General features: G+C 44.8%; 4 protein-coding genes across 17 annotated transcripts; 1 reads left to right on the top strand and 3 right to left on the bottom strand.

Moving 5' to 3' along the window:
* Positions 1-55,484: 55,484 nt before the first annotated feature.
* On the bottom strand, positions 55,485-58,211 carry FOXD2 (forkhead box D2). Its single transcript, XM_054496689.2, has one exon. It carries the CDS (start codon positions 58,029-58,031, stop codon positions 56,550-56,552), a length of 1,482 nt encoding a protein of 493 aa, XP_054352664.1. The 5' UTR covers positions 58,032-58,211; the 3' UTR covers positions 55,485-56,549.
* Positions 58,212-78,900: 20,689 nt separating this feature from the next.
* Positions 78,901-79,874, bottom strand: FOXE3 (forkhead box E3). The gene has a single exon (XM_054496677.2). It carries the CDS (start codon positions 79,872-79,874, stop codon positions 78,918-78,920), a length of 957 nt encoding a protein of 318 aa, XP_054352652.1. The 3' UTR covers positions 78,901-78,917.
* Positions 79,875-112,849: 32,975 nt separating this feature from the next.
* Positions 112,850-158,872, bottom strand: CMPK1 (cytidine/uridine monophosphate kinase 1). The gene is made up of 6 exons (XM_054488852.2): positions 158,537-158,872; positions 124,477-124,623; positions 118,857-119,009; positions 116,690-116,766; positions 116,382-116,478; positions 112,850-114,993 (listed from the first exon to the last, which is right to left on the bottom strand). Exons 1-6 carry the CDS (start codon positions 158,705-158,707, stop codon positions 114,952-114,954), a joined length of 687 nt encoding a protein of 228 aa, XP_054344827.1. The 5' UTR covers positions 158,708-158,872; the 3' UTR covers positions 112,850-114,951.
* On the top strand, positions 158,815-240,277 carry STIL (STIL centriolar assembly protein). 14 transcript variants are annotated; one of them, XM_054488884.2, is made up of 19 exons: positions 158,866-159,058; positions 178,074-178,601; positions 182,240-182,326; positions 187,663-187,770; positions 190,318-190,430; positions 190,896-191,083; positions 192,500-192,542; positions 192,684-192,747; positions 196,826-196,909; positions 199,108-199,194; positions 203,048-203,198; positions 204,979-205,088; positions 209,323-209,437; positions 210,518-211,486; positions 218,244-218,409; positions 220,565-220,796; positions 227,315-227,528; positions 229,852-230,102; positions 238,478-240,277. In XM_054488884.2, exons 3-19 carry the CDS (start codon positions 182,283-182,285, stop codon positions 239,262-239,264), a joined length of 3,726 nt encoding a protein of 1,241 aa, XP_054344859.1. In that variant the 5' UTR covers positions 158,866-159,058; positions 178,074-178,601; positions 182,240-182,282; the 3' UTR covers positions 239,265-240,277. The 14 variants fall into 14 exon arrangements, with proteins under 14 accessions (XP_063512603.1, XP_063512613.1, XP_054344859.1 ...); XM_054488893.2 differs by having other exon boundaries at positions 227,318-227,528; XM_063656578.1 differs by having other exon boundaries at positions 158,871-159,083; positions 227,318-227,528.
* Positions 240,278-248,318: the final 8,041 nt, after the last annotated feature.

The following is a 248,318-nucleotide window of genomic DNA, read 5'->3' on the forward strand; positions in this document are numbered from 1 at the left end:
GTAGACTACCGTCTTTACTTGCTGCTTCTTGCACCCAAGCTCAGAGCTCACCCCTTTTGGGGAGGGCACTGAAAAGAAGGCTTGGTCCCTGCCTGCATGGAGCTTAGGTCAAGGATTCTTGCAGGGGCCATGTTGGAGGAGAAATAGCACAGGACAGCAAGAAGAACGAGAGACACTTAACCTGTTAGTGTGCAGAGGGAAGGCCTCCTGGAGGAGTAGAGGCCATAGAGTCGCCTTGAAGGACTGGTAGGTTGTGGGTGAGTGGAGAGAGGTGGCAGGACATCAGGCAGTAGGAACAGCACAAGCAAAGGCAAGGAGGCTGGAATGAGCACAGCTGTGTCAAGGGAAATAAGGAAAGCAGTTTAGGAGAACAATAGGGACCAGATGAAAAGAAAGGCTGAGAAGGTGATTTGCTCATTCACCAGCCCTTACGGGGCGGCACCCACTACGTGTCAGATGCTGTGCTAGGGATACAGCTCTGGGCCACACAGACTTAGTCTCTGCCCTCATGGGCCTTATGACCCAGCAGGGAAGCCATGGGTCTAACAAGTAAGGGGCAAAGAACTCATTAATTGCAGTTTGGCTATTTTTTGTCAACATTAAGTTCAGGAGCAATAGGAGAGCCACGAGAGAGGGTGACACCCGAAAAGAAGTCAAAGAAGGCTCCCCTGAGGAAGTGGCATTTAAATTGAAACCTGAAGAATGATGATAAACTGGGCAATGGAGGAGTATCCCAAGCAGAAGACGCAGCACATAACAGGGCCCTGAGGTTGGGAAGAGCTTATCACAGTCGAGGAACCGAAAGAAAGACAGTGAGGTTGGTGTGTGCTGAGTGACACAGGACCAGGGACACAGAGGACACAGAAGACAAGCCAGGAAGGCAGACCCAGGAGCTATGCTGCACAGGGACTGGCAGGGCATGTTGAGGAGTTTGGGTTTTAGCCTAAGAACCAAGAGAAGTGACAAAATCAGCTCTGTACTTTTTTTTAACAATCACTTGATTTGCTCTGGGAGAGAATGGGCTAGAGGGAACAAAAGTGGAGAACTACTAGGCAACTGTCAGAGTCATTTGAAGGAACAGTGACAGCAGCTGGGATGGAGTCATGGCAGGGAGGAAGGATGGAGGTGCAGTTGTTTCAGGCGGATTCCAAGTTTACTGACTCAGTGAGCCAGGACAGTGCAAGTGTCATGTGATGTAATTTCCCCTTCCTCAGTTTCCCCATCTGTAAATGGGCGGAGCAGGTCCTTACCCACAAGGCCATTGAAAGTACTGAAATCAGTTGACCCACGAGGAAGAGTGAAATGGTGAAAGTTAGCTGTGTTTGGCTGACTCAGGTGGCTTTGTGGAGAGGATGGGAGTCCCATTTTGGATGCATTCAGTTGGAGAGGATTATGGGTCATCCCGGTGGAGACATCAGGTAAACTGTCAGGTGGACTCAGGAGGGCAGTCTGGAGGAAGTTTGGGGACTGCTGGTGTACAGATGGTATCCAACACCACAGGAAGAGAGGAAATGTCCCAGAGAGAGCATGCAGGGTGAGCTGTGCTGCCACCCAGATGAGCCATGGGGCTTTGCCTACTAGGCATGCCTACTTTGCATGCCAGGCTAGGGCACTGGAGCTTGCTCCTAGACCCCAGGAAAAATATTGGGAACGACAGTGGCTTTGGCAGTGCCCCTGGGGACATCGAGCAATTCATCCTGACTCTGACCCCCGGCGGTCTCAGCTGGTGGCCTTTCCCTGATTCCCGGGGGAGTCAGGCCTGAGTCAGCTCCTCTGGGCCCTGAACCTGTCTGAGCCTTCAGACCCATGGCTTAGGCTGCTAAGCCCCAGCTCGTGCTGACAAATCCCTTCTAATGGGGAGATCAACCTTTCAATACTATGCGGCTCGAGAGACATGTCCCAGGGCTGCAGACAGCAGGCTGGGCACTGGCCCAGAGAGGCCATGGGAGGGTGGGCATCCCAGCACTGTGGGCTCTCACAGACCTCTCTGGCTGTCACCACCCACTCCAGCAGCTGCAGGGACTCCCAGTGCCCTGGCTTAGCAAAGCCACACGCTGGGTGTTCTGTGGGAGATTCAGAGAACAGATGAGAAAAGAATATTTTCCCTGTGTGGCTTTGATGACCAAAATCGCATTAAAAGCAGTGCTGTAGTCCTTGGGAAATGTGGTGGCTTCTGTATTTCCCACCTTAGGTATTTGAACTTGCTCTTTTTTTCTGCCCGGAACATTCTTCCTCCAGATATCTGTAAAGCTTACTCCATCATCTGCTTCAAGTCTTTATCCAAAAGTCATCTTCCCAAGGAGGCAGTCCCTAAAATTACAAGCACAACCCCTCAGTGCTTCCTACCCTCTTCCCAGCTTTATTTTCCTCCATAATGTGTTCATAGTCTGCCATCCTATATTTTACTTTTTATTTTTAGTTGTTCATCTCCCCCAACCCCCAACCCCCAACTAAAGAGAAAGCGCTGCAAGGACAGAGATTCTGGCTCTGTTGCTCACTGCTGGATCCCCAAAGTCTAGAATAGATCCTGGCACACAGTAGACAGTCAATAAATGTTTGTTTATCAATTGATTGAGTGAAAGTATGCCTGGTGTCTCAGGTCGCTGGACCCAGAATCAGAGTCCAGGGTTTGAGTTCTAGTTCTCTCCATGTCCTTTGTCAAAACGTTGCCTCTCTCAAAGCCTATGTCTCCACATCCGTAAGATGGGAATTCAAAAACCATAGCAAACTACTGAAGTAGGAACCGAGAGAAAGAGAAGGCAGTAGTAGCTGGGGGCAGAGATTGTGCGGTCAGAGTGTGGGGATGGGGATGGGGGAGTCAGGTGGCTGGCATTGTCAGCCAGGAGAGTCAATTGGCCCGTGAGGCTAAATCTGGGAGGGCTTGACAAGGAGTTCCTGGAGGTTCTGTCTGATTCATTTCTGAGGCCCTCACATTCAACACTGGAGAGGTCCCTTCCTGGGCCTGAGCCCACTCTGAACATAGTGTGCGCAAGCAGGCCTGGGTCTTCCTCTGGAGAGGCCCCTTCTTTCCCTGAAGGGAAGACTTCTTAGGGAGCTGGAAGAACCCAGATGCCACATCCAAATGGCCCCAAGCACCTTAGAGAAGAGCAGAGCATGAGAGGAGTGGCCCAGCATTCTAAATACATGAGAGAATTGCCAGCTCCCTGTACTAAGGCAGCTGTGGGATAAAGCAGGACCCCTGCTTCAGACCTGCCCACTCCCCCGGTCATCTGCCTGGCAAACACCCACTGATCTTTAAGACTCGCCTCCAGCATCATCTCCCTGGGAAGCCTTCCTTGACAGCTCCTCCCCCACCCCCACCTCACTGCACCCCAGACAGAACTGACCTGCCAATGACTCCCTTTTTTGGGCCCCTTGTGCCCTGTTCAGTCATTCATTCCTTGAAAAAAAAAAATGTGTAGAGCGTCCACCATGCACCAGGCACTGCCCAAGCACTGGAGATACAGCAGCAAAGGAGACAGATGAATGCAATTGCTGGCTTTTATGGAGCTGACAAACACCACCAGAATGCTCCGCCAGCCTCTTCAGTCCACGTCTGTTTCTCCCACTGCACTGTGAACTTGTCAAGGCCAGGAGCTCTGCTCAATCCTTCTCCACACCCCATGTGCCCATGGATATTACATAAATGGTACAGAATATTGAGAGGCTTTGCTACTGAGACCCCACTGGATATCTCCCAACTGCCTGGCCACCTACCCTCTCCCTGAGACCTCTAGACCATCCCCCATCCATCTCTAAACTGTTAATGCCCCAGTTAATGCCATAGCTAGCACTTGTACCAAACCCTGTTGTTAATTATTTTTAATATCATTCATTCCTTTACCTAGAACCACATCTAGCATATAGTAAGCACTTTGTTGGTATTTGTCAAAGGAAAAAAGATAAGAGAGAAAAAAAAGAGAAAGAAAGAAAGGGAAGAAATTCCGGCACCAACACCATTTTTCTATGAATACTTAGATGTCACTTAACCTTTCTGAGCTTGAGTATTCTGAGCTACCCATTCTTGTTAAGTGTCATCCATGGATCTACAACATCAGCTTCGTCTGGGATCTCCTTAGAAATGCAGAATTTCAGGTCAACCCCAGACCCACTGAATCAGGATCTGCAGCCTAACGAGATCCCCAGGTGATTGATACGCCCATGAACACTTGAGAAACACAGTTCTAAACAATGAAGATAGTAACGCCAGCCCTCTCGACCTCCCAGGAGTGTTATGAGTGTCAAATGAGATGACCAATGTGAAAATATTTTAAATACTGGAGCATGCTGGGCAGATGAGACAGATTGCTATGATTATTCTTATGATTAATAATAGTCCTTGCAGAAAAACCACTTTATAGTTCTGTTTTAAAACCTCATTAGATTCTGTTCAAATGTGCTATTAAAAGTTATGTTCTAGTCCACTTAGCTTTGTAAACCCCAAGCGTTTTAAACAGAATGGCGTCTGGGCTTGAGGACAGAAACACAAGCCCTGCTTAGGATGGTTGCCGTGGGCATGATTGAATGCAAATTTCTTTCCCACAACACCCTGCCAACTGATTGATCCTGGGGAAGAAGGAGATGTTGGGAACCCAGTTCCTCAGAGAAAGGAAAAACTAAGTAGAGGCAGAGGGTGGAAAAAGACAACCCTGGGGTTTCACGCTGGCTTGTGGGGTTGTACTGCATGCCTATAATCTTCTGCCTTTCAGCCTCTGCCAAACCACGTAGAAGGAAAAGAAGGGAGCTGAAGAGAAAGGAGGCGACTCTGGCGGAGAATGACCTCAGCCACAGGCTGGGGTAGTGGGCTGCCGTGGAGAGAATCCTCCAGCTGAGGCAACCGCAGATGCAGCTGCTAGTGACTGCAAGGGCTTTTGATGCTAGACTGGTCTGAAGCTCAAGGCCATGCCAGCAGCCCCATCAGCTTTTGGCTCCAAAATAAAGGCTACGAGTGAGTTAGGGAGATGTATCTTGGACTCAGGTTTAAGGCACGGGGCAAGAGGAAGTGAGAACCATGATTAAATGAAGTAGTAGAGATTGGCAACTGCTCAGGACTGGTGATCAAAACACTAACACAGAGTGTCAGAGGCAGCCACACTTCTCTCCACTCTGAGTTACATCTACACACCCAGCCGAGGCTGGGCACCTCACGGTTGGCTCCTCCAACGAGAGATAGCAGACGAAAGCCCCAACGTTGCGGGGAATCTCTCTCTGTAGGTCTCGGTCAAGCCTGTGGCTCAGCCATAGACTCTGAATCTAGCTTTCCTGTCTCATGCTCTGCTTTCTCCCTTACTCTCTCCAGTCATAAATCTCCCAGCCCTCTGCCCGGCTCACCCTGCCCCATGCCAGCATGACCCCTCAGCCCTTCAAAATCACAACATTCATTCTGAGTCATCATCTATCCTCATTTATTTCACCTCATGTTCATTCTCAGTCAGTCACTCTTCAGACATTCCCTGGCCACTTTCATTGGGCCAGGCCCTGTCCCGTACTCCAGAGACATGGAGGAGAATTACATCTGGCAGTGACCTCCCCTCGCAGAACCTCATAGTCTAGAGGGGAAGACAGACAATTTTTATAACATGATAGGATGTGTTCTGTCACAATGGGGAGTGCAGGGGACCAGCAGAACAAAGAGGAAGCAGGACACACAGTCAAGAAAGGGCATTCAAGGAAGGCTTCCCAGGGGAGGTGCACCTGTGCTAAGACCTGTAGGACCAGCAGGCCTGAACTCACATAAAAAGGGACAGAGGAAGCCAAAAGGGCAAACAAGCATATAAGTGACACTCAACCTCCCTGGCAATCAGATATGCAAATTAAAACCATGAGATACCATTTTACACCCATCAGACTATAAACGTAAGAGTTGAATAATACCAAATGCTGGCAAAGACTTAGGGAAACCTGAACCCTTGTGCACTGCTGGGGTAGAGTCAGGCAGGACTAAGGGAAATTAAATCCAGGTATGTCTATGAACATAGACATATGTGAGTGTGTGGGCACTCACAACAAAGACACTCATGCCCTGATCCCTGAGGGGAAAGATACAAGAGTGTTCATTCGGATACCGTTTGTGATGTGGAGTTGGGCGGCACCAGGGAGTGGGTGAGGAAAATGCAGTGGATGCCCACAGCACACATGCAGTTAGAGGTGATGAACCAGACTCCAGAGGGACATATGATGATATGGACTGATCTTAAAAACATGTGTAAAGTGGAAAAAAATAAGAAACAGAAGGTGCTCTACAAACACATTCAAAAGCTAGCAGAAGGCAAGAAATAGCTAAAATCAGAGCAGAACTGAAGGAAATAGAGACACAAAAAACCCTTCAAAAAATTAATGAATCCAGGAGCTGGTTTTTTGAAAGGATCAACAAAATTGATAGACTGCTAGCAAGATTAATAAAGAAAAAAAGAGAGGAGAATCAAATAGATGCAATAAAAAATGATAAAAGGGATATCACCACCGATCCCACAGAAATACAAACCACCATCAGAGAATACTACAAACACCTCTACGCAAATAAACTGGAAAATCTAGAAGAAATGGATAAATTCCTTGACACATACACCCTCCCAAGACTAAACCAGGAAGAAGTTGAATCTCTGAACAGACCAATAACAGGAGCTGAAATTGTGGCAATAATCAATAGCTTACCAACCAAAAAAAGTTCAGGACCAGATGGATTCACAGCCGAATTCTACCAGAGGTACAAGGAGGAACTGGTACCATTCCTTCTGAAACTATTCCAATCAATAGAAAAAGAGGGAATCCTCCCTAACTCATTTTATGAGGCCAGCATCATCCTAATACCAAAGCCTGGCAGAGACACAACCAAAAAAGAGAATTTTAGACCAATATCCTTGATGAACATTGATGCAAAAATCCTCAATAAAATACTGGCAAACGGAATCCAGCAGCACATCAAAAAGCTTATCCACCATGATCAAGTGGGCTTCATCCCTGGGATGCAAGGCTGGTTCAATATACGCAAATCAATAAATGTAATCCACCATATAAACAGAACCAAAGACAAAAACCACATGATTATCTCAATAGATGCAGAAAAGGCCTTTGACAAAATTCAACAACCCTTCATGCTAAAAACTCTCAATAAATTAGGTATTGATGGGACGTATCTCAAAATAATAAGAGCCATCTATGACAAACCCACAGCCAATATCATACTGAATGGGCAAAAACTGGAAGCATTCCCTTTGAAAACTGGCACAAGACAGGGATGCCCTCTCTCACCACTTCTATTCAACATAGTGTTGGAAGTTCTGGCCAGAGCAATAAGGCAGGAGAAGGAAATCAAGGGTATGCAATTAGGAAAAAAGGAAGTCAAATTGTCCCTGTTTGCAGATGACATGATTGTATATCTAGAAAACCCCATTGTCTCAGCCCAAAATCTCCTTAAGCTGATAAGCAACTTCAGCAAAGTCTCAGGATACAAAATCAATGTACAAAAATCACAAGCATTCTTATACACCAGTAACAGACAAACAGAGAGCCAAATCTTGAGTGAACTCCCATTCACAATTACTTCAAAGAGAATGAAACACCTAGGAATCCAACTTATAAGGGATGTGAAGGACCTCTTCAAGGAGAAATACAAACCACTGCCCAAGAAAATAAAACAGGATACAAACAAATGGAAGAACATTCCATGCTCATGGGTAGGAAGAATCAATATCGTGAAAATGGCCATCCTTCCCAAGGTAATTTACAGATTCAATGCCATCCCCATCAAGCTACCAATGACTTTCTTCACAGAATTGGAAAAATCTACTTTAAAGTTCATATGGAACCAAAAAAGAGCCCGCATTGCCAAGTCAATCCTAAGCCAAAAGAACAAAGCTGGAGGCATCACGCTACCTGACTTCAAACTATACTACAAGGCTACAGTAACCAAAACAGCATGGTACTGGTACCAAAACAGAGATATAGATCAACGGAACAGAACAGAGCCCTCAGAAATAACGCCACATATCTACAACTATCTGATCTTTGACAAACCTGAGAAAAACAAGCAATGGGGAAAGGATTCCCTATTTAATAAATGGTGCTGGGAAAACTGGCTAGCCATATGTAGAAAGCTGAAACTGGATCCCTTCCTTACACCTTATACAAAAATCAATTCAAGATGGATTAAAGACTTAAACATTAGACCTAAAACCATAAAAACCCTAGAAGAAAACATAGGCATTACCATTCAGGACATAGGCATGGGCAAGGACTTCATGTCTAAAACACCAAAAGCAATGACAACAAAAGCCAAAATTGACAAATGGGATCTAATTAAACTAAAGAGCTTCTGCACAGCAAAAGAAACTACCATCAGAGTGAACAGGCAACCTACAAAATGGGAGAAAATTTTCACAACCTACTCATCTGACAAAGGGCTAATATCCAGAATCTACAATGAACTCAAACACATTTACAAGAAAAAAACAAACAACCCCATCAGAAAGTGGGCAAAGGACATGAACAGACACTTCTCAAAAGAAGACATTTATGCAGCCAAAAAATACATGAAAAAATGCTCACCGTCACTGGCCATTGGAGAAATGCAAATCAAAACCACAATGAGATACCATCTCACACCAGTTAGAATGGCAATCATTAAAAAGTCAGGAAACAACAGATGCTGGAGAGGATGTGGAGAAATAGGAACACTTTTACACTGTTGGTGGGACTGTAAACTAGTTCAACCCTTGTGGAAGTCAGTGTGGCGATTCCTCAGGGATCTAGAAGGAGAAATTCCATTCGACCCAGCCATCCCATTACTGGGTATATACCCAAAGGACTATAAATCATGCTGCTGTAAAGACACATGCACACGTATGTTTATTGCGGCATTATTCACAATAGCAAAGACTTGGAACCAACCCAAATGTCCAACAATGATAGACTGGATTAAGAAAATGTGGCACATATACACCATGGAATACTATGCAGCCATAAAAAATGATGAGTTCATGTCCTTTGTAGGGACATGGATGAAATTGGAAATCATCATTCTCAGTAAACTATCGCAAGAACAAAAAACCAAACACCGCATATTCTCACTCATAGGTGGGAATTGAACAATGAGAACACATGGACACATGAAGGGGAACATCACACTTCGGGGACTGTTGTGGGGTGGGGGGAGGGGGGAGGGATAGCATTGGGAGATATACCTAATGCTAGATGATGAGTTAGTGGGTGCAGCACACCAGCATGGCACATGTATACATATGTAACTAACCTGCACATTGCACACATGTACCATAAAACCTAAAGTATAATAATAATAAAAAATAAAAATAAAATTAAAAAAAGAAGGTGCTCTAAAGCAAAATACCATTTATGTAAATGAAAAACATACATAAAGGAAAGAACACCATATATTTTTCAAAGAAACGTGCATTTCCAAGGTCACACACCAAATATCTTAGAGTGGGGGCCTATAAGGAAGAGGGAAAGAGAAGGGGGGATGGGAAATGAAGGGACAGGAAAATCATAGAATACAACAAAGCAAGACTGGGCCTTGCAGAAAAGATGAGGATAATAATGGCTTGTCATAAGAAGGCGGGCAATTAAGTAAACTTGTGGCACCTACTTGAGATTTTAAAAAGGAAGAGAAAAAGCAGGAAGGAATTGGAGTCTAGACAGAGAAAACCAAAGGTGCAGAGACCCAGAGGCAACAGAGAAGGGAATAAGGTAGTAGGTAGGAGGGAACACAGGACTACAGGTGGTCCAGCCAGAGCTGGGCACAGAGATCCAGGGAGCAAGTGGGGAGAGAGGAGGTTGCAGTGGATGGGGAGGCTAGACCCATAAGGACCTTGTGTGCCATGGTAAGGGCTTTAGACTTTGTCTTAGATCCACTGAACATCCCTGGAAAGGTTTAAGAGCATTCTCAGGCCCGGGTCTTAGATATTCTCATAGAATCACAGATTTTGGGGATGTCATAAACAGAAGTGACCATGGCAGTCACACAGTCTGCCCTCCCTCCTCCTCACTCACACAGCACCAAGGACAAGAAGGTCGCCCCAGAACTTGATTGTATACACAGCGCTTTCACACTCACAGTCTAACTCAATCCCCACAACACCCACAAAAGAGGCAAAGCAGGTGTTACTATTCCCATTTTATAGACAAGCTCACTGAGGCTAAGGAAAGTAAAGAAAACCTTGTAGTCTTCAGAGTGTAGGATTGCAGCCTTTTTTTTCCAGAGGCTGCAAGATCCAAAGAAGTCTTGTCAGAGTTGAGTTGAATTCAAATGTGTTGAGTTTAATTAACCTAATTAGGTTTAATTAGTTTGCATGATGCTGAGCTGAATCCACCCCTTCATTCAAAAAACAGTTTTTAAGTGCCTACTGTATGTCAGCATGTGCTAGATGCAAGGAATACAGCTGTGTACTAGTCAGTCCTGACCCTCTCAAAGCTAACACAGCAGTAGGAGAGACCACCTTTAAATAAGTCTTTTGGTTCTCACACTGTTCTTGCCACACTGGCCTTGAACATATCTGTGTCATGCCTCAGGGCCTTTGCACTTGCTGCATCCTGTTCCTGGAAAGCACTTGCTCCTGATAACCGAGGGCTGGCTCCTCCAGTTTGTTCAGGTCTCTGCTGAAACATCGTCTCCTCAGGGAGACTTGTTTTTTTGTTTTGTTTTGTTTATTTTGGGGGATAAGATGGGTCTTGCTCTGTTGCCCAGATTGGAGTGCAGTGGTACAAGCATAGTTCACTGCAACCTCGAACTCCCGGGCCCAAGCAATTCTCCCACCTCAGCCTCCTGAATAGGTAGGACTACAGCCACACGCCACAATGCCTGGCTAATTTTTGCATATTTTGTAGAGATGAGGTCTTGCTATGTTGCCCAGGCTGGCCTCAATTGATCCTTCTGCCTCAGCCTCCCAAAGTACTGAGATTACAGGCATAAGCCACCATGCATGGCCTACTCAGAGAGATTTTCTATTACCAGAGTACAATGGCACAATCTCACCTCACTGCAACCTCTACCTCGGGGGCTCAAGCAATCCTCCCACTTCAGCCTCCCAAGTAGCTCGGACTACAGGCACTTGCCACCACACCCAGCTAATTTTCTTTGTTTTTTGTAGAGATGGGGTCTCACTGTGTTGCCCAGGCTGGTCTCAAACTCCTGGGGTCAAATGATCCTTCCATCTCGGCCTCCCAAAATGTTGGGATTACAGGCAGGCACCACCACACCAGGCCACCACCATATTTCTTAATAGCCACCAGCACCACTACTTCACCCCCCTCATTGTTCTCTTCCCCTTTATCCTGCTGGATTTGTCTTCACTGCAGTTATCACCATCTAACATTATAGCACACGCACACACACACATGCACACATGTATATTGGTTTATTTTTATTATTTTATTTCTGTCTCTCCCTCTTATGTAAGCTCAAGGACAGTAGAGATTTTGTCAACTTTTTACTGAAATACCCCAGCCCCAGAATTCCTGGCACAGAGTTGAATAAATACATGACATTTTTACAAGTTGGATGGTTGCTATAAGAAACTGTAGAATTCAATCAAATTAAGATCTATAAGTTGAGTTAAGTAGAGTTGGGTTATGTTGGGTCAGCAAGGGTTCATTCAACAATTCCATTAAGAAACATTTATTGAGTTTCTACTATGCATCAGGCCCTGTTTGGTACATTTGGGGTACACAAGTGACTAAAACAAAACTCTTGGCCCTCATAGATTTCATATTCTAAGGAGAGTTACTGAAGGGTTAAGCTAAATTAAATCAAGTCCAGAAAATTTTACTTGAGCTGAATTGAGTCAAACTGCGCTGATTCGAGTTGGACTGAGTTGTTTTGAACTGGGCTGGAATAAACAGGGCAGTACAGGACTAGTCACAGATGACTTGGACCAGGCTAGATAAAACTGGGATAAACTGAGCTAAGGTAGTTGAGTTCTGTTGGGCTGAAATTGGTTCGGTTTTATTGATTTAATTCAGGGTGAGTTGAGTTGAAAATGTCCTGTGTGCTGTAAAAAGTGTTTTCTTCTGAATGAGTTGAACAGATGTGGGGGAGATTGAGTCAATTGGATTGAGTTTGGTGGGTTGGGATGGATTGTCCAGAGTAAGGTTGAGTTAAACAGGGCTTCATGGAATTGGGTTGAAGGGAGAGAGTTTGTGCAGAGTTTCTGATTTGTGTCGAGTTGGTTCATATTGAGTCAAGTTTCCTTGAGTAGAGCTGGGTAGAGGTCAGATGCGAGAAGGTGTGTGTAGCCAGGCTGAGTGGAGCTGATCTATTGAGTTGAACGAATCTGTGCTGAGCTAGGCTGCCTGAACTATAAGGACCTGAAATAATGCAGCCACCCATATGGCACAGACTCAAGCAGCTTGGAGGAAGAGTCGCCGTTCTTTCCACACGGTGTGCTCTGGAACTGGCCACAGCCTTTGGAGAACCATCTGCCTTCCCGACCAGGCTGGTGGAGCCTAAGTCTTCCTGCTCCTTAGCCTCAGATCAGTCTGACAATTTTTTCATACATCCATTTCAGACAAGTCCCCTGGAGGTCCTCAAACCCAGATTCATGGACTACCTCCTCCCGGGATCCTCCCTCTTCCTGGACTTAGACACCCCACAGCTTCCTCTCTCCCCTTCAGCCTCCTGGATGAGATCCATCCCTGGTAGTTGTCTGCTTCCAACCTGGCACTGTAGGGCCACTCAACTGCATGGGCCATCCTCAGCCTGCTTGGTCATGTGGAACAGCATAGTGAGGCTTCGGTCAACAGCCCCCAGTCCCTCGGGTGCCATTAGGGGCCTACTAGAGTAGTTTGCTCTCAGCGTCCAACTCCAGGGTACAAGCAGTGCCTTGTAACTAGCCAGCTTAAGACAATTCCCTACTCCCCTTCCAGATGAGCCCTGAGGGAAATCATAGCCAGGACTGGCCAAGGAGGACTTAAGGTCAGGAGGGCCTCTCCAAAGCCTTTTCTCCTGCCATCTACATGCTACCTGCAAAGCCAGAGCAGGGCTGAGGGCTAGGTTCTCCAACCTGCAGCCTTCTGATTGTAACCGCCACCACCCCTTCTTGTCACTGCCTTCACCCACCCCAGCGTTTGCCATGTCTCCCTATCAACTCTCAGAACTAAGTAGGATTTCCTTGGGGCCTTATGAAGGCCGTGACTTCATGGAAGACAGCCTCCATATACACACACACACGTCCTTTTTGCTTTCCAAGGGGTTGGGTGGGAGGTCACCTACACTGAAATAAGGTAGTTCGACACAGATTACACACAAAAAAAGTCTTTTTGAACAATTTTTTAAACTAAATTTTTCCCAACATTGCTAAGAAGAAGGGAGCAAGAGCCAGCAGCAGAGGAGAATAAATAAGAAAACCCCAACTATGGCAATACATGTGCCATTACGAGAGTAGGGGAATGGGAGAGAGGACCCAAAATACAAGGAATATACTGATGGGGCTTTAGAAGGGAATAGAACTTCCCTCTGCAGCTTCCTCTCTGTTCCTCTCACTCTCTGGGGCCACAGAGAACAGAGGAAATGAAGGCTGAGTCTGAGCTTCCCATCTGCTGTGAGAGGCACTCACCGTGAGTCAAATGAGACGGGGAGGGTATGTCAAGGACCCTCACATGGCAGAGCCTTGTAAATCATTTGGACTCTCTCTGCCCCAGGACTTTTATACATACATTTCCTCTGCCTAGAGCTCTCTCCTGCCTTTCCATATACATCCCTTCTTTCCCTTGGCATAACCAACTCCCACATGCCCTTCAGGCCTCACTCAGGTGTCACATTCTCAAGAATGCCTTCCCTGACAGCCCCCTACCATCACCAGTCAATCTCAGGGCATTCTGCACCTCTCCTTTGCAGCATTCATCACAGGTCTGATTACTAATTGTGTAAATCTCCCATTGGAATGTAAGTTCTACAAGGGTTGGGACCTTGTCTCCATAGTTCATCACTATATCCCAGAATCTAGTACATAGTAGGTGCTCAACTAATATTGATAAATGAATAAATGAATCCAAACACAATCACACATACAATTTACAGATGAGAAAGTAGGCTGGGAAGCAGGGAGTGGCACTGTGGTTCTCACACACACAGTTACTGGTTGAGCCAAGACTAGAACTCAAACCCCACAGCGACCGAGTTATGGGACCACTTCGTCTCCCACATCTGGACAAGTTCCTGTGGCCTCCAAGCACAGAGTGAGGTAAGCACCAAGGCAGAGGCTGGTGGGAATTAGGGCTCCTTGCCTTCCTGCTCCCCCACTGGGCTCTGAAAATCTCTCCTCCCCCAAGTCACTGCCAAGGGCTGGGCCTGGAAACTCCTCCCAGCCCTAATCCACTACATCCGCCATCAAAGCCCCACTTGATTACCTACCGCAGAATGACAGGCTTGGATAGAAACTAACAAGCCTCTGTGTGTCAGAAACAACTGTTCTGACAATTTGCTCCTGAGCCTCCACCTGCCGGCTGGGGCAGTCCAGCATCCCATCCTTTGGAAGCCCCTCCTGCCTCTCCTCACTCCACATGGAGGCATCTGTCTATTATGTGCCAGGCCTTCGAGCGCATTATTACATTTCATCTTCACATTTCTACTTCAAAAGAAGTAGATACTATTATTATCCCTATTTTACAGATTACCAAACTGAGGCTTAGAGAGGTGAAGTACTTACCCAGAACTATACAGCAGAAATAAACAGGGTAAGATCTATCTGACTACAAAACCAGTGTGCTTTGCCACTGCACTACCCACCCTCAATCCCTTCCCAGGCCTAGCACCAGGCCAGCATGCAGTAAGTCCCGTGGATGTTGGTAGGGTTCAGCTTCTTTGAATCATGGGGCCCTAAGAGTTCTTTTTTTTCTTCTTGCTCTGTCGCCCAGGCTGGAGTGCAGTGGCTTGATCTCGGCTCACTGCAACCTCCACCTCCCGGGTTCAAGCAATTCTCCTGCCTCAGGCTTCTGAGTAGCTGGGATTACAGGCATGCATCACCACACCCGGCTAATTTTTATATTTTTAGTAGAGACAGGGTTTCACCATGTTAGTCAGGCTGATCTTGAACTCCTGACCTCATGATCCACCTGCCTCAGCCTCCCAAAGTGCTGGGATTACAGGCGTGAGCCACCGCGCCCCGCCCAAGAGTTCTATGAAAATACCCAAAGGATGTGATGGAACAGAGAGGGAACCTGAGAACCCAGAGTTACAGAACTCAAGCTCAAGAACAAACTTGCAGGTGAACACAAACATGAACACACATATGCATCCACACATACATACATCCTTCAATAAGAGAAGGGCCAGTCTTCATTGCTTTTCCATGTAAGATATGTCTGAACAGACGTTTCTGCTGCCAAAAACCATCTGAAGAGCAAACCATTGCCTCCAGAGTCTCTCCAGATGAAGGACCCCCTCTTGTCTTCCCAATGAGCAGGACAGGGCAGCCTCCCCATCTCCTCCCATTCCAGTCCCTGGGCACCAGAGCAGGACTTCTCGCCGACCCAGCAGGTGGGGCTGGGCCTCGGTGGAGAAGCCCCGGCAGGATTTGGTGAGATCCACGGGCAGGCGAAGCATGGGGCAGCCTGTGGGTGGGATCATCCCAGGGAGAGAGAGGCTGGAGACAGGGAGGAGAGTATTTCTGCCAAAAATGCTTAACCTGAAACTAGTCATGAAGAAACACTCAAAAAGTCTAAATCAAGCGACATTTTGCTAAATAACCAATCTAGACTCTTCAAAGATGTCCATATCATGAAAGATGACCCCAAAAAGAGGCTGGGAAATTGTTCGAGATTAATGGCAGCTAAAGAGACATGACAACTAAAACAAAATGTTCTAGAGGACATTATTTACAAAACTCGGAAAACTTGGAAAGAGGCCATGTATTATATAATAGTATATAGCATCAAAGTTAAAATTTTAGGGCAACAATTATATTGTGGTTATAGAGGAGAATGTCCTTTTTTAAAGAGATGCATGCTGAAATTTGAGAGGTGAGGTCTGTTACTCACAAATGAAGAGAGAGAGGTGAGGTGGAAGGAGGGATGCAGGGAAGGAAAAAAGAGAGAGAGTAAATATGTTAATGATTGGTGGATCTAGATAAAGTGCATAGGAGTATTTGTTGTATGATTCTTATTGTTCTACTCTTCTAATTTCTTCAACATGAAAGGTAGGGGAGGGTTATTTAGCTAGATTGAGAAAATAGGAGATGGCATCCCAAAGGCAGAGGTAGGAATGACTGTAGGGTGGATGGGGGAAACAGTGGAGCCAGCCTGCATTGAGAGAGAAGGATGGGGATGGGGAGTCTCCTGAAGCCAGATCACACAGCACTTTCAAATCCAGGAGGAAGATGAGCTCTGGTCCCACGGAGCAAAGGGCAAAAGAGGGTGGAGAGGAGGTCTTAGGGCAATGCATGGGGCAGCAGTGTGGGTGGGATGATCCCGAGACAGAGAGAGAAAGAGACAGAGCGAGACAGAGAGACAGAAGCAGACAGAGAGCAATGAAATAGAGATGGAGGCAAAGAGAGAGAGACTTGAAGCAAGGAGAAGCTGCAAGAGAAGAGGCCCGGCCAAATACTCTGGGACGAGATCGGCCAGGATGAGTCTGAGCTCATGCATCAGCAAGTCCTGGCAACAGGTGAAGAGGCCAAGAGGTGAGGGCCGGTGAAGGTTCGCAGGCTTAGACACCAGCTCACCCCTATCCTGGCATTTTTGCGGCACACGCGCACCCAGTTTTGGTGCAGCTGGCGAGGCAGGAAGAGGGACTTTGGGTGGCAGTCCAGCCAGGACCAGTCCCTACACCATCAACACTGCCTTGGTTTTCTTTGCCCATGTAAGGGTGACCATAGCCAGGCCCACCTTATGGATTGGTTGTTGTGAGCACTGGCAAGCTGGAGTCTGTGAAGTGAGTGATTAATAGAAGAAACGCAAAAAGTGAGTAATAAATACAAGCTGTTTCACCATAACCCCTACTAACTCTCACCCACGAAATGGGGATTCACACATCTGCTGCTCTAGGTGTGGACGCAGCCATGAATGAAGCAGACAAAAAGCCCTGCCCTCCGGAGAAACAGACAGTGAACAAAACACACAATTAAAAGATACAGTGTGAGATGGCAGGAAGTGCTGAGGAGAAGGACAAGGCAGGAGGGGAGAAGGGGTACCCAGATGATGGGGCCAGGCAAGGCGGGTTCCATGCAAAAACTACTGTCCAGGAAAGGTTCACTGAAAAGGTGACATTTTGGCAGAAACGTTTTTTTTTTTTTTTTTTTTTGAGACAGAGTCTTGCTCAGTCGCCCAGGCTGGAGTGCAGTGGTGTGATCTCGGCTCACTGCAAGCTCCACCTCCCAGGTGCACACCATTCTCCTGGCTCAGCCTCCCGAGTAGCTGGGACTACAAGTGCCCGCCAACACGTCCGGCTAATTTTTTTTGTATTTTTTTTAGTAGAGACGGGTTTTCACCGTGTTAGCCAGGATGGTCTCGATCTCCTGACCTCGTGATCCACCCGCCTCGGCCTCCCAAAGTGCTGGGATTACAGGCATGAGCCACCACACCTGGCCAGAGAAACATTTTACTAAGAGGTAAGGGAGGGAATCTACCAGATCCTGGGAAGACTGTTCCAGGCAGAGAGAACAGTTTCGTGCGAAGGTTTTCAGGTGGGAGGAAAAACCCTGAGGCCCAAAGGGAGAGAGGAGGAGGAAGAGGAGGGGAGGGGAGCAGGAGGGTCTAGGCCAGGCTAACCAACATGTTCACCCATCCCTCTGGCTCCAAAATTGACAACAGACTGAAGGGAAGTGGGGCAGAATTTAGGAAGTTAACTTAATAATCCAGGAGTGAGATCCAGGAGATGATGGTGTCTGGGACCTGGAGGGTAGCGGTGGAGGCTGAGAAGTGGTTGGATGATGAATAATTGTTTGAGGGTAGAATCAGCAGAGTTTCCTGCCTGGTTATTGAGGAGTCTAGAGAAATGCGTATGAAGGTCTCAGTGCACATGCCACGGGCATAGACCTGACCCTCAAGTAGAGGCTCCATAAGTGGGCTGTTAGGCCCCACTCAGGACTGCGTGGAAAGCAGCTGACAAGGAACAGCATTGCACCAAAAGCCTCTATAGTGCAGCCAAGCAAGAAAGTGGTATCCCCAGAGCCTGTGAGCCCCTCCCCACCACTCCCTGCCCGAATAGGACCGCAGAGGCCACAGGTTACGGAGAGGGAGCTCACACCCCGGCAAAGATTGATGCCTTTTAAACAGACCCAGAGTGAGAAGGACAGAGAAAGTCAATATTTGTCCGAGCAAGCCAAACAGGCCGGCTCGCCCAGGAATGTGAGGGAGGGAGGGAGGCCCAGTGCCCAGAGAACATTATTTCAACAGACAGATATTTGGAAACCGTCACTGTCCTGGGGATGGGGGAAGGGGGCAGTTCACCCAGCCCTCATTCCTGCCCAGGGATGGATGGGACCAGGCCTGGCAGCAAGGTGGTGAGAAGGGAGGGGACAAAGGGACAGTGGGGAGGGAAAAAGCAGATCAGGGCAGAGGAGCTGGAAACTGAGGGTCAGAAAGGGGAAGGGATTACCCAGGACGTACAGGTGAAATCCTCCAATGGTTTTTCACATCTTTCAATTCAACTGCAAACATTGTAGCCTGCTCGAGGCGGCTTTCCACCATCCGGACCCTGCCTACCTGTCTTGTCTCACCTCCCTGCACCCCCAGCGAGTCTGAGCATTTTATGGTACCAAAGCATACCCAGTGCTGAGCTTGCTTTTGCATACACCATTCCTCCACTGGACACACCTTTTTTTTAACTCAGATTCATTCTTCAAAACCTAGTTCAAGGTTCACCTGCACCAGCAGTCTTCTTGTTTGAGGTTAAGAGCTGGAGGCTCAAATCCAAAGAGGGCGGGATTTGCCAGTTACTGGCTGTAGAACTTTAGGCAAGTTCCTTGACCTTTGTAAGTCTTAGTTTTCTCATCTGCAAGACGGTGTGGGAGGCTGAATAATGCTCCCCACCCTCAAGATGTCCACATCCTCATCCTCAGAGTCTGTGAGTATGTTACCTTACACGGTGAAAGGGACTTTGCAGATGTGATTAAATGAAGGATCTCAGATGGAGAGATTACCATGGATTATCAGGGTGGGCCCAGTGTAATCACAAGGGTCCCTATAAGAGGGAGGCAGGAAGGTGGCAGTGAGACCAGATGTGATGATAGAAGCAGAGATTAGAGAGATGCAGGGGCCACAAGCCAAGGAATGCAGGTGGCCCCTAGAAGTTAAACAAGGTAAGAAAATAGATTATTCCTCAGAGCCTCTAGAAGCAACAGCCCAGGTAACACCTTGACCTTAGTCCAGTGAAACTTGTTTTGGACTTCTGAACTTCAAACTGTAAGATGATAAATTTAGGTTGTTTAAAGGCGCTAAGTTTACAGTAATTTGTTACAGCTATAGGAAACTAACTCAGCTAAGTACCACATTCATACCTACCTCCAGGGTTCTTGTAAGTAAGAACTAAATAACTTTATATATAAAGTTATAGTACATATATATTATATCTATATAGTTTATATATATATAAAAAAGTGACTGTATATAATATATATATATACACACAAAAACCCTGGAGGTAGGTATGAAGACCCCTTAGCATTATACCTGATACAGAGAAAGGGCTCAGGGGCTGTTGAGTATCCCTGTTGGTGCTACCACATTCACATCCCCGGCCTCTTCACAATCCCTTCCAACTTGGTCTTTAATTGTCTGTCTGCATCTCTGCCTGCTTCTCCAGATAGTGAGCAATTTGAGGGCAGGCACACAGTGTTATATTAGTCTTGGTATCGTCAATACCAGCCACTTAACAAATGCTCAAAAAATGTTGAATGAATAAGTGAATGAATGAATGCTGGCATTTGTCCATACACAGTGTGGCTTTAATCATACAAATTCGACAACCATGGGACCAAGCTTTAGAATCCAAACCCCAGAAGCGATCTCTGGAAATAGTTGGGTCCTGCAGGGCGGACAGGTGGATGGAGGATACCAATCACCCACCTAGGCTTGTCTCGGAATTTCCAAGTGGCTTCTCCTTGCTGACACTGCAAGAAGCTGAGGTTTCTCTTTTTCGAGACAGGATCTGGCTCTGTCACACTAGCTGGAGTGCAGTAGCGCAATCTTGGCTCACTACAACCTCTGCCTCCCAGGCTCAAGCCATCTTCTCACCCCAGCCTCCTGAGTAGCTGGGACCACAGGCGCACAACACCACACCTGGCTAATTTTTGTATTTTTTGTAGAGACAGGGTTTCACCATGTTGCCCAGGCTAATCTCAAATTCCTGAGCTCAAGCAATCCACCCGCCTTGGCCTCTCAAATTTTTGAGATTACGGGCGTGAGCCACGGTGCCTGACTCGAGAAGCTGAGGGTCGTACCCAGAGAGATGGTTGCCAACCTCTGGACCCAGGTTCCCACACGTGGCTGCTGCCTCCAGGTCAGAGGTAGTGCCTGGGAAGTCAGCACATGTGGTCAGCAGATTTGGGCATGCATCACAGTGGTGAGGAAGTAGATGATCGGCATCCAGTGGCCTTTACTATGTGCCAGATATGTGCCTTGTGTAGTGTAAAGTGCTTTACATCATTTTTTCATTTCATGCTCAAGTGTCTGTTATTCTTCCCATTTACCAGGGAAGAAACTGAAGCTTAGATAGGTTATGCAATTTGTCCAAAGTCATACAGCTTGCAAATCCCCATGCTGCTTGCCTCAAGAGCCTGTTCTTATCACCACCACCCTCCAACTGCCTATCAAGCTGTCATGTCCTCAGATTTGTATTGTCTCTTCTATAGAAGCTGGATGGGACCTCAGGACAGACAGCTTGGTATATTTATTTTTGCCCCCTCTAAAGTCATTCAGCAAACATTTATCAAGCCTCGTCTGGGTCAGGATCTGCTCTGGGCATTGGATTCGGAGAGGTGACCCAAGCAGAGGGACAGGCCCTGAACAATTGCAGCACAGTGCTACATCCTGAAATAGTGGGACATATGAGGCCATGGAAGACCAGATGAAGGCATCGATATCTGATGGGCTTCAGAAATAAAGCTCCCTCAGGAATAGCCAAACACATGGCAAGGGGTACCCTTTGAAAGAAGGAATTCCAAGCCAAGGGAACATCATAAGCAAAGGCCCAGAGGAAAGAAAGTGGGACACTCAGGAAAGCACAGATCACTGGGGGTGGCTGAAAGGTAGTGGTGACAGAGGAATGAAGCTGGAGCATAAGCACGGCCATATGTAGACCACAGTACTGAGGATGCATTTGAGCCTGAGGGCAACAGGATGCTACAGAAAGGATTTAAGCAAGAGAAGGGTTTGGTTGAATTGTACAATCTTCTTAAAATAATAACACCAATATCTATCATGTATCCAGTTCTTGTTATGTCTCAGCTACTCTTCTAAGCAACCTACATGGATTAATTAACTTAATCATCACTACAGCACCATTGCTGTCATATAACATCTCCAGTTTACAAACGAGAAAACTCCAGCACAGAGAGGTTGAGTAACTTGCCCAACATCACACAGCTAGTAAGTGACAGAAATGAGATTTTGAACCCAGATCATCCGGCTCTAGATCTGAGGTACTCACTCTGGCTGAACTGCTCTCCTGGGACACAAGGTTTAGATGTGGCTGTGTGATACCGGAACCCAGCATAGGGCAAAGCGAAGAGGAATTGTCCAGGAATTCTGGGCGAGGCTGCCCAGCAAGTGGGCCTGGCTCAAGGAGATAGAATCTGCTCTTCAGGCTGCTGTGGGCCCAAGGCAGCTGGATGACTACTCACAGCCCTGCCTCCCTTGGACTTGGGCCTCCAGGACTGGCTGATGCTTCAGGAGCTCCCCTCTGCCCCATAGCCCACCCTCCCACAGTGCTGCTGTGAGTTCTTGGGCATTGCCTTATCATCTTCCCAGATTTCTTTGGGGTTTTTCCCAGCTCTAATTTTCTGAAAGGTCTTCCGCTTTGCTGCAGATCCTATCTCCCTGTGTGTTTCCCATTAGCAAAGCGATTAGCACTCATCCATTTACATAAGCACAGAGGCCCCCCAGACCCAAGCGAGCCACGGCCTCTCCTTGGCTGGAAAGGAGTTCCCCTGGCAAAACCTGTCCAAATACCTTCTCAGCAGCCACTTTTCTTCTCTAGGTGCCTCAGTTTCTTTATCGTAAAGTGAGGATGATGATATCACATATTTACAGGCTGTTGCGATGAATACCTGTATAAGCATAAGCAATGTGTATTCAATGTAGTACTATACATACGGGGGCTATAACTATTATTGAAGTTATTACTGCCATCCAATCATCATAGTTAAAGAAAGACAGGTAAACTGAACATCCAATTCTGTCATAAATATTCTCTTTTTTAAAGAAATTAATAATGCTTTTTTGACAAATAGAAGTACATATATTTAGGGTTTATGACGTGGTGTTTTGATGTACATTGTACACTGTAAAATGATTATCACAATCAAGCTAACTAACATATCTATCCCTCACATAGTTACCATGTTTTTGTTGTGTGTGCTGAGCACTTTAAGATCTACTCCTTAGCAAACTTCAAGTAGAAGTATTATTAACTATAGTTATCATGTTGTACAATAAATCTCTTGAACTTATTCTTCCTATCAAACTGAAATGTTGTGCCCTTTGATCAAAGTCTCCACAACATCCCCTCCCGCCCACCCGAGGCGCTGGTAACCACCATTCTACTCTCTGCTTCTATGAGTTCAACTTTTTTAGATTCTATGCATGAGTGACATCATACAGTGTCTGCCTTTCTGTGCCTGGTTTATTTCATTTAGCACAATGTCCTCCAGGTTCATCCTCATTGTCACAACGGCAAGATTTCCTTCTTTTTAAAGGCTGAATAGTATTTTGTTGTATGTGCACATGTTTGTGTGTACGCGTGTGTGTATACACATCTTCTTGATCCATTAATCTGTTCACAGACACTTGGATTATTTCCACATCTTGGCTATTGTGAATAATGCTGCCGTGAACATGGACGTGCAAAGGTCTCTTCAACCTTAGACCCAAAAGTTAGATTGCTGGGTCTGTCACAGACATTCTGAACAGCAAAAAGGAACAAACCCACATCAAGAATCACTAACTCCTGGCAGGCAGTGAGGGAGGAGCTTTCATGACATTTCATGATGCTCTCTCATCTAATTCTCTCAAATTCTCTATGAGGTAAGAATTGTCCCCATTTTACAGATGAGAAAACTGAAGTGTGGTGATGTGAGGTCAGCTGACCAAGGTCATCTACCTTGTAAGTGGCTTTGAACCCAGGTCTACTTGGCTGCACAAGCCTGGGCTCACTCTGCTGGACCATGCTCCCCCTACCCACCAGGCCACCTCTGAAATGAGGCAAAACCCATGCGCCCTTGTGGAGCTGCCACTGACCCCAGTCATAAGACTCATAAGACAGACTGGCAGGAAGTATTCTTGTGCAAAATAACACAAATAAGAGCCAGCATTTGTTCGACTATTACTAGATGTCAGCATTCTCATGAATTTAATCCTCACAACAACCCTATAAAGTAGGTTATCCCCATTTTATGGATGAGGAAACGGAGGCACAGAGAAGTAGAGTGACTTGCTTAAGGTCCTACAACTAATAAATGGCAGAGGCAGGATTTGAACCTGAGTAGTCTGGCTCTAGACCTTATGCCCTTAACCTTAACATCTACACACAATACTGGAGATGCTGAGGGGCGAGACATGCCCCTAACATACTCACACACACACACACATACTACAACCTCAGTGTCCCCACTGTACCTGTTCTGGCCCAGCCCCACCTTCTACTATAGTGTATCCATGATGTCCCTGGATAGAATACCTGGGGGAAAGGTACATGCCCTACATGCCCAGGTTCCCATGCACCAGGTTCCAAGGCACCCACTTTGGAGTGAGCCACCCCGTGATGCATAGGAGGTCAGCAGCCTCAGGCCCACTTCCCTACCAGACCTTGCTGTCATTTTAATGTCACAGGCCTCTGATTGTGCTCACAATATGAGGACTTGCGACTGTTTCCCTGGGCCCTCGCCATGGTCCACAGGTTACCTTTAGCAGGGGCTCAGTGGTCCTGGCTGAGGGGCTGGGGAAGTGGCTCTGTGTATATGAGCATAACCCTCTCTGCCACCCAGCAAGCTTGCACCCCCAGCTTCTCAGTGGGCTTTGAGGAGAGAAAAGCACTCCAGCCCTCTCCACATCCTCGTTTCCCCCATGGTTCCTGGGTGTCTAGGCCCTGCTTCTCTTCTAGAGATAAACTGGGGGAGATTCTGCCAACCCTTCTGGTGACCCAGCAGGCCCAGGAAATGCCCAGCACTTTAACCATCAAGTGTCCAAACCTCAGAGCCATTCACTCCCATCCTCAGCATCCCAGGATCCAACTCGTCCCCAACTCTGGGGATCACCTGGGAACACCAACAACAGAGGCCTTTGCAGATAACAAAGCCTTTCAAAGATTCTACTTCCAGTGGCTTGACTGACAGAAACAAACAACCGACTGGCCTATAGACAAAGGCTGCATCTATACAAGCAGCTCAATTTTGGAAGAAAGGGAATGAGTCTGCTGGTGTGAACACACCGCCTGCCAGGAAAAGAAGCTACTGAGTGCCGAGCACATTGGACCAGGCCTCCATCATCTAATTTGTTCCCTGGGTCAATGCCTACTGGACAAAGAAGCCAATGAACTAAACTCAACACGAGACCAGAATCTTGGTGTATGCATTCTGTCACTGGCTTTCTACAGGACCTTAAGAGAAGACTTCTTCCCTGAGCCCCTATAAAATGAGGCTTTGGCCTCTGCACCCTCCTACAACTGAATGATGTTGATTTCAAGGGCTCTGGTCCAGCACGATTCTGCTCTTATCAACTCCAGATTATTGGTAAAACACTCACTAATGACCAGATATGATCACAGAAGGTGTTTCCACTCACCCCCCTTGCCTTATTCCAGTTTGCCCACACCTCGTCCCTTTTGGTAAGAGAAAACAAAGAGGCCAGACGCTGGGATAGGCTTAGAGAAGATTCTCAGGACATCTTGGATCTGCCAGAGGGCAGACCTCTTGGCTGGAAGCCCCAGCCCTTGAGCCAAGCAATTGTCCCCTTAATTAAAGACATACCCCGGACTATGGAGAGAGCCAGTGGGGACTGACTCATTTACACTTGGACCATGAGCCAGGCTGTGCTAAGGGGTCTGCTCTCTGGCTCAGAGGAGGAGGTGGACCTTTTTATGGAAATGACTTGAGATTTTCCTCTTTCAGGAAAAACAATCTTTTTTTTTCTTGGAGTAAATAAAATATCTCAGCCAAGATAGAGGTTCTGCCATAAACTCCAAACCAAGAAGTCCAAGTCTCATTGCAGGAACCTTCCCTGGGGGTTTCCCTCCTCGGTGGGGTTATTGGCTATGGGACAATGGGACATAAAGGGACAGAATTGCTCAGGTAAGGCTGTAGCTCCCATAACCTAAAGTCCATGAGATGCTCCGGAAAATGGTGGGTCCAGATGGATAGGGACCACCCCTTCTTGTTTTTTTGTTTGTTTGTTTGTTTTTGTTTTTGTTTTTGTTTTTTTTTGAGACCGAGTCTCACACTGTCACCCGGGCTGGAGTGTGATGGCGCAATCTCAGCTCACTGCAACCTCTGCCTCCAAGGTTCAAGCAGCTCTCTTGCCTCAGCCTCCCGAGTAGCTGGGATTACAGTTGCCCGCCAACACGCCTGGCTAATTTTTTTGTATTTTTAGTAGAGACGGGGTTTCAGTATGTTGGCCAGGCTGGTCTCAAACTCCTGACCTCGTGATCTGCCTGCCTCAGCCTCCCAAAGTGCTGGGATTACAGGCACGAGCCACCATGCCAGGCCCAGAGCCACCCCCTCTTAAGGTCCACCTGACTCAGACACCCCCCACTGCTTCAGCTACATGGTGTCCTGCTCCCTGCCAAATCTCCATCTCTAGTCTAGAGAGGCTCAGAGACAGCTTCAAACTCCAGCCTCCCAGGATGCACCCCTGTCCCCACCTCCCCTGCCACCTATTGTTCCACAATCATGGACCTCTTCAGGCTTCTTTACTGCCCTGTCAATCACCCCAGCCAGAAACCCAACTCCTTCCTCTCTCTTACACCCCGCACCAATTGGTCCACCAATCCTGTCAATGCAAATTCCAATGAGCTGCCAAGTCCATCCATGCCATCACCTCTGTAGCACTGCCTTGCCTGGTCACTACAATCCGCCCTTCACAGGGCAGCCAGGATCTAAGCCCAAGTCTGACCATCTCTCCCTTCTTTAGTCACCCGTGCCTCCTCCCCACAGCCCACAGAAAGGAGAGGAAGTTGGCTCCGTGGCTGGACCAGCCACTGGGGGCAGTCCACATCTCCGACACACACCATGTGTCCCCTGATAACGCCTTCTGCTCTGTGTCTACCCCATTCTCTGCCAATCCCCGGCTTTGTGCCTCTCCATATGCTGTTCCCTCAGCCAGGAATGCCTTGCCCCCACCTGCCTTTCAAGATTCAACTCGGGGCATTGCCTCCTTCAGGAGAGCATCCTGATGCCCAGGTTGGGGCAGACCTTCCCCAGCGTGTTCCAGCGCAGCCCAGGGTGACTCTGTTGGGGCCCTCATCTTGCCCTCATCTCACTATGTATTTTGCCGTGTGTCTGATCCCTCAGGGTCTCCCCAGAGCTTAGTAAGAGCCTGGCACATAGTGGGTACTCAGAAAAGGTGGGTTTAACTAAGCTGAACATTTTCAGGGAAAAATAAGGAAAAGCCGAAGGAGTTGGTAGGTTTATATGTTGAGTCAAGAAATGCCCAGTGAGCTCTGTGTGCCAGGCTCTGCACCATGAATATAGAAATCAGTCACTTCTATAGAATTATGGAGTAGAAGCAAGAGTGATGAAATGACCCAGTACCTGGCAAAGTGCCAGAAACAGACTAAGTATTCAAAAACAACATGAATGAATTAATAAGTGGAGTACTAGAGGTAAACTCCAGTTGCCTTTACCCTGATGAACCACTAACCATCTAAGAGTGGCCAATTTTTAATTTCTTTATTAAAAAGTCATGATTGGAAACTCCGCCACCCGCCATTCTTCTTGACTATAATTTATTCTCTTGACATGAAAGATAGCCTTTCTGTGTAACCAGAATCCCTCCTGCCCTCTTGGATGCTCAATTCATCTTGTTCTTTCTGGGCACGGGACATTCCTCCCTGTCCAGCTGCCTGCTCCCTCACCTCCTTGCTCCACACAGCTGGATTCCTGTACTTGCTAGGAGGGCCATGAAGAAGGCTTGGCTGCCGTCTCTTCCTGTAGGTATCCTCATGGGACTCAGTTAGGGTAGCAATGAGCCTACCTCAGCTTTCCTGGCCCCACTTTCCCACAGGGAGCCCCCATTCTGACAGGAGAGACACAAGCCAGCCCCACCCCTAAGAAGGGGGGGGTGGTAGGAAACCCCAGTCCCTCCCACTCACTGCAGAAGCAAGGGCTGTAGCTGTAGTCACAAATAGAGATGATGGGCCTTGCAGGAGGAGGGAGGGTGAGATGGGTGGGGGAGGGCCCCTGCTTATTGTGTTCCAAATGACCCAGACAAGAGGCTTGCCAAGGGCTCCTTCCCACTGAAAGAAGCAATCAGGAGAACCACATGCATATTTGCATAACATTTGCATTCAATTTGCTTCTGATTTACATATGTCCCTAGCCAAGGCCCATCTTCTTGGGCAGTTCTCTAGGTAAACATGTACCTCCTGTCCCAGAAAGCACCAGCCTTGTCTCAGCACTTCTCAAGGCTCCTCTCTTAGCCTGCCTAGGTCATCGAGGGCATGGGGTGCGGGCTGGATTCCCAAAGAGCAAGCATGCCAGGCTGGCCAGGTCCTGCAGGACACACAGCTATGGAGACAGCCCAGGAAGAGATGGAAGCAGAAGAGAGATACCTGTCAGTCTCTACATGCTACCTGTTCCCACTCTCCTTTACCATCTGCCCTTCAATAAAGCACAGGAACAATTAGAACAGGAAGCGGGAAACTGACTGAGGTGGAGAAAGCAAGGAAGACTTTATGAAGCAAGTGCTTGAGCAAAGTTTTCAAGAAGGAATGGGATGTGAATAGGTAAATGGGGACCACAGTGTTGAGAAAGAGGTCATTCATCCACAGCATGATTTAACTATTCATTCAATAAATTAGATAAGTAGGTAGATAGATGATTGATAGATAGATAGATAGATAGATAGATAGATAGATAGATGCCAGGTGTCTTGGCTCACACCTGTAATCCCAACACTTTGGGAGCCTTAGGTGGGAGGATCAATTCAGGTCAGGAGTTCAAGACCAACCTAGGCAACACAGCGAGACCCCATTTATACAAAAAATAAAATAAAATAAATAAAAAACGTAAAAGATAGATAATAAGTGATTGATAGATAATAGACACATAGGTTACACTGACAGATGATAAATGATTGATAGATAATGGTTACATAGATTACATAGATAGATAGATGACAGATGATAAATAATTGAGAGAGAGAGAGAGAGATGGATAGACGCTACTGCTAGCCCAGCTCTGTGCTGGGTGCCAGAGATGCAGTGATGGGTTAAGTGTGCTCCCTTCAGCCAATAAGATGGATGAGCAGCAATTAATTAAAATTCAGCGTGGCGAGTGCTATGCAAGAGAGAGGTACATATTGTTGTGGGAGCCCAGAGGAGGGAACTATTAATTCAGCTGGGAAAGGGGACACAGAAAGATGTGAAAGAGACAGTGTCACAAGAGTGGCATGTGAACTGAATGTCCTGAAGAATAAAAAGAAGGTTGGTGAACAGGAGAAGGTACAAGGAAGAGCGCTCCAGGTAGAGGAAATGGTCTGAGACGAGGCATAGAGGTATGGGTGAAATACAAAAGGGCCAGGCAGAAAGGGAGAACTCAAGTCCGAGACAATAAGACTAAAGAAAACCAAGCCAAGGGAGACCCTAGTAGAAGGACAACTGCAGAGTCTGGAAAACCCTCTGAGCTTTAAAAAAAAAAAAAAAAAAAAAAAAAAAAAAAATTTAAGTGGTTATAGATGCTTTGTAGAAGGTACCTACAGTGTCAAATGGATGGTTATAAATTGGAAGGTAAGGAGATTGGGAAGGCCACTCAGAGAAATTGGGTAGCTGAGATAAAGAAATGCCATGAATGATTCCTTGTCTGATATTGGGGAAAAAGAAAAAAAAAAGAAATGCCATGAAAAGGAAATCATGAAGGATGGATGGATGGATGGATGGATGAAAAATTAGGTTCATTATCTGGTTTATCATTGTTATAAATATTGGGTGAATTGAATCAGTGAGTGGGTGATTGCTGGTGGGTGGATTAGCATATGCAATGGAAGAAAGGAAGAAAGGGAGGGAGGAAAGGAGGGAAGCAGGCAGGAAGGCAGGTAGGCTGACTGAGAAGCTGAATGTACATGAATGATGACCTTGGTGTGGGAGAGGAACCTGCTCATCTATAAGGAGATCCAGGAAAAGACCTCCAGATTGATAAAGAAGACAATTTCTCACCTTGAGGGAGATACGGAGATGCTATTAATAATAGTAATAGTAATGATGAACATATACTTTTGAAGATAACTCTTAAAATGTACAAAAAAAATGACTACATACTTGTTTTATTCCAGTGAAAATTGTTATTGTTATTGTTTTGGGTTTTTTTGAGATGAAGTTTCACTCCTGTTGCCCAGGCTGGAGTGTAATGGCACTGTCTCAGCTCACTGCAACCTCCACCTCCCGGGTTGAAGCAATTCTCCTGACTCAGCCTTCCAAGTAGCTAGGATTACAGGCGCCCACCACCACACCTGGCTAATTTTTGTATTTTTAGTAGAGATCGGGTTTCACCATGTTGGCCAGGCTGGTCTCTAACTCCTGACCTCAGGTGATCCACCCGCCTCGGCCTCCCAAAGTGCTGGCATTACAGGCATGAGCCACTGCATCCAGCCATTTCAGTGAAAATTAAAAAGATGTGAAATTCAGGTTTGACACCCCGTACCCACCTGAGTTGGAAATCGTACATATGTAGTGACAAGATTTTCCTACCTGACATTCAGCACACCTGCTAACTCCCGCTCTGGGGAATAGAGTGACAACAGAGTGGAGCATATGACAGAGGTATTGTCCTGAAGAACCTGGGAGCTGTGGTGGCTGTCAGCATGACTCCAGTCACCACCAACAATGATGGCAGAGGTCTAACCCACAGGCACCCACTGGGTCAGGAGGTAGGCAGGGAGAGGAAGGAGTGTGGTGAGTGGGAAGGGTATATGAAAGGAAAAGTGTGGGCACACATGCACCCTACACAAAGGCCACACAAAGGTGCCAATCCAGGAAAGCTTGACATGACCAGAGCTTGGCAGAGGAAATCAGGGAAGCTTCCTGGAGGAGGTGAGAACTAGGCTTAGGTGAAGGATAGTGTCTTTGCTAAGACAGGGATACCAGAGGAGGAGCAGTTTGGTGGATGGGAGAAGTAGAAGAGGCCAAAGGGACACAGAGTTGGGAAATTGTGGATTCAGTTAGCCCCCTTCTTTCCATCTATTACTCCGTCTAAAAACCTCCCCATCCTTGGAGTTTTAAGGGACAACTCTGGAAAAACAAGCCCACAGCTCCACCCACATGTCTCCTGCTAGCGCTCAAATATCTTTCTGCCTGTCCTGGGCCAGCTCAGCCACCTTCCCCCTCCCCTGTTCCCGCGTTCCCCAGCTGTCATAACTGGAAAAGATTTCTGCCTCCTCTATCCAGAAGAAACAAGGTTAGCTGTGTGACCTTAGTCAAGTCAGAAACTTATCCGGTATTCAATTCCTTTGCCTCTAAAACAAATTTAATAATCCCAGAGGTTTTAATGAGAAGGAAATAAAATGCAAACTGTCACCTGTTGTACATTCATTAAAGGTAAACCAACACGATGACATTAAGCTGATTTTTTATGTCCTTCTTTTTGCTCATAGTCACTTTTAACATTTTTACAATGAATAAGAATTACTTATTTAATAAGGTGGGAAAGCAAAAATTTGAAAATATAAATTATACTTAGGGATTGAGAAAAGTTAGCATTTTAAAATTATAAGGGACATTTCCTGTATAGTTATTTCTTGTGAGGATTCTTAACTATAGGTATTGTTATCATCACTAACTATGGATTATTATTCTCATCTTACAGATGAGGAAATTGAGGCTCAGGAATACTAAGTAACTTGCCCAAACACGTGTAGCCAGTAACTGATGCTGTCAGCACTTAAATCTTTTGTCTCCAACTCTAGTGGCCTTTACATTATAGGACAAACATGCTTTTGTGTGAAATCTTCCCAATGTTGACTGTGCTTCCATCTAATTTTTTAATTATCATATGTGTCCAATTGTCACAGATCTAAATATATATACAGTAAAACTTCAGCTATCTAGAAAGTTTGATTAATGTATTATTCCAAATACCTAAGCTTTTGGATGACTACAGACTTAAGTATCAATTTTAATCATTCTTGGCCAGGCACAGTGGCTCACGCCTGTAATCCCAGCACTTTGGGAGGCCGAGGCAGGCGGATCACGAGGTCAGGAGATCGAGACCATCCTGGCTAACACAGTGAAACCCCGTCTCTACTAAAAAATACAAAAAATTAGCCGGGCATGGTGGTGGTCGCCTGTAGTCCCAGCTACTCAGGAGGCTGAGGCAGGAGAATGGCGTGAACCCGGGAGGTGGAGCTTGCAGTGAGCCGAGATTGAGCCACTGCACTCCAGCCTGGGCGACAGAGCGAGACTCTGTCAAAAAAAAAAAAAAAAAAAAAAATTAATCATTCTTAGAAATTGTTCTTTAAAAATATGATGCTCTTTCTCTAACTTTTTAATCAGGATATACAGAAAGCAGTTTATCCATTTCTTAATGCCTAGGGGCATCCATTCTAGTCCCAGCTCAGCCTGAGTGCATGCAGCCTCATCATATCCCTTCTTTCTCAAACTTCCATTTTCTCAATAATAATAATTAATAATAATACCTTTTATTGTGCAGTCACCACATGCATTGTTCTAAGCAAGTATTACTTCCATTTTCTCAATAATAATAATTAATAATAATAATACCTTTTATTACACAGTTACCACGTGCATTGTTCCAAGCAAGCATTAGCTCATGTAACTGTCCTAACCCCTGGCAGGTAGATGTTGTTACTCTGGCTTTGTAGACAAAGCAAGGGAGGCACTGAGAGGTTAAATGGCTTGCTCAAGATCACAGAGCTGGCAGGCTGTGGAGCCAGGACTTGAACCCAGGCTGTGCAGCTCTGGCAGTGGGACCAGGTGCTTCTAGCTCTGGCATCCAGGGCCTCGTCTTCCAACCCTGAAGAGGAGTCTAGTGGGCACAGATCCCTACCCCCAGAGTAGCCAAGGCTCTGCAGAAAGAAAGCACACACCCTCCTCCAGAAACTCCATAGAGCCTTCCACAGGCCATAGCAGATGCTTCGTGGAAATTCTTCTTTCTTTTTTTCCCCAGCTCCTAATGGTTGCCGCAGCTTAGAAAACTCAAAGATCCTCAGCCCTTCCCTGTCTGCCCTCCAGCCCTGCCAGTTCTGAACTTTATACCTTCAGCTTTTTTCTGGCTCTTGACAAGTGGAAAAAAAATCATTCTTAGGATTGGTGTGCATGTGTGTGTGTGTGTGTCCTTATTCATAGAAAAAAAAAGATATTTGAGGCCCCTCCCCCAACTCCCAGTTTCATAACACCGGAAGAGACAAGGAGCTGGACAGAAACTCCAGGAGGTGGCCACAGACTCCTGCCCACCCACCCCCATCCAACCATGGGCCACACAGCAAATCCTCTGTGGCCCAATCCTTTCCCTTTCCTTTCTGCAGGGAATTACTGTTGTGGCCTCAACTCCAACCTGGAGAATGTTGCATTCCTGCCCGCCTTCCAGCCTCATCGCCCACAACTCCCTGGCACAAACCCTTTTTTCCAGACAAACCAGGCTCCTCATTGATCTCAACACATGTTTCATGCTTTCCTACCTCTGTGCTTTTGCCCACATGACTTCTTCTCCAGGAATGCCCTCCCTTCTCCTCTTCCTTTCTCCAAATCCTACCATCCTTCAAGGCTCTGCTGGAGACAAACACCTGACTGAGAACTTACTATGTGGTTGTAGATTCTGGAGATACAGGGGTGAGTGGATAGGGTCCCTGCTCTCAAAATAGTAATTAAAAAGCAATTACCCAATTGCAAGGAGTCCAAAGCCTTCCCTGTTACCCCTTTGCTCACTTTCCCTCTGCCTGAGTGCCTGCTCCATCACTTCCTACAGTGCCTGCACAGAGCGGCGCTCAGTAACCATCCATCTCTCCCTTCCACTACCATCTCCACTTGGGAAATTCTCTTAAATCTTTACATCCTTCAACCAATGCCCATCTCCTTCAGAGAACCTTCCATAATCCCCTTGTCCTCTAAACTACCCCTCATTGGGCTAGGTGGGCTTCTCTGTGGGCAGCCCTGTGCTGAATCTCATTATTTCACTTTCCACAGTGGGTGTCATCACCAACCCCACAGCCTCAGGGCCTCTGACCTGCAACTTTCCTTCCACTTGTCCCAGTGTGCCATACAAGGACCATCATGTCTGATGTGTGCCATGCCACAGCAAATCTGGGGGCACTTCAGTGGACCGCCATGATGTGTACAGGGTACTTCTGATGTAAAAGCCTGCTGGTCTGGAAAGTCTCAGTGTTAACTGCACAGATGTAGATGTTTGTGTTGAGCAGTGTCATTCTTATGGTTAAAGCCAGATCATTTTTAACTTTATTTTGCTCAAAATTACTATATCGGATCGTCCTTTGATATTGTTTTAGTAGTTGTTGAATGGGTTGCTTGACAGACAAAACATGGCATGGCAAACAGGTACAGCTTCAACCAACAAAATTCATCTCTCCATCTACTGCCCCAAAAATTGTTCAGGAATTGGAACAATGAAAAGTCTTCATTAATGACTATTGGTCAAAAATAATCTGGTAAGATACAGAAACTCAGCGTGGAAAGGGGCTAAATCAGTGTAAGGTGGTGTTCTTTGTAGAGTACATTTAAAAGGAAGTGAGAGCTAAATCAAACTCTGTAATTTCAAGAAGCACATTATCACAAAGATAATGAGAAGCCAGTCAAAGATGCAATCGTGTCTCAAAACTCTTGGACAAACGATTGGAATTTCCTGAGGTGTTAGCTCCTTCGGTGAGGTTACTGCTTGCCCTAATAGGATGAGCATGTTTCAGTGCTGATGGGGAGTAGGAAAGGCTTTGCTATTGAGCAGAGTAGAGGTATAGTTTAGAAGATGTAATGTGATCTTGCTCCAGCTCACCACACTCTCATATGATGATCCCATGACAGGCAGCTCCAGGGGCAGCCATCTGCCATGCTGAGGATGATCTCCACTCAGCCAATTGCTTTAGAAGCCACTGTCCCAGGTGGCCCAGCACTTGGTCCCACATCAGAAAGACAGGCATCACGGTGTGAGGACTTACCTGTCTGTAGAGGGTCCTCACACCTCCCTGGGGTGTGCTTGGAGCTACATGCAGAATGTTCAAGGCTTATCCAACAGACCTGAAACCATTGTCTCAGATGTCATGAAGGAGCAGAAAGTACCTGAAAGCCATAGCTTACTCTAAGATGGAAGAACTCCCTCCTGCTGCTTCCAGGCACATACCTGTCCAAGGAACCATCACTACAGGCAGGACTTTACATGAGTGAATTCAACGTCCAAAAACTAATCATTGGAATAGAAGCAGGACCACTCACTAGTGCATTAAGAAAGAGATCCTTGTGGAGAATGGAAAGCTGCAGAGGATCACAATTATTAGTAGTAACTACTATCAATATTATTAACTTGAGGAGGAGCGGAAAGATTCACTGCATCTTTACAAAAGAAAGTAACTACCCTAGTGACAATTAAATGACTCAAACCATAGGGATTGGGGCCACTGGAGAACTTGGTCCCCTCCGCTTGATAGGAAACTCCTTCCTCAGGTGGGTCTGATTAGGAACACTGAATGTGGTGCATGAGGGAGTTAGCATAACCTAGCCAGACCTAGAAGGGTCTTGCAATAACTTACCGGAGAAAGGTAGAAAAAGAAAAGACATCCGCTTACAATATGTAATAATATATCAAGTTCTTCTGCAGAAAAACAAACACCTCCATAGATATACTTCACTGGATGATCAGAATACCAGTGCAAATGATGCATCTATCCCTATCTTATGAAATTAAAATGGGATCTCTAAAAAGGTAGAAGATAGATGAAGGAAAATCTTGATAATTGTTGCATCTAAGTGGTGGGTATACACAGGGCTCATTGTACTGCTCTTTCTACTTCTATATAGGTTTGAAAATGTTCATAGGAAAGAAACGTTCATTCTGTCGCCCAGGCTGGACTGCATAGTATGATCACAGCTCACTCCATCTTTCAACTCCTGAGCTCAAGCAATCCTCCCACTTCAGCCTTCCAAGTAGCTGAGACTATAGGTGTGCACCACCATGCCCAGATAACTTATTTTATTTTTGTAGAGAGGAGGTCTCACTATGTTGCCCAGGCTGGTCTCCCACTCCTGGGCTCAAATGATCCTCCCGTCTCAGCCTCCCAAAGTTCTAGGAGTACAGGCTTGAGCCAGGGCACCTGGCCAAGAAATAAATTTCTAAAAAGTGGCCTCAAAAATTCAGAGATACGGCTCCTACTTTTTAAAAACTGTTGAAGCTTTTGTTTGTGATTTAGGTGACTCTTGATTATACCAGACTTGAAACTACCCTCTTTGTGGTATATGCAAAATAAAGATTCTTGTGTGATTGCAGAAAAGAGAAGGTGGGGGTGAGGTGGGAGGGGAAGAGGGCATGACAAAGGGAGGGGGGCACAGCAGAAAGAGATGAGCTTTCATATGAGCTGGACAGGTTCCCATCCCAGCTCCATCACACTCTAGCTGTGTGATGCTGCGGAGGTGTGTGCTACTCTCTGTGCATCTATTTCTTCTGGAAAATTAAAATACTGCCCCCCATAGGCTTGTTATGAGGCTACAATTAAGTAATAGATGTTGAATATTCAGCACACATTAAGCACTCAAGAAATCCTGACTATTACTACTTTATAAATATCAGTACTTTAAAAAATAGGTACATTCGGGAGATTGTTTGCTTTACAAAAGAATTCACCACAGGGTGCCTTTAAGCCCTCAGCCCTGCCAGTGCATTTTAAATGGGATTGAGTTTGCAAACATCCATTTTCTCATGACTTTTTCAGAACGCAGCCAAGGTACTAATGAAGGCAGGCGGATCTACAGCAAGAGCTCCCTGGGCACACTCTCTCAGTCTCAGATCCTGTCCAGCAGGATTCTCTGAAAGATTGGAGACTAAAAACGTTTTCTTTGAAAATCCACAAAAACCCACTGGCTGCCCTCTGGGAAGCCTTTTTTCCATGCATATTTGGAAGGGCTGTGGTACCTCCAGCTACGGGTCCAGGCTTATGAGGACAATAGCAATAGCAATAGGCTAACAACATTACCTAACATTTATTGAGGGCTTCCTATGTGAGAGGTGCTGTGTTAATTCCCATGCATTATCCTGCACAAGGCAATAAAAGCTAATGTCTGCATAACCACAACAAGTGCTTTCAGATGAAAGAAGTTCTGGTTATTCCTCACAAAAGTCTCGCAGGGTATTATGATTAATGTTGTTGTTGTTTCACGTCGAGAAACTGAGGCACAGAGTAGAAAAGTCATTTGCCGAAGGTTACCCACGGTAAATGATGGGTTATTTAGAACCCGTCTGGCTCTGAAGCCCACCCTATTACAGACTCGCTGCTCCCCATCCCATACCCACCCCCCCCAGCAGCACTAGATCCAGCAGAGACAGGACTATAGGGCAGAGGGTCCCTGCGGACAGGCGCTGCCCCTCCCTCTACACCCTCCCCATCACACTTAGCCCTCCACAAGCTGTTGTCAATTGCACTGAAGTATTTACAGCAACCAGCAACTGCTGACACCTCTGCCCACGTGGGCTATAATTTGATGCTCAAGTTGTTAAACAGCCGCTTTCGAGCGCTGAGCTCTTCATACATGAGTGTCTCTCCCAAGAGCCAGGCTAGCTGCCTCTCTACTGCTCCTGAAGGCTTGCACACTTCTCCTGCTGGCCCCAGGCATGCACACATGTGCACACATGCCAAATACACCATCACACACAGACATCTTCACACACACCATCACCATCACACAACAATCCCAATTTGCTATTGAGGACACAGCCACCAACACACATGATATGTATCACAGACTCCCAGACTCACCTAGTTCACAATCCTCTTGTCATCAGCACGTGAGACACTACAGAGATAATGGCCGTAGATACTCTGTGTAGAGCAGTATTCACAAGTGAGTGATTGCTAGTAATGCCCATCCCAAACAGAGTCCCAGGAAGTATACTCTTCCCGAATAATTATCTATCAGAAAATTACCCACACGCTCAACTCTGCATTAGGGTAACCAGATAAACACTACATATATTTTTTCATTTCCTTGTGCTAAATGTAGCTTTCACTTGGATGCATTGCATTTGTATGTGGCTTCCATCCTGGTATACCTACCTAAACCCCTGACTCCATATCTATTTGCCAGGGCCTGTATGTGTTGTGGGATGGGGGCCGGGGATTGTGGTGTACATGTGCTCACACACCAATACATGCCTCTGTGTGTCTGTTCCCACAGAGCAGATCCAGCAATTTGTTGACGGTCCTCTCCCCAGGGAGTCTCTGCAAAGTAAAACTGCCCTCTGCATAACTATCCAAGAGCAAACACATCCCTAAACCATATTCCAGCCACACACCCCCCCAACCCCATATATAGCAATGGGGGGTCAGAAAGAAGAGAGAAACCAGAGAATAAGGAAGGAGATGAGAGGGGGTAAGGGCCATGTGGGCAGAGGAAGAAACTGGGGTCCATCCACCCAGGAGAGAACAGGTTCAGGAACATGTGCAGTCACTGTGAAGATGGCCCAGAGGCTGGGCGCAGCAACTCACGCCTGTAATTTCCAGCACTTTGGGAGACCGAGGTGGGCGGATCACCTGAGATTAGGAGTTCAAGTCAGGCCTGGCCAACATGGTGAAACCCCATCTCTACTGAAAATACAAATATTAGCTGGGCATGGTGGCGGATGCCTGTAATCCCAGCTACTCAGGAGGCTGAGGCAGGAGAATCGCTTGAAACCAGGAGGCGGAGGTTGCAGTGAGCTGAGATCGCACCACTGCACTCCAGCCCAGGCAACAGAGCGAGACTCCATGTCAGCCTTAAAAAAAAAAAAAAATGGCCCAGAGTTGACCAGCTGAGGGTCTGAGGAGGATGCAGGTTTCCAGCCCCTCTGGGACCCTCCTGGATCCCTTGCTCTGTGAGGTGCTTTGGAAAGGGTGCCTAGGAGGCTCCACGGGGTGCAGGCAACAGAGTGAGCCCCAGCTGAAGAAGCCCTGCACATCCGCTTTCCTATGGAGGTTTGGGCCTGTGCAAGACAAGGAGATTCAGACTAGGCACAGAGATAGGCTAGAAAGATAAATGGGGAAAGAAAGAGCGGGAATAGCAAAGGAGAGGAAAAGAATGTCTGAATAGGATGGATGGGAAGACTCAAGCCCAAGGCAGATTCAGAGCTACGCTCAGAGATAAACGACAGTAACTGTTTCTCACTGCAAGAGCCATCGATGAAAGGACTCAGGGCAGAGGGATCTCTGCTGCAGCTTTAGCAGGCCACTGATAAAAGGCAGGTCCTACCCTGTGACCCTCTCAGCAGTTCGGGACAGGAACCATCCCAGGGGCCTACAGCAGCAGAGCAGGAGAGGAGTGAGCATACCTCCCAGAAAACCTGCAAAAGGATCTCACTGGGGTCCCCAGGACAAGCAGGAAGCCAAGGGGAGAGAATAAAAAGCAAACCTCCGAGTGGGGATTGGGGAGCACCTGGACCCATGGATTCAGAAGTTCAAGTTCTGATGCTATTTATGGTGCAAACCCACAGCAGCCACAGAACTTCACCAAGTCTCATCTGGAAAATAGTGGCTACAAGTGCCCATCTCAAGGCACCGTGAGGACTCAATAAGGCAATAAGGGTAGAAATGCTTTCTAGCAATTTCTGTGAATCTCCTTGTTAATCAAGATTGCCAGGAGGGGCCATGTGCAGTGGCTCATGCCTGTAATCCCAGCCCTTTGGGAGGTCAACATGGGTCAATTGCATGAGCCCAGGAGTTCAAGACCAGCCTGGGCAACATGGTGAATCCCCATGTCTACAAAAAAAATACAACAATTAGCTGGGTGTGGTGGTAAACACCTGTGATCTCAGCTACCTGGGAGGCTGAGGTGGGAGGATCACCTGAACCTGGGGAGGTTGAGGCTGCAGTGAGCTATGAATACACCACTGCACTCTAGCCTGGGTGACAGAGTAAGACAGACCCTGTCTCAAGAAAAAAAAGATTGCCACCCAGGAGGGGAGAAGTCACAAGTCACAGGGTGGAAGTGACAGTGAGTAGCTCTCCATCAACATGGAGATTCTATTATTATTAATAACTTATGTATGCTTATGTGTCCTGCCTAATTCCACAAAGAAGTTCATTCCAGATGTAAATGTGATCAGGCAGTATTTGAGTATTTGCCTTTCTGTGTCTGGCTTTTTTCCCTTAACATATTATTCTCCAGATTCATCCATGTTGTCACAAATGACAGGATTTCATTCTTTTTCATGACTGAATAGTATTCCATTCTGTATTTATACCATATTTTCATGTGTGCGTGTGTGTGTGTGTGTGTGTGTGTGTGTGTGTGTGTGTTGAGACGGTCTTACTCTGTTGCCCAGGCTGCAGTGCAGTGGTGCGATCTTGGCTCACTGCAACCTCTACCTCCCAGGTTCAAATGATTCTCATGCCTCAGTCTCCCAAGTAGTTTGGACTACAGGTGCATGCCACCATGCCTGGCTACTTTTGTATTTTTAGTAGAGAAGGGATTCACCATGTTGGCCAGGCTGATCTCGAATCCCTGACCTCAGGTGATCCGCCTGCCTCGGCCTCCCAAAGTGCTGGGATTGCAGGTGTGAGCCACCGTGCCCAGCCAATACCATATTTTCTTTATCCATTCATTCGTTGTTGGACACTTAGATTGATTCCATATCTTGACTATTGTGAATAATGCTGCAATAAACATGGGGATGCAGATATCTCTTCAGCATGTTGATTTCATTTCCTTTGGATATATACCCAGTAGTAGGATTGCTGTATCATATGATAGCTGGATTTTTAATTTTTTGAGGAACCTCCATACTGTTTTCCATAATGTTGTACTCCACAAAGCATTTGAGTTGGCTGAAAGGGAAAGATTATTGACAGACTGGCCAGGCGCGATGGATCACACCTGTAATCCCAGCACTTTGGGAGGCCAAGGCAGGTGGATGATGAGGTCAGGAGATCGAGACCATCCTGGCTAACATGGTGAAACCCAGTCTCTACTTAAAAAAATACAAAAAATTAGCTAGGCCTGGTGGTGGGCGCCTGTAGTCCCAGCTACTTGGGAGCCTGAGGCAGGAGAATGGCATGAACCCAGGAGGTGGAGCTTGCAGTGAGCCGAGATTGTGCCACTGCACTCCAGCCTGGGGGACAGAGCCAGACTCCGTCTCAAAAAAAAAAAGATTACTGACAGACTGTCTGAAGGACAGTTGGATAGACAGAGGAACGAGGACAGAGGCAACAAGAGGGAAAGAGATATCCAGGGAAAGATCATCATTCATTCAGATGTTCAATGCAACATTTATTTAATGAGCACCTATTATGTGTCAGGTACTGTTTAAGTCCTGGTTATGATCAGGGAATTCAGGCGACTTTACCCAGATTAAAGCTATGGCAAATGTGACTTGATTCCTCTTCCTTCCACACACACTTATGTGAGCCTCTTTCGTGCACCCATGTGCTACCATTCTCAAAGAGGATCATTTCCAATGGAATCTGGTGATGAGAATGAGGTGGAGATGGAAAAGTGTTGTCTATGGAGCAGGTCTCCATCTGGGGATCCCACAGCCTGCTGGGAAGGCTTTTCTGGGTAACCTCTCTGCATAGGGTAGTACATGGGGTGTGTAGGAGCCAGGGAGAGGAGAGCTGTACTTGGCTCTTGGCTCTAGGAGCCACTCAGCACAAATCAGAGCCCAGACATCTGTGTGCCACTTGAACTGGACTTACTAGACTTGAAATATCTCTGTCTTCCTCTCTCCTTTTCAAGACATCATGATGTCCTCTGTGTTTGTCAACAAAGCTAGTCAGTCTCTCACCTGGATCTTTTTTTTTTTTTTTTTCTTGAGATGGAGTCTCACTCTGTCACCCAGGCTGGAGTGCAGTGGCGTGGTCTTGGCTCACTGCAACCTCTACCTCCCTGGTTCAAGCGATTCTCCGGCCTCAGCCTCCTAAGTAGCTGGGACTACAGGAGTGTGCCACCACACCCGGCTAATTTTTGTATTTTTAGTAGAGACGGGGTTTCATTATATTGGCCAGGCTGGCCTCAAACTCCTGACATTGTGATCCACCCACCTCGGCCTCCCAAAGTGCTGGGATTACAGGCGTAAGCCACCATGCCCAGCCCATCTGGATCTTTAAAACACTGAATGGGGCCGGGCGCAGTGGCTCACACCGGTAATCTCAGCACTTTGGGAGGCCAAGGCAGGTGGATTACCTGAGGTCAGGAGTTCAAGACCAGCCTGGCCAACATGGCAAAAACCCCATCTCTACTAAAAATACAAAAATTAGCCAGGTGTGGTGACACGCACCTGTGACCTCAGCTACTCAGGAGGCTGAGGCATGAGGATTGCTTGAACACGGAAGATGAAGGTTGCAGTGAGCTGAGATCGAGTCACTGCACTCCCACTTGGGCGACAGAGCAAGACTCCATCTCAGAAAAAAAAAAACAAAAACAACAACAACAACAACAAAAAGAAATACTGAATGGAACAGAAGACTCAAGGAGACTCTACATGGCAGCCAATGTTGCGCAGTCATCAAACCCCATTTCCCTTTCCTCTTGCACATACAGCAAGACTTCATTTCCCACTCTCCCTTACAGTTAGGTGGAGCCAAACGACTGGGTTCTGGCCAAGGAATGTGGTTAGAAGTGACTCTTGCCACCTGCACAAATTTTTTTTTTGAGACAGAGTTTCACTCTTGTTGTCCAGGCTGGAGTGCAATGGTGCAATCTCAGCTCACTAAAACCTCCACCTCCCAGGTTCAAGCAATTCTCCTGTCTCAGCCTCCCGAATAGCTGGAATTACAGGTGCATGCCACCATACGTGGCTAATTTTTGTATTTTTAGTAGGGACGGGGTTTCATTATTTGGTCAGGCTGGCCTCAAACTCCTGACCTTGGGTGATCTGCCCGCCTCGGCCTCCCAAAGTACTCGAATTACAGGCATGAGCCACCATGCCTGGCCGTCACAAAATTTTTAAATGATTTTGATAATTTAATCTCAATATAATCGGCTTATTTCATAGTCCTGTAAATTTGATTTCATGAGTTAAAAAATGTTTATTTTTAGGTATCCATAAGCTGATCATTAATCTACCTAAGGGTGTCCATGGTACAAATAATAATAATAAGAGCCCTTCCCCTAGAGAATGATGGAACCCCTAGATGGAAGGCCACTTGGTCTCTGAATGACTATGTAGAACAAAGCTTCCCCCCATCTCACTACCACCACCAGTGATCCAATATTTGGACTACGAGATGAGTGAAAAATAACCTTTATTTGTTCAACAACTGAGACCTTGAGGACCATTTATAATGTAGAGGGATTCTATTACGTGACTACGGGAAGAGTACAGGGAAGACCTCTCAGCTTAAATTAACTTTGAACTCACTCAGCTCTCCCAAATGCCCTCGCTCATAAAGGATGAAATGCCCTAGATGTCTTCCCCTCACACCCAACCTTCTACGGTCCAAATTCTCCCCAACTTTCAAGGCCCAATTCAAATGCCACTTCCTCCAGGAAGTCTCCTGTGCCTGCTCTCCACTCACAAAATGTATCGCCCCTGAATTGAAGCACCAAGAGCTATTAACTTCAGACTATGAGCTTTCCCAGAGAAGAAAGTTGCATAAATTCCCTTCCTGTCCCCAAACCTACACCCCACACCCACAGTGGGCCTCTTCCAGGGATACCCAGACATAGTAGGATCAGTAAATGTTGCATGGGAGGCAAGACGGTAGTCAGAAAATGGTTTGATTCAGCTCTATCCCCCAACAGCCTGGCCCAGGTCCCCACAGATTATGTGTGTTTAAGGAGAATGTATGATACAAGCGGGGCTGGGGAAGTACTAGTGTTTTCCCATATTAGGGCCTCAATCTCCCTTCTCTAAAACTACCTTCACCCAGGCTGGATTTTCAACCAATGTATATCATCCTCCAAGTCTTTGTAGTTTTGGTAGCCAGACAAGGCTAGAAGTCACGAAGGGGTTAAAAGAAAGATGGTTCCTCTCCAACCCTGGAGAATGATACCTCCTCAGGGGTCCCAGGAGAATCAGCCTCTTTGTCCTACACCCTTGAAAGCCACTCCCTCTGCTCAACCCCTCCCTTCTTCTCCTGCCTCCGCCCTATCCCCAACAAGCACTTGGAGCCTCTGTCCTTGGGCTGGGAGCACTCATCTTCTCTGTGCAGCTCTAGAGAGCTGGGGCCTGCTCCCTGGACAGCTGCTGCACCATGGGAGTGTAGGGATGGTGGGGAAACAGCTCTCTAGCCCCCTCCCTCAAGGTAGAACTCCTCCAGTCCAAGCTCCTTTTGTCTTGAGAACGGAGGTGCTCTGAGCTTGAGTACAGGCTGCCTCTCTCCCTTTGGGTTATCTTGCGACACTGGGGCTCAGGGGCCCCCAGCCACTGCTGTTCTGGACACTCTTCCCCCACTCCCCCTTCCCCACCATGCCAGGCACCAGAGATCATTATTGCTCTATGAAGGGACATATTTCTGAATCATATTAACTCCACTTGTGTTTGGGCAATGCAACACATTTCTGGGGCCCTTCTACACATGCAGTTGATTCATTCTTTCATGTTCCAGGCCTCGTGCTGTGTACTGGAAAAAATGAGGGAGGGGGAACAGCAAGCAGAAAATAATACATCACAGTAAGTTCTTTAAAAGTATGAAGAGTCTTAGGATTGGGAGGCTGATGTGTGAGGATTGCTTGAGCCCAGGTGTTTGAAACCAGCTTGGGCAACATAAGGAGACCCCATTTCTACAAATAAATAATTAGCCATGCATGGTGGCTAGCTTGTAGTCCTGGCTACTCAGGAGGCTGAGATGGGAGGATCGCTTGAGCCCGAGAAATCAAGGCCGTAGTGAGCCATAATCATGCCACTGCACTCTAGCCTGGGTAACACAGCGAGACCCGGTCTCCAAAAAAAGAAAAAAAAAAAAGTCTGTGGGAGTGGGGAGATGCTAGTGAAGGCTTGGTGGGGGAGGTGACCCTGAGTAGGGAGTGAACCAGGTAGAAAGTGGAAGAAGGAACAATCAGATAATCAGACCCATGAACCACAGAATCACTCTGGCTATTGGGCTCATTAAAGAGTAGGCTCCTAGAATTATCCTTTTAATCAACAACTATTTATCGTGCCAGACAGCATGCTGAATAGAGACCTCAGTGTGACTGTGGCCTTCAGTGAAAAAGAAAGAGAGGGAGAGAGAGACAGAGATCTCAGAACTGAAGCGATTTCATATCCCAAAGCCAGCCTGGCTTCCACACCCTGGTCTTGAGGGGCAGACTGCCTCTTTCAAATCCAAGACCTGGGGAGAGGAAGCTGCTCTGGGTGCTGGAATGAAGGGTGAATCCCTCCTGGTGATATTGGAGGAGGGCTGCTCAAATAGGAATCTGGGATGGATGATGACACACTGGGAGGGGCTCCTGGCTCCCTATAGTTGCCATGACCAGCAAGCCCAGTGGTTAGAGGTCTGTTGACTGAAATAGGAGTCAAACAGGATCAAGTACGGGGTGACGAGTTCTCCCCACAGCAGGCTCCAGAGCTGGGGAGGAATTCCCACCCCATGACATCCTTCAGCTATTCTCTCTCAAGGCAGTTGGCATTCTTCCCTCTGCGCCCATATTACAGCTTTAATTCCACATGCATTTGTGTTTCTTTCTCTCCTCCACTAGATTGTCACCATCCTGAGGACAGGAACCACATCGATTTTGTTCACCACTGTATCCCCAGTGTAGACGAGAGGACCAGGCACAAAGTGAGTAATAAAAGAATGGTGAAATGAATTGAGACTGACAAGGACATTCCAGCAGATGAGGGCAGAGTCTGGTGATAAGCTCATTTCATTTTACAGAGAGGGAGAGTATGCCCAGGAAGATGGAGTGGTGCAAAAATAAAGCCGCTTACCTATGTGGAGAGGGTGTGGGTGTGGCAAGGCGGGGCTCTGGGGTCAGGAGCACAGACAACAGAAAAGCACTCACAGTCCTGGCCCCCAAGATGCCCCAGCCTCCATAAAATCAGTTCCCTCCCCACAACTCAGCCACCTCCTCCTTGAGGTTGTGAACTCCTCCTCCCAGAGGTGCAGGATGTGCCCAGCCATGGCAGCCTGCTCTCCAACCAGGTGTCCCACAACTGCCCCCAAAGGGCTGGGGGGAGGAATAAAGCAGCTACCAGTTTGGGGGTGGAACAGGGCATCCCTGCTGCGGCGCAAGAGCTACAGGGACCATAACAAGGACTGCAAGCCTTAGCACCTAATCGGTGCAGGGTAAGCCTTAAGAGGGAGCTCACAAAGCCAATCTTGGTAGCGCAAGCACATCCGGTTAGCACAGGATCTGCCTCAGTCAGTTTAAGGTCATCTCTGTTAGCACAGGGTCAGACCGACTACAAGCAGAGTCACCCCCGGTGGTATAGGGTCATCCCTTTTTAGCGCTGGGTCGTCCCGCATAGGAGCAAGATCGTCCTAGTTTGCAGAGTCAGCCTCTAAAGGAGGGTCAGCGCGGAGCGGGGCGGGGTGGCCCGGTGAGCGGAGCGTAGGGTAGTCTCTGCCAGCCAGGGTGAATCCTGGTCAGCGGAGGGTAAAGCTCCCGGTACTTTGGGGCCAGCGGCGCCCCCAAGTGGCTGGGCCCGGCCTGCGCTCAGGATCCGGTGTCAGGGAGGCTTTCAGGAATCTCGGTCCGGAGCCCTCCACCCTGGCTTCGCTCACTCGAACTGGGAGCCTCGCCGACTCAGTCCCGGGCCTCGCTCTTCAGAAATTGCTTCTGCTTCTGAATATTCTTTGTACGCGTGTTTGAGACTTTTTCTGTTCACAGGATGCAATCTGGGGGCGCGATTGCATCTGAGACCCAGAATCCGAAATGTAGGCAGAGAGGAGAACTTCGACTGGAAAATTGGAGCCCCAGCTCCAGGGTAAGCGGCAACAGAGCCCGCCCCACCCCATTCCCTTCGCGTCTCCATCCTCAGACACTCACTCGGCGGACTTGTCTCTGAGAGCTCCGGTCCCGGCCCCCAGGCTTCGAGTACTTCCAGCTACAACCCCACAAAAGCAAGTTCTTTAGTTTGGCCTGGGCGGGGACTTTTAGGGAGGCAGCCAAGCCACAGCCCCCTCCCCACTCAGGCTTTGGGAACGTTCTGACCCCCTCCCCCACATTGACAGGTTACAGCCCTCCAGCTCCTGTGGGGTGCCCCGCCTCTCCCCACTACCCAGCACTCATCCGGGCAAGGCTTCCCGGAAAGAAGCTGGGTGGCTCAGGGTGAACAGAGAGGAGTAAAAGGGAGCTGGGTTAGAGGCTCCCTTTTCCATTTTGTGCCACCCTATCTCAGTGCCACGGGAGACACAATGGGATGGGCTGAGCTCTGCCAGCTTCAGGCAGCGACTCGCCTTCAATCTCATCCACATTTCTCCTTCTCCTCAAAGGAGGTACATTTATGCAAAACCGGCAACCAAAACATACACACAGATTTGGCCACCCCTCCATGGCCCTGCCAGGGAAGGAAAAAGCTCTGGGTCCCACGTGGAAGCCTCTTAGATCCAGAAAGGAAGTGAGCCAAGCTCCCAGTAAGTAGGCAGCTATGGTAGAAGTCCTGAGGCAGCTCCTGAGATGTCTCCAAAGTCCAGCACTGTCCCATCCAGCACCCTTGCTGCAGAGGGACAGCTGAGGGAGGGGCATGAGCTGTTCAGTAGACTAGAGGGAGGAGCTGGGAAGCAGCCACTGACCACAGACCCAGGAGGTGAGTCCAGGCTAACTTTCCCCAGCTCCATTTCTGAGACAGAGAAATGGAAGCCCAGTGGGGATAGGGGGAGTACTTGCCCAAGGACACAGAGAGTCAGCACCCCGGCAAGAATCAGGAATCTTCTCACCTCCTCCCCTTGTCTACTCCCAATATTAAATAAGTATCTTCAGGGTAGGTGCTAAGATAGAGATCCAGGAGGAGTGGAAAGAGGCACCAAAAAGCCCTGGTAGCTTCCAGAGGTAAGTGTAATTCAGAATTCCTAATGCTACACTTGAGCCTACACACACACACACACACACACACACACACACACACACACACACCAAAGCCCTGAAGCTTGGTCAGCATATCTGACCCAGGAAGGAATGGCTCCAGCCAAAGCTGCCTGGGACCTGAGTGGCCCAGATTTTCTTTGTTTATTCTTCACTTTATAAAAGGCCTAGAGTCAGGTGGGGTGAGGGAAGCAAGGCTTGGAGCACTACAGTGGGCCAACTGACAGACAGATTCTCCAACAGACTCATGGAAGCAAAAGAAGCAGGGAAGCCACCACACTGGAAGATCTGAAAAATAGAGACATTCACTGGCAAACTCTGACCATTCCCCCACCCCTGCCTCTCCTCCAAGGGGGTCACTGGCGCTGGACCTTCTGCTCTGCCTAGGGCTAGGAGGAGAACTGGACCACCTCTCCCAGCCCAGGAACCCTGGGGAAAGTGGAGTGCCAGACGCTCTTGCTAGCCTACACTTCTCCCTAAAGCCACGAGCACCTCTCTCACCTAAAGGTGATCTATTCCATGCCTGATTTATCTGGATAATTGTCTGCTATCCTTCACCTTGATCTTGACCTTACTCCCATCCTGCCTTTAGGAAGGAAGGGGCATTCAGAAGCATTGACAGCCCAGGTGACATTTGAGATTTCTCTAGAGACAAGAGGAGATGCTAGGTTTTTAGTTTCCTCAAAATAGCTATACCTTAATTAAAACAAAATTGCAGCAAGATAGGAGAAACAAGTTCTAGTGTTCCATAGCACTGTAGGGTAGATATAGTTAACAATAATTTATTATATATCTTCAAAAACCTAGAAGAGGATTTCTAATGTTCACATCAAAAAGAAATGATAAATGTTTGAGGTGAGAGTTATGCTAATTACCCTTATTTGATTGTTACATATTGTATGCATGTATCAAATATCATTCTGCATCCCACAAATATGGGATTTACATACAATTAAATCCCATATTTGTGTGGTTGTAATAATTGTAGTAAATTATTTACTACAATTATTATGCATCAACTAAAAATAAAAGGAAAAGATCTGGACCAGTGTCTATTGTCTATGTTATTTGTCTATGTTAATTGTCTATGTTAATTTTCTATGTTAGTGCATAGATGCTGCAGGGTCCAACTTTATATCTAGGATCCTGCTGAGCAACTCTGGGCAAATGCCACCCCCACCTCCTCTAGACCAGTTTCCCATATAATGTTAGCCTTGGAGACCCTGCAAGCTCTGGCATTTCAGGCTCTACAGCCTGCACCTGCCTCCTTGATGTAGGTCAGTTTTCTGGCAATGGAAGGGAAGACTCCACAGTCACCTAGGACCAGTAGCCAAGACCCTCTGTGTGGTCTAGAGGGGAGGAGACTAGCAGCACCAGGCCAGAGAACAGGTCCAAGGCCACACAATGGAGCCTCTCAGCTGCTCTGGAACAACCTGGATCCTGATCCCCAGGCAGGCTGCAGGGGCTGGACATAGCAGGAAAGGTAAGAGGTAAGAATCTTGGGAGGAGGGCTGACTGCTCCACCACTGCCCTCACTGCACTCCATTAGCACCTTCACTTTGTGCTCCATGTTCCCATCCTTGTCTGCAGTAGGGAAGGAAGCTGGAAGAAGGATACGTCCTAATTTTTGTTAAGGAACAGAGGAATAGGCTGGGAACTCAGGCAGGGACTCATTCCTAACCCTTCCACTCCAATCCTCTTCACTCACATTTCTCCAGCCTCTGCCCAAGACAGTCAGGGAGACTTACCGTACTCACAGACTCACAAGATACATCACAAGTATACCTTAGCACACACATAGTCATTCATCAATATTCACCCCTAAGCACATTCTCCTGCACACACTGATGCATATCCATACCCTCTCACACACAAGCATAAACACAGTCACAGACCCCAAACACCCAGAAGGCACACATCTATGGGCTGTAATACCTGCAGCCGTCATGACAAAGTGAAAAGCTACAAACTTAACCCTTAAAACACCAAAGTTCTTTTTTCTTTTTTTTTTCTTTTTTTTTTTTTTACTTCAAATATGGTGATAGTCAATCGTTATATCTTTCTTTGGTTTCTCAACTACCAAGTTAGATTGCTTGTAATGATGCCAGGCAGAAGTTCACTGCTTGTACCTCCAGGACAACGCCCAGCACACAGTAGGTGCTCACTAAATATTTAAGGAAGGAAAGAAGGAGCCAGACAGGAAAAAGATCTCCAGAGTTGGGGGCAAATGAACTCGCCTGTGTTTGAGCATTATCAGGTAACTCCTCAAACAGGAAAACTGTTCTTGGTCACACACTGAGCCCTGACGCTGGCCTTACACATTTTAGATGGTCAGCAGATGGACCAAGGTGAGGGGTGCTCAGATCAGGGGCCGGAGAGGTCGCGTGGCTCATCGGAATCCGGAACTCGCTTCGTAGTTTGTCTGCCCTCGCATTGCAAGACCCATGGGCTTCCAAACAGACACTAGGAACGATCCTCAGTCCTTGCAGATCTTCGATCTGCGATCCTCCTGCCTGCCTTCGGGCTCTGCAAACCATAGCTGACTGGGGCAGCCGGCACCCAGTGAACTGGGGCCAAACTGGCCTTAGGATACATATCCTCATACCGTTCGGGTCCAGGGCTCATCTTCCCAGCTGCACAAACTATCTGCTGTGTGACCCCCGCCAGGTAGGTTCCACTCCAAAGCGGAAAGTAGAGCCGTGCTGTCCTCAGAACCCCCAAGCTCCTGCAGTCTGGGTCAAAGGCTAATTCACGCAATAGCCTCACTTAGTTGCCCTCTTTGACTATGATGACTGTTGAGGAGGCGAGACCTATCTCAAAAAGATGTACAGGCAACTCAAAGTTGAGACAGGAACCCAAAAGGCCCAGAAGGGGCGTCGGGGAAGGAAGGTTTGGGCCGGGGTGGGGGTGGGGAGGTGGACTCCTCACACTCAACCCGAACCCAGCACATTTGCATCTGAACGGGATGGGGCATCTAAGCCCAGGAGTCCGAACTCCACAGACACCTGCTGGGGGAGGGGGCGCGAATCGAGGGTCCTCTGTAAGCACCGGTGAGTTAATGTGAACAATAAAGTCCACTCCTGTACCCTCAGCGCTTACCCCACCCTCCGCCACCACACACACACCGGCAGTGTCTACACAGATAACTCGAAATGCACTTTTCAGGTCTGCAGTGATTTTTAGGAATCGAAAGGACAGATTTGAATTTTTTGTTCCCCCAATGATTCGCCCTTTCCAGAACTAAGATCCATGCAACTGCAATTCCAAAGATCCTTCTGCCTGCGTAGACAGAAATGCCCCAGAGATGAAAGCAGCCTGAGGCAACTTTCCAACACCTGGAGAAGTGAGCACAGATCTCCAATGCCCGGGCTTCCCGTGGTGAAACGCGCGGAATCCCTGTAGCGGCATCGGAGCGCATCCTTCCCAGCCGAGCGCACTTGCGGGGTCTGATGAAAACCCCTCGGAAGCCGCGTATCTCTTAAATAACCGAGCAGGCAGTGGAGTGGCAGTAAAGCCTGGGACTCGGTTACCCACTCCGAGACGACGAAATTTCGGCGAGGAGGCTGGCGTGCCGGGAGGAAGGCACCGGGCAGAGACCCCTGCTGCGGGAGAAATGCAAAGTCGCGGACAGCGAGCGACTTCCGCTCAGAGTCCGCGTGGAGCGAAAAGACAGCGCTCCGCAGGGACCCAGGACTCGAGGCTGAGAGCAGAGGGAGGGCCAGAAACAACCCAGAAGGTGACGGGTGCGGAGTGCAGTACCCGGGAGCTGCGGAGGAAACCGCCTTCCTTCCCCACCAGTCCAGCAGTCCGAAGCCTCCAGGCCTCCGGAGCGGCCGCAGCCTCGAGCGGCAGCTCTAGCTCCGCTACGGAAGGAGGCGGTGCCCGCTCCGCCCAGCGCCGCGCCGCGCCCACTAGCCCGCGGAAAAATCCGTTCCCGAAACTAGAGCTGGAAACCTCAGTCCTGTCTACAGGTTCTCTGCTGGTACGTGTCTGCGCCGACCTTAAAGAACAGAGTAATTCCGCTCCAAAAAACCCAATCAACATTTGTTTTGCTCACAAATGCTTTAGGAGGATGAGTTATCCTGCCCGACCGCTGCCCATCTTTAGTTTTCTTTCAACGTTTCTCCAGAGCGCCAAACCTCAGAGCGTCAGCCCCAGAGACAAATGTGGGCTGGATGTCATCGTCCTGGTTGGCCCTCCTGAACGCCTCCCCAGGCCCCAGCCTAGACAACCTTTTGAAGCACGTATCAGAATTAAGTTAGGCGCAAACCCAAACTCGCCCCGCTTTTCTTTGGCTTGATGCATAGGGTTCGAAATAAACTCCGAATTCGGTCCGTAAAGACTCTAGGCGAGCTGCCTCCTCCCAACTTCTCCTAAGCACGAAACCTTACGAGGCACGCTCCACACACAAAATCTTTTCTCCCTTTCTCTTACAGGGTCCTTCGTTTAAACAGCGTCGGCGCCTTTATTCGCCTGACCCTGTGCGCAGGAAAACCCGCCTGGTCGGTCATTGTCTGGTCCGCGACTGCCCCCGCCCCCGCCCCAATCAGTGTCACAAAACGCCCCTTTCAACAGATTCCAAACCCTCTTCACCCGGGCTCACCGAGCCTTCAACTTCATTAAGTGCGCGCTGCGGCGGCGCTGGAGGAGGCGAAGTTTAAATAAACCGGAGCGGAGAGGGAGGAGGGGTGGGCCTGGGGAGGGTTGCTAGTTGAAGGTGGGAGAAAGAAGTGTTTTTGAAAAGGGGAAAAAAGTCATCAGGGAAAAAGCGCTTTGTAACCACGAAGACGCGCCCGCTGTGGCGAGAACAAATTGGATATGGAGGGGAAGTGTCCGCCCCCACCTCAACTCCGGCTCCTGGGTGGTCCGAGGAGCCCCAGGAGAAAGAAAGAAAGATGGGGAGGAATAAGCGGTGAAAAGAATTAACCGCTTTAATTGGGCTGCAAGAGAGAAGTGCGGAGAGCCTCACCGATGTGCTTCGATCACCCAAACCAAATACCTTTCAATAAAATAAAATGTCTGCTCTTAGCGGCGGCTGAAAAACGTACGTCAAAGTTTCAGAATCAAGGCTGTTTTTCACAGCCCTAGAAAGTAAATCTACAAGATGAGGGAAATTCGCCCGGAAAGACCCCCTCCCCTTCCTTGTGGCCTCGGGCCTCCCGGCGCTGGATGAAAAGGAATGAAATTGAACGAAATTGAACGAAATGAAGTGAAATTGACCAGTGAAATTCGCCAATTTTCTTTCCCTTTAAACTGCCCGCTCTCAGCAGCACTCTCTGAACCCCAGGCCGATTTCCTACCTTCTTTTTTTTCTCACCTTAGAGAGATGAAGGTATGCCCTGAATATTTTCTTATTATTGTCACTGATTGTTGGGGCCTGCAGGGCAGCAGAACCTCAGTTGCCTCCACCCAAGCACAGACGGAACCTACAGGAGCCCCTCCAGATGGGATAGCCTGTTTCTCCTCTCAGGATGCCTAGTGAATCTCCTTAAACTGAACACCCACCCTATGCACCCATAGTTTGGGAGGAGTCACCCATTAGACCCTTCCAGTCAGGAGGAATTAAAAAACATCCAGGAGGATTCTACCATACAAATCCTAAAACTCTCTCATCCTTTGCCTTGAAGTCCAGATCCCAAATGGGCCCTTCCCAGCTCCTAACAGGTTCCCCACAAAGACAACCTAAAGGAGCCCCAAACTCTAAATACCCTCCCTTCTTCTCTGCCTTCAGCATCTGGAGCCTTGGGAGCTCCCGCAGCAATTCCCTTTCTGAGGCCAGTTAGGCATCAGTGGCTTCTCTCTGACTCCTGATCCTCAGACCACAATCTTCTCTGGCTCAGGTCTACCCTTCTTGGCCCACTGAGAAACTGGGGTCTGAGTCATGGGTCTGGGGCTCCAAGATCCCTAGAAGCCCCTATAAGGGTACATCTTGCTCTTGTTCCCCAGTCCTCTTTTTTCTACCTTTTCCTGATATGGATTCTCCAACACACATTGACACCAAGCAATATGCTCAGATAAATTCACACACACACAAACATACACACACACACACATACACACACACACACACACACACACACAGAGAAGGGTCTGCTGCTTCTCCTATAAATAGCAGTTGTGGAAGTATCTCATCCAACTATCCACCATCAGACATAATTCTGGCTGACTTAATTTTCTCCTCTAAAGAGGAAAAACCAATTAATAAATCTTTTACGTAAACCTCCAATCTAATATCTGGGAGTGACATATTCATGGTAAATGAGATCACATAGCTACAAAGTGCTTTACTGGCAGCACATACACACACACACACACGCTCACTTGTGTGGGTGCATGTTCCTTCAGTCATAGTCACCCTTCCTCAAGTGAAAAGAAACAAAATTAAACTCAGAGAAATTTAAGTAGACGAAGCAACCAGCCAGAGACCTTCATCCCAGTATCAGCAGATGTTTCTCCCTTTATACCATCCAACCTAACCTTACTTTGCCTGGGCCATTTGATAAAATGGTGGGAAGGTGGCCCACTCCGTTTGACCTCCCTCCACTTCTACAGTCTCTCAACAAGGAGAGGGTTGCCTTGCCTCTGGCAGAGGGACTGCGTGTACTCTTTGCACCTTGAGCCTCATCTCTTCTCCACTGGTGAAGGCGATGAGAGACTTGGGAACCCCAAACAACCCTTCCCCAGCTCTGGTGTGTTCTTCCCACCCTAATCCTGACTTTGACACCCTTTCTACAGTAGTCTCAGTTCTCCACCTCCTCCTTCTTTTCTACTATTGCCAGCTGCAGGGATCCTAGCTGAAGAGGCCTGTGTGGCTCATCTCTCTCAAGTTCCCTGCATCTGGGTCTCTGACCCTGTCTTCTTCCTTCTCTGTCTGTCACTTCATCTCCCAACCCTTGCCCTCAACATGTGTCTGTTTTCTGTGAAGGCTACACTGCCTCTTCTTGCACCTCTGTTTCTCCTCTCCTATAATCTCACTGGAATAGACAGAGAAAAGAGCTAAGCAATCATCTCTGCTTCACCCAAAGATCACCTCTCACTCAACACACTGGCAAGTCTGGCCACTGGGAGTCCTGGGCATAAGCAGAGAGCTGGGAGACTCAATGGGTTTATGGAAGACTCCAACCAGACCAATGGATTTGCTCTCAGGCAGTAGCTTCCAGCTATGAGTCTGGCTCAAGGGATGGAAGTTTTACCTTGAGTGTTACCCCACTGACTCTTTCATTCAGCTCATAGTGCCCCTCTAACCCTCTTGGGCTGGAGGAAAGAAAGGTTTCACAGTCCCCAGTCCAAGCCTTTTACTCTGTTACATGTGTTGGGGGGTGGCGGGGGGAGAGGGGATTCCAGACAAGGCCCTAAAGCGGCCAGGGAGAAACCTCTCTCCTCTCAGAGACAAAAAGACAGCGACTGAGAATCACAAACACACACAAAGACATGTTCACCAACATACATAGAAATAAAAATGCAGATATTCTGAAATACAATTCACACACACACACAAAGGCAAAAAGCAAGGAGCTGTGCTGACCCAAACACAAAAACGAATCATAAGTTCCATAAAAGCCCTTCACTCAGAAACAGAGGCATACAGAGTACACATCACCAGATATATTCACCTTAAATTGTACTTAGTGGGTAGAGTGTTCATGAACCCTTAGCACCCAGATCTACCCAGGCCGTGCCAACATCCAAACTAGAAGGACATGAGAATGCTCAGGTGCATTGGAAACACCCCAGGCAAAACTCCAGGCAAAAACCTTCTTAGGACTAGAACGAAAATGAAAGTGCTGGAGAGGCCACAGGCTTCCCAGAGATTCGGCCTTATTAACAGCTGAAGGCCAAGACCAAAGTGCCCCTTGCATCCTCTAAGCTCAAACCCCTCTCTGCCTGCTTGGGCTGCCCAGGGGCCTTTCCTCACTCCCCCTCTGCTGGGGAGCTAAGCTTTTCTGGGAGAGCCCCATCAGGGGCAAGGGAGTGCAGGCAAGCAGACAGAGCTGGTGACTGCTGAAGTTCACATACATTTATTCAATTGACACCAATGGGGAATAGGGGGTAGACAGATTTTTCTTTTCTTCCACACAGACCATCAGACGATTTCACAGAGTTTCCCCACAGTGGAGAAGTTTAAATCAATGCACACCCAGTGGACAGAGAACGCCGACAGCAGCCCGCTGTACAGATATTTACACAAAATTATAGGACCCCCTGCCACAGGGTGTGCCCTTGCCCACTCCACCCCCACCTCTCCAGTCCCTGGCCCAGACCCTTCTCTTCCACCCAATCTCATTGCCTTTAGCCACAATAAATATTACAAGGTCTGGGACAGGGTGGAACACTGACAGGGTTGCTGGCCGGAGATGGCTGGACCCAGCCAGCCAAGAGAAAGGAAATAAATTCCTTTAAAAGCACCCAAACACAAAAGAGAAAGGATTTTCCTCAGTGGAGTGGGATCCAGGGTTTCTGCAGGGAATATAAACACCCCCTGCTTCACCTCTCCGTTCAGCTCCGCCTGCGTAGACACTGGTTTAGGCTTCAAAGGAAACGAACTTCCTTGGAGAACAGCAAAAAAAAAAAAAAAAAAAAAGGTTGAATTTTTCTTTTAAGCACAAAGCAGATAATAGATGTCTTTAAATTATAATATTGGACAAGCAGGGTCTCAACGTTGGGGAAGAAGTGAGAGGGGAAAGGCAGAAAGGGAGACCCTCTGTTGGTGTTTCTGGCGGGATCCGTGGAGCCTGGCCGGGCATCTCTCCCGGAATGTGTTCGCCGACAGGCGCAGAGGCAGGGAAAAAACGAAGCCCCCACCCCCCTGCTTTTATTTCTCAAATTGTAAAGGATCTTGGCCTGCGACTTCTTCGCGTAGCCCCGGGCCTGTCGCCCTGAGCGATAGAGCCCGCTTAGTCCCAACTATCTGCGAGATTCTGTGCGTGGAGCCTGAAGTGCCGTGTCACGCGTGCCGGCCCAAGGTCTGGAGACTTCATAAATAGACTCCCTGAGTTCCTCTGGGACCGCAAGAGCTCCCGGGAGAGGCTGAGGAGTGCGGACCTAACCGGCCCTGGGCCTGCTGCGGTCAGAAGTGGCAGCCACTAAGGCCGGCGACTTTGCTGGCAAACGGGGACCCTGAGGACAGCAGCGCGTCCCCGGGATGCGAGAGACGAATGTGGCCAGCAACGGGAGCCAGGGCCGGAGCAGTCAGCATGGCCAAGACCTGGGCTTGGCCCCCAGGACCCGCGGCTGCAGCGAATGGCGGTCCTGGAGAGCCCTCGCTGGCGCCCGGGGGTGCTGCCCCGCCGCCACCGTGGCCCATGATGTGGTCTATAGAGAAGGAAGGCCTCTGCCCTGCCCCGGCGCCCCCGCCGCCTGCACCACCGCCCGCGTCCGTCTTGAGGCCCTGGCGCAGAAGTGCGGTGGGCAGACCCGCCGCGGTGCCGGCTGCGGGAGGGCTCAGGGACGCCGGGTAGAAGGCTTTGGCGCAGCCCAGCTCCGCGCCCAGGAAGGCGGGCAGGCCTGCGGGGCCCGGGCCCGAGCCTGAGGCAGGCGCAGGAGCTGGGGCCGATCCCGCGCCTGCGAACACCGAGGCCGTCGGAGGTCCGGGTGGAGGCGCGGCGGCGCGGCCTGGGGGTACCGACAGCTGGCAAGGAGCGGCGGCGGCTGCCGCGGCGAAAGCGAAGGCGTGCGGGTGCGGGTGCGGGTGCGGGGCCGGCCCCGGCGGGGGTGCGCCGTAGGCCGGGAGAGCCAGCCCGTAGCCGTAGCCGTAGGCGCCGTAGGCAGCGAAGCCGGGCAGGAAAGCGCCGGGGTCCCCGGCCGCCGCGGCCCCGCCACGCAGCAGCAGCTCCGGGTGAGGGTGCGGGTGTGGGTGCGGCGGCGGCAGGGGCTGCCGCTTGAAGCGCTTACGGCGCCGCAGGAAGCTGCCGTTGTCGAACATGTCGGCCGACTCCGGGTCCAGCGTCCAGTAGTTGCCCTTGCCCGGGTTGCCCGGCTCGCGGGGGATCTTGACGAAGCAGTCGTTGAGAGAGAGGTTGTGGCGGATGCTGTTCTGCCAGGCGGGGAACTTCTCCCGGTAGTAGGGGAAGCGGCCGCTGATGAACTCGCAGATCTCGCTCAACGTCAGCCGCTTCTTGGGGCTCTGCAGGATGGCCATGGTGATGAGCGCTATGTACGAGTAGGGCGGCTTCACCAGCGGGCTCCGCGTCGCCGCGCCCCCCGACGGCGGTCCCGGCCCGGGCCCCGCTGCGCCGCGGGCCGCCGCCGCGCCTGGCCCCGGGCTCCCCGCTGCGGCCGCCGCCCCCCGGGGCGCCAGAGCGCGGGGCTCGCCGTCCGAGCAGCCACCCGACTCCTCCTCGTCCTCGGCTACGTCTGCCTCGGCTTCCTCCGGGGGAGGCTCGTGGCCGTGGGGGAGCACGTCCCGGGGGGCGCGGGGCCCGGAGCGAGCTGGGAGCTCCCCCCCGCCGCTGCCGCCGCCCACCACGTCTATGTCTGCGTCGGCCTCGGACAGCGCGGCCGGGGAGCTCTCGGAGGACATGATCTCGCAGCAGCAGCTGCCCAGGGTCATGGTGCCGCTGCCGCCGCCGCCGCCACCACTCTCCGGCTCCGCTCCGGCAGCGGCTGGGGCTCGGCCGCGCTGCCTCTGGGGCGAGTGCGTTTTGCGCGCGGGCGGGGAGGGGGCGGGGGACTGAGGCAGGCAGGGAGGGGTGTCCCCCGGCTCCGCAGCGCCTCCTGGCGGCCAAGCTCAGCCGCGCTCACCTTCCAGGGCGCGCCCCGCCGGCGGCCCCCGCCACTACCCTGGGAATCCAAGCTGGGACCCGCCGCTATGGCGCTGCGGAAGGAGCTGAGGCTTTCCCTTACCTGGGCGGGCCTCAGCCCCTAGTCCCCTCGGGGCGGCAGTGGTTGGTGGTGGGGGATTGTCCCTCCCGCCTAGCGGCTGCCTAAGGCGGAAGAGCCGCGGGCTAGGGCGGAGCTCCCTGGGCGGGGTGGGGCGAGGAGGCAGGGGCGGGCGTAGCGCCTCCGCTGAGGGACCCGGCGGGAACAAACCGCCGCCGCGGCGGGAGCTGGGCTCGAGTGGCCGGAGGCGGGCCCTTGTCTTCGCCGCCGCTCCTGCACCGTGTGCTCCCTGAAGCCGCCGCCTTCAGAACGCTCAGCCCCTGGATGTTAAGGCTCACTCGGGCGCCAGCCGCAGCCAGGGAAGTAGCGGCGGTCCCCACCCGTCCTCTCCCCAAGGCGGCGCCCGGGCCACCGGGGCCGAAGCGCAGTGGGAGCGCGAGCCTGAGACGCCGGGACCCACGCCGCCCCGCCGGGACCCACGCCGCCCCAGCGCGGCCCGCCGGCGCCCACCCGAGCCCGCACGGCTTCCAGCCCGAGGGGAGACGCATTCGAGTGATCACCAGGAGCGAACTTGGCGCCCGCAGCCTTGGGCCTGGGAGAGGTGAGATTGCGGCGGCGCCCTCTCCTCCCTCCGCGGTCGGGCCCGCCACCCCTCTCCGCGCGGGGAGGCCAGGCAGAGCGCCGGCCGCTGTGGCCGCGTTCCCGGGGCGCGGGCCGGTCTACTGCTCCGAGTTGGCCTGTTCTCCGACCCTCTCGGTCTCGGCATCCGTTTGTCTCAGTCTCTGTGACTATCTCACTCTCCGTGAGTCTCTGTGGAAACGGCATTTGTCTGGGTGTCTGTTCATGGATCTGGGAATCCGCTTAATTTCTCCCTCCCCTCTCCCTGGCCCCAGTTGCCCTGAGGACTGGACATCCCCCACCTTCCTGGCTCCCAGGGTTCTGGGCCCCACCGACAGGCGGCAGGACCTCCTCCGCCCCCTGCCCGACACCCTCTCAGTGAACCCTGACCTCGACCAAGTGTTGCCTTCATCTCTCAAAAGTCTTGTGCAGCTAAGGTTGGCCCTGTGCCTTGTTTCTCGCTAGCCGGGTTCTTGTCCATCCTATTAGACCCCTTTCTCCCCCGGCCTCCCTCCAGGACCCAGAAACAAGAAGCTTCAACACAGAGTGGGCCCATTTCAGCCTCTGGGGCACGGAAGGGGAGATGGGCGCTGGACGTGAGCAAGAACTGAGCGGATGCCTGGGCTGCTGCCCCGACAGCGCCGCACAGTGGCCAAAGCTTGGGCGTGAGAGGCCGGAATCCCAGCTGCCTCCGCTGTCGCAAGGCTGTGTGACCCTAATTAGGTGACTTCCCCGCTTCGGAGCCTCAGTTTCCTGTCTGCATAGTAGTTAAGAGCAGCGACCTTAAGTCAGGCTCCTGAGGTTCCAATCCTGCCTTCACTACTTACCCTGTCTGTCACCTTGGGCAAGGTTCTTTGCGCTTTGTTTCTGCCTTTGTAAAAATGAGGCTAGTAACACCTACCTCAGAACTGATGTATAAGTGTAGCCATATTCTAGGCCATTTAGGAAAGGGTGCTGAGAACACTTTGCAGTTTCATCTAACAGCAGCCTCCAATCTACGGGATAGCCTGGTGTTAATCCAACTCTCCCATTCCACAGATGGAGCTACAGAGGCCCAGGATAGGGAGAAAGAACTCACCCAGGCTCCTGCAAAGAGATAGAACAGAGTCAGGTTGCAACCCTTTTCACAGAATCCTCAAAATAGAGTTCTTCATCCCCCCAAGGTAAGGGCAGAAAAAAATGGAAGGCAGGTCTGACTACTCATGTCCTTTGAGAGGAAGTCACCTGGGCCCTCTCTGGGACCTCTGACCAAGGGGATCCATTTAATGTGCTGTTCCAGCATAAACTGTCATTGGAAGAAAGAGAAATCTCGTCCTCAAACCATGGACAGCAAATTGGACAGGGACTAGTAGCCCTGGAATTGGAATTTCCTGGGTGACAGACTGTCCGGGGAAAAAGGTCTTGGAGAGAAGCTTCTTGCGTGAGTCTAAGTAAACTCACATACCTAGGGTTGCTAGATTTAGCAGATTTATTTTATCTGGCAACCCTACACATACCTCAAGCTTGCTCTTGACTACATGGATATCTCTCACACTCCCAGAACCCCACTCACAGATACCCCACACCATGGACCACACACCAACTCCAACCCAGCTTAGCTCTGCTAGTATCTAAATAAGTGGAGAGAAAAAGTGTTGGCGTCATCCTACTCCATTTCACCTTCTGAATGTCCTGAATGTCCTCATTTCTTTTTTTTCCTTTTTCTTTTTCTGTCTTTTTTTTTTTTTTTTTTTTTTTTTTTTTACAGTTTCGCTCTTGTTGCCCCTGCTGGAGTAAAATGGCGTGATCTCAGCAGCTCACCACAACCTCAGCCTCCCAGGTTCAAATGATTCTCCTGCCTCAGCCTCCCAAATAGCTGGGATTATAGGCATGCACCACCATGCCCGGCTAATTTTGTGTTTTTAGTAGAGAGGAGGTTTCTCCATGTTGATCAGGCTGGTTTCAAACTTCCTACCTCAGGTGATCCACCCGCCTCGGCCTCCCAAAGTGCTGGGACTACAGGCATGAGCCACCCTGCCCGGCCTGAATGTCCTCGTCTCTAAAACAGCAAATGGGAACCAGTAGCTTCCTTCCTTGCCAGCACTCCCCTGGCTCCCCAGGCTCCGATCAGGGTAAGACTAGCCAGGGTATTTGCTGCCCAAATTTCCTACTTCAGACAAGAAGTTCTACCAAGCAGCTACAGCAGCCAGCCCTTGCCTCTGCCTGGCCTTGCTGCACATTCACTGCTACTGGAGACCTACACTGGGGAAGGGGAGTACAGAATCCCCAGCTTCTTCTCTGCAGGGTTGGGGAGGGAGAATCCAGACCCTTCACATACATACTTTTTACAGGAGCGGAAACTGAGGTCCAGGAGATCATGTTACTTGTCAGGCTTTTGAGGGGCGCTAAGCTGGGGTGGACCTACGTGTCCGGGTTCCCAGCCCAGAACCCCTCTGTTTATCCAAATAGCTGTTTCTCTAACCGAGCTCCGCTCTGTATAAAGGGATTTCTAGTAGCCTCTCGTCCCTTCCAAGGTTCTGGGCCAGTCTGTTTTCAACAGTGTCAGGAGTAAGCGCACTGGGGGCTGGGAGAAGGGCAACCGCGGGATTCGGAATTTATTTCGTTTTCTTTGCTTCTCCCGTGACCCTTGCTTCTTTCGCCTGCCGGCTCAGCCTGTTTGGCGTCCTGCAGCAGTGCCTGCGATCCCGCGTGAGTTCGTCGCTCCCTCCGCGAAAACCTGGACCCTTTCCCGGAAGCCTTGGGCTCCAGCACCATGCCTGCTGCAGCCGCCAAAGAGCGGGAAGCCACAGGCTCTGCGGGTCTTGGTTACAGCGTCTCTGGTCGTGCTGGGCCTCCTTCAGCATCTGTTCCACCGCCCGGCCATCTCCCTCGTGCAGCCCAGAACAATTGGGAGGAAGCGTTGGCTGGCGGAGGGGGATGCCTGTTGGGCTTTTCCACTAGTTATTGTTTTTTGCGAAGAGTACGTTGCTATCAGTGGCGTCCGGGTCGTCTCTCCCTCTCTTCCTTTTGGTCCCCATAAATGAGCTGTTCTCGGCTCTGGGAATGAAAAGCCCTCCAGCGATTATGCGGATCTAATTAAGTCAATCAGGAAACTGCCGGAGAGCGGCACTGGCTTGAAGCGGAGTTTGTCCTGAGGCACAGCGGAACGAGTGCACGCGGCCCTTTTCAGCGGTTCGAGCTTGGCCAGCGCCGGGCTGCAAACGGAAGCCTGAGCTGGGCTTGGGGAACTACGCCCGCAGACTTCTCTAATTTTATTCACAAAACTGGACACCCTCAGGGAAAGCGGCAAAGCCGGCGCGAGCCTCCTTCCCACTCTGGACCTAGCTGCAGCTCCAAAGCGAGACAGCTGTCTAGCCTCAGCCGGTACATCTCCCGGCCCCTTTCTCCACCCGGATCTTCGGCTGCTCAGAAGCGATCAGCTCCCTTAGCCCAGGGGGAGGCGGGAGACTCCGGATCCTGTGACCCGCGGAGGCAGACCTCAGACATGTTCCCCATGCACAGAAATGACTGGGGCTCCAGTATGTGCACCTTCAACTCTGAAGCCCACCTGCCCACTTCAGGCGCTGGCGCGGAGATAACCACCACGCGTCTGCCGGGCAAAGTTCGAGAGTATGAATTTACATCTTCTCTTTCCACTACTCCTGGCCACCGTCCCCTCCCAGCCCCATCTGCCCCGCCCCCAACCCTGGACTATGTGGTAGGGGACTCGCTTAAGCACCCAAGTACTGCGCGGTTGTTGAGACCAAGGCGAGCTGCGGAGCCTGTGGGCCGTTGTTCGTGGGAAGAGGGTTGCGACCTCAGGAGAGACCGAAAACAGCGCCACTTGAAACCCGCTGGTCCTGAAGATCACAGAGTTCACGGAGTGATAGGGAAGGCTCCACGCTCTTGAGAGAAGAGGCGGCCAGGGGCAGTGGGGGACGCTTCCAGGTATGTGGGAAAGAGAACTTCATGTCTAAGTGCGCTCTTGTGGGTCTCTCGGCCCCCTGGGCCGAGCCTCTCTTTCTCTGTCCTCATGTGTCTGTCCTCTGGACAACAGTGGCTCTGTATGGCGGATTGCGACCCTGAGTGACGGGCGCCTGTCTTGCGTCCTGTGTCCTGTGTCCTCCCCTCCAGACCTCACGCTTGGTGTCCACAGAGTGGACCCAGGACTGCCTGGAAGGCTTATCATCCAGGCCCACGACTTCCCCCCAGAGTCTGAAGCCTTGCGACCTGGTCGGGGAGGACAAACCTGCTCGGGATCAGCAGCGAGACCCTAGTGGGGAATGAGGATGGGCGAGGGTGCGCCTGGGTTGAGGGTCTGTGACTGTAGCATGGAAAAGGAGAAGTTCATGCAGGGATCGCACTGAGGGACAGCCAAGAATACTCCAGCGGCAGCCTCCCTCCTACCAATTACACGCCGCCTGCTGGCACAGGGGCACCTCGGGAACCGGACGCCCTTCCCAGGCCCTGAATTGGGGCAGCGCAGGAGGGAGGGTGCAGAGCCATAGCGACCTATGTGTACCATAGACATGCACATGCGCTCGCCTTCACGTGTAACCCTTCTGAGTCCCAGACAGGGTAACTGGCGAGGCCGTAAGTACCCTCATGGGGGCGGAAATATTGCCGGGTCCCTGAGTCCTCTGGGCAGATACAGAGCCGCGTAAGCCTCATGGAAACAGCCAGGGAACAGTGGGAGCTCTGGCCTCGCGGTGCGGACGGTAGTGATGGATTCCTGGGGAACAGCGACCTCTGGAGGAGCCTCTCATCCACACAGAGTCAGGAACTGGAGGACTAGTTCTGAGACAAAGCACCCTTTCCTCACCCTACTCCCATTCCACCCGCTTGGAAAAGTTATCCAGAGACTTATAACCTCCGGACTCCACTCTTCGCTTATGTTTACTTTTTTTTTCCAACCTGTACCCACGCTTCAAAATCCCTGCTCCAGTCCTGCCTCTTCCAGAAAGAAGCCTTCTGGCCAGCCCAGTTCCTCTTCCCCTCTTCCTGTTCTGAGCTCATTCTCAGGCCACACTGCACAGCCAACCTGCTTCCTGCCTGCTCTTCTCCAAAAAGACTGTGAATCCACTCCACCCACGCCTTGTGTTGCATGCTGGGCATGCCGTTACCTGCCCCACCCCACCCCACCCCGCAGTGAATAAAGACTGAAGTTATTCATTCCAAAACTGGACTGTAGATTTTTCAAAGTTAATTTCACCAATGGGGAAATTGAGACCCAGAGAGAGGGATGACTTGTCCAAAATCACACAGCAAACTGGTAGCAGAGGTGGAACTAGAACCCTACACCATTTCCCAGGCCAGGGTGCTCTTCATCTCACCTGGATGGGGAGCAGGTAATTTGGGGGAGAACTCACTTTGATGGGTGAGACCTGAATTGAGGTTTCACATTGGAGCGGGGAATGCGGGAGGAAACTGAGAGAATGGTCATTGCTCCAGGATGAGGCAGGGAGGGCAATGCTGTGCTGGGAGGCCAGACCCTTCTTTCTCCCATCCTCAGCCCAGATCAAGCTACTTGGAAGGACTTCACATTTCAGGGGTTGGCTGCATTTCTTACATCAGCAAGTGGGCAGGGCTAAGGTCTGGGAACAGACTCAACTCTGGAAAATACCACCCTCCCCCATCCACCACCACCACCCAAGGGAAGGAGGAGCTGAGAAACCTCTCCTGCTCATACACTCAGAGGGCACTGCTGAAACCCCAGATCAACAGGAGGCCTTCTGGTGTTTGCAATTCAATTAGTGGAAAAGGTGGAAGTGTGATTTGCATGAGGCTCCAGTGATACCTGCTCAGTAGCCTGAGGCCTTCTCAGAGCTGCATCACTTTCTGTGTATAAGGTCCTTGTCTGGCAGCCTGGCCCCTACCTGGTTGTCCAGCCCCTACCTCCAACTACTGTTCTCTACTCACACCTGATTTCCTCTTTCTTCCCTCTTCACCTTTGCAGGTGGCTCACTTTTGCCTGGCTCACTTCTAATCCTTCCTAGTTAATTTCACACATCAAGTTTGTGAGATGCTTTCCCTGACAACACTCCTGCACTCACCTGACCGCCACCTCTGTGTTCTTGAAGCTCTTAGCTCCATCTGTTTTTGTTACTTGTTTTTCAGTTTGTAGATTTTATTACAGACCAGGAGTCTTCAACCTTTTTGGCACCAGGGACTGGTTTCATGGAAGACAGTTTTTTCCACGGACCAAGGTGGTGGTGGGCAAATTGTTTTGGGATGAAACTGTTCCACCTCATATCATCAGGCATTAATTAGATTATCATAAGGACCATGCAACAGGCAGGGCACGGTGGCTCACACCTTGTAATCCCAGCACTCTGGGAGGCTGAGGTGGGTGGATCATTTGAGGTCAGGAGTTTGAGACCAACCTGACCAACATGGTGAAATCCCGCCTCTAGTAAAAATACAAAAATTAGCCGGGCGTAGTAGCGGGTGCCTTTAGTCCCAGCTACCTGGGAGGCTGAGGCAGGAGAATTCCTTGAACCCAGGAGGCAGAGGTTGCAGTGAGCCGAGATTGTACCACTGCACTCCAGCCTGGGCAACAGAGTGAGACTCCAATCTCAAAAAAAAAATAAATAAATAAAAAATAAGGAGCACGCAACCTAGATCCCTCACATGCACAGTTCACAATAGGGTTTGTACTCCTATGAGAATCTAATGTCGCCACTGATCTGACAGGAGGCGGAGCTCAGGTGGTAATACTTGCTCACCCGCAGCTGACCTCCTGCTGTGTGGCCAGGTTCTTAACAGTTAGGTATCAGTTAGTGGCCCGGGGGTTGGGGATCCCTGCATTAGACTGTGAGCTCCTTGAGAACACGGCTCATTTTGTGTTCATCTTTATCTTTCCTCGTCTGCAAAATGGGGATAATAATTGTACCTACCTCATTGGATTGCTGTAAGGATTAAAAGAGATGATGCACATGTAAAGCACTTAGCCTACTGCCTGAAACTTTGAAAGAGCTCAATAAAGGCCGGGCGTGGTGACTCACGCCTGTAATCCCAGCACTTTGGGAAGCTGAGGCAGGCAGATCACGTGAGGTCAGGAGTTGGAAACCAGCCTGGCTAACATGATGAAACCCCATCTCTATTAAAAATACTAAAATTAGGCCGGGCGTGGTGACTCACGCCTGTAACCCCAGCCCTTTGGGAGGCCGAGGCGGGCGGATCACGAGTTCAGGAGATCAAGACTATTCCTGGCCAGCATGGTGAAACCCAGCCTCTACTAAAAATACAAAAATTAGCTGGGCGTGGTGGTGCATGCCTGTAATCCCAGATACTCGGGAGGCTGAGGCAGGAGAATAGCTTGAACCAGGGAGTCGGAGGTTGCAGTGATCCAAGATCGTGCCACCGCACTCCAGCCTGGCGACAGAGTGAGACTCCGTCTCAAAAACAAAACAAAAGACAAAAATTAGCCAGGTGCAGTGGTGGGCACCTGTAATCCCAGCTACTTGGGAGGCTGAAGCAGGAGAATTGCTTGAACCCGGGAGTGGAGGTTGCAGTGAGCCGAGATCATGCCACTGCACTCCAGCCTGGGCAACAGAGTGAGACTCTGTCTCAAAAAAAACAAAAACAAAAAAAAAGCCTCAATAAATGTTTTGCATCATCATTATTAATCACTCTACCTCCTGCCAGGCACAAAGCCTGACACACAGTAGGTGCTCAATTAATGTTGGATATGTGGATATATTAATGAAAGAAAAGAGGAAGGAAGAAAGGAACGTATGGCCTATCTCTCTGGGACTCCCTATAGAACTCTAGGGAGTTCATCAGTAAATCATCAATGGAATTCTGTATTCACTGAGAACAGAGGTTGTAGCTCAGATCATCAATAGAACTATGTGTTTGCTAAGAACAGAGGGTTGCTTCTCTCCCATCAGTCCCCATCTTTGAGGGGAGGAGAACATGTCTCCCTCTCAGACAGAGTTTATCCATGGTTTCTGGCTGTAGCAGTCATTGGATTTGTCTGTTGTTCTCTCTGCCTCAGTTTCCTCCTTTTAAAATGGTTGTGACAAATCAAACCAGCTTCCAGACTGAGCCCTGCCAAAGTCTTCCAGGGGCTCCACATTGCTTGTAAGACAAAACGCAGTCTCCCTGGCATGATGAGCTGAACATGCTTACGGTTTTTGCATGTCTCGGTCCTCTGTTGAAGGAAACCTTCCCTCCTGTGTTCCATGTGGTCCTGATGGGGCTGTCCAATTTGTCCCCCTCACAATTACTCTCCAGGAGCAGACAGGCAACCAGCTGGGTCATACATACCATTGCAAGTTCAAGGCCCAGTGATTGGTCCAGGCAGTGGTAAGTGACCTAAGTAGCCAGTCACCCCTTCTACATGATTTGACATATGGACTCTGAGATTTGGGACTATGTAGACCATGGGACTGGCACTCTGGGACTCTGGGAGGAGCGCCTCTCCTTTTGGATCAGAAGACAAGCACACAGGCTTAGCTGTCAGAAGCCATCTCCCTGCCACATGGAGAGTGTTGTTTGACACCAAAGCCCACACACAGAGGAAAACAGCCTAAAGAGAGAGAGAGACTTAAAAATAGTGTTTGAGTCCCTGGATCCAGCTCTGCCTGAAACTAGAACCCCTAGACTTTCCAGACATTGAAAAAGAAAGAAATCTCCCCTTTTGCTGAGCTAGTTTGAGGTGGATTTCTGCTAGTTGAGTTGAATTTCACAAATAGCAGAGCCACAAAAGAGAAGAATCCTGGGTCTCCGAGACCACTGAACTGCCATACCACCCTGAACTGCCTGCACTGACTTATGTAAAAGAGAAATAAACTTTGGTCTTGTTTAGACCACCGATGTGAGATTGGGGGGGCCAGTCTGCCATTCACAACTGAAACTAACCCTGCTTAACGCACGAAGGTTTGAGAAAATGTCCTATAAACACGAAAGAAAGGTCTGAGGTAATTAGCCTGGAGAATAAAGGCTTAACACAGCCAGCATCTCCCAGTCTCCACAGGGCTGATCTGGGGCAGAGAGACCAAGGCAAAAGAGAGCCAGAAAGGGGTAAAAAGCCTCGCTTTCTGTGTCTCCATGCAAGGAGAACATTCTAACAGGGCTGTCTCTGAGATGTAGTAGATTACCTCGGTGGCTCTGAGCTCCTTGTCACTGAAAGTGCTAGAGTGGAGGCTGGGTAATCACTGAGTATGAATCATAGAGGCACCCAGGTGTAGCAAGAAGAGTTCATGTCTTAGAGCTGGGTTCAAATTATGCTCTTGTCACTTATTAGTCTCAGACAAATAATCTCTGTAAGCCTGCATTTCCTCATTTGTAAAGTATCCAGATAGCTGGGTTGAAAACGGACTAGGGAAATTTCTTATCCTGCCACCTCATGGGGACTCCTGAGACCTAGTGCTCTAGCTGGAGCCCGTCATGGATCAGGATGTCTCAGTGAGGTTCCTTGCCCTCCTCTCCAACCTTGACATGTTCAGGGACACCTCCATCCTGCCATGAAAATGCATTACCCACTGGTTTGTTCCTGCAACTGCAGAGGAACAGTGGGGCCTGAGCCAAGAGGCCTGGGCCCTACTGTCTGTCTTCTCCCTGACTTCCTATGTGACCTCAGGCATGCCCCTGCCTCTTCCAAGGCCTCAGTTTCCTCATCCTACATATGAGAAGTATATCTTCATCACAGACAATCTGGGTCTAGAACCAGGGCTCTTAACTACTGTGCCATACCTATCACAACAATCATAATCATGTTACTGCCTGGCCTTGCCCTGCCCAGCCCCCTCAAGGTCTGCTAGAACAGGCTACTCCTCATCCTCCGCCTAGGTCAGCCCAAAATGGTGACAACTGCTACATGAGCTGACATCACAGGCCTGGGCAACCCAGAGGTTCCCAGTCTGCTAAGGGCCTCATTTCCAGCCTTGAAGTTTGACTCCCCATTAGTTACATGAACACCTCTCACAGGGGCTCTGTGTGATCTTCCCTCATCCACGCCTTCCTTCAAAGTTGGGGCCACTCATATCTGGGGGACTAGAGGCAATGAAATGGGAAATCTGAAACAGTAGAGGAGCAGATCTTACAGCATTATCCTATGGTCAGAAGAAAGGAGTCACAACTGGGGACCCAGATGGGGAGACAGCACCATTTGGCAGGAAGCCTGGAGGCCTGAATGGTGGAGGTCCAAAAAGCTGGTTCCCTACACCTGCCATGGATGCCCAGGATTTGGGGGCTAAAAAGGAAAAAGAGCCACCACCTTGAATGGATTGACAGCCAGGGCACAGCACACCCCAGGGTGGGCATGGCAAGTACCCGCACTGCCCAAATCGAGAGGCCAGGATACCTTGTGAAGGGACTGGTGGCAGACTGATGGAAAGGCCCTGGAGAAGAAGGCAGTCGGGTTTGAGAAGGTGAAAATCTGACTGTGGTCACCAAGGGCCCCTTTGAGAAATAAAAGGGGACTGCTGTTAAAAGGAGCCAGTGTGACCACACAGGGGATGTAGTGTCTTGACAAAGGCTGCATGGAAATCCACTTCCAGGGATTTCTCCTGCTGGTGTATCTGCACACATATGGTATGACATATGTACAAAGTCACATTGCAGTGCTGTTTGGAATGTCAAAAGGTTGGAAACAACATAAATGTCTATCAAGGACAGGTTAAGCAAATAATGAAACATCTGAAAAAGGGACTAGTATACTATAAAAGTAGAATATAGAAGTTCTTTATGTACTCATCTGGAGAAAGCTCCAAGATACGTTGTTTGTTTGTTTGTTTGTTTTTGTTTTGTTTTTGTTTTTGAGACGGAGTCTCGCTCTTTCTCCCAGGATGGAGTGCAGTGATGTGATCTTGGCTCACTACAACCTCCACCTCCCGGGTTCAAGCGATTCTTCTGCCTCAGCCTCCTGAGTAACTGGGATTACAGGCAAGTGCCACCACACCTGGCTAATTTTGTATTTTTTGCAGAGACAGGGTTTAACCATGTTGGCCAGTCTGGTTTCGAACTCCTGACCTCAAGTGATCCACCCACCTTGGCCTCCCAAAATGCTGGGATTACATGCATGAGCCACTGCACCCAGCCAAGATACATTGTTGAGTGAAAAAAAAATTTCAAAATGTATAGAACAGTGTAAACATGCATCCAATTGTGTTTTTCAAGGAGAAAATAATGTATACTTGTATTGGTTTATGTATGCAACAAAAATATCTAGAATGATGCATAAAAATCTAGTAACTGATTATCCACTAGAGCAAACTGGAAACAAATGGGAGACTTCATGGATGACTTTTTTATATTTGTAAAGTGAAGTGAATGTATTACTTATTCAACAATTAAATAAAAACTTTAAAAGAAACAGTTGGATTATTTCAATAAATAAGACTGAGTGTGCACAGCATAAGAATAAAAACCGTTACTATGGGCTGAACACTTTTTATGGGCTCCAACTTGAAAATATGGTTGGTGGCTATGAAAGTTGAAGCAAGGGATGTGAAGCCAGACATGTGATGTGCCTGTGAGTATCACCTGCCTGCCCATCAGACAGGGAAGCAGTTGAGTCTGCTAGCTAGGACCCCGGATTTTCTGCCTTTCCTCCTTCCTGTTCTGTTCCCATCCCTCCGTCTTTGGCTCCCTCCCTCTGTTTGTCCCATCTAAATTACTTTGAAAGTAGTCCGTTTTTTTCAGTCTGCCAGCTGGACAGGGGTTAGGATGGATAGAGGAAGAAGAGATTTCATAGGAACAAGAGCAGCAGGCCCTCCCCTCCCTCCTTTCAGAACTCCAACCCACCACCTTCAGGAAGCCTTCCTTTGTGAAGCCCACAAAACCCCAGCCCCTTCATAACTCAAGGGAGACAGACTGATGCCCAGGGTGGGTCCTGTGTCTCCCTCAATCAGGGTCCAGGCCTCTTGTCTCTAAGTCTCATCAACTCCCTAAACCCCAAGTCCAGCCTCCAGATAAGGGCAGTTCAAACCAAAGCTGCAGTATGCCCAGCTCTATCCAGGCTTTCCAGTGAGGGACATAGTGGAACAGAGAAGACACAGGCCCTGTCTGGGAAGCCCCCAGTCAGGCAGGGTAGAAAATCCTCACCCATCATCACAATGCTTTAGCAGTCACAAAGGCCATCCCTACCCAGGCAGAGAGGATAGGGCACATTCTCTATTTCCAGAGGTAGACTGAGGCTGAGTCAGGATAGAGGCTGGAATTGGTGAGTGACCAAGGAGACCTAGCAACCCCTCATCTCATAAAGCATTCTACATACTATATTGTCATCTGCCAATATTTGAGCTCTCTGAGCGGGGACAGTGTCTGATCCATCTCTGAGTCCTCAGCTGGGAAAGAGCACAGGGCCTGGCACAATCAAGGGACTTGGGGAGAGGCAGTAATTGCAATGAAGTGCAGAGAAAGGAAAGGACTTGCCTAAGTGTTTGACCTGAGACTAGACTCCAGGTTTTCTGCCTCCAGCCCAGCCCCCTTTCCTCTATCTCCCTCTTACAGAGTAGATAAATTGTCTGCACCTAGGGCCACCAACCTCACACCCATTCCAATTCCATTTGCAGTGGAGCAACTACCAAAGCCTGTCAAGAGGAAGCGGGGAGGGTGAAAGATCTGGGAGGGTTTTCTAGAGGAGGTGGGAACTGCAGCTAGTTTTCCTCTTCTGCACCAAACAATTGGTTTCCCTGCTGGAGCAAGTGCCTTTCAGCCACCAGGGGCTCCTGCCAGCCCAAAATAGCATCCAAATGGATCCTGACTTCATTCCAATGATTTCCTTGCTCAAATCAGGTGCACACGAGGTGGCCAATAGGTGGCGCTTTTATCTCCAAAAATTGATGGGAGAAAGGAGATTAGAAAGAGGGAAAGGGGAGAGAGGGGAGTATTCGGGTTTGGAAAAGGTGTGGGGAGTGGAAGACAGACAAAAAAAGAGGAAACCAAAGACCTGTCATCACGGCTGGAAAGGCTCTTTTCAAGATCGGGACAGTGAGTGCGGGTGTAGGGGAGGAGGATATTAGGGTGAACTGAAGAATTTTATTGGTGCCTGGGGCTTTTGATCCAAGTTTCCACCTCCATTTGTTTCTTCCTGAGAGAAAGGAGAATGACTTTGAAGTCAGGCAGACCTGGAAGCAAGTCCTGGATCAGTCACTTTGCAGCTTGACCTGGGCAAGTCACTTAACCTTTATGAGCCCAATTTTCATCATCTATAAAGGTGATGATGCACAGTTCCTACAATGGGGAGCAAATAATTCTAAGAATGCCATCTTTGCATTCCAGGAATAAACTGCACGATTGCATACTTTTTTTGTAATACGTTACTAAGTTTAATTTGCTGATATATTGCTGACAAGTTTTGCATCATCTTTCATAGGTGAGATTAGGCTATATTTTGTGTATTCCTTTATCAGGTTTTGATAACATAATTAGATAACATAGTCCGTAGAATTGGGATGACTTCCATTTTTTTCTGTGTTCTGGAGCAATTTATGTAACCAGAGAAACAGGTTCCTCAATGGTTTGACAGAATTCACAGGAAAAAAACAGCTAACCTAGGTGCCCTCTGGTGGGAGCAGTGGAGGAACCATCTCTGACAATGTTGTCTGTTCCTTCTGAGCTAATAGGTCTACTGAAATTAGTTACTCTTTAAATTAGGCAAGCCAGACCAGTGGTGACTACCAGCAAAATGACCACTCCAAGCTTTCAGGGTTGGCCTGAGGCTATGATTAAATGGGAAAGCGTTTGGCCTTGGTAGATTAGGATGTTAGCCAATGGCTGATTCTTTCTATAGCTTTGCATATCTACTTTTTTCCACTTGCACCTCCACCTCTACCAAACCACCACCCTTTCCTGCCTGGATGCTGCAGTAGCCTTGTAACTGGTCTCCCTACCCCACCCCAGGGCCCCTCTAACTCTGTCTCCATGACATATTTGGGGCTATGAAATTTCCTCTGAGCACAAGTTTGACTACATCCTTTAGATTTTAATATGTACTGTTCTTACCTTTATTAATTTATAAATAGTCTATAATGGCAACTTTCTTCTAACCAAAGATTTATTTAGATAAATGTTTTAAAATGTTTAATTGCTTAGTTTGAAGTATGGTCCAAGAATATATACTTTTTTTTTTATTTTTGAGACAGAATTTTACTCTTGCTGCCCAGACTGGAGTGCAATGGCACGATCTCGGCCCACCACAACCTCTGCCTCCTGGGTTCAAGCGATTCTCCTGCCTCGGGCTCCCGAGTAGCTGGAATTACAGGCATGCACCACTACACTTGGCTAATTTGTATTTTTAGTAGAGACGGGGTTTCTCTATGTTGGTTAGGCTGGTCTCAAACTCCCGACCTCCGGTGATCCACCTGCCTCGGCCAAAGTGCTGGGATTACAGGTGTGAGCCACCGCGCCTGGCCCAAGAATATATTCTTATTCATGTGGGAATTTATAAAACTTTTTGAATGTTGTTTTTTTCCACCATAGTAAGCACATTCATATAAGCATATTCTGGATCACATAGATGACTTCCTTGTAAGAGATACCTAATACTTGAAGCCTTTATTTGCATTTATTATCAAGTAGTGCTACTTTAATCTTGAGATTTATAAAATGCAGATTTTATAAATATATGCTGTATTTGGGCCCGTTGGTATCATGGCCTGCTACATGAAGGAATGCCTGCAGTTCATTCAAAAGAAAAAAATGGTGTTAGCCAGGCATGGTGGTGCAAGCCTGTAGTCTCAGCTACTCGAGAGGCTGAGGCAGGAGGATCGATTCAACCCAGGAGGTCAAGGCTGCAGTGTGGTATGACTGCACCACTGCACTCCACCCTGGGTGACAGAGTGAGACCCTGTCTTAATCAATCAATCAATAAAATTAAAAATGGTGACTTTAGTCATCACATGGCCCAAGGAATGACAAACCCAGAAAACCTGCTATGGAGAAGTCAGAGCCACATTCACGGAGCAACTGATGTAGTCTCAGCAAAACCATATATATAGTTTTTGTTTTGTTTTGTAGATGGAGTCTCACTCTGTCACCCAGGCTGGAGAGCAGTGGCATGATCTAGGCTCACTGCAACCTTTGCCTCCTGGGTTCAAGCAATTCCCCCGCTTCAGCCTCCTGAGTAGCTAGGACTACAGGCGTGTGCCACCAGGCCCGGCTAATTTTTTGTATTTTTAGTAGAGATGGGGTTTCACCATGTTAGCCAGGATGGTCTCGATCTCCTGACCTCATGATCCGCCCACCTCAGCCTCCCAAAGTGCTGGGGATTACAGGCGTCAGCTACCACGCCCAGCCAAAATATATTCTTTTACATTTGACTAATGTTATGAACTTGAATTTTTATTTCATTGTTTGAATTTAATTTATAAACAGTTTTAACAAACACATAAGAAATACAAGTCTAGGGAATTTATACCTGCAAATACTGACATTATAATAAAAAAATTAAAGTCAGTACTGGAAGTCCACAGAATTCTTTCCCTTTAAAAGTAAACCACAATAACCAGTATCGTGCAAAATCCCCTCACCCCCATACTTCTAGGATCTCCCAGAGAGGTAATACACTTGGGCTCAAAACCAATCCAGTCACTACAGTGGAGGACTCTCTTGAAGGAGCCTCTCTGTTACCATGTTTGCCAGTGTCCCTGCCAAGGGTGTCACTTTCCTATGTACTCAATTTTCCATGTGCAAGGGTAATGTTGGCTTCCTTCTTAAATGGATCCAGGAGACCCTGAAACCAGCTCAGCACTATCCTGGGCCCAAAGCTACCCTCCCTGTGTTCCAATTCCCCCTAAGTCAGGAAGTCACCCCTCTCAGGGCTTCTCCTCTCAGGTTTCCTTCTCCTATAAGGGAATCTCCTGAGTTCTCCCTCCCTGTCCTCCTGCCAAAACTCTAACCCCTCATTTCCGTAATACTCCACCACCTTCCCTGCTTCCCTACAGGTAAAGCATACTAAGCTGAGAAAATATCTCCCATTCTCTGATTCCCTCCAAAAACAAGGTCTACAGAGAAGCACAGCATTGACGCAAATATTTCATTGTCAAATGCCTGCTTAGCTTCTCATGCTAAAACAATTTCAGATGTGCAAAGTTTCCAAAACATTTTACCTCGACTGAAACAAGGGAATAAACTAAGAAAAAAGGGAAAATAGTGACATCAGGAAGTAGAAGATCCAAAACAGGACACAGAATTCCCAAGGTAATGGTGAAGGGAATTTCCAGATCCAGCTCTGTTCAGCCAACCTGGAGCACCATCAGTCCAGATGAGCCGAAGGTTGGAAGGTTCTGGGAGAGATGCTGCAGGAAGGGAAAAGCACAACCACCAAAAGCAATTATAGGTTTCCTGGTAAGTTTGACCTCACCTCATGAAAAGCTGTACCACAGTGTTACTGGAAGATATGGGAAGATTTAGCTTCCCATAGATTTAGCTTTGTACCTTTGTAGATGCAAAGGAAGTTGAACAAATGAAAAAATAAGGCATTATTAAGTCCAGGTAAAATAAAAGGTTGCACACACACACAAAAGGAATTATAATTGTAGTACACTAGTAGCTTATCACAGAACAATATTTACATAGTAACAATGTAAATGCTAAAACTTTATTTAACTGAAAGCTGGTAATTTGAGGGGGAATGGAAGGAGATAAGAGATTTTAGAGGTAAATGTTCATCTATCATAATAGGAAGTTAATCGTTACTGTTTCAAGAGAAATGAGTATAAGCATGGAAATATGGAAGTATATTTCAAGAGAAAGAAATATGAATCGAAAGCAGATTTTTGTATGGAACAAAGCAGAGATCCTGAGAGTGGTGCAAGATACCACTATAAGCCTATGATTGCTACTTGACTTGTCAAATTATGTACTTCTTTCAATTTTTTTTTTTTTTTTTGAGACAGGTCTCGTGTCGCCCAGGCTGGAGTGCAGTGGCATGATCTTGGCTCACTGCAACCTCCGCCTCCTGGGTTCAAGCGATTCTCCTGCCTCAGCCTCCCGAGTAGCTGGGATTACAGGCATGCACCACCACACCCGGCTACTTTTTGTATTTTTAGTAGAGATGGGGTTTTACCATGTTGACCAGGCCGGTCTCAAACTCCTGACTTCAGGTGATCCACCCGCCTCGGCCTACCGAAGTGCTGGGATCACAGGCATGAGCCACCATGCCCGGCCTGAATAAAGGAAAATTAAGGAAGCATTTAAAAAATAAAAATCTGATTTTCCAGTTCAAGGGTGACCCTCCTAGTATTTCCCTACAGATGTTTTCCACCTGTCCTCGAAGTGTTCCAAGATCCTGGGACACAGACCTGCCGGGTAGTAGAAAGAATTGAATTCATAGCTCAGGAAGCAGTTCCTGGCTTCAGGAGAGCGAGAAGAGTCCTTTCCTTCCCTGGGATTTCTTAGACTAGGAAGGAATTTAGCAACAGATGCTCTGAGGCAGGAGGAGGGGCTATAATACCGTTTGGAGCAAAAGCAAGTTTGCATTTTGATCTTTACGGAGCTCTACTTCCTAGAGAATCAAGGGCCGGATCTTTCGCTACCTGCTGGGCCTAGGGAGGGGCAGTTTACTAAACTTAGAAGTTGGGAAATAGCCTCCACCTTCACCTCTTTCACCCTTTCTATAGGTCACTATGAGGATTGCCAGTGGATAAGAAGGTGCCAAAGTACTGTCCACTCAGTCATTATTCTGTAAGTCAGGCACAGTATCAGACAGCAGGGATTCATGCCCTTGAGCAGTCAAAATATGTTAAGTGAAGGACTGCTGTGCATCAGACAAATCAGATCTGACCCTTGCTCAAAGGGGCTAATAGCTGGTGGAAGGAGTCTATCCAGGTCACTTCCTACCATACTGTGTAAACCTACTGCCCTACCCTCAAAGAGGGCCTTCCTGGTCTTCTCAGATTTTCATACTTTCTCCTCTATGGGCGGCCCATTGTCCACCCTCATCTTCCATCACCACCCCAGAGCTTCAAACTCTGGTATCCAAGAGAGGCACATCCTGCACGTCCTGCATGCAAATCACACTCATCCTGGGTTCAAGACACACTGACTCCCTCCCCCATCTTCTCCTACCCCTAATTCAGGCTCAACTAGACTGGGAGCCCTGGAGTAGGGGAGCTTGAAAAAGCCTGATGCTTAGCATTTGGGTCAGCACCAGACAGCAGGACAGGGTCAAAGGCTAACTCCCTCCCTCACACCTCAGAGTCTCTGCTCAGTGCTACCCTGTCCTTGGTGCTGGGGACAGTCAGGAATCAGCTCAGGTCCCTTCTGCCCTATCTTACAATTCAGCAGGGGAGGTAAGACAGGGGGCATAGCCAATGGTGCAGTGCCTGGAAGTTCAGAGTGGGTGGGGTGTGGTTCTGTGGCCTGGCCTCACTCTTTATAGTAGAGAGCTGTAATCCTTTAGGCTGAGCCCCTTGACTGAGGCCAGCGCCTTTCCTCCAGAATACTATGCATACTAGTCACTTGGGAATTTTGCTAAAATGCAGAATCTGATGATTCAGTGAGTCTGAGTGGGGCCAAGATCCTGCATTTCTATTTACTTATTTATTTAAATGAGGTCTCACTACGTTAGGCCATGCTGATCCCAAACTCCTGGCCTAAACCGATCCTCCTGCCTTGGCCTCCCAAAATGCTGGGACTACAGGCATGAGCCAGCACATCCTGCCAGATTCGGCATTTCTAACAAGCTCCCAGGTGATGTTGTAGGTCTGTGGACCACACTTTGAGTCCAAGGCTGTAGAGCACTTATCTTGTTTCTCTAAGCGTTGATGGTTGGATTAATGACTATTCCCACTGGCCCACAACCTCCACGAGGCAGGGATTTTGCCCATTCATTCAGTAATATTTCCCCAGTGCCTAGCACAGGCTCGGCACATTAACTAACTGGAGGAGTGAATCAACGGCCAGTGCTCCTTTATCCATGGGAGCTGGGAATAATCCCAGAGAGCAGACAACCTGCTGCTCAGATACATTCACGCAAGTGTGTACACACACATGCCCAGCCCATCTCGTCTCTACCGGGCTGAGATGCAGGAGATGGCATTTGACTAGGCCTACTATGTGCACAGCTATGGCTGAATCACTTCCTTTTTAAAACAAAATTGTGTTAGCCACTAACCCTGCTGGAGAATCACTTCCTAATCCCATTTCATGAACTTCTGATTGATGTCTCACAAGGAGGTTCACCCCATGTGGCAACCCAAGATCTAGAATAAAGCTCACCCGTCTCCCCAGACCACTCCCCCCAAGTCACCAGCCAGCACACCAAGCCCAGAAAAAAGTTTCTTTCTTTTTAATTAAACCAGCTTTAATTAAAAATACTAATAACCCAGTAAGTCCTAAGTTTTCCAGGGGGTGGGGCAGACCTAAAGGCCCACCAACTCCCCTTTCAGTCAGGAGCCCTGGTGCTGCCTGTCTCTAAAATCTCCAAGAAGTGTCCTCAGGGCGTGAAGAAGGCAGCCAGGTGTGTCTACGTGAAAGGGGGGCTCTCTCCCAGGAAGAAGCTGAGGGCAGACAGGTAAGTGGAGGTGGGGGGCAAACTTGTGGGGAAATGAAGGGACGCTAGCAAGTAAGTCATGAACCCAGGAGTCTGACCTCTATAAAGTGTCGGAAAAACATGAGAAGGCTGATGAAGTACAGTCGGCGGAGGAGGCGGCTTGGGATCACAGATCTGGCTTCCAAAGGCTTGGAACTCACCAGGAAACCTGGGGTATGGACTCACTGGAGGCGAGTCAGCTCCGGGGCAAGGGACCCACAGACAGCGCTGGGGTGGGGGACGCCGCAAAGCTGGGGGCGCTCACAAGCGGAGGGAGAAGAAATGAGAGGCTGGCAGATCAAAGGGGATGCTTCTGTCCGGTGGCGAGATGGTGGGAGCCTCCCCAGGGATCGGGGTCGGAGAAGGATGTAGCAGGAGTCTGAGTCCAGGAGGCCACGACGAGGGGCGCAGGGTGTGCTCCAAGCCACGGTGGGGGGCAGAGGTGGGGCGCTCGAGGGCGGCGCCCCTCGAGCACCGGGGCACAGGTCGGTGCCCGGGGGCACAGGTCGCACAGGTGACTGCCCGCGCGGTGCAGGCTCACAGGTAGCGCTCCAGTCCCGACGCGAAGCCCGGCTGCCTCAGGTAGGCCTCCCCCGGGCTGAGCGGGCCGAGAGCGGCTGCCGGCCCGGCCAAGGCCAGGAGGGGCTCAGCGGGCAGCGGGCTGGGGCCGGGGCGCGTTGCGGGCAGTACCAGGCGGTCGGGGACCTGCGAGTAGAGTGGCGGGGAGGCGGCGGCAGCGCAGGGCGGGAAGGCGGCGGCTGCGTCGGGCGCGGCGCAGCAGGGCGGCTCGGGGGCGCCCAGCCCCGCCAGCTCCGGCTGCAGGCTCACCAAGCTGTCGACGCTGAACAGGCGCGCGGGCGGCGCGGGGCCCGGGCCGGCATGGGGCTGCGGCGCCAGCAGCGCGGGGCCGGGCGCGGGCGCGTAGGGCGCGTAGGGGAAGGGGAGCGGCGGCCCAGGCGCGGCGGCCGCGTGCGCGGGCAGCTCGGCGCGCTTGAAGCGCTTGCGGCGCCGCAGGAAGCTGCCGTTGTCGAACATGTCGGCGGCCGCGGGATCCAGCGTCCAGTAGTTGCCCTTGCCCGGGTTGCCCGGCTCGCGGGGCACCTTGACGAAGCAGTCGTTGAGCGTGAGGTTGTGGCGGATGCTGTTCTGCCACTTGCGCGGGCTGTCGCGGTAGAAGGCAAAGCGCTCGGTGATGAAGCGGTAGATGGCGGCCAGCGTGAGGCGGCGGCCGGGGGCGTGCGCCAGAGCCATGGCGATGAGCGCGATGTACGAGTAGGGCGGCTTCCCGCGCTGCAGGGGCCGCCGCCGCCGCCGCCCCGGGCCGGGCGCGGGCGTGGGGGCCGCCTCCCCGCGGCCAGCCGCCGCCTCTTCTGGCTCCCGCCCTGGCTCGGCTCCTGCGAGCGGCGACGGCGGCGGCCCCGACGGCGCGACCGCTGGCAGGGCAGGGAAGCCAGAGAACGCGGCAGGCGGATCCATGTCGCTGCGCCCCGCCATCGGCTGCGCACCTCTGCCCGCGCGGCTCCGGGACCGCAGGGGCCGCCGACCCGCTTTTTATGGACACGGCCCCCCCCAACCACCGCCGGGAGAGAGGGCTCAGGCCTTCCCTGCTGGCCAGCGCCTCCCCTCTAATTTCCTCTCCCAGCCCCCTTACTCTGTTCACGGTACCCTCCTCCATTTCGCCCCTCCCTTTCTGCCTTTGGATCAGTTTTTCCCAGACCCAGACTCACCCCTTCCCCATCTCGGTTAGATCAACCCCTGGCCCCATCCCACTGTATTTGGTCAGTCCCCTTCCCTTTCCACCCCTCCTTCTATCCCCTCTCCTTTGGATCATTCCCAATCACAAATCCACCCATTCACTCTCCCAGCCCCCTCCCCATTTTGCTCCTCCCAGTAGTCGGTCCCCCCATCCTTCTCCTGGCCTTCCATCCCCAGCTGGGACAGAGATGAAGGCCGCCTTGCCAGCCTTCAGTATCCTGATGGGGAGGCGTCAGGCCAACTCACAGACATTAGGGAACCTGGGCCAAGGTAATGAAGCAGCGGGGCAGGGCAGAGCCAGGCCGGTTTTGTCTCTGGGAGGATGTTTGACTGCTCCAGATCAGGGTCACCGTCTGGCCTCTCTGCCACCCCCCTCCCCCATACCCCTGTCCTGCCCTCCCCCCAGGCCTTGAGAGCATTCTCTGAAAAAACAGAATCGTGGAAAGTGGTGCGGCCGCTTTAAATGAAGAGCCCCCAGGAAATCCACAACTTGGAGCTGCCTTTCTGGCTGCCTCCTCTCCACACCCCCCTGTTAAAGAAAACAGCTTTTCTTCACATACACACACACACACACACACACACACACTACAAAATGTAGGCTTCCACAGACTGGGGGTCTGAAAGAGCCGCCTTCTGACCCAGAAACACCACACTCACATCTCACTGGGGATGGGGGGTCTTTGGCAGTGTTTGTTAAAAACTCAGTCTGAGAAGTTCCACCCACAACTGGCATCCAGGGGGATGCAGCACCCAGCCTATTTTGGGAAACTTCTTCTCCAAAGAGACAGGAGAGACCCATCCCCAGCTCCAAGGGGACCACAGGGTGAAGGAGCCTTGTCTTAAAGTGGGTTGTCTTGGGGACAGGCAGATCAAGGGACTTGGACATGGAACAGGGCTGGAAGGACAGTGAGCCCACTGAGGTGCCTGAGGTGCTGTTTAAGGAGAGCTCAGTCTCAGGGCCTTACAAGTGCAGTCAGCACTTGAGAGCCAGGGCCTCCTTACGTTTGGGGCATCTCACTTGCCCCATCCTAGTCCCCCAGCCATGCTATAGAGTGTCCCTAGGTATAGGTGATCAAAGCTAGTTACAGCAGGCCTGTAAACTCTAAACTCAAAATCCAGTTCAAAATCCAAACTCAAAGCATGGAGCTCAAGGGCCCCTCTCTCAGCTCCAGTCTCAGCTGATGACATCACAGCCACCATTACTGAGCATTTTGTATTTGGTAAACACTTTATGTACATTATTGCACTTAAGTTTGGGCACCCCGTGAAGTGAGTACTGTTATTATTCCTGTTTTGCAAATGAGGAAACTAAGGTTCTGAGAGGTTAAGTGGTTTCCCTGACTTCACACAGCTAGTACTAAGTGGTAGAGCTGGAATTAAATGTGAAGTTCAAAGCTCTAGCACCCCACTCTTCTAAGAATGCCATCCTTTAAGGCTGAGCTGAGACATTAGAAATAATTAGAGTATTTCCAGCTCCCACAACTTCAGCTGCCAAAGTAGATTCTTAGCTTCTCTCCTCACTTCCTGGTCAGCATATCTAGGTGCCCACTGGGCATAACCACATGGATATTTCAAGGTATCTCAAACCCAAATGTCCTAAATGAAATGCATCTCTTCCTCTACCCAGTACATCCTCCAGCCCTGGCTGGCTCTCCTTCCAGCATTCCATATCTCAGCAAATGGACCTCTCCCCTTTCCTTCCCACCACCACCAACAGATGAAAGTGTGGTTATCGTCATCTTGGGCTCCTTCCTCCCCACTCACTCTCCACATTCAGGCAAGCGCCAAGTCCCGTCAATTCCACATGGATCCCAGATCCATCCCTCCTTCAGTTCTCCTGGCCTCAGTTCAGCCTTCATTGCTCACCAAGTACTTCTGGACCAGTCCCTTAGCAAGTGCTCCGGGCAAGACAGAGATGAAGACTCGAAATCTGGTGGAGAGACAGACAACTGCCAGTTATGATAGAGGTGGCCAGAGGGGCTACAGAAGCAGAGAGGAAGGAGATGACACTTGGAGATCTAGAGACAATCCCTAACCCACAACAATGAAGACTCAGCTCAGTTTATATTCTAGCAGGTCCTGCCTCAGAACCCTCTTCAACCTCACCACCCTGCATTCTTTTTTTTTTTTTTTTGAGACATAGTCTTGCTGTGTCACCCAGGCTGGAGTGCAGTGGGGCTATCTTGGCTCACTGCAGCCTCCAACTCCCAGGTTCAAGCGATTCTCCTGCCTCAGCCTCCAAGTAGCTAGGACTACAGGTGCCGGCCACCATGCCCGGCTAATTTTTGTATTTTTAGTAGAGACGGAGTTGCATCATCTTGGCCAGGCTGCTCTTGAACTCGTGACCTCAGGTGATCCACCTGTCTCGGCCTCCCAAAGTGCTGGGATTACAGGCATGAGCCACCGCACCCGGCCCCACCCTGCATTCTACTGCCTGAAGGTAGGCCATATGGAACACAAGACGGTGCAGTCACAATGCCCAGCTCACCAAAGAAGAAGGCAGGACAAGCCACTGCAGCATCGGGAAATCTAGCTTCAAGAGCAGAGTGACCTGGGGCCAGTTCTCATTTGAGCCTCAGTGAGCCTCGGTTTCCTCAAACGGAATAATGGAAGCCCCCTCTCAGCATTTTGAGAGCCAAATGAGATCAGGTATGAAAGTGCCTGGCCCACAATGGCACTTAGCAAGAGGTGCTTTCTTTTCCTACTACACAATGGCATAATCAGTATTAAACCAGGGGAAGGAGAGAGGCAGGACCAGAGAAGTTATTTCAGCACCTGCATATTTTCAAGCAGGTGCAACATAATCCTGCAGCTAGACTCAAGTGCAGACCAGAGCTGACAAGGTCTCATCCACTGCCTTTCCCACCTTCCCTTAGTGATAGAGCCCCTCCAAAGCACCCACCACAGCCTCCATCTCACACCTCCAGGCAGTGTGGGGGTTGAGGGAAAAGTGGCTTTTATTACCACCCGTGGCTACGTGCAGTTTCCTTGTACTTTCAGTTTTCTGGTCAATGTGTACAGCCTAGGACATAGTACATGTTCAATAAATGAAACTGAATGTGTGGTTGGCTATGCTAATCCTGGGAAGGGTGGGGGTGGGGAACTAGGCCAAAGGGGTGAGAACCCAGACTTTTCCAGTTCTTTATGCCTGTCTGGCCCCCTCCATTGGGCCTGCTTCCCGGAGCTGGAGCCGAGCAGGCCAGTGTCAGGGGGCGGCCCAAGGGCTAATCCGTGTTTTCAGCGTGGCTGGGCCCTCTTTTCACAGGCCCTGGGCCGGACGTGATGCGGCTGAGCATCCGGGCATAAGATGGCCAGTGAAGGCGGCCCCTTTCTCATGGGCCTGGATTCCAGGCGGCCCAGCGTCTGAGTGGAGCCCCTGGGGCGGGAGGAACACAGTGGCTGGGCTGGGCAGTCCTTTGTCTGACCACACTGGGTGGATATTCGGGCTGGCAGGAGGGATTAATGGCCAGGGATTGGCCCTGGGGCCGGCCTTCCCACTGCCCTTTGGAGGCCAAAGGCCCAGGTCAGGGCACACAGCGTCGATGACTCTCTAGATAGGAGTGGAAATTCCCACCCTTGTCCAAAGCTGTTAGCACTAGCCCCCAAGACTCCCTGCCCCCAGCCCCAGCTCTGCAAAGGCACCACTAGCCAAGACAGACCTTGAGGCAAGGAACATGGGGTAAGGGCCAGGGCTTCCCAACTACTCTGCCTAGGAGAGAGGGCTGAAGCAGAAAGCCCTTTCAGTTCCTTGGCCCAAGATACCCATCCTCATGATTGCCCTTCAGAGCTCTGGGAAGAAAGAGCCATGTTAACTCAGTGAGTGCCCAAGGGACCAGCCTGAGGCTCCTGAAGGCTTCCTGGAATGTTCCTCAAACACCTCTAGTTTGAGGCCATCCCAGAGTCATTTGTATCTAAAGCCCTGCATCACAGCTTCCACCAATCTCAGAGCCCAGAGGCTGCAGAAGGGGCTCTGGAGCCAAGGAAATCTCAGATTCCCCAACACCATCTCTTGCCACTCAGAGGTCCTGAAGGCTGCTGCAGGGCTTCCTCCCTCTTACGCCCAAAACTAGAGCTGCCCAGAATACTGCTTGTTCCTCAGAAGCCCAAGGCAGGCAGTTTCCCACTGGCTGGGGGGTATCCTGGGACCCTCCTCTGGCAAGGCCTTTTCTGACCAGGCTGCTCCTGAACTAGGGATGACAGCCACAGCCACGTCCTTACCAGCAGGGTCTGACTCCAGAGGGCCTGAGCCAGGCTCAGGAAAGGTAGCAAGTTCAGGCCTGACTCTGGAGACAGCATCAGGGAATAACCCAGGAGGAGGATGCCCCCTTTGTGATTCTTTATTCCTCATGCTCTTTCATTCAGCAAATTCCAGTCATCTGTGTCCAGGCTGCCCTGGGTGCTGGATCCTATGGTGAGTCAGACTGTTCTCTGCCTTCACTGTGCTCAGGAGGAAGCAGTCCCTGAACTTCCCCCATAAAAGGTTGTTGGTGTATGGTGTGGGTAGAGTAGGGACTGCAGGAAGAAGAGACCTCACCCTGTCTGGCAAAGTGGGGAATGCATCCCAGAAAGGGTAAAGCTCTAGACGGCAAAGTGGGGAATGCATCCCAGAAAGGGTAAAGCTCCAGACGGCCAAGTGAGGAAGGCCCCAAACTGGATTAGGGGCTCAATCTCTGTGGCTCCATAACATCTCCATCACTGCGCTTACCTTATCATGTTATAATTGTTCCTTCATGTGTCTGTCTGCCCCATTCGACTTTGTATGCATTGAGGGCACATACCATGTCTCACTCAACTTTGGATCCCTAGTACTTAGTATAGTGACTGGGAGAAGTTAATGAGTAATAAATATGTATCAGATGGGTGGAAGGTTGATGGCCGAATACCAGGTGGAGACAACCTTGGGTGCAAGATCTGAAGGCAAGTGTGTATTGTCCATTCTGGGATGTGCAAGACTTTTTAGGAAGTGTTTTTCTTAGAGTTACGCAAGTTATATGTGAAGTTCTTAGAACACTGCCTGGTACATTTCAGTGCTGTGTAACTGTTAGCTGTTGTTGTTGCTACTATTATTCACTGTGGCTGGTGTAGACTGCCAAGGGACTGAGACAGGAATGTAAATGGGCTTAGATTGGAGATGACTTTGTGTGCTGGACCAAGTAGGACCTTTCTAGAGACAGGGAGTCTGAAATTTTTCTACCCGGGGAGTGACATGATCAGATGTCTCATTTAGGTCGCTCAGTCTATCAGGGGATGGGCTAAAGAGGGAAGAGGCTAGAGGCTAAGAGACCAGATAGAAGGCTGACCATGTGATGAGATGTGAACTAAGGCTATGGCTCTGAGCCACATCAGACACTTCGCTCCCCTTCACTCAAGACGGGGATGGAGAGAGAACCTTCAGCCATCCATCTCAGATGGTGGCTTAAACATCGACCTGTCACACAGTCCAGAAACTGGCCATCATCCTTTCCTTTCTCTCCCTCTCCAACCACCTCCAGTCACCAAGACCTGTTGGTTCTCAGAAAGTTCTGTTGAATCCATTCTCTTCACTGAAGACTGCAGCAGCCTCCTGGCTGGTCTCCCTGCCTCCTCCTCGGATTCCTTCACTCAGCAGCTAGAGCAACGCTTCATCTGTGGCCCCTGCTTAAACACCTCCAGTGGCTCCCTGTCACTCTCAGGGCTCAGGACCCATCATCAGCATAGCTGGCAGGCACCACACGACTGGCCAGTGAACCCCTCCTTCCTCATTTCTCACTGCCCTCCCTGTTCCCTGATTCCCTGCAACACACACATTCTATACTGAGCCAAGTAAGTGCCAAGTCTCCTCCCACTCTGTGTTTTTGCTAATCAAAATTACAACAACCCGACTGGCCAGCGTTAGATACAAATACTGTCTTGTGTATTTGTCTAACTAGCCCTTCCATCTCCAAGACCTTTATAGCAATAAGTCTCATCTTTCCCTCTGAAAAACTCCATTTCCACGTTGTCAAACAAAAAAGCAAATGAAAACCCGGAGAGTTTTCCCATCCAAAGGTAGAGAGGGAACTAATTACTTCTCCCACTGGCCCCTCTGCCAGCAGGGCCCTTTCTTCCCTGACCTGCCTGGTGTACTCCTGCTTGTCCCTTGAGAACCACTCACAGAAGATAACCATTTCATCTGCTAGAAAACATTTCCCAATTTCTTGCTCCTTCTCCAGGCACCTCTGGCCTGACTGTACCCAGAGAAACTGGATCACATGCTCCATGCCTGCCTCCCCAGCGGAATGGGAGCAATTCCTCCTTGGAACCTATGATAGGCTGCAGAGGGACACGGCTCAGTGAGCATTTGTTGAGTGCCTGACTGACTATCTTGCTGAATGAATAAGTGAATGAATGAATGACCACACCTGTCTGGAAAGGTAAAAGGTCTGTGTGCTGGCTTCCAGCTAGGAATCTGCCTCATGCCCTCACTGCCACTGCTCAGCTCTGTGGCCCTGGGCCAAGACCCCCCATGTGGGCCTTGCTTCAGCAGGGTCCAGGCTCAGCTCTGGCTCCAACAATGCTGGCTCAGCCCTGAGGGTGTAATTCCAGCCGCTCCTAAACCACACACAAGGCATCTGAAGTATGTTCCGTGTCATTTCAAGCTGTCAGCGTTCTGACATCCACCTCGCCCCCGCACCCTAGGCAATCTCAGTGCTCTCAGGCCTTCCTGCTTCTCATTTCCAGGGAAGCCGAAGGGGAGTGGTGCTGTCAGCAGGCTGCCAGAGCCAAGGGAACCCAAGCTGGAGAAGAATGAGTTTGAATCCACCATTCATGTGCTGTGTGACCCAATGCAAGTTACACATTTCCTGTGGCCCATGTTAGGGACATAAGCCCCTCATACTTGAAGGACTCTGAGATGATCTGGGCCGCTTAGCTAAAGGCATCTGGAAACCATGTGGCACCCAGTGCTGTCTGTAAACTACATGCACAGTGCGTCTCTCACATACAGTCTGAATGTTTTTCAAATGGATGTAGATGCTGCTGTGATTGATAAATACAACCACATTTAAAAGTGTGGCAGTTGTTTTTATTTTTGTTGTGATTTTTGGTCCATCAATGGATACTAAAAGCACAACTACTATCACATGAGGTAACTGGGAGGTGTTTTCTTAATCCCCATTCTTAAACTATTGCTAGAATCCAATATGTCTTCTTTACAGTTTTGGACATGGAGGTCCAGAAAGGGAAGGGGCTTGTCTAAAGTCCTGAAGCAAGTCAGTGCAAAGCCTAGGACTGTAACCACACTGCACTCAACCCTTCCTCCAGCCACCACCCAGCTCTTTCTTCTCTGCATTTATTCAACAGTATTTATTCAGCACCTGACTTGTGGCAGACTATGCTAGGCACCAGGGAGCCAAAAATGAAGACCAAGGATTCTTACTCTCAGGAGATGACATTTGGGGGAGGATGGTGGTTATGCAGGGAGGGACACATTAAACAGATTTGTCCTAAGTGTTAAGAGAAGCCATTGAAGAACCTCAGTGAGAAAGTGGTATAAAGCTCCTGTTGATTGAAGAACTTGAGTGAGAAAGTGGTAATAACTCGGCAAGCTGCTCATATGTGTCTGGCCTCTCCACTTGCTCTTAGCTCCTGAGGGCAAAGCCTGGGCCTCATCCTCTTGTGGATCCAGGAGAGCAGTCGCTGAAGAGAAAGAGGAAGAAAAGGAGTGGCTAGGAAAGAAAGTTTATTTCCACTGCAGGAAGCACTGCCTCCCATCTGAGAAATGTCCCAAGCAGGAATCAGGTAATAAGACTCTTTGAAAAATCATCTGGCTGGGTGATCTGGGGCAATCATCTTGACCATCATGAGCATCAGTTTCTCCTTTAGAGAACTGGGAGAGGATGTTTTTGTTCTTTAGCAACATTCACCTCCCACAAAATGTCAAGTCTCTATCACCTCAGAAAAGCCCCAGCCTGGGGGCTAAATGGGGAGGGGTTAAGAAGAGAGAGGGAGGAAAGGGAGATATGGGTAGCTAGAAAGACAAGGACTGGTGATCTGGAGCCAGTTCCAACTGGCTTGTGAGACTATGCATCTCATCCCAACACTGCTTTTGGTGACATCATGGTCGTAGTTTGAAATTGGCCACAGTGGGAGTGTTTACACCACAGAAATTGACAAATGCTACCAATCAGAGTGCCCCCCACCAGCCAGAAATCTAGCTGTTAAACATTCACCAGCCCGCCACTTGGCAAGACTGCAATGATTAAAATAATAAAGATCAGACAAGGCTGAGACTCCCATCTGGTTCAGTCAGCAAGCTCCAGGAAGGGAAGGTCTAGCAGGTGGGGCCACCAGGCGAAGGGGCATACACATTTACTTCTCCTCTCCCTGGGACCCCTTAGGCTCACACTCACGGAACTCAGTGTCTGTGCCAAGCACTAGGCCAGAGTCTTACATAATTTATGTAATCCTTTAAGCAGCTCTGTGAATCAGGCCTGACTCTCCCTATTATATCCTGACTTCTAAAGGAGACATATGATTTGATTCAGTAATTCCCCTTCTAGGAATTCATCCTGAGGGGATGTGCTGAGTGATGTACGTTCAAAGATGCTCATCACTGTGTTATTTATCATAGAGGAGAAATTGGACCTAATATCCCTGGGTAAGTTTGGATCTATTCCTTGGAACATTAGGAGAACATTAAAAGAGCTATTTTTGAGGAATTTTTAATGAAGCGAGAAAATGTTCATGATACAATATTAACTATAAAAAGGGTATAAGTTATACAGCATGATTCCAATGTTCATATACATATATATTCACACATATACACACATATGTACATCGAAAAAGAAAATACACTAAAATATCAACAGTTTTATCTCTGGGTGATGGATTTGGGGTGATGTTTATTGTTTCTTTATCTTCTTAGGAATTTAAACTATGAACATTATTCACCATGTTGTGCTCTTGTGACACATGCACTTTGCTATATATATGTTAATACTTCAACAGATTTTTAAAATATATCCATAGTTAATATACAAAAAGCCAATAACAATGCTTGCTTCAGGCCGGGCACAGTGGCTCATGCCTGTAATCTCAGCACTTTGGGAGGCCGAGGCGGATGGATCACAAGGTCAGGAGTTCAAGACCAGCCTGGCCAACACAGTGAAACCTCGTCTCTACTAAAAATATAAAAATTAGCTGGGCATGGTGGCGCACACCTGCAGTCCCAGCTACTCGGGAGGCTGAGGCAGGAGAATCACTTGAACCCGGGAGGCACAGGTTGCAGTGAGCCGAGATCGCACCACTGCACTCTAGCTTGGGCGACAGAGCAAGACTTTGTCCCCAAAAAAACAAAAAACAAAAGCAGTGGTTGCTTCATGAGGAGAGAACTGTGTGGCTATGAAACAGGAAGGAGAGGGAGACTTTAACTCTTTACTATTTGCATCTTTTGAATTTGGAATCATGTGAATTACATAACCTACTCAAAAATTATTTAATTACATTTTCAAAAAAAAAACTACAAGAATGCATACATCCTTTAACTAGGAAAAAATGTTAATTTCAAAAACCATCCCCAGTTTACAGATGAGAGAACAGAAGGTCACAGCTGTGGAAGGAGCCCAGAGTTACCCAGCTAGAAGATGGCTCCAATGCCAGTACATATCCAGAGATAGCAATTCCTGAGTGTGTTTGAAGAATTAAGTTTGCAAATTACTGCCTCCCTACAGACTCATTACCATTTCATAGATGCAAAAACTGAAAACACCCAAATTTAGAACCCACCTCCCTCACCACTTTCCCCACTTCCAGCCTAGCACCTCTTCTCTCACCACCCCACCAGGCCTACAGGCATAGTCTCTGCAACAGTCTGTTAAGGCAAGGATCACCTAGACTGTCCCTGTGAGGCCCAGGGAGGACAGTCACTCACCCCAAGCCCCTCAGCGGGGCATATATCTCTCAAAAGACTATAACTCAAGAAAGAGTCCAGAACCTCGGGCGGGAGGAAGGAAGGGCCCTCCCAGAGGCAGGGAGCAACATCTGGAACAGTTTGTGCCTTTGGAGCAGGCGTGCAGTCATTAGTAGGGCTTTGGCATGTTGGGGCAATAACTGCATATTTTCTCTAGGGTGCATTGTGAGCCCCCTTTGCTCAAAATGTAATGAGTATGTCTCCTATCGGGGGAGGAGGGATGTTTACACTCCTCCCTGGCCTGCCTGGGCTGCTCTTCTGCCTTCTGGTTGGCCTTAGACTCACCCGCCTTCCTATTTTTAGAAGCGTCAGACAGCCCTAGACCAGCCGCTAGATGTCACAGCCAGTTTGGCTTCCCTGATAGGACCTGGGACCAGTGGGGCACCCTGATGGAGAAAGAATCATTTGCTCCAGTGCTCCTCTGTGGTCAAGAGCCACTTCTTTTCATCTATCTGCACTCAAAGACTCCACCCAGGGGATTTTCCAAGCTTAAAAAATGGAGAGGTATTTTGTCGTTGTTGTTCCCTGGAAGTTTCATGGGGGAAAAATACAAATAAGTTCAAGAAGAGTAGAGATGAACCTGCAGCCTCCTCTCTTGTGTCCCTTCCCCTCCCACCCAGGCTGTTGCTTTCTGTCATTCTCCTTTGGGCCCTTACAAAGGTAGGTTCTTCCGCTTGTAATACCTTTCCTTTTCTCTCTGCGCTCACCCCTGTCTGAAAAACTCAGCCATCTTCTCCAGGAAGCCTTCCAAGCAGGGATAAGTCCTCTGATTTCCCCACAGTGCCTGTGCTTCTCTCTGTCACAGCCATCATCACCCACGGTACTGAATCCTTTCTTACCTTTCTCCCCAACCTAACTATATGAGTCTTGAGAACTGGAGAAGTGATTGTTTCTCTAGTAAGATTGCCAGTGTCCAGCATAGGGCCAGGGACAGAATAACATGCACAGTAAATGCCAAGTAACTGATTGACTAATTGACTGAATGAATAAATAAACAAATACAGTAATAAAGTGTCAGAGATGAAAGAGGACAGGATGGGACCCCATCATCTTACAACTAAGGAAACTGAGGCTTAGAGAAAGGGAGATGGTATCATCAGGAAGGAAGTGACAGAATACCAACTCAAACTAACTTAAGAAAAATGTTGGCCGGGCACAGTGGCTCACACCTGTAATCCCAGCACTTTGGGAGGCCAAAGTGGGCGGGTCACCTGAGGTTGGGAGTTCAAGACTAGCCTGACCAACATGGAGAAACCCCGTCTCTACTAAAAATACAAAATTAGCCGAGCGTGGCGGCATGCACCTTTAATCCCAGCTACTCAGGAGGCTGAGGCAGGAGAATCGCTTGAACCCGGGAGGCGGAGGTTGCGGTGAGCCAAGATCGTGCCATTGCACTCCAGCCTGGGTGACAGAGCAAAACTCCGTCTCAAAAAAAAGTAAAAAAGAAAAGAAAAAGAAAGAAAGGAAAAATGTAGTGAGGAAATGTGTTGGCTCATAAATGAGGGCAAGGATGAGACTGGACTTCAAAATGTGTGAAACCCAGTGTTTGAAAGTCCTCTTCATGTCACCTTCACTCTCAGAGGCCACTTTCTTTACAAGATTGGGGTCTGGCTGTTGGCAGTAACAAGCCCCTCTCCTTAGAGTTCTGCAAATGAAGATACAAGAGCTGCAGTTGAAACAAGGCCCCAGAGAAGGATTCTGAGTGGCCCAGTGTGGACCCATGCTCACCCCTTGACAAATCACTGTGGAGTATGGCAGCTCCCAACTAGAGGAGGAGCAATTCTCCCAAACACGTGGGGAATCATAGCTATGACCCTTGGGGAAACCACTGTGAGTGGGACAGCCACCCAATTTAAATCTACTAGGGTCACCAGCATTTCTCGAATAACTCTGTACTCAACCCATGTTAGATATTTTCATACCTATTGTCTTACAATAACTCTGTGAGGTAGATATCATTACTCCCATTTTACAGACGAGAAAACTGAAGTTCAGAGGGAGTAAGTAATTGGGCCAAAGTCCTGGAGAGTTATGGAACCCAACAGGACGCTTAGTCCCATCCTCCTCTGTGTACAGATGAAGAAACTGCAGCCCCAAGATGGTAGAGACTTGCCTGAAGTTGCAGAGTAGGTCAGTAGGATAGTCTAGGAATTAGAAGTCATATGAGCATTTTGTCACACTATATTATACATGTGTAATGGGCATCTTTGGGATATCTGCTCTGCTCCTATTTCCCTTCTTTCAGAACAGCCCACTCACCAATCCACATGACTATAAGAAATGACCCCCAGAGGTGTAGCCTAGCAGCCATGTTTGTTTTATATGACCCCATGCCACTACCCAAAGCTGATTGGGCCAGGGTTGGACATGTGGTTCTGTTACACCAGTCGCCTCCTCTCTTGGGAATTTGGAGATTGTTTTTACATGGCTGGACCTGTCAGGTGCTGTCAGCAGTCATGTTTTCCTCCATGTGATCTGATTGGTGGAGAAGGTCAGTCCGGGAAGAGAAAAGAGCACAGAGGCAGGGAGAAACTCCCATCTCCTGGGCTCTCCAGAGTGCTTTCACAAGTCTGGGCCAAGTCCTTTTATGCGTTTGGTTCTTTTAGACTTCCAGTTCCCTTGTAGTCACTTCCCCTTTCTTTGTCTGAACTGACTGTAGTGGATTTCTTATGAAAATAGCATCCTAAGATAGCATGTAGCAAAGTACCTTTACTAGAAAGGGTGCTGTTGTGTGAAATCATATCGGTACTTCAGCCATTTGAGATGATCAGATGAGGAGGCCAGTGTGGGCCAGAGTGGTTGGGAAGGCTTTTCTGTAGCAAGCAGGACCACTGTGTCCTTGAGGTGATGCAAGGGAGGCTGACTTGAAGGAGCTGAATGTGCGGCCAGGCAGGGAGGTGAAGCAGTAAACAAGAAAGAGTTCTTCTGGTCAAAGCCATCCAAGGTGTCAAGTGGGTATAGGGAGGGACTGGGAGGCATTAACTCGTGGAGGGGTGTCCCAGGGGTGGTTACAAACCAAATCATTACAGTGAAAGCAGTTATGTCCCCACCATATGCTCTAGCCTGACCCTGACATCAGAGGCTTTGCCATTTCCTGAACTTGTACCACACTATCCCACCTTTGTGCCTTTCCTCATGCAGTTCTATCTCCCTAGGAGCCCTTCCATCCTACCTCAGCCCAGCTCAAAGGCTGCGTAATCCCTAAAGCGTTGCCCTAGCCCAAAGAGAAAATAAGCTCTCTTCTTGCAGGTTCCCACTATCGTGTAGTTTATATTATAATTACCTGTGCAAGTACCTGTTTCCCCCAGTAGAATGTGAACCCTGAGGCCAGAACTCTGATCTGATTCATCAGCTTCTCTATTGCCTAATGCTAGGGCTGGCCCGTGCATAGGTGAAAATTTGCTCAATGCCTGAGTATGTCCACTGTCCATGCTAACCATGGGAAAAAGTAATATACTTGCTGCCTCCTTATCAACCTCCTACCCCACCTACCAATAAGTAAAGAGAGAAAGATTTGAGGAGCCGGAAGTCCATCCTCCCATGGTGGGGGGTGGAGTTGGGAGCTGTGTGTGGCTCTGCATGTGTGTTACATGTGTGTATGTGTATGTATGGGTATGTGCAGGAGCTTTCTCTGGGTTGCAGTCAAGGAGGGCTTCCCCCAAAGGGAGGCCATGGGCAGTACCGCAGGGCCTAGCTGTGTCTGCCACCCGCTGCTCCAACTCTTCATTCTAGTGGCATGGTCTTATAGGCCAACAGGCATCAGGCCTGGAGGCTGATGGGAGATTTAGTTAATTGCAACAAAGCCAAGCATCCTGGGGCACAGTAGAGATCAGTCTAATCTGTCAAATTATGCCCCTTAAAGATCCTGTTAACCTTTGTTAACCTGCAGTTGTACATTTAGGATGATTGGATGCTTCCCTTTCTCATACAGCTCTTCATGCTTACACAGGGCCAGGAGAGAGAACAGAGTGGCCAGGTAAAAGGTCTGGATGTTAAAAGACTTGACAAAGAAGAAGGGAGCAGAAAATGAGCTAGCACTTATTGAATATCTGCAGGTTCCAGCTCTGACAAACATTTCACTTGTACCTCCCAACCAGCCTAGGAGCTAGTTATCGCTTCTTTATCTTAGAGATAAGGAAGCAAGTACTCCAGCACCAAGGTGGCTTGCTCCAGAGCACATGTCTTGGACGTGGCACAGTGGGCACTTGACCCCGTTTGCAGATGGTTGCCCTCTGCCTGGAGTCCCATCACCTTTAAAGGGCCTAGAAGTCACAATCTGAGCTTCTCCAGCATCTTTTCCTCCCAGAGCTTTGTGGCTCCAAACCCTCATCACCCTAAACTCCAATCCTCTCACAAACAGCTCTTCAGAGTAACTCACAACAGTGTTCCTGGCTACAGTCAGACCACTGTCATTACACCTGCTACTTCCCTACCTAGCATTTATCAACATGCATCATTCAGTTGCTCAGTCCTGTGGGTGACTGTCTGATGTCTGCTTCTACTGTCAGACCATAAGTTCCTTGAGGGCGTGGGCTTTATATATTTCATTGCTCTATCCCCATTAGTTCATTCACTGAACAAACATTTATTGCCCACTATGTGACAGACACTGTGCTAGGTGTTTGGGATACAACAGAGAGAGAGAGAGAAGACAGAAAATCCCTGCCCTCTGGAGTTTGACCCCTAGAAGAGAGAAATAGACATTAAGCAAGATAAATAAGCAAATTTTGCAGTGTATTGTTTTGGATGGTCATAAGCAATATGGACAGAAATAAAGCAGGAGAGTATACTAGAGAAGGAGGGGGTCCAATTTTATGTAGGAAAGTCAGGAAGGGCTTTGGAAGAGGTTAGAGAGGGAGCCATGTAGATACACACAAAAAGCATTCCAGGCAGTGGGAATACAGTGGGCTAGTACTAAGGTTTGGAGGTGGGAGAGGATCTGGTGTTTTCCAGGAACAGCAAGGAGACCCGTGTGGCTTGAGCAGAGTGAGCAAAGGGCAGGACATGAAAGTCCTGTGGGGCACTGTAAGGGTTATGCCTTTACTCTGATTTGGGAAGGCACTGGAGAGTGACAGAGGAGTAACATGATCTGGTTTAGGTTTTCAAAGGATCATTCTGCCTACTGTGTTAAGAATTGATAGTCAAGCTGGGTACAGTGGCTCACGCCTGTAATCCCAGCACTTTGGGAGGCTGACACTGGAGGAGTGCTTGAGCTTAGGAACAGCCTGGGCAACATAGTGAAACCCCATCTCTACAAAGAATTTAAAAATTAGCGGGGCATGAGAGACTGAGGCAGGAGGATCGCTTGAGCCTAGGGGTTCAAGGCTGCAGTGAACTATGATCATGCCACCGCACTCAGCCTGGGTGACAGAATGAGACCCCATCTCTTTTAAAAAATGGAAAAAAATATAATTGATAGTCTCTGATGCACATTAGGTATTTAATAGTTTTGAATAAATGAATGAATTGCACATAGGAGAGTGAGAGGAAAGAAAGAAAGAAATTGCTATGGAGGGAAGATAAACCCAGAGGACACTTACAACCTTGATGCCCAGTGATCTGAGTCTAGTTATAAGGAGCTGAAAGAGGACAGATTTCTGCTGAGCAGAGTGTGAATCTTCTAGCTGTCCGTGTATCTCAGTAAATGTCCCAGGAGATCTAAACTCCTCATCATGGAAGATATACAAGTCAGGACTGGATGGCCTCAGGAAAACCTATGAGCTATGGCTTTCCACAGCTAGGAATAGCCTGTGTCCCCCAACCTCCCCTCCAGTCTTTTAGTTCAGATTTTGTAAGTGATAGAACTCAGAGATGTTCCTGTCTCCTGCTAAAGGACCTCCACCTGACCTTCAGAGTTGTGAGTCTTCTTGGTACATAATGACAGAGGAGACCCAGGAAGCAGGCCTGCAAGGACACCTTGGCTGTGGAGCATTAGAAACAATATTTGGCTGGGACCAGGAGGCTATCCAGGGTAGCGGGCACTCTGTGGCCAGAGTTCTGGATTCCAGGGAACCAAGGCCAAGGCAGGCCAGAAATTCCTTGCCTTGATTTTTGCCTCTAATTCCTCCCAGAAATGAGGCGTGTCCGTCTTCAAACTCTTGGGTTTTTATGAGGCGATTATGGTGATTACTATAAATCTCCTGTGTGTTGTTTTCAAAGGGGTAATTAAGTGGAGGAATCAGCCACCATTTTCATTTCTCATTAAGTGATTAGGGTTTGTTTGGCAAATCCTAGCATCTGTGGCTAGAGGCAGGCTCTGCTGAGCTTGACTTGGACCATTCACTGCCTGCACACAAGCTAAGCATCCAGCACCTCCCTTCTGCCCTGGCCTCTCCTAACCTGAAGGAATTAGAAGGAATCCGTTCATTGTGCAGATGAGGAAACTGAGGCACAGAATGGGAAACTGACTCAGCAATATTATACCACACTAGAGCCAGGTTCTGCCTCCCAGAGCAGAACTCTAGTCAGCACACCATGCTGTCTATCTAAAGAAGGAGCTTTCAATAGGCTTGTTGCCACTGAGGCAGCTTTGCTTCTGGAAGTAGGGAAGCCTCCTTCTTTAGCCTTGGATCATTTTCCCACCTAACTCTTTTTTCTCCTAGAGTCACCACACCAACAAGTATGGCAGACACCGTTGGTTGTCCACCCAACAATCATTTCCCTCTTCCTTTTCCTTTGCCCATTTCTCTCTTGGTTAGGAGAGGGTACAGCCCAATTCTGGCCAATGAGATATGCAGAGATAATACTGGGGGACTTCTGGGTTAAGATTTTCCTCCCTCTTAAAGTCACTCAAGGAGAAAGCCTTTGCTCTGTACTCACTTCTGCTTTTAGATATGGTTGTTTGAAGTGATGCTTGGAGGCCAGGTGCAGTGGCTTATGCTTGTAATCCCAGCACTTTGGGAGGCCGAGACAGGTGGATCACCTGAGGTCAGGCATTCAAGACCAGCCTGATCAACACGGTGAAACCCCATCTCTACTAAAAATACAAAATTAGCCGAGTGTGGTGGCAGGTGCCTGTAGTCCCAGCTACTTGGGAAGCTGAGATAGGAGAATCACTTGAACCTGGGAGGCGGAGGTTGCAGTGAGCAGAGATTGTGCCACTGCACTCCAGCCTGGGCAACAGAGTGAGACTCTGTCTCAAAAAAGAAAGAAAAAAAAGAAATGATGCTTGGAGCTGAAGCAGCCATCTTGTAACTTGAGGCAACAGGCTAGAAGAAGAAAGCCAATTGTTTTAATTATCTATTACTGCTTTACAAATCACCCCCAAATTTAAGGTACCAAATCTGGTACCTTAAAACGATTTATTATTATCTTTCACTGTTCTGTGGGTTGACTGGGCTCAACTGGACGGGTCCTACATGAGGGCTGTCATGTTCTTGCAGCCTGACCAAGACTCATTTAAAGACTCTACTGGGCTGGATGTGCAAGATGGCTCACCCACATTGCTGGCAGTTGATGCTGGATATCCCCTAGGAATTCATCCAGAGCTCTTGACCAGGGCACCGCCTTATGGCTCAGGTGTCTCACAGCATGGCAGCTGGTTTTCAAAGGCAAGTGTTTTAAGACTGAGACTTTTAAGAAGCCCAGACAGATGCTGCAAGACTTATGACCTAACGTTGAAAGTTCAAAATGTCATTTCCTCCACCTTCTATTGGTTAAGCTAGTCACTAAGGCTAGCCCAGATTCAAAGGAAAGAGAATTAGACTGTACCTGTTGATGAGGGAATGACAAGGTCACACTGTGGAAGAACAAGTGGCGTGGGAGATATTGTTGTGTCCAAGTATTATATTGGGTAAGTACAATCTGCCATGCCTATATCCTTGGGATAATGATATAGTAAGATGGAAAGAGTTGTGGTCCCTGTTATCTCTAAGTTACTGCACCATCCCTAGAAGGACTTCTTGTTAAGTAAACAAATAATATCCTAAAGGTTTAAGCCAGCCGGGGGTGGTGGCTCATGCCTGGAATCCCAGCACTTTGGGAGGCCGAGGCAAGCGGATCACGAGATCAGGAGATCAAGACGATCCTGGCTAACATGATGGAACCCCATCTCTACTAAAAATACAAAAAATTAGCCAGGCGTGGTGGCGGGCGCCTGTAGTCCCAGCTACTGGGGAGGCTGAGGCAGGAGAATGGCGAGAACCTAGGAGGCGGAGCTTGCAGTGAGCCAAGATTGCGCCCCTGCACTCCAGCCTGGGAGACAGCGAGACTCCGTCTCAAAAAAAAAAAAAAAAGAAAGAGAAAGAGAAAGAAAGAAAGAAGAGAAAGAGAAAGAAGCTATGTATATATGTATAGAATATGCTTATTTTATGCATTGTGTACCTAGGGGAAAAATATACAGGAAACTTGGCATTGCTTTTTTGAGGGGGGCTTGTGGACAAAGAGAATGGGGGTTGAATGAAGACATCATTTTCACTCTTTGAAATCTTTACCATTTATTCTGCCTACATTAAGAAAAAAAGGCAAGAGAAGCATAATACATATATAGGGGCAAGTCTTAGAAGAAATGGCTGAGTCTGAAGTCTTTTACGTCATAGAAGGTGTCAGGCAGATGGAGCCTGTTGCTTTTTAACAATGATATGCATTACTTTGATGAGACTATTTTAAAAATTGTTTTTATTGTGGTAAAATAAACGTAACACAAAATTCACCATTTAACTTTTTTTTTTTGAGATGAAGTCTTGCTCTGTTGCCCAGGCTGGAGTGCAATGGCACCATTTCAGCTCCCTACAACCTCCCCCTCCCAGGTTCAAGTGATCCTCCTGCCTCACGCTCCCAAGTAGCTGGGATTACAAGCATGCGCCACCACACCTGGATAATTTTTGTATTTTTAGTAGAGATGGGGTTTCACCATGTTGACCAGGTTGGTCTTGAACTCCTGACACCAAGTGATCCACCCGCCTTGGCCTCCCAAAGTGTTGGGATTACAGGCGTGAGCCACCACACTCAGCCCATTTAACCATTTTTAATTGTACAATTCAATGGCATTAAGTACATTCATGTTGTTATGCAAGCATTACCACCATTCATCTCCAGAACCTTTTTCATCTTCCCAAACTGAAACTCCAGACCCATTAAACAATACTCCCATTCCCCAGTCCTCCCAGCCCCTGGCAACCACCATTCTGCTTTCCGTCTCTATGAATCTGATTACTCATATATTTGGAATCATACAGTATTTGTATTTTTGTGACTGGCTTAGCTTATTTTATGTAGCATAATGTCTTCAAGGTTCATCTGTGTTGTAGCATGTGTCAGAATCAGCCTTTTTGTGGATGAGTAATATTCAGATAAAACTATTGTTTAAATAGAGGAATAGGAGGAGGAGGAAAAAAGGAAGATGTAGGTAGATAATAAGAGATGGCCTAGGTCAGGCAAATGATGTGCGGTTTGCCCAGCATAATAGTTTTCTATTGCTGCATAACAAATTACCACAAAGAGCAGCTTAAAGCAATCCCGTTTATTACCTCACAGTCCTCTAGTTCATATATCTGGGCGGTGCAACTGACTGGGCTCTCTGCTCACAGTATTACAACGTCTGAATCAAGATGTCAGTGGGGGCTGGGCGCAGTGGCTCACATCTGTAAACCCAGGACTTTGGGAGGCCGAGGCTGGCGGATCACTTGAGGTCAGGAGTTCAAGACCAGCCTGGCCAACATGGTGAAACCCTGTCTCTACTAAAAGTACAAAAATGAGCCAAGCATGGTGGCGTGCACCTGTAATCCCAGCTACTTGGGAGGCTGAGGCAGGAGAATCGCCTGAACCCGGGAGGGGGAGGTTACAGTGAGCCGAGATTGTGCCAGTGCACTCCAACCTGGGTGACAGAGCAAGACTCCGTCTAAAAAAAAAAAAAAAAAAAAAGATATCAGCAGGGCTGGGCTGTCATCTAGAAGCTCTTTCAGCCTCATTCACACTGTTGGCAGAATGTTCCTTCCAGCTGTGGAACTGAGGTCCTCATTTCCTTGCTGTCGGCCGGGGGTGAGGGGAGCTCCTAGAAGCCATTCTCCCTTCCTTGCACGTGCCCCCGCTACCTTCAAAGCAAGTAATGGCGGGTCAAGTACTTCTCATGCCTTGATTCTCACTTCCTTTTCTCTTACCAGCCAGAGAAAACTCACTTTTAATGAACCCATGGGATTTGATTGGGCCCACCCAGTTAATCTATCTTTTGCCACATAGCATAACATAACCTTACAGGTTCAACACACACTCAAAGGGGAGGGCACTGTACAAGGGTGAGGATCACTAGGGACATCATAGAACTCTGCCTGCCCCAATGACCTTCACCCTTGGATAATTAGCTCTTCTGTGGAATATGTTACATTACATGGCAAGAATTTTGTAGATGCAACTGAGGTTACTAACCAGTTGACTTAAGATAGGGAGATTAACCAGGTGGGCCTAAGATAATCATGTGAGCCCTTTAAAAGCAGAGTTTTGTCCAGCTGGTGACAGAAAAGAAGTCAGAAGTTCAAAGCATGAGGAGGACTCTATCTTGAAAGTGGAGAGTGCACGTGGAAGGGACCCTAGAGCAGCCTCTAGTACCAAGGCCACCCCATGGCCAGCAGTGACCAAGGTAATGGGGACTTGCTGGGAAATGGATTCTGCCAACAATGTGAATGAGCTTGGAAGTGATTCTTTCCCAGGGCCTCTGAATGAGAGCCAGGCCCAGCTGAAGCTTTGATTTCAGACTTGTGATACTGTGGGCAGAAAACCCAGTCAAGCCTGCACAGACTTCTGACCTACAGAACTGTGAGGTAATAAAATGGATGGTGGTTTTTCTTTTTTTTTTTTGAGACAGTCTTGCTCTGTCGCCCAGGCTGGAGTGCAGTGCCACGATCTCGGCTCACTGCAACCTCTGCCTCCTGGGTTCAAGCCATTCTCCTCCCTCAGCCTCCCAAGTAGCTGGGACTACAGGGACGTGCCACCATGCCCAGCTATTTTTTTTGTATTTTTAGCAGAGACAGGGTTTCATCACATTAGCCAGGATGGTCTCGATCTCCTGACCTTGTGATTCACCTGCCTCAGCCTCCCAGTGTGCTGGGATAACAGGCGTGAGCCACCGCACCCGGCAATGGATGTTGTTTTAAGTCACTAAGTTAACGGTGATTTATTATGTAGCAAAAGAAAATTAATACACTTGGCTGTCCCCCTACCCGTCTGCTCCCAAAACTCTTACTCTGTTTATGTTCCAAGAGGTGTTTTAGACTAGACTGCAGACAGGCAGACCTGGATGAGAACTTTCCCTCTGTAAGGATTTGCAGTCATGAGCACAGACAGGCAGACCTGGATGAGAGCTTTCCCTCTGTAAGGATTTGCAGTCATGAGCACAGACAGGCAGACCTGGATGAGAACTTTCCCTCTGTAAGGATTTGCAGTCATGAGCACAGACAGGCAGACCTGGATGAGAGCTTTCCCTCTGTAAGGATTTGCAGTCATGAGCACAGACAGGCAGACCTGGATGAGAGCTTTCCCTCTGTAAGGATTTGCAGTCATGAGCACAGACAGGCAGACCTGGATGAGAGCTTTCCCTCTGTAAGGATTTGCAGTCATGAGCACAGACAGGCAGACCTGGATGAGAGCTTTCCCTCTGTAAGGATTTGCAGTCATGAGCACAGACAGGCAGACCTGGATGAGAGCTTTCCCTCTGTAAGGATTTGCAGTCATGAGCACAGACAGGCAGACCTGGATGAGAGCTTTCCCTCTGTAAGGATTTGCAGTCATGAGCACAGACAGGCAGACCTGGATGAGAGCTTTCCCTCTGTAAGGATTTGCAGTCATGAGCACAGACAGGCAGACCTGGATGAGAGCTTTCCCTCTGTAAGGATTTGCAGTCATGAGCACAGACAGGCAGACCTGGATGAGAGCTTTCCCTCTGTAAGGATTTGCAGTCATGAGCACAGGAAACATTCACTAAACAGCGGCTGTAATGATCGTTTTCATACTCGCACTCCCTCTGTAATTGATCCCAATTCCCTGCCCCACTTCTCTGGAAAGTTTGCACGCCCTCCCCTGCACTTTGCACTTATTCTCCTACTGCATTATCAGACGTTGCCTCAGCCCCTGTCATGATGAAAGAGCTCTGAGAATGTGGAAGAACACAGCGGAACTTTCTGACAGTCTGAGCTATGCAGTGAAGAGGGCTGCTCAGGGAGGGGTGAGTTATCTGTTGCTAGGGTAGCTACCTGTCAGGGATGCTGGAAGGGGTTGACTTCATGACATCTTGAGTCTGCCTCTAGCTTGTGTTTTCAAGCTGGTATTGGGGGGGGGCGGGGGGCGCCGTGGGGGGGATTTTTTTTTTTTTTTTTAAGATAGTCTCTCTCTGTTGCCCAGGCTGGAGTGCAGTGGCACGATCTCAGCTCGCTGCAACCTCCACCTCCCAGGTTCAAGAGATTCTCCTTCCTCAGCCTCCCAAGTAACTGGGATTACAGGCGTGAGCCACTGCACCCAGCCTGGCATTTGTTTTACTGAAATACACACACACACACACACACACACACACACACACACAAGCCAGGAGGCAGGTGCTAGAAGGTGAGAGACCTCTCCAGCTGGGGTTAATGGGGAAGCCAGAGTCAGGTATTAGAGTGGGGCATTAATTCATTCACTGAATTACTTGAACATGTATTCTTGACTCTGGCAGTCTTGCACTGGGAGATTCTGACATAGACTGAAAAATAGGTGAGATTTTGACAGCTGCTCCTGTGGAAAAAGTTCCAGGTAGAAGTCACATCATGATCAAGACCTGACAGATCCATTTCTCCATGGAGCAGCCACAGGACAAGCAGGGAGTTCTGAAGCATGGGTTCTGCTAGGAGGGAGGAGGGATGGGACTTGTGGTTGTTTTGGTAGTGTGCGACAGGGAAAGGATGAGAATGAGCACAGTGGATCCTGGAAGGTTGGGGCTGGGATCAAGGAGTCTCCTAGTTCTGTGCAGGGATCCAGAACAGGGAGATGCAGGCTTGTGGGTACAGAAACAATTGACCAGCTGGCAGAAGCCATGAAAGGTGGATGCAGGATGGATCCTGGGCGCCTCTTGGTGGCCATACTGATAACTACACCTGGTAACACCCGGACAGCCAGTGCCCAGCTGATGGACTGCTTCACTTAACTCTGCACTGGGAGGACACACATACCTACCCCGGACTGTCTCTCATTGCAGTAAGAATGATTTGTGTAAAGGCATCTGTGCCTGAGGCTGTGTGTCTTGTTGCCCAAATGCGTTGGTGTATACTTGTGTATGAGTATATGCATGTTCATTTGTGTGTCTGAGAATGTGTGTATTGGTGCTGGTGACTGTGCACATGTGCAAGTTGTGCATGCATGTATGTACTAGGTGCTAGCATGTAAGTATGCATTTAAATGCACTAATGCCAAAACATGCATCTGTATGTGTGTGTTTGTGCAGATGCGATCTCTCGTGTGCTTGTGTCTGAGTGCATGTGTGCTAATTTAAGTGTATGGGGCTTGGCTTTCTGTTACACATTGAAATAGTTAAGCTCCATAATCTTATTGTTTGTTTAAAGTTTGCTCTTGGATGCAGGCCTGTTCCAGAATAACTAGCAGATGCGAAAAGCATCCATTATGTATTTTTGCAATTAGCCGAAAACCCAGAAACTTTTCTTAAATAACAGACACAATTCTGTGGGTTGCTTATTGCTGGGAGCCACCTCCTCTCCCAGCTCGTCTAGTGCCCAGCCCCAACCCTGGCCAAGCCAGAGAGGGTTTGCAAACTGTCCCTAGTGAGATGGAAAAACCATTAAGGGTTTCAGAATACAGCTCAAGGGACAGCTTACAGTGAAGAGGAGGAAGAGGAAAACAGAGCAGCCTCCTAAATCTAAAAAGCCCTTGTCAAACTGACTCATCCAGCCCAGCTTTCTAGTCTGGACTCAGCTAAACAGACACTGGATAAAATTCACCTTCCTTTACCTGTTATGAAAGGTTTATCGCTTTATCTTTACATACTCCTATCTCCCATTATTTGGTGCAGGGGCCCTCACCCCCTCCAGCTAAGTGGGTCTCTCCTGTCCCTCACTGCTTTTTGCTACTGCTGTTTCTCTTTTCCAATGCAAACTGGGCACCTCCTGCCTACCAACAGCATTAATGCCAGTAAACTTGGTTAAGCACTTATCCCAGGCACTGGGGAGAACACCCACGGAGGGGGTGGGAGGCGGAAACAGAGGCTTAGGGAAACTTCTCAGCATTTGGGTTCTTATGGTAAGGCACAGATCCTCATGATGCCCCTTACCCTTTCCTCCCCACTTGTATATACAGGGAACTCTTATGTGTCAGAGAGTATGCCTGGAATTCCGGGTGGACTTCAGACTTAGATACCTACTTGAAGAAGATGATCCCCAAACCACAGAATCTCCAGAGTGAGACTAAAGCATCCTGCCAAATAAGCATCCAGGGCCTGCGTGCACACTTCCAGGGATGGTGATCACATCCTCAGGCGCTCCAATTCAGTGTTGGGTGGCTCTGACCTTAGACGGTCTTCCTTATGTTGTTTCCACTGCCCTAGCTCTGCCCTCAAGCCCACGTTGAATACATCTACTCCATCTCCCTTCAGAGGATTGTAGACAGTGGTGGTAGTCCCCTGGCCTCTCCTCACCATTTTGTTTTTGTTTTTGATATGGAGTCTCACTCTGTCACCAGGCTGGAGTACAGTGGTGTAATCTTGGCTCACTGCAGCTTCCACCTCCCGGGTTCAAGCAATTCTCCTGCCTCAGCCTCCTAAGTAGCTGGGACTACAGGAACGAGTCACCATGCCTAGTTAATGTTTTGTATTTTTAGGAGAGACGGGGTTTCACCATGTTGGCCAGGTTGGTCTCAAACTCCTGACCTCAAGTGATCCACCCGCCTCGGCCTCTCAAAGTGCTGGGATTACAGACATGAGCCACCGTGCCTGGCCTCTCCTCACCTTTTAAAACAGTGGCAGCTGCTAAGTAAGATTATAGAAAGCCCACTATGCCAAAGTGCCATCCATGTGACAGCTCCCTTAGTGGGAGAGCATTTGTGATACTGTTGCAGTACTTCCCTCTCACTCTGTGAGCTCAGGAATGGCAGCAGACTAAGCAGCTGTTTAATTTGTGAGCTTTCACTATGGTTTGTCACCAACTGTCAATTCATCAACACTAAGTACCTACTCTGTGCTAGACACTGTGGATAAAAAGACCAAGACTTTTTTTTTTTCCAACTTTTATTTTAGATTCAGGGAATACATGTGCAGGTCTGTTAATGGTTATATTGCATGATGCTGAGGTTTGGGGTACAATTGATCCTGTCACCCAGGTAGTGAGCATCATTCCCAATAGGTAGTTTTTCCTTGCCTCTCACTCTTTTGCAGCCCCCAGTGTCTATTGTTCCCATCTTTGTGTCCATGTGTAGCCAATGCTTAGCTCCCACTTTTAAGTGAGAACATGTATTTACTTTTCTGTTCCTGTATTAATTCGCTTAAGATAATGGCATCCAGCTGTATCCATGTTGCTGCAAAGGGCATACTTTTGGGTTTTCTTTATGGCTGCATAGTATTCCAGGGTGTATATGTACCACATTTTCTTTATCCAGTCCACTGCTGAAGGGCACCTGACTTGATTCCATGTCTTGCTATTGTGAATAGTGCTGCGATGAACTTATGAGCGAATGCGTCAAAAAGACCAAGTTGAACTTATGAGCGAATGCATCAAAAAGACCAAGACTTGATCCCTTGCCCACAAAGATACAAGGCCATGAGTTTTCATTATCTGCTCTGATCACTTTGTTTACTATGGTGGTTCTCAAAGTATCAATATCGGTATCACTTTACACATAAAAGAAGTGCAGGCCGGGAGCGTGGCTCACGCCTATAATCCCAGCACTTTGGGAGGCGGATCATGAGGTCAAGAGATTGAGACCATCCTGGCCAACATGGTGAAGCCCGTCTCTACTAAAAATACAAAAATTAGCTGGGCGTGGGGCCACACGCCTATAGTCGCAGCTACTCGGGAGGCTGAGGCAGGAGAATCGCTTGAACCCAGGAGGCAGAGGTTGCAGTGAGCCAAGATCGCGCCACTACACTCCAGCCTGGCAACAGAGCGAGACTCTGGCTCTAAATAAATAAATAAATAGAAGGCCAGGTGTGGTGGTTCATGCCTCCAATCCCAGCACTTTGGGAGGCAAAGGCGGGGGGATCACTTGAAGTCAGGAGTTTGAGACCAGCCTGGCCAACATGGTGAAACCCCACCTCTACTAAAAATACAAAAATTATCTGGGTGTGGTGGCACGTGCCTATAGTCCCAGCTACTTGGGAGGCTGAGGCAGAATCACTTGAACCTGAGAGGCAGAGGTTGCAGTGAACCAAGACTGCACCACTGTACTCCAGCCTGAATGACAGAGTGAGACTCTGTCTCAAAAATAAAATAAAATAAAAGTAATTAAATTAGAATTTCTGGGGGCAGGGCCTGAGGCATTGGTTCTTGTTTTAAATATGGTTTAAACGACATTCAACAAATGCTCAGCATACTGAATGAAATCCTGTTACATGGTAACATAGTGGTTCTGGAGTATCACAGGATACTACTTTGCTTTTCCAAGTGTTTGTTAGGAATGACTGAGGTAAAAGCATGTTAGTGGCTGGACACAGTGGCTCTCTGGCTCACACCTGTAATCCCAACATTTTGGGAGGCCAAGGCAGGCAGATCACTTGAGTTCAGGAGTTCGAGACCAGCCTGGGCAACATGTCTCTATAAAAATTTTTTTTAAATTAGCTGGGCGTGGGGGTGCATGCATGTAGTCCCAGCTACTCGGAAAGCTGAGGTGGGAGGGTTGCTTGAGCCTGATCAAGGGCAGAGGTTGCAGTCGGGCAACAGAGCCAGATCCTGTCGTTTTTTTTTTTAAAAAAAAAAAAGCAAAAAAAAACAAAAGCATGTTGGTGTTGAGGAGTAAGAGCTGGGAGAAAGGAGAACTGGGTTCTACGCCTAGTTCTGCTCCTAACTGTCTCAAGGGCTTTGAAGAGGACACTTTCCTTCTTTCAATATACAAACATTTATTTATCTACTCTGTGTCAGGTTATTAAGACAATAGAGAAATCCAACTAAGACCTCTGAAATCTCTTTCCCATTCAAAGACTCCATTGATTAAGAACCACAACACACAGCTACAGAGGAGAAGGCAGGCTAAAAGCATCTAACTTCATTCTTTTCGAATTTAATAAATAGGTGTTAAAGTGCTTAGGATGTACTATAATCTTATAAGGCTTCAAGTAGAAATTTATATTAAGTCATTTCAAATCTGTGGCGTGAACAAAAACTGTCAAAAGCCTTCAGAAAGCAGAGATTTCCCATGTCTTAACATATTAATAGTGAAACAGAGGTACAATAGGTAAAAAAATCTATCAACATAGATTGAACTATGGATGGGTGGGTGAGATTTTTCGCCCAAACATTGTTTTCTTATCCCTTTCTTTTTTTTCTCCAAGATAGTCACATTGTAAGTCTTTTCATGAGTTGTGTACTGAAAACAGAGGGAAGCTGATGGGGTCCCAGTACTTTACGATTATCAGCTCCCAATCTTCAGGGGGAACGAAAATAGAATCCTAAGGAGGTCACACGCAGACTCTACTGGGATCCAAAATTCAGTGATATAACTTGTAGCTACAGCTACTGCCAAAAATATCTTTCCTTTTCAGTTTATTTTTTCAACAAATATTGAGTGCCTACTATGTGCAGGCACTGGTCTAGGTATTGGAAAACAGAAATAAACAAGGTAAGTGCTCTTCTGGCACTTAAAATCTAGAGGGGAAATCAACAGTAAGTAAAAGTAACTTCACATGGTGATATATGCACTGAGAAAATAAACAAGAGTAATAGACTAGTGATGGGAAGCACGGGGGGTATTAGAGGTCACGCTGCCTTATTACAGATAGGCAGCAGGGGCTACTAGACAGGAGGCAGATCTTTTTTTTTGAGACAGAGTCTCGCTCTCAGGTAGGAGTGCAGTGGCGCAATCTTGGCTCACTGCAACCTCCACCTCCCAGGTTCAACCAATTCTCCTGCCTCAGCCTCCCAAGTAGCTGAGATTACAGGTGCACACCACCATGCCCAGCTAATTTTTCTATTTTTAGTAGAGATGGGGTTTCACCATGTTGGCCAGGCTGGTCTCAAACTCCTGACCTCAGGTGATCTGCTCTCTTCAGCCTCCCAAAGTGCTGGGATTACAGGCATGAGACACCGCGCCCGGCCTGGGAGGCAGATCTTTAAGGCCCAGAGGTCTGGGTTCTAGTTCCAAACCCACCACTCTCTAGCATAAAGATTGTGGCAATTGACTTGAACTCTCTGGGCCTCAGTTTAATCATCCTTGAAACAGGAAAATCACCATTCCAACCTGCCTCAGAATTGCTGGGAAAAGAAAACAAAATCATAGAGGTAAAAAAGTTTGCCAGCATTAAAAGCACTATACACAAACACAATCAGCTAAGAAACCACTGGATTTGAGCTTATCTAGTAAGCCTGTTGAGGGTAGTGGTTGCATATTAACTGACTGTTGTATCCCCAATGTCTCCAAACGTATTTTGAATGAATGGCCAGCCAAATTTTGTAATGTGATTATTTTGGTGCTATTGTCATCCCTTGGTCCAGTGACAGTCGCATGGCCTAAGGAAGATGTGGACTACCTGCAACAAATCTGATTCCAGTCACAGGGGTCAGCGTCTCTGAAAATTGGCTTGCTGGTGACCAGTTAGCTAAATTAAAATGACAGACCCTTGCATGAATGTGATTACAGACTGTGGTAATACCTTCTATGTGTACCTAGCTATTATTTCACCAACTAGCCATATTCTGTGTCATATAAAACAATGATTTAGCTGCTGACTATAAACAGCTACTTTCTTAAGTCAAATACATAAACAAAACTCAGAAATAGCCACAAAATTACTGAAACCACAAGTTAAAGATAAATGAAGATAGATGGTGTTAAGGAAATCACATTCCTTAATCCCATTTTCATCAACAAAATACTCGTGGAGAGAAGTGCGAGTGTGGTCTGTGAACCTGAAGACTTTTGAACAGATTAAGACACAGTGTTTTGTGGGAGTGATTATTCACAGAATAAAAAGGTTCCAGCAAGAACCATCATGTCCCCTGTGGCTGGTGGCTGAGCTGTGTGTCTCCTCCTCCACGGCTACCATTAAAAAAAAAAAAAAAAAAGGAAAAGAAAAAAGAAAAGAACAATAAAAAAGAAGCATCATGTATAAAGTAGAACTAGATGGAACAAAATCCTGCTTCTCTATACAAATGGTTTTACTCTCATCCCATCACATCCCCTGCATTTCAGAATTTCCATTTGCAAACAGTAGCAGCAGCTGCAAGTCCAGGAATTACCTTCTTTCCCCAGACAGCACTTATCCAGACCTAAGTAAAGGCCTTAAACTGAGAAAGGAAGGAAGGAATATAGATACAGTCTCTGCTCAATCATCTTTGATACTGAATATAACATAGACATTCTGACAGTTATTTTGGAACCAGGGGGATTTTGATGTAGCTGTTTCAACTTGTTCAGTTTAATGTTTAAAGACTAATCAAAAATTAGTCTTTATTTATTTATTTATTATGCGACTTGGAACACTGGCCTGATCTGGATTGCAGTGGCATGATCTCAGCTCACTGCAACCTCCACCTCCCAGGCTCAAGTGATTCTCCTGCCTCAGCCTCCTGAGTAGCTGGGACTACAGGTGCACGCCACCATGCCCGGCTAATTTTATGTATTTTTAGTAGAGACGGGGTTTCACCATGTTGGCCAGGCTGGTCTCAAACTCCTGACCTCAAGTGATCTGCGGGCCTCGGCCTTCCAAAGTGCTGGGATTACAGGCGTGAGCCACCACACCCAGCCCCTAAAAAATGAGTCTTTAAACTTCAGCATTTTTCCCCTCCAAATCATGTAAATAATGTATCACTTGACTATTATCCCAGTTGAGGATAGAACAATGGTAGTGCTTATTGTGCACCTGGTTAATTAAAAAGAAAACAATGTGACATTTTGTCAAGGACATTTTGATGCAGTCTCTTCACAATCATACCTACTAGACTGGCCAAGTGTTGGCAGCTGTTTTGGAGCCATTTGTGAAAATCCTTCTTGATAAAACTAATAAACAACTTAGGGTGAGCCACGCACACAGCTTTGTCCTTTTAAGTACCAACTAATGAACCTATTCATTGTCTTTCCCTTCTGGAAGTTCTTGGAGCCAAGCAGCTATAAGAAGACCAGTTCAACCCACAGTCCTCAAAGGGCTGCAAAGTCTTAGACATTAGCAAGGAAACTTAAGTCAGTTCAGGGTTTTTCTTGGAAGCTCATCTTGAGAACACATATCATTTTTTTTTCTAATGTCATAGAAATAGCTACTGAGAGTACATATCTTCCAGAAAGCCTTCAAAATAGTAGTGTAAGAACATACCCAAAGCTCACATTCATGGCTTTTTTAAGATTTTACTTTCTCTTTTAATATGTGGTTCTTCAATTAAATGAGGATGCATATGTGGTATGCTGCTTAACTGCTTGATTTCATTGTGTGGAAGGCAATTCTTAGAGTGTATCTGTGCTTATCTAACATTAGGGCTGGCATGTGGGAAAGTATCTGGTAACCTGTCTCTGTAGATGCTTTTCCTTTGGATGGTGTCAAAGGCCAGTGTTCACAAGTCGCATACAGTTACTTCGAAATGTATCATAAATAAAAAATTATATTCTGTAGCTGAAAGAACCTCACCTAGAGAAATGTTCTGATATATTACCCTTGTCTCCCTAAATAAAACAAAATAATTAAAACCTCTTCTCTTACCCTCTTTATTTCAGGAGTACAAAGTCGTGAAGGAAAAGCCTCATTGAAGAAGAGTAACCTAAGAGAAGCAGGTTCTGCTCTGATGAACTCCCATAAAGGCGTTCCCATAAAGGTGTGAGCCTGAGTGATAATCTAGATATGGTACGGTTGACATCAGGTATATGGCGGCAGCCAGAAATTCAACTTTGTCCATCAGCCTCTGCACAACAGGAAAGATGGTGACCTTCCAGGCTTATCTGAGGTCCAAGAGTAACATCACAAACACAGTAACTACACCCAGCCAAAGAAAAGCATACCTGAATCCAAGAGAGTATTAGCACTGGCCTCAGGGATGAGGAAATAAAGGAGTAAGTGATTAGGACCATTGTTTTCCTTTCTCTTTGGTACAAAATAAATGAGCTTCCTTTCTTTCATTAAAAATAAATGTTTACAATTAACGAATACTTAATTTAGCTGAAGCATACAGGTGGGCTAGGGAGAACTGAAATAGAATATATAAGAATGATTAAAGTTAACCAACAGAAGACATTAGAAGGTCTATCTATACCAAAATGTTTTAGAAAAACAAAAAACAAAAACAAAACCTCCTGGAAGGCAGAAAATATATTTTTTTGTTTTGTTTTTTTTGTTTGTTTGAGACGGAGTCTCGCTCTGTCCCCCAGGCTGGCGTGCAGTGGCGCAATCTCAGCTCACTGCAAGCTCCACTCACGGGTTCACGCCATTCTCCTGCCTCAGCCTCCCGAGTAGCTGGGACTACAGGCACCCACCACCATGCCCAGCTACTTTTTTGTATTTTTAGTAGAGACAGGGTTTCACCATATTGGTCAGGCTGGTCTCAAACTCCTGACCTCGTGATCCACCCGCCTCGGCCTCCCAAAGTACTGGGATTACAGGCATGAGCCACCGCGCCCGGCCAGAAAGTGTTTGTAGCACTATTTGCTTGTGCAATTAGTATGTGTTTGAAGATGACAACCAAACCTCCAGGGAGAAGATGCTGACCAGTACTTGCAGCCACTATTATCTCCAGGGACCACTGGAATGTTTGTGAACCACTTAAATTACAAGAGTAAAGCCAAAAGTCCACAAAAAGCCCACATCCTGATATACATTGCTTACTGTCATCTTCCCCCAAAAGAGATAAGTGATTGATGCTGCTAGTAGGTAATGAAATAGACTACTTGTCTCAGTGGAGATTACTTCTTGAAGGAATGGGATAAAATCATGCTTTCTGCTTAAGCCAAAACACAAAAACAGGATGAAAAATTTTCCTGGATCCTGTAAAGCAAAAATAAATTTCTAAGTGCCTCCACAACCATCTGAATGGACCCTTCCTCTAGGCCCAGGGCATTCCAGAGTTCATCTGAAAAACTAGTTTCAGGCCATGATGGGGAGAGCCAGACATGCCTCATTATACCTCTCCTCCCTTTTGAAATTACTGATAGAACACACTCTTAATAAAATAAGCATTTACAGTCTATTTTCTCTGAAGCCTGCTACCTGAAGGCTTCATCTGCATGATAAAACCTTGGTCTCCAACAAACCTTGTATCAACCTAGACATTCCTTTCTATTTATAGTAACTCTTTCAACCAATTGCCAATCAGAAAATCTTTAAATCTGCCTAAGGCTTGGAAGCTTTCCCTACACCTGCTTCCATTTGTCCCACCTTTCTGGACTGAACCATGTATACATCTTACATGTACTGTCTGATGTCTCATGTCTCCCTAAAATGTATAAAACCAAGCTGCACACCGACCACTGTATGCACATGTTCTCAGGATCTCCTAATAAGGGCTGTGTCACAAGCCACTCATCACTCATATTTGGCTTAGAATAAATCTCTTCAAATATTTTACAGAGTTTGACTCTTTGCATCGACAGTCCTGAACCCTGCCTTTGTAGTGTGAGGACCCACATGTTAAATAGGATACTTCTTGATCTTCAATATGCTTAGAGAACAGAAATCTGAACCAACAAATAGCAAAGGCCACAGCACAAAATTTATTGAGATTTACTAAATAATTCATATACATCCAACATCACTGAATGGAAATAACTTAGTTTTTAAAAATAAGCAAGGCTTAAATTGGGGTCTTTCAAAAAACTCAAAAAATTCTTGGTGACTGTATCTTTAACAAATGGAATGACAAAACTAGTTAAGTCAGATTATCTCAATCAACCCCAAAACTCAATGTTGCCAACATGTTTTTCTACTTAAAAGCAAACAAAAAGCAAAGCCTCATAATTTAGTAATTACCATGTTTCTTGGTTTCTGTTCTCAAATGCCACAGAAAGATATCTGATGAACGGAAGCAAAGCACCTAGTCTCATCAGTCTTCTTCAAAACTTTAAGGTTGCTTTCACAATCTCACTATAAATATTTAGATTCCTATCTGACAGATTTCTTCACTTATGTGAGTAGGAATGCTCTTGAAACCTTAGTCTTTACTCTTGCTTCATACTAGAGCTGTTTGATTAAACCACCTCTGTATTTGCTGGCCTGCAACATGAGATAAGAACTCATTCCTATCTCTTCCAAGAAACCAAGATAATCTCAATATGAATTTTAGTGGCCAATATGTTATAGTACTTAGCAATACTTTGTTTTCTAATGGCAAGTATGTTGAAAAATTTATCATTAAGTGAATTTCATAACACATAGAAATAAATGATTCTATTAAAATATAAAAACATCCATTAACTTGTCCTCACTATTTCCAGTGACTTTAAATATCAAATCTAATTATACAAAGACAAAATTATTTGCCCTATTTGACCCTGTGTACCAAATGATGTAAGTGCTGAAAATAAGAAACATTTTAAGATTTTAAATCTCACATTAAGAACCTTGGATACCACTTAGCATTGTGACAGAGGAAAAAAAAGTAAGGCGAAAACAAATTTCTCAGAGATTTTTAAAGGAAGAATTGATGTAAAAGAATATTCCTTTGGACTCTATAGCCTTTTAAAAATCATTTATCTTTCGGTGCTTCAACATGATGCCAAACAAAAATCTACTGAATAAAAATAGCAAGGAAGGGAATCAAACATTTATAAGATATATTTATTATTTTTCTGACCAAAGTGCAATGATTTTTAAGTCTTTTTAAACAAATAACTACGAAAAAAATATTCAAGAAAATAAAATACAAATGGGAAATTTAACTAGATTGATTCTTCTAATTAATCCTAACCTTTTATTAAGTCTAGAAAACAAACAAAAAAAACCTTTGAAGTGTTACTAAAATGCTAACTGAATCATTTTAGCATAAATCTAGCCACATGCATTTCAAGGTTCCACTGCTAGGAATTTTGTTAAGATCAGCTGAATCATGAATAACACTATATAACAGAGTATAAGGAACACAAGCATTAGATGTGATCCTTGCCCCATACCCTTAGATTATGTCAGACTAAAGCTGACAATTCTGCCAGGCTCTGAACCCCTAGTGCCCCCAACCCAAATCTTGTAAGCAAAGAATATGCCCTGTCATACAACTTTGTACAAGTTGTAGTAAAACAAAGCTTAAGTTTTCTCATCTTTCTATAGCAAATGGTCAGTTATTTGATAAACACTAAAATGCTGCTAAGAATCCATTTTGAGTTTGTTTACCAAACACATTGTGCAAGAACTGACTACACAAAAAGTTCCTTTGAAATTTGGTCCACAAATTCACTTAAGGTTGGAAATTTAAAACTTGCAAGAAAAAGAGGAAGCGGGTATCCCTAAATCCTAAAATGTTGTGATTACTAGAGGGATATATACGCGTACTAAAAAGTTTTGCTCACAGAAGGCACAAACTATAAAAGGGATATTCTTTTTGAATTTAAAAAAAACTAGCTGATACCCTTCTTTGTTTAGTGAGCACCATAACTAAGATGAAGTTAAACCTGAATTCACTGTCTACTCCTGTGACCAAAAAAAAGAACATAAAAAATTTACTTTGTTTTACCATGTACTTTCCAGCCACGAATTGAGATGTAGTTATGAAAGATTAAAATTGCCTTAAAAAGGGGTCATGATAGCAGCTATCAAAGCAATATTCAAGCATGATTTCAAGGATGCTTTCAGGTTTAGAATTAGCCTTCCTTGTCAAAAATCTGCACAACTTCATCAAAAACCTGTAAAGGAAAAAGATGATAATTTTAAAAGCAGGTACTGTTAAAATACCATACAGCTAAGTTCTTATTAAAAATAATCAAATTTGGCCGAGCGTGGTGGCTCACATCTGTAATCCCAGCACTTTGGGAGGTCGAGGCGAGCAGATCACTTGAGTTCAGGAGTTCAAGACCAGCCTGGCCAACATGGCAAAACCCGTCTCTACTAAAAATACAAAAATCAGCCAGGTGTGGTGGCGGGCACCTGTAATCCCAGCTACTCAGGAGGCTGAGGCAGGAGAATTACTTGAACCCAGGAGACGGAGGTTGCAGTGAGCTGAGATCACACCATTGCACTCCAGCCTGGGCAACAGAGTGAGACACTGTCTCAAAAAATATATATAAATAAAATAAAATAAAAAATAAAGACTCCATCTCCAAACAGGGTCACACACACAAAACTCAAATTTACATTAATTTTCAAAATGAATCATTTTTCTGAATCACATACTCAGTTTCATCTATTTTACTTTAGACAGTAATATTATATAAATAATACATATAAAATTATGACTATATTACATTCAATTAGTGCTTTTAGGACAAAATATTCTTGAGAGGCTACCAATAATTTGATAAAATATAAACTGAAGTGGCTTATCTTCTTAGTTCTGATTCTAAAACACAGTTTTCTCATGTGTTACCTCACCTCTATACAAAGTGTCAATTAAAGGGATTAAAAAAGATTCCCTGAAACTTCTTCCCCTGGGCCTTTCTTCTCCTGGGCCTTTCTTTTTTATCTTATGACTATAAGAGGATGAAGATTCAGGGAATCGGGGAAAGGGAGGTTAGGTTCCTTAAGAGACACTAGAAATTTTGTTGGGCTTGCAAACCACAATTTAGAGATCACTATGAAAAAAAAAAGAGAAGTGATAAGTCATGGAAACCTTCACCTGTGGTGCTATTTGTTCTGTGGAAGAAGAAAGAAGCCTGGAACTCTTGAGCTAGATGACTTGCCATTCATGTGATCCAACTCCCATTTCTTAAAATACCAGTTTTCTAGTGCTTGGGAGCAAATTTAGAATTCATAAACCACCCATTTCTCATAAAGAACAAGTTTGAAGTTATAAATCTCATTTTGGGTTTTACTCAGAAAGGAAAAAAGCCCTAATTTTTCATTTAGTCCCCAGTGTCTTCTTTTTTTTTTTAAGAGACAGAGTCCCAGTATGTTGCCCAGGCTGGTCTTGAACACCTGTGCTGGGATTACAGGCATGAGTCACCATGCCCAGCTTCCAGTGTCTTGAAAAACTAACTAATCTGTGATAGTATTTCTTTTTTTCCTGCTTACCCCAAAACAAATAATCACATTTTTATTTGACATATTTTTTTAAAGACGGGCTAGGAACACTTACTTCATCAACAGATTTAGAAGCATCTATTTTCTTGACTTTCCCCATTTCTTCATATAAGTCAATAATTGGCTTTGTTGACTGAAGGTAGGTCTGAATTCTGCAAAAGAAGTAAATATTGCAAGGTTCTAGGTATCTATCCTTTCTTCTACATGTTATAGGAGAGCTCACAGAACACTGGATCTGCCCCGACTGATTGACTTAACATCTTAAACAAGCCATTTTACATGTTTAAATGTGACTGTTTTTTTCCTGTACCAAATAGGGCAGGTCTGGGATTGAAGTGGTTGTATATAAAAACTGCCAAGTACCTCTTTTCCAAGCTCTCTCTGTTGTCATCACTCCTACCACTACTCTTTCCCCTCTCAAGACATCGTTCAATACAGATCTAAAAAGAGATACAAAGTTATTAAAAAATGTAGATATGAATTTGCCATTCTTTTAACCTGAAAATAAAACAAGAGTTTAAAGAGATGACCAAAAAAACCCTGAAATAAATGTGTCTAATTCATTAATCAACATGCAAAGTCCTTTTAAATTTAAACATGTGGTTCAATTTATAGAAACTAGGTTAAATAAGTACAGAGCAAAATAAGAATTCATTCATGACTCAGTTTTTCCTGTGTATTTTTTTTCAAACTGTAATAAAAAGATCTGTATGTGTATGGTTCCATCTCAGATATATTATTAACTTATTAGGTATGAATTACATGCCTCAAACTTTGTTTCATTTTTGCCTGCTTTTTGATAATTCCATAAATTTGCAAATATTTGAGTCAACATATTTGCATTTGAATAAAGCATCCTTTGTTAATTGTGAATAAACATTCCTTGTTATAAAGCTGTGGTAACATTCTAAAGTTAACTTTGAAGGGTAAATGAAAACATATTTTTGGGGGTTGGAAGAAGAGAGCTACGTTTTAAAACAATGCAAAAGGCCAGGCATGGTGGCTCATGCCTGCAATCCCAACACTCTGGGAGGCTAAGGCGGGTGGATCACCTGAGGTCAGGAGTTCGAGACCAGCCTGGCCAACATGGCAAAACCCCGTCTCTACTAAAAATACAAAAATTAACTAGGCGTGGTGCGCATGTCTGTAATCCCAGCTACTTGGGAGGCTGAGGCAGGAGAACTGCTTGAACCTGGGAGGTTGCAGTGAGCTGAGATCGTGCCACTGTACTCCAGCCTGGGCAACAGAGTGAGACTCCGTCTCAAAAAAAAATAAAATAAAACAATGCGAAGGCCACAGCAAGTCTCTCCACCAGAGGCACGTTTACAATTCAACCTAAGAACAGCCAGCTTCTTTCAAGGTACTAACTACTTCAGGCTTTTTAATTAAATGATTCTAAGAAATGTAGTTAGTTATTCAAAAGTATGTCTGGCTTCATTATTAGAACTACCAGAAAGAGGCCGGGTGCGGTGGCTCATGCCTGTAATCCCAGCACTTTGGGAGGCTGAGGCGGGCGGATCACGAGGTCAGGAGATCGAGACCATCCTGGCTAACACAGTGAAACCCTGTCTTTACTAAAAATACAAAAAATTAGCCGGGCATGGTGGCGGGCGCCTGTGGTCCCAGCTACTCAGGAGGCTGAGGCAGGCGAATGGCATGAACCCGGGGGGCGGAGCTTGCAGTGAGCCAAGATCATGCCACTGCACTCCAGCCTGGGCGACAGAGCAAGACTCCGTCTCAAAAAAAAAAAACCTACCAGAAAGAAAAGTACATTTTTTTACTTTTTTCAAGATTATTTCACTCTTAAGACAAATCAAGCTATCCTGTACATTTCTTTTTTTTTTCTTTTTTTGAGACAGTCTTGCTCTGTCACCCAGGCTGGAGTGCAGTGGTGCGATCTTGGCTCACTGCAACCTCTGCCTCCCAGGTTCAAGCAATTCTCCTGCCTCAGCCTCCCAAGTAGCTGGGATTATAGGCGTTTGCCACCACGCCAGGCTAATTTTTGTATTTTTAGTAGAGACAGGGTTTCACCATGTTGGCCAGGCCAGTCTTGAACTCCTGACCTAAGGTGATCGCCCACGTTGGCTTACCAAAGTGCAAGGATTACAGGCGTGAGCCACCGCACCCGGCCCTGTATGTTTCTTTAAAACAAAAAGTTTTCCCTACTTCTCAGAAACCTGTTTCTCTTCCAGTAAACAACACCCTAAGGCAAGATACTCTTTGATAATAATGTCTACCTAAGAAAGTAGTTCAGCTTCATTACCTATTATGTATGTCAATTCTTATTTTTTAAAAATCAAAACTCATTCTTGTTATTTTGAAAATAAAGGAAAATTTAGCTCCACAAGGCTGCTAATGCCACAGTTTTTAATACTCCAACAGCAAGACAGTGCTGTTCTGTCCATCCAATCTACCAATTCAAAAAATACTGCTGCCAATATAACATATAAGTAAAAAAATCCTTTGTTTTTTCTAATAGTTGACTAACAGTTGCTTAAAGCCTACGTGGGCAGATGAAGATTTTCATTACCTCATTATTACAGTCAAAAAACAGAACGAAAGATACATCTGCCTTCCCGTCCATGGTCTTGTTCCAACCCTGAAGGTTGTCTTGATTTCTTGGAAACCCATCAATCAAGAATTTATTCTTCTGAGCATTGGCAGCCATTGTCTGATCCATTTCCTAAAGGAAAAAGAAGATTTAGGTTCAATACTACATTAACAAAATGAAATTTCTCAAGCATGGTAGTGTATACATGGGTGTTTGTTTTATTATTATTATTTAAACCATAAGTAAAGGGTGGGGGGTACATAGCAAAAAAAAAAAAAAGAAAGAAAGAAAAAAGACTAGAAGGAAATCTATCAATGTATTAAGATGGTTGCCTCAAGTTGGTGTGGTTATGGGTATGTGCCCCTCTCAAAACCACCTCATTTTATACACACAATTTTTTTCTGTGGTTTCCAAATTTTCTAAAGTTAAGTTTATGTTACTTTCACATACACGTTCACAAAGTTATAAATAAACAATAAGAGCAGCAATAAGAGGAAAACAACCATTAACCATTATCTTTGCTCCAGCAACTGGAGACCCTGTCTTGTGTTCCCTTTGCTCTTCCCAAGTCATTTTGCTGTAGTGGAAAGTATATTACTTCTACAGGTGCTCAACTCTGCTATTCATATAATTCAAGTCCAACAACACAAAGCTTTGGACAAACATAAAAGACCATTAGCATTAATTATTAATGTAGGATAAAATACTTTTTAATGGAAGCTAATTAAACCCAAATGTCACTGGCTGCCCCAAAACAAAGGGAACAAAACAACGCATCCAGAAAGATAGTTAGAGCAAACCATTTCACCGTCCTCTTCCAAGGCGTGAATTTAGGCAGAATGTGGGAATATGTAAATAGGAGATGGAAATCTCTAATCTCCAAATCCTTGCCACTTCAATCACCACAAGATAAGCACAGGAACATGACTGTAATAAACCTTAGAGGAGCCTCTATTCCAAAGTGAACTGACATTCAGTACTCTCCATGTTCAAACTTCTCTGGTTCCTCAAGAACAATGGCTGTCAGGACCCATGATCCCTTTATCTGAGAATTGGTTTTAACCAGCATCTAGCTGCTTCTTTGATATTTGCAAAACTTGAGCAGAATGCTTTCGGGCCTCTGCTATAACCTTTCTACCACAACTATGGTAGTGGAAGATATCTGAAGAAGGCACATCAATATCATACTCATTCAGCATACATTTATTCGAGGCCTACGATCAGGGAACATGAAGAGCAAGGTCATAACTCTTGTCTCTGGGGGGACTCACAGTTGAGTGCATGACAAATACGTATACATACATGTGCTAAGTTCTATAATCAAGTATGCAAAGGATGCTATAATAAAACAAAGAAGTCAGCACAAACTGCAAGGAAACTGCCAGAGAAAGCTTTTCCAAAGAAGTGGCAGTGGAACTGAATCCTGAATAATGAAATGGCACATGTGGGCGGACAGGGATCAATGTCCTCCAGATAGTGGAAACTGGAACTATAAATGAGCAAGCACAACCGCTTCAATGAATCTATAAGCCGGGACAACTGAATCTTAGGATATGTGTGGAGAGTGGTGGGAGATATGACTGGAAAGTAAGCAAGGAGTAAGACTAATGAAGAACTTTGTATGGGATACCAAGGAGTTTGAGTTTTATTCTGGAAGCAATACAGGAACATTTAAGAATTTTAAGCAGTAAAATAACAGGCTCATATTGCCTTTTAGAAAAAAAATCACTCTGACTGCACTGAAGAGGATGAATCAGAAGGGGACAAGGATGGAGTAAAAGCAAAAAGACTAACTAGGAGTCTCTACTGATAGTCTAGGTAAGAAAAAAAGAGGATGTGGCCGGGTGCAGTGGCTCACGCCTGTAATCCCAGTACTTTCAGAGGTGGGTGGATCACGAGGTCAGGAGTTCAAGACCAGCCTAGCCAAGATGGTGAAACCCCGTCTCTATTAAAAATACAAAAATTAGTTGGGCGTGGTGGCTGGCATCTGTAATCCCAGCTACTCGGGAGGCTGAGGCAGAGAATTGCTTGAACCCAGGAGGTGGAGGTTGCAGTGAGCCGAGATCGTGCCACAGCACTCCAGCCTGGGAGACAGAGCAAGACTCTGTCTCAAAAAAAAAAAAAAAAAAAAAAATAGAAAAAAAGAGGATGTGAACTAAGGTGATGACAGAGAAGAGACTAACAGAAGAGGATTAAAAGAAAGATAACTGAAAAGATATGCTCACTGAATGGATTTGGGAAAGTGAGGAAGAGGCAGGAGAATATAGGATGATTCCCAGATTTATGCCTTGAGTAGCTAGGTAGATGGCAGAACCATTAACCAAGACAGGAAGTAAAGGAAAATCACATTTTAGACAATACACTCAGCCTCTGACATGTTGATTTTGAGACACTTGTGAGACATTCAAATAGAGGCCTAGTAGTTAGGTAGTTAAAAATATATGTCTGGAATTCAAAACAAACATTTTGTTTTAGAGCTATAAATAGACTTTAGCAGCATTAGCAGAGTGAAAGCTTTGGGTATGGCTAAAACCATCCAGAAAGAAACATGAAATGAGAGCTGAATAAGACCAAGTATAAAACCCTGAGAAGCATCATGGTTTTGGAAACTTGCAAAAGAAGAATAACTATTAGAGATGATACAGAAATAGCAGTCACTCACTAGGGAGAGAAGAAAAAGAGATGCTGTCATAAAGAACAAAGGAGGAATGATTTTCAAACAGACTGATCAAAGTTAAATACTACAAGAAAAATAATGACAAAAGTATTATTTGATAGAGATCATCATTGGTAACATGCAAGAGCAGCTGCAATGGAGATGGAAACAGAATCTGACTGCAAAGGGTTGAAAAGTAGGGAGTGAAAAAGTAAAAACCATATGCTTTTTCATAATGCTTTCTCTGCTTTATAGAGCAGAGAAAGGACATTAGAAAGAGTGAATGGGGAGAGAGAATTTGTTTATTTTGGAATGGAAGCAGGTTACTCCAACCTCTGAGACAAGAGTTAAGAAAGTGTGTATGAGCCACTTTTCATCCCCAATGTCTTTAGTTCCAAACAGATGCTTACACAGCTCTTTTCCATCAGGCTTTGGCTATTTCTTGTTGTTCCCAATATTGCATTCCTTTTTCTCCCTCACTGTTCTTATATGTGAAAATACCTGTTAATGATTTTAGTTTTAGGAATCTAGAATGAAGAGTTACCTAGTAAATACAGGGTGTTTTTCAGATGTAACATTTATTTATTTATTTATTTATTTATTTTTTGAGGCGGAATCTCACCCTGTTGCCCAGGCTGGAGTACAATGGTGCGATCCCAGCTCACTGCAACCTCTGCCTCCTTGGGTCAAGCAATTCTCCTGCCTCAGCCTCCCGAGTAGCTGGGATTACAGGTGCCTGCCACCACGGCTGGCTAATTTTTTTTTTTTTTTTGTATTTTTAGTAGAGACGGGGTTTCACCATGTTGGCCATGTTGGTCTTGAACTCCTGACCTCGTAATTCACCCACCTTGGTGTCTTAAAGTTCTGGGATTACAGGCGTGAGCCACCATGCCTGGACATTTTTTTTTTTTTTTTTTTTTTTAAGAAACGGAGTTTCGCTCTGTCACCCAGCCTGGAGTGCAGTAGCATGATCTCGGCTCACCAAAACCCCTGCCTCCCAGGTTCACGTGATTCTTCTGCCTCAGCCTCCCAACTAACTGGGATTACAGGTGTGTGCCACCACACTTGGCTAATTTTTATATTTTTTGGTAGAGACGGGGTTTCACCATGTTGGCCAGACTGGTCTCGAACTCCTGACCTCAAGTGATCCCCCTGCCTCGGCCTCCCAAAGTGCTGGGATTACAGGCATGAGCCACTGTGCCCAGCTTCAGATGTGACATATTTTAGTTCTGAAAGCTGTTAAGTCTTAGCATTTCACACTGAAGATGGTGATGCACCAGAAAAGTAGACAACATGGCTGAGCGAACATCAGTGATGAGAGGGACGTGGGTTAAAAAACAGAGAAAGGGCTGGGCGCGGTGTCTCACGCTTGTAATCCCAGCACTTTGGGAGGCCCAAGCGGGCGGATCATGAGGTCAGGAGATGGAGACCATCCTGGCTAACACGGTGAAACCCCGTCTCTACTAAAAATTACACAAAAAATTATCCAGGCGTGATGGCAGACACCTGTAGTCCCAGCTACTTGGGAGGCTGAGACAGGAGAATGGCGTGAACCCGGGAGGCGGAGCTTGCAGTGAGCCGAGTTCGCGCCACTGCACTCCCGCCTGGGCGACAGAGCGAAACTGCGTCTCCCCACCAAAAAAAAAAAAGAAAGAAGAAAGAAAGAGGTTATTTCAAAAAAAAAAAAATTGGGGGCCAGGCACAGTGGCTCACACCTGTAATCCCAGCACTTTGGGAGGCTAAGACAGGCAGATCACGAGGTCAAGAGATTGAGACCATCATGGCCAACATGGTGAAACCCCATCTCTACTAAAAATACAAAAATTTGCTGGGCATGGTGGTGCATACCTGTAGTCCCAGCTACTTGGGAGGCTGAGACAGGAGAATCTCTTGAACCCGGGAGGCAGAGGTTGCAGTGAGCCAAGATCGTGCCACTGCACTCCAGCCTGGTGACAGAGCAAGACTCTATCTCCAAAAAAAAAAAAGAACAAAAAAAAAAGGAAAAAAGGGAGCAGGAGAGGGAGGAAAAAAGATGAAAAGAAATGGAAGAGAATAACTGTCTGAATGTTGGGAAGAAAGGACCAAGTGCACATAAATGGATGTTAAGTTGAGCTATAGGTGATCCTAAATCAAAGCAGAGAATCCTTGCCACTGTCCGCTTTATTCCCAGGTGAAAGCAAGGTTTCCAGTTCTGCCATTCTCAAGCATAACCACCTTCCACAAGCAAGAAATTCAATACGCTGAGCTAGGTGTGGTGGCTCTCTCCTGTAATCCCAGCACTTTGGGAGGCCGAGGTGAGAGGATCACTTGAGCCCAGGAGTTCCAGCCTAGCCTACGCAACATAGCGAGACCCTGTCTCCACAAAAAATAGAAAAAAATTAGCTGGGTGTGGTGGCATGCACCTGTAGTCCCAGCTATTCAGGAGGCTGAGGTGAGAAGATGGCTTAAGCCTGGAAGGTTGAGGCTGCAGTGAGCTGTGATCAGGACACTGCACACCAGCCTGGGTGACAAAGACACTGTCTCAAAACAAAACAAAACAAAACAAAAAACCTCTGATATTTTTCATTACACATACGAAAGGTGGATTTATTTATTTTTATTATTATTGTTGTTTATTTATTTATTTTTGAGAGGAGGTCTCACTATATTTCCCAGGCTGGACTTGAACTTCTGGGGTCAAGCAATCCTTCTGCCTCTGTCTCACAAGCAGCTGGGACTACAGGCATATGCCACCACGCCTGGCTTTTTAAAAAAATTTTTTTGTAGAGATGGGGTTTCACTAGGTTGTCCAGGCTGGTCTTGAATTCCTGGCCTCAAGTGATCCTCTTGCCTTGGCTTCCCAAAGTGCTGGGATCACAAGCATGAGCAACTGCCTGGCCAAAAGGTGAATTTAATTTCTTGTTTCCTCGCTGGTTTGAACTGGTTGGCATTCACACTCCTTACCCTCTTTAATAAACTGATGGTTATCTCAACTGGTACAATCTTTCCTTCTTTAATGTACTTTTCAATAAGTTCACCATACTGTGAATCTGGGTTCTTCCTTTCATCACGAAGCAGCTCTCCTGCAGAAAGGTGTGTGTAGCCATATTTCTGAAAGAAGCACACATAGGAAAAATATCAGAATTCATTCAACCCAGTGGTAGGACTATACTTTTTTTCCTTTGTGTTAATTTCTATATTCTAATTTTTCTACAATAAAGAAGTTTTGCTTGTATATTAAATAATAAAGAAAAATTTAAGATATTTCCCATAATCCAGTTTGCTTAATGGATATCTTTATTCTTCATAGCTATAATGTTCATATAAATATATCCTGGCTGGGCACAGTGGCTCACGCCTGTAATCCCAACATTCTGGGAGGCTGAGGTGGGTGGATCATGAGATCAGGAGTTCTAGACCAGCCTGAACAACATGGTGAAATCCTGTCTCTCTAAAAACACAAAAATTAGCCAGGCATGGTGGTGCATGCCTGTAATCCCAGCTACTCAGGAGGCTGAGACAGAGAATCGCTTGAATCTGGGAGGCGGAGGTTGCAGTGAGCTGAGATCGCGCCACTGCACTCCAGCCTGGGTGACAGAGAGACTCCATCTCAAAAAAAAAAAAAAAATTTTTAAAATTAGCTGGGTATGGTGATTCATGCCTGTAGTCCTAGCTACTTGTAAGGCTGATGCAAAAGGATTGTTTGAGTCTGGGAGTTTAAGGTTGCAGTGAGCCGTGATTGTACCACTGCCCTCCAGCCTGGGTGACAGAGTGAGACATTGTCTCAAAAAATGAAAAAAGAAAAACAAAAAGAAAAGCTTCTTCTTCCACATAAACTTACAAGTTCCTTTTTATTAACTCAAAAGAACCATACAATTGATTTTAAAAATGCTTTTACTCTCAAATATTAAAGACACCAAGACAACTATATTTATCGCTCAGTTACAACAACCATATCATCCCAAATTCTTAAGACTCCCTCAATGGAGTTTTCATTTTATCCAAGTATACAATAAATATGTGATAAATTAAATGTTATCTTTAGCTTTGATGTCAAGATTTGAGGCAGCCCACACTCTCAACCCCCTTTTTAAAGAGTATTTCAATGGCACATTTTACAAAAGCAACTCTTTCAATTACCCAGGTTATGGTTTTCTGTTTTTGGATTACAGAAGCCATATATATTCTTTACTCCTTTTCTCATTCCCGAAATTGCTGGTTAAATTTGTTCTTGCTTACTAAATAGTAAGTTAACAGTAAGGTAGTCAGCAAATGAAAAGAAAACTCTAAATAGTTTATTTGCTGACTATAATTGAGTATAAAGTTTGATGAGAATAAACAAAATCCTAATATCATCCATGTCTCTCTGTCATACAGGACCTTCCATTAAAAGAAATGATCAGGCTGGGCAAGGTAGATCACGCTTGTAATCCTAGCACTTTGGGAGGCTGACACAGAAGGATGACTTGAGCCCAGGAGTTCAAGACCAGCCTAAGCAACACAGACCTCATCTCTATTAAATTTTTTTTTTAAAAGAAAGAAAAAAAGGCTGGGCATGGTGGCTCACGCCTATAATCCCAGCACTTTGGGAGGCCAAGGCGGGTGGATCACCTGAGGTCAGGAGTTTGAGACCAGCCTGGCCAACATGGTGAAACCCCGTCTCTACCAAAAATACAAAAAATTAGCCAGGTGTGGTTGCGGGTGCCTGTAATCCCAGCTACTCAGGAGGCTGAGGCAGGAGAATCACTTGAACCCAGGCAGCAGAAGTTGCAGTGAGCCGAGATCACGCTACTGCACTCCAGCCTGGGCGACAGAGTGAGACTCCATCTCAAATAATAATAATAATTATTATTATTATTATACAGTTTGTCAAAAAGAAAAAACAACCTTACCTGCAAAGTCCAAGGAAACAAAGAATTCAAATGAATATAAAGATGTCAAACCTATACACGTGTCTCATGTTCTCATCCACATTCCATTTTTGTAAATTCTCTATTTACCAGTTTTTTATACTATATTTTTCTTAAAGATTTTGCTAATAATGCTTTCCTATTACCACAGTTGCAGCAACAACAAAAAAGCAACTATCACTTACATATAAGTTATTGTGGTATTTTAGTAACAGCTAGACTTTAAAGAGCATATTTTCAAAGCATTCTGCTGTCATTAAGTAATCACTGAAGCCAGTTTTGAGGAAAGCAAGAATAGATATTTTCCAGTCTTAACCAAAACTTTTTCACATTCTCTGAAATTTCCTTGCAATTAAAACTTAGTGGGTAACTAACAACAGTCTTAAGAGCAACACTCAAAACCACAGCAACTTACAAATACTATAACTACAATTACAATCTAATATTGAACTAAAAATGGTGGCTTTTTTTTGTTGTTGTTCAGACAGGGTCTTGCTCTGTCGCCTAGGCTGGAGCACCATCTCTGCTCACTGCAACCTCTGCTTCCCAGGTTCAAGCAATTTGCGTGCCTCAGCCTCCCAAGTAGCTGGGATTACAGGCGTGCACCACCATGCCTGGCTAATTTCTGTATTTTCAGCAGAGACGGGGTTTTACCATGTTGGCCAGGCTGGTCTCGAACTCCTAACCTCAGGTGATCTGCCCACCTCGGCCCCCCAAAGTGCTGGGATTACAGGCATAAGCCACCATGCCTGGCCTAAACATAGTAATTTTCTAGTGACAAATATATAAACTTAATTCATTTAGAATAAGTGCCTAAAATTTTAATTGAAATTTCTCCTTTAAGAAGTTGAAAAACAATTCAATAACCTTTAGGGATCATGCACTAAGATTTGGAGGGAGAAAAAAGCACCATGTTCACAACAAGTACAAAATGACACTCTATTTTACTACAACTAGGCAAATGTTGACAACTTTATGGGGTCAAATCTCAAACCATCTTGTTCAATTTATCTCATCTTTTTTTTTTTTTTTTTTGAGACAGGGTCTCACTCTGTCACCCAGGTTGGAGTGCAGTGGCACGATCTCAGCTCACTATAACCTCCACCTCCTAGGCTTAAGCAATTCTCCCACCTCAGCCTCCCGAGTAGCTGGGACTAGAGGTACATGCCACTGCATCCAGCTAATTTTTGTACTTTTTGTAGAGATGGGGTTTTGCCGTGTTACCCAGGCTGGTCTCAAACTCCTGGGCTCAAGCAATCCACCTGCCTCAGCTTCTCAAAGTGCTGAGATTACAGGCATGAGCCATCCCAACTGGCCTAATTTATCTCATTTCTTAGCAACTGCGTCTCTCCTAAATTCAGAAAACAACCAAAAAACAAGACAAAAAAAAAACAAAAAAAAAACGATCTTCAGGGTACAAATGATGCACAAATGGCAAGTCCTTGAAGGCAGGAAGAGATCCAGATGACAGGCACTTCCTCCCGTTAATGTGGCAATTAGAAATTGCCACTGAACTGCTACAGAGCTTCTCTTGCATTATAGAGGGAACATAGCAGAGATATTAAATACAAATGTATTTTTAAAGCAACTGAAGTGAATTAAAACTATTGGGTACAGCCAGGTACAGTGGCTCACACCTGTAATTCTAGCGCTTTGGGAAGCCAAGGTGAGAGGATTGCTTGAGGTCAGGAGCTCAAGACCAGCATGCGCAACACAGTGAGCATGTTTCTACAAAAAATAAAAACATTTGCTGGGCAAGGCTGTGTGCACCTGTAGTCCCAGCTACTTAGGAGTTTGAGGCAGGAGGAAAACTTGAGCCCAGGATGTTGTGAGCTATGATCATGCTACTGCCCTCCAGCCTGGGAGACAGAGCAAGACTCTATCTCTAAAAAACAAAACAAAACATATATAAGTTCATATAATGTATAATATATAAAATTACATTTTCATATATTATATATTATACAATTTATATCATATAACTTATGGCATATAATATATAAAATTTATATGTATTATATAATTTATAATATATGTAATATATTATATGATATATGTAATATATTATATGATATATGTAATATATTATATGATATATGTAATATATGATATATGTAATATATTATATGATATATGTAATATAATTTATGATATATGTATTATATAATTTATGATATATGTAATATATAATTTATGATATATGTAATATAATTTATGATATATGTAATATATAATTTATGATATATGTAATATATTATATAATTTATGATATATGTAATATATTATATAATTTATGATATATGTAATATATTATATAATTTATGATATATGTAATATATTATATAATTTATGATATATTATTATATATTAAAAATACAAATATATGGCTGGGCATGGTGGCTCACGCCTGTAATCCCAGCACTTTGGGAGGCTGAGGCGGGTGGATCACCAGGTCAGGAGATCAAGACCATCCTGGCTAACATGGTGAAACCCTGTCTCTAATAAAAATACAAAAAACTAGCCAGGCATGGTGGCAGGCGCCTGTAGTCCTGCTACTCAGGAGGCTGAGGCAGGAGAATGGCGTGAACCCGGGATGCAGAGCTTGCAGTGAGCCGAGATTGCGCCACTGCACGCCAGCCTGGGCGACAGAGCGAGACTCTGTCTCAAACAAACAAACAAAAAAACCAAACCAAACCAAAACAAACAAACAAACAAAAAAACCAAACCAAACCAAAACAAACAAACAAACAAACAAAAAATATATAAAACTATTAGGCGTCCTTCAGATTAACATCTATGAAGCATTGAAGACTAAGGTTATGTTGCATTCTCCATTAAGACTACTAAACCTTAAAATCTTTTTTTTTTTTGGCCATGAACCGATATCTAAAGGCAGATCCTTAAAATCTAAATGCTGGTTATGTGCTGTCAACGATCCACCTTCACCCAAACACCCCAAAATGCTGCAGGTACTATGGGGCGGGGGTCATCCGGATGCACCAGTCTGGTGCCTGCTGCAAACAATAGCTTTAGAGCCCACAACATCCCGGCAACACTTTATGTAAGTCTATTTATCTGTTTCAAAACATTTCTTTTTTTTTTTTTTTTTAAGACAGAATCTCGGTTGATCACCTAGCCGGAATGCAGTGGCGCAATCTTGGCTCACTGCAACCTCTGCCTCCCAGGTTCAAGCGATTCTCCTGCCTCAGCATCCCGAGTAGCTGGGACTATAGGTGCCCGCCACCACGCCTGGCTAATATTTGTATTTTTAGCAGAGATGGGGTTTCACCATGTTGTCCAGGCTGGTCTTGAACTCCTGATCTCATGATCCATCAGCCTCGGCCTCCCAAAGTGTTGGGATTACAGGCGTGAGCCACCGTGCCTGACTGGTTTTGTTTATCTGTTTTTGAGGCGGAGTCTCACTCTGTTGCCCAGGCTGGAGTGCACTGGTGCAATCTCGGCTCACTGCAACCTCCACCTCCAGGGTTCAAGCGATTCTCCTGCCTCAGCCTCCCAAGTAGCTGGTACTACAGGCGCCCACCACTGCACCCGCCACCATGCGCAGCAAATTTTTTTGTATGCTCAGTAGACAGTTTCACCATGTTGGTCAGGCTGGTCTTGAACTCCTGACCTCAAATGATCCGCCCGCCTCGGCCTCCCAAAGTGCTGGGATTACAGGCCTGAGGCACCACACCCGACCTCAAAACAGTTCTAATAGTACTTTTACCAATTACAGACAATCTCTGACTTAGGATGGTTCAATTTAGGATTTTTCGACTTTACAATGGTGTGAAAGCATAGACATTCAGTATGCTCCTCATTTATGATGGGGGTTACCTCCAAATCCTGACCAACATGGAGAAACCCCGTTTCTACTAAAAATACAAAATTAGCCAGGCATGGTGGCGCATGCCTGTAATCCCAGCTATTCAGGAGGCTGAGGCAGGCGAATGGCTTGAACCTGGGAAGCAGAGGTTGTGGTGAGCGGAGATCACGCCATTGCACTCTAGCCTGCACAACAAGAGCCTGACCAACATGGAGAAACCCCATTTCTACTAAAAATACAAAATTAGCCAGGCATGGTGGCGCATGCCTGTAATCCCAGCTATTCAGGAGGCTGAGGCAGGAGAATCGCTTGAACCTGGGAAGCAGAGGTTGTGGTGAGCTGAGATCACGCCATTGCACTCCAGCCTGCGCAACAAGAGCAAAACTCCGTCAAAAAAAAAAAAAAAAAAAAAAGTTATATTTTAAAAGCTTATATCCTAGAAAGGAGAAAAAGGAAGGATATAATCCATTCAATTGTAGACAATTACAACATTTTCCTCAATGTTTTTTCCCTTGTGATCTGAAAGACCAAAATAGACATCCCTTTATCAACTAAGATGGACCCCAAGGTTAAGGAAACAAAAGTTGCTTACAGGTCCGGGGTTCAGGGCCTGGCTGGCATGGCAAATTTCTAAATTCCTATGGCTACAAGAAACAATCACATTCTTGCAAATTATCAGACCCTTCCTAACTCTGATTTACAACCCAGGCCACTATAACTGTGATTGGACAGAGGACCAGCCTCAGAAACATTCTTTTCTGACATGCAGTTGCAGATCTTAAGCCAGTTTCAGCCACTTTATAGAGGCTGCACACAAACTTGTCTTTGTGTCCTATAGTTCGCCCTTTGACATAAAAAGCCAAATTCCACCTTATTTTATTTATGTATTTATTTTTGAGACAGAGTCTCGCTCTGTCGCCCAGGCTGGAGTGCAGTGGCGCAATCTCGGCTCACTGCAACCTCCACCTCCTGGGTTCAAGTGATTCTCCTGTCTCAGCCTCCAGAGTAGCTGGGATTACAGGCGCGTGCCACCACACCCAGCTAAGTTTTGTATTTTTAGTAAAGACAGGGTTTCACCATGTTGGCCTGGATGGTCTCGATCAGTTGACCTCATGATCCGCTGGCCTCGGCCTCCCAAAGTGCTGGGATTACAGGTGTGAGCCACCATGCCCAGCAAGTCCACTTATTTTAATGCTAAAAGCCCACCCCAAAATGAACATGGGATGTATGTTACATATATGTTTACCCATTGCACATGTGCCCAATTCCCCTCATAAATATATATAGCTTTTCTCCCAAACCAGCTTCATATTTAAGACTACTATATAATATTAAGCCATGTGAAGCATAAAACCCAACCTGCCCGTCTCCTCCTCAAAGATGGAACACAATCTATGCCAGGGACTCTCTCCCCAGTATGCAAACTGATATCACCAATACAGCTCTTCTTTCTACTGTGTAGCCATCCTGATGGTCTTTTGGATGACAATATTCATGTAAGAAAACCTTAATTCAGGCAACACTTCAACTTACCGTAAATCCATAAATATTTGCTGTCTACAAAGTGCCAAGCAATGTGCTGACACAGAGGAAGGAAAAGGGTTATATTAACAAAGGATGCAATAGTGACTTGCATCTATAAAGTGACTTGCATCTATAAAATGACTTGAGCCTCACTACTAATTAATAAAGGTAATTGTTCATATTTGCATAACTTAAAGTCTTTATGACTTTAACGACTTGATGATTGTCTGCTTGGGGAAGCTGATTCTTCAGAAGTAATGGCAAGAAAATAGAATAAATAAAACTAAACAGTGAGTCAGAAGCCACTAAAGAGATTGTTTCCTCATCTGTGTAAGGCCTGGATGTCCCTCTAACATTTTACAGATGGCTTCTCAGATAATAGAGGATTATAGTATCTGATTTATATGCCAAATGGACCCTATAGAAAACGTAAACTGGAATTTTCACACTCTAATTTTGTTCTGTAATTGGTCAATTCCAGTATTTTTATTTAATTCAACTCAGCCATTTTGAATCAATTTGCATTCCCTACATTAGAAGGAATGGAAAATGGTCAAAGATGAAGACCAGGCTTAGACACCTTCAGGGAGTCCAGGAGCTCAGAGGCAATAATTTGAAAACTTCCAGCATTAATGGATAGGCACAGAGGTCTTGTTACTCTTAGGAAACGCTCACTTAGTCTTGTTAATTAAATGATAAATTCTTATTGTCACTGTAGAACATACAAGTTACATACTCATCTTATTTCTAGGAAGAAGCGATATCTTAGGAAGTCTCTCATGTATCACTACAACCTACATATTGTTGCAGGTAGTCTAAAAGCCTAGGAATCAGTTAATTCAGTTCTTAAGAGAATACTTGGAGAAAGGCACACCGCAAAGGTAACATGGATCTTTGTATACATCAAATCACTCAGATGAAGCCCTAGACTCTCCTACTTCTCCTTACAAAATAAAGGTTTCAGGCTGGGTGCGGTGGCTCACACCTGTAATCCCAGCACTTTGGGAGGCTGAGGCGGGTGGATCACTTGAGGTCAGGAGTTCAAGACCAGCCTCTCCTGTTTCTCCTTATAAAAGAAAGGTTTCAGGCCAGGTGCAGTGGCTCACACCTGTAATCCCAGCACTTTGGGAGGCTGAGACGGGTGGATCACTTGAGGTCAGGAGTTCGACACCAGCCTGGCCAACATGGTGAAACCCCATCTCTACAAAAATACAAAAAAATGAGCCAGTCGTGGTGGCGGGCACCTGTTAATCCCAGCTACTCAGGAGGCTGAGACAGGAGAATCGCTTGAACCCAGGAGGCAGAGGTTGCAGTGAGCTGAGATCATGCCTTTGCACTCCAGCCTGGGTGACAGAGCAAGACTTCATCTCAAAAAAGAAAAAAGGTTTCTTAACAGCCGCTAAACAGGCCACACTGTACTTCTTTCTTATTTTTTATTTTTTTTTAGAGATGGAGTCTCCCTCTGTTGCCCAGGCTGGAGTGCGGTGGCACGATCTTGGCTCACTGCAAGCTCTGCCTCCCAGGTTCACGCCATTCTCCTGCCTCAGCCTCCCGAGTAGCTGGGACTACAGGCACCCGCCAACATGCCAGGCTAATTTTTGTATTTTTAGTACAGGCGGGGTTTCACCATGTTAGCCAGGATGGTCTCGATCTCCTGACCTTGTGATCCGCCCATCTCGGCCTCCCAAAGTGCTGGGATTACAGGTGTCAGCCACTGCACCTGGCCTGTACTTCTTATTATAAAAAGGTAAATAACATTAAAATGAGAATATCATTTGCCTAAGGAATTTCAAAAGCAAGAAAGTCAGCCCAAAAGATTCAACTGCTTGAAAATGCAACATGTAAAGATCCTCTTCATGAAATAATCACATTTTAGTATCTCAGGTGGTCTTTAGGAACTAGAATTTATTTGAATTTAAGAATCAACACCAGAAAAATGTACAAAGGAGACAAAATCCTAAATAATAGTATTAAGCAAACATAACATTTGAGCATTTGCAAAATTATCAAACTAATGGGGAAATACATTTAGAGAAACACAAAGAACTCAGCAAAGATCACAAGAACCTGAAACTTACATGAAATTACACACTCAGAACGCTGAACTAGAGTGCTTAAGGTTTTATAACTAAAACTAAAGTTTTATAACTCTGTCACAACCCAGTGTGACAGTGGGTAATTAATCTTTCTTGGATCTGTTTATTTATAAAACAGAATATGTATGCTACCAAAAATGACATCTACACATACTATACTATACTATACTAACAGCCACAGCAAAATATCATTATTAGATGTTACAACTAGAAGAATCTCTTGAAGAACAAACTCCTAAAAACAGGGACTACACTACTAGATTTAAGACCTACTAAGAGTGGCTGGGCACTGTGGCTCATGCCTGTAATCTCAGCACTTTGGAAGGTCAAGACAAGAGGGTTGCTCGAGGCCAGGAGTTTGAGATCAGCCTATGCAAAATAGCAAGATATCATCTCTACAAAAAATGGAAAAATTAGCCTGGCATGGTGATGTGCACCTGTAGTCCTGGCTACTCGGAAGGCTCAGCCAGGTGGGTAGCTTGAGCCCCAGGAGTTAGAGGCAGCAGTAAGCTCTAACTGTGCCACTGCACTCTAGCCTGGGAAACAGAATGAGACTCTGTCCCTTAAAAAAAAAAAAAAAAAAAAAAAAAAGACCTACTATGACAGCACTCAAGATAGGTCAGAGAAGAGATAGACAAACTCATACAGGTTACTCCTAGACCAAAGTCCAAAATAATCAGTGGCTTAACTACAAATTACACACCAATAAAGGAACAGAAATACCAAACCGGCTCAATATCAATATTATGTGCTATGGTTTGAATGTGCCCCAAGTTCCTGTGTTGGAAACTTGATCCCTAATGTGGCTGTGTTGGGACGTGGGGCCTAATGAGAGGTGTTTGGATCATGGAAGCCCCACCCTCAAGAATGGATTTCTGCTTGGATTGTATTTGACATAAAAAAGAATGGATTGGCCGGCACGGTGGCTCATGTCTTTAATCCCAGCACTTTGGGAAGCTGAGGCAGGTGGATCACCTGAGGTCAGGTGTTGAAGATCAGACTGACCAACATGGCGAAACCCTGTCTCTACTAAAAATACAAAAATCAGCCAGGCATGACAGCGGGTGCCTGTAATCCCAGCTACTCAGGAGACTGAGGCAGAAGAATCGCTTGAACCTGGGAGGCAGAGGTTGCAGTGAGCTGAGATCACATCACTGCACTTCAGCCTAGGCAATACAGTGAAACTCTATCTCAAAAGCAAAAAAAAAAAGGAATGCATTAATGCCGTTATCACGTTATCACGGAGTGGTTTCCTTGTAAAAGGATGAGTTTGGCTCCCATCATGGGATGATACAGTGAGAAGGCCCTCACCAGATGCTGGTGACGTTTAGGAATAAATGTAAAACTAAATGTGAAAGAATTATATGAAGAAACTAAAAACACTTTAGTGTAAGACAAATAAAATCAATATCATAAAAAGAAGGCAGGGCCGGGCGCGGTGGCTCACCCCTGTAATACCAGCACTTTGTTTGGGAGGCCAAGGCAGGCGGATCACCAGGTCAGAAGATCGAGACCATCCTGGCTAACACGGTGAAACCCCGTCTCCACTAAAAATGTGAAAAATTAGCCAGGCATGGTGGCGGGTGCCTGTAGTCCCAGCTACTCGGGAGGCTGAGGCAGGAGAATGGCATGAACCAGAGAGTCGGAGCTTGCAGTGAGCCAAGATTGTGCCACTGCACTCCAGCCTGGGTGACAGGGCGAGACTCCGTCTCAAAAAAAAAAAAAAAAAAAAGCAGACCAGGTGCGGTGGCTCATGCCTGTAATCCCTGCACTTTGGGAGATGAAGGCATGTGGATCACTTGAGGCCAAGAGTTCGAGACCAGCCTGGCTAACATGGTGACATCCCATCTCTACTAAAAATACAAAAACTAGCCTGGCATGGTGGCACACATCTCGAATCCCAGCTAGTTAGGAGGCTGAGGCACAAGAATTGCTTGAACCCGGGAGGTGGAGGCTGCCGTGAGCCTTGATTGTACCACTGCACTTCAGCCTGAGTGACAGAGCAAGACCCTGTCTCAAATAAATAAATAAATAGAAGGCATTCTGTATTACTAGATAGAAAAATTCATACTGTAAGTATTCAGTTTTCCACAAATTAATCTATAAACTTATGGCAACTTCAAGCAAACTTTGATTGGCATTGGTCTTTTTGGTTTGTTTTAAATGAAACTTGGTAAGTTGATTCTCAAACTTATCAGAGAGTAAATGTGAGTGAATGGCCAAAACTGAAATAATATTAACAACTACAAATGAGGACTTGTCCCACCAGGTGACATAAGATTTTATAAAACTACAGCAAGTAAAACAGGGTGGTACTGGTATAAAAATAGACAAATAGAACAATGAAACTCAAGGGAGTCCAGAAATAGACCCAAGTATAAATAAGAATTCAACAAGTAATAAAAGCACCTAAAATAGGTGCTTTTATTTATTTCTATTTAGTAAATGATACTTGTGCAACTGGCTATCCATCTGGGAAAAAATAAAATTAGATCTCTGCATTACACTACAACAAAACTAAACCCCAGGTGAATTAAAGTTCTAAAATACAAAACAAGTAAAAACCCTATGACAGTACTAGAGAAAAATAAACTGAGATAGGAAAAGACATTTTGCTTGGCACTAAACAAGAACCAAAACAGCTAGGATTTATGTTTGACCACATTAAAAATAAAAACTTTTGAACAAAGAAAGGCATCATAAGTATAATCAGATAATAAGTAACAGCCTGGAGGAAAATATTTTCACTATACAAAGGTGATGGGATACTATATATTGCATATAAAGAGATTCTGGCTGGGCGCAGTGGCTCACACCTGTAATCCCAGCACTTTGGGAGGCTGAGGTGGGCTAATCACCTGAGGTCAAGTTCAAGACCAGCCTGGCCAACGTAGTGAAACCCTGTCTCTACTAAAAATACAAAAATTAGCCAGGTGTGGTGGCACACACCTGCAGTCCCAGCTACTTGCGGGGCTGAGGCATGAGAATCATTTGAACTCAGGAAGCAGAGATTGCAGTGAGCCAAGATTGCACCACTGCACTCCAGCCTGGGCAACAGAGCGAGACTCCGTCCCCCCAGAAAAAAAGGGCCAGGCATGATGGCTCACACCTGTAATCCCAGCACTTTGGGAAGCTGAAGCACGTGGATTATTTGATCAGGAGTTTGAGACCAGCCTGGCCAATATGCTAAAACCCCGTCTCTACTAAAAATACAAAAATTAGCTGGGCATGGTGGTACATGCCTGTAGTCCCAGCTGCTTGGGAGGCTGAGGCAAAAGTTAGCAGAGATCACACCACTGACTCCAGCCTGGGTGACAGAGCGAGACTCTGTCTCAAAAAAAAAAAAAAAAGGCTGGGCGTGGTGGCTCATGCTTGTAATCCTAGCACTTTGGGAGGCCAAGGCAGGCGGATCACCTGAGGTCAGGAGTTCAAGACCAGCCTGGCCAACATAGTGAAACCCCATCTCCACAAAAATACAAAAATTAGCTGGGCATGACGGTGTGTGCCTGTAATCCCAGCTACTTGGGAGGCTGAGGCAGGAGAATTGCTTGAACCCGGCAGGTGGAGGTTGCAGTTGAGGTGAGATCATGCCATTGCACTCCAACCTGAGAGACAAAGATTCCATCTCAAAAAAAAAAGACAATGTGATTCCATTTTCCACTGGATTAAAAGTAAAAATTTTATAAAACTAATGTTCATAAAATTAATATAAAATAAAATGTTATATTCAGCAATGGTAAGAATACAGAGAAACCAGTATCTTCAAACTTCATAGAAGTATAAATCAGTTCAGTCTTTTAGAGGACAAATTATTTAAGTTTATTCAATCAAAGTTTAAGTTTGCTCAAACTTTGACTCAGTAATTCCATTTCTAGGAGTTATGGTACTGTTGCACATGTGCACAAAGACATATGTACATGAACGTTTACAGCAGTGTCATTTGTAAACAAATGTCTATGTCCACCAAAACAAATCTAAACTTCCACCAATATAGGAATGGCTAAATAAACTATTGTGCATATTATGAAGTAGAACTATCTGTATGTTCCGATATGGAACGCTCTCCAAGATACACTGTTAAGCAAAAAAAAAAAAAAAAAAAGCAAGTCACAAAACAATAAGCAATGTGTATGTGCATACAAATGTGCATTATATCTGAGTATAAATACATCCAAAAAGGACCAGAGAGGCACGCACGCAAAAACCTGACAAGTGATTACATAAGGAGGGTAGTATGAGATTAAAGAGAACTTTCATTTTTTACTTTGTGTACTTCCAAAATTGTTTGAATTTTTTTACGATATACACATATACACATAAACTTTATTAGTTTTAAAAAAGTATGCACTATCCATACATCTTTATTTATTTATTGAGGCAGTGTCTTGCTCTGTTGCCCAGGCTGGAATACAGTGGCACAATCACGGCTCACTGCAGCCTTTACCTCCTGGGCTCAAGTGATCCTGCCGCCTCAGCCTCCCGAGTAGCTGGGACTACGGGCATGCCATCATGCCTGGCTAATTTTTTCACTTTTTTATTTTTTGTAGAGATGGGGTTCACTATGTTGTCTAAGCTGGTCTCAAACTCTGGGCTCAAGCAATCCTTCCACCTTAGCCTCCCAAAGTGCTGGGCTTACAAGACTGAGCCACCATGCCCAACCTATACATATTTAAAAGGTAAATATCAGGCCAGGCGCAGTGGCTCATGCCTGTAATCCCAGCACTTTGGGAGGCCAAGGCAGGAGGATCGCTGGAGGTCAGGAATTCGAGACCAGCCTGGACAACATGGTGAAACGCCATCTCTACTAAAAATACAAAAATTAGCCAGGCATGGGAGCGGGTGCCTGTAATCCCAGCTACTCGGGAGGCTGAGGCAAGAGAATTGCTTGAACCTGGGAGGCCGAAGTTGAAGTGAGCCAAGATCACGCCACTGCACTCCAGCCTAGGTGACAGAGTGAGACTCCATCTCAAAACAAAAGGTATATATCACAAGGAAAGATTGATTATTTAAATGTTTTATTAACATCAAATCCTAAGAGCACAGCAAAATAAAATTCAGTCGTCTCACATTAAGTAAGGATAAGAAACCCAATATAAAAGCCACCATATGATATTAAGAAAAAAGGGAAACAGTACCTGCACAATCAAAAACTTATCTAAAATTTAAAACTAAATCATGATAGAGAATAGCAGCTCTGGAGACATATTGGTGAACTGCTCTAAATACAAAAATCAATTCAAGTGTTTAGATAAAAATTTTTCTGGAAAGTGATCCACTCCTTAAACAAAGAAGAAACAAAAGTATAATATAGTAACACAGAAACACACTGCATGGGCATGAAGTCAAGAGTTACAGAAGGAGACAAAACAGTCCAGTTTTATAGCCTAGAAACAGAAGGAAATTTAGAGACATACTCAGTTGAGAGGATCCATAAGGTACAGCAGCAAAAGTTTAAAAGGAAACATATTTCAATGAAGCTTTACTCCAGACATTAGAGTTCAAAATTATAAGCAAGATATTCTGGAAATGCCACTTCTATGGCATAGACAATACAAGCATACTACTCTTAGTTAGTCTCCAAAATAACCCACTGGAGCACTTTCATAACTTTATTGTGCCAAGTAACCTCTCTTAATTGACTTTTTAGAAAAACATCAATCACTGCTTAGATAACAAAGAATCACCTTCATTGTTACTCCAATAACCTGTGCTAATAGAAGTGTAAGAGAAATCATTATTTGGCTTGAAAAGTAGTAATTTTTTTTAATTTTGGTATAAAATTTACCTTCATAAGTACATTTTGCTCAATCTAAAATTAAAGTCAGTTTAGTGATATACATTTTTAAACAATATCGCAATCAAACCACAGCCCAGCATGGGATTTAATGATGACCATAAATAACTGTACCCATTTCTATAATGTAGAGCAGACTACATGGGCCTCTTGGTTCTTGATTAGAGCCTAACTTCATCAAGGAAAATGACTTAAGAAGTGGTAATCTTATGGAAAATTTTTCCATATATTTTTCCTGTCACGACTACACAATAGAAAAAGCATTGAAAACCATTTACAAAATAGGTGACTTTTTGCTTAATGGGCATCCCACTAATCTGATTTAATTAACTTGAACTCAGTTATGCCCTGGAACTGGTCAAAGAAGTAATGAGAATCTGTGACCCCCTATCCCTCCCCACCTTCCTTTCCATTTACCACTACCCCCTCTCTTTTCCACTCCCAACTCGTGGCACTATATAGATACCAGTTACATCTCTATTTTTGTAGTTTTGGACTAGCTTATCAGCCTTTTTAATCTCTGCACCATAGGCAATAGAAAGCATACTGTATGTTCTATTGTACAAGATGTAAGAGCTCCTCAAAATTTAAAACATTTTACTTTAAAGGACACTACCAAGAAAATAAAAGACAGCCCACAGGATGGGAGAAAATGTTTATAAATCATATATCTGGATAAGGGACTTATTTTAAAATATATAAACTCTTACAGCTCGATAAGAAGATATATAACCCAATTAAAAGACATCTTTTTATTTTTATTTATTTACTTTTTTGAGATGAAATCTCACTCTGTTGCCCAGGCTGGAGTGCAGTGGCACACTCTCAGCTCACTGCAACCTCCGCCTCCCGGGTTCAAGCAATTCTCCTGCCTCAGCCTCCCTAGTAGCTGGGATTACAGACGTGCAACACCATGCCAGCTAATTTTTTGTATTTTTAGTAGAGACAGGGTTTCACTATGTTGGTCAGGCTGGTAATCAACTCCTGACCTCAAATGATCCGCCTGCCTTGGCCTCCCAAAGTGCTGGGATTACAGGTGTAAGCCATCACACCCGGCCAAAGACAATTTTTTAAATGCACTATTCTGAGAAAAAAAAAAAAAAACCCTTCACACCTACTAGAATGGCTATAATTTTAAAAACAACAACAAAAACAAAAAAAATAAGCATTGGTGAAGATGTGGAGAAACTGGAACCTTTGTACACTGCTGGTGGATATGTAAAATGGTGCAGCTCCTGTGGAAAATAGTTTAGTGGTTCCTTAACAAGTTAAACACAAAATTACCATGTGACTCAGCAATTCCATTTCTATGTATATACCCCAAAGAACTGAAAACAGACTCAAACAGATACTTGTACATCAATCACTGCAGTATTATTCACAGTAACCAGAGGTGGAAACAACCTAAGTGTCCATCAACAGATGAATGACTAAGCACAATGTGCTGCATACATATAATGGAACATTATTCAGCCATAAAAAGGAAGGAAGTTCTGATACATGCTAACATGGAGGAAGCTTAAAAACATTATGGGCTAGGCGCAGTGGCTCACACCTGTAATCCCAGCACTTTGGGAGGTCGAGGCAGGTGGATTGCGAGGTCAGGAGATCGAGACCACCCTGGCTAACACAGTGAAACCCCATCTCTAATAAAAATACAAAAATTTAGCCGGGCGTGGTGGCATGTGCCTGTAGTCCCAGCTACTTGGGAGGCTGAGGCAGAATCACTTGAATCTGGGAGGCAGAGGTTGCAGTGAGCTGAGATCGTGCCACTGAACTCCAGCCTGGGCAACAAAGCAAGACTCCGTCACAAACAAACAAACAAAAATTATGTTAAGTAAAATAAGCCAGACACAAAATGACAAATATCATATAATTCTACTTATATGAGGTACCTAAAATAGGCAAACTCATAGAGACAGTAGATTAGAACTTACCAGGAGCTAGGGAAGGGTGGGGGATCTGTATTTTCCAATTTTTCTTTTTTTTTTTTTTGAGACAGAGTCTCACTCTGTCGCCCAGGCTGGAGTGCAGTGGCATGATCTCGGCTCAATGCAACCTCTGCCCTCCCGGGTTCAAGCAATTCTCCTGCCTCAGCCTCCTGAGTAGCTGGGATTACAGGTGCGTGCCACCACGTCCGGCTAATTTTTTGTTTTTTTTTTTTTGCATTTTTATTAGAGACGGTGTTTCACCATGTTGATCAGGCTGGTCTCGAACTCCTGACCTCGTGATCCACCCATCTCAGCCTCCCAAAGTGCTGGGATTACGGGCATGAGCCACGGCACCTGGCCTGTATTTTCCAATTTTTCTATAATGTATGCACACTACTTTAAATAAGAGTAACCAAAATAGCTGGGCACAGTGGCTCATGCCTGTAATCTCAGCACTTTGAGAGGCTAAGACAGGCAGATCACTTGAGCCCAAGAGTTCAAGACCAGCCTAGGTAACATGGTGAAACCCCACCTCTACCAAAACAACATCCCCTCCCCAACCTCAACCCATAAATTGGCCCCAAGTAGCTGGGACTACAAGCTTGTGCCTGTAGGCTGAGGTGGGAGAATCACCTGAGCCCGAAAAGTCGAGGCTTCAGTGAGCCATGATCATGTCACTGCACTCCAGCCTGGTGACAGCACAAGGTCCTGTCTCAAAAAAAAAAAAAAAGAGTAGGCAGAGCATGGTGGCTCACACCTGTAATTCCAGCACTTTGGAAGGCTGAGGCAGGCAGACTGTTTGAACCCAGGAGTTTGAGACCATCCCGGGCAACATGGTGAGACCCTGTTTCTATATAAATAATAAGGCTGAGCAAGATGGCTCATGCCTATAATCCCAGCACTTTGGGAGGCCAAGGTGGGTGGATCACTTGAGGTCAGGAGTTCGAGACCAGCCTGGCCAACATGGCGAAACCCCATCTATACTAAAAATACAAAAAATTAGCTGGGCGTGGTGGCAGGTGCCTGTAATCCCAGCTACTCGGGAAGCTGAGGCAGGAAAATCACTTGAAACAGGAGGCGGAGGTTGCAGTGAGCCGAGATTGCGCCACTGCACTCCAGCCTGGTCAACAGAGCGAGACCCTGTCTCAAAAAAAGAAAAATTAGAAAGTTGGGCAACAGAACAAGACCCTGTCTCCAAAACAAACAAACAAACAAAAAAGAACATTTAGAAAGTTGGCCCTAATAGCACATTTCTTAAAAATTTTTAATTAAAAATACATACAAGCAACTGTTACATTTCAAAAAGCTTTCCTTTTCTCAACTTTATAGGTGCAATGTTACCACTGTGAAGTTCTAGATGAACATGAAATAAAGGAATTTATTAAACACAATTCCTTGGTGCTCCAACTCATACGCCACAGAATAGCAAAGAAGGCACACATATTCATAGTAACTGGATATTTTGCCTTTTGGGTGTGACTATATTGGGTTATATGCTACCTAACACAGAAGTTTTGAAGTACAGATCTGTTTTGGAGCTGGCAAGACCATCTACTCCTCTATACGCTTCATTTTACAAAAGGGAAAATTGAGATAAGCTGACTTGCCAGTTACTGGAAAGAAATCTGGCACTTGAACCCAGGTCTCCTCACTCTCAATAACTCTATTATTCCACAACAGGCCTCTGAGGTAATTCCTAGGTGACCCACATGGAGATGCAGTCTTTTGTCTTCAAGCTACTATGGCCATTGAATAACAGAATCTAGTGGTGGGAGTTAAAGAAGAGACTCAAAGTTGATCATTTTGTTATATCCTGGCTTGGAGATGAGATCAGAAACTTTATCCACACACAGAAAGCTAGGCATATTTGACCCACCTTGATTCAGCCTGATTCTGACCATCCTTCTTGCTTCCTTTGCTTCCTCCTTGCCTTTCCCCACTTCTGAAACATTACCATTTCCACTTTTCACTTCCCTTGCCCTTCAAATGATACATAGCAAGGAAAAACTCTATTTGAAAACCTAAATTAACCATTAAGTCAACACCCAATTATACAATCAAAACATCTGTGCTGTCTCTATACTCCCAGTAGGCATCAAGAAAATGAAAATTCATGTTATTACCTAACTAAATCACACATAATTATACAAGTAAAGCTTGTGGGTTAAATTAAACATGTAACATTTTCCAATACCAATCAATGATTAACACATTCTGGAAGCTCCAAACAGAAAGTGGGTACAGAAACCGACTTTTGCGTAGCCCCAAATTAGGCATATTCAATTGCTTGTTGACATAGGATACATTCCAAGTGGGAATGGAACCAGCTTATGGGTCTTCTGGAGAAGACTGATGGAAACCAGGCATGGAAGAACATGTTTCATGGGACCCAGTTCCTCAAAGTGAAGGCCTCTGAGACTAGTAAGTAATAACTGGTGCTTTTTCCTTTACCAAAGTGATGGTTTGTTAAGTTTACGCACCAGGCAGCATAAAACTGTCAGCAAACAGTATGTCTGTCACACCTGTTCCCTATTAAAGTTCTAAATGCTCTTATCACATGTTTAGTCTGTAAAAATGTTCTTAATTTGTCAGGTTAAAGCAACTAAAATGTAAGAGCAAACACATTTTCATACAGCAATTGGGCTAAAAGTATTAGCTTTAAGGTAGTAAGAATCAGTGTGACTAGGCCAACATGAAACAAAAAAAAAGACATCAAAATATATGTGCTGTCTCTATACTCCCAGCAGAGTCCCCATCCTTTCTGTCTCTAACCTGGACAAAAAGTCCCACTACTAGATTGATTTCTCTAATCCTCTGGATTTCAATTCAGAAAGCTACCCGTTAAAATACTGTACTCCCACGTGACTTTTGGAGGTCTTCAGTGATTACAATCCTTTTGCATTAGCATCTAAACTGGAATGTGGTACAGCAAATTCACAATAGTGCTCTGGGTTTAATTTTTTAAAGGAAACACAGCAATAGTCAATGTGACACTAAGTGAACACAAGATAGTTAATTTTCAGCTTAAGATCATGGACTGGGCACGATGGCTCACACCTGTAATCCCAGCACTGTGGGAGACTGAGACAGGCAGATCACTTGAAGTCAGGTGCTCGAGACCACCCTGGCCAACATGGTGAAACGCCGTCTCTACTAATAATACAAAAATTAGCCAGGCATGGTGACGGCGCATGCCTGTAGTCCTAGCTACTCGGGAGGCTGAGGCAGGAGATTCGCTTGAACCTGGGAGACGCAGGTTGCAGTGAGCTGAGAATGCACCACTGCACTCCAGCCTGGATGACAGAGTGACACTCTGTCTCAACAACAACAAAAACCAAAAACAACAAAAAAAAATCATGGTACATTCAATTACATCATATCTTTGTGAGGTTGATTTTTTATGGGCTGTTGCTGTGATAAAAACAAGTATCACATGAAAATTAATGTGGGACAGGCACAGCAGCTCATGCCTGTAATCTCAGCATTTGGGGAGGCCGAGGCAGGAGGACAGCTTGAGGCCAGGAGTTCAAGACCAGCCTGTGCAACATAATGAGACCTCTCTCTACAAGAATTTTAAACATTAGAGAGGTATGGTGTGATGTGCCTATAGTCCCAGCTACTCATGAGGCTGAGGTGGGAGGACTGCCTGAATCCAGGAGTTGGAGGCTGCAATGAGCTATGATTGTGCCACTGCACTCCAGCCTGGGCAACAAAGTGAATGAATGAGAGAATGAATGAATGGAAGGAAGGAAAGAAGAAAGGAAGGAAGGAAGAAAGGGAGGGAGGGAGGGAGGGAGGGAGGGAAGGAGGGAGGAAAGGAGGAACAGAAGGAGGAAGGGAAAGAAAGAAAATAAAAAAATAAAATAGGCCGGGCACGATGGCTCATGCCTATAATCCCAAGACTTTGGGAGGCCGAGGCAGGTGGATCATCTGAGGTTAGGAGTTCAAGACCAGCCTGGCCAACGTGGTGAAACCCATCTCTACTAAAAATACAAAAATTAGCCGGGTATGGTGGCGGGCGCCTGTAATCCCAGTTATTTGGGAGGCTGAGGCAGGAGAATCACTTGGGGAAGGGAAGGGAAAGGGAGGGGAGGAGAGGGGAGAGGAGGGAGGAGGACAGATGGGGAGGGGGAGGGGAAGGCAAACAAACCGGCCAGGCACGGTGGCTCATGCCTGTAATCCCAGCATTTTGGGAGGCCAAGGCAGGCGATCACCTGAGGTCTGAGGTTCGAGACCAGCCTGGCCAACATGGTGAAACCCCGTCTCTACTAAAAATATAAAAAGTAGCCAGGCATGGTGGCGCACGCCTGTAGTGTCAGTTACTTGAGAGGATGAGGCAGGACAATTGCTTGAACCCAGGAGGCTGAGGTTGCAGTGAGTCAAGATCGCACCATTGCACTCAAGCCTGGGCGCCAGAGTGAAACTCCGACTCAAAAAAGAAAAAAAAAAAAAGAGAGAGAAAGAAAAGAGACAGGGAGATAAAATTAATAAGAAGTGCAGGTGGAAGTGTCCAATATGATTCCAACGTATGAGAAACAGTGCACAACAGGCATATATATTTCATTAGTAAGTGTGGTTACTTAAGAATGAAATTAGGCTGGGCGCAGTGGCTCACGCCTGTAATCCCAGCACTTTGGGAGGCCAAGGCTGGCGGATCACGAGGTCATGAGTTCGAGACCAGCCTGGCCAACACGATAAAACCCCATCTCTACTAATAATACAAAAATTAGCCGGGCGTGGTGGCGGGCACCTGTAGTCCCAGCTACTCGGGAGGCTGAGGCAGGAGAATCTCTTGAACCCGGGAGGCAGAGGTTGCAGTGAGCCAAGATGGCGCCACTGCACTCCAGCCTGGGTGACAGAGTGAGACTCTGTCTCAAAAAAAAAAAAAAAAAAAGGCCAGGCATTGTGGCTCACACCTCTAATCCCAGCACTTTAGTAGGCCAAGGTGGGCGGATCACCTGAGGTCAGGAGTCCAACCAACATGGTAAATCCCCATCTCTACCCAAAATGCAAAATTAGCTGGGCATGGTGGCACATGCCTGTAATCTCAACTACTTAGGAGGCTGAGGCAGGAGAATTGCTTGAACCTGGGAGGTAGAGGTTGCAGTGAGCCAAGATCAAGCCATTGCACTCCAGCCTGGACAACAAGAGGGAAACTCCATCTCAAAAGAAAAAAAAAAAAGGCCAGGTGCGGTGGCTCATGCCTATAATCCCAGCACTTTGGGAGGCCGAGGTGGGGGGATCACGAGGTCAGGAGATCGACTAAAAATACAAAAAATTAGCCGGGCATGGTGGTGGGCACCTGTAGTCCCAGCTACTCGGGAGGCTGAGGCCGGAGAATGGTGTGAACCCGGGAGGCAGAGCTTGCAGTGAGCCAAGATCCCGCCACTGCACTCCAGGCTGGGCAACAGAGTGAGACTCTGTCTCAAAAAAAAAAAAAAAAGAAATTAAATTGCTACTTTTTTTCTCCTAATTTTTTCTCCTAATTTCTATGTATCATTTCTTCAAACAGCTACTAACTTGTTAGAAAATACTTCTTAAGTATTGTTTACACCTAATTACTTACTTAATATAGCTGTTAGGTATTTCTATGAAAAAAAGCTGAGACACTAAGGGCATCATAAACTGAGAACATTTGAGAGTCTTTAAGCTAAGCTCTGAAGGATGACTAAGGCGTTTCAAAAACCATGTAGTAGAATGAAGGCCGGGCGTGGTGGCTCACGCCTGTAATCCCAGCACTTTGGGAGGCTGAGGCGGGCGGATCACCTGAGGTCAGGAGTTTGAGACCAGCCTGGGCAACATGGTGAAACTCCATCTCTGCTAAAAATACAATAAATTAGCTGGGCATGGTGGTGCACGCTTGTAATCCCAGCTACTCGGGAGGCTGAGGCAGGAGAATCGCGTGAACCCGGGAGGCAAAGGTTGCAATGAGCTGATATCGCACTACTGCACTCCAGCCTGAGCAACAGAGCCAGAGTCCTTGTAAAAATAAATGAATAAATAAATAAATAAATAAATAAATAAATGAAAAACGCGTAGTGAAATGAGAGGGAAAAGATAGGGTCCCCACCTTAAAGACATTACACTCTAGTTAGGGAGGCAAAACTAAAAGATAAACAGTTTTGAAATAATTTACAGTTAGGCCAGGCATGGTGGTTCACACCTGTAATCCCAGCACTTTGGAAGGTGAGGCAGGCAGATCACCTGAGGTCAGGAGTTCAAGACCAGCCTGGCCAACATGGTAAAACCCCATCTCTACCAAAAATACAAAAATTAGCCAGGTATGGTGGTGTGTGCCTGTAATCCCAGCTACTTGGGAGGCTGAGGCAGGAGAATCGCTTGAACCCGGGAAGTGGAGGTTGCAGTGAACCGAGACTGTGCCACTGCACTCCAGCCTGCACTCTGTCCAGGTGAAAGAGTGAGACTCCATCTCAAAAAAAAGAAAGAAAAAAAAATAATAATTTACAGTTGAACTTTAATATCTGCAAACTTCTTTCATATCTGTTTGCATTCAAGGGAGTGTTTTTTGAGTCAGCCTCACTTATGTCGGTTTACTCTCTCACACTTTACTCAGAATTGAATCCTCCAGTAACCCTATACAAGGATAACTGCTTTAAGTGTTTTCCATCTCCCAACTGCTTCTTTCCCACTGTCCTTCAAAATTGAGCTCATACACATCACCTCCTCTGGGAAGCCCTCCCTGACTCATTAAACTGACATTTAGATGTCCCTTCCCTAAATGTCCCTAAATGGGATATTTGGTATATTTATATCATAGGATTTATCATTCTATCCTGTAGTCATCACCAATTAATTTCCTTGTTTCCTCACTACATTGTAAACTTTTGGCAGCAGGGTCTGTTGTCTTTTTTTTTTTTTTTTTAAGACATGGTCTTGCTCTGTTGCCCAGGCTGAAGCACAGTGGCGTGATCATGTCTTATTGCAGCCTTGACTTCTCCTGCTCAGGTGATTCTCTCACCTCAGCCTCTCAAGTAACTGGGACCACAGGCACGCACCACCAGGCCCAGGTAAGTTTTTGTAGAGATGCGCTTTTTTTTTTTTTTTGAGACGGAGTCTCTCTCTGTCACCCAGGCTGGAGTGCAGTGGTGCAATCTCGGCTTACTGCAAGCTCTGCCTCCCGGGTTCATGCCATGCTCCTGCCTCAGCCTCCTGAGTAGCTGGACTACAGGCACCCGCCACCATGCAGGGATGGGCTTTTGATAAGTTTCCCAGGCTGGTCTTGAACTCCTTGGCTCAAGTGATTCTTGCACCTTGGCTTCCCAAAGTGCTGGGATTACAGGCATGAGCCACTGCAACTGGCCAATCTGTGTCTTCTTACTCAACTCAACAACCAATATCACAGTGCCTAGCTCTCAAAAAGTGTTTTCTGAATAAATGACAAGTACAGGGAAGTTTTGTGTTTTTTTCTGAGACCTTTTTTTTGAGACGGAGTCTCACTCTGTTGCCCAGGCTGGAGTGCAATGGTGTGGTCTTGGCTCACTACGACGTCCTCCTCCCAGGTTCAAGCGATTCTCCTGCTTCAGCCTCTGGAGTAGCTGGGATTACAGCCTCCTGATCCACCCGCCTTGGCCTCCCAAAGTGCTGGGATTACAGATGTGAGCCACCGCGCCCGGCCAGGAAAATATTTTTTAAAAATACACACAGGGCCGGGCATTGTGGCTCACGCCTGTAATCCCAGCACTTTGGGAGGCCGAGGCAGGTGGATCACTTGAGGTCTGGAGTTCAAGACCAGCCTGGCCAACACGGTGAAACCCCATCTCTACTAAAAATACAAAAATTAACCGGGTATGGTGGCATGCGCCTGTATTCTCAGCTACTCGGGAAATGGAGGCACAAGAATTGCTTGAATCCGGGAGGCAGAGGTTGCAGTGAGCAGAGATCACGCCACTGCACTCTAGCCTGGGCGACAGAGCGAGATTCCGTTTCAAAAAAAAAAAAAAAATACACATGGTTAATTATGCCATTTCACTTTAAAAAAAGAATTGCCAGGCGCAGTGGCTTTTGCCTGTAATCCTAGCACTTTGGGAGGCTGAGGCAGATGCATCACAAAGCCAGGAGTTCGAGACCAACCTGGCCAACATGGTGAAACCCCATCTCTACTAAAAATACAAAAATTATTTGGGCATGGTGGCACGGGCCTGTAATCCCAGCTCCTTGGGAGGCTGAGGCAGGAGAATTTCTTGAACCCAGGAGGCAGAAGCTACAGCGAGCTGAGATGGCACCACTGCACTCCAGGCTGCGCAACAGAGTGAGACCCTGTCTCAAAAAAAAAAAAGAAAAAAGAAAAAAAGGAAAAGATTCTCAAAAACCTCAGAAAATAGATTAACAAATTTGTAAAAATTAAAATAATCATCCAAGCTGATATTCATATACTTTTGATAGAAATATAATAAGTGTAATGTTTGTGATGATTAATTTTTGGTGTCAACTTGACTGGATTAAGGGATACCCAGATAGCTGGTAAACATTATCATCTGTGAGGGTGTTTCTGGAAGAGTTTAGCATTTGAAGCAGTCGAGTGAGTACCAGCCTGGGCAACACAGTGAGACCTTGTCTTTACAAAAAATAATTAGCCAGGCCTGGCTAACTGGGAGGCCGAGGCGGGCAGATCACCTGAGGTCAAGAGTTCAAGACCAGCCTGGCCAACATGGTGAAACCCCGTCTCTACCAAAAATACAAAAATTAGCCAGGTGTGGTCGTGGGCACCTGTAATCCCAGCTACTCGGGAGGCTGAGGCAAGAGAATCGCTTGAACCCAGGAGGCGGAGGTTGCAGTGAGCCGAGATCATCCCACTGCACTCTAGCCTGGGTGGCAGAGCAAGACTCCATCTCAAAAAAATAAAATAAAAAATAATTAGCCAGGCCTGGTGGTGTGAGCCTGTAGTCCCAGCTACTCTGAAGGATAAGGCAGGAGGATCGCTTGAGCCAAGTGGCTGCAGTGAGCGGTGATAGAGCCACTATACTCCAGCCTGGGGGACTGAGCAAGACCCTGTCCCCAAAAAATAAAAATTGGCCAGGATCGGTGGTTCACGCCTGTAATCCCAGCACTTTGGGAGACTGAGGTGGGTGGATCACGAGGTCAGGAGATCGAGACCATCCTGGCTAACACAGTGAAACTCTGTCTCTACTAAAAGTACTAAAAAATTAGCTGGGCGAATCCCAGCTACTCGGGAGGCTGAGGCATGAGAATCGCTTGAACCTGGGAGGCAAAGGTTGCAGTGAGCCGAGATCACACCATTGCACTCCAACCTGGGCGACAGAGCAAGACTCTGTCTAAATAAATAAATAAATAATAAATAATAAAAATAAAAATCTTAAAGTAGACTGTATTAGTCCATTCTCACACTGCTATAAAGAAATACCTAATGAAACACTGTCTCCGCTAAAAACACAAAAATTAGCCAGGCGTGGTAGCACACACCTGTAATCTCAGCTACTTGGGAGGCTGAGGCAGGAGAATCTCTTGAACCTGGAAGGCAGAGGCTGCAGTGAGACAAGATAGTGCCAAGGTTCTCTAGCCTGGGTGACAGACTGAGTGAGTCTCCGTCTCAAAACAAACAAACAAACAAAAAAACACAAATGAATTAAATCTATAGGTAAAGAACTGAAAGGATATCCATGATACAGTCAGCAAAAAATACAATAATCTCACTTGAAGGTAAAAAATATAAATATTTGCATTTTTGTTCACAAGAACATTGAGAAAGAGATGGGAAAGCAGTGCATAACAAGCAGTTACTACTGGTGATCTCAGGATTAGAAAAGATGTAACATTTTCCCAATGGACATGTGTTACTCATATAACTTAAAATGGAAAGGCAAAAAATGAAAGTTTTCAAAATTAAGGGCAATAAATAATCTGAAGATCTCCCCTCCTCCAAGTTTTTAACAAAAATCCCATGTCATAAGCACACTTAATGAAACAGTGGTGCTTCTGAAGAGTCAAGTATCCTGTGGACCACCTCTTTTACAGATAATGTAAACTTTCTTAAAAAAGAAAAAATTTGCCAGGCATGGTAGATCATACCTGTAATCCCAACACTTTGGGAGGCTGAGGCGGGCGGATCACCTGAGGTCAGGAGTCCGAGACCAGCCTGACCAACATGGAGAAACCCCGTCTCTACTAAAAATACAAAATTAGCCGGGCATGGTGGCGCATGCCTGTAATCCCAACCGCTCGGGAGGCTGAGGCAGGAGAATTGCTTGAACCCAGGAGGCAGAGGTTGTGGTGAGCCAAGATTGTGCCACTGCACTCTAGCCTGGGCAACCGAAACTCCGCCTCGAAAAAAAAAAAATTATTATTCCACCAAAAGGAAGGAAGCATATTCTTAAACACTCGACCTTAATATCCAGTGGATTTTCCTATCTAGTTTCTTCTGAATGCTGCTCTGTTTGAGAATTTGTAATGAGGAGCTAGGAAATCTGCTCAGCAGATTTTCACAAACATATCATTGATTCATTCATTGAGAGTAAACAAAAGTGTTACATGAGAAATCTGAGGAAGACAGGCTGGGTACAGTGGCTCATGATGCAATCCCAGCACTTTGGAGACTGAGGTGGGAGGATCGTTTGAACCCAGGAGTTTGAGACTAGCCTGTGCAACATAGGGAGACCCCATTTCTTTTTTTTTTTCTTTTTTTTTTGAGACGGAATCTCACTCTGGGGAGACCCCATTTCTACAAAATAAAAAAAATTAGCTGGGCATGGTGGCATGTGCCTGTAGACCTAGCAACTTGGGAGGCTGAGGTGGAAAGATCAGTTGAGCCTGGGAGGTGGAGGCTGCAGTGAGAATGAGCCACGATTGTGCCACTGCACTGCAGCCTGGGCAACAGAAGGAGAGCTTGTCTCAAATAAATAAATAAATAAATAAATAAGAAAGGGGAAGGGAAGGGGAGGGGAGGGAAGGGAAGGGGAGGGGAGGGAAGGGAAGGGGAGGGGAGGGGAGGGGAGGGAAGGGGAGGGGAGGGGAGGGAAGGGGAGGGGAGGGGAGGGAAGGGGAGGGGAGGGGAGGGGAGGGAAGGGAAGGGGAGGGGAGGGAAGAGGGCGGCCGGATGCGGTGGCTCACGCTTGTAATTTCAGCACTTTGGGAGGCTGAGGCAGGCAGATCACCTGAGGTCAAGAGTTTGAGACCAGCCTGGCCATTATGGTGAAACCTCATCTCTACTAAAAAATACAAAAATTAGCCACGCGTAGTGGTGGGCGCCTGTAATTGCAGCTACTCAGAAGGCTGAGGCAGGAGAATCGCTTGAACCCGGGAAGCGGAGGCTGCAGTGAGCCGAGATCATGCCACTGCACTCCCATCTGGGCGACAGAGTAAGGCTCTGTCTTAAAAAAAAAAAAAAAAAAAGCGGAAAGGAAGAAAGAAAAAGAAATCAGAGATCAGAGGAAGATATTCAAACACTCTGGTCCTGAAAATGGGAGAGCCAACTGCCACTGGAGCGCCCTCTGGGGATCGAATTTTTAAAAATTTTACATCTTCAGGACAAACAATAAACTCTATGAATCCAATGTATTCAACTTATAATTACAATAAGTGCTTAATAAGCAGTTACTATGTGTCAGGCACAATGTTCAACACCGGGGACACAAAGATAAATGAAATCAAGTTTCTGATTTATATATGCTTAAAGTCAATTATCATCCAAAACTTTTTCTAAGTGCAGTAAGTAGGATGGCCAGGCAAAGTAAGTTACCCACACAGGCCCTGGAGGAAGTTGACACAGATGATAAAATGCTTTCTGGGTGAGGCCAGGCGCAATGGCTCATGCCTATAATCTCAGTACTTTAGGAAGCTGACGCAGGTGGATCACCTGAGGTCAGAAGTTCGAGACCAGCCTGGCCAACATGGCATTCATGGTGGCATGTGTCTGTAGTCCCAGCTACTCGGGAGGCTGAGGCGGGAGAATATCTTGAACCCAGGAGGCGGAGGTTGCAGTGAGCCGAGGTCACGCCACTGTACTTCAGCCTGGGCAACAGAGTGAGACCCTCTCTCAAAAAAAAAAAAAAAAAAGTTTTCTGGGTGCTACAGAAAGCAATTTGGCATAGTTATAAGCTTTAGTCATAATTTGTTTATGTAAGCAAAATGTTCACAATCTTTAAAAGAGAGGTTTAAATATTTCTTCCAACTAATGCATGTAAAATGGTGGTTATTTTCAAATATAAATTTAGGTTACATTGACATAATTTCATTTGGGCCAAAACAACAAATATAAATAAAGCTTAATTTTTAAAATTCAAGAATGACACAGTATTCCCATCATGATTTTATAAATAAATTACTGCACAATAATTCCATTCTGGAAACTTAAAGTATCACACTGATTTAGAAAATAGCTCATTTTCAAAAACAAATTCAGTATTAGAGGACACAGATTTACAAACAATTAGAAAATAAAACAAATTCTCCTTCAAGTCTGGGTATTTGGTAAAAAAAAAAAAAAGAAGAAGAAAAAGAAAGAACGGGAAGGAGGGAGGGAGGGAAGGAGAGAGGGAGGGAGGGAAGGAAGGAAGGAAGGAAGGAAAGAAGGAAGGAAGGAGAAAAGCAAACAAAACTGAAAAACATCAGTACAAATAAATGTGCAAAATCAATCCAAAAACCTCCCTCCAATCTTTCCTTCCCAGTACAGAACACTTTCAGAAGACACTGTATCAGATTTGCCTTTACCTTCTCTAGGTCTCCAGGAGCAATTTGCAGAGCAGAATTCACCTCCAGAGAAAAAATACCAGCTTCCCTCTAACACCCACTTCACTAATTTCAGTGCCTTAGACAGCAAGATATCCCTAAGGGTTTTTGGTTTTCTCTTTTTCTTCTCTTCCTGTCAACTGAAGATTCTGTAGCTAGGACTCAAATATGTACTTCTGGCAGCCTGAGTTGGAAATCAACATACTAAAGTAACAATTTCAGGTGCCCTGTGAGCTGCATTAGCTTCAGCCAGATTAACTGGAGAATTTAACGTGGATTTATATAATTTTTTTCTTACAGGAAAAAACCTCCAAAAATTACATTATTTTGGAATTTAGTTTATAATTGCCCGTTTAAAAAAATATTGAGTCAAAATAAAGAGATTCACAAAGGAAAAAAACAACATACTGCTGTCTTCACTAACGATAGATACTCCAGGCCGGGCACGGTGGCTCACACCTGTAATCCCAGCACTTTGCGAGGCCGAGGTGGGTGGATCACGAGGTCAGGAGTTCGAGACCAGCCTGGCCAACATAGTGAAACCCTGTCTCTACTAAAAATACAAAAATTAGCCGGGCATGGTGGCGCGCGCCTGTAGTCCAAGCCACTCAGGAGGCTGAGGCAGAGAATCGCTTGAACCCGGAAGATGGAGGCTGCAGCGAGCCGAGATTGCCCCACCGCACACCAGCCCGGCCGACAGTGTGAGACTTCGTCTCAAAAAAAAAAAAAAAAAAAAAAAAAGATATTCCAGTGTCTGTCTAGCCAGCTAGGGAATTCAGCAATTGCTAAATTATAAACTATTTGGAATTAGCTGATTGACAGCTTAATAAAGTTTACGGCAACTAGACTCAAGAGAAGACATTTTCATTAAAGAAGATAACAGTTTAACGTCAAATAATTGTTGAAATCTTAATAATATAATACATTACAGAACATATCTCATCATGGAATCTTGTAACTGATAATTAACAAGTTTAAAATATTATTTGCCATTACTGAACAGAATAAAGAATAATTGCAGAATGTGTAGATTATTATTTCATTTATGTGCTTTTTATTTATTTATTTTTATTTTTATTTTTTGAGACGGAATCTCGCTCTGTCGCCCAGGCTGGACTGCAGTGGCGTGATCTTGGCTCACTGCAAGCTCCACCTCCCCGGTTCATGCCATTCTCCTGCCTCAGCCTCCCGAGTAGCTGGGACTACAGGCGCCTGCCGCCACGCCCGGCTAATTTTTGTATTTTTAGTAGAGATGGGGTTTCACCTTGTTAGCCAGGATGGTCTCAATCTCCTGACCTCGTGATCCGCCTGCCTCGGCCTCCCAAACTGCTGGGATTACAGGCGTGAGCTACCGCGCCCAGCCCAGAATGTGTAGATTATTTTTTAACCAGTGTAGTAGTATGGGTATTATTAATTTAGGTACAGACATTTTAAAGGCATATTATGATTCAGAAACAGCATACTGTATTTAAATGCATTCAAATATAACATGCATAAAGTAATTTAAAAGAAAAATACTATTTTGCAATAAAAATAACCAGGCCAGGCGTGGCGGCTCATGCCTGTAATGCCAACACTTTGAGAAGCCAAGGTAGTAAGATCCCTTGAGTCTGGGAGTTCGAGACCAGCCTGGGCAATATAGTGAGCCCTCGTTTCTACAAAAACCTAAAAAAAAAAAGTTAGCAGAGAGTGGCGGTGCACACCTGTCATCCCAGCTACTTAGGAGACTGAGGTGAGAGGATGGCTTGAGGCCAGGAGGCAGAGGTTGGAGTGGGCCAAGATGGTGCCACAGCACTCCAGCCTGGGTGACACAGACTCGATCTCAAAACAAACAACAACAACAAAACCCACCAATAAAAATAACCAATATAATAAGATCAGGAAGTTTAAAGTAGAGGTAATAAGATCAGAAGTTTAAAGCGGAGAAAAAAACTATCTGCATCTGTCTCTGTGTGCCAGATATTTTACCTCATTTAATATTCACAAATACCATACAAAATAGCCATTTCTATGTTTTCCCTTTTCACAGGGAACTAAACGTAACAACATCTCTGGGCCTACAGAAACAGTAAATGGCAGAGTCAGGGTTTGAACCTATATCTCTTTGACTGTAAAGTCTTTGCCCCTTCCCCTATCATGCTATTTAAAGAGATCACATATATTAAACAAAAATTTGAAATCACTCCCACTTTTCACTTGCCATTTATTTATTTATTTATTTATTTATTTCTGAGACGGAGTCTCGCTCTGTTGCCCAGGCTGGAGTGCAGTGGCCAGGCTCTTTGCTTTTTAATAGATAAGTGACAAGGCCAGGCACGGTGGCTCATGCCTATAATCCCAGCACTTTGGGAGGCTGAGGCGGGCAGATCACGAGGTCAAGAGTTCAAGATCAGCCTGGCCAACATGGTGAAACCCCGTCTCCACCAAAAATACAAAAATTAGCCAGGCGTGGTGGCACACACCTGTAACCCCAGCTATTCAGAGGCTGAGGCAGGAAAATCGCTTGAACCTGGGAGGCCGAGGTTGCAGTGTGCTGAGATTGCACCACCGCACTCCAGCCTGGTGACGGAGTGAGACTGTCTCAAAAACAAAAAAACAACAAAAGAAAGTAAAGAGAACCAACAATAAAAATTTTTTTAAAGAGGATGTAAATGTTATGTATTTTTTTAGTTGGACTAGTTCCACTTTGACACCTAAAATGATTTTTTTTTTTTTTTTTTGAGACGGAGTTTCACTCTTTCGCCCAGGCTAGAGTGCAGTGGTGCAATTTCGGCTCACCGCAACCTCCGCCTTCTGGTTTCAAGCGATTCTCCTGCCTCAGCCTACGGAGTAGCTGGGATTACAGGCGCCCGCCACCACGCCAGGCTAATTTTTGTATTTTTAGTAAAGACGACGTTTCGCCATGTTAGCCAGGCTGGTCTCGAACTCCTGACCTCGTGATCCGCCAGCCTCGGCCTCCCAAAGTGCTGGGATTACAGGAGTGAGCCACAGCGCCCGGCAAAATGATCAATATTTATAAATACATCTGTCCAACACATAATGACTTGTTGAACTCATCTAACTTTCTCTGGATGCTATTTAGGGAATACAATACAGGACAGGAGTTGATTGTTATGAACATATAAGGAGAGAAGCAAAAGCCCAATGCTAATATTGGCCATATCCTAATAGAGGAGGAAATTAGAAGTTCTAGGTCAAAAAAACTTTTGTTGGTTACAGAGTTTCAGAGTGATTTCACTAGAGGCCACCAATGGGCGCCTCTTCTGTTTCTAGATATCTTGTTTTCCTTCTTTCCCAAACATTCTCCAGATTGTCCATGAAGCCTTTTTTTCTCACAGTGTCAATGCAGCTAACCAACCATACATCTAGCTCAAAAATTGTTAAAAGAATTGAACTGGTAACCTGTCTCAAAGCAAAAGAAAAAAAAGTAACAGCATTTTACATTTGGGAGGTGTTTTATATCCTGAGAAAATCTGGGTTCAGAGACTCTTTTTACTGTATTACAAGGGCTAACTGAGGCTGGGAGACAGGAAGTGACCGAGGGCCGAGCGTTGAGTTGGCAGCAGGGCCAAAGGTTGAAGCTTGATCTCAGAACAGCACTCTCGGCTTTCCCCATCCCCGACCCGGGCCGAGCCTCAGGGCTGGCCCCGCCCTAAAGCTTGCGAGGACTGGGCTCGAGAGTGCCAGCGGCAGCCCACAGCACGCCTAAAATAACACCCCGCCCCACGGGGCTCCTTTCTAGGGTAAAGGCAGGTTAGGTGACAGTGCGGAGTTTAGAGAACCAGAGGGAAAGCGCGGAGAAGAAAAATAGGTTTCCCCTTCAGGCAACTGTGGGCGCACACGGCCTCTAACTCAAATTCGCGCTCCTGCTGCCTTCACCCGCCACACGATCAGCGACACGCTAACCTCTGCGCGCTGGGGGACCCCCAAAGGTTGGCCTCCGGGATCCCTCTCCCAGCCCACTCTAGAGACCAATCTGGTCCCCAAAATGTAAGAAAAGAAGGGGCGCAGGAACAAAGCGACCTCAAGCGGTGCCCCCCAAAGCGGGCGGGCGCGGACTACGAGTCCCGGCATGCCGCGCGCCGGCGGCCCTCGGCCACTGCCACGCGGGCGGCGCGGTGGCCGCCGGGACTCGTAGTCTGCGGCTCGGCGACTCCGGGGGGCGCGGACCAGGGGCGGCGGGACAGGCCGGCCCGCGTCCCGTCAAGCCCCAAGGAACCCGCCTGCTGCCTGGGCCTCACCTCGACGATGCGGGCGCACTGGGTCCCCTTGCCAGCGCCGGGGCCGCCAAGGACGAACACGACCAGCGGCTTCATGAGACGTGGAGGGCAGAGGAGAATCAGCCGGCGGCTCTGCAGCAGGAAGCTAAGGCCCAGGACGTGGAGCAGCCGGCTGCGGCAGCGGCTCAGCATACACCACGCCTCGGCCGGACGCTGAGGGAGCTGACAGCGGCCGGCGCGGAGCGGGGCGGGGCGGGGCGAGGAGGCGGCGGGAGAAAGGGGCGGGCTGAGCCGGCGCCCGCCGCGGCCCCGCCGCCGTGGCTGCCCAGGCGTTCGCGGCGCTGTCGGAAGGGGAGGAGCTTCGCGCTGCGGCGGCGTCTCGGCGACACTCGTGCGGTACGCGCCGGCTTTCCTCCACCCCTTGGGTGGTTATTAGTGCTTTCTGACTGCAGATATTTTATTCTGCGCCCCCAAGTGCCTGGTGCTGAGCTGGAGGCTGGGACGTGATCCGCGGGAGAGCAAAACCCATAGTCTCTGCTCGCAGTGAGTTTCCATTCCAGCCAGTGAGGTATGGGGAGGTAGCCAGTGTGAATGAGTAAACACCAGTAGATACAAAAGGCATTACGATTTTGAAGAAATAACAAGTAGGACATAAGATGGCCAGGGTCGCCAGAGAAGGCTTCAGAAGAGGTGACATTCAAGCCAAGACAAAAGGATAGAAAAGAGCGAAACGAGGCTAACACCAGGATAGAGTGTCCCACAGAGAAAAGCATGTGCAAAAAATCTAAGTTGGCTTGGCATGTTAAAGCAATTGAAGGAAGGCCTGGCTGGGCGCGGTGGCTCACACCTGTAATCCCAGCATTTTGGGAGGCTGAGGCAGGAGGATCGCTTGAGCCCAGGAGTTCGAGACCAGCCTGGACAACATGACGAGACCCCGTCTCGACCAAAAATTTAAAAGCCGGCTCCGTGACCCGTGCCTGTGATCCCAGCTACTGGGATGTTCACTTGAGCCTAGGAGCCGTAATAGCACCACTGCACTCCTGCCTAGGTGACAATGAGACTGCTTCAAAAAAAGAAAAGAAAAAAGGCCAGTGACAGTGAGACCAGGGCTGAGTTAAATGAGGGGAGAATGGAAGGTGAAAAGTTGAGAAAGTGAGGTCGGTGGCAGATCAGGACTTTTGGTTATGGAAAGGAATTTGGGCTGTATTCTAACTGCAATGGAAGCCCTTTAACTCCGTTCGCCTGCCCCCTTCATTAGGGAAAAATCTTAAGGGAGAAGAAAAGGAGAGGTTCAAGAACTGAGCCTTGGTGCATACGGGCCTTTAAAAGGCCTTCTGGCTAACGTTAAAAGCTCATTTGATATTTGAGGTAACAGATTCAAAATAATTGAAGATGTTTGGCCATTCAGGCACAGGTAGAGAAGGCAGCTTGTTGCATTTACTGAGGATTGGGATTTTGCCTGGCAAGTACAACAGAAAGAGGGGGCCAAGTGATGAGAGTGTTTGCAAGAGAATGTTCATGATGCTGTCTGTAGAATCAAAACCATACAGGAAAGCAAATAATGGCACATGAAGCCTGGTAGTGGAGAGGTTGGAGGGTGGTGGGGAAAGGGACCAATGTCTTAGAGCATTGGCCCAAGAAAGGTTGCAGTGGGGTATATGAGCAAGTGCGCTGGCAGTATAGATGCTGCCGGTCTGAGTGGGATATTTGGAATTGAAATATCCCAGCTTGTGAGTTTCTGATGATGCCAAGGTCCAGGGTGAGACCATGAGAATGGAAGGGTGAGGCAGAATGCATGCCCTGTTTTTAGAACTAAGAGTCCAGGGTATTAGATTTGTCCTACAGGTACAAGTTCAAGTCAGATAGTGCTGGAATGAACAAAGACTATGGGAAAGGAACTAAGCTATTTAGTGCAGAGTGACCAGGACGTTAGTAAATGAAAGCAAACAGGAGAGGAAGATAGTGGTATAGCCCTCTGTCTGACCACCCCCGTTCTCCTTTTTCTTTTGGTGGTCCTTTGTTAGCTCACTCAGCATTTTCTGGCTCTTCCCCATCTCCACTCTCTCTCCTTGCTTTCTTTTTGTTGTTGTTGTTTTTACTTATTCCCATCCTTCCTACCCTTCTTTTCCCATTTATAAGTCTCTCCCTTCTCCATGTCTCTTTTCCTGTCCTTCTCCTCACCTACTTGCCTTTGTTTGCCCTTCTTTCCCATTCTCCCTTTAATTTCTACCTCTTTCCTCTACACAACTTCTAACTTTTCCTTCCCACCATAGAAAGGAGAATGGGATATTTTGGATTATCACAGCTGGAAAAAAATTTTTTTGCGGGGGATGGAGTCTCACTCTGTCACCCACGCTGGAATGCAGTGGTGCCATCTTGGCTCACTGCAACCTCCACCTCCCAGGTTCAAGCGATTCTTCTGCCTCAGCCTCCCAAGTAGCTGGGATTACAGGCACCTGCCACCACGCCTGGTTAATTTTTGTATTTTTAGTAGAGAGGGGGTTTCACCATGTTGTCCAGGCTGGTCTTGAACTCCTGGGCTCAAGTGATCCTCCTGCCTTGGCCTCCCAAAGTGCTGGGATTGCAGGCATGAGCCACCGCGCCCAGCTAGGCCTACACTACACTACAGATGGTGGTGTGCACCTGTAGTCCCAGATGCTCGGAAGGCTGAGATGGGAGGCTGAGGTGGGAGGATCCCTTGAGCCCAGGAGGTGGAGGCTGCGGTGGGAGCAGCCTTTGAGCCCAGGAGGTGCAAACTCCAGTGAGCCAAGATCGTGCTACTGCATTCTAGCCTGGGCAACAGAGCCAGACCCTGTCTCAAAACAAAAACAAAACATTTTTCTATGGGTACTGAAATTTGAATTTATATAATTTGCGTGTGTCCCAAAATATTATTTCTTTTTAAAATCCATTTTAAAATGTGAACGTTATTTTGAGCTTGAAGGCTATACAAAAACAGGGACCCACGTTTAGATATGTGAATTTTCACATAAAAAAACATGGCCAGGCGCAGTGGCTCATGCCTGTAATCCCAGCACTTTGCGAGGCCGAGGCGGGCAGATCACCTGAGGTTGGAAACCAGCTTGGCTAACATGGTGAAACCCCGTTTCTACTAAAAATACAAAATTAGCTGGATGTGGTGGTGCATGCCTGTAATCCTAACTACTTGGGAGGCTGAGGCAGGAGAATTGCTTGAACCCAGGAGGCGGAGGTTGCAGTGAGCTGAGATCGCACCACTGCACTCCAGCCTGGCAACAGAGCAAGACTCTGTCTCAAAAAAAAGAAGAAGGCTCCAAACCCTTCAGCTTCTGGGGAGGAGGAGCTAGGACATGGGCAGCCAAGAACAAGGACAATTGGTCATATTGGGAACGGGTAGCAGGAGTATGAAAAAGGCCATATCAAAACAAATGTGCCTTCTTTCCCTTTGTTCACACAATTAGAGTTAAAAGATCTTAAGGATATGGTGTCTGTGAGAAAAAGGGCTAGGAAGCTATTGGCATACTTTTAGTGAAGGCCTTGGGCCAGAGACAAAAAGACAGTCTTTGTTGTTTCCATGATAGAACACCAGAACTAAGGATTCCACACAGGGGTTTGGGTCTGAAACTTTCTTGTATACCTACTTAAAGCAATATGTGGTGATTTATTTTTCACAGAGAAAAAAATCTTTCTGGATGATTATGACCACAATTGGTTGAGTACTTAATGTCCTGTTCCTTGCCTGTCTCCTTCTGCCAGTTATGTTAGGCAACTAAGGAAAATATTAATGTGGAAAGATTTCTAAAAACTGAAACCCAGACACCCATCTCTGCCAAGGGTTTTCCAGGGAGTCATTTCCAGGAATGACAAGGTGAGGCAAAAAAACACTTTATGACTAGTTGGCCCTTTGAGTCTGTTCCTGTTATCTATTGCTACAAAACAGCCATTCCCAAATCAATGACTTAAAACAATAAACGTTCTTTTTTTTTTTTTGAGACAGTTTCACTCGTTGCCCAGGCTGGAGTACAATGGCACAATCTCGGCTCACCACCACCTCTGCCTCCCAGGTTGAAGCGATTCTCCTGCCTCGGCCTCCCAAGTAGCTGGGATTACAGGCATGCACCACCACACCTGGCTAATTTTTTTGTATTTTTAGTAGAGACGTGGTTTCTCCATGTTGGTCAGGCTGGTCTCGAACTCCCGACCTCAGGTCATCCGCCTGCCTCGGCCTCACAAAGTGCTGGAATTACAGGCGTGAGCCACCAAGCCCTGCCTTTTGTTATTGTTGTTGAGATGGAGTCTTGCTCTGTCGCCTGGGCTGGAGTGCAGTGGCACGACCTCAGCTCACTGCAACCTCTGCCTCCCAGGTTCAAGCAATTCTCCTGCCTCTGCCTCCTGGGTAGCTGGGATTACAGGCACCCGCCACCATGCCCGGCTAATTTTTGTATTTTTAGTAGAGACGGGGTTTCCCCATGTTGGCCAGGCTGGTCTCAAACTCGTGACCTCAAGTGATCCGCCCGCCTCAGCCTCCCAAAGTGCTGGGATTACAGGCATGAGCCACGGCGCCCAGCCAAAACAAGAAACATTTATTTTGCCTATTACCTGAAAATTGGGCTGGGCTCAGTGGGGACAGCTAATCTTCATCCCAGATGGCATCAGCTGGGGCAGCTCAGCTGAGGGCTGGAGGATCCATATCCAAGAAGGCTCATTCACATGGCTGATAGAGGATACTTTTTTTCCTCTTATGAGTGTCAATACTTAATTTTGGTGTAGAGACGGGAAGCTGGAAAATACACTGGCTCTCCCTAACATTGTGGAAACCCTCTTTCCCTAAAGACCATGGGGTTTACCATGAGTTGCTTAGGTTTCTTTCTACAGCATGATGGCTAAATGTTACTCTTCAAGAGTAAACATTCCAGGAGATGGGGAGTAGAAACTGCCAGTTTTTAAAACCTGGGTTTAGAAACTGCCACAGCAACTCTTCTTTCATCATATTCTTTCAGTCAACCACACACAGAGCCCAGATTCAAGGAGAGGGTACATAGGCCCTACTTCTCAAGAGGAGTGTCAGGAATTTTGGTGCCATGTTTTAAAGTTGCTACAGGGTCCAAAAGCCGTCTGTGGAACCTTAGATTTAGTGAGCTGAGATGGATCTTATAGAGCTTAGAGAAAACTCTCTTGTATAATCAAGGCAGGCCTAAATAACCTTCCATCTCTTAGACTCCTCCCCGGCAAGCTAGACCAGATCAATAGGAACACTCAAAAAGAGAAATACTCCAAGGAAGTGAGGATCTCCAAGTAGCTTTGGGCCTATTTTATCACACTGGCAGTCACATGGAGCCAAGCCAAGTACATGGAATTAATAAAAGACACAATACTACACTCATGCTTGAAAATTCAATCCTGCTGCTTGTCCACAGTGTAAGGTCTACCGCTTAGCATCTTGATCCTAATTTGTCTCCAAGGAATCCATTTTGTCTTAGCCATATATTAGTGCTCCTTGGAGGTGGCAGAGAAGCATTGAATTACACCTAAGGGTAAGCCACCAGATATGCAATAATAGTATGCCCCAATAAATATATACAGAATAAGTGGATGTCACCCAGTAAAGGGGCATTTCCTAACTATATCCATAGATTGAATCTATAGGCTAAATACATTTGATTAATATCTATTAAATGTCTACTATGGTGGCTCACGCCTGTAATCCCAACACTTTGGGAGGCCAAGATGGATGGATCACCTGAGCTCAGGAGTTCGAGACCGGCCTGGCCAACATGATGAAACCCCATCTCTACTAAAATACAAATTAGCTGGGCATTGTGGCAGGTGCCTATAATCCCAGCTGCTCAGGAGGCTGAGGCAGGAGGATCACTTGAACCTGGGAGGCGGAGTTGCAGTGAGCCGAGATCACACCATTGCACTCCAGCCTGGGCGACAGAGCGAGACTCCGTCTCAAAAAAAAAAAAAAATGTCTACTATGTGCCAGGCATTTTTTGGATAATATTCCAACTTTTAAAATAAATCTATCAGAATACCTGTAAAGATTTCTGTGCTGTCTTTTTTTTTGTTTGTTTTTTTGAGACACACTTTCACTCTTGTTGCCCAGGCTGGAGTATAGTGCGCAGTCTCAGCTCACTGCAACTTCCACCTCCTAGGTTCAAGCAATTCTCCTGCCTCAGCCTCCTGAGTAGCTGGGATTACAGGCATGCGCCACCATGCCCAGCTAATTTTGCATTTTTAGTAGAGACAGGGTTTTGCCATGTTGGTCAGGCTGGTCTTGAACTCCTGACCTCAGGTGATCTGCCCTCCTTGGCCTCACAAAGTGCTGGGATTACAGGTGTGAGCCATTGCACCTGGCCTCAGATATCTTCTAATTGCTAGATTGTGGGGAGGTCCAGTGTGTCCCAGGGGAGAGTTGGAGGACACTGGAAGTGCTTAGGGAAGTAGCTATATGCCAACTCATATGTAAATGTTTCAATATTTTTGTTGTTTCTTTATTTTTGAAACGAGGTCTAACTCTGTTGCCCAGGCTAGAGTGTAGTGGCGCATCACAGCTCACTTTAGCCTTGACCTCCTGAGTAGCTGGGACTACAGGTGTGCACCACCATGCCTCGCTTATTTTTCTATTCTTTGTAGAGACAGGATTTTGCCATGTTACCCAGGCTGGTCTCAAACTCCTGGGCTCAAGTGATCCACCCAGCTCAGCCTCCTAAAGTGCTGGGATTTCAGGCGTGAACCACCATGCCCCGCGTGTTTCAATATTTTAATCACCAATACAGCCTTTCCAGTTGGGTACTAGTTAAATATCAGCCTTGCCTTGCCTATGAAATTCTCATAATGCTGTGAAGTTAGTACTATCATTTTACATACAGCCAGGACCACAAGGCAATGCCAGGCGCAGTGGCTCACCACACGCCTGTAATCCCAGCACTTTGGGAGGCTGAGGCAGGTGGATCACCTGAGGTCGGGAGTTTGAGACCAGCCTGACCAACTTGGACCAAACCCTGACCTGACCAAACCCTTTCTCTACTAAAAATACAAAATTAGCCAGGTGTGGTGGCGGGGTGCCTGTAATCCCAGCTACTCGGGAGGCTAAGGCAGGAGAATCGCCTGAACCTGGGAGATGGAGGTTGCGGTGAGCCAAGATCGCACCATGACGCTTCAGCCTGGGCAACAAGAGTGGAACTCCATCTCAAAAAAAAAAAATAAACAACAAAAAAACCCCACAAGGCAATAGATGACAAAGTCAAGTTCAAATTCAGCATGTTTGACTTTAAAATTTGCATTTCTATACAACACTGACTCTATGAAAAGTTCCATACTCACAAAAATCCTGTCAAAATATGTTATATTACAGACTAGAAGACTGATCTCAGAAAGATGTATAGCAAGAGCTATCCTTAAAACCCACCCTTACCCATAGATGTTTATCATTGAGTACCTTAGGTCTTTTCACATACATTCATTACCTGCATACTATCCTCACGGTATATCTATGTTCCTAGCACCCTTTGTAGGGGATTAAGAAATAAGCTTTGTCACCATTCATCAATCCTATTTATCATAATTGCCTCTTAGAGATAGATATCTGTTCCCATACTTTCATTTTCCCAGCCTTGACTACTCCCCTTTGCTGCCTATGTTATATTCATGTTTCAGAATTCAGCTTGAGCCTGGGCAAACTAGTGAGACCTTGTCTTTAGAAAAAATTAGAAAAATTAGACAGATGTGATCCCAGCTACTCAGGAAGCTGAGGCAGGAGGATTGCTTGAGCCCGGGAGGTTGAGGCTGCAGTGAGCCGTGATCATGCCACTCCAGCGTGGATGACAGAGTGAGACCTTGTCTCAAAAAAAAGAAAAAGAAAAAAAAAGTTGGGCATGGTGGCTCATGTCTGTAATCCCAGCACTTTAGGAGGCCAAGGCAGGAGGATCACTTGAGCTCAGGTGTTCAAGACAAGCCTGGGCAAGATGGTGAGACCCCATCTCTTTTGAAAAACTGATTGATTGATTGAGATAGAATCTGGCTCTGTCACCCAGACTGGAGTGCAGTGGCACGATCTCGGCTCACTGCAACCTCAGCCTCCTAAGTAGCTGAGATTACAGGCACACGCCATTGCACTCCAGCCTGGGCAACAAGAGCGAAACTCCATCTCAAAAAAAAAAAAAAAAAAAAAAAAAAAAACCAACCTCCCAAGACTGGGTTAGGTGCACCTCTTTTGTGCTTCTACCCTCCCCCACCATGTCCCTTGTTATTTCTGTTGTAGGCCTATGTTGTTTTGGGTATCTCCACACTAGATTTAGAGCTCTATGAAGGAAGGGACTCTGTCTGATTACTCTATGTACAGCATTGAACTAAGAGCATGACCGTGTGTTATTGTTACATGATTCACTCTCTTAAGCAAGCAGGTGCATGCTTTGTCTTCAGGCCTTCATAGCTGTCTATTATATTGTAATCTATTTCCTGGAGTGATGCTTAGTACATTGCATAACCTGATACTTAATAGAGTTTCTAAAATGAAGGTCCCTGCTACTCAGATTTGCTTGGTTATTGTTGTGAGGCTTTATCAAAGGACCTGTTCTCAAAGATTCTGAACATTAGTTCAGGGAAACATAGTATTTTTTTTTTTTTTTTTTTGGAGATGCAGTCTCGCTCTGTCACCTAGGCTGGAATACAATGGCACAATCTCGGCTCACTGTAACCTCCGTCTCCCAGGTTCAAACAATTCTCCTGCCTCAGCCTCCCCAGTAGCTGGGGCTACAGGCTCACGCCACCACACCCAGCTAATTTTTTGTGTTTTAGTAGAGATGGGGTTTCACCATGTTGGCCAGGCTGGTCCCGAACTCCTGACCTCAGGTGATCTGCCCACCTTGGCCTCCCAGTGCTGAGATTACAGGCGTGAGCCACCACTCCTGGCCCACATCACATCACTTTGGGAGGCTGAGGTGGGTGGATCACCTGAGGTCAGGAGTTCGAGACCAGCCTGACCAACATGGTGAAACCCCATCTCTAATAAAAATACAAACATTAACTGGGAGTGGTGAGACACCTGTAATCTCAGCCACTTGGGAGGCTGAGGCAGGAGAATTGCTTGAACCCAGGAGGTGGAGGTTGCAGTGAGAAGAGATCATGCCACTACACTCTAGCCTGGGTGACAGAGTGAGACTCCATCTCTGAGCCACCGCGCCCAGCCCATCTCAAAAAAAAAAAAAAATGTGATGTGACAAATCTGGCAGCAGACAATATGACTGCTCTCCTGTTAGTGACTTTGTCAGCTGAGCTTAGCTTCATACTGCAGAACTGCAGGCAGACCAGTGAAGGGAGACTGACTGTCTTTAGCTGAATTTACAGCATCTTTGCTAACTTTAGAAGCTTAGGTAGGTTGGTTATACCTGCACTTTCTTTGTCTGCAAAATCAGGATGATGGTACATTAGCTCAGTTTAGTAAATACTTTCAGAGAATTTACCAATATGTGATATTTGATCATTGTATTCATTCCAAATAATCCAAACTTTAAAAAATAAGTAAAATAAGTCAACATGACTTGAGACATAAATTGTAATTGTTGCTGCTCCTAAGATTTTTAAGTGTCTAAAAGGAATTTGGCCTAAGTTGACAGATTAGCAATCTTTTAAAAATATGTTTCTTAAGGCTGGGTGCAGTGGCTAACGCCTGTAATGCCAGCACTCCTTGGGAGGCCAAGGCAGGTAGATCTCCTGAGCTCAGGAGTTTGAGACCACCTTGGGCAACATGGCGAAACCCCATCTCTACAAAAAATACAAAAATTAGCCTGGTGTGGTGGCGCACGCCTGTAGTCCCAGCTACTTGGGGCGGAGAGGGGGCTGAAGTGGGAGTATCACTTGAGCCCAGGAGGTTGAAGCTGCAGTGAGCTGAGATCTTGCCACTGCACTCCCACCTGGGTGACAGAGAGAGATCCCATCTTTTTTAAAAAAATAGACATAAATAAAATAAAAATATGTGTCTTAAAAGCAAAGCTGTAGTTGTTTTTAAAAATCAGTAGTACAATTTAGCTTAGAAGTGTAAATTGAGAAAGGGAAAGTTGGGTGTTTGGAGAAACAGTACAGTAATAAGTAACAGAACCAGGAAGAGGAGAAATAACAGATTCCAACTTCCCTGTTCCTGGTGATAACAATAGCTCTTTAATCCCCATAGCCAGTCTGTTAGCAGGCACCATCAGGGTTTATAGCACTGAACATTTACTTAGTCTAATCATAAAGACCATGTCATGTGGACAGGGACTGAAAAGGAATAAGGAAAAACAATTGATGTCTTTGGGTTGCTATAACAGAATACCATAAACAGGTAGCTTATAAACAGCAGAAATTTATTTTTCACAGCTCTCAAAGCTAGGAAGTTAGAGATCAAGGAGCTGGCAGATTTGGTATCTAGTGAGGGCCTGCTATCTTGGTTCATAAACAGCCATTTTCTCCGTGTGACTTCACAGGGAAGAAAGCAGCAAGGGAGCTCTCTGGAGGTTTCTTTTATAAGGTACTAATCCCATTCATGAAGGCTCTGCCATCATGACCTAATCACCTCCCAAAGGCTCCAGCTACTTACTATCATATTAGGGGTTAGGACTTCAACATATGAATTTTGTGGGGAACACAAATATTCAGTCTACAGCAGTTAGAATATAGAATTCTGGATGAATTTTTCCTTTTATGATTTTTTTCTTGTTATAACATTGTTTATGCAACAAATTCATACTTTTAAAAAAATGACAAACTGGAAATGGTTATCTGTGAAGCAAACTAAAGAACTTGGAAATTTAAAAAATAAAACCAGTAGCTTTTCTCTGTAAGGGCCAAAAGTAATAGCAATTCCACAGTGTCTCGAAATGACACATAAATGGCCAGGTGCAGTGTGGCTCACGCCTGTAATCCCAGCACTTCGGGAGGCCGAGGCGGGTGGGTCAGCTGAGGTCAGGAGTTTGAGACCAGTCTGACCAACATGGTGAAACCCTGTCTCTACTGAAAATACAAAAATTAGCTGGGCGTGGCGGTGGGTGCCTGTAATCCCAGCTACTCAGGAGGCTGAGGCAGGAGAATTGCTTGAACCCGGGAGGCGAACGTTGCAGTGAGCTGAGGTGGCGCCATTGCATTCCAGCCTGGGTGACAGAGCAAGACTCCATCTCAAAAAAAAAGAAATGACACATAAATATATATAAACAGAGATCAAAGACTAGCATGGTATATCTTCAGTCTACTTAAACTGGCCTGTCATCTAACAATTATTCATATTTGCTTTGGGTAATTACCTCTTATTACACAGCCTATAAAATTGTGCCTTCCCTGTTCTATGCTTATCACGTCCTTTCAACTCCCCATACCAGCTAGCACAAAGCTTAGTGTATAGTAGGTCCTTGGTATAGCATTTGTAGATTTTATTCCATTAAACTTAATTCTCTTTCTTTTTGTTTGAGATGGAGTCTCGCTCTGTCGCCAGGCTGGAGTGCAGTGGCGCAATCTCGGCTTACTGCAACCTTGGCCTCCCAGGTTCAAGCGATTCTTCTGCCTCAGCCTCCCGAGTAGCTGGGACTACAGGCATGTGCCACCACGCCTGGCTAATTTTTTTTTTTTTTTTTGAGACGGAGTCTTGCTCTGTTGCCCAGGCTGGACTGCAGTGGCGCGATCTCGGCTCACTGCAACCTCCCCTCCCGGGTTCAAGAGATTCTCCTGCCTCAGCCTCCCGAATAGCTGGGAGTACAGGCGTCTGCCACCATGCCTGGCTAATTTTTTTGTATATTTAGTGGAGACAGGGTTTCACCATGTTGGTCAGCCTGGTCTCAAACTCCTGACCTCAGGTGATCTGCGCACCTCGGCCTCCCAAAGTGCCGGGATTACAGATGTGAGCCACTGCGCCCAGCCCTTATTCTCTTTCTGATTTAACAAATCAGTTCCCTTAATCTCTTTGAACACAGGGCAATGTGTTGCTCATTTATTAATAATGTCAATTGCCAGTACACCTAGACTAATAATAATATATGGGTGGCCCCTTTAACTTTCACACTCATTATGCATTAACTCTTTTTTATGATAATGTACAATATGCAAATGAGGAAAATCAATCTCAGAGAAATTAAATGGCAGAATTGGGGTCAGATCCCCAAAGCTATTGATTATTGCATTATAATTCAAAAAAAAAAAAAAAAGAAAACATCTGGGGAAATAAGCTCTTTAGTCACTTCCAAGCTCTCCTAAATATAACGCTGAATCATTCCTATCCTAAAATGAAGTCAATAATTTTCATTTCAGTCAAAAAGTATTTATGCATAGCGTTAAATGCATATCCTGCTTAGAAGTCCAGTGGTAGGCCAGGCATGGTGGCTCATGCCTGTAATCCCAGCACTTTGGGAGGCTGAGGCAGGCAGATCACAAGGTCAGGAGTTCGAGACCAGCCTGGCCAAAATGGTGAAACCCTGTCTCTACTAAAAATTCAAAAATTAGCTGGGAGTGGTGGCAGGTGCCTATAATCCCAGCTACTTGGGAGGCTGAGGCAGGGAGAATTGCTTGAACCGAGATCGTGCCACTGCACTCCAGCCTGGGAGACAGAGCGAGACTCCATACAAAAAAAGTCCAGTGTTAATAAAATGTTTAATTGAATTCTCATTGGTATTTGTGTTATTACTAAGCAAAAAGGAAGACATGCTTTTTAGTTGTTCAAAAGATTAGCACATGCCTCAGCTCTCACCTTGTACTTTCCTTTTTTCTTCGTAATAGACTCTTTAATTTTTTTAATCCTAAGAATTTGCCTCAGTCAGGCACGGTGGCTCATACCTGTAATCCCAGCACTTTGGGAGGCCGAGGTGGGTGGATCACCTGAGGTCAGGAGTTCGAGACCAGCCTGGCCAACATCCTGAAACCCCGTCTCTACTGAAAATACAAAAATTAGCCAGGTGTGGTGGCGGGCACCTGTAATCCCAGCTACTTGGGAGCCTGAGGCAGGGAGAATTGCTTGAACCTGGGAAGCAGAGGTTGCAGTGAGCTGAGGTCCAGCCACTGCACTCTAGCCTGGGCAACAGAGCAAGATTCCGTTTCAAAAAAAAATTTTGCCTCTAAAACACTTTTTTTTTGGTTATTGTCTCTTAATGGAAGGATTTTTGTTTGTTTTTTAAAAATTATTTTATATTTTATAATGAATAGAGATGGAGTCTCACTATGTTTCCCAGGCTGGCCTTGATCTTCTGGGCTCAGGCAATCCACCCACCTCAGCCTCCCAAAGTGTTGGGACTGCAGACGCAAGTGAGTGTACCGGGCTATACTTTATTTTTTTAGAAGTTTTATATTTATAGAAAAATTGAGAACATGGTACAGAAGTTCCATACCCTACACCCAGTTTTTCATATTATTAACATCTTATATTAGTATGGTAGGTACATTTGTTACAGTTAATGAACAAATATTGGTACATTATTATTAACTAAAGTCTATATTTAGACTTTCTTAGTTTTTACCTAATGAGGTTTTTTTCGGTCTGTGATCCCATCCACAGTATCACATTACATTTAGTTATCATATCTCTTTAAGCTTCTCTTGACTTCTGACAGTTTCTCAGAATTTCCTTGTTTTTGATGAGTTTAACAGTTTTGAGGAGTACAGGTCAGGCATTTTACAGGATTCCTCACTATTAGAATTTTTCTTTCTCAGGATAATATAAGGTTATAGGTTAATGGGAGGAAGACCACAGAGATAAAGTGCCCCTTGCTTTTTTCTTGTGACAGAATCTCACTCTGTCGCCCAGGCTGGAGTGCAGTGGTATGATCTCGCCTCACTGCAACATCTGCCTCCCGGGTTCAACCGATTCTCCCACCTCAGCCTCCTGAGTAGCTGGGACTACAGGTGCATGCCACCACATCCGGCTAATTTTTATATTTTTTGGTAGAGACGGGGTTTCCTTGTTGGCCAGGCTGGTCTTGAACTCCTGACCTCAAGTAATCCACCTACCTCAGCCTCCCCAAGTGCTGGGATTACAGGCGTGAGTCACCGCCTCTGGCCTAAAGTGCCATTTTTTTTGAGACGGAGTTTCGCTCTTGTTGCCCAGGCTGGAGTGCAATGGCATGATCTCTACTCACCACAACCTCCGCCTCCCGGGTTCAAGCAATTCTCCTGCCTCAGCCTCCCGAGTAGCTGGAATTATAGGCATGTGCCACCACGCCTGGCTAATTTTTTGTATTTTTAGTAGAGACGGGGTTTCTCCATGTTGGTCCGGCTGATCTCGAACTCCTGACCTCAGGTGATCCGCCTGCCTCGGCCTCCCAAAGTGCTGGGATGACATGCATGAGCCACCGTGCCCAGCCTAAAGTGCCATTTTAATCACATCGTATCAAGTGTGCATAGTAGACTGGGTGCTGTGGCTCACGCCTGCAATCCCGGCACTTTGGGAATCTGAGCACTTTGGAGGCCCAGTACTTGAGGCTAGTAGTTCAATACCAGACTGGACAATATAGAGAGAATACTTGCTACTGAAGAAAAAAATAAAAGCTGGGCATGGTGGCACCCTCCTGTGGTCTCAGCTACTTGGAGGCTGAGGTAGGAGGATCATTTGAGACCAGGAGGTTGAGGTTGCAGTGAGCTATGATTGTGCCACTGCACTCCAGCCTGGGCAACAGCAAGGCACTGTCTCTAAAAAACAAAAAAAGGAAACAAAGAAGTGTACCTACTATCAGCATAACTATTGAGGTTGGCTTGATGACCCACCTGAAGTAGTGTTTGTCAGGTTTTCCCATTGTAAAGTCACTTTCCTCCCTCTGCCTTTCTCCCCCAACCCAATACTATACACTTTGAAGAAATATCATTATGTGCAGCCCACACCTAAGGAGTGGGGGGTTATGTGTTATGCTCACCCCTTCCTTTTTATCTAACTCATACTACATTTCTCTTTCTAATATCAAAGTAGTTTTAAAGAAAATCATAAACATGAGAAGCCGACACAGAGTTCCTTTCTTTTACATGCTAAATTCAATCTAGGATCAAATCATATTGATTATTCCTTCAAAATATATCCAGAATACAATAACCTCTCACCACCTCCATTGCTACCATTCTGGTCCAAGCCACCATCAATCTCTCTTCTAAGTTATTGCAGCAGTTTTTTAACTGGTCCCCTTGCATCTCTGCCCTTGCCCCAGTCTATTCTCAATATAGCAATCAATTGTCCTTTTAAAACCTAAAATCATAGCCTCACCCAGGCGCAGTGGCTCACGCCTGTAATCCCAGCACTTTGGGAGGCTGAGGCGGGAGGGTTGCCTGAGGTCAGGAGTTTGAGACCAGCCGGGCCTATATGGTGAAAATCTGTCCCTACCAAAAACACAAAAATTAGCTGGGCGTGATGGCATGGGCCTGTATTCCCAGCTGCTCGGGAGCCTGAGGCACGAGAAATGCTTGAACCTGGGAGGCGGAGGTTGCAGTGAGCCTAGATGGTGCCACTGCACTCCAGCCTGGGCAACAGAGCGAGACTCCATCTCAAAAAACAAAACAAAACAAAACAAACAAAAACCTAAAATCAGATTATGTCAGTCCTGTATATAAAATCTTCCAGGCCGGGGGTGGTGGCTCACGCCTGTAATCCCAGCACTTTGGGAGGACGAGGCAGACGAATCACGAGGTCAGAAGTTTGAGACCAGCCTGGCCAACATGGTGAAACCCTGTCTCTACTAAAAATACAAAAAATGAGCTGGGCGTAATGGCGGGTGCCTATAATCCCAGCTACTCGGAGGCTGAGGCAGGGTTGATCACTTGAACCCAGGAGTTGTAGATTGCAGTGAGCTGAGATCATACCACCGTACTTCAGCCCCAGCGCCAGAGTGAGACTCTGTTTCAAAAAAAAAAAAAAATCTTCCAAAGGCTTCCCATGTAACTCAGGGCCTTTGCACTTCATGTACCCAATGGCAGTCATTGAGATGTGTCAATGATCTCAATGACTTAGATCTCTTTCCAGAAAGAACTTTCCAGTCAGCTGCAAAGACTGCAGTTGCCTGACAGCCTCTGCTGTGGCCTTTGGAATCTGCCTTAGCTTTGGTGCTTGTTCTTTCTTGGAAGCCTCAGGCAATGATTAGGCACAGCAAGAATTCTAGGGCCTAGCCATTTCTGCCTAATGTGGGACTCCTGTAATGGGCAATCTTTGCTCTGGAGCTCCTTATTGGGCTGGCCAACAGTTTGTCAGACATGCATGGCTGTCTGAGGCCCTTCCTGTTCTCACACTAGAGCTCAGGAACTGACCATCATTCCCCTTAAAATTTGCGCCCTAGATGCCAAGAATTTTTTCAGGAAATCAGAGAATGATGCTCTACAGAGCACATATTTCTTTCTTTCTTTTTTGTTTTTTCTGGAGATGTAGTCTCACTCTGTTGCCCAGGCTGGAGTGCAGTGTTGTGATTTCGGCTCACTGCAACGTCTGCCTCCCAAATTCAAGTGATTCTTCTGCCTCAGCCTCCCTAGTAGTCGGGATTACAGGCGCCCACCACTACACCCAGCTAATTTTTGTATTTTTAGTAGAGATAGTGTTTCACCATGTTGGTCAGGCTGGTCTTGAACTCCTGACCTCAGGTGATCCACCCGCTTCAGCCTCCCAAAGTGCTGGGATTACAGGCATGAGCCACTGCACCTGGTCTTAGAGCACATATTTGTTTGCTAGTTTGATACATTTTTCAGAATAGTGTTTTCACTCTCTTAAAAGGGTAGCTGCTTATTCTGACCACAGCAGCCTACAAATACAGCTCAGACTTTAAGATATTTCCATATTGCTCAGGAAACTAACAAAAGTGGAGTGTTGAGCAAAATAAGTGACATTTCAAATCCTGTCTCTGCACTAACTAGCTGTGGGATCTTAACACATTTCATCTCTTGTTAAATAGGGATAACACGTCTCTACTTTGGCTGTTAGGAGAATAATATCAGATATTATTCTGAGAAATAATATCTGTTGGTGGAGAAAGCACTATTACCACATTAGCTGTGGAAATAATTATAAATTATCAAAGGAATATTAATAAAATATAAACAGTCTTCCCTCTGTATCCATGGGGGATTGGTTCCAGGAACCCCAGGGATACCAAATTTGGCCCACAGATACTCAAGTCTTTTATATAAAATGGCATAGTGTTTGCATATAACCAATGTACAGTCATCCTTATACTTTAAATCATCTTAAAACAAAAATTAATTGGGCATGGTGGCATGTGCCTGTAGTCTCAGTTTCTAGGGAGGCTGAAGTGGAGGATCACTTCGGCCAGAAGTTGAGTCTGTGGTGACAGAGTGAGACCCTGTCTCAAAAAAAAAAATCATCTCTAGACTACTCATAATAACTAATTGTATAGTACCTAACACATTGTATAATACCTAATACAGTGTACATGCTATGTAAAAAGTAGTTATAGGTTTTTTTTTTTTTTTTTTTTTGAGATGGAGTTTCACTCTTGTCACCCAGGTTGGAGTGCAATGGCGCGATCTCAGGGCTCACCGCAACCTCCGCCTCCCGGGTTCAAGCGATTCTCCTGCCTCAGTCTCCCTAGTAGCTAGGATTACAGGCATGTGCTACCACACCTGGCTAATTTTGTATTTTTAGTAGAGACGGGGTTTCTCCATGTTGGTCAGGCTGGTCTTGAATTCCTAACCTCAGGTGATCCACCCGCCTCAGCCTCCCAAAGTGCTGGGATTACAGTCATGAGCCACCATGCCCAGTCAAAGTGGTTATAGTTTTAAATTAAATTATTTCAGAGATAGGGTCTCGCTCTGTCACCCAGGCTGGAGTGCAGTGGTACACTCATAGCTCACTGCAGCCTCAAACTCCTGGGCTCAAGCATTCCTCCCACCTGAGCCTTCCCAGTAGCTAGGGCTACAGGCCTGTACTACCACACCCCACTAATTCTTAAATTTTCTGTAGAGACAGGGTGCTGCTATATTGCCCAGGCTGGTCTTGAACTCCTGGCCTCAAGCGATCCTCCCATCTCGGCCTTGCAAAGTGTTGGGATTACAGGCAGGAGCTACCGCACCCAACATGTGTGTCTTATTTGTATTATTATTTTTGAGGCAGGGTCTTGATCTGTCACCCAGGCTGGAGTGCAATGGCACAATCTCAGTTCACTGCAACCTCTGCCTCCCCGGCTCAAGCCATCCTCCCACCTCAGCCTCCCAAGTAGTAGGACTACAGGCATATGACACCATGCCTGGCAATTTTTTTGTATTTTTTGTAGAGATGGGGTTTTGCCATGTTGCCCAGACTGGATTTGTATTATTTTTATTGTTGTTATTTTGTTTTTTTCCTCTCCGAATATTTCCATTTGCGGTTGGCTGAATCTGTGGATATGGAACCCACTGATAGAGGGCTGACTGTATATAAATACATAAAATATCAATACTATATATAATATCAATGCTAGTTGTAGAGATAGGCATATATGGTTTATAAATTTAAGTCACATTCTTTTCTTCTACTCAACGGGAATTTAAAATTTTTATGTTACTTTGCTGGGGGCTGTGGCTCACTCCTGTAATCCCAGCAGTTTCGGAGGCCAAGGTGGGCAGATCACTTGAGGTCAGGAGTTCCAGATCAGCCCGGTGCCCAACATGGTGAAACCTGGTCTCTACTAAAAATACAAAAACTAGCCGGCCGTGGTGGTGCTTGCCTGTAACCCCAGCTACTCCGGAGGCTGAGGCAGGAGAATTGCTTGAACCTGGAAGGCAGTGTGCAGTGAGTTGCAGTGTGCTGAGATAGCGTCACTGCACTCCAGCCTGGGCGACAGAGCAAGACCCCGTCTCAATCAATCAATAAATTAATAAATACAAATTTTGGCCCAGCCTGGTGGCTCATGCCTGTAATCCCAGCTCTTTGGGAGGCCGAGGCGGGTAGATCACTTGAGGTCAAGAGTTCGAGACCAGCCTAGCCAACGTGGTGAAACCCCGTCTCTACTAAAAAATACAAAAATTAGGCCGGGCGCGGTGGCTCACGCCTGTAATCCCAGCACTTCGGGAGGCCAAGGTGGGCGTATCACCAGGTCAGGAGATCGAGACCATCTTGGCTAACACGGTGAAACCCCGTCTCTACTAAAAATACAAAAAATTAGCCGGGCGTGGTGGGCGCTTGTAGTCCCAGCTACTCGGGAGGCTGAGGCAGGAGACTGGCATGAACCCAGGAGGCGGAACTTGCAGTGAGCCGAGATCGCGCCACTGCACTCCAGCCTGGGCGACAGAGCGAGCCTCCGTCTCAAAAAAAAAAAAAAAAAAAAAATTAGCCGGGCGTGGTGGTGGGTGGTGGACGCCTGTAATACCAGCTAATTGGGAGGCTGAGACAGGAGAATCGCTTGAACTCGGGAGGCGAGGTTGCGGTGAGCCGAGATCGCGCCATCGCACTCCAGCCTGGGCGACAGAGTGAGATTCCACCTCAAAAAAAAAAAAAAATTATGTCACTAAAACAGATGGCTTCCTAGGAAAGAAACTGGAAGAAATCTAGAAGTTGAGGATAAGTGATCACAAAAAGGAAAAATTAAAAACGTAAATTTTAGAATAAAAATTTAAAAAGTAAGAAACTGGAATAACTCTAATTTCTTGTCTTTTGTGCTTTCAGGTAAAGAGTTTGGAAACTGTTCTTTAGGTGTTCGCTTCCAGTCGCCGACCGATGATCGTCTTATAGAGCACTTCCGGCTTCATCTACCTTTCGCTCCTCCGTCTACCTAACTGCGCTTTCCATTGCGCTTGCGGAAAGCCTACCCCGCCCCGGAACTTAACCGTTGACGAAATGAAAGGTTTAAATCCTCGGAACCTTGATCCTGGAGCGCCGGTGGCGCCCGCAGTTCTCCAAGAAGACTTGGGATTGGTCAAGCGCGGAACCAGTGCGGGGCGCTGATTGGTTGGCACACCAATGCGCAACGGCGACCGTGCGCGTCTCTCTAGCACCACCCCCGCTCCCTGACTGGCGGGGTTTCTGACCAGTCAGCAGGCGTGGCGCGGCCTTCGGTTTCGCGAGCTTGTGTTTGCCGCCGCAGTTCCCGCGACCCCAACGTCCCAGAGGCGGGGCCGGAGTCGGCGGTGGCGCTCCCTGGAGCCGGCTCCCGCTCCTACCCTGCAAACAGACCTCAGCTCCGCGGAAGTTGCGGTAAGTGGAGCCTTGTGCTCCTGGTTCCCCCTTGAGGGGCGGCAGCGGGGCCCTGGGAAGGTTGGTGGGTAACATTCGAAGCCCTGTAGTGGGTTCTGCCCTCCAGGATCCTGGAGCAGATGACGAGAAGGGGAGCTAGTGGGAGAAATTAAGCAGTCCATGAAATCCTTGGGTATCATCTGAGCTGAGGTATGTGAAAGAGGTTTGCACATTTAAAGTTGTTTTTACGGTGGGAATTTCTTGAGGACTGAAACCTTGAATGCTCGCTCTTGCATTCCTCACAATTTCTGGCTCACACTCTGCTACGTAGTAAGGGATCAGTTAATGTTTGAAGTTCATGGTGTAAACAGCAAAGTGCGAGAATGCTATGCGTGTGAGTACAGACAGTATAGTACCATCGCCACGGTGTCTGGGAGAAGGTTTCACAGAGGAAGTGACATTCGAGTTGGATTGTGAGGGATGGCGGGGGTTTACTAGGGCATTCCAAGTTAAGGGGGGCATCTTGTGCAGATATTGAAACCGGGGCACTGCAAGTAGTTCAGTTTGACTGGAATGTAGGATGAGTGGATGGGGGGGTTAAGGTTGGAATAATAGAGTGGGGCTGGATTGTGAGGATCCTTTATTCTGTATGTAAAGAAGAGCCATCGGCTTTTTAAAAAAATTTATTTTTATTTTTATTTTTGAGACGCAGTTTCACTCTTTGGCCCAGGCTGGAGTGAAGTGGCGTGATCTCGGCTCACTGCAACTTCCGTCCCCCGGGTTCAAGCGATTCTCCTGCCTCAGCCTCCGTAGTAGCTGGGATTACAGGCACACGCCACCACGCTCGGCTGATTTTTGTATTTTTAGTAGAGACGGGGTTTCACCATGTTGGCCAGGCTGGTCTCGAACTCCTGACTTCAGGTGATCCACCCGCCTCGGCCTCCCAAAATGCTGGGATTACAGGCATGAGCCACCACCCCTGACATGAGCCATTGACTTTTAAAGCAGGAGAATAATTTGATCAGATTTATATGGAAACACTCTTCTAGCAGCATTATGGGGACTTTTCCGTAAGTCTGGTGAGAGTTGATGAAGTTAGCAACTAAGGTGGTGGGTATGGAAAGATAATTTATATGGAAGAAGGGGTGAGGATGATTTGAACGTTTCTATTGTACACGATGATGACTTTACCTGAGAATATGTTTTGCTAGGTATAGATGTGTGGTTTTAGTTTTATTACCTTTAATTGCTTGTACAACACTGACAGAATGAAACTACCTTATGTGTATTGTTTTAAAATAAGAAATCAACATTATCCATCTTTTCACCCAAATGAATAAAGGAATAAAACACAAATAGCACATTTTAAGACACTTCTGTTTAATGAAGAAAAAATTGGCACTTTTTATACTTTGTAAAGTTACAGTTATCCATGTGAATACTGTTATCCATGACAACCAAGTACTAAGGAAGGGTTTTAGGATTTAAAGCCTGCATTCTGTGGAAGCTGCATTAAACCTTTTAAGTCCAGATATTTTTAAGAAGGACTGTTTAGTCACCTTTTTTTTTTTTTGAGACGGAGTCTCGCTCTGTCGCCCAGGCTGGAGGGCAGTGGCGCAATCTCCACTCACTGCAAGCTCCGCCTCCCGGGTTCACTACATGTGCCCGCCACCACACCCTGCTAATTTTTTGTATTTTTAGTAGAGACGGGGTTTCACCGTGTTAGCCAAGATGGTCTCGATCTCCTGACCTCGTGATCCACCCACCTCGGCCTCCCAAAGTGCTGGGATTACAGGTGTGAGCTACCGTGCCCGGCCTAGTCAATTTTATTAGAAGCACATTTTTCTCTGCTTGAACAAGGTATAAGAGCATTTTCAGTAGGATTTTCAGCCTCTGACTTTATCTAAAAAGTCTCTTCTAAATAATCTCTGCACCTGGATTAATAATCCTTTTCTCCTTTATCTTGCTTCACACAGAGTGAGACAGAGGCTCATTCTCTTGCCCAGGCTGGAGTGCAGTGGGATGATCTCAGCTTACTGCAACCTCGCCTCCCAGGTTCAAGTGATTCTCCTGCCCCAGCCTCCTGACTAGCTGGGATTACAGGTGTGCACCACCATGCCCAGCTAATTTTTGTATTTTTAGTAGAGACGGGGTTTCACCATGTTGACCAGGCTGGTCTCGAACTCCTCACCTCAGGTGATCCACCCACCTCGGCCTCCCAAAGTGGTGGGATTACAGGAATGAGCTCCCACACCTGGCCTTAGACAGTTTCTTTTTCCTAGAATTGATACAGAATGTGCAGGACCTAAAGAACTCTAAGGCTTGAAAGAATATAGGACATACTGAACTCTAAAGAAAGGACTACGAGGTCTGTGTTTTGCTTCAATAATACTTAGATGGAACTGTCCAGTGGGCAGTTAGAAATATGGATTTGAAACATCTGGGCATGGTGGCAAATGCCTGTAATCCCAGCACTTTTTGAGGCTAAGGCGGATGGATTGCTTTAGTCCAAGAGTTCGAGACCAGCCTGGGCAACGTGACGAAACCCCATCTCTACAAAAAATCCAAAAAAATTAGCCGGGTGCAGTGATGAATGCCTGTGGTCCCAGCTATTCAGGAGGCTGAGGTGGGAGGATCACCTGAGCTCAGGTGGTGGAGGTTGCAGTGAGCTGAGATTGCACTACTGTACTACTTCAGCCTGGGCTAGAGTGAGACCCTGTCTCAAAAAAAAAAAAAAAGAAAGAAAGAAAAGAAAATGGATTTGAAACTCAGAAGAGAGGTGGAGCTAAAAGTTTGCTATAGATAAGTAGGTGTAGAAGCAATGGGAGTGGAGGAGAGTACCCAGAGAGAGCATGTGGAGTTAAAAAAGAATACTGGGCTGGGCGTGGTGGCTCACACCTGTAATCCCAGCACTTTGAGAGGCCAAGGTGGGCAGATCACGAGGTCAAGAGATTGAGACCATCCTGGCCAACATGGTGAAACCCCATCTCTACTAAAAATACAAAAATTAGCTGAGCATGGTGGTGCGCACCTGTAGTCTCAGCTACTCAGGAGGCTGAGGCAGGAGAATCACTTGAACTCGGGAGGCGGAGGTTGCAGTGAGCTGAGATCGCACCGCTGCACTCCAGCCTAGCGACAGAACAAGACTCCGTCTCAAAAAAAAAGAACACTGATTTTTCACTGACACAAGTCAGTTTGTGGGAACGCATGCAGTACTGTTTTTTTTCCAATGAAGATTCTTTAATGACTTCATTATAGGCCCCAAATAAATATCTAGCCCAAATCATTTTTTTCTGCTGCTTTATGGTTTTATGAGGGTTGTAAGAATTTTGGTCAAAATCTCATACATTTGATACTACCTGCCCTACCGAGCTCACTAAGTTGATACAAAGGTTTTGGGGCAGAATCCGAGCTTTCCTTAAGGGATAGATATATTGGTAGATTTGCCGCCTAGAATAAATATTAACAGTAATTTATTGGCAGAATGACTCTAACATATGAAAATGATTGGCAGAATCTACAAGCATTTAATCTTATTAATCTATAGTCATTCTTCATGTAAGTAATCTAATTTTGCCTGTAATTTTAATATGTGGTTAAATCATATTTTTCTTCTTTGTTTTTATCATTCATTAGTCATATTCTCTTTAATTCTTTAGGATACTGAGGATTTGAAATTAAAGAAATCATTCACCAGACATCATGGAGCCTATATATCCTTTTGCACGGCCCCAGATGAATACCAGGTATAGAAGTATATTTACAAATATTTGTCTTACAGCTGTTCACATAACTTGGGAAGGTAGGTTGAAAGAGAAAAAAGAATATAATCTTTAGAATCAGGAAATTCTGGGTTCACATCCCAGCTCTACCACTTGTTAGGTGGGTGACCTTGATCAAGTTAATTAACTAAGCCTCAGTTCTTTATCTGTAAAATGAGGATGGTAATCTCTGTCTCACAGAAGATTATTGTGTGGAGTTGAATAAGATTACTAAACTAAAGGGTCTAGTACGTAATAGGCACTCAGTAAATACTAGTTTCATCCCTCCTTCAATTATTTTCATAACATAGATCTATATTGATGGGAAATAGTACCTGAACTTAGGAGGCTAAAAATTACATCGGTGTTTGTTTACTTTCTAGAAAAGTGGGAAAGTGGTTGGGTTCCTTCCCTCTTACAAATACTAATTCCTTGATGGGAATAATTTCACATTAGGTATACCAAGTTTCCTCAGATGTTCCTAAGCCTTTGTCATGTGAAGTAGGAGCTTGCCACCTGTCTTCCATTTTTCTCAGTCTGTCGTTACTATGGGGACTGGGCAAATCAGCTTGTATTGTTTGGCTCTTTGGATCATTTATTGCTCTTTTTTCCCCTAAGGAACAACAGTTAATGCTGACGTGTGAATTTTTTTTTCTTCCAAACTAGAATTGCATTCATGGGTCGCCTTTATTCTCTGTAATGTCTTTCTTTGTGCCAGATGTTCTTAATGAAGATAATGGGAAACATGACCCAAGGAGGCTATCATATTCCTTTTGCTTTAATTTTGGCCCTTGTGTTCTACCCCCCTGCCATCTCTTATTTGAAAATTTGTCGGTGGGCAAGGTGGCTCATGCCTGTAATCGTAGCACTTTGGGAGGCTGAGGTGGGCAGATCGCTTGAGCTCAGGAGTTCAAAATCAGCCTGGGCAACATGGGGAAACCCCATGTTGACAGAAAAATTTTGTCTTCTATTCTTAGAAGGGTACAGTTGTGTAACAAGTTCAGCGTATTCTGTTTTTAATTTAAAAAATTTAAATTTTTGTGGGTACATGGTGTATGTATTTATGGGGTATATGACATATTTTTATAAGGCATGCAATGTGTAATAATCACATATGGGAAATAGGGTATCCATCCCCTTAAGCATTTATCTTTTGTGTTAGAGACAATCCAGCTGTACACTTTTAATTATTTTTATTTTTATTTTTATTTTTTTGGAGACAGAGTCTCACTTTGTCACCCATGTTGGAGGGCAGTGGCGCCATCTCGGCTCACTGCAATCTCTGCTTCCTGGGTTCAAATGATTCTCGTGTCTCAGCCACTCGAGTAGCTGGGATTACAGGCGTGCACCACCATGCCCAGCTAACTTCTGTATTTTTAGTAGAGACGGGGTTTCACCATGTTGGCCAGGCTGGTCTTGAAATCCTGACCTCAAGTGATCTGCCCACCTTAGCCTCCCAAAGTGCTAGGATTATAGGTGTGAGCCACTGTGCCCAGCCTAATTATTTTTAAATGTTATTATTTATTACTTTTAGGTTGTTATTGACTATAGTCACCCTGCTGTGCTATCAAATAATAGGTCTGAATCATTCTTTCTGTTTTTTTTTTTTTAAACCCATTAACTGTGTCTACTTCTCACCCAACCCCTACTACTCTTCCCAGCCTCTGGTAACCATCCTTCTACTCTCTGTGTCCATGAGTTCCATTGTTTTGATTTTTAGATCCCACAAATAAGCAAAAACATGTGAAGTTTGTATTTCTGTTCCTGGCTTATTTCACTTAACATGGTGATCTCCAGTTCTAACCATGTTGTTGCAAATGACAGGAATTTATTCTTTTTTTTCTTCCATTGTCTTTTTCTTTTTTCTTTTTTTTGTTTTTTGGGACAGTATCAGGGGACCTGCCCCGATAATCACGTAGGTTCTTTTCTATTTTCCTAAGCATCAGCTGGCTTGAGAAATAAAAGGACAGAGTACAAAAGAGAGAAATTTTAAAGCTGGGCTTCCGGGGGAGACATCACACGTTGGTAGGATCTGTGATGCCCCACAAGCCACAAAAACCAGCAAGTTTTTATTAGGGAGTTTCAAAAGGGGAGGGAGTATACGAATAGGTGTGGGTGACAGACATCAAGTACTTAACAGGGTAATAGAATATCACAAGGCAAGTGGAGGCAGGGCGAGATCACAGGACCACAGGACTGAGGTGAAATTAAAATTGCTAATGAAGTTTTGGGCACCACTGTCATTGATAACATCTTATCGAGAGACAGGGTTTTGAGATGAACCGGTCTGACTAAAATTTATTAGGTGAGAATTTCCTCTTCCTAATATGCCTGGGAGCGCTATGGGAGACTGGAGTTTATTTCATCTCTGCAATCTCGACCATAAGAGACAGGTACGCCCCGGGGGGGCCAGTTCAGAGACCTACCCCTAGGTGCACATTTTCTTTCTCAGGGACATTCCATGCTGAGAAAAAGAATTCGGCGATATTTCTCCCATTTGCTTTTAAAAGAAGAGAAATATGGCTCTGTTCTGCCCGGCTCACCGGCGGTCAGAGTTTAAGGTTATCTCTCTTATTCCCTGAACAATTGCTATTATCCTGTTCTTTTTTCAGGGTACCCACATTTCATATTGTTCAAACACACATGCTGTACAATTTCTGTAGTTAACGCAATTATTACAGGGTCCTGAGACGATATACATCCTTCTCGGCTGACAGGATTAAGAGATTAAAGCAAAGACAGGCATAGGAAATCACAAGGGTATTGATTGGGGAAGTGATAAGTGTCCATGAAATCGTTACAATTTATGTTTAGAGATTGCAGTAAAGACAGGCATAAGAAATTAGAAAAGTATTAATTTGGGGAACTAATAAATGTCCATAAAATCTTCACAATCCACGTTCTTCTGTCATGGCTTTGGCCAGTCCCTCCGTTTGGGGTCCCTGACTTCCCGCAACAAGACAGAGTCTCACTCTGTCACTCAGGCTGGAATGCTGCGGTGCGGTCTCAACTCACTGCAACCTTCGCTGCCCTGATTCAAGCAATTCTCATGCCTCAGCCTCCTGAGTAACTGGGATTACAGGCGTGTGCCACCAAGTCCAGCTAATTTTTTGTTTGTTTGTTTGTTTGTTTTTGAGATGGAGTTTCGCTCTTGTCACCCAAGCTGTAGTGGGATGGCATGATCTTGGCTCACTGAAACCTCTTCCCCCTGGGTTCAACTGATTCTCATGCCTCAGCCTCCCAACTAGCTGGGACTAGAGGCGCGTGGCACCACACCTGGCTAATTTTGTACTTTTAGTAGAGACGGGGTTTCCCCATGTTGGCCAGGCTGGTCTTGAACTCCTGGCCTCAAGTGATCCGCCCGCCTTGGCCTCCCAAAGTGCTGACATAGGTGTGAGCCAGCGGGCCTGGCCCCGTTAGTGGTCTTTTTCTTATTGTGGTTTTCTCGTGTTATACACTCATGTAAAATGAAAAGTTTTTGATGGTACCCTATATGATTTAATATTGAAACCTTGCTTTACACTGCCCCTGGCATCTTTGCTGAGAAATTATTTATAATTATGTCCTTTTGATGCTTCAATAATTAAACTTGTGCTGTATTTTGTTATTCCAAAATACCAAATTTGGAAACACTGGAAAATAATTAAGAATTTATTAAGTTTTTTTGCTTTTCATAACTGTTGGGTATTATCTAACAATTATCTGGAAATCAGTTCAGAAAGACAGATTTTAGGCCAGGAGCCATGGCTCATGCCTATAATCCCAGTGCTTTGGGAGGACAAGGTGGGAAGATTGCTTGAAACCATGAGTTCAAGACCAGCCTGGGGAACATAGTGGGACCCTGTGTCTACAAAAAATACAAAAGTAAACCTCATGTGGTGGTGCACATTTGTGGTCCTAGCTGCTTGAGAGGCTCCCTTGAGCCCAGGAGTTTAAGGCTGCAGTGAGCTATGACTGAGCCCCTGCACTCCAGCTTGGGCAACAGAGCAAGGCCCTGCTCTTTTAAAAAAAAAAAAAAAAAGAAAGAAAAGAAAAGAAAGATTTTAGTTTAAATTTAAATGTAAATTTATGATTTATACTCATTTTTCTGTTACTTAAAAGCGATTTTGTAGGATTGTCTTGTTCTTTTTTAAAAGCTTGTGTATATATAAATTTACATATGCATAGATAAAAAAGGACAAATAAGCCAAATTTTGAGCGCCTATTCTCCTGGTAGTAGAGTTACAAGTGAATTTTCTTTTTTAAAAAGTATTTTTTGGGCCGGGCGCGGTGGCTTACGCCTGTAATCCCAGCACTTTGGGAGGCTGAGGCGGGTGGATCATGAGGTCAGGAGTTTGAGACTAGCTTGGCCAACATGGTGAAACCCCGTCTCTACTAAAGATACAAAAAATTACCTGCGTGTGGTGGCAGACGCCTGTAATCCTAGCTACTCAGGAGGCTGAGGTGGGAGGATCACTTGAACCCAGAGGTGGAGGTTGCAGTGAGCTGAGATCACGCCATTGCACTCCAGCCTGGGCAACAGGGTAAGACTCCGTCTGAAAAACAAAAAAAAAAGGCCGGGCATGGTGGCTCACGCCTGTAATCCCAGCACTTTGAGAGGCTGAGGCGGGCTGATCATGAGGTCAGGAGATCGAGACCATCCCGACTAACGGTGAAACCCTGTCTCTACTAAAAATACAAAAAATTAGCCAGGCATGGTGGTATGCGCCTGTAGTCCCAGCTACTTGGGAGGCTGAGGCTGGAGAATCGCTTCAACCTGGAAGGCAGAGGTTGCAGTAAGCCGAGATTGCACCACAGCACTCCAGCCTGGGTGACAGAGTGAGAATCCGTCTCAAAAAATAAAAAAGTATTTTTTGGCCAGGCACAGTGGCTAATGCCTGTAATCCTAGCACTTTGGGAGGCTGAGGCAGGTGGATGACTTGAGGTCAGGAGTTCGAGACCAGCTTGGCCCACATGGCGAAACCCCGTCTCTACTAAAAATACAAAAAGTAGCCGGGTGTGGTGGCGCACTCCTGTAATCTCAGCTACTCAGGAAGCTCAGGCAGGGGAATTGCTTGAACCTGGGAGGTAGAGGTTGCAGTGAGCTGAGATCACGCCACTGCGCTCCAGCCTGGGTGATGGAGTGAGACTTTGTCTCAAAAAAAAAAAAAAAAAAATATATATATATATATATATATATATATATATATATATATAAACTTTGAAAATTACAAAAGTAGTCTGAAAATACCATCACCTTAAGGATAGTTAGTTGTTTCCTAGCAAATGTCTACCAAGTTTGCTATTCCTTGTGCTTTAATGTTACGTTGTTTTTTCAAAAGGTTTCCTTCAAGCAGGATGGTACCTTTCTACTTTCCTCCATCAAAATGTGCACTTTGGAACCCAACGCCAACTGGAGATTTCATCTACTTACATCTCAGTTACTATAGGTATAACATGTTTCTTCTTTTCAAATCAAACCAGTATAAACAAGAGTAATAGAAAGATGTATAAGGCAAAGTTGATTACTATGACCAATTATTCATTTTTCTTTACTTTTCTTTTAGAAGCTCCCCTCAGGCAAAATTTTCCTTCTGCTGCTTCTTAACATCTGTTCCTTGTACTTTTGAGAGATAATCTTATCTTCCCAGTTTTCTGCAAATTCTGCATATTGTAGGAATTCAAAAGAGGTGAAATATAATAAAAACTGAAAGTGCTTTTTATTATGTCAGCATGGTGTCTTTGTAGAACATTGAAAAGTCTGAACCAGTTTTTGAGTGGATCAGATTAGAAGGAATATAAAATCTTGTGGTTACATCCAGGACCTTGACAGAAAGACAAGAAAGTTTAGGTGTAAAGTAATAGAAAATAGATCTATTGAGGTTTTGTACATAAGAATTACTTGTTAAAAGTAGTATTCTAAGAAGGATAGATTATGGTGGGGAGAGCCTTGAGTCAGCCTAGCTTCAAGATGCTTTTCTGTAATCACACAGGTGTATATTGTAATGGTTTAAGGTGCTATAACTGGGCTGGGTGCGGTGGCTCACACCTGTAACCCCAGCACTTTGGGAGGTTGAGGCAGGAGGATTGCTTGAAGTCAGGAGTTTGAAACCAGCCTGGGCAACAAAGTGAGACCTTGTCTCAATAAAAAATTAAAATACAAAGTAAAAAAAAACAAAATAAGAAAAAAAAAACGGTCCAGTAACTGGAGCAGACTGCCTAGGGAATCAAATCCTGATTCTAGTACTTATTTATGCAACCTCAGTAAAGTAGCCAAGGATCAGTTTCCTTATTTATAAAATGACTATAATAATACCAGTTTCACAGTTCTCTTGTAGGGGTTAAATAAGACTCTGTAAAGCAATTGTCACAGTGCCTGGAATAGAAAGTATTTCATAAATGGCATCTATTATACATTATAAGGACTTAGAGCAATGTAGCTGTATTCAGATCAAGAGGAAAGAATGAAACAAGGTGTTTTGAATAAATAATTTGTGGTATTTGATGATTGACTGAATAGAGGAACTGAAGGAAAGATACAAGTCAGAAAGTATTAAGGTTCAACACTAGTTGGCAGAGAAGGGTGGTATCATTGACAAAAATAGGGAGAGTCTTATGGAAGTTCAACTAAATAATGGTTAGTCCTGTTTTTTGTTGTTGTTGTTGTCTTTCTGTACATTTTGAGCAGTTTCCTTTGTTTTTCAAGTCTGCTTATTTTCTCTTTAGCTGTGCTTAGCTGCCATCTAACCTGTTCATTTAAGTTTGGTTGTTTTTTTTTTGAGAGGAGTTTTGCTCTTGTTGTCCAGGCTGGAGTGCAATGGCATGATGTCGGCTCACTGCAACGTCCGCCTCCCACGTACAAGTGATTCTCCTGTCTCAACCTCCCAAGTAGCTCGAATTACAGGCATGCGCCACTACGCCTGGCTAATTTTTTTGTATTTAGTAGAGATGGGGTTTCACCATGTTAGTCAGGCTGGTCACGAACTCCTGACCTCAGGTGATCCACCTGCCTCAGCCTCCCAAAGTGCTGGGATTACAGGCGTGTGCCACCACTCCCAGCCCTCATTTAGGTTTTTTAAATGTGGCGGTGTACCATATATATGAAAGGATACTTATAGTATATATGCATAGTTAATAGAATAACAATAAACATTTGTGTACCTATACCCAGTTAATTATATAACTTATTGAATTTTTACAAATTATATTTTTTATTTCTTTAAGTTCTGTATGGTTTTTTAATTCAAATTTGCCTGGTCTTTTTTCATAGTATCTTATTCCTGGCTTATATTTTGGTTTTCCTTTTACATTTTTTAAAACATTTAAATCATACTATATTTGGTATTCAATACAGTAGTTTCCCCCCTTTATACATGGTTTCACTTTCCATGGTTTCAGTTACCCACAGTATAATACAATAAGGTATTTTGAGAGACAGACTATATTCACACAACTTTTTTACAGTATACTGTTAAAATTATTCTATTATTAATTATTCTTGTTAATCACTTACTGTGCCTAATTTATAAATTAAACTTTATCATAGATATGTATGTATAGGAAGAAACATAGTATATATAGGATTTGTTACTATCTGCGGTTTCAGACATCCACTGGGGGTCTGGAACATGTCTCCCAGAGATAGGGGGCACTACTGTAATGCTAATTATATCTGAAGCCCATACACAGTATGTAAAGAAATAGATGTGACTATTTCAATCAAAATTTACTTACAAAAACAGGAGACCTACATGCTGAGGTTCATAAAGTTAACAAAATGCCTGGAGAACAACTATAGTTTCAGTGTCTGTTTATTGCCATTCTAGTTTCCAAGTGGCCCTCCCTATCCCCTGCCTTTGACCCTGGGATTTCCTGACAATGATCTTTCTGTACATTTTTTAAAATGTGTGTTATAATTTAGACAGCATTTTATGGCAGGAGGGTTTTTTTTAAGAAATGAGGTCTACCATATTTGTAAAAGACTTGTTGTTTTTCAGAAATCCAAAGCTTGTGGTGACTGAAAAGACCATCCGACTTGCTTATCGTCATGCTAAGCAGAATAAAAAAAATTCGTCATGCTTTTTACTTGGTTCTCTGACAGTAGACGAAGGTAATACACTTTTAAAAATGGACCAGTGCTCACTCCTGTAATCCCAGAACGTTGGGAGGCTAGAGTGGGAGGATCACTTGAACCTAGGAGTTTAAGACCAGCTTGCATAACATAGGAAGACTCCATCAGTACAAGAAAACATTTTTTAAAATGACTTGTATGACTGCAATAGAATTTATCGATTCGGCCAACTATTGTATTTGCTTTGTGCTAATTTTCTTTGCTAATTAAAGGATATGAAGATGAGTAAAACTGTTAATTACAGAGTTCACTATCTGGTCAGATGGATCAATATATATAAGCAAGTAAGACTTTAGCATACGTTTATAAGAGTTTAGTTTAGTATTTAAGAGTTTAGTGTACTATTGGTATGAACAAAGTGCTTTGCTATAATGTAGTCTTGCTTGGTTGATTTTATGTTTTTAATTAGTATGCTATATAATAGCTGTTATTTTTGTTCTACAGATGAAGAAGGTGTAACATTGACAGTAGATCGCTTTGATCCTGGTCGAGAAGTACCTGAATGCCTAGAAATAACCCCTACTGCTTCTCTTCCTGGGGACTTTTTGATTCCATGCAAAGTTCATACTCAAGAACTTTGTTCAAGAGAAATGATAGTTCACAGTGTAGATGACTTCAGTTCAGCTTTAAAGGTGCGATTCATTGACAACTTGATAGTTAATTCAACACAAGAATCAAACTATGTTTAGTATGCTGTATTTTAGTAAAACTGTATTTGAGAATTATTCACAATAATTTGATTGAATTATCATGAACCTAAACTCCAACTAAATGTGTTTCTGAGGGCAAAAACTCTAGGTAAGCGATATGAGTAGCCTTTCAGAAGAAGCAGTGTAACCGAGATAAGAAAGTTCAAGATGTACTTAGGGTAGTGTTTAGGGTATACATTTTTGCTGAATTTGTGGGCAGTCAGACTGGAGTATTAATTTGGTCAGATTATAGAGAGGCTTGGCTGGGCGCGGTGGCTCCTGTCTGTAATCCTAACACTTTGGGAGGCTGAGGCAGGTGGATTGCTGGAGCCCGGGAGGTTGAGCCGTGATCACACCACTGCACTCCAGCCTTGGTGGGAGCAAGACCCTGTCTCAAGAAAGAAGAGCCTTGTCTGCCACCCTAACGAATTTGAACTTTGTCATATGGGCCATGTAGTAATTGAAGGTTCCTGAAAAAAGAAAACACTGTCAAATCAGAAATAATTAATCTGATAGGGTAGGCTGACCGAAGTTAGAGAGAGTAGCCATTGTAGAAGTTGGGCGGGTGTGTATTACAGAGGGATGTATTAGCCTATAGTACAATGGTAGCAGTGAAACTAGGAAGGACACAGTGGGCATGGGCAAATACAGAGGGAGAACTAACTTGACAATTTGTGGTAACAAGAAAGGAATCAAAGAGGAATGGACTTTAGATTCTCTGAGGCTCAATCAGAATTATTTTATGAGGCCAGGCACGGTGGCTCACGCCTGTAATCCCAGCACTTTGAGAGGCTGAGGCGGGCTGATCAGGAGGAGTTCAAGACCAGCCTGGCCAACATGGTAAAACCTTGTCTCTACTAAAAATATAAAAATTTAGCTGGGTGTGGTGGCATACACCTGTAATCCCAGCTACTTGGGAGGCTGAGGCAGGAGAATTGCTTGAACTGGGAGGTGGAGTTTGTGGTGAGCTGGGATTGCGCCACTGCACTCCAGCCTGGGCAAAAAGAACAAGACTCCTTCTCAAGAAAAAAAAAAGAATTATTTTATGTCCATTTTTTCCCATGTAGTAAATATTTATTGGGGGTGACTCCCCAATAAGACTGAAGTGCTGCTATGATAATCTACATTGAAAATGTGTAGTGGAGCTTGGGACAGTAAATCTTACTTGCTTTGATATAATTATTCACATAATCTTTTGGTCACATGGAATAAATGAGAATTGAAATGTTGTAAATCAGAACTCATTTAATTTTATTAGTGCAAGATATTATATATGTATATGTATCAGTATAAAATAAACTTTGGAGATATGGGCACATTTCAAAGTTTTAAAATAATTATTTAATATTGATTTCTCAGGCTCTACAGTGCCATATATGTAGCAAAGATTCCTTGGACTGTGGTAAGCTGCTTTCCCTAAGAGTTCATATCACTTCCAGGGAGAGTTTGGACAGTGTGGAATTTGACTTGCATTGGGCAGCAGTAACTCTAGCAAATAACTTTAAATGCACACCTGTGAAGCCCATCCCCATTATTCCAACAGCTCTGGCAAGAAACTTGAGCAGTAATCTGAATATTTCTCAAGTTCAAGGGATTTATAAATATGGGTAAGTAAAAGATACATTAATCTCAACATTAGTTGCATGAGTATATTTTCAGAATGTCCATGTAATGTGAAAGAATTGTGCAGTCAGTTTATATGCCAGAGACATGGTGGCTTGGTTAATAACCAGGGAAAGTAAAAAATGAAATGGTTTATTTTTGTTGAATATGAAGTTTTCTTTAAATTATGCCACCACCCACAGAAAATTGGTGGTAGGACCTGGCACAGTGGCTCACACCTGTAATCCCAGTACTTTGGGAGGCCCAGGCGGGCGGATCACCTGAGGTCAGGAGTTCAAGATCAGTCTGGCCAACATGGTGAAACCCCGTCTCTACTAAAAATATAAAAATTAGCTGAGCGTGGTGGTGCATGCCTGTAGTCCCAGTTACTCGAGAGGTTGAGGCAGGAGGATCACTTGAACCTGGGAGGTGGAGGTTGCAATGAGCTGAGATCGTACCACTGCACTCTAGCCTGGGCAACAGAGACTCCGTTTCAAAAAAAAAAAAAAAAAAGGCAAAACTGAGTGGCCATAAAGTATAATGTCTGGATAACTCAGTTCTTTTTTTGAGATGGTGTCTTGTTCTGTCACCCAGACTGGAGTGCAGTGGTGGGATCTTGGCTCACTGTAACCTCCACTTCCATGGTTCAAGTGATCCTCCCACCTCAGCCTCCTGAGTAGCTGTGATTACAGGTGCATGCCACTACACTGGCTAATTTTTGTATTTTTAGTAGAGATGAGGTTTCACCATGTTGGCCAGGCTGGACTTGAACTCCAGACCTCAGGTGATCCTCCTGCCTCAGCCTCCCAAAGTGCTGAGATTACAGGGGTGAGCCACCATGCCCAGCCCCAGAGACCTCAGTTCTAAAAAAAAAAAAAAAAAAGTTGGTGGTAAAAATTATATTAAAATTGGAGGCCGAGGCGGGCGGATCACGAGGTCAGAGTTCAAGACTAGCCTCACCAACATGGTGAAACTCCATCTCTACTAAAAATAACAAACAAACAAAAAAGCCGGGCATGGTGGCGCGTGCCTGTAATCCCAGCTACTGAGGAGGCTGAGGCAGGAGAATTGCCTGAACCTGGGAGGCGGAGGTTGTAGTGAGCTGAGATCACACCATTGCACTTCAGTGTGGGCGGCAGAGCGAGACTCTGTCTCAAAAAAACCAAAAAACAAACAAACAAAAAATTGGTTGATAATTTATTATTTGAAAATGTAAGGAGAAATTATGTTCTATATTGTATATTCTGTATTATTCTTTGTATTTTATTTAGGTTTTAGGCCTTTTTTTTTTCTTAACTATAACCTGACAAATTATGAACCCAAGGGAGGCTAGAGAATTTATTTATAGTATGCGGTTTTAACTGTGAATAATGAGCATTCCAGATAGAGAAAGGAGATAATTAAATAAAAAGTTACAGTACTCTTGCTTACCAAATTGCCAACTACTTGAGGGTGGAGTTTCCTCACAGAGCTGGAGTAGAATCCTCTCCAGCTTCCTATCTCCACTCTTAATTTCTTAGGAAATATAAGCCAAAATGCATGCTTTCTAATCTTCAGCAAGGCTGCTTCCCTGAATCTTCATCTATTTTCTTTATCTATTATCTACAAAACTAGGTTAGACAATGTAACTACTCTACTTTAAAGTTTGACCAGAGACTGCTCCAAGTATTACACTTCTGGCTTCCTTTCCCAGTGACTCCACCCTAGTTCCTGTTAGGCCTTTCAATCTAAAAATGTTTGCCGAAGTACACTCAATTCCAAGTCTTATTCTCTAAAAATACCTCTTCAGAACCAGATTCTGACCAGAGCTGTGCTTTCTGATTGGAGTGGCCCAAAGGAAAAATTGTTGGTATATTCCAAAATCATGGAGTGGTCAAAAGTGAGCAAAAATTGTTTGAGTTAAATGAAACATTTAATTTTCTTAATTAATAAAGTACTTCTCAAGTGGAGCATGGGATTTTTTGTTTAAATTAACAAAAAAATTAATTTGTTTTCCTTAGTACCCATGCCCATTTACTTGTATAGCATGAATTTACCTTTCTTGGAATTATCCATCTGTGACTGCTGGGCGGGCATGCTGGTAATAACCAGGATGTTCAGAATTCTGTCAATCACCTATTCTGCTTGCTATTTCCTATCTAGAATCATCTATTAAATTGGTGACATTTGCCATGCCAGGTGCATTGACACACACCTGTAATCCCAGCTGCTTGGGAGAGTGAGGCAGGAGGATGGCTTGAGCTTAGGATTTCAAGGCTGCAGTAAGCTACAATTGTGCCTGTGAATAGCCACTGCTCTCCAGCTAGGACAATGTAGTGAGACCCCATCATTAAAAAAAAAATTTGACATTTGCCCTTTATATACCCTAATATTTACTAGGGCCCATTACGGAATAGGTATTATGTTAGACATTGGAAATAAATAGATTAAAAACTATAGTTACTATCTATTGAATATGTTGACATGTAAACATGATGTGTTGTAATGGAGGTTTATATACAGTGCTGGGAAAGTAGGGGGAGGGATGTCCAAAATGCCTGGGGAAATCATGGAAAGCCTGAACTAATTCTTTTTTTTTTTTTTTTTGAGATGGAGTCTCGCTCTGTTGCCAGGCTGGAGTGCAGTGGCACGATCTCAACTCACTGCAGCAACCTCCACCTCCTGGGTTCAAGTGATTCTCCTGCCTCAGCCTCCCAAGTAGCTGGGATTACAGGCGCCCACCACCATGCCTGGCTAATTTTTGTATTTTTAGTAGAGATGGGGTTTCACCATCTTGGCCAGGCTTGTCTTGAACTCCTGACCTCATGATCCACCCGCCTCAGCCTTCCAAAGTGTTGGGATTACAGGCGTGAGCCACTGGGCCCGGCCAGCCTGAACTAATTCTTTTAAGGAGTAGAAATTTATCAGATGGGCAAGACATGAGGGAGAACTTTCAAAGCAGCTGTGTCATTGTTGATAATGTAAATCTTACACCAACTCAGGCTTAATATTCTTGTCACAAGACCTGACAAATGTATTGTCTTTGTGTTTTAGTGTTATTAGAGCAATAAAATATATCATCAGTGGTACTACCAAGGCTTTATATCACTAATGGCATTGTTTTTGTTTTGTGTTTTTGAGACGGAGTCTCACTCTGTCGCCCAGGCTGAACTGCAGTGGTGCGATCTTGGCTCACTGCAACCTCCACTTCCTGGGTTCAAGTGATTCATTCTCCTGCCTCAGCCTCCCGAGTAGCTGGGATTACAGGCATGTGCCACAATGCCTGGCTAATTTTTTTTTTGTATTTTCAGTAGAGATGGGGTTTTGCCATGTTGGCCGTGCTGGTCTCGAACTCCTCACCTCAAGTGATCTGCCCACCTCGGCCTCCCAAAGTGCTGGGATTACAGTAAGCATGAGCCACCATGCCTGGCCCACTAATGGCATTGTTTTCGAAGAAAGACATAACAATAAAATTAACAATTCTACTTTGGTTTTTTGTATTCTTATAACTTGCTGTCAATAAAAAATATAATAAAATATAAATATAGTATAATGTCCTTTTAGGAAAGAGTGAGCTTTTGGGTTTTATGATGGTTCCAAAGTCCTTTGATAGTGGTTGGAGGAATATGGCACATGGCAGGTTGATTATACCTCTCCTAATTCAGTCTCCTTCACTTAGAAGTCACATCTGTTGCAGTCTTGTCAAATCACTTGGATACATGAACATTTTCCAGTAATAGGGAATTCAGTTCTTCCAAGGAAACCTATTTGGTTCTGAAACTGCCTATCTTAATGTTAATGCTCTTGATTAAAGTAAATTGTAAGTAAAGTTATAGAACAAAACTTTTAAAAAAGGTGTATAATCTTCAATGTCTTTTAATTGATAGATGGAAGTTTTAAGGTATTAAATCTCTTTAATCTCTTCCTCTTACCCCAGAGTCTTTTTACTGAGTCAGTAAAAAGTTTCTGTTTCTTTTGTGTGTGCAAGACAATGTTCATTTGAATTATCTCCCCTTTCTAAAGTATGCTTCAGCATTTAGATTATGTCTTGTAGGTAAAAAGTACATAATTTCAGTTATTTTCACATGAATGTCTTCTGTTTAGATATCTTACCATGGATGAAACACGCAAATTGTTACTTTTGTTGGAATCTGATCCCAAGGTTTATTCTCTACCATTGGTGGGAATGTAAGTATTACATTATTTATGAAAACCTTATCAGCCAAATGTTCAAATGTATATGATAAGCATGGACTCAGTTGTACTATAAATATTTAGATCATTTTATAAAGCCACAAAGATAAGTGGTTGTCAATTTTTCTTATTTTACTAGTAGCATCAGCTAAAATAAGATTTTACCCAATCTTTTTTTTCAGATGGAGTCTTGCTCTGTGCCCAGACTGGAGTGCAGTGGAGAGATCTCGGCTCACTGCAATCTCCATCCCCCAGGTTCAAGTGATTCTCGTGCCTCACCCTCCTAAGTAGCTGGGATTACAGGCGTGTATCACCATGCCTGGCTAATTTTTGGTTTTTTAGTAGAGACGGGGTTTTACCATGTTGGCCAGGCTCGTCTCAAACCTATGGCCTCAAGTGATTTACCTGCCTCAGCCTCCCAAAGTGCTTGGATTACAGGTGTGAACCATCGTGCTCAGCCAGATTTTGCCCAATCTTAGGAAGAACTCTAACATATAAAACAGATAAAAGTTTAATTCTATGGCCAGGCGCAGTGGCTCATGCCTGTAATCCCAGCACTTTTGGAGGCTAAGGTGGGCGGGTCACCTGAGGTCAGGAGTTCAAGGCCAGCCTGGATAACACAGTGAAACCCCGTTTCTACTAAAAATACAAAAAATTAGCCAGGCATGGTGGTGCGTGCCTGTAATCCCAGCTACTCGGGAGGCTGAGGCAGGAGAATCACTTGAACCCGGGAGGTGGAGGTTGCAGTGAGCTGAGATTGCGCCATTGCACTCCAGCTTGGGCAACAAGAGTGAAACTCCATCTCAAAAAAAAATAAAAATATAAGTTGACTTCTCCTAGTTGAAGGTGAGGCCTTAGAGCCCGTTTCTTCAGTATTCTCTCACTACCACTCATCCTTAAGTCACCCTAAAGAACTCAGGGCTCATAATAATACCATTTAAAATCCACTGTCAGGCAATCTTGCAGAAATCTCCTTTAGTGTTAATGGCCTTCTCTTTAGAGTAGTAATTAATGATATTTATGTGTTTAATTTTTTTATATATGTATGCATGTTTTGAGACAGGGTCTCACTTTGTCACACAGGCTGGAGTGCAGTGGCACAATCATGGCTCACTGCAGCCTCAATCTCTGGGGTTCAGGTGATCCTCCCACCTCAGCCTCCTGAATAGCTAGGACAAAGGCACCAGCCACCACGCCTGTCTAGGGTTTGTATATTTTGTAGAGGCGGGCTTTCGCCATGTTGCCCAGGCTGGTCTGGAACTCCTGGGCTCAAGCCATCTGAGTTAATGATATTTAGACAGAATATTTAGAAATTTATATTCATTCAGTATTGAGTACTTATTATATACAGTGTTATGCTTGATAATGTGTTGAGGTTTAAAGCTTCTTAAAGAATTTAAAATCAAAGTGAGGTGATAAAACATTCAAATATTCATACACAGAAAAATAAAGTATATGATTTACGATAAAATGACCAGTATGGAAAGTGAACACTTAGTATTTGTAAGAAATATATGATGGGGAGCATTTTCCTAGAGAAGACAAACTTGAGCTAGACTTTCAATTGTTTAGATAGTAGAAGGGAAGATTGATGGGGAAGGGAACCCATGTAAGAGAATGGCACATGCAAAGTGAATGAGAATGCGCAAATGTTCTCTGGACCACGAAATCTACTTATAGTTTGCTACAGTCCTAATGTAGGCAATGGATTGTTGATGCCTAAGTAAATATTAAGGGCCTTCTGTTTCTGACTACCTGTATATATTACAACATTTAATCCTCAGCAACTCTGTGAAGTAGTTTTAGGCTGCAAACTAGTCTGTACTACCTCAGCCCATTCTTTCTAGTCCAAGCTAATTCATTCTAGCATACTGCTTTCGTCTCTGTTAACCATTTTCTTCCCCACATCTCAGGTAAAAGAGGACAGAGATACATGTGCTTGCTCTCTGTCTTTCTCTCTCTCTCGATATATATCTATATGTCTGTCTATATATATCAATATAGTTACATAGATACAAATGTCTATATATTCTTCTCTTAATTATCAGCACGTTTTTAGATTTCTTATTAGTAAGGCTCTTTAATGTATGGCTGATAAAAGCCATACGTCTACTTTATTATCTTAGGAAGAATGTAAATTATGCTATATATGTAAGTGACTATGGTTTTTAATTTCTATCTTTTTCTTTTAGTTGGCTGTCTGGAATTATACATATCTATAGTCCTCAGGTATGGGCTTGCTGTTTGCGATACATATTCAATTCTTCTGTTCGAGAAAGGCAAGTGATATTTTATTCTGTAGTACTTTATTTCGATCCTTTCCCCCATTCATAGTTTATGGTCCCATTTAAAATTCATGTAATGCCTTAACCTTTTACAATACTTGTAAATAAACACGTACATTAAGAAAAAACAAACGTTATATTAAATGAGAATAAAATCAGATTTAAAAAAGATGAGGTTGCAGTATACCTGGAAATACCAAGGAATTCACTTGCCTAACCACAGAACACAAACCTTTTAGGGGTGGAAAAAAACTGTAGAGATTGTCTACTGTAGCATCCTATTTTGTAATTAAGGAGGTTAACTTTCAGTGAAATGACTGCAAATGAGTTTGGATTTGTTACCTTACAGGTGTTTTATTAAGTTACACAGTGTTACTACTAATACACAAAGAAATACTTGAGACAAGATTTTTAATTTCTTCCTGAAACTGAAGCCTAAACATTGGAATTAATAGTTAGGGAAACTTTACTTTTAACCTCAACTCATTTAATAGATGAAGGTGAGAGACAAATACTGACATCTTTGTCAGTATTTGTCTCTCACCTTCTTTATCTATTAAATGAGAAGGTCTATTTTTATCTACCTTGGGTGGCTGTAAAGGACTTAAACTATATTGAAAAGGCAGTACAAGCACATAGTAATAAACTGACATATGTAAATATCTACAATAAAAGTAGATCTCTCTTCCTCCCCATTTCCCTAGACCCCATTCTCAGAGGCAATCACTGTAAAGTGATATCTTGTGCTTCCTTCCTGAAATAGTCAATATTTCAATATTCAACATAGACAAGTATCACCTTTTCCTGGCCTGTAAAAATTAAACCATAGCATCCTTTCTTTTCTTTATGTTGCTTTTTTTTGTATAAATTATACCTTGGAGATCATTACATCTTGGCATATACAGATTTAGTATACATATTTTACAACTGAAGAGTATATAATACATACTGTATTTTAAAAACTGGCCCTTTTGTCTTGCAGGTAGTGGTAGACTGAACATTTTATGCATACATCTTCATGTGCATATGCTAGTATATTTGTAGGATAAGTTTCTAAAAGTGTTTTTTTCTAGGCCAAAGAGTATGTAATTTAAAATTTGGTAGATATTGCCAAATTGCCCTTCAAAAAGACTGCACCAATTTATAATTTTTCCAGCAGTACACAAGAGTGCCTTTTTCTCTACCTGCACTAACACTGTGAAAGAAATATTTATTTATTTATTTATTGAGCACCTATTATATCTATTATGTTCACAATACTGGGGATCAGAGTAAACAAAATAAAGGTCCCCAGACCAGGCATGGTGTCTCATGTCTGTAATCCCAGCACTTTGGGACTTTGGGAGGCTGAGGCAGGAGGATCGCTTGAGGCCAGGAGTTCCAGACCAGCCTGGGTACCATAGCAAGACTCTGTCTCTACCAAAAAAAAAAAAAAAAACAAGTTAGCTGGGTGTAATGACACATGCCTGTAGTCCCAGCAGGAGGCTGATATGGGAAGATCGCTTGAGCCCAGGAGTTCAGGCTGAAGTGAGCCATGATTGTGCCACTGTACTCCAGCCTGAACAACACAGACCGTCTTAAAAAAATAAAATAGGCCAGACATGGTGGCTCACATCTGTAATCCCAACACTTCAGGAGGCCAAGGCGGGTGGATCACTTGAGGCCAGGCATTAGAGACCAGCTTGGCCAACATGGTGAAACCCCATCTCTACTAAAAATGCAAAAATTAGCCCGGTGTGGTCGAGCACACCGGTAATCCCAGCTACTCAGGAGGTTGAGGCAGGAGAATCACTTGCACCTGGGAGGCAGAGGTTACAGTGAGCTGAGATCACACCACTACACTCCAGCCTGGGCAACAAAAAAAAATAAATAAATAAAAAATAAAATAGTCCTGCAGAGACAGGCAATAAACAGAATAAATAAAATAAATAGTATATTAAAAGGCGATGAGAACTGTGGAGAAAAATAAAGCCTGAGAGGAGGATGTTGTGTGTCTGAATGATAGTGGCAAGTAAAGAGTTGCCATTTATTTATTTATTTATTTATTTTTAAATTTTTATTTATTTATTTTATTTTACTTATTTTTTTTGAGATGGAGTCTCGCTCTGTCGCCCAGGCTGGAGTGCAGTGGCTCAATCTCAGCTCACAGAAACCTCCACCTCCTGGGTTCAAGCGTTTCTCCTGCCTCAGCCTCCCGAGTAGCTGGGATTACAGGCATGTGCCACCACGCCCGGCTAATTTTGTATTTTTTCAGTAGAGACGGGGTTTCTCCATGTTGGTCAGGCTGGTCTCGAACTCCTGACCTCAGGTGATCTGCCTGCCTTGGCCTCCCAAAGTGCTGAGATTACAGGCGTGAGCCACTGCGCCCGGCCAAGAGTTGCAATTTAAATAGATGGTCAGGGAGGCCAATTTGAGGTGAGGAAGTAAGCCTTGTGGCTGTCTGGGGCACTGTCCTAGGCAAAGGATGTGTTAAGTGTAAGGGCTCTGGGTGAAACAGCACGTTACATCTTCAAGGAGCAGCAAAGAGGCCACTGTAGCTAGAGAGGAGTGAAGGAAGGAGAGAGTAGCTGGAGATGAGCTCAGAGAGGTAAGTGGAGGGCTGTTGTTAAACTTTTGACCTCTGCTAACCTGATAGATGAAAAATAATCTTTTCCAATGATTTATAACCTCATCTTCCAGGAACTGCCTAGTCACGTCTTTAGCCATTTTTCTCTTAGATTGTGTATATATCTTTTCTTTTTTTTTTTTTGAGACGGAATCTTGCTCTGTCCCCCGGGCTGGAGTGCTGTGGCGCGATCTCGGCTCACTGCAAGCTCCACCTCCCGGGTTCACGCCATTCTCCTGCCTCAGCCTCCCGAGTAGCTGGGACTACAGGCGCCCGCCACCACGCCTGGCTGATGTTTTGTATTTTTAGTAGAGACAGAGTTTCACTCTGTTAGCCAGGATGGTCTTGATCTGACCTCGTGATCCGCCTGCCTCGGCCTCCCAAAGTGCTGGGATTACCGGCGTGAGCCACTGCGCCCGGCCTGCGCATCTTTTCATATTGCTTGTGCTAGCAAGCTGTCTCTCTATATATAATGTAAAATACATAGATAAATACATATTTATAATATATAGCAATGGTTTTCCCCCAGATTGTCATTTAAGTTTAACAATATTTTTCGCAAACAGACTTACTGTTTTTTAGTCATATTTATTAATCTTTTTCCTATCGTGTTTAGAAAAGATTCACCCACTCCAGGTGTATTTACTGAAGTAAAAAAATCACTTGTATTTTCTTCAGATGCTTTTGGAGTTCTACTTTTAACATTTTGTTTTAACTTTTCAAGATAATTAGTTATATTTAGCAGAAATTAAATGTTAGTTTTAGTTCCTTTGCTATGATTTAGTACAATTATGTTTTATTATCAATTACTGATCATGCTTTAAGTTCATATTGACAGTAAATCCTCAGTAAAATTAATTTTGAATTGCTCCCTTTTTTTTTTTTTTTTTTTGAGACGGAGTCTTGCTCTGTCCCCCAGGCTGGAGTGCAGTGGCGCGATCTCGGCTCACTACAAGCTTGGTCTCCCGGGTTCACGCCATTCTCCTGCCTCAGCCTCCTGAATAAAATAAAATTTTTTTTGTAGAGAGGAGGGGTCTCGCTATGTTGACAAGGCTGGTCTCAAACTCCTGGCCTCAAGCAATCCTCCTACCTTTTGCCTTCCTAAGTGGTGGACCCTAGTTTTTGAACAAAAATTGCACCTTTTAGTCATTTTGTTAATTAGATTGGGAGACACATGAAGCTATTTGCGTGTAATCATGTTATCCTCATTAAATTTTAATTAAATGCCTTTTTTTTGTGCAGGGTTTTTTCAGAATCTGGAAATTTCATCATAGTTCTCTATTCTATGACACATAAGGAGCCTGAGTTTTATGAATGCTTCCCTTGTGATGGCAAGATACCTGACTTTCGGTTTCAGTTGCTAACCAGTAAGGAAACATTACATCTTTTCAAAGTAAGTGATTTGATTGCCTAGTACATTAGTGACTGTTTAGGGTTTTGCACTTTGGCAGTTTAAACCCAACAGCTTTTACCCTTTAAAATAGTAATCCAAACTATTATGCTTTGTTTACTTATAAATAATCTTATTAAATATTAACTTTATTCATTTATGGTTAAATTTTTTTAGTAAATCTGAGATCATATCTTCAACCAAATTACAATAGAGAACCAGAGGTTACCCACAGAATAACTTGCCCATGTTTTTCTAAAATCTTTGAAGAATATATCAGTTGTTCATATATCATTTTATACTTGTGAAGGTTAACTTTGTGGGATCTCAGTACTTTTCTTTGTCCTGATGTATTTTTTTATTTTTTTGAGATGGAGTCTCACTCTGTTGCCCAGGCTGGAGTGCAGTGGCGTGATCTCGGCTCACTGCAACCTCCGCCTCCCAGGTTCAAGTGATTCTCCTGCCTTAGCCTCCAGAATAGCTGGGATTACAGGAGCCCACCATCACACCTGGCTAATTATTTTTTTTTTGTATTTTCATTAGAGACGGAGTTTCACCATGTTGGCCATGCTGGTCTCGAACTCCTGACCTTAGATGATCCACCTGCCTAAGCCTCCCAGAGTGCTGGGATTATAGGTGTGAGCCACTGCACCTGACCGTGACTGTATTATTTTTAAAATGTGTGGGAATAAGAAATGGTTTTTTGTACTTAAAGGCCATTATTTATATTATGTATCTAAAGAATCAGAATGGATTGTTAGTATATCATCTAATAAAATACCTAGAAACACAACTAGATGATGATCATAGAAAAAGTAGATCTTTAGGCCAGGCGTGGTGGCTCACACCTCCAATCCCAGCACTTTGGGAGGCCGAGGCGGGCAGATCACCTGAGGTCAGGAGTTTGAGACCAGCCTGGCCAACGTGGTGAAACTCTGTCTCTACTAAAAATACAAAAATTAGCCAGGCATGGTGCCGGGTGCCTGTAATCCTAGCTACTTGGGAGACTGAGGCAGGAGAATCGTTTGAACCCGGGAGGTGGAGGTTGCAGTGAACTGAGATCATGCCGCTGCACTCTATCTAGCCTGGGCAACAAGAGCGAAACTCTGTCTCAAAAAAAAAAAAAGAGGAAGTAGATCTTTGAAACTAGGTGTCATTATATGAAAATATTCAAATGCTACTTTTCAATAACTTATTGATTATTTTAGGTCTCAGACTAATAAAAGTACATTCTTTATCAGAAAAATATTGAATACTTTTAAATAACCACATGTGTCCACTCAGATCTTATTTAATACCTTCTTTGAGATCATGTATATGTTATACATCTATATATTTATATAAATACTTATATATTTTAATATTATATAATATATACATTATATTACATATATAATATGTTATATATAAAAATATCTTAATATATATTATATACATTTTATATTTTATAGGTTATGTAAGCTATAAAGTTTTTGTATTTTAATTATACATATTTTAACTGAGATCTAATATTTTATTTCTGTTTTAGAGACATATTTATCATTTTATTCTTTAGATGGTATTCTCATTTCATAGTTATATTCACTGAATCTGTGATTATAACACAAGTGATTAACTTTTTTACTTATGTAGCAGGGAACTGGACAGTTTACAAAAGAGGGTTACAGAAATCAGAAGTCTGCCACTCCATCATCTAGTGTTTCAGAGCTACTTTTCATCTAAATAGAATTCTCTGGTGTTCTTATTTAAGTCAGATCTCAAAATATGACCTACTTCATTTCAGAATGTTGAACCTCCTGACAAAAATCCAATCCGTTGTGAACTGAGCGCTGAAAGCCAAAATGCAGAAACAGAGTTTTTCAGTAAGGCTTCCAAGAATTTTTCAATTGAGAGGTAAAAGATCTTTTTATTATTATGTGTATGTTTTTTAAAAAATTACATTTATTAGTTTTTGGTGAGTAATTAAAATAACTAAATTATTTCTGATGAAACGATTTTTTAAATCTTATGTACCATAAATGTCTTTGCTTTAAATGCATTCCTTTATATTCACTAGGAAGTTGCATAGTTATTTTAATGAAATGGCAACTCTAATATGGTTTTCATTTGGGCTGATGTATTATACAGGAAAAATACAAAAGTATTTGTCAAAAAATTATCTTGCTTAGCAAGAATCTGCTTCCTGTTTAGTTTAGTGCTTTCTATTTGTTCTTCCCTTCCTTATAAGTTTCTTATTTTAATATTTAAATTAAAGGTGGGGTCTCGCTGTATTGGCCAGGTTGGTCTCGAGCTCCTAGCCTCAAGTGATCCTTCTGCCCTGGCCTCCCAAAGTGCTGGGATCACATGTGTGAACCATCGTCCCCAACCCTTCGTTATAGTTTTAAATCTGGACCTATGAGATAAACTACTATGAAAGTAACTACTAGCTGGAGTGTGATGGCTCACGCCTATAATCCCAGCACTTTGGGAATCCAAGGCGGGCAGATTACTTGAGGTCAGGAGTTTAAGACCAGCCTGGCCAACATGGTGAAACCCCGTCTCGACTAAAAATACAAAAATTAGCCAGACACACTGGAGCGTGCCTGTAATCCCAGCTATTCGGTACGCTGAATTGGGAGAATCGCTTGAACCCGGGAGGCAGAGGTTGCAGTAAGCTGAGATTGTGCCACTGCACTTCAGCCTGGGCAACAGAGTAAGAACCTGTCTCAAAACAAACTCCTACCTAAAAAAAAAATTGTTTTAAAACTTCTAAAACACACTTGGAGAATATTAATTAAATAAAGTCTTGTGACTTCTTGGGTCAGTATATTCTACCTTTTGTGGTAAAGAAGATATTCTCGGCCGGGCCCAGTGGCTCACGCCTGTGATCCCAGTACTTTGGGAGGCAGAGGCGGGCAGATCACCTGAGTCTCGGGACTTGGAGACCAGCCTGGCCAACGTGGTGAAACCCCGTCTTTACTAAAAATACAAGAATTAGCCTTGCCTGGTGGTGCATGCCTGTAATCCCAGCTATTCAGGAGGCTGAAGCAAGAGAATCACTTGAACCCAAGAGGCACAGGTTGTAGTGAGCCAAGATCGTGCCACTACACTCCATCCTGGGTGATACAGTGAGACTCCATCTCAAAAAAAATAAAAAAGATATTATCTTGTACTAGGGTTCTCCATATTAACAGAAACAACAAGATGTGTGTATGTAGAGATATTTGTTTTAAGGAATTGGCTTCTGTATTTGTGAAGGTTTGGCAAATCCAAAGTCTACAGGTAGAGGCTGAGCACAGTGGCTCATCCCTTTAATCCCAGTACTTTGGGAGGCTGAGACGGGAGGATTGCTTGAGCTCAGGAGTTCGAGACCAGCCTGGGCAATGTGGCAAAACCCTGCCTCTACAAAAACAGAAAAGAAGTACAGAAATTAGCTGGGTGTGGTGGCACATGCCTGTAGTCCCAGCTACTTGCAGGGCTGAGGTGGAGGATCACTTGCCCAGGAAGTCAAGGCTTCAGTGAGCCATGTTCGTGGCACTGCACTGCAGCCTGAGTGATAAAATAAGACCCTGTCTCAAAGAAAAAAAAAAAAAGACAAAAAATGTCTACAGGTAGGCTGGTAGGCTGGACACCCAGGGAAGAATTGCAGTTTGAGTCCAAAGGCAGTCTGCTGGCAGAATTCCTTTTCCCTCCAGGAAGTCAGTCTTTATCTTTTTTTTTTTTGAGATGGGGTTTCACTCTGTCACCCAGGCTGGAGTACAGTGGTGTGATCTCAGCTCACTGCAACCTCCACCTCGCAGGTTCAAGGAATTCTCCTGCCTCAGCCTCCCAAGTAGCTGGGATTACAGGTGTGCATCACCACGCCCGGCTAATTTTTGTATTTTTAGTAGAGATGGGGTTTCACCATGTTGGCCAGGCTGGCCCCGAACTCCTGACCTCAAATGATCCACCCGCCTTGGCCTCCCAAAGTGCTGGGATTACAGGCTTGTGTCCCTCACCCAGCCAGGAACATCTTTACTGTGTTAAATTTTAAGACCTTATTCAACATTTTATTGAATATTTATGGAAGAAATAGCCAAACTAAGGCGACAATAGCAATTTCTTTAAGATTGTTATTAAAAGCTACTCAGAAGGCTGAGGTGGGAGGATCACTTGGGCCCAAGAAGTCGAGTTGGAGAGCTATGATCATGCTACGCCAACTGCACTCTAGCCTAAGTAATAGAGTGAAACCCGGCTTCAAAAAAAGTAATGTTAAAAAACCTTGTTTATTTTCCATTCTGGCCTAAGCTTTAATGAGGAACAGTCATTTTAAATGTTATCAAAATGTTTGTCTTTCCTAAAATACTGTTGTTATAACTATACAACCTGAAGTTTTTCCTTTTTTTCCCTGGGTACTAAAAAAGCTAAGAAATGAGGCCAGGCACAGTGGCTCACACTTGTAATCCCAGTGCTTTGGGAGGCAGAGGTGAGTGGATCACCTGAGGTCAGGAGTTCAAGACCAGCCTGACCAACATGGCGAAACCCTGTGTCTACTAAAAATATAAAAATTAGCTGGGCGTGCTGGCACATGCCTGTAGTCCGAGCTCCTCGGACACTGAGGCTCAAGAATCACTTGAACCTTGGAGGCGGAGATTGCTGTGAACTGAAGTCATGCTACTGTACTCCAGCCTGGGTGACAGAGGGAGACTCTATCCACCCCCCTCCCCCCCAAAAAAAAAGCTAAGAAATGGATTTTATTGCTCAGTGTCAACAGTTTTGTGTGTGTATTCATCTTAAGTACAAAACAGATATTAATCATGCCACAACTCAGGTATACAAAAGAATATAACTTTAAAAAGTTAGTAATTAAACTTAATATCTATTTTAAGCCCCTATTTATTCTACTGGATTATAGACACCAAATTTCACCTAATTCAAGGTTTCTTTATTCCCTTTTCTCTGGGATTATATATAATGTAGAGGGGACTAATGGTATGCCAGTACTGGTGATATGGGGTGACGTGATTCTCATCCGTCTGTGCTACAATCTGCTGAGGTGTTTTCATTTGCATCTGGTCTTTGTCAGATTTGTGCAAGTTCCTGCTACAACTTTTGACCCTGTTCAGGCCACTGGCTCTCTTGTTTCCTGTCCATGCTGCACTGAGCGCTTTGGAATATCATTATGTATCTCAAGCAGTCTTGGGTGTCGGAGAAGAGCTTTGTGGGACTGAAGACCCATTTCTGCTTAAACATAATCATGCAGACATTCTGATTGCTTCATTGTAATACCTTGTACAGAAGGAACTCTGTGAAGGTCTGCCTCTTCAGACAATCAGGGTTTAGGGCAAAAGGTCTCTTCTGCTGTTTGATTTTCAAACCTGCCTTGGAGTTCCTGTTGTTCTTCCTGCTAGGGAGGATTCAACTTGCATGAAACAGAATGCAGGGTGCTTTTTTAGGGATCCCATTAATCCTGAGCGCTGTTAGCTTTCATTCTGGCTTTTCTTTTCCCTAATGCATCCTATTGAGACTTTGTCTAGTGTAGGATGTAAAAAAGCCTGATGCATGTAGTATTCCAAATCTTTAGTCTTGAATACTAATTTCAGCTTTTAAAACTCGGTACCAGCACTCAGAAATTTTCTGTTTTGCTGGGCATGCCATCTGTGATACGATGAGTATTCCTGACTAAATGGGAGGGTAGTACCTTGATTTCTCAAAGTATTTTCCCGTCACAGATACAAGTACATAGGAAAATATAATTCCTTATTTGGTTTTCCTTTTTAATACAGAGGGTTTATAATATAGTGTGTTTAATAACCTTTAATACTGGATTATAAATTTTTTGACAGCAAGTACTAAGTCTTACTTGTTTCTATATTCATCAAAGTGATCAACTAGAGAGTGCCCAGTGACTTGGTTTATTGTGACATTAACAATACAAGGTTAAACTTGCTATGATCAGGTAAATAGGGTAGTTTATTAAGGCTGGCTGGTCCAGCTTCCCTGGTCAACTAACACTGGCCTGAAAAATAAAATAATTTGTGGTTGTCAGATACTAAATTAAATGATCTGAGTACTACTGCAACTTATTAAAGGACTTTTATTCCATTTCTAGAAGAAAGAAAACACTGGATTACCAAAGGCTTTTCTGGTCTCCCCTTCTATTCTTTAGGTCTTCCCAAAAGTTATCTCCTGGGAAAATGCCAATACCTGATCACGACTCTGGTGTTGAAGATGAAGATTTTTCTCCAAGACCAATTCCTAGTCCTCATCCAGTGAGTCAGAAGGTATCACTGATTTTAAAATGCATTCACTTTTGTGGTTAGAGACCTAAGTCTCTTCATAATACTACCTGAAACCTAAGTATCATTCTTAGATATATCCAGCTATTTCTATCTCTATGGTTATATCTATATAGAGAGATATAAGTATCTCACAGTTATATATAATAATTTATATTATATGTAATGATACATACATATGTGTAATATCTATGTAATAAGCATGTATGGTTATTCCTAGAGTAAACTGAGACGTAGATTGGTTAAGTTACCTACCCAAGACACACAACTAGTAAGTAGTAAAGCTGGGATTTATAGACTCAACATTATATACTGTCACTGGAGCTTGACATTGGTTTTTATCACTATATTCCGAGAAAACATTATACTTGCTTTCAGAGGTTAATTGTTAAAATTTTTGTCATAATTTTTTGATTGCTACCAACCTGTGGGTCATTTTAGAATTGTTTAATTGGTGTAATTACTTATTTTAGAAGAAAAAGGAATGGGAAGGATTTTTTTAAGTTAATATCAAATTATAACCAAATTCATCACAGCGAGTATTTTGTTTACTCTTTTTTGCTTTCCAACTCTTAGTTGATATCAATAGAAGGAATAACAGTGAGTGACTTCTTAGTGGAGAAATATTCTGAAACATTTATTGGAAGATTTTACTATTTAAGGTACATAAACATTTGCTGCTAGATCTGTGAAAACATTCTGCTTGTGACAATTTTATTTTTTGCAGAGAGGATTTAAAAAGTTGTATAAAACAGTTTCTCATATTGTGTTCTGTGATTTTAGCAGAGTTAGTGTTTTAATAAAAAGAATTCCATTATTAAATAAGTTTGGGAAGTGTTTAGTTTTATTCTTTTAGGGCAAGGACCTTGTTTATTTTGCTTACAATTGCATTCCTAGTGCTTAGTACATAAAACATGCCCAGAAAAAATTTACTGATGGTCTAAATAAAGAATGAACACTTGTTAATATGTAATTAGATGTAATTTGGGAAATACTGGTCTGAGGAAAGTAAAGTATACAGTTTGTCCAAAAAAATACTTGTTTCTATTTCTTTCTTACTTGTAGATTTCTAAGATCCAACCATCAGTTCCTGAACTTTCGCTTGTGTTGGATGGCAATTTCATAGAATCAAACCCTCTGCCTACTCCATTGGAAATGGTGAATAATGAAAATCCTCCTTTGATTAACCACTCGGAACACTTGAAGCCATTGCAACCCCAGCTTTATGATGAGAAACGCAGTCCAGAAGTTGAAGCTGGAGAGCCTTCCTTGAGAGGAACACCAAATCAGTTAAACCAGGATAAACCAGCTCTTTTGAGACACTGCAAAGTAAGACAGCCACCTGCCTGTAAGAAAGGGAACCCCCATACCAGGAACAGTGTAAAACCATCTTCTCATAATGGGCCATCTCATGATATATTTGAAAAGCTCCAAACAGTTTCTGCTGGAAATGTACAAAACGAAGAGTATCCTATAAGACCCTCCACACTTAATTCTAGGCAGTCTTCTCTTGCCCCGCAGTCCCAACCACACAATTTTGTTTTTTCACCCCATAATTCAGGAAGACCAATGGAACTTCAGATACCTACTCCCCCACCACCATCTTACTGTTCCACAAAGGTTTGCAGGTGTTGTCAGCATCATAGTCATATTCAATATAGTCCACTATATTCTTGGCAAGGAGCAAACACAGTTGGATCCATTCAAGACGTCCAGTCTGAAGCCCTTCAAAAGCATTCATTATTTCACCCAAGTGGATGTCCAGCCCTGTACTGTAATGCATTCTGTTCTTCAAGTAGTCCTGTAGCCTTGAGACCTCAGGGAGGTATGGACAGTTGTTCTCCCCACAGTAATATTGAACCATCGCCTGTGGCAAGACCGCCTTCACATATGGACTCATGTAACCCACAGCCTTGCACAGTGTGCATGCACACACCCAAGACTGAGTCAGATAATGGAATGATGGGACTATCTCCAGATGCATATCGATTCCTCACAGAACAAGACAGACAGCTAAGATTACTTCAGGCACAGGTTTGCTTGGTGCTTTCCTAGTTCTATTAATTTCTTGGTATTATGATTTCTTAAAAACTGGCACCTCTCCTCAGTAATGATGTTTTATAGAAGTATAGAATGTCAGAATTAGGAGGGACCTTGGAAACTGAATTCTAGGCCCTCTTGTTTTACAGGTAAGTAAAATGAGGATTAGAGAGAATAATTTAACCCAATGCCACGTCGCTAATTAGTAGTAGAACCATCTTATGCATATCCTAACCTACAATAGAATTGTATTTTTATTTTTTGCCTCTAATGAAAAGTCTGTTATAATTAACTAAACCTTTATATACAGCTAAATATAAAGTCTGGACAGTGGCTTATACTTCATCTCTAGTTTGTCAACCCTATATAATGCCTATCTGTATAGTTAGAGCCTTTCCGTATATCTATACTGGACTTATTCTACTTCTTGTATTCTGAAATGTTCCCTTTCTTCAGAATCTCTGTTGCAGAGTTCTTAGTCTTTTTTTTTTTTGGGATGGAATCTCTTCTGTTGCCCAGGCTGGAGTGCAGGGGCATGATCTTGGCTCACTGCAACCTCCGCCTCCCAAGTTCAAGCAATCTTCCTGCCTCAGCCCCGCTAGGGGCTGGGATTACAGGCACGCACCACCATGCCTGGCTAGTTTTTGTAGTAGAGACGGGGTTTCGCCATGTTGGCCAGGCTAGTCTCGACGGAGTTCTTTGTGTTAATTATATCCTTGCGCAGTGTTCAGTGTGTAAGTGTTGTCTTTTTTCTTCTTTCCTCACTGACGTCCTTCCTCCACATACCTACCCCAAAACAGTTGTTCCTCTCTTTCTCCCCAGCACCAATGGGAACAACCTGAAATGTAGTTTTAAATATTTTTCATGATCCTATAACTATGCAAATACATGTATAATGTGCGTATATACATATGATTTTTTTTTTTTTTTTTTTGAGACGGAGTCTTGCTCTGTCACCCAGGCTGGAGTGCAGTGCCACAATCTCGGCTTACAGCAAGCTCCGTCTCCCGGGTTCACGCCATTCTCCGTCTCCCAGGTTCACGCCATTCTCCTGCCTCAGCCTCCCAAGTAGCTGGGACTATGCCCGGCTAATTTTTTGTATTTTTTTAGTAGAGACGGAGTTTCACTATGTTAGCCAAGATGGTCTCGATCTCCTGACCTTGTGATCCGCCCACCTCGGCCTCCCAAAGTGCTGGGATTACAGGCGTGAGCCACTGCACCCGGCCATACATATGATTTTTAAAAAAATCTTTGTTTTATAAAATTGGAGTTATAGTGTTTGCATTTTATCAAAAAAAAAGACAATGACATTTTTCAAATCAGTGAAAATGCTTTGGATAGGAACACCTGAGGAAAATTTAGCTCTGCTGTTTTTTTTAAACCTAGGTAAATTCTTTGAAATTGTAAAGTATAATTTTTTAAAAAATTTTTACTTTTTTTTTAGAGAAAAGGTCTTACTATGTTGCCCAGACTGGTCTTGAACTCCTCAGCTCAAGTGATCTTTCTGCTTTGACCTCCCAGAGTGCTGGGATTATAGGTGTGAGTCACCACTCCCAGATAATGTAAAATATAAATTGGATTTTTACATTATAAACACTTAGCAAAAATTTGAATATACCTAAATATTTTTACGTTGAAAATAATTATTTCTCACTTATTTCCTGTCTTGTTCAAAAGAAGACTAATTAGAGGCTAAAAGGACCCATTATACTATTTAGAAATCTTAGTTACTTGGAATTTGTATACTTAAAATATAATATTATAGATCACAGGCCCTGGTCTAGACTATCTGAATCATTATATTTAGAAAATATGAAATATATAAAAAAATGCTTCTGTGTGTAAATACATATAGTATTTTCCTTATATATATATGAACTTAAATTTTTAGGTACCACTTTTTAAAAAGTATCTTGTACATTTTCTATATAAGTATATATCGAACTTCCTTACCCTGCATAGGTTTCTATTATGATGATATACAACAAATTTTCTAATTGTTCTCCTATTGATTATTTCAACCATTTAAAGCTTCTGCTATTGCAGACAATGCAGCAGTGAACATTCCTATATTTGCATCTTACTACCTATGTGCAAGTATCTCTATACCATAGATTCCTAGAAGTAAAACTGTGAAGCCAAAGGGAATAAACATTTTAAATGTTCAAAGATACCCAAATTTGTTCCTGTTCTAATATTGCAAATCTCATTTTGGTATAAGGGTTAAGAGAGTGGGCTGTGGTACCAGACTCCTTGGATTCTGATCTGGTTTGTGGGTAGTGTAAGTTATATGATCATGAACAAGTTACCTTACCTCATTGACTTCAGTTTTCTCACATACAAAATAGGGTTATACATAAGTTGTATGGAGTTCTTTTGTTTTTTGTTTTAATTTTTTTTTTCAGTTGTTCACATGTATGGCGTAGTTGTATGGAGTTCTGAGGATCTGAATGAGTTACTAGATAAAGGTGTAGAATATTGCTGACATATAGTTAGTGCTCAGTATATGTTAACTATTACTATTATTTCACTATTATTATCTTAGTTAATGGTATCACCTCTGATCTCGTCACTCAGGCAAAATTCTCAGGAGTCACAAACCCAGGCTCTGCTTTGTAGATATATACTGAACTTAACTACTCTTTACTGTCTTTCCCGCTACCAACCTAATTCAAACCACTGTCTGATGACACCTTTACATACCACTTCCACCCAGTACTATCCCCTCATGTTTCCTATACTTGGAAACACCATACCGTCGTTGTTTGTTTGTTTTCCCCACACCATCTTTAAAGCCCGGGTCAGATTGTAGCACTCTTGCTTAAAATCCTCCAGTGGATTTCCATTGCAATTAGAATAAAATCCAAATGCTTTACCTTGGCCCTTAAAGCCCTTTATGACTTGTCTTTCTCTGCAAACTCATCTCTTATCACTGTCTTCTGTGTTCACGACACTTCAGCTGTAGTGCTTTTTTCTTTAACTTTTTGTTCTTTAAAAATGCCAAAACATGTTTATACTTTAGGTTCTTCAGCTTTTGGTTCCCTTTGCCTGAAAAATTCCTCCTTGGGCCCTTCTAATGGCTATTTCCTTTTCATCATTCAGGCCCTTAATCACGTTTTTTTGTTCTATTTGTGATAGAAAGCTCCAGGGAAGGAGCTCACATTCATCACTGTTTTCTTAGCACCTTGAATAGTACTTGATGTGTAATCGTTGCTTAATACATAGTTTGTTACTTGAATGAGTGAAAATGGCTGCTGGAAAGGCTATATCTATTTATTTATTTATTTTTCTAGATGAGATGAATGATGCCAGATTATACCAATTTAATATCCCCAAACCAAAACCATTTTTCCACATCTACATGTCCAACATTAGGCAAACTTAAATTATTACCAGTCTTAGAAGATTTTTTTTTTTTTTTTTGAGGCAGAGTTTCACTCTTTCACCCAGGCTAGAGTGAAATGGCATGATCTGGGCTCACTGCAACCTCTACCTGCCCCCCGGGGTTGAAGCAATTCTCCTGCCTCAGCCTCCCAAGTAGCTGGGATTATAGGTACCCACCAGCACGCCTGGTTAATTTTTGTATTTTTAGTACAGACAGGGGTTTCACCATGTTGGCCAGCCTGGTCTCGAACTCCTGACCTCAGGTGATCCACCTGCCTCGGCCTCTCAGAGTGCTAGGATTACAGGTGTGAGCCACCATGCCTGGCCTAGAAGTTGTTTTAATTTACATTATATTAACATATGTAATTGATTATTTTATTATTTATAAGAGCTCATTGTATATGAAGGAAATTGGTCCTTTATCATATATATATGTATATGTATATGTATGTGGTGTTTCTTACAGTTAGTCTTAAGTGTTTTGCATTTTAACCATTTGTTTTGTACAGAATATTCCAGTTTAGATACAGTTAAATAATGTAGGCCAGGTGCAGTGGCTCACACCTGTAGTCCCAGCACTTTGGGAGACCTAGGCAGTTGGATCACCTGAGGTCAGGAGTTTGAGACCAGCCTGGCCAACATGGTGAAATCCCGTCTCTACTAAAAATACAAAAATTACCTGGGCGTGGTAGTGGGCGCCTGTAATCCCGCTACTTAGGAGGCTGAGGCATGAGAATCGCTTGAACCTCAGAGGCGGAAGTTGCAGTGAAGTGCACTGTACTCCAGCTTGGGCGACAGAGCTAGACTCTGTCTCAAAAAGAAAAAAAAAAAATATCAGTCATTCTCCTTCTGGGTTTTATGTTTAGAAAAGCCTTCTTCCTTTCAAGATTATACAAAATTTATTCTTGGCTGGGCCCAGTGGCTCATGCCTGTAATCCCAGCACTTTGGGAGGCCAGGGTGGTTGGATCACTTGAGCCCAGGAATATGAGACCAGCCAGGGCAACACAGTGAGACTCCATCTCTACAAAAAATAAAAAAGAAATAACTGGCCATAGTGTTGCGCACCTGTAATCCCAGCTCCTTGGGAGACTGAAGCAGGAGAATTGCTTCAGCCCAGGAAGCTGAGGCTGCAGTGAGCCAAGACCGTGCCACTGTACTCTGGCCTAGGCGACAGAGTAAGATCCTGTCTCAAAAAAAAAAAAAAAAATCTTATTTATTTATTGAGATGGAGTCTCACTCTGTCGCCCAGGCTAGAGTGCAGTGGCGCGATCTCAGCTCACTGCAAGCTCTGCCTCCCGGGTTCACACCATTCTCCTGCCTCAGCCTCCTGAGTAGCTGGGACTACAGGCGTCGGCCACCAAGCCGGGCTAATTTTTTGTGTTTTTAGTAGAGACGGGGTTTTCCCATGTTAGCCAGGATGGTCTTGATCTCCTGACCTTGTGATCCGCCCGCCTCGGCCTCCCAGAGTGCTGGGATTACAGGAGTGAGCCACCGCGCCCAGCAAAAAAAAAAATCTTTTTAAAAAATTCTCCCTCTCCCTTCAGGATTATATTTGTTGATTCTTTTTTATTTAAGTAAGTTTTTTTTTTTAATCAGATGACTGGACTCACATATTTATTTAATAAATACATATCTTTTTACGAATGATTTAGAGATGCTTTTTGTTGTTGTTGTTGAGACAGAATCTTGCTCTGTCACCCAGGCTTGGAGGGCACTGGCTCAGCTCACTGCAACCTCCGCCTCCCAGGTGCAAGTGATTCTCCTGCCTTTATCACCTGAGTAGCTGGGATTGCAGCAGTGTGCCACCACGCCTGGCTAATTTTTGTGTTTTTAGTAGAGACAGGGTTTTACCATGTTGGCTAGGCTGGTCTTGAACTCCTGACCTCAGGTGATCCACCTGTCTCGGCCTCCCAAAGTGCTGGGATTACAGACGTGAGCCACTGCACCCAGTGAGAGATGCATTTTTTATTGTATAATGAAAGTATCATATGTTTGCATCTATTTCTGAACTATATTCTGCTCCACTGATCTGCCTGCCCCCCACCACTTGTTACTGTTTGATATAATCACCCACAGCTTTATATTTCAATATTCCAACTTCAGTGACTTTTTTTTTTTAATGGAGAAGATGCAGCTTGAGGAGAGGAACTTTAAAAAATAACACTGAAGTCCTGCCAAACGATCCCTAAAAGTTCTGAGAAAGAGGCGGGGTGTGGTGGCTCACCCCTGTAATCCCAGCACTTTGGGAGGCTGAGGTGGGTGGATCACGAGGTCAAGAGATCGAGACCATCTTGGCTAACATAGTGAAACTCCGTCTCTACTAAAAAAAATACAAAAAATTAGCCTGGCATAGTCCCAGCTACTCGGGAGGCTGAGGCAGGAGAATGGCGTGAACCCGGGAGGTGGAGATTGCAGTGAGCCGAGATACGCCACTGCACTCCAGCCTGGGCGACAGAGCGAGGCTCTGTCTCAAAGAAAAAAAAGAAAAGTTCTGAGAAAGAAAGAATATTCGCTGTTTCAAATGTTAAAATGCGCTATAGAATTCTAGTGATTAATGTTTTAAAAACACTGGGTGATCAATTTTAGGACCTGAGTGTGTGTAATGTCTTTTATTGTACATTTCCTATGTGATTTCCATTGTTATTAATATATCCAATTTCAACATGGGCAAACATGGGCAATTCTGATTTACCTTTGTAATAATCTTGTGTGATATGTTCAGTATATGGTATATGGAGTCAGAGAGTCAGAGTATACCTCCAATCTAACTTTTGATTTATAAGTGAAATAGGAATATAATGTTAGTTTGAAGTATTAACCGTTCACACTTTTTTACATGAGTATCAACTTATGTATACTAAGCTAAACACCTTTATGTATTGCTTTTAAATGTATACTTAAAGGCTGAGGTGGGCGGATTGCTTGAGTCCAGGAGTTCGAGAACAGCCTGGGCAACATGGCAAAACCCCATCTCTACAAAACATGTGAAAATTAGCCAGGCAGGGTGGTGCATGCCTGTAGTCCCAGCCACCCCAGGAGGCTGAGGTGGGAGGATTCATTGAGCCTGGGAGGTTGAGGCTGCAATAAGCCATGATTGCACCACGGGTGGGTGACAGCTTGGGTGACAGAGCAAGACCCTGTCTCAACAACAACAACAAAAAGTATACTTAAAGTGCTTCTTAATAACTAGTGATAATGGCTTTTTATATTGAATAAGTTTCATGGTATGGTCTAGTTGAAATTTGAGAAAATAGACTTAAAAGTCAGTTTCTTATAACTAGGGCGCTTTGTAATTCATTATTAAACTGCTGCCAGTTTTGTTGATTACTTCCCTGCCAGTTTAAAGTATGTTTTTAATTGATACAGATTCAGCGTTTGTTGGAAGCACAGTCTCTGACGCCCTGTTCCCCTAAGACAACCACTGTTGAAGATACAGTGCAAGCTGGAAGACAAATGGAGTTGGTTTCCGTGGAAGCACAGTCTTCCCCTGGCTTGCACATGAGAAAAAGTGTAAGCATTGCTGTGAGCACAGGTAATTTCAGTTTTTTTTAATTTGTAAGGAAATTGTTAAAAATGCTTTTCATATCTGGTTTTTGAATTTTATGTTCAAATTGGTGCATGGTGCAGTAGGACCAAAACCAAGGTGACGAGAGTATGACTTAAGTTTTTGTGTAATTTTAGTCTTTGTGAAATAAAACTACACCTGCAAACTGCATAACATGATATAGTGTTTGGTTTTGCTACTTTTCTAGGCTGGACCCAATTCTTTTTTTTTTTTTTTGAAATGGAGTCTCGCTCTGTTGCCCAAGCTAGAGTGCAGGTCTCAGCTCACTGCAACCTCCACATCCTAGGTTCAAGCAATCCTCCTGTCTCAGCCTCCCAAAGTGTTGGGATTACAGGCGTGAGCCACCACGTCCATCCAGTCTTGGTTGTATTAATTTATTTTCATAAAATCACCCAAGTATCAGAGTAGAAACCATTTTGACTAGGATTTACTTTTTTTTTTTTTTTTTTTTTTTTTTGAGATGGTGTCTCACTCCGTCACACAGGCTGGAGTGCAGTGGCATAGTCTCGGCTCTCTGCAACCTCCGCCTTCTGGGTTCAAGTGATTCTTCTGAGTAGCTGGGACTACAAGCGCCTGCCACCACACCTGGCTAATTTTTGTATTTTTACTAGAGATGGGGTTTCACTGTGTTGGCCAGGCTGGTCTCCAACTCCTGACTGCATGATCCACCCACCTCAGCCTCCCAAAGGGCTGGGATTATATTATAGGCATGAGCCACTGCACCCAGGCTACTTTTTGGTTTTAACCATCTGTTTAAATCATTATTATTAGCAATATTCCCCAAATTATAGAATGCCTATGGCTCGTGGTACAAAAGATGATTTAGGGTGTTATACAGATTAATATTTATATTTTGTAAATATATCTTTTCCAATACTCATAGGTATAAATACAATAAGCATATCAAATCTGTGATTTTACAGAAATAATGTGGCTCAGTAAAAAAAGTTAATTTAAAGAAAGAGTAAGTAAACAATATTACATGCAAATAGCTCTGAAGATAGGTGTAAGTGGTTCGTAAAGATTGAGAAGTAGGCTGGGCGCAGTGGCTCATGCCTATAATGTTTGCACTTTGGGAGGTCAAGGCAGGTGGATTGCTTGACGCTAGGACTTCGAGACCAGCCTGGTCAACATGATGAAGCCCCATCTTTAAAAAAAATACAAAAATTAGCCATATATGGTGGCGCACACCTGTAGTCCCAGCTACTCAGGAAGCTGAGGTGGGAGGATCACCGGAGCCCAGGGACGTTGAGGCTGCAGTGAGCCGTGATTGTGTCACTGCACTCCAGCCTGAGCAACAAAGTGACACCCTGTCTTAAAAAAAAAAAAGAAAAAAAAGATTGGGAAACACTTGATTTTTTTTAATACCTGCCTGATATTACAGATATTACACATGTCTGATGCATCACCAATATAGTCTTTTAAATATTGCATTTAAGTGTCAAAACCAGAGAACCTAGGGATTTGTATTTTATATATTATCTCATATTATTAAGAGCAGCAGTTTTCAACATGCATACCCCATCCCACAGATCATATTCAGAACCTTAATATGTAAAGCAAATCATTTCAGAGCCACCCTTCTTGAAAAAGCAGAACCCAGAATGTGCCCTTCCACCCGACCCATCCCCCAGTGTTTTGTCTTTCTGTCTTCCGCCTACCTCTTCCTGGCATTTCTGAGGAAATATAATCTAAAAACTCAGTTCTAAGTAATTGTGTGTGTGTGTGTGTGTATATATATATATTTTTTTTTTTTTTTTTTTGAGCCAGAGTCTCACAGTGTTGCCCAGGCTGGAATGCAGTAGCACAATCACAGCTCATTGCAGCATTGACCTCCTGGGCTCAAGTTATCTTCCACCTCTGCCTCCTGAGTAGATGGGACTACAGGCACACCACCACACCTGGCTAATTTTTTGTAGAGACAGGATTTCTTCATGTTGCCCAGGCTGGTCTCGAACTCCTGAGCTCAAGTGATCCTCCCGCCTCTGCCTCTCAAAGTGTTGGGATTACAGGCGTGAGCCATTGCACCCGGCCGATATGGCTATTCCTAACAAAGGTTTGGCAGAGTATTATTTTTAAAGTTGAATGTTTGTTTCAGTATCTTAAATTATTTAACCTCTAGGTGCTAGCTTGTTTTGGAATGCAGCAGGTGAGGATCAAGAGCCTGACTCTCAACTGAAGCAAGATGATACCAAAATTTCCAGTGAGGACATGAATTTTTCTGTTGATATTAATAATGAAGTCACAAGTCTTCCAGGTAGTGCATCTTCATTAAAAGCAGTCGATATTCCCAGTTTTGAAGAGAGCAACATTGCTGTGGAAGAAGAATTTAACCAGCCACTTTCTGTATCCAAGTAAGGTCTCTTTGATTTAGTCTTTCATCCTACTTTCAAAAAAAAAATTTTTTGATAGACAAATAATAATTGTATATATTTGTGGGGCACAATGTTTAGATGCATGTTTACGGTATGGAATGATTAAATCAGACCAACAAATCTATCACTTCACATACTTAACTTTTTCTGTGGTAAAAACATTTAAAGTCTACTATTAGCAATTTTGAAATATACAATGCATTATTATTCATTACAGTTGCCGTTCTGTTCAGGTTTTTTTTTTGTTTTTAATTCTAATTTCTTTAAAGTCTTCTAACTCAGAAATGATATATTTTCTAACTGGTATTTTCATTTATGTCTTTACTTGATATGATTTCTATGTAACCGACAACTCTGAGCCTTCTAGAACCATTTCCAGATGTCAGTCTTTGGCTATATTAATAGTCTGGATAAATCAGAAATCAGAAGAAAACTTCAAAAATACACAAGCTCAGGCCTCACCCTAGAGTTTCTGATAATATTGGGTTCCAGATACAGATGGAGAAATTTTTTTTTTTTTTTTTTTTTTTTTTGACGGAGTCCTGCTCTGTTGCCCAGGCTGGAGTGTAGTGGTGCAATCTTGGCTCACTGCAATCTCCGCCTCCCGGGTTCACGCCATTCTCCTGCCTCAGCCTGCCGAGTAGCTGGGACTACAGGCTCCTGCCACCATGCCTGGCTAATTCCGTTTTTGTATTTTTAGTAGAGATGGGGTTTCACCATGTTAGCCAGGATGGTCTCGATCTGACCTCGTGATCTGCCCGCCTCGGCCTCCCAAAGTGCTGGGATTACAGGCGTGAGCCACCACACCTGGCGGAGAAATTTCTTTTCTTTATTTTATTTATTTATTTATTTATGAGACGGAGTTTTGCTCTTGTTGCTCAGTCTAGAGTGCAATGGTGCGATCTTGGCTCACTGCAATCCCTGCCTCCTGGGTTCAAGTGATTCTCCTGCCTCAGCCTCCTGAGTAGCTGGGATTACAGACACCTGCCACCATGCTGGGCTAATTTTGTTTGTATTTTTTTTAGAGATGAGGTTTCGCCATGTTGGCCAGGCTGGTCGTGAACTCCTGACCTCAGGTGATCCACCCACCTTGGCCTCCTAAATTGCTGGGATTACAGGCATGAGCCACTGTGCCTGGACTGTTTTATTTTATGTATTTATTTTTTGAGACAGAGTCTCACTTTTTCACCCAGGCTGGAGTGCAATGGCACTGTCTTGGCTCACTGCAACCTCTGCCTCCCAGGTTCAAGTCATTCTTGAGGCCCAGCCTCCCAAGCAGCTGGGATTACAGGCGTGCGCCACCACGCCCAGCTAATTTTTGTATTTTTAGTAGAGATGAGGCTTCCCATGTTGGCCAGGCTGATATCGAACTCCTCACCTGAGGTGATCCGCCTGCCTCAGCCTTCCAAATTGCTGGGATTATAGGCATGAGACACTGTGAGATGAGGAAATTTCTAGATTCTCCATATTGCCATTATATATAAAAGAGTCTGTTTTTGAGTGATAGAACCTTAATATTTGTATATGAAATGTTATCTGAGATTTGCTTCAAATTAATTCTGTGGGAGAATGAAATGGCTAGGAGTATAAATGAAATAAGGTTGGCTATTTGTTGGTCATTTTTGAAACTGATTGTATATGGTGATTTGTAAAATAATTCTCTCATGTTTGAAATTTTTCATTATGAAATTTTCCATTAAATAAGGATCGTAGGCCAGGCTCAGTGACTCTTGCCTGTAACTGGGCATGGTGGTACACACATGTAGTTCCAGGTACTTGGGAGGCTGAGGCAGGAGAATTGCCTGAACCCGGGAGGTGGAGGTTGCAGTGAGCCGAGATTGTGCCACTGCACTCCAGCCTGGGTGACAGAGCAAGATTAAGTCTCAAAACAAAACAAAACAAAAAACGGATTCTAAAGTAAATTTTTTTTTTTCTTTTTAGATACGCGCTGTGTCGCCCAGGCTGGAATACAGTGGCGCAATCTCGGCTCACTGCAACCTCAGCCTCCCAAGTAGCTGGGACTACAGGCACAGGCCACCACACCTGGCTAATTTTCTTATTTTTGGTAGAGACAGAGTTTTGCCATGTTAGCCAGGGTGGTCTTGAACTCCTGACCTCAGGTGATCCACCTGCCTCGGCCTTTCAAATTGTTGGGATTACTGGTATGAGCCACTGCACCTGGCCTAAAGTAATTTATATCCTCAGCAAATTTGGAAACAAACTCAGCAAATATTTGAGTTTCTGGTATGTGCTACCACAAAACTAGACACTACATATCAAATACTAGGTTAGGCAAAGCTCCTAACTTTATGGAATTTAACCACATGAGCAGCAAATAACATAATTTCATATAGTGACAACTGCTCTGAAAAAGTAAACTAGAGTGATCAAGTGGAGTGTAACTGGGATGGTAGCCTGGGAGCAAGGTGTTATATTAGGTAGAGTGGTGAAGGAAACCATCTCTGAGGGGGTGACATTTGAGTAGTGACCTAAATGTTGAGAAGGGGCCAGTCATGGTAATATCTGGGGATGAGTATTCCAGGTGGAGGAAAAAGCAAGTGTAATGGCAAGTGTGAGTTTAAAAGTTACAGAAACAAGCATGAAAGCCAGTGTGGCTGGACATAGTGATTGAGAGGGAGAGTATAGGAAATGAAGTCCGAGATACAGGCAGGAGCCAAGTTATGTGGGGCTTTGTAGGATATAGAAAAGAATTTTTAATTTATTGCATGCTCATTAAAGCTAGTGGAAGATTTTAGATAATGGAGTGTTATGATCTGATTTTCATTTTTTGAAGACCATTCTAATTGTTTCGTGGAGAACTGAAGGATGTTAAGAGTGGAAGTTAAGATACTAACTAATTAATAAACTAAATACCAAGTGAGATGAAGGTGTCTTGGACTTCTGGAATTCGTGGAAGGGATCAGGTGTAGGATAAATTTTGAAGGTAAAAGAAAAATGTAGGTATAAAACATCCCAGGATAATAGTACATGAAACAGTTTAAAGAGGTTAATTTGAAATTCGAGACCAGGCTAGGCAAAATAGTGAGACCCTGTCTCTATAAAAAAATATTTTAACTTAGCCGGGTGTGGTGGTATGTGCCTGTAGTAGTTCCACCTACTCAGGAGGCTGAAACAGGAGGATCGCTTGAGACCAGAAGTTTGAGGTTGCAGTGATCTATGATAAGTGCCATTGTACTCTGGCTTCAATAACAGAGTGAGACTCCATTTATAAAAATAAAAAAAGGTGAACTAGTAAGGTGACATGGGGCAGGCAGTGGATTACTTTTTAGAAATTAATAAGCCTTGTGATATTTGACATTTTAAATCATTGTGATTACAATAATGGCTAAGACAATAAACATGTCCCTTCAGAAAACTACAGAGGAACATCTCCTTTTAGTATAGTATATGTTTTAATCATATGATTCAATTAAGCACTCATTGTGTGTGTCACAGTATACAGAAAAGCTCTTTTGTGTATGTTAGATTGAGTTCCTGCAGGGTAAGGATCATAGTAATTTCCATATTTTTAGAATTTGCTGGGCTTGGTGGCTCATGCCTATAATCTTAGCACTTTGGGAGGCCAAAGTGAACCGATTGCTTGTGCTAAGGTATTTGAGACCAGCCTGGGTAACATGGTGAAACCCTGTCTCTACCAAAATTACAAAAATTAGCCCTTGGTCCCAGCTGTTCAGGAGGCTAAGGTGGGAGGATCACTGGAGCCTGGGAAGTTGAGTCTGCAATGAGCTATGATCACGCCACTGCACTCCAGCCTGGGTGACAGAGAGAGACTGTTTCTTTCTTATTTATTTATTTTTTTTGAGACAGTCTTGCTCTGTCATCCAGACTGGAGTGCAGTGGCGCAATCTCAGCTCACTGCACCCTCCGCCTCCCAGGTACAAGCGATTCTCCTGCCTCAGCCTGCCAAGTAGCTAGGATTACAGGCACCTGCCACCACGCCCGGCTAAGTTTTGTATTTTTATTAGAGACGGGGTTTCTCCGTGTTGGCCAGGCTGGTCTCCAACTCCTGACCTCAGATGATCTGCCCGCCTCAGCCTCCCAAAGTGCTGGGATTACAGGTGTGAGTCACCATGTCTGGCCAACTCTGTTTCAAAAAAAGTAATTAATTAAAAAAAACTACAGTTTGACCCAGTATCTGGTTCCCCATGGGGTGAGCCCCAAAGTAGGTCTGCAGTTTATTTGGAATAATTATAGAAACTGAGGACAAAGAGGAGCAAACCATCGGATCTTTATTTATTCTCCTTAACTCTGTAAACTTCAGACTACTTTCTAGAATAATGGGGGTTTTCAGATTGGAATTTTAAAAAATATCCAATCTTGCGGTGTTTTTTTTTTTTTTTTTTTTTGAGATGGAGTGTTGCTCTGTTGCTCAGGCTGGAGTGCAGTAGTGTGATCTTGGTTCACTGCAACCTCCACCTCCTGGGTTCCAGAGATCCTTCTGCCTCAGCCTCTCAAGTAGCTGGGATTACAAGTGTACGCCACCACACCCAGCTAATTTTTGTATTTTTAGTGAAGACGGTGTTTCACCGTGTTGGCCAGGCTGGTCTCGAACTCCTGACCTCAAGTGATCTGCTTGCCTCGGCCTCCCAAAGTGCTGGGATTACAGATGTGAGCCACCATGCCCTTGTTCTGGCTTTTTTTTTTTTTTTTTTTTTTTTTTTTACCTTTAGAAATAGATCTGAGTTAATTGATAGAATGAAGTTAATTGCTTTTTCAGAGCAATTAATTAAATCTGTCGATCCCAACACATAACTAGATGTAAATCTAGTCTTTGCTCAGCATTGATTTGGGTTGTTGATTTGGATTAAATACTTTCTCCAGTGTTGTCTATGATGGTTTCGGTGCTTCTCTGGGATCCTTCTCGCACTGTTGGTCTGATTCGTGCTCTGGTTCCCACTGCTGAGTATTCATAGATGACACCCAACTCCGGGGCTTCCAGTCCCCCTTAGATATCTTGTTGGATCAGTGTTTCTGATGTTGAGGTAGTCTGTGAAAGATAAATTTATTTGCCTTGCAGCTTAATTGGTTATTGATTACTTTTTCCCCACAGTGAGTAGTGGTATGTAGTATTTATAGAGACTTTCTTTTAAAATGATCCATATTTTTCTTTAGAAGCTGTGCTTTGGACATACCTAATAATACTTGGCATATTAGAAGCATTTTAAAATTTTTTATTTAATCTTAAATCTTTTGTTGAGATTTGACATTTTTATTTATTCCTTTTTCTTCCCCCTAAAGAGCGTAGACATTTATTTATTTATTTTGGCTTATAAATAACAGAAATTTGTTTCTCATTGTTCTGAGGGCTGGAAACTCCAAGGTTGAGGCACCAGCAGATGTAATGTTTTGTGAGGATCCATTTCCTGGTTCATAGTTGATGCCTCTTCCTTGTGTCCTCACATGGTAAAAGGAGCTATCTAGCTCTTGGTGTTATTTTATTAAGGACCCTTGTAAGCTTTAATGTTTTGGGTTTGTTCTTTTACAGTTTTGGTTTTTGCTTCCTAGGTTAGACACCAAGACAGATATTTTTAAATCCTTGAGGCCAGGTGCAGTGGCTCATGCCTGTAATCCCAGCACTTGGGGAGGCTGAGGCGGGCAGATCACCTGAGGTCAGGAGTTCGAGACCAGCCTGGCCAACATGGTGAAACCCCATCTCTACTAAAAATACAGAAACTAGCCGGACATGGTGGTGCACACCTGTAATCCCAGCTACTCAGGAGGCTGAGGCAGGAGAATCACTTGAACCTGGGAGGCGGAGGTTACAGTCAGCTGAGATGACGTCACTACACTCCAGCCTGGGTGACACAGTGAGACTGTCTCAAAAAAAAAAAAAAAAAAACCCCAAAACTTGGAATGAACAAATAACATATCTAAAATATTTAAATGCTCTAAAAATTTCCATTGCCATCAAGTTCAGGAGAAATCAACAGCTTGTTTTCCAGGCTTCAAAGAAAGTTGTCTTAAATATAAGTAACACAAGTTAAAAAGTACCATGGTTTAGTTTATATGCAGCCTGTTAAAATGAGGCGTTTTCTTTTTTCTTTCTTATAGAAACAGGGTCTTGCTCTGATGCCTAGGCTGAGTGCAGTGGTACAATCATAGCTCACTGCAGCCTCGAATTCCTGGGCTAAGTGATCCTCTTGCTCAGCCTCCTGAGCAGCTAGGATTACAGATGCATGGTGTCACACCCAGCTAATTAAAACAAATTTTTTGTGGAGATGGGGTCTCGCTGTATTCCCCAGTCTGATCTTGAACTTCTTACCTCAAACTTCTCTTGCCTTGCTCTCCCAAAACACAGATTACAGGCATGAGCCACTGCACCTGGCTAAGATGGGGTGTTTATGTAGCATCATCACTAAGAGCTAAAAATATAAACCAGATGCTTCTTGAGTCTTAACCCTTTATTCTAAAGTTACTACATTTCAATTATATGTTAAAGGTACCTCAATGACTAACACATTATATATCCTTCCCAGCAGCTCTTCTCTAGTTGTGAGAAAAGAACCTGATGTACCTGTGTTCTTTCCAAATGGCCAGCTGGCAGAAAGTGTAAGCATGTGTTTACAGACTGGACCAACAGGGGGTGCCAGTAACAATTCTGAAACATCAGGGGAACCAAAAATTGAGCAAGTAATGCAACCCTTGCTTCATCAACCATCAGCTAACCAGAAAATTTACCAGGATTTATTGGTAAGAAAATGTAGAGCATTTCATCTTTTTGAGAAGGTTATTCAGTATAGGATATACTAGTTAAACTTTTCCTAGGTTTAAACTGATGGAGACCTTAAGATAAAAAGATTTTTGCCTAATTAACAATGTAGCATTTCTTTTAGCTTTTCATAAATTATAACTTAAATTCAGTAATTTACTGTAAACATATTTAAGTACTTAGAAAAACACAGCTTTATTTTTAAAGTATAAATATTGATATTATGCCTAATTCAAACCAAAATTAGTATTAGAAAATAAGCAAGAGTTTCTCGGAAATTTGAAAATTGGAAAGTAGTGGGATATTTATGATAATATTTACTGATTTTAGTTCAGGTAAGCCAATGTTTATTACTTAGCTTAGTCTAAGACAGTAGGCTAAGTGAAATCGATAATATAAAGGTGAATATGACATTCTGTGCCCTTGAGAGCCTAGGGGAAACAACAGCACATGCAGACTAGTAACAATTATAAGACAGGCTGTTGAGGTGTAGTAGTGTAAAGCAAAGAGAACACAGAATAAAGGGATAATTCTGGTTGGAGGAACTAGTATTATAAAACTTAAAATGTGATCTGGGACTTAAAGGATAGAGAAACCCTGACTGTCACTTTCATCCAAATTGTAGAACATTTGATTTGTCCATTTGCAAGAAGGCAACATACTTCACAGGGCCCTATGTATTCATCAATGAACACATATTTGTTATTTGCTTGCTAGGTCCTAGACTGGTGCTAGCAGCTTGTATGCTCAGGGAATGAAATATGCAGAAATAGTATCACAGGTCATTCTTACTTTTAGAAAGTGAGAAGAAAAGGAGCCTAACTCTGTGAATATCATAAAGGCCTAATTTATAACTGAAACATATTATCACTTTTCAAATGAAAGCATTATTTAAAACTTGTTTATAAAAAATTTAGCATAAGTCCTCGAAAATACTTGGAGAATTACTCAAAAGATTTTTTTTTTTTGAGACAGGGTCTCACTCTGTCACCCAGGCTGGAGTGCAGTGACATGATCTCAGCTCACTGTAACCTCTGCCTCCCGGGTTCAAGCGATTCTCGTGCCTCAGCCTTCCAAGTATCTGGGACTACAGGCACCTGCCACCATGCCTGGCTAATATTTTTTGTTGTTGTTGTTGAGACAGAGTCTCACTCCGTTGCCCAGGCTGGAGTGCAGTGACATGATCTCAGCTCACTGCAGCTTCTGCCTCCCAGGTTCAAGTGATTCTCCTGCATCAGCCTTTCAAGTAGCTGGGACCACAGGTGCACACCGCCACACCCGGCTAATTTTTGTATTTTTAGCAGATACAGGGTTTCACCATGTTGGCCAGGCTGGTCTTGAACTCCTGGCCTCAAGTGATCTGCCCGCCTTCGCCTCCCAAAGTGCTGGGATTACAGGTTTGAGCCACACGCCTGTACTCAAATGATTTTTAAATATGTTGGTTTTTATTTTTATTTAGACAGAGTCTCACTCTGTCACCCAAGCTGGAGTACAGTGGCGCCATCTCAGCTCTCTGCAACCTGGGCCTTCTGGGTTCAAGTGATTCTCATGCCTCAGTCTCCCGAATAGCTGGGACCACAGGCACGTGCCACCACACCCGGCTAATTTTTGTATTTTTATTAGAGACAGGGTTTCACCATGTTGGCTAGGCTGGTGTTGAACTCCTGACCTAAAGTGATCCGCCCACCTTGGCCTCCCAAAGTGCTGGGATTACAGATGTGAGCCACCACGCCCAGCCTATGTTGGTGTTTAAGTGAATGAAGTCTGAACAAGCATTCTGTTTTCTCTAGGGTCTGATGAAATTGTTCATTAGGATGTGCTTCTATAAAAACTTCATAATACCTGCAAATAATACCATAATACCTGCCTACTTGATACTTTGTGGAATTTGACAAGATACTGATTTTCCCTGGCCTTGTTTGTATCATAAGGTCTTATTGTAAAATTGTTTTTTAACTTTTTTTTAATTTTAATTTTTTTTAGACACAGAGTCTCACTTTGTCACGCAGGATATCGTGGCACAATCACGGCTAACTGCAGCCTCAGCCTCATGGCTCAAGTGGTCCTCCTACTTCAGCCTCCTAAGTAGCTGGAACTACAGGCGTGTGCCACCATGCCCAGCTAATTGTTAGTGTTTTGTAGAGACAGGGTCTCGCTGTGTTGCCCAGGGTCTTAAACTCCTGGGCTCAAGCAATCTTCCTGCCTCGGCTTCCCAAAGTGCTGGGATTATAGGTGTGAACCACCACACCCAGCCCTAACATTGTTAATAGTGATTTTTCAAAAATTTTTTTTTCTTTTTGTCAGGGTCAAGTAAACCACCTATTAAATAGTTCCTCCAAGGAAACTGAGCAGCCGTCTACCAAAGCAGTAATTATCAGTCATGAATGCACCAGAACCCAAAATGTTTACCATACAAAGAAAAAAACACATCATTCAAGACTGGTGGACAAAGATTGTGTTCTTAATGCAACTCTTAAACAACTAAGAAGCCTTGGAGTAAAAATTGATTCTCCCACTAAAGTGAAGAAAAATGCACATAACGTGGATCACGCCAGGTAACTTTTAAAATTTTGTTTTAAAGGGCGAATAAATTTTATTTTTTAAAAATTTTTATTTATTTTTGCCCATCATTGGCTAGATGAATAAATTTTAGATGTATTGTGGCAATCTCTTCAGAAAAGTTATGTTTGTGCCTCAATTCAGTTGATTCACGATTTATTCAGGGCCTACCATATGCATGATGAATAATAGATTCTTCATATTAGTGGGAGAGAGGGTTACATACATAAGTAATTTGAGAGATATTGTGGGATGACTCCTGGCTGGATAGGCCAACAAAATACTTTAGGAGTCTTGAGGAAAGAGAAAGAAGTTTTGCTTGGTAGCATCTGAAAAGTCTTTCTGGAGGTGATAAGGTCTGTGCCAGCTACTGGATGTACAGTTACACAGTCGTGCCATCTAAAAAGCAAAAACATTTCTTTTTTCTAGGAATGTGCCCAACTGGTCATGTCCTTCTGTTCAGATTCCTTTCTACCAAAGATGACCTCAGCACATAACTTATTAAAAAGAAAATAAAGTCTGGAGATTATATTATTAAGGCTAGCATATTTTCTGTTAATTATTTTTTGTTTTCTAATTTAAAAAGTGATAAAAATTCATGGTTTTAAAAAACAATACAGAAGAGAGTGTAAGATAAAATGCAAAAGCCACAACTCCCCACATCCCTGCCTGACTCTTCCAAAGTTACTTCTCTTAGGCTGGGCGTGGTGGCTCCCGCCTGTAATCCCAGCACTTTGCAGGGCTGAGGCAGGTGAATCATGAGGTCAGGAGTTCGAGACCAGCCTGGCCAAGATGGTGAAACCCCGTCTCTACTAAAAATACAAAAATTAGCTGGGTGTGGTGGCGGGCGCCTGTAATCCCAGCTACTCGGGAGGCTGAGGCAAGAGAATCGCCTGAACCCAGGGAGGCAGAGGTCGCAGTGAGCCGAGATAGGCCACTGCACTCTATCTAGTCTGGAGGACAGAGCAAGACTCAGTCTCAAAAAAAAAAGGCCAAGCGCGGTGGCTCACGCCTGTAATCCCAGCACTTTGGGAGGCCGAGGTGGGCGGATCACAAGGTCAGGAGATCAAGACCATCCTGGCTAACACGGTGAAACCCCGTCTCTACTAAAAATGCAAAAAATTAGCCGAGCATGGTGGCGGGTACCTGTAGTCCCAGCTACTCAGGTGGCTGAGGCACGAGAATGGCGTGAACCCGGGAGGCAGAGCTTGCAGTGAGCCGAGATCGCGCCACTGCACTCCAGCTTGGATAGCAGAGCAAGACTCTGTCTCAAAAAAAAAAAAAACAAAGTTACTTCTCTTAACCATTTCTTTTGTATTCTAGAGATGCTCCATGCATGTTCAAGTATATGTGTGTGTAATAAGCTTTGTGATTTGATTTTTTGTTGTTGTTGCTGTTGTTTTAATTTTGAGACAGTCTCTCTCTGTCACCCAGGCTGGAGTGTAGTGGCATAATCACAGCTCACTGCAGCCTCAATCTCCTGGACTCAAGTGATCCTCCCATATCAGCCTTTTGAGTAGCTGGCACTACAGGCATGCACCACTACTTGGCTAATTTTTTATTTTTTGCAGAGATGGGGTCTTGTTATGTTGCCCAGTCTGGTCTCAGACAAACTCTTAGACTCAAGCAGTCTTCCCACCTTGGCCTCCCAAAGTGCTAGGATTACAGCCGTGAGCCACTGCACCTGGCCTGTTTTCTTGTTTTTGTTTTTGTTTTAAACATGATATTATAATATCTTGGATACTTTTCCTTATAGGGATATACAGTTCTTTCTCATGTATTTAAACAGCTGCATAATATTCTTTTGTACCCTTGTACTAGAATATATTGAACCCCAGTTCTCTATTAATGGACCTTTAGGCCAAATCTCTTATTTGTTATTTCAAACAATCCTAAGTGAACATCATTCTACAGGTACAAGTATCTTTGTAGGATAAATTCCTAGATAGGCAGGCTCAAAGAGTGTGTGTATTCAAAGTCTTAGTAGATGCTACCATTGCTCACCAAATAGTTGTACCAGTTTATATTCCTACCAATAGTGTAGAAGAGTGAGGCTAGCATTTTTGAGTTTTTTTAATCCATGTTGTAAGATAGAGGCTATGTATCCTAACCCTTCCCCTCTTGTCAGAACTGAGAACCAACTTTTCACGTTAGTTGTGATTTCTTACTATTTTAAATGTTGCTATGATGATCTTTTGCAAATATTGCTTTTCAGTTTTAGGATTATTTCCTTAGAATAGAATCTTGGAAATGGAAAGACTAAGGTAAAATAATACAAAAATTTTAAAGCTGTTGCTAAGTTGCTTTCTGAAAGAGTAAGTATTATTACCAGCTACACGTATACATGTGCCAGCTACCATTTCACCAATACATTCACTTCAACAAATACATACTGAGTTTCTATGAGCCAGCTTATAAGAGATATCGTAATACACAAGATAACCTGATAAAAGAGTTTACAGTTCAGTGGGGAAGACACAGATAGTCAATATCTTTTATGCCTGCTATGAAATGGAAGGATGGGGAATGCCATGGAATCACATAGGAAAGGTAGCTAACTTAATTTATAAAGAAAAGGAAAGGAAAAAGGAAAGGTAGCTAACTTCAGGAGTATTTTCATACTGTGTTGTAATTACTCTACATCAAAATGGCCCCTTTTAAAGATCTGTACTAATTAAGACCAAAAATATCTTAAAGTTTTAAAAGTTATATTTTATTATTGATGCAATTTCTGTATATTTAAAACTTTTTTTTAGTTTTTAAAAATAGGATCTTGCTCTGTCGCCCAGGCCTGTCACCCAGGCTGGAGTACAATGGTACAATCATAATTTATGTAACCTCAAGCTCCTGGGCTGAAGCCAATCCTCCTGCCTCAGCTTTTTGAGTAGCTGGGACCACAGGCGTGTGCCATCATCTCTATGTCATTTTGATTAAATAGGAAACGGTACTGCAATAGTTTCTCCAACATAAGAGTCAAATTTAGTTTCCCTGTTATCTTAGGCTTACGTCTGGAATGTCCTCCCAGCCTATCTGAGGCCTACCTGATTAATTCGCATTGTTTCAGTATGACTTAAACTTAGTTTTTTAGTATAATGTCCTACCATTCTCTACCAAGTTCCAGCCTACTTGCCATTGGCATTTGCAAGATTCCTTGATGTTACTTTTATCTGAGGTGCTCTTTTTTACCTTTCTGCTTGCCAAAATCCTTCTTATCCTTCAAAGCTGAACTCAAATGTCACCTCTTTGGTCAGAGTTTCCTGGACCTCTCAGAGTGTATTGATGTTTTGTACTCTTTTTTTTTTTTTGAGACGGAGTTTCTTTCTTATTGCCCAGGCTGGAGTGCAGTGGCATGATCTCGGCTCACCATAACCTTCGCCTCCTGGATTCAAGTGATTCTCCTGCCTCAGCCTTCCTGAGTAGCTGGGATTACAGGCATGCGCCACCATGCCCGGCTAATTTTGTACTTTTAGTAGAGACAGGGTTTCTCCATGTTGGTCAGGCTGGTCTCGAACTCCCAACCTCAGATGATCCACCTGCCTCGGCCTCCCAAAGTGCTGGGATTACAGGTGTGAGCCACCATACCTGGCCGATGTTTTGTACTCTTAAAATACCTTGTTCTCAGTAAATTGTAGCATGTACTTGTGACAGCATTTTCAGCAAGATTTTTTTTTTTTTTTTTTTTTTTTGAGATGGAGTCTCGCTCTGTCACCCAGGCTGGAGTGCAGTGGCATGATCTTGGCTCGCTGCAACCTCCACCTCCCGGGTTCAAGCAATTCTTCTGCCTCCACCTCCCGAGTAGCTGGGACTACAGGCGCGCACCACCACGCCCAGCTAATTTTTGTGTTTTTAGTAGAGACGGGGTTTCACTATATTGGCCAGGCTGGTCTCGAACTCCTGACCTTGTGATCTGCCAGCCTCGGCCTCCCAGAGTGCTGGGATTGCAGGCATGAGCCACCGCATCTGGCGAAGATTTTATATAGCTCTAAATCCTCATTGCCTCTACCACTAACTTAGTGGGCCTTCAATGAGTCATTTGCTGAATGAACAACATTCCTCCTACTCAGGTCATCACCGACGCTTACAGTGAAGGTTCATTTTTAGTGTCTTTGTAGTATTTACTGTCAGTATTTATAACCTTATATTGTTATCTTTTTAACATGTGTAGGTATGATATAACTGGTATACTAAAAGTTTATAAGGCCGTTGTTTAGAATGTAAGACACATTTTTCTATAGAAACAGTGTTACAGATTATAGGTTAAATATTCTAGGAAACTAATCCTTATAATCCATACTGTTCCTCTAGCTCTGTAAATCAGCCATCTTTCATCATTGTGTCTATGTGAAAACTCATTTCATGTTCCAATTCTGGACTCCAGGAGCACATCATTCTGCCAGAAGAATGGCTAAGGCAGGGGAAGGAAGACCTGCTTTCTATTTTCCTGTTAATAGAATGCCGCAGAGATTAAGAGAGTCTAAAGGCAGGAAGGCAGGGAAAAAGGGTGCCAGACAAACCTAGAAATTGTGCAGGAAATGGAGTTTGTGGGTTCGAGGTCTGGAAGCAACCTCTATATATTCCCAATTGGAGTGACTTTTTTAATTCAAAACCTGTCTCAAGTAGTCTCTCTAGTTGCTTCTTTACCTTGCTTCCTGGCTATCTGCTTAGTAGTTGAAAAACTCTGTGTAGGATAAGTAGTAGATAACTAATCTGGATTCAAATAGGATCATGAATCAAAGTTGACTTTTTTTTTTTTTTTTTTTTTTTTGAGAGACACGGTCTCGCTCTGTTGCCCAGGCTGCAGTGCAGTGGCACAATCATGGCTCAACTGCAGCCTCAATCTCCTGGGCTCAAGTGATCCTCCCACCTTAGCTTCCTGAGTAGCTGGGACTACAGGTGTGCAGCAGCACACCCAGCTTATTTTTATTTGTAGAGATGGGGGTCTTGATTGTCATCTGAGTTGGAATAATTTTAGAGCTTCCCATAAATTGTTGGCATGTGGCTCTCTAACTCAAATTTATTCATGGACTTTCATCCTTCCTTGTGGCTGCACATCTAATGAGATTTTAACATAGGCATATATTTGTGCTCAGGCTTTTAGGATTTGATTAGTGGAATGGGTTCCTTTTTGCTTTTTGTCTTAATTACCCTAGTGTTTATATGCTTTGGTTCTGAGTATTATTGATTTGTTTTTTTAGCGATGTGGTCTCTATTTTGCCTAGGGTGGCCCCTTGAACGCCTGGGCTTAAGCAATCCTCCTGCCTCAGGCTCCTGAGAAGCTAGGACTACAGGTGTGCATACCACTGTGCCTGTCTTGATTTGTTTTGCTATTAAAGTAATGATATCTCATTGCCCCTGGCCCACCCTCCAAATTGAAATTGGCTAGCTTGTGTTAGGCATTGAAACTTAAATAGCCTTCTAAACTGATATTGACTATTTTATGGATCTTTTAACCATTCTATAAAAGAAGCCCTAGTTAAAATTAGAGGCTGGGCATGGTGTCTCATGCCTGTAATCCCAGCACTTTGGGAGGCCAAGATGGGAGGATCACTGGAGCTCAGTAGTTCAAGACCAGCCTGAACAACATAGTGAGACCCCATCTTTACAAAAAGAAAAATTTTTTATTAGCTGGACATGGTGGCATGTACCTGTAGTCCCAGCTACTTGGGAGGCTGAGGTAGGAGGGTCACTTGAGTCTGGGAGGTCGATGCCACAGTGAGCCATGATTGCGCCACTGCACTCCAGCCTTAGTGGCAGAGTGAGACCTTGTCTCAAAAAAAAAAAAAAAAAAAAAAAAAACCCAAATTAGACCTGCTTTCTTTAAATATTTAACATTTTGAATTAGTAGTTTTTCTTTGCTTTTATCAAATTATTTACATTAATATTATCTATAGACTGAGGAAATAGGCAAAGTAGAAAAAGACTTCCAAAAGTATTGTCACTATGAATAAAAGAATAATGTCTGGATAAATTAGTAGTATCTCTTTCATCTTATTAAAATAGTCTTCAAAGCATTAAATGCCAAGAAGGTTAAGGGAGAATTTCAAGGTTATAAAGACCAGCATTATTGAGCACACTGTTCCAGTGTTTGGTGATGGCATCACTGGTTTCAGAGAATTTTTTTTTTTTTTGAGACAGAGTCTCACTCTGTCGCCTAGGCTGGAGTGCAGTGGCACAATCTCTGCTCACTGAAACCTCCGCCTCCTGTGTTCAACTGATTCTCCTGTCTCAGCCTACACAGTAGCTGGGATTACAGGCGCCCGCCACCACGCCCAGCTAATTTTTTTGCATTTTTAGTAGAGACGGGGTTTCGCCATGTTGGCCAGGTTGGTCTCGAACTCCTGATCTCAGGTGATCTGCCCACCTCGGCCTCCCAAAGTGCTGGGATTACAGGTGGGAGCCACCATGCCTGGCCTGGTTTCAGGGATTATTAATGGTTGGAAATAGTTTTTTGCAAATTTCAGGTGCTTATAAGAATGAAAATATATAATGGTTGTTTGATTTTTGTGGGTCTGTGAATGCAAGCAGTGGCTAGCACATATAAAACAGCTGAATTTCTTTATGGGATGATGTAGAAAGCCATAGCATATTTGACTAGAATATAATGTTCACTACAACAAATAGTGCACAAAGGACTCTGATAGAAAAAATCCAAGTTACTGAATATAGTACAGTAAAACAGTGGTTGCAGAGTCCCAGAGAGTAAGGCAGTCATGGATTATCTCAGCTTGCTATGTACTATTTAGCTTGGAAAAATTAGCTCAAATCTCTATTCCTCAGTTTTCTCAACTGAGAATAAATATAACAATAGTACCTACTACTTTTATTCATTCAACAAGTACTTACTGAGTGCCTACTATGTGTCCAGCCATCGAGGATACTGCAGTGGGGGCCGGGGGAACAGACAAAACTCTACCCTTATTGGCTTTCATGAGGGTGCCAGACAATAAATAAGAATCGAGCATTGATTGAATATGTAGATGTGTGTATTCAATGTATAGACCGCGATAAGTGCTAAAAAGAAAACAAAAAAGTAGGGGAAAGCAAATGTAAGGTGTTGAAATGGAGAATAAGATAGAAATATTCCATAGAGAATACCTCCCTGAGAAAGGTTACTCTAAGGAATGTATATGAATAATGCATGTAAAGCATTAATAGAGTACCTGGCATATATAACGACTCAGTAATTAGCAGGCTGGGTACAGTGGCTCACGCCTGTAATCCCAACACTTTTGGGAGTTCGAGGAGGGAGCCTTGCTTTACCTCAGGAGTTTGAGAGCAGCCTGAGTCTGTAATTGTGCCAACATTAGCAAATGACATGCAATTGCCACTGCACTCCAGACTGGGCAACAGAGCAAAACCCTGTCTCCAAAAAAAAAAAAATTAGCAGCTATTCATTATATATGTGGTATTAAGGAAAAGGTAAGTCAGTTGACTTAACACTAATCAAAGTAAGTTGAAGGTTAGAACTAATGAAAAAAGTATTAGTGTGTGCGTGTGTGTATGTGTGTGTGTGTGTGTATAAGCCCATGTCCAGAGACTGGTTGATGTTTTTTATTAATTGCAAATGGAATCTCTTCAACTATGAACAATTTAATTTTCTGAGCTACTTACTAAAGCTTGTACTGTTATATAATCAAATGTGTTTTGTGTTTGATTTTATTTTTATGTTTTACTTCACATTAAACATTAGCTGATCTCTTGTGCTGTTTGGGCTAATAGTCATAAATTAAATGACTCATAGCTATGTTGAATGACTTTTACATTTGGGGCCTTGTATTCTTAAAACCATGACTGATATACAGATTTAGGAAAATTAATTTGTATTCCACTTTAAACTTGTAAATCATGGATTACCTTCTAGGCTATTATTTGTATCCCTTTTTAAATTTTTTCTTTATTTTTTATTTTTTAAGAGACAGGGTCTTGTTCGGTTGCCCAGGCTGGAGTGCAGTGGCACGATCATGACTCACTGTAACTTTGAACTCTTGAGCTCAAGCGATCCTCCTGCCTCAGCCTCTTGAGTAGTTGGGACTATAAATGTGCACCACCATTCCTGGCCAATTTTTAAATTTTTTTGTAGAGACAAGATCTTGCTATATTGCCTAGGCTGATCTTGAACTCCTGGCTTCAAGCAGTCCTCCCACCTCAGTGTCCCAATCTGCTGGGATTAGAGGCTTGGGCCACTATACCCAGCCCATATGTATCCTTTGTGTATCTGGATCATCAAGACTTAGATGTCTGAGTAGTTAGATAAAAGGACCATGAACTTAAAGCTGAAGATCTTTTGTTGCTTGTATAGAATGGAACACATTGAGAACTATGTATTACTTAGAATATGGTAAATGATGGCTTACTACTTTGTGTCTTTCAGTGTGTTGGCATGCATCAGCCCAGAAGCAGTGATCTCTGGATTAAACTGCATGTCATTTGCTAATGTTGGCATGAGTGGCTTAAGCCCCAATGGTGTGGATTTGAGCATGGAGGCAAATGCTATAGCTCTGAAATATTTAAATGAAAATCAGCTGTCACAACTGTCTGTCACTCGATCAAACCAAAATAATTGTGACCCATTCAGCCTTCTCCATATTAATACAGACAGAAGCACAGTGGGGCTTAGTTTAATTTCACCAAACAACATGTCATTTGCAACCAAAAAATATATGAAGAGATATGGACTCCTACAAAGCAGTGACAATAGTGAAGATGAAGAGGAGCCTCTCGACAATGCAGATAGCAAGAGTGAACATTTATTGAATCAGAACCTTACGTCCATACCTGAACAGCTTGGTGGTCAGAAAGAGCCTTCTAAGAATGACCATGAAATAATTAATTGTTCTAACTGTGAATCTGTGGGCACCAATGCAGATATGCCAGTATTGAGAAATATTACAAATGAAGTTTTGCAGACAAAAGCAAAACAGCAGTTGACTGAAAAGCCAGCTTTCTTAGTAAAGAACCTTAAACCAAGTCCTGCAGTGAACCTTCGAACCGGGAAAGCAGAGTTCACTCAACATCCTGAGAAAGAAAATGAAAGGGACATTGCAATTTTTCCTGAAAGTTTGCAGCCTTCTGAAACGCTAAAGCAGATGAATAGCATGAATTCAGTAGGCACCTTCTTAGATGTAAAACGTCTCAGACAGTTACCAAAATTATTTTAACCTTTTAACTCCCTGCCCTTTTAATACAGGGACAGGGTGTCTCCTGAAGATACTTAGGGAAAACAGAGAGCCTTGTGGTAGTTTTGGGATTTCCTGATGATTCTGGAGTCAGTCTGTTTCTTGGTAGCAGCCAATTGGGAAGAGTGACTTCTGTGAGATGGCTGGCTGGTGATAGGACTAAGTTCTCATTGTTCAAATAGAGCTGTTCAACATCACTGAAACCTTTAAGAAAAGCCCTGAGATCAGTTATTCCTACAAATTTAAGTAGTAGACAGATACTATCCAGCTGTAAGTCTCAACTGCTCTTTTATACTGTACTTTTTTTTTTTTTTGAGATGGAGTTTTGCTCTTGTAGCCCAGGCTGGAGTGCAATGGCAGGATCTCAGCTCACTGCAACCTCTGCCTCCTGGGTTCAAGCAATCTTCCTGCTTCATCTTCCCGGGTAGCTGGGATTACAGGCATGTGCCACAACGCCTGGCTAATTTTGTATTTTTAGTAGAGACGGGTTTCTCCATGTTGGTCAGGCTGGTCTCAAACTCCCGACCTCAGGTGATCCGCCCGCCTCGGCCTCCTAAAGTGCTGGGATTACAGGCGTGAGCCACTGTGCCCAGCTATACTATATATTTTAAGAAGTTCTAGCATGTTGCATCTCTGCATTTATCCCATATCATTAAAAGAACATAAGTTATCATGGTGTTGGGTAAATTAGCAAAATCAACCCTTCCTAAGTTAAGTTTAAGGGAAAAGTTATTTTTAAAAACAACTTAATAAAAACTTACACTCTTTTATACAAGAATGTATTTCCTCTTAATTAGGATGCATGTTGATTAAACTCAAGATACAGCTTTTTGCAGTATGGTGGATTGGTTTTGGTGTAACATCTTCAACATGTCGCACTGGCTATCAAAGAATAAGAAAATTATTGAGTACGAGTGTGTTTTATAAACTTTCTGAGTTTTTCAAATGTCTTAATATTTTTTAATAGAACTTAATAAAATGTCTAGATTGACTATTTTCCTTTGTTCTCTGTTATAGTTTATTCTCCACTTTTTAAAAAACTCTTAGACTGCCCCCAAATTACAAAAATAATACAGAGAGTTCCCGTATACCCTTCTTCCAGTGTCCTCCAGTGATAATATCTTACATAGCATAGTAAATGAGCAAAACCAAGCAACTGACATTGGCTATAATGCTAATAACTGAACCACAGACCTATCAGGTTTCACAAGTGTTTACATGCACTTATTTATTTACTTTTTGGTATATAGCTTTATGAAATATTATCTTTTTTTTTCTTCTTCGAGATGGAGTCTTGCTCTGTTGCCCAGGATGGAGTACAGTGGCGTGATCTTGGCTCATAGCATCCTCTGTCACCCTGGGTTCAAGTGATTCTTGTGCCTCAGCCTCCCGAGTAGCTTGGATTACAGGCACACACCACCACGCCTGGCTAATTTTTGTAGTTTTAGTAGAGATGGGGTTTCACCTTGTTGGCCAGGCTGGTCTCAAACTCCTGACCTCAAGTAATCCGCCCACTTCTGCCTCCCAAAGTTCTGGGATTACAGGCATGAGCCACCGCTCCCAGCCATGAAATTTTATCTTTTTTTGAGACGGAGTCTCGCTCTGTCGCCCAGGCTGGAGTGCAGTGGTGCGACCTTGGCTCACTACAACCTCCACTTCCCGGATTCTAGTGATTCTTCTGCCTCAGCCTCCCAAGTAGCTGGGACTACAGGTGCACGCCACCACAACTGGCTAATATTTGTATTTTTAGTAGAGACAGAGTTTCACCATGTTGGCCAGGCTGGTCTCGAACTCCTGACCTCATGATCTGCCCACCTCAGCCTCCCAAAGTGCTGGTTATAGGCATGAGCCCCTGTGCCTGGCTGAAATTTTATCTTTTATAGAATCATGTAACTACTACCATAGTCAGCATACAGAACTATTCCATCACCACAAACTCCCTAGTGCTACCCTTTTAAAACACACGGTCTCTCCAACCCTAACCCCCAGCAGCCAGTGATCTGTTCTCTACCACTAGAATTTTGGCCTTTTGAGAATCTTTTATATAAATGGAATCATATAGTGTGTACCTTTTTGAAATTGGCTGTTTTCACTTGGCATGATGTCCTAAGATACATCCAAGTCGTTGAGTGTATCAGTTCTTTCCTGGCACATCCCCCGCAACCTTTTTAAAAGGTCTTAAATTGTTACATTTGAATATAAATTAAAAAGTCCTCATTGATTTGAAAGATAAAGCTTTTCTGATGAAGTTAAATTGAGATGTCATTGCTTCATATCAAAGTTGATATGTAAACTGGAAATAAATGGACTTTGGATCCATTTTCAACCCAGCTGTGGCTTTCTGAGACAACCTGATATCACTTTATAGTAGCAAGCCCAAGTGTAGTAACATGGTGGTTCCCTACTGTTCCCCACTGGAGCCATGGACCAGTTAGTGCATCTTTCCCTACATCATTGCTCTTTCGAGTTAAAATTAAGACATGTAAATGGCAGTGGTGATGTCTTGCCCTGTGTTTCCATGCACATTGTTTGGGACTTTAGTTATTTTAATAAATAGCATAAAAATTCACTTACATGTTTTATTGGAGTAAGTTTACGTAATGGATTTGTCAGTGCCACTTCAAGTGTGTTCTGTTTAGCCCTCAGTTTCACTCAACGAATGTAGATACGATTTATATTGCACACTATCGAAGAAACAAAGTGAATTAACTGACAGCCTCATCAAGTACCTTTATCACTGGGAGCCCTGTAATGTTTATACCAAACAAGAAGCTATCTTAATAGTAAAAATGTAACCTAAGCTTTTTAGGCAAAGTCTAATTACCACATCCAATTTAAGGCCACATCTAATTTTTTTTTTTTTTTTTTTTTTGAGACAGAGTTACTTTTTCGCCCTGGCTGGAATTCAGTGGTGCGATCTCGGCTCACTGCGACCTCCACCTCCCGGGGTTCAAGTGATTCTCCTGCTTCAGCCTCCCGAGTAGCTGGGACTACAGGGGCGTGGCCCTACGCCCAACTAATTTTTGTATTTTTAGTACAGGCAGGGTTCCACTGTGTTGGCCAGGCTGATCTCGAACTCCTGACCTCAGGTGATCCACCCACCTTGACCTCCCAAAGTGCTGGGATTACAGGCGTGAGCCACCGCACCTGGCCAAGGCCACATCTAATTAAAATGTCTAAGCAGTTTTGGAGCCTGAATTTAGACTGCAGATTAATTCAACAAAACAATGTCTCTTTCTACTAAACATGTGCCAAGAGAAGAGGAACCATTACTGAAGCCTACTCTAGAAGGTGTTTTACAATGAGAAGGGTGATAGAGTTTGGATGTTTGTCCCCACCCAAATCTCATGTTGAATTGTAATCCCTAATGCTGGAGGTGGGGCCTGGTGGGAGGTGTTTGGGTCACAGGGGCGGGTCCCTCATGGTTTGGTGTTATCTTCAAGATAGTGAGTTCAGGTGAGATCTAGTCATTTAAAAGCTTAAAAAGTGTGTGGTGCCTACCCTGCACCCCCGCCACCACCGCAAACCTCCTTTCTTTATAAATTACCCAGTCTCAGATGTTTCTTTAGAGCAATGCAAAAATGGCCTAGTACAAGTTATTCGGCAAATTAGTTGCTATGATAGCTTTTAGGCATCTTTAGAGAAAGCGTTAGTACTGGGAAAATTGGATTTTAAAATTTTAGGTCGGGCGTGGTGGCTCACACCTGTAATCCCAACACTTTGGCTGATCACCCGAGGTCAGGAGTTCGAGACCAGCCTGGCCAACATGGTGAAACCCCACCTCAACTAAAAATACAAAAATTAGCTGGGCGTGGTGCCATGCCCCTGTAGTCCTAGCTACTCGGGAGGCTGAGGCAGGAGAATCACTTGAACCTGGGAGGCAGAGGTTGTGGTGAATCGAGATCGCGCCACTGCACGCGCCTGGGCAACAAAGTGAGACTCCGTCTCAAAAAAGAAAAAAGAAAAACTTTGGAGATACTTGCCTATCAAGTGATATATCTCTGAATTTCTTTCCTCCAGTCCTGCAGCATACTGTTTATAAGATAATATGGATGCTACTTCAAATGGAATAGGAAAATGATGGAATTTATATTACCTAACTTCTGGGAAACAAACCTGTTAGTCTGAGTCCTGGCCAAGTGGCAACCACTCTTACCCCACTTCGCCAAAGTTCTCCTCACTCAACCTCTAAGCCCCTTGCCGGTTAGTTTAAATCAATAACTACTCCATGCTCCACTTTTGTCCTCTGCTTTATCCTGCCCTGTGCTAAGCCCCACAGAAGTGGATGTAGACATGTTAAACAGAATCCTTGCCTTTGCCAGCTGTAAAGATTCTACAGAAAACAGATACACCCAGGAAATAGTCACAAGAGTTATGAGAGTATGATGAAAAGCCAACATGAGTGATCTAGACTCTAAGGAGCCACAACAATATATTGGTGATCATGTCCACCTTTTTAAGACTTACTGTGTGCTCACAGGGCATTGTGCAGAGCACTTCACATGCATTAGTTCATTTAAGACTCCTGGCTGACACCAGTTGGTGATAGCTATGGTTTGAATATCTGTCCCCTCCAAACCTCATGTTGAAACTTAATCTTCAATGTGGCAGTGTTGAGATGTGGGGCCTTTAAGAGCTGATTGGGTCATGAGGATTCTGCCCTCTTAAATGGGTTAATCCGTTCATAGATTCATGGATTAATGGTTTATCATGGGAATGAAACTGGTGGCTTTATAAGAAAAGGGAGGCCAAGTGCGGTGGCTCATGCCTGTAATCCCAGCACTTTGGGAGGCTGAGGCGGGAGGATCACGAAGTTAAGAGATCAAAACCATCCTGGCCAACATGGTGAATGGGCATGGTGGTGCGTGTCTGTAGTCCCAGCAACTCGGGAAGCTGAGGCAGGAGAATCGCTTGAACCTGGGAGGCGAAGGTTGCAGTGAGTCGAGATTGCACCACTGCACTGCAGCCTGGCAACAGAGTGAGACACCATCTCACCAAAAAAAAAAAAAAAAAGAAAAGGTAGAGAGACCTGAGCTAGCATGCTCAGCCCCCTCACCTTGGATGCCCTGTGCCACCTCGGGATTCTGCAGAGTCCCCACCAGCAAGAAGGCCCTCACAAGATGCAGCCCCTCAACTTTGAACTTCTCAGCCTCCGTAACTGTAAGAATGAATTCCTTTCTATAAATTACTCAGTTTCAGATATTTCTGTTATAGGCAATAAAAACAGACTAAGACAGTGATTGTTATCTTCATAGTTGAGGGAAGAGCCTCAGGTAAGTAATTTACCCAAGTAAGTTGCTACCAGAGATTCAAGCTTAAGTATAACTCTAGAGCTCAAGGTCTTACTAAGCCATTGAGAAATATAACCTCTCAGGCCTGAGGAATTCAGGAAGAGCTTTCTGCAAGAAATAGATCTTGAGCTGAATAAATTATTTCAAATACTACAGCCAATGCTGTCTTTAAATACTGTGCTGTCCTCCAAGCTGCCCCACTTTCCTTTTCTTCAGGAAGGAATCTCTTGCCCTTTAGCCAAGACCAGAAGCAATCATTTTCTACTCATATGTTCTGAAGTAGGCAACCCCAGCTCTGTTAATGTTAAAGTGTTCACTTCCACTGATTTTACAATGTGATAAACTAGTAATGAGTCTGTACTATAAGGGCTCTGGGAAACTGAAGGAACAAAAAGTTCCTTCTGTGCCCTTGTTTTCTAGGCATTGCTCATGAAGGCAGAACCTTTCCTAGCCTCCTAGATTAACTGAGAGGCCCTTATACCAGCAATATAAATTTCCTGATAATGTCTGACGTTTGCAGACTCCTTCACACTTTGCAAAGTGCTTTTCCACATATTTTTCACATAGAATTCTCACAACAAAACCCACTGAAATATGTATGGCAGGCAAAATTGATCCCTTTTTACCAATGATGAGACAGAACCAAAGTATAACTGGGCTAAAATCACACACTTATAGTTAACAACCAGGACACCAGCCTAGTGTCCCTCCACAGCATCTAGCCCAATGCAGCCACTCCCTCCACCTTTCCTCTACGCAGTAGAGGAAAGTATCATTTTTGCACCTAGTGATTCAACAGATAAATAATGTTGATCCTGCTGGACACCGAGCTAGAAGCTGAGCATAAGATGATGAACAAAATGTGCCCTATAGGAACTCAGTCTAATGAGGGAGAGACACGCAAACATTAGCAATACCATTAGATAAGTGCTTATAATGAAACTACACAACATGTGAGAATATAAGAGAAGGTGGGAGGTTATTTTCAGAATATTCTAGAGGGGCGGTGACATTTTCCCAGAATCAGGAGTAATAGGAAAGAAAAGAGGAGCCGGGGATATTTCTGATGGAGGGAACCACTTCTGCAAAAGCAAGGAGCTATGAATAGGTATAGCATTTGGAAGAGGGGATTTGGGGAAGGGAACCAAAGATAGGAAAGAAAAGACACACAGGTAGGTAGAACACCAAATTAGGAGTCAGCAACAATTGGCTTCCTGTTGTTGCTCTGCCCCAAACTCTGTGACACTGGGCAAGTCACTGGCTTTTAGTTTCTCAATTTTTGAGGCGAAGGGGTTAGACCTGAGTGTCTCTGATATGCTGTGATTGTATGAAATGATGGTGTGGAAATTATATGTGAGCAGTTGTTTGAAAATCCAGAGGTGAGAAAGGCTTCCTGCAAGAGAGAGCACTGGAGTTGCGCTTTGAAAGATTTTGAAGGATTTCCACAGGCAGAAGTGAGATTTCCTTACTTTTTATTTAATATAGTGTTGAATATATTTCATAATTTAAAAGGAAATTCTGTCATTCCTCACAACAATGTTAAGTACTATCTGTTCAAAGTACCAACATATCTTTCTTCAGCTCTGAATTACGCATTCCGTTTCTAAGGAGCTCAAAACATAAAGCCCATGAAAAGGTGCTTTAAGGTTTGGAAGCCTGGACGATGCTCCCTATCTCTTCCTCCCCACTCCCCAAACCGGAACTGTCTGGGTCACAGAGAACATCCTCAGAGGAAATCCTGTTTTCCCACTTCCTGGTCAGAGGCTGAACTCCAGGAAATGGATGGATTTGGGGAGAGCTCTGTGTCCTGCCTCTTCATGGGAGGTCTGGGGCCACAAAGGGGTGAGGGAGGGGCTAATCACAAACACAACGGAAAGATGACATCAGGTATCCAAGAGTGTGAGAGCTTGAGGACCTTAAGCAATCACTTCGTCCTTCTATGCGTGAGGACCCTGGGGTCCAAAGAAGACATGGGACCTGCTCAAGTTCACACAGTGTTGTAAGCAAGAGCTGGGGCTAGAATTCAGGACTCTAGCCTTCCAGGTTTTACTACCATATGCCATGGCATGTGAGTCAGAAAGTTAGGTACTGAGCAATCAAACCCAGGCCTCTTTGTTCGCCTGGACATACCACAAAGGACAGAAAAGGAAGGCAGCCCCCATATGCACAGACACTCTTCAGCCTTCTTACCTTTGCTTACATTACTCCCTTTGCCTCCAAACTCTCTATGGGTTCAAAATCCTGTGGACCCCTGAAAACCTCTGCCTCCCCTCCCATCCTAAAAGAATTTTCCTGGAATCCTCATGTGGAAGTGACATTATCCTTCTTTGAGACTTCATAGCAGGCCAGACACGGTGGCTCATGCATTATAATCCCAACATTTTGAGAGGGAGGATGACTTGAGCCCAGGAGTTTGAGACCATCCTGGGCACCATAGGGAGGCTCTGTCTCTATAAAAAAATAAAAATAAAATAATTAGCTGAGTATAATGCCACGTGCGCCTGTAGTCCCAGCTACTCGGGAGACTGAGGCACTTGAGTCCAGGAGATCAAGGCTGCAGAAAAGAAAAGAAAAGAAGTCCCATAGCCCTTTCTCTGGTCCTTTTCTTGTCCTCTCACAGAATTCATTACAACCAGCTTGAGAGCTCCTCAAGAACAGGGACTGTGTGTGATCCCCCTGTCCAAGGAAGAGCTACACGGAAAAGATCTGCTGAATGCTTCTGCTATGTCATGGGTGATGTGCTAGACTCTGAGGAGCATAACAAAGAAACAGAAGGTGCTGTTAGATCCTAGTGTTGTAGGTGTGCATGTATGCATGCATGGACACATATGTGCAGAATCATATTCATCTAACACTGATCGGAGTCCTACTCAGTATCTCATTTAGACCTCACAATAGCCCTTCCAGGTAAGTGGAAGCAAACATGCAGCTTCACATGCAGACACTCAGAAGTACTCAGAATTACCAAGAAATGGGACAAATCAGAAGAAAAGACCTGCAACAAGTGACAAACTCCTGGTTCAGGATGGTGGAATAAGAATGAGATTGAGGGAAGGGAAATGAAACTATTCTTAGAGATCTTTTTAAAGACCAGAAACCGCCTGCTATGGAGCCAATACTATTTGCTTGCCGCATTGGGGATCAGTAGGGTTCAAAGGAAAGCATTATTACACATATTCCTTCATCTAATCATCACAATTTGGTGCAGTAATAACAATACTTAACCTTTGCTGAACACACCTGCTATGTCTTAAGTCTGTTACATTTGTTAACTCATTTATTCCTTACAACTGTATGAAGTCGATACTGTTCTAATCTCCCATTTAGTAGGCTAGAAATAGGAACAGAGAGGTTAAGTAATGTGGCCCAAGTTCACACAGCCAATATAATGATTCAAATCTTGGCAGTCTGGTTCCAGATCTCATGCCCTTCTTTTTGGTAGAGATGGGGTTTCGCCATGTTGCCAGGTTGGTCTTGAACTACTGGGTTCAAGTGATCTGCCCACCTCAGACTCCCAAAGTGCTAGGATTATAGGTGTGGGCCCCCACACCTGGCCCAGATCCCATACTCTTAACCTGAACATCATATTAGTATTATCCCTGTGAGGAAATGGAGACTCAAGCGTAAAATGACGTGCCCAAGGCTACAACAGGTGAAGTAAGTGGTGAAGTCAGGATTTGAACTCTGGCTGTGTGGCTTCAGAGCCTATGTTCTCCTTCTTTTTCTCCTCCTTATCCCTTGGGAG

The sequence above is a fragment of the Pongo pygmaeus genome, chromosome 1 (genome assembly GCF_028885625.2).
Source record: "Pongo pygmaeus isolate AG05252 chromosome 1, NHGRI_mPonPyg2-v2.0_pri, whole genome shotgun sequence".
NCBI classification, from domain to species: Eukaryota; Metazoa; Chordata; class Mammalia; order Primates; family Hominidae; genus Pongo; species Pongo pygmaeus.

Bases quoted from the DNA above. Each gene is read 5' to 3' on its own strand.
- FOXD2 (XM_054496689.2), bottom strand. From the start codon at position 58,031: ATGACCCTGGGCAGCTGCTGCTGCGAGATCATGTCCTCCGAGAGCTCC.
- FOXE3 (XM_054496677.2), bottom strand. From the start codon at position 79,874: ATGGCGGGGCGCAGCGACATGGATCCGCCTGCCGCGTTCTCTGGCTTC.
- CMPK1 (XM_054488852.2), bottom strand. From the start codon at position 158,707: ATGCTGAGCCGCTGCCGCAGCCGGCTGCTCCACGTCCTGGGCCTTAGC. The intron at 124,624-158,536 runs GTGAGGCCCAGG...TGCTTCTTTCAG, and splicing joins AGTGCGCCCGCATCGTCGAG to AAATATGGCTACACACACCT. The intron at 116,479-116,689 runs GTACTTGGCAGT...CTTCTTTTGCAG, and splicing joins AGAGAGAGCTTGGAAAAGAG to AATTCAGACCTACCTTCAGT.
- STIL (XM_063656533.1), top strand. From the start codon at position 182,283: ATGGAGCCTATATATCCTTTTGCACGGCCCCAGATGAATACCAG. The intron at 209,438-210,517 runs GTATCACTGATT...TCTTACTTGTAG, and splicing joins CTCATCCAGTGAGTCAGAAG to ATTTCTAAGATCCAACCATC. The intron at 211,487-218,243 runs GTTTGCTTGGTG...TAATTGATACAG, and splicing joins TAAGATTACTTCAGGCACAG to ATTCAGCGTTTGTTGGAAGC.